The following is a 288,358-nucleotide window of genomic DNA, read 5'->3' as shown; positions in this document are numbered from 1 at the left end:
GTGTGTTGTGAGGCACAGGTCCAGTAGTTTGAGTATGCCGTCTTTGTTGATAGGTTCAACGTCCTGTTGTCTGTTCTGTATGTCCAGCAGATTGGCTATTGTTTCTCTGGCTAGGGTTTTGTTGATAGAGGTGAACAGTGCCGTTACATCGAATGAGACCATGGTTTCTTCCTTGTCTATGTGTATATTTCTGATGATGTCCAAGAATTCCTGTGTCAATTGTATAGAGTGTCTGGATCCGCTGATCAGGTGTTTCAGTTTCTGCTGTAATTCTTTAGCCAGTTTGTGTGATGGTGTCCCTGGTAGTGATACTATGGGTCTGAGTGGGATGTCTGGTTTGTGCACTTTAGGAGGTTGGCTAACATGGTGCCACTGTTAAAGAAGGGTGGTAAGGACAAGCCAGGGAACTATCGACTAGAAAGCCTGATGTCAGTGGTGGGCAAGTTGTTGGAGGGAATCCTGAGGAACAGGATGTACGTGTATTTGGAAAGGCAAGGACTGATTAGGGATAGTCAACATGGCTTTATCCAAATGGCTAGTTCTCCCTGCATTCCATGAGATCTAACCTTGCTAACCAGTTTCCCATGGGAAACCTTGTCGAACGCCTTACTGAAGTCCATACAGATCACATCTACTGCTCTTCTCTCATCAATCCTCTTTGTTACTTCTTCAAAAAACTCAATCAAGTTTGTGAGACATGATTTCCCATGCACAATGCCATGTTGACCATCCCTAATCAGTTCTTGTCTTTCTAAATACATGTACATCCTGTCCCACAAGATTTCCTCGAATTTGTCCACCACTGCTGTAAGGCTCACCAACCCATAGTTCCCTGACTTTTCTTTACCACCATTCTTAAATAGTGGCACCATGTTAGCCAACCTCTAGTCTTCCAGCACTTCACCTGCGGCTATTGATGACCCAAATATCTCAGCAATGGGTCCATCAATCACTTCCCTAGCTTCCCACAGAATTCTAGGGTACACTCGATCATGTCCTGGGGATTTACCCACTTTTACATGTTTTAAGACATCCAACACCACCTCTTCTGTAATATGGACATTTTTTGTGATATCGCTCTGTATTTCCTCACATTATCTATCTTCCATATCCTTCTCCACAGTAAACATTGATGCAAAATAGTATCCACCTCCTGCATTTCAACACATAACTGGCCTTGCTGATTTTTAAGAGGCCTATTGTCTCCTTCGTTACCCTTTTGACCTTAGTGTATTTGTAGAATCCCTTTAGATTCTCCTTAAACCTATGTTCCGAAGCTAACTCACAGCTCTTTTAAGCAATCTTGATTTCCCTCTTCAGTATACTCCTACTGCCTTTATAGTCTTCTAAGGATTCACTCAATCTCTGCTGTTTATACCTGACATATGCCTCCTTCTTATTCTTGACTAAAATCTCAACTTCTTTAGTCATTCAGCATTCCCTACACCCACCAGCCTTTCCTTTCACCCCAACAGGAACATATTGTCTCTGGACTGTCATTATCTTATTTTTGAAAGCTTCCCATTTTCCAGCCATCTCTTTACCGACAAACATCCGCCCCAATCAACTTTTGCAAATTCTTGCTTAGTACCGTCAAAATTGACCTTCCTCCAATTTAGAAACATAACTTTTAGATCTGGTATATCCTTTTCCATCACTATTTTAAAACTAATCGAATTATGGTCACTGGCCCCAAAATGCTCCCCCGCTTACACCTCAGTCACCTGCCCTGTCTTATAGGTTAAGTTTTGCACCTTCTCTAGTAGGTACATCCACATACTAAGCCAGAAAAGTTTCTTGTACACACTTAACAAATTACTCTCCATCTAAACACTTATCACTATGGTAGTCCCAGTATATGTTTGGAAAATTAAAATCCACTACCATAACCACCCTATTATTCTTACAGATAGCTGAGGTCTCCTTATACATGTGTTTCTCAATTTCCTGCTGACTATTGGGGGATCTATAATACAACCCCAATAAGGTAATTATCCCTTTCTCATTTCTCAGTTCCATCCAAATAACATCCCTGAATGCATTCCCAGGAATATTCTCCCTAAATACACTGTAATGCAATTCTTTATCAAAAATGCCACTCTCCCTCCTCTCGTGCTCCCTTTCTAATATTCCTGGGCATCTCTACCCTGGAACATTGAGCTGTCCATTCCTGCAACATGTCTCTGTAATTGCTATGATATCCCAATCCCATGTTCCCAACTATTCCCTCAGTTCATCTGCATTACCTGTTAGGCTTCTTGCATTGAAATAAATGTGGTTTAATTGTCAGTCCTACTTCCTATTTTATTTCGTTCCTGCCTGCTTGTCTGTTGGACTCACATCTTTCCCCAGCTGTACCAGTCTCAGATTGATGTCTTTCCTCATATATCCCTGGGTCCCATCAGATCCCCTTACTAGTTTACATCCTCCCAAGCAGTTCTAGCAAATCTCCCTGCCAGTATATTAGTCCCTTTCCAATTCAGGTGCAATCTGTCCTTCTGATATAGGTCACTTCTACCCCAGAAGAGATTCCAATGATCTAAAAATGTGAATCCTTCTCCCCAGCACCAGTTCCTCAGCCACACATTCATCTGGGAGACAATGAGGTCTGCAGTTGCTGGAGATCAGACTTGAGAGTGTATTGCTGGAAAAGCACAGCAGGTCAGGCAGCATCTGAGGAGCATTCAAGCTCTGGCCCAAAACGCCAATTTTCCTGTTCCTTGGATGCTGCCTGACCTGCTGTGCTTTTCCTGCAACACACACGTTCACCTGCTCTATCCTCCTATTCCTCCCTCACTAGCTCACGATACCAGGCATAATTCAGATATTACCAGGGGCAGCACGGTGGCTCAGTGGTTAGCACCAGGGTCTCAGGTTCGATCCCCGCCTCGGGCAACTGTCTGCATGGAATTTGTACATTCTCCCTGTGTCTGCGTGGGTTTTCTCTGGGTGGTCCGGTTTCCTCCCCCAGTCTAAAAATGTGCAGTTCAGGTGAATTGGCAATGCTAAATTACCCATAGTGTTAGCTGCATTAGTGAGAGGGAAATAATGGGTCTAGGTGGGTTACTCTTCAGACGGTTGGGCCGAAGGGCCTGTTTCCACACTGCAGGTAATGTAATCTTGAGGACCTCCTTTTTAAAATCCTGCCTAACTTTCTATATTCTCCCTTCAGAATCTCATCCTTTTCCCTTCTTATGCCGTTAGTTCTAATGTGTACAATGTCCTCCTGCTGGTCCCTCTCCCCTTTGAGAATATTCTTCACTCCCTCTGAGATATCTTTGATCCTGGCTCCAGGGAGGCAACACACCATTCTGATTTCTCGCTGTCAGCCATAGAAATGTCTGTCTCTGCCTTTGACTAGAGAATCAATTGCTTGAAACCTGACATAACCCTTATTACATTAGAACCAGTCTCAGTACCAGAAACTTGGCTGCTCGTGCTACATCCCCTGAGAGTCCATCACCCCCTACATTTTCCAAAACAGAATACTTGTTTGAGATGGGGGCAGCCATTTCTAGATTTCTTACGTATCAGTAATATCATACTCTTTTTGATTCAATTTTGATTCTTTTACAGTTAAAAAATAAACATTTCTTTAATCAAATGGAGTTGTTTTAACAAAATGTTTGGAAGAGCCTACACATATTTTACTTCTAGATTTCTTACATTTATTACTCTAGGATTCTATGAGTCCAATATAACAATGAGACTGTAGGATCCTTTGGTACTGGACCATATACAAATATTAGGATTCGGTAAAAACGTTTTGGTTTCTTTTTACTGACTTAAATTGCTCATGTTGTTCATAGCCAGGATGCCCTTGGGTTTGATGTACAGGGGTACAGTTTAGCTGACACTGTTTTAATTGTTTACTGAAACACTAAATGTTAGATTTGTGAGTTATCTTTACAGCTGCGTTACTTGAGACAGCTTTAAGATAAGATAATTGTGGTCAGCAAGATACTAACAAGTTGTGTTCTCTTGTTTCTGTAAGGACAGAATTATTTCTAGGAACTTTGATTCCAATTCTACAATCAATTATCGGTCACAGTGTTTTGTTTGAGGTTTACTGTACAACCTTGAGTTCTTACTCAAAATCTTTGCAGGAAAATCAGAACTGGAACAAAACACTTCCATTTAGATTCTCAGTACTATTTACAGACATTGGCCGAGATTTAATATAGCTGATGGTGATGGGAACCATGGCAACTGAGCCAAACACAGAAAGAGGCCAATCCCCCCATCATGTGATGTCACACTGGAGAATCCCCTGTTAAAATTAATCCTTTTAAAGGCTGACAAATTGCCATGCCCTGATAATCTGCGTTCTACAGTAAAGGAAGTGGCCTTGGGAATATTGAATGCATTGGAGGTCATTTTCCAAACGTCTGTAGATTCTGGAGCAGTTCCTACAGATTGGAGGGTGAAAGATGTAACCCCACTCTTTAAAATAAAGGAGGAGAGAAAATAAAATGAGAATGACAGCCCAGTTTCTTTAACATCAGTCATGGGGAAAATGCTGGACTCTATTTTAAAAGGCATGGCATTAGAAATCTTGGAAACTTAAATATTTACACATTAATGGGTTTAGACAAAATCAGCATGACTTTATGAAAAGCAAATAGGGCTTAACAAATCTAATGGTGTTTCTGAGAGTATAACTAACAGAACAGAGAAAACTAGTGAATGAGCCAGTGCATTTGGATTTCAAGAAGGCTTTTAATAAAGGTAAATGGTATGTTAGCCATCATTGCAAGGGGACTTGAGTTCTGAGTAGGAATGTCTTGCTGAACTTGTACAGGACCTTAGTGAGAGCACAGCTGGAGGATTGTGTGCAGCTTAGATCTCTACCTGTAAGAGATATCTCCCATAGCAGGATTACAGCAGAGGTTCCATATAGGAACCAAAATAAAGGTACATGGGATTGCAGGTAATATATTGGCATGGAGTGAGAATTGTTTGACAAATTGGAAACGAACAGTGCGAATAAATGGGTCTTTATCTGGGTTACAGGTGGTAACTAGGGATCAGTGCTTGGGCCCCAGCTGTTCAGGATATATTGAAACAGCCTGGATGATGGAAGCAAATACAGTGTTTTCAAGTTTGCTAATGACACTAAAAGGGGAGGGATTGTGAGTTGCGAGGGGGATGCAAGGAGGCTTCAAGCATGATCCAGACAAGTTAATTGTGTGGGCAAATATATGGCAGATGCAGCATCATGTGACTAAATATGAAGTGAAGCTCTTCAGTAAGATAAATAGAAAGACAGTGTATTATTTAGTGATGATACAGCACAAAATTTGAATGTACAAAGGGATATGGGGCCTTATACACCAGTCAATGAATATAAACCGGCAGCAAATAATTAGGAAGGCAAATGATACGTTAGCCATCTTTGCAAAGGGATTTGAGTTCTGAATAAGAACGTCTTGCTGCACTTATGCAGGACCCAGTGAGAGCACACCTGGAGGATTGTGTGCAGTTTAGATGTCTGTCTGTCAGAAATATCTCCCATAGCGGGATTACAGCAGAGGTTCACTCAGCTGATAGCAGGGCTGGCGGGGCTGTTGTATGAGGAGATATTATTTCAAGTGGGCCTGCATTCACTAGAAACAAAAACAGAAATCCCTCAAAAAACTCAGCATCTGTGGAGAGAAATCAGAGTTAATGTTTCAGGTCAAGTGACCCTTCTGCTGAACCGACTGAAATGTAAAAAACATCTAATCCAATGGACAGATTAAATGCAGGGAGGATGTTTCCCCTGGTTAGGAAATCTAAACCTAAGGGTAACAGTCTCAGGAAATGGGGTAAGCCATCTAAGACTGAGATGTGAAAACATTTCCTCACACAGAGGGTGATCAAGCTGTGGAATTCTCCACCGCAGAAAGGCTGGGTCACTGAATATATTCAAGAAAGATTTTGATAATTTTTAGTTTTAAAGTTGTCAAGTGCTATGGAGAAAAATTAGGAGAAAGTGATGACTGCAGATGCTGGAAATCGGAGTCGAGACTGTGGTACTGGAAAAGCAGAGCAGGTCAGGCAGCATCTGAGGAGCAGGAGAATCAACGTTTCGGGCATAAGCCCTTAATCAGGAACCTCTGCTGTAATCCTGCTATGGGAGATATCTCTTACAGGTACAGATCTAAGCTGCACACAATCCTCCAGGTGTGCTCTCACTAAGGTCCTGTACAAGTTCAGCAAGACATTCCTACTCAGAACTCAAATCCCCTTGCAATGATGGCTAACATACCACTTGCCTTCTTAATTACTTACTGCCTGATGAAGGGCTTTTGCCCGAAACATCAATTCCCCTGCTCCTCGGATGTTGCCTGACCTGCTGTGCTTTTCCAGCACCACTCTCTGGGTTATGGAGAGAAAGTAGGAATGTGATGTAAAGGATTAACCATGACCATATTGAACGGCAGAGCAGGCTGAAAGATTCAATAACCTACTCCTTCTTCTAGTTTCTTCATTAGCCTCCTGGTGATGGCACAACTGGAAGATATGCCCCCAAGCTTTAAGAGCAGAGTTGGGCCATTCAGCCCATCAGGTCTGCTCCATCTTCAGATCCCAACCTCCCTAATGAAGTTGAATAGTAAAAGGGACTGAAGTGGCATATCTAGCTGTAGCCATCAGGATTAGCCATTAACTGAGCCAATTAACATGCATTACTGCTGAGGCCACCACACAGTGGTGGATCAGGGAACAAATGGGCTTCCCCAGGACTCACAAACAGCACCCAGCAAACCCTGCTGAATTCATCAGTGGGGTTGGAGGATGGGGTGCGGCTGGGAGACCCTTGTTGCCTGTTCTCGCAGTGTCTGGTTGAGGCACCTCACAACGAAGGAGGTAGCACTGAAAGTCATTCCTCCAACTTCCTTAGCCATTCCCCCCCACGCACCACAACCCCGCAACCCGCAATATGAAGTCTCAAGCTCGATCTGTGATCCTGGGCCTCTGGGGACTCTGGGGGACTGCATTACCACACCAGTCCCTCTGATGTTGACGAACAATGGACAGCAGCTGGCATCTACCCTTCTGTTTTCACTGATGCCCTTTAGGGAATCTGCCATCTTTACCCACTCTAGCCTTCATCAAACTCCAGAGCCACAGCAATGTGGCTGACTCTTAACTGCCCACTGAAATTTCTCTGACTAGTCACTTAATTCAAGGACACTTAGGGATAGGCAATAAACACTCACCCAACTGGTGATGTCCAAATCCTATGAATGAATAACAAAAACCCCTCGTCAGTCCGGAATCCTGGCAAAAGTCAAACATATCCGAATGTGATTGGGCCTCGCCAATGGTGGGAGAGATCCCCATCAGTGTGACTAAAGTTAAAGTTGCCATTGTTCTAGAGGATGATAGAGCTGTTCTCTCATTAAAGAGAGAGATGACTGGTTGTGGTTTAACCTGAGGGTCACCACACCTCAGGCAAGGGGGGAGTTCGGGAAGGAGAGGCCTTAATTGTTGCTATCACTCTGCTTCGCAAACCAGCTATCAGTTTGCTTCAATCGAACCCATTGTGAGTATTTGACCTGGCCTCACACAACAAAAGAGAGAAAGCTATAAACCACAATCTGGTGTCAGAAACCAAACCTGTCATGAACTTCTGTCCTTTTGAAGAGCAAGAAAAAGGAATTGTCACTTTCTGAGATAACAGTTGGTAAATTGTGTATCGATTCTGTCAAAGAGAAAACTGACAACTGGCCATGAATGGTGTTCCGGTCACAGAGCTGTCATTACCTGAACAAGGATGTGCAATGGGTACAAAATGTTTGTCTAATTGCCATCCTCCCTTCCCATCCCTTGTATATTTGACATCACAATACCATCACTTTGTTTTACGGATTAGGCTGAAGAAAATCAGAATGACAGCAATTGTTACACATCTAATTTCATAATTCAGATGTTTTAGAAATACCAGTTTGAGTTAAGAATTGAAATTATTAAATATAAATCCATGGTAAAGCTGGGTGTGAGAAACCAATGAATATCCATCGGGTAATTACAATTCAATAATTGATTCATGTTTATTAGAGTTCACAAAGTGAAGCCAATAAACCACAGGTGATAAAACAAAATAAAGAACTGTGGGGAAAAAGTGAAGAACTGTGGACGCTGAAAACTCAAGATGTTCTGAACCCAGTTCTGAAGAAGGGTCATTGGACCTGAAACAGTAACTCTGCTTTCTCTCCAAAGAACTGAAGGTGGTGGAAATCCGAAAAAAAATACAAGAATTGCTGAGAAACCCAGCAGGTCTGGCTGCAGGTGTGGAGAGAAAGAAATGAACTGAGGGTCACTGGACCTGAAATATTGATTCAGCCTTCTCTCCACAGATGATACTAGACCTGTTGAGTTTCTCCAGCAACTCTTGGTTTTATTTCAAACCACAGATGGTCTCCTCTTAGCTGTGTTTCAAAGCCAGTGTGGTTGAACGTAAGACCATAAAAAATAGGAACAGGAATAGGCTGTTCAGACCCTCAAGCCTCCTCTTCCCTTCAGTCGCCTCATAGTTAATCTGCTATCCCTCATGTTCACTCTCCTTGTTTTACCCATGTCCCTAGGTGGACCACTGATCAAGAGTGCATCTGTCTCAGCCTTAAACATACATCAGAACCCTGCCCCAAAGGTCCTTGTGGCAAAGGTGTCTAGGAGACTGGGCGATAATTGTGAGGATCAAAGTGAAGACTCCACATCGTGCTACTGGAAGAGTATAATAGATACTTAATATGGCAGACAATCACTAGTGTTGTTATCCTCACAGTCAAATGACTTCGGCCTGGATTTTCTGATGATCAGACAATCATTTCTGAAGCAGATGGACACTGAACATGGGGAGTCTGAGGAATCCCCATATAGCAGACTCCTCAGGAATTGCCTGGGAAATCAAATTTTCTCTTGGGCTACTCCCCAGAAAGCATCCATTTTAAATCAAAGAACTTGGAGGGTTCCAATGAAGTTAAGTAAATTATTCATCACAGAAAGGTACTCTATTTAATACCTAACATAACTCCTGAGTAACTTTCAAAGTGACTCCAACTTACCTCACGCTTCCAGACCCCTTCACAGCCCACAGACAATGAACTGACAACACCCCTTCTTTTGACACACCCCAACTCCATTGCAAGACCCCTATTCTACCTCCGGGATCCAACATCCCATCGCCAAACTCCCGAGACACACCCACCCACCTGAACTGAAGCCCATCCTCCAACAATGGGAACCAACTCTCAATGCGAGACCTGAATCTCCATCCTCTCACTGGACAGGGCCAGGTGGGTAGTGGTTACATTCTCACCCCATGAAGGAATTAAAGTAAACATCACGTCATTCCTGATGAAGGGCTTATACCCGAAACATCGATTTTCCTGCTCCTCGGGTGCTGCCTAACCTGCTGTGCTTTTCCAATGCCTCCCTTTTCAAGTACAAGTTGTAATGCTAGCACAAAACAAACTTTTTCAAAACGACTTTGGACCCCTTTTTAAGATATTCATGTACATTGGAGGGAACATATCTCAAACTGCTGTCTATCACTACCCATCAGTAAACAGATCAATCCCATATTTCTAAGGTAGAATAAATCAAAATCCTGCATATAATTGCGATTGTATCATCTCCTAGTTACTATCAAATGTATATAGTTTAAAGAACATCGAACAGTAAAGCACAGGAACAGGCCCTTTGGCTCATCCTTTCTGTGCCAACCACAAACTAATTCCCTCTGCCTGCACTTGGTCCATATGCTTCTATTTCTTGCCTCTTCATGTGTCAGTCTAAATGCCTCTTAAACTTTGTGATCTACAAATAAAGAACCCCACATTATTGTTCTCCCAAGCATTGCCTCAGCATTGGTATGTTAGTGACAAACAGAGAGATGTAACATCGATGCACTGATACCTAAAGTCATTAAAACTCCATTTTATTTATAGTCTTTCAAAACCAAGGCTTTGGTGCTGTTATGCCTATTATTCCAGCTCAGCAATATTCATTCTCTGAGTCACAAGCCTTTGTGTATGAAACTTATTACAGAATCAGAACCACAGCTCGGGAACAGCACTCGCACTTTCAAGACAGAAAGCCAAAGGTTCAAACTTCACTCAAGAGATTTGGAGACATCATCTGGGCTGTCACTTGAGAGCAGTACTGAGGGAATACAAATGTAAGTTTTTTTTAATGAGACGTTAAAACCCTAACTGCTCATTCAAGAGGGCATAAAACATTGAATGGCATAAATTACACAATTGATGGTCAGATCAATGTTTATCTCCAAATCAGGGTCATCAGGACAATTAAGGAGAGATCCTGGTGTAGTGGTGATTCAGAAGATTATGTTAATTATTTTAAAAAGAAACATAGAATATAAGAGCAGGAATAGGCCATTCAGCCCTTCAAGACTGCTTCGCCATTCAATATGACCTTGCCTGATCCTCTATCACCCTCCTGTTTTCACCCCATACCCTTTAATTCCTTTAAAACCTAAACATTTATCTATCTGTTTCTTGAATATATTCAGTGCTTGGACTCCATGGCATTCTATGGTCATGGGTTCAAATGGCAGCTGGTGAAATTCAATTAATTGGAATTGAAAGCTTGTCTTAAAATAATGACGTTAAAACTACCAGCCACTCTGCTTTATCTTTAGAGAAACGAATCCATCATCCATGCCTGGTTTGGCTTCTACGTGACTCCAGACTCTTCGCTATATAGTTGAACTGCCTCCACTGACAGTATGTTCTTTTATAAATTTGGGACTAAAATTGTAAACTCTCTTCCAGGTGCTGCCTCAGCAACACCCTGTACAGTTGCAACAAGACTTCCCCATTTATAAACTCCAAATCCCTTAGCAATAAAGGCCAATTTCCATGCTGCACAAATATTGCAGCTTTTTATGTTTCATGCACAGGAACTCTCATAGCCCTCTGCACTGCATTTACTTTGAGTCTCACTTTAACAAAAGTCATAGAGTCCTTCTGCACAGAGACAGGCCCTTTGGCCCGAACTGGTCCATGCCGACCAAAATGCCTGTCCATGGGAACCCCATTTCCCTGCACTTGGCCCATATCTTTCTAAACCTTTCCTATCCATGTATCTGTCCAAATGCCTTTTACATGTTGTTAATGGACCTGCCTCAACCACTTCCGCTGGCAGCTCATTCCATATGTGTACCACCCTCTGTGTAAAAAAGTTGCCCCTCAGGTTTCTTTTTATTCTTTCCCCTATAACCTTAAACTGATGGCCCTGTAGTCCTTGATTCCACAACAATAGGAAAAAGACTGAGTGCTTTCACCCTATCCATGCCTTTCATGATCTTAAACACTTCTATAAGAGCCTTGCACCCCGCCCCACCTCAGTCTCTGACACTGTAAAGAAAAACATCCTAGCTTGTCCAACCTCGCCCTGTAACTCAGACCCTTGGGTCCTGGCAACATCCTTATAAATTTCTTCTGCACTCTTTTCAATTTAATAACATCATTGCTATAACAAGGTGATTAAAACTGAACACAATACTCCAAGTGCAGCCTCACCAACGTCCTGCACAAAAATCTGCCAACTGATTCTTCAAATCAAAGAGAATGACCTCGTACTCTCCAGCATCAAACATCATCTGCCAAGTTTTAACCCACTCATTCAAAACACCGACATATCCCCTCACAGATTCCTCATGTTTGCATCCTAACATGAGCTGTTCCCTTGGATCCAAACCCATTTCTCCCACTCCAATGCCTGAGGCAAATATTTACCTCTCTAATTTTATTTGCTCTTGGCAAATTCACATGTGGCTCAGGTAATCATCCTGATATTATTACATTGACTCTGAAATGGTCCAGAAAGGAACTCAGTTCAAAGGCAATTAGGAATGGGCAACAAAGACTAATTTTGCCTGTGACACCCACATCCCATGGTAGACAAAACAACGATGATTTTGGATTAGTGGTGCTGGAAGAGCACAGCAGTTCAAGCAGCATCTGAGGAGCAGCAAAATCCTGGAAGAGCAGAGCAGTTCAGGCAGCATCTGAGGAGCCTGAACTGCTCTGCTCTTCCAGGATTTTGCTGCTCCTCGGATGCTGCCTGAACTGCTGTGCTCTTCCAGGATTTTGCTGCTCCTTGGATGCTGCCTGAAGTGCTGTGCTTTTCCAGCACCACTAATCCAAAATCTGGTTTCCAGCATTTGCAGTCATTGTTTTTACCTAAAACAACGATGATGTTGAAAAATTGTCAATACGGTAGCTCAGTGGTTACACTGCTGCCTCATCGCACCAGGGACCTGGCTTCAATTCCCACTTGGGGTGACTGTCCATGTGGAGTTTGCACATTCTCCCCGTGTGTGTGTGGGTTTCCTCCCACAATTCAAAGATGTGCAGGTTAGGTGAATTGGCCATGCTAAGTTGCCTATAATGTTCAGGGATGTATAGGCCAGGTGCATTAGTCAGGAGTAGATCTAGGGTAGGGAAATTGGTCTGGGTGGGTTACTCTTTGAAGGGTCAGTGTGGACTTGTTCGGCCGAAGGGCCTGTTTCCACACTGAAGGGATTCTAATTCTATGTCAACAAGTCAGGTACTTCAGTGAGGGGTAGCAACTTGTCAAATGTGTAACCATCTTCATAGAACAATGAAGTAATTATGAGAGCAATATTCCTCCCATTGTTGTCACCATATTTCCAAAACAAAGCTATTAGCATCTTGCTTTAGATCTTTCAAAAAAGCCTCAAATATGGAGTGTCTAAAACATTTCCTGAAAACCCCAAAGAAATCACATGAAGCAGTTTGCTCAAATTTACCTGAAGCCTCAAATTTTGATTTTAACCTTGGCACTGGATCCAACAGAAATAGAAAACTTGGAGCAGGAGTAGGCCACTTGGCCGATCGAATCTGCTCCAGCATTCAATACAGTCATGGCTGATCATCCAACTCAGTCCCCTGTTCATACCTTCATTGTCAAAGACATCAATGAGTCCAGTCTGTAATGACAGCGAGAGGAGGAAATGGATATGCACCAAATAAACAGGGAGACACTGAGCAGGAACCCAGATCCAGATGCAGGAACATTAACCATTTTGTGAGTTCAATTTCCCTCAAATATTAAAAAAGTAATCTATATCTGCAGGCATTCCTTGAAGTTTATCCTGAACAAAAGGAAATCATTTTGATCCTCAATTCCAGTAAAATTGAATCCAAAACTTGGTTCCATTTTGGATTTAGAGTTGAAAAGTGTGGCATTGGAAAAGCACAACAGTTCAGGCAGGAGAGTCAACATTTCGGACATAAGCTCTTCCTCGGGAATGTGCCTGAAGGGCTTATGCCTGAAACATCGACACTCCTGCTCCTCGGATGCTGCCTGACCGGCTGTGCTTTTCCAGCACCATACTTTTTGACTCTGATCTCCAGCATCTGCAGCCCTCACTTTCTCTCAGTTTCCAATTTAGATTGAGCACGTGGGGTAAAAGCTATCATGTGTGGGATAACTCCGTACTGTCACCAGTGAGGAAGCCTTGTGGATCAAGTGGCAATCAAGCAATGAAGTGACAGCTCTACGGAACTGTTGGCACCACATTGCAGGACAGTGACTAACAGTGAGCAGCAGTGCCATGCAGCAGTGAGAAAGATCATTGACTCTTTGGAGGTGAGGGCTGGACAGAGGGCATCATTGCATGTGTCTTTCTGCGGACAACATCCCCTCACTCCAATCCCCCCCTCCCCCCAAACCATCAATCCCAACAATGCCCCCAGTCACCCTTAGATTGGGGTAGATCATGGCATTGCCAGATTTGCCAGGCCACTTTGTCTTACCGGTTGACATTGACTGCCTGCTCAGTTAATCATGGAGGGGTTACTGGACCCTTAAGCTTTTGCTAGTTGACGAATTAACAGATTTAATTGATGGGGGTGGGGGGGGGGGGGGTGGGAGGGGTCAGGAAGGTTGACCTTTTACTCGGAACTTAACTTCCGAGGTGACAGGAAAGTCGGTGTTGGTATCTCCCTGGTGCCAACCCAGCCAAATATCTATCCTTCCCGCCGCCCTCCCCATAACCTCTCAGGAAGCAAAGATTCCAGCTTGCATTTTTAAATCCCAATTCTCTCAGACCCCTCTTGCAAAAAGTAACAAATGTGTTTGCTTTTGTAACGACAATGTCATGTGTTGGTTGTGTACAGGTTCTTCTCTCTGCTCCCAAATGGTTTGTGAACCCTCCCATTATCTTGATTTGAAATTTGTTTTGCACAGAAAGGGTTGAGCATTAATGGTCATTTCATTAAGGATTTGTGGCAAGAGCAGGTGGAATGTTGTGCGTCTGTAAATGCAGGAGCTAAATCCAAATCTTGTTGTTTTTCTGTAGATTGACAAGATAGATAAATAAACCAGAATTGAATGTACATTTAATGTCTCAGTAAATCATGCTGAATGATTGAGAAATTATACCGAATGTTAAAGTTATCAATCTTTCAAGTCATTCGCATTAGGAGAAGCTGTGTTTGAACAAGATCCCTCCCCCAACTCAGCACTATTGAGACTTTGTCCTCATTAGTTTTTCATGACACCCTTTTTTTCAGACACAGAATGCAGTTGAAGCATTCTCTTGACCCTATGGATTTGCACGACTGATTATGGAGTGAATCTTACAGAATTTGTACTGACGCTGCAGCTGTCAGAGATGGCCTATTTCAGATGCATAGCTAAGTTGAGACCCAGCCTAACTCTCAAGTGATGGATGCCCAGTATTCGAAGAAAGACAGAAAAGATATACTCAATGCCCTGGTCAATGTTATTCTCTCAGCACAATTGCCAAACAACAGATTATCACATTGACTGAGCTTGCTTCATGCAAGTTAGCTGCTAAGTTACTGCTGTAACTGTAACTCTAAAGAGCTCCAAAGGTTTGCAACTATATGAATTAGGAGCAGAAGTGGACCATTTGACCTCTTGAGCCTTATTAAGGTCACTAAGGTCATGATTGATCTGTTTGTGATCCGCATTCCCATAAAATGACCCTGCCTTCACTGCCTTCTCAGGCAGAGTTCCAAAGATGCACAACTCTCAGCTTTTAAAAGGGTGACCACTAATTTTAAAATAATGTAACCTAGATCTGACCCCCATTTCACATCACCTTCTCAGGATCATTCACATTTCAATCAACAGCTCACTGTTCTAAACTCCACTGGAAATAAATACAGTTTGTCCAACATTTCCTCACAAGATGGCCCACTCATTCCAGATGTCAATCCAGTAAATTTCCTCTGAACCAATGTACTTATGTCCTTCCTTAACTAAAGAGAGCAAAGCTATATTCAGTATTTGAGTTGTGGTCTCACTAATGGTCTATATAATGGAAGCATAATATCTTTATTTCTATACTCAATTCCTCATGTAATAAAGGATAGCTTTCCTTTGGCCTTCTTAATTATTGCTGAATTTGCATATTGATATGTGTGATTCATACACAAGAATACTTAGATCCTTCTGCACCTCAGAATTCTACCATCATTGCCTATTTAGATAATATTCTGCTTTTTAAAACAAAATTCCTACCAAAGTGAACAACTTGCCTGTTTCTTTTTCACATGTTATTCTCTGAATACTATACTTTTTCTTGCCCACTCAATGTTTCTACATCAACCTGAAATCTCCTTATGTCCTCCTCACAACATACTTTCCAAGCAATCTCTGTATCATTTGCAAATTCAGCTTCCATGCTTCTGTTGCTCTCATCTAATTTATTGATACAATCTGCAAAAGCCTGAGGCCCGTGTATATGCCCAAGTAAGATCCCACTCATCACGTCCTGCCAACGGAATTAGGCCCCATTTATGCACACTCTCTGTTTTCTGCCAGCCAGCCAATCTTCTATCCATGCTCATACATTTAATACTGTAAAAATTGCAGAATTTATACTGACACCATGCTAGTACATCACAAAGTGAATCTTTCTGAATTTATACTGGCCCTATGCTAATATATTATGGAGTGAATCTTACAGAATTGACACTGACACTATATTAATATATTCTAGAGTGAATCTTGTAGAGTTTACACTGTCACCCTCCCACTCCACTCAGACACCACGTGCTTCTATTTTGTGCAAGAACACTTTATGTTGTCATCTTGTCCAGTCCTTTCTGGAAATCCAAGTACAGTGTATCGCAGTAAAGACTTTGCGATGTCCCAAGGCATGAAAAGAGCTGTAGTAAATTGTCTGTAGTGCAATGGAAAAGAAAAGAGGGAACCAATTTGTCAATTATTGGTCAAAAACAAATTTACCCAGTGTATTATTAATTTTACCCTTTCTCCATTTGATTTTGTTTTCATTTTGAATCATTTGTTCCATTTTGAGTTTGTCTCTCATTTCTATGCTGGCCTATACTCTTTTCCTCTGCCTTGACTTTTTTTTTGTCAAAGGTAGTTGATTGTATTTCCATTAACCTCCCAGCCTTATACACCCATAACTCAATAAATAATGAAGGAGATGGATATCGTTTTTAGCTAAATATCAGTAATGGAAACAGATGTCAGAGATTGTTGCATCCACAAATATAGAGTACACTCATGCTTGACTGGCCTGCTCTTTAATTAAAGATGAAGTCATCATCTCAGAGTGCGTAGTGTTCAATGACTGCAGTCATGAGGGAAGATTGAGAGTATCCCTCCATCAGGGATTACAACACAGGGTTTCTTATCTTCAAATGCCATCTGTGATTAAACCCTTCCATTGGGACAATTAATAGGCAGGGAGCATGTTGCAGAGCGTCAATGTCATTTACTTGTTTATATTTTAAGTTCCAAGAAGAATTTGTCTGCTGTAGATGTTGGTGCAGTGCTTTTAGTATGACAGGCCTTAGTACCTTAAATTCTCTAGTCCCTCCATGTTGCCAAGAAGAAAAACAATATTTATTTGAGTCCTTTTTCAACAAACTGAAAAATTAAGTGAGAAATGCACCTTCAACATATCTGCTATTCAGATGTTTTCTCAGAATCAATTTCTATCTCTCTAAATAATTTCCTTTTGAACTTACAAAATGTCTTTTTATGTAGAGATACTGTACAGGACTTTGGTTAGGCCACAGTTGGAGTACTGTGTGCAGTTCTGGTCGCCTCATTTTAGGAAAGATGTGGAAGCTTTGGAGAGGGTGCAGAGAAGATTTACCAGGATGTTGCCTGGAATGGAGAGTAGGCCGTACGAGGATAGGTTGAGAGTTCTCAGCCTTTTCTCGTTGGAACGGCGAAGGATGAGGGGTGACTTGATAGAGGTTTATAAGGTGATCAGAGGAATAGATAGAGTAGACAGTCAGAAACTTTTTCCCCGGGTACAACAGAGTGTTACAAGGGGACATAAATTTAAGGTGAAGGGTGGAAGGTATAGGGGAGATGTCAGGGGTGGGTTCTTTACCCAGAGAGTGGTGGGGGCATGGAATGCGCTGCCCGTGGGAGTGGTAGAGTCAGAATCATTGGCGACCTTTAAGCGGCATTTGGATAGGTACATGGATGGGTGCTTAATCTAGGTTAGAAGTTCGGCACAACATCGTGGGCCGAAGGGCCTGTTCTGTGCTGTATTGTTCTATGTTCTATGTTCTATGTTCTATACAAGGTCTTAGTTAGAAAGAAAGACGTACATAATTTCTGACTATGAGTTCTCCACAGAAGGACTTTTATTTCAGTTGTACTGTAGACGTCATTTTCCAATTCCCTCTACCAACTGACCATTATCCACCTGGGAAAGCTAACAGGATGCTACACCACAACAGAGAGATCACAACAAAGATTCTGTCAGTCCCATTTGTGCTCAGGACAGCCATTGGAATCCAGCACAGTAATCAAACAACTCACCACAGGCTGAAGCATTGAAAGTAGATTGTGCAAATGCCAAAAGTATGACAGAATACTCACCACTTGCCTGGATGGGTGCAACTCCAACAACACTCAAAACGTTTGACACCAGCCAGAACAAAGCAGTCCACTTGACTGGCACCACATTTACAAATACAGACACTCAGTAGCTGCAGTCTGTACCATCGACAAGACACACCTCATAAATTCACCAAAGCTCTTCAGACATCACCTTCCAAACCCATGGCCACTTCCATCTGGAAAGACCAGGGCAGTAGTTACATAAGTACACCACCTCCTACAATGTCCATGCCCCATGAATAAATAAAATAAAACAATCTATAAAGATCAGTTTCTCACTGCTACAACTCACTGAGACAATGACAGAAGATGATGACCAGAGCAAAGTTATGTGCTCACTGGAAATATCAAATAAATAAATAAATAGCTGCATCTGAATCAGGGAAACAAACTCGTAAAATCATAGAGTCACACAGAATAGAAACTGACCCTTCGGTCCAACCAGTCCATACCGACCATAATCTCAAACAAAATCAGTCTCACCTGCCTGCGCCAGCCCCATATCTCTCCAAACCTTTCCTATTCATGTATCTATCCAAATTTCTTTTAAATGTTGTAACTGACCGGCATCCATTGCTTCCTCTGGAAGATCATTTGAGAATGAACCACTATCTAGATTTAAAAATTGCCTCGCACATCCTTTTTAAATCTTTCTCCTCTCACCTTAAATGTAAGCCCCATAATCTTGAAATCCTCCACCTTAGGGAAAAGACAGCTGCCATTCATCTTATCTATACGCCTCCTGATTCTATAAACTTCTATGAGGTCATCCCTTAGATTTAGAGGATAACACCAGTACCAAAAACCTTCACAGTTGAAAAGGAACGTACTGAATGTAATGAACTTTCTTTGTGAGGTGTACAAGATAGGTCACATGTGTCGTTTGATAGTTTCCCTGGTTGCTCCCTCTGTAGAGTTATGAAATTGTATAGGAGGTTGAGAGCAGTGAGGTCAGAACTAAGGTTTCAAGATTGCAAGAAGGCACTGGAAAGCAAGAAGTTGGATTGAAGTGTGTCTACTTCAACACCAAGAGCATCCAGGATAAGGTTGGTGAACTCGCAGTATGGGTTGGTACCTGGGACTTCGATATTGTGGCCATTTCGGAGACATGGTTAGAGCAGGGACAGGAATGGTTATTGCGGGTTCCGGGATTTAGATGTTTCAGTAAGAACAGCGAAGATCGTAAAAGAGGAGGGGGTCTGGCATTGTTAGCCAAGGACAATATTACAGTGGCAGAAAGAATGTTTGAGGACTCATCTACTGAGGTAATGTGGGCTGAGGTTAGAAACAGGAAAGAAGAGGTTACTCTGTTGGGAGTTTGCTATCAGCCTCCAAATAGTTCCAGAGATGTAGAAGAAAGGATAGGAAAGGTGACCCTCGATAGGAGTGAGAGTGACAGGGTAGTTGTTATGGGGGACTTTAACTTTCCAAATATTGATTGGGAATGCTACAGTTCAAGTACTTTAGATGGGTCAGTTTTTGTCCAATGTGTGCAGGATGGTTTCCTGACACAGTATGTAGACAGGCCAACAAGGGGTGAGGCCATTTTAGATTTGATACAGGGTAATGAACCCGGCCAGATGCTAGGTTTGGAGGTAAATGAGCACTTTGGTGATAGTGACCACAATTCAGTTATGTTTACTTGAGCGATGGAAAGGGCATATACAGTATATATACACACATATATATATATATATATATATATATATTTACAGCAGGGCAAGAGTCATAGATGGGGGAAAGGCAATTACAAAGCAATTAGGCAAAAATTAGGATGCATAAGATGGGGAAGGAAGCTGCAGGGAATGGGCACAATTGAAATGTGGAGCTTATTTAAGGACCAGTTACTGCGGGTCCTTGATAAGTATGTATCTGTCAGGCAGGGAGGAGGTGGCCAATTGCGGGAGCCATGGTTTACTAAAGAAGTTGAATCTCTTGTCAAGAGGAAGAAGACGACTTATGTTTGGATGAGATGTGAAGGTTCAGTTAGGGAGCTTGAGAGTTACAAGTTAGCCAGGAAAGACCTAAACAGAGAGCTAAGAAGAGCCAGGAGGGGACATGAGAAGTCATTGGTGGATAGGAGCAAGGAAAACCCTAAAGCTTTCTATAGGTCTTTAACAATATTTGGGGACAGGAGGATATTGCAAAGGAGAATTATATGCTGCTTCTGTCAAATAAAGTGACGTATGATGCACTTTTGACAAGAATGATCTATTGCAGATTGCAAACAAACATGCAATAGATGGATAGGCCTTTCATAAAGATGGATAGGCCTTTACTGTATTTTTTTAATTCATCCGGTGAGGTGGGGTGTGGGTTGCTGGCCCAGGGTTTATTGGCCTTGTGTAGGAAGTGCCGAGCTGACTGGCTGCTGTCCTTTGGATTTTGGTCGACCCAGAATGCGTTTGAGGAGGGAATTACAGGATTTTAACCTGGCGGTGGTGCTGTCCCTCACGGACAGGCAACGTTTTCTCTTTCTTCTCCTGGTGATGACACAGTGGCAGTATCACTAGACTATTAATCCAGAGACACAAGTAATGTTCTGGGGACCTTGGTTCAAATCCCGCCATGACAGATGGTAGAATTTGAACTCAGTAAAAGTCTGGAATTAAGAGCTGATGATGACAACATGATAAACTGTTGTCAATTTCCATAAAAATCCATCTGATTCATTCATGTCCATCAGGGAAGGAAACTACCATCCTTACCTGCTCTGAACTACAGACCCCCAGAAAGATGGCTGACTCTGAACAGCCCTTTGGGTAATTAGTGATGGGTAATAAATGCAGGCATCACCGGGGATGCCTACATCCCACAAATATATTTTCAAAATCCTTTCAGAAGCATGCTGCTGAGGAATGATGGGGCTAAAGGAATGATTATAAATATGAACATCAGATGTATTCCTGTCAGAATCAAAATCATCGCCTTTATCCAGAAATGACAATTCAGGCTTCACTGAGCTAAGGAATGCAATGCTCGTTGCAAATTGTTTTAAAAACACTATCTGGTGAAACAATTAGATAGCCATGATATATCAGACACTCTGATTACTTTCCAGCAGCAAAATCATAGTAAACACATGGGATTACTGACCCGACAAATTATAGTTACAATGAGCTACACTATGGAAAGATGTGACTGCTCTTATCCTGAGCTTTAACTCGCTGCATGTACTCACTGCTCTGTGGAAAGTTGCCAGTCAATTGCCATCCTCTATAATCTGTAAAGCTTCTGTTTTGTGCTTATTTTTAGTTTCTACATCTGCTGTGCCCAGTGTGGTGTTTACTGCTCACCTGAAGATTTCTTGTTTCTTTTGAGGTAATTGAATCTTCCAGTGCAAAGGGCTAAATGTTCACATAAGAATGTGCTCAGGCGAATTAGAGATCAGCATATTTTACTCAGCAGGCACATGCAGTCTTTTGTTGGGTTTCTATTTTCATTTACGATAATAAAAGTTATTCACCAGTGTGCAGTTATTCACTGTCAGTCATACTGTCATTGGAATTTAGATTACAGAAGTTTGAAAGGATTTCTCAATTAGTAGGTGGACACCAAACACAGTTGGTTACCAATGTTTCTGAGTGCTGCTGCACAGTTATATTGTCTACATTTTACCTCATTGTAACAGATCAGGCTATATTGCATTTTTCCACAATTGAGAATGAAAGCTGGCCTGGTTTCTCAGGCACCTTCATCCTCATCCCCAAATGCAGACAAATTTCCACATCCTGGCTCCTCCAGGGCATTTTGCCAAAGCAGTCAGTTGCTGCTTAAGTCACGTCTTTTTGGGTGAAAGTCAAGAGTCCAATACCTCAGGACACAAGGTTCACATTGTCCATGTTTCTAAATGCATCAGTGTGATTATGAAACAAAGCACTTCATTTCAGCCACCAAAAAATTCCATTTTGGAGAACTGCACCAAGGAATATTGATTTGTAGGAGTGGTGATAGGTAAGCCCACTGGGCAGAAAGTGAGGACAATTCCCACCTTTAGCCAGTTAAAGGAATTCCAGACATCATTTTGCATTGGATAAGTAGTTGGTTTCAGGTTTTCTGTCCCTTTCATGGACCCAGTCAGGCTCCTGAGAGTTGCAGCCCAGTCGGGATGTCCATAACTCTTAAATTCCAGCAATGCCCCTGGGCGTAGTGGTCACCAGTGAGAATGCAACAGATCAGCACAAGCATAATGGTGTAGTCTCTTTCACAGCAATGCAGAAATAGCATTAGTTTTCTATGTGTGCGATAAATTTATTAACGAGAATGCACAATTCACCATGCTTCCAACTAAGCTTCTGCAGCTACAGTTTACTTATCTCAGAGTCAACATCCAGGCTGAACCAATCAAGTACAGTGAGCATAGATCAATTCCAGACTCACACAATCAACAAACAGAATAAATACATCAAAGAAGAGTGTTAGAGCACATAGGGAGTTGAACAGCCAAATTTAGGATAAGGAGACTACAGTTTCAGAACTGGTGTACATATATATATATATATATACATACATACACATATATATACACACACAGCCCAAAATGAAATAACTCCATAATGACCAGTATCCCATCATCCTTTATTTATCTCGAGAGAAAAAGCAGAGTTAATGTTTTGGGTCCGGTGACTCTTCTTCAGAATTCAAAACAGTCGCTCTGTAACCACAGGTGATGGTATCCACTCAGGAACCATCTTTAGGCATTTCCACTGACCCTTGCCCTTTGAGTGAAGGGGTCAGGCAGGCAAAAGAAACAGAGATGATTTATCTCGAATAAACAGGGATGCACATGCCCCACTTATCTGCAAGGTGTCCTCCCCTACAGCAGCGAATGGCACGATTTGCAATATCTCACCTCTAATCCTGCCTCTGCCCCTTAGCCTTTTCTTTTCTGGTTGTTACTCTTTCAGGAGATGAAGGCTTGGGTTGGCTTGGCCAGCACACATACCTATTTCTAAATGTCCTTGAAAAGATAGCTTCAGCCTGTAGTGACTGTAACACAGTCAGTGGCTGGACCTCATAGAATATGAGTTCCCTGGTTGGGGCTGTTAATCTGGTCCAATCAGGGAGCCCTGGCTGACAGAAAAGAACAGAAAGGTCAGAATGAGAGCCGGCTCTGAGGGAGCTGGATCAGTGTCAAGGACTCCCCACATGTAAATAAAAAGTGACCTGGTGATGGGATACTGGTCTCTATGGAGTTAGTTTACAGTCCATGGTGTGGTTAGTGGCTTGGGTGGTGGTGTGACAGTCACAAGGCTGTTAGGGAGAAAGATACAGGATTGTGATCCTGCAAATGTGAAGGAACAGTGATACACTTCCAAGTCAGGATGGTGAGTGGCTTGGAGGGGAGCCTGCAGTTGTTGGTGTTCCAATGTTAGTTGGAAGTGACTGTGAGTTTGGAAGATACTGTTTAAGGAGCCTTGGTGAGTTACTGCTGAGCGCCTTGTGGATGGTACATATCAGAGGAGACTGAATACAGACAAAAGGAGAACCCCTCATTGACATTCACTGTCTGCATTGGGGGAGGAACCAAACAAGAGCAGTCTCCCACATCTGGCTCATAGGGTAGACTGGTTGGATCGGTTAACAAATGCCATGGAAAAACTGACCAGGACAAGTGGTAACAAGTCAATTCTCCTGCTCCTTGGATGCTGCCTGACCTGCTGCGCTTTTCCAGCAACACATTTTTCAGCTCTGATCTCCAGCATCTGCAGTCCTCACTTTCTCCTAAGTGGTGACATGCCAATGGTCTTAATGTGAAAAGAAATTGTTAGTGACAATGGTTTTGGGGCATTGATCAGAGGGAACATTGGACTGGAGGTTAGACATGAGGAGGCATTGTGGGGCAATTATACGCAGAACCATGAGACACTGAAACACTATGTTCAGGGATAACACCAAAGGAATATTGGAAGCAGAGTAGCATGTAAAGAGGACAGTAAAGTGAAGGAACTTTGAGGGGATGGTGGTGATGTTTCTACAAAGGGAACAGTTTAGTTAGTGAGTTTAGAGAAGATTTGTAGCTCAGGTTGAGGTTTTTGATGTAGGTTTGCTTGCTGAGCTCAGCGAGCAAACCTACACCCAGAACAGTTGTTGGGCAAAGTCTGCAAACAGACACTTTAAAAGCACTGTCAATAAAACTCGCGTTCAGACCTGGTCTGAGTGACCTCTGCTTGCCTCTGAGCCACAAACTGTTGTGGTCAAAGTGACTCTGAGTGAAAGGAGGGAAGCTGGAGATTGTGAGTGACATATATAGGAGACCAAGAAAGACATGGCAGCATGTTAAATGGATAAAGGAATGAGGATGTAGATTGTGGTGGATTTAAAGGAGTTATGCACTATTTCTAAGCCCCAACAAAATCTAGAGAGAGAAGAAAATGTAGACATAGGAATGGATCCGTGGTAAACCTTGACAAAGGGCAGACAAAATATTTTATTGTTTAATATCTATACTTGCATATACAAGAAATGCAAGGAGGCATTAATGATATTAGTTGAAACTACAGAGATTTAGCAAGAGAAAGACAGAAAACAGAACTGAATTATGTTTAGCAATGACTTTGTGATGCACTTTCTATGTTGATAGAGTAATCTACTCTGCAGATTCAGTACAGTTGCAAGCCTGTTGTTTCCTGGAACTGTGTGCCAATTGTGTTTCCCCTTTCAAGGACAGGGATTTCAAATTTTACTGTCTGCATTCCCTAATTGATAACCCTTCTGAATGGGTCTGACTTCACAGTGAATACTGATGTGTTGATGTGGTGTGTATCAAATTGCCATAAAATTGTTTCGCTGATTGTTGAATAAGCTGTGATGACACTGAGTGTGTACTCCAATGACTGAGATAATAACAGCAGCCGACAGAGAATGAGGTGATGGATTAGTGCTTTGAGAATGCTGAAATGCAATGAAAAGAAAACATAGATAATTGATTGCAATAGCAAATGTTATAACCTGCCTGTTTAAAATGTGCTTCAAAGATAGTGATGGACTTGAATTGTCCTATTTGTAAAATGCAGCCCTTCCCAAATCCCACCTGTACTCAATTTGCTAAAATTAGCACGAAGAACTTTTAATACAAAGTCAAAATTTTTCATCCTGCTCTAATCGGGACTGAGATGCAAGAAACCAAACCAGGAAAGAGAACACCAATTAACGTAGCATAAGAGGAGAGTGCTGATTGGTTAGATCATGATTGCCATGTTGATTGTCGATCATAGTTGGCTGATTAAACTCATACCAGATGGATAGACACTGGTCAGGGCATTGCCATGGATAGTGCAGCAAGGGCTGACATTCTCCATAAGCCTTTCCTCAGTGACAAATTAGAAAGGAAGAATAAATCAGGGCCCTGAGCCTGATGTTTCCAACCATGAGAGCTGTGGAGTTCAATCAGAAACTTGGCAGCTCTGAAGGCTTGGCAGCTCCATCAAGAAGTAGGCAGGATGCAGAAGGCGGCATTTGATAGGCCTGTCTTTATAGGTCAGTGCACTAAGTATAGGCATTGCGAAGTCATGTTGCAGCTGAACAGGACATTGGTTAGGTCACTTTTTCAATACCTACTGTATTCAATTCTGATCTCCCTGCAATAGGAAGGATGTGGTGAAACTTGAAAGGGTTCAGAAAGGATTTACAAGGATGTTGCCAGGGTTGGAAGACTACAGCTATAGAGTCAGGCTGAGGCGATTTTCCCTGGAGCATCAGGACTGAGGGGTGACTTTATAGAGGTTTATAAAATCATGATTTGGAGACGCCAGTGTTGGACTGGGGTGTATAAAGTTAAAAATCACACAACACCAGGTTATAGTCCAACAGGTTTCTTTGGACCAAATAAGTCTATTGGACTATAACCTGGTGTTGTGTGATATTTAACTTTATAAAATCATGATTGGTAAATTCCCAAGGCCTTTTTCCGAGGAGTGGGGAGTCCAGAACTACAAGGTGTAGATTTAAGGTGAGAAGTGAAAGATATAAAAGGTACCCAAGGGGCAACTTTTTCACATAGAAGGTGGTATGTGTATGGAATGAGCTGCCAGAGGAAGTGGTGGAAGCTGATACAATTGTAACATTTAAAAGGCATCTGGATGGGTATATGAATAGGAAGGATTTACAGGGATATGGGCCAAATGCTGGTAAATAGGACTAGACTAATTTAGAATATTTGGTCGGCATGGATGAGTTGGACCGAAGGGTCAGTTTCCATGCTGTAAATCTCTGTGGCTCCATGAATCTAAGAGAGGTGGCAACTACTAGGGCACGATGGTAAACGTGTGAGTGCCCCAACATTGAGCTTCCCTTACTGCTTTGTACATCAATCATTAAAAACTGGCAATGAAACTATTCATTCAATTTTACTAACACTCCTAATCAGCACTGAGGGAGCATTGCAAAAATAGATCAAGCACTAAACTAAGACCCCCATCTTCCTGCTTGGATGGAGAATGTAAGGTCCTCTTTGGAAGGAGAGCAGAGAAGTTATTCCATACATCAGAACTAAACCTATCCTTCAAGTAACCCCATTATCTGGTCATTTTCACATTGTTGTTTGTGGGAGTTCGCTGTGAACAAAAGAACATAAGAACTAGGAGCAGGACTAGGCAGAAGTGGGTACTGCAGATGCTAGAGATTATACTCAAGATTAGAGTGGTGCTGGAAAAGCACAGCAGGTCAGGCAGCATCCAAGGAGCAGGAAAATCGACTTTTCGGGCAAAAGCCAAAATGCAGTAGGCAATTCAGCCCCTCAAGTCTGCTACACCATTTGATATGTTAATGGCTGATCTCATATTGGCCTCAAGTTCACTTTCCATAAATCTTCAATCCGTTACCAATTAAAACTCTGTCTATCTCATCCTTAAATACACTCAATGCCCCAGCATCCGAGGAGCAGGAGGATCAATGTTTCAGGCATAAGATCTTCATCAGGCTGCCTGAAACATCGACTCTCCTGCTCCTCAGATGCTGCCTGACCTGCTGTGCTTTTGCAGCACCACACCTCGACTCTGGTCTCCAGCATCTGCAGTCCTCATTTTCTCCCAGCATCTTCTGCACTCTGGGGTAGTGAATTCATGACCCTTTGAGAGAAGCAATTCCTCCACATCTCTGATTTAAATCTGCTACCCCTTATCTTAAAATGGTGACCTCTCATTCTAGATTGTCCCACATGAGGAGACATCCTGTATGCAAATTACTAGCTGTGTTTTCACCACTATAAAATAACAATTCAAAAAATTCCTCATTGGTTGTAAAGTAATTTGGGACATCCAATGGTCAGGAAAAGCATCATCTAATTGCAAGTCATTCTTTCTTTTGTCATATTCAAAAATAATCTTACCATACCATAGAGTCAGTATACAATCATATATTATAATTGACAGATATGAATTTGTTTGATAAAACCCCGTTGATTTTTGTTTTGCTGGTACAAAATGAGAATCATTAGACTGCGCTCCCAGTTCCTTCAAGATATATTAAATCAGATTTTCTTGTTACAAAATCCACAGTGCATTACTCACCGTATAATTCTTTCGCTTTGAGAGATCCTTTACAGAAATTGTCAAGAGGGCACAATCTTTGCCTTCTTGTAATATCTGAATATACAAGTACTTTATTTGCATTTCTGTCTTAATTAAACTCAAGGATTAGTCTCAAGGAAAAACCCTATTAATATTTGAACATTGAACATTCTTCCATTAAATCGATAGAAGAGTTGTGCTTATGAGGTACAACCTTTGGCTTCTAAAGCCAGTTGCAGTCAGAGCTCTTGGATGCTGTTTCTGTCACAACCTATTCTTCCTCTCCTTTATTGACCCATTACCTTACACAGGAACAGTGAACTAAAAGTCAGCCATTCAGCCCATCGAGCCTGTTCCACCATTCAATGTGATCATGGCTGATGTGTTGCCTAACTCCTTATACCTGCCATATACATATATATATATATATATCAAATCCCTTAATCCATTTGCTTAACAAAAATGTATTTAAAATTAAGATTTAAAATTAGTAACTAATGTCCCATATCCTGCCATGTGAGGAAAAGAGTTCCAAACACTTTTTGTGCGTTGAATTGCTTCATAAAATCTCTCCTGACCAATTCAGTCCTAAGTTTTAGTCTATTCGTGTTCCACCTTAAAAAAATAATAATTCCTCCCACATATTCTCTTGAATAAATGAGCAAGAATTGATTTTTAATTTAGAGTTTATTGCCACATATACTCAAGTACAGGAGTTAAGTGAAAAGTGTAATAATATCACCACACATGGCACCATCTTAGGTACCATGACACCTAAACTTAGGTACAAAGTAATAAGAGAACCCAGAGTTAAAAAGTTAAGCATTATTTCATAGAATAGTTAAAAAAAAGAAATCGGTAATAGCTTATTTTAAAGTCTTTCATAGTTTAAACTAGGAAAATAAAGGAATAAGTTAAACATTCAGCAGTCGTTGATGAGCCCACTGCTTATCCACAGAATCCTTACAGGGTGAAAACAGGCCATTTGGCCCAATGAGCCCACACTGATCTTCTGAAGGGTTTCCCACTCTATCCCTGTAACCCTGCATTTCCCATGGCTAACACACACATCCCTGAGCATCATGGGTAATTTAGCTTGGCCAATCCACCCAGCCTGCACATTCATGGTCTGTGGGATGAAACTGGAGTACCCAGCAGAAACAGGGAGAACATGCAAACTCCATACAGAGGGTCACCCAAAGGCTGGAATTGAACCCAGATCCCTGGCATCATAAAGCAGCAGTACTAACCACTGAGCCACTGTGTAGCTTACCTCGCTCTCTGGGGAGTTCTGAGCTGTCTGTACCCGACTCCACCACCTCAGATACCATCGCTGCTGCTGAAACTGTCGCCTGTCTGATCTCTCCCAGTGCCTCAGGATTATGCCCAGGCAGGATCCACTTGCTGAGCCAAGACACACCACAAGCCGCTGAGAAATTGGCCAACATATCGCCGGGAAACCAGACTGGGACCATCTACGAGCCGTTGAGAGACCAGGCTGAGATCCACCAGAGCCACAGAGAGACCAGGGGATGTCCCACTGGGAGCCAGAAGTTTGGCATTCTTCAGACATTCCAAAGTACCTTCCAGAAAACAAAACTGAGTGACTTTGTCATTGGGTAGATAAATATAACAACAAGATGTCATGAATAACAACAAAATGGTTGAACAGTGAATCTGACCCTGGTCATATTAGTTGTGCCTTCCTTATATTCAAAACATGTTTCACATTTAATGAGTTCCTTCATAAAGCACAGTCCCTGGTGTTTTCTGGGAAAATGTGACATTGGTTTATACACAGCAGGTCTTCTAAACAAAAATTGGATAAATAGGATGAATATCCAGTGAGATGATATGTCTTAATGGTTGATTATTAACCGTTACTCCAGGAGAATACCTCTGCTCTCTTTTGACCTCAAGTTATGGGTAGCAGAGTGGTTCAGCAGTTAGCACTGCTACCTCAGAGTGCCAGACCCCATCCTTGATGCAATCCTCAGGCAATTGTCTGTGTCTGTGTGGGTTTCCTCCTGGTGGAGTGGGACCATTCGGCGCAGCCATTTTGGCGTGAGCGATTCGGCACGGCCAGTTTGGTGCAGCCCGTTTTGGTGCAGATCCCTTTTGGCGCAGAACTGTTTTGTAGTGCTTCAGTAGTTTGTAGTTATTATTAAAATAAAATATAACCCTTTAAAATGCCATCAACAATTTTGTTGTCAAAACATGGAAAGGAAAAGTGGTCATACGATGGCTATATATACGTATGTTATTTGGAAATTTATTGACAGCTTACGAAATGTTCAGAGAGGAAGGGACATTTACTATGAGCAACTCATAGCAGGGCATGATATTCCATTGAAATTAAATAAATTCAGGGAAGCAGACGCTAGAATACAAACACTCATAAGAAGATTTAGTGAGAGAAATGACATTGAGTATTTACGAGGGATTGCCCATAATTTTGAATAAGCATCATATTTTAGATTTTTCGTATTTACCTTATTTCTTTTATTTTTATTTTCTTTTTCACGTTTTTACAAAAAAAATAAACATTATTTCTCTTTTTATTGCTTTCATTAATGCTTTTAACTAAGCCTGAAAAGAAATAAATATGCGCTGCGCCGAAACAGTTCTGCGCCTAAATGGGTCTGCGCCAAACCGACCGCGCTGAATCGCCCGTGCCAAAATGGCTGCGCCGAATGGTCCTACACCCTCCTCCTAGAGCTCTGGTTTCTCTCACTGCTCAAAGATGTGCAAATTAGATGGATTAACCATGGGAAATGCAGGGTTACTGGGATAGGGTTGGGCAGTTTGGACAGTCAATGTGGACTTGATGGGCTGAGTGGTCTGATTCAACTGTCGGGATTCTATAATAACTAACACCTGCCTGAATATCAGTTTATGAAGTGGGGAGCTGGTCAAATAGCCTCCTCCTGCTCCTAATCAACATGGTACCCTGGACCTTTTCAATTTGGAGCTGGCAAGTACGTCAAAATTGAATGGGGTCAGTCTGGCTTGAGCTATATCATAGATGCCTATTATTCCCATGACCCCAACACTGGCGAATTGTAGATAGATTACCCTCCTGGATGTACAACAGCAGTAATGAGATTTACAGCTAAGTTATTACACAAGTGCAGTGTGGAGAAGAAAAAAAGAAATAAAACTAATTGGTTTTTGTTCTCAGCATTGGAGGATTGCAGCAACTTATTAATTACTGGGCAAGTAATAAGATTTCTCCTGTGGGAGCTGGCAAGGGAGGATTTGTTTTATGAGACATTTTTAAGCTCTTTTGAAAGACTGCAAAAGCATAACGTTCCTTCACCGTTGAAGGAAATGTAAATGTGGATAATTAAAAACAGCCCCTGACAAAATATTACAAAAGACTCCTTCCCCTTGGAAGATGTGCCTGTGATAAAGGCTGTTTATGACAGAAAAACCAGGATAGCCTTACTTTGTTTACACCTTGTACTAGAAACTAGAAAAGGATTTGGCTCCTCCTTGTGTCTAAGCACTGTGCAGGAGTGAACTGCAGACTGCTGATTTATTTTGGGAAACACCATATTCTAGTTTAAGATTGATGCATTGTTAAAAATTTTGTGACAGTTATTGATGTATCAACATTAATGTACCACATCAATAATAAATATAATGCAATCATGGCAAGTGGTCCTCATGCTCATAATGTACTATCCCTATTGATATTCATTTATGTAGGCTTCAGGAATGTCTCGAATAAAGCCAATCTGAGCTCTTGTTATAAGGCTGACCAAACCCATGCAATATAGCCCCACAGCACCAATTTTGAACAAAAAGATGTCTACAAAATGCAGACTCCCATTCACCCCAAATACAGGCAATATCAGTATTATGTTTCCTTATTATCTCATCACTTATTCGCCTGCATTCAAAACACTCAGAGCTCATTCCAGTTGCTAAATAGTACACTGATTTGATTTGTCAAGAAATACAAACATATGCCATGGGGAAGTAAGAAGTGGCTTAAGTCTGCTCAAACAACCAATAAGGTTGTGGTGGATCCGTTTGTATTTTGAATTCCACATTCTTATCTACCTCTGATCCTCCCAACCCCAAATAATCTATTTGCCTCTATATTAAAAATATCCAGTGACCTCATTGCCTTCCAACGCAGAGTTACAAAGTCAAACAGTGCTCTGAAAGAAAAAGTGTTTCATCATCTCGGTCTTAAAAGGGCAAGTCCTCATTATGAAACAGTTCCCTATAGTTCTGGACTAACCCACAGAGGAAACATCCCACTTTGTCAAAACCATTCAGGTCTTCAATTGAATCATCTCTTGCTCTGCTGAACTCCTATACTCATAAACCAGCCTGCTCATTCCAGGTATCAATCTCAAGTTAAAAGTCACACGACACCAAGTGATGGTCCAACCAGTTTATGTGAAATCACAAGTTGTCAGAGTACTGCCTCTTCATCAGGTGAAGTGAAGAGTTAACTTAGGCACAGATTTAATGATCAAAAGATCATACAATACATACACCATTTGTATGATCTTCTGATCTCTCTGATTATAAAGTCTGTGCCTGGGTGCTTTCTTCACTTCACCTGATGAAGGGGCGGTGCTCTGAAATCTTGTGATTTCAAACAAACCTGTTGGACTATAACCTGGTGTCATGTTACTTTGGACTTTGTCCACCCCAGTCCAACACCAGCACCTCCACATCGTAGTTAAAGTTAAAGTCATCACAGTCTGACCCTCTCATTAAAGGGAGATGATTGGCAGTGGTTTGACCTGAGATTCATCATACCTCGGGCAAAGGGAAGTGTTTGAGAAGGATAGGGATCCAGGGTGACCTCAGCCTATGCAGGAATTGAACCCACACTGTTGGTATCACTCTGCAACAAAGCAGTGATCCAGCCAACTTAGTTCATCAACCCACAAGCAAGTATTGAAACCTTCTCTGAACAACCTCCCAATACAGAATATATGAGCATGCCCCCAAACACAACAAAAATTTTCATATATCACTCGACCCCTCTGTTATGATATTTCTTTGCAAGTGAGAGCGATTTAGTAATCTTACGAGGAGATTTAAAAAGCATCGCAAATTTAAAATAAAATATGTTCTCATTATTATTTCTCAATCTTATTTATTCAAAACACTGAAGTTTGTCGATGTGTGCTTTAATGAATTTGTGGTGCAGGAGTTAATGTTGCTTGTCACAGTATTCGAGTTGTTGACTAATGGAACATCAGCAGTTAATGAAGCAAAGTTAGAAATGTAGGTAGGTTGGAGCAGTGGTTCAAATTTGTCAAATTCTTTTGAGTCTGTCTTCTGGTTTACATGTTTTTAAAGATAAAATGTATATGCAACATTTATTTGAATCCCTACAGTGTGGAAGCAGGCCATTAGGTCTATCAAGTCCACAGCAACCTACCCCCAAAGAGTAGCTCACCCCCATCCTATTTTCTATGCCTAACCTGCACATGATGGGCAATTTAGCATAGCCAATCCACCTAGCCTGCACATCTTTGGGCTGTGGGAGTAAACCCACACACATGCAGAGAGAATGTGCAAACTCTACAGACAGGCACCCAAGGGTGGATTTGAACCCAGCTCACTAGCACTATGAAGTAGCAGTGCTAACCATTGAGCCACTGTGCTGCTCAAGTTGACTGCCTCATTATTTGAGCACAATATGTTCATCTTACTCACTAAACATGGAGTGATAACTGGATTGAAAGCTCTGCTGCAAGTCTGGGTTAAAGGGATCACATGGGCTAGTTATTGGCTCATTATACTTGATTACTTTTTTGACATTCCTAGGCACTTACTTTTAAATTAACCATTATTAATTTTGCCATCTTTTTTAGCCAACATACAACAAGCTGAAATAGCTGTAAAGAGGTCAGTATCCCATCACTAAGCCTTTATGTATATGTACACAGCACATGGGCTCTGGCGAGCCAGCTCAAAGCCACTACCTGGACTGAGAATACCCTCTGAGTGTCCTGTATTTTTTCTGGTACTGTTTTCTCTTGTCACCACTGACGTAATTGCACAGAGGCCTGAATCCCATGCCTAAGTCACCCTCTATTTACGTATGCACTGTACATGGGGTCTGACCACTCAGAGTCAGTCCCAGCTGAGGAGACTCTCTGAATCTCCTGTTTATGTCTGTCAGCCAGAGCTCCTTGATTGGCCCAGGTTAACAACTCCAGTCAGGGATCTTATGGTCAATAAGATCCACCTGGTTCCAAACACTACATTAGCTCAATGAGAGAGGGCACAACTCTAGATTTAATCTTTTAAAATTTAATTTAATCTTGGGAAATTGGGTGGCCATTTTGAAAATTGTGATCATAATACAGCTAGATTTAGCATGATTATGGGAAGGGACAAAGAATAGGAACAACAGTTCTAAATTTGGAGAATGGAAACCTTACAAAGCTGAAATACGACCTGGCAAAGTTGGGGTAGTTACTGCTACTCAAAGAAGAATTAGTGACATATCAATGGGAAATACTCAAAAATATGAATCTATGGGCACAGTGTAGACATGTCCCCACAAAGCAAAAGAATGATTCTGCCAAATCTCCAAGTGTCCTGGTTATGCAGAAACATAGAAGGTAAGATAAAGGCGAAAGGTAGAGTTTAGCCATTCAAACTTTGATCAAATGTTTCAGAGGTTTGACAATTTGTTCTGATCTGGTGATGAGATAACCATCTGGAAACGTACATATTATTCTCATATATAAAACAACAAAGAACTGCAAATGCTGGGAATCTGAAACTAAAACAGAAATTGCTGAAGTAACTCAGCAGGTCCTTGATTGTTTGTTTTATTGAAGTAGATTGAAAGGATGGTTTGTTCATTTCTTTTACTTGGTTTTCAAACCTATTCTCTATGGAGCAGAGAAGACTGAAGGGGGGAGAGGCTGGAATGCATAAGGTTATAAAGATTATGAGAGACGTGGACAGCGTAAATAGGAAACAATTGTTCCCATTAATGGAAAGATCAAGAATGAGGCAGCATAATTTTACGGTGAGGGACAGGAGGTTTAGAGGGAATTTGAGGAGAATGTTTTTCAACCAGAATGTGGTGGGAATCTGGAATGCACTGCCTGGGAGGGTAGTTGATGTGGGAACCCTCACAAACTTAAAGAAGTACTTGGATGAGCACTTAAAGTGTCATCAGATCCAAAGCTATGGGTCAAGTGCTGTTAAGTGCTTATCAGTGTAGGTAGGTTGGTGCAGACCCAATAGGCTGAAGGGCGTTTTCTGTGCTGTATGACTTTGTGATTCTATGACTTAAGACTGCATTGGAAAGACTTAGAAATGGCAGGGATGACTGAGATGGCTTAGGCCACTACATTCAGCAAGTCCTCTGAGGATCCCATTGATTCCTGGTATAACCTTCCCTTGTAGTTACTCAACCTTGCCTAGTGGTTGTTCAGATTCTTGTGAGGAAAAGAACTGTCTACCATCGACTGATATCTCCATTGTTCTCAATCACGTTTGATCATGTTCTGATGTGAATTCCTCTTAATATTTGTTCGTGCATGTTTGCTATTTCACTGGCTTCGAGCTACACAGCAGGAGGCTGGAAGAACACAGGAAGCCAGGCAGCATCATCAGATGAAGAAGTCCATGTGTTAGGTGTAACCCTTCTTCAGATTACACCCAAAATGTTAACTTCTCCACCTCCTGCTGCTGCCTGGCTTGCTGCGTTCTTCTAGCCTCCTACCTGTCTACCTTGGATTCCAGCATCTGCAGTTTTTTTTGTCTCGAGTTATATAGGCCCAATTCCTTAAAGTAACATAAACTTATAGCTTATATTTTCACAGTGATGTTATGACTTACCTTAGATGCTCATCTACCTATTGACTAAACCATATAGAGTCATAGAGTTGTACAACACAGAAACAGACCCTTCAGTCCAATGTGTCCAGATGACGCAGATATCCTAAACTGATCTAGTCTCATTTGCCAACATTTCACCCATATCCCTCTAAACCCTTCCAATTCAAATACCCATCTGGATGCCTTCTAAATGTTGTAATAGTTCCAGCCTCCATCCTCAGGCAGCTCATTCCATACACGTACCATCCTCTGTGTGAAAAAGTTATTCCTTAGGTCTTTCCTCTCTCACCTTAAACCTATGTCCTCTAGTTTTGGACTCCCCTGCCCTGGGGGAAAAGACCTTGGTTATTCACAATATCCAAACACTACATGATTTTATAAACCTCTATAAAGTCACCCCTCAGTTTCCAATGCTCCAGGGAATATGGCCCCAGCCTATTCAGTCTTTCCCTGTCGCTCAAATCCTCCAATTCCCACAACCTCCTTGTAAATCTTTTCTGAACCCTTTTAAGTTTAACAACATCTTGAAGACCATGAAAGAAAACAAAAATTCTTCCAATTGGCACTCTCTCCATTGTAGAACATCTCTCTGCTACTGTTGAATCTGAAGTTAAAACTGGAGATCAAAAATTACAGAGGTACTTAAAGTAGACCTTACGATTAATACCTTACGTGTTACCTCTGCCTGGGCAGTTTCTCTCTCTGCCAGTCTGCCCCAACCCAAAACTGATTGTGGGACAAAAAAAAACACACAAAGGCTTTATCATACACAGACAGAGAGAATCAAAAAAATGCAGACACTTACTTACCTCCATTGTTCTTTCAGTTACTGTAAGTTGTATATAGTGGAAGAGGACAACAAAAACAGAAGCGATTAAATACAATGACTGATGTTGCATTGTACAATTAATCAATAGATGTGAAATAATTAAATGTGACTTCTACACAGGGTCCTTGATTTACAAAGATCTGACCTATACTTATGAACACAATCCCATACGGAGGGGTAATTTTAAAGATCCACTATATGGACATTTCCTGCCCTTACTGTTAGCTATTTGATATTGTCCTGTATATGCGTACAAATCAACTTGCAAACGGACTCAGGAATGGAACCCATTCACAACTCCGGGACTATCTGTATCGGCCTTTTCGGATGTTGTTTTATATAAAGGCCTGTTTTAAACAAGATTATTTCAGCACACGACTATAGCTCCTGGTTGTAACAACAAACAAAGCTTTGCTAAAATGGCCTGAAGATGAGAATTTGTCTCATTGTCTTCAGAAAGTTCAGTTGCAAAGTAAAACATATCAAATTTTCTTATTAATGTGTTCCCTCCTATTGCCACGAGGTGGTGTGAGAGAGTTTAGATTGTGATCTGCCTCTGATTCCTTATTTCAATACACAGAAGGAAATGGTAACCATGTTTTCAATAAAGGATATCTGTCTGAGGGCATCCAGGAGATTTGGTTGAGTCATAGACGGAAGGAGGATCCCTGGCAGGACTTTAATGTGATCTTTAGTTTGTGAACCTCCATAAACATACTGAAGTTTAATGTAAAGTACATTCAATCAAACATTTGACCAATCCAAGTGACTAATACTTCTATTTAGTCACTTATATTTTCCTTACTCTTGTTTTGGACTCACAGAAAGATAAAGCAAAAGGCTGGCCATCTCACCCTTCATCTCTGTGTCAGCTCTTTGCAAAAGCAATTTATTAAGTTCCATCCCCTACTCTTTCCACAAAATCCTGTATGTATTTCCATAAAATCCTGTATATATTTCCATAAAATCCTGTATATATTTCCACAAAATCCTGTATATATTTCCATAAAATCCTGTATATATTTCCCATTTACATACTTATCCAGTTCTTCTATTTGGAAGTTACCATTACATCTGTTACCATTACATTACCATTACATCTGTTCCCTTGCAGGTAGCATGCTCCAGGTTATAATATCCCAGTGTGTAAAACAAAATTTCCTCACCTCCCCCCTCCCACTCTGCGCCCTTCCAAGGTGTTTTTTAGCACAGTCACATTCAATCTTCATCTTCAGGTTACTAAATCTTTTGCATGTGATTGAAACAGATTTTCCTGATCTGTTTCATTAAATACTTCATGATTTTGGAAACTAATATCAAATTTCCCTTGAACTCTAATCGTGTTGGGAACAAATCCAGTATCTCTGGTCTTTCTACATAAATTGAAACCTTTACCTCTGGTATGTTCCAAAGAAATCTCAGCCATACCCTCTATAAGGCCTATTCATTCTACACATGCTTCCCAGAATTGTATGACACTCGGTGGGCTGATGGTGGGGGCTAACCAGTGTTCTATAAACTTTTAACATAACTTCCTTATTTTTGCACTCCACATCTCTATATAGAAAGCCGAAGATTCCTTCTGTCTTACTAACAGCCTTCTCAAACTGCTGCGCCAAACAATTGTGGATGCCACATTGCTGTTTTCCTGTCCCATCCCCTTTAAGAATGTTTGCGTCTGTTATTATTGCGTTGCTTAATTTTTCTGTGTAAAACAAATTCTTCATACTTCTCAGTGCTAATCTCATCCATCACGTATTTGCAAATTTCACCACACTATCTATACGTTCTGCTGATGTTAATTTTTTGCTGTTTATATTGCCAAATTTTATAAGCAGACTTTGAAATTTTGCTTTGTAAAAATAAGTCATGTTATGATTATGTATAAAAATGAGCAATGTTATCATCACTCCCGAGGGACATGCACTTCCCCCAAGTCTGAAAAATGACTCCTCATCACCATTATCTGGTCCAAAGCCAATTCCTTATCTATGTAGCCATTGTCCTTTTAATCCCGGGAGGTTCAATTTTGCCACCAAATGTATCAAGCATCTTTTGAAAGTCAATATGCATGATATTAATCACACTGTCCCCTTATTAAATGATTGAATTCTGTTAAGCAGTTCTTTGAGAAAGCTCCTCAAAAGCTATCTACAAGGCACAAGTCAGGAGTGTAACGAAATACTCTCTGCAAACCTGGATGAATGCAGCTCCAACAACACTCAAGAACCTTGACACCATTCAGCATGTTTGAATGGCACCGAATCCACAAGCATCTACTCCCTCCACCATTGACGCTCAGTAGCAGCAGTGTGTACTATCTACAAAATGCACTGTAGGAATTTACTAAAGATCCTCAGGCAGCAAACTCATGACCACTTCTATCTAGAAAGACAAAGGCAGCAGATACAAGGGAGCATCATGGCCTTTAGTTTCCACTCCAAGTCATTCCCCACCCAGACTTGGAAATGTCTCACTGTTCCTTCACTATCGCTGGATCAAAATCCTGGAATTCCCTTCCTAATGGTATTGTGGGTCAACCCACAGGAGGGGACTGCAGTCGTTCAAGAAGGCAGCTCACCACCACCTTCTCAAGGGCAACTAGGGATGTGCAATAAATGCTGCCCAGATAGCAACACCCACATCCAACTAATGCATATATTTTTTTAAAGTACTTTGTTATAAAAAGATTCATGTTGCACTTACCAAGACAATTTGCAAGAAATAAGATCATAAAAATAATCAGAAGAATAATCCTAAAGTAAACCCAGGCAACCAGATAAAATGTCACTGTGTACTAGTCTGTGTCCCCTGTTTCTGGAAATATAACCTTCATGAAGACAGGATGAGAATAGTGAAAGGGTAATGTGGTCAACTCGTGATCAAGTCAAGGTTAAGAACATAAGAACCAGGAGCAGGAGTAGGCTGTCCGGCCCCTTGAACCTGCTCCACCATTCCATAAGATGATGGCTGATCTTTTCATGGCCTCTGTTCCACTTAACCACGCTCTCACCATATCCTTTCATTCTTTAATTGTTCAAAAAAAATCTACCTTAACCTGAAAAACAATTACTGAAATAGTGTCAACTACTTCACTGGGCAATGAATTCCATAGATTAACAACCCTCTGGGTGAAAAAGTTCCTTCTCAGTTCAGTCCTAAATCTGCTCCCTCTAATCTTAAGGCTATGCCCTCATGTCCTAGCTTCACTTTCAAGTGGAAACATCCTCTCTACTTGTATTTTATCTATTCCCTTAATAATTATATATGTTTCTGTAAGATCCCCCTCATTCTTCTGAATTCCAATGAATATAATCCTACTCTACTCAGTTCTTTCGCATAAGCCAACCCCCTCAACTCCAGAATAAACCTAATGAACCTCCTCTGCACCCCCTCAAGACCCAGTACAACCTTTTGCAAGTAAGGAGACCAAAACGGCACACAGTACTCCCGGTGTGGCCTCACCAGCACCTTGTACAACTCCAACATATCCTGTCAGCTTTTAAACTCAATCCCTTTAGCAGTGAAGGACAAAGTTCCATTTGCCTTCCTAATTACTTATACCTGCACCCCAACCTTCTGTGATCCATGCACAAGAATACCCAGATCCCTCTGCAACAGTTCAGGAAGTAATTAGGGACTCACCTTTGATTCATTACCAATTCTCATGGAGCCAGACAGACTTCAGGCTCTGTCCAATGCAGAAAATTGAACTTGGTCAAAAAGATAAGGGTTTTTAAGAACATCTTAAAGAAGGAATGTGAGGTACTAAGGCAGAGGAGTTTACGATGTGAATTCGAGAGCTTTGTGCCTTGCAATTGAATGCATGGCTGCCAATGTGAAGAGTTCAAAATTGGGTATGCAGAAGTTTGGAGCATAAAACTATCAGAGGGCTCTGGTTTTACATGAGATTACAGAAATAGGAAATGAAGGGACTACAGGTCATGCACTGGGGCAGAACGAACAAGGCAAGGGAAATCATTAGTAATGGTAAGAACCTAAGAAATAGCAAGGATCACAGAGACCTTGGTGGACATGTCTACTTGCCCCTTAAGGTAGCAGAATAGGTCAATAATGTGGTTCAGAAGAAGTGGTATAGTTGTCTTTGTTGGTTGAGGCATAGTGTTTAAGAGCTGTGAGGTTAAACTGGAACTGTATGAAAATTTGGTGAGGCCAGAGAGGAAGTATTGTATGAATTGAGAAAGTATTGTATGAATTCGGGAATACACTTTAGATGAACAATGTGACTGTGCTGGAGAGGATGCAGAGGAGATTTATCAGGATGTTGCCTGGGCAGGAGAATTTCAGTTACAAAGAGAGATTGGATAGACTGGGGTTGTTTTCCTTAGAGAAAGGAGACTGAGAGGGGACATGTTTGAGATGAATAAAATTATGAGGGGCATGGACTGGGTAGACTGTTACAATCGTTGGATGGTTATTTTTGACTGGTGTGGTCTCAATGGGCTGAAGGGCCTTTGTTGGTGGTGAAGATCTCCACGACTCTATAACTTATGACTCACAGAAGGATTTGTTAAAAATTATGAGATTCTTCATTACAAACAAAAATAGAAGTTGCTGGAAAAGCAACGTTTTGGCTCTGTTGACCCTTCCCCAGAACTGATGGTAGCTAGAAAAATGCCGGTTTATATGCAGAAGACAGGGTTGGGGGTTGGGGGGGGGGGTGCAGGGGCAGGGGTAAGGAGTAAATGATAGGTTGGGATAAAGCCCAATGAGAGAGAAGAGCTGTTGGACAGACAAACAACTGTTCATGATCTGGCTGGGAGGATGAATAGCTGTTAATGGGGACTGTTAGTGGCTAACAACAGGAATTGTGTTATGGCAGGGTTGATAAAGGGTAGCGCTGGAAAAGGCAGGTCAGATGTCTGAGGAGCAAGAGAGTCGACGTTTCAGGCATGACCCTTCATCAGGACAAAGTGTGTCATGGCAGACTATATGATAACACGGCCTGGGGTGTGGGGTTGGGGCTAGGACTTGGGGAAGTTCAAGCCCTAAAATCCTTGAACTCGATATTGAGTCCAGTGGGCTAAGATTCTTAATTTTTGTCTTGTGGTTGGGTGCTGTGTGCCCTGCTGCGTACATCACACTTCTGCACAGCAGAAATTGGATTTACAACCACAGTGGATCCTCGAAGAAAGTTAAGTCACTACACGTTGCTACCCACTCCTGAGTGTAGCAGTAAGCTGTGGGAATGCTGCCTAATCAATTTGCCAGGTCCTTCTTTGTAAACCCCTCCCCACCAGAGTTTTAGTGTAATGGACTGGCCACATCCAGCAGCCAGTCCTACAGGGCACATGAATCTTTCCTGACAAAGACCATGGGGCATGCAGGAGGCTGGAAGAACACAGCAAGCCAGGCAGCATCAGGAGGTGGAGAAGAACTTCAGAACTGAAGAAGGGTTACATCCGAAACGTCCACTTCTCCACCTCCTGGTGCTGCCTGGCTTGCTGTGTTCTTCCAGCCTCCAGTTTGTCGACCTTGAATTCCAGCATCTGCAGTTGTTTTGCCTCGTCAAGACCATGGAGGCTGCTACATTGAAACTGTACCTTATGCATGCAGAGAGAGAGAGAGACACAGTCTGCTGCGATTTGACATTTCATTCCCACCACTGCCCATACAAATTACAATAAGAAACTTTTGGCAATGGTATCATGGAGTAGCAGAGGGGAATGTCTCCCCACAGGTATCTCATATATTGCCTCTTTAAAGTCAGGAGCCATTAAACATCAAATAGATTCTCACCACCCTCTGGATGGAAATGTTTTTTCCTTTACGTCGCCTTGAAACCTTCTACCTCTTACCTTAAATCTATGCTCCTGCTCACTGATCCCTCCACCCAGCGTAAAGGTTTCTCCTTGTTTCGAGTTTCTAGATGCTGGGGATAGAAAAGGATTATGCAGTGGATGGCTCGCTTGTGGTGGTCTAAATTAAAGGAAGTGAATCGTGCCACACAAACCTTGAGTTATTGACTGTTTGTTTGTGAGCTCACGGGGAGAGACAAGTCGACCTAATGGTCACAAGTCACTCCAACGAGCTACAGAGAGTTGCGTGATTATATAGGTTACAATCATTTAACAATTAGCAAACTGTCGCATGTGGTATAATGAGTAAAGGGGTGCTTTACCCAGTCACTAGCCTCAGTTACGTAGTGTCTGGATAATGCTGGTTCGTAGCTGATAAGCAAGTGTCAGTACTACAATAAATTCTTGTAAAAGAAGTCATGATTTGGAGATGCCGGTGTTGGACTGGGGTGTACAAAGTTAAAAATCACACAGCACCAGGTTATAGTCCAACAGGTTTAATTAGAAGCACACTAGCTTTCGGAGCGACGCTCCTTCATCAGGTGGTAGTGGCTGATGAAGGAGCAACGCTCCGAAAGCTAGTGTGCTTCTAATTAAACCTGTTGGACTATAACCTGGTGTTGTGTGATTTTTAACTTTGTAAAAGAAGAACATTCCCATGCTGGGAAAGAGTTCATTATCAGGTGTGAGTACAGCTGCAAGGTCAGCCACCTCACTGAGCCTGGGAACATACAAACTTAACAAGCAAATGCTAATAGAGTCATAGAGATGTACAGCATGGAAACAGACCCTTCGGTCCAATCCATCCATGCCAACCTGTTGTCCCAAACCAATCTAATCCTACCTGCCAGCACCCGGCCCATATCCCTCCAAACCCTTCCTATTCATATACCCATCCAAATGCCTTTTAAATGTTGCAATTGTACCAACCTCCACCACTTCCTCTGGCAGCTCATTCCGTACACGTACCACCCTCTGTGTGAAAGAGTTGCCCCTTAGGTCTCTTTTATATCTTTCCCCTCTCACCCTAAACCTATACCCTCTAGTTCTGGACTCCCCGACCCCAGGGAAAAGACTTTGTCTATTTATCCTTCATAATTTTGTAAACCTCTACAAGGTCACCCCCTCAGCCTCCGACGCTCCAGAGAAAACAGCCCCAGCCTGTTCAGCCTCTCCCTGGAGCTCAAATCCTCCAACCCTAGCAACATCCTTGTAAATCTTTTCTGAACCCTTTCAAGTTTCACAACATCTTTCTGATAGGAAGGAGACCAGAATTGAACGCAATATTCCACCAGTGGCCTAGCCAATGACCTTATATGAGATTTAAGATGGATTCCAGGCTTTTTTAATATGTGACAAGATGGCTGCTTTGGTTATAACAGATCTCCCACACAAGAATATTTAAATGGATCAATATTGACCATTACTCTTTCGGTCATGTTGTGCCAAATTCACTATTCATTAAATTTAATATGTTTTCTTTCTCCTTTATATAGTTTGGGTGTTCAATCAATCTGGTGAAAATGAGGACTGCAGATGCTGGAGATCAGAGTCAAGATTAGAGTGGTGCTGGAAAAGCACAGCCGGCCAGGCAGCATCCGAGGAGCAGGAAAACCGACGTTTCAGGCAGGAGCCCTTCATCAGGAGTGGTGGTTTTCCAGCACCACTCTAATCTTGACTCTGTTTAATCAATATGCCCCTCCAAGACATGGGACACTTTTATTAGATTTCACCTCCAGGATCGATGACATTTAGACTGTCCAAGAACACTGAGCGGGTAATTTAGAGAAGGAACGCAGAAATGATGTTGCAGAAGTAGCTTTGTTTGATAATTATTGCTCAAGTTGATGGCGACAGGAAGTGGTTAGTCACTTTATAGATATCTCAGATGTTCAACTGCCTGAGATCTGCTGCTCGTGTTATCAGCTACTGCAGTTTGTGGCATAAGTAGGTCACTTGTGCAGAAAAGCCAAGCTGAGCAAAGTGAGATGGCAGGAGAAAAAGAGAGTGCGGTATATTTTATTGCGCTGTTTGATTCCACACATGAAGCAGAATCTTCCCAGCCCTTGAACAATACGGGCATTGTCAAGTTGGGAGAATTGGGTGACACAGTTAACGAGGAGCTTTGGGTCATAGAGTCATAAACACAGAAGAGATCCTTCGGCCCATCGGGTCTGCGTTCACCTATCTATTAATCTCTCTTTCCAACACTCACCCAAGTACATTTTGAAGGTGGTGAGGTTTCCTGCCTCTACTCCCCAACCAGGCAGAGCATTCTAGATCCTCTGGGTGAAACCATTTTTCCAAACCTCCCCTCTAGACATCCTGTCCTTCACCTTATAATTACGCCCCCCTCCTTATCATTTTGACGATACTACAGCTTTAAAAGGTGTATTTTGTCCCGGTATTTTCATGTAGAAAGGTTGAGACAGAGGTGAAACCAGTCCGATGAAAGCCGATAGAGTAAAGAGCTTATGAGACCTTGGATTTTGTTTTAAAGTTGAAAATTTAGAAGCAGTGAGAATGGGTGGGGTCAAGCTCCCATAGAACCAGGGTCTGTATTTCCAGCTTTCAGCAGTTGCTGGGGTCTTGAAGCTGAATGTGGAAGCTCTAATTCCTCTAACTGTTACAGCTAAAAGCTGGGGTTCTCTTCCTGCTGCCAAAATTTCATGTGAGACGGTCTATTTTACTGAATTTACCTTTACCAAGGATGTGTTTATGGGATGCTACTATATTGGAACAGTTAATCAGCAGATATATTATTTTGTTAAACATTTCAATAGAGTTACAGTTAAACCAATTCTTTGATTCTATGTTTATTTTAACTGTAGTATAAAAATAAACTATGCTTTGCTTAAAGCTGAACAGTTTGACCAATCAAATTGCATCTGGAATGCAACACCTTACACTTAACTTTAAGATAAGAAAGCATTAGGGTCTTCCCAATATATTTTGAGGGGATTTTGTCTGGTCCATAACATTATTGACCCTTCAACTAAGGGTCCCTTTCTATCCACCTTGCCTCAGCCCCTCATAATAAGAACATAAGCATGAGGAGCAGGAGAAGACCATCTGGCCCTTTAAGCCTCCTCCACCATTCAATAAGATCATGGCTGATCTTGTCATGACCTCAGCTCCACTTAACCACCTCAATCAAGTCCCCCTCTGCTCCAAAGAAAACAACCCGAGTCTATCCAGTCTCTCTTTGTAGGTAAACTTCTCCCACCCAACCTCCTGGCAATTCTCCTCTTCACCCTCTCAGCACAATCACGTCCTGCTCAGCATCAGATGCAAGATGTCCCATTTTCCAACCAAGTGTTGAATGGAAAGTCGAGATTCTCACTAGTGAGAGGAGAGAGGCCTACTCACATGCTTTACGATGAATTAACATTACTCACATTTATCATTAATCAAGTTTTATAGCATTCTCTTTCATAGAATCATAGAATCCCTAAAGTGTGGAAACAAGCCCTTCGGCCAAACAAGTGTAAACCAATCCTCTGAAAAGTATCCCACCCAGACCCATTCTCCCAGCCTGTTACCCTACATTTACCCCTGACTAATGCATCTCACCTACACATCCCTGAACACCATGGGCAATTTAGCATGGACAATCCACACTAACCTGCACATCTTTGGAATGTGGGAGGAAAGCAGAGCATCCAGAGAAAACCCACGCAGACTAAAGGAGAATGTGCAAACTCCCCACAGACAGTCACCTGAGGCTGGAATCAAAGCTGAGTCCTTGGCACTGTGAGGCTATAGTGCGACCCACTGAGCCACCATGTCACCCCTTATTATTGAGCTGTTTCCCATTCTCCCACTCACTGGATAAAAACTAAATGGTCATGATTCCCAACATGAAAGTCAGGGGAGTTAACTGCTGCCTCAGCTTACTCCGACCTGCACGGGGGACACCAAGCTCCAACATCTCAGGGTAGACTCCATGGGCAGCGACTGGATCCAGGGGCTATGGCATCTCTCATGTACCAACCTCACCCACCCCATCATGGCACATCTGTGATCCAATGCTGCCCATTGAGCACATTGGCACTTCCCATTGTAATGCTGCTGCAAGGACATTATCTGCACAGAGACACACACCCACCTCAAGGATTCAAGCAGGGTCCACCTTAGGGATCCTCGCTCAGCCTTCACTCGCTTTCCGTCTGCATGGAAGCTCCCAGCCTCCCTGTTTTCCCTTGCCTTGTGCTTTTTGTCCCTTGGTCAGAGCTTGCAGGTTCATATTCCTTCTGCGTTGCCTTGCTGATTAGAGTAGACACCATGCCAGGACCCTGTCGGCAGTGGTCAGTCAAAGGAATGAGAATATTGCTGGAAGTCATCATGCTATTGCCAATCCCATATCTTGACCACATTCCAAGCAACATTACACGGGAAACCCACTGCATGAGCTTCAAACAACTGGAAATGTCTCCCAGTCTAGGGGCTGTCATTCTCTGCCAAGTGAAAAGAGTGGGGGGTCTTCATACAAGGAGGTCAAGGGCAGCCTCTGGTATATGTCCAGGGCTTTGGGCATTGGCAGCCAACTGCCTGGAGCAGTCAGGCTGAGGGGTCTGTACTTCTGCAATCCAGGCTGAGGACTATGGTCAGCTCCAGGATCAGGGGGAGGGGTCATTGTGCAGCCAGTTAGGGAGTTGAGGGAAGTCTGTTAGGAGCTACACAGAGATCAGTCAGGGGTCTGGTTAATCATCTGTTATGGCTAACTGGTCAAGGAGGTGGGTTACTGGTGGTCCTGGGCACAGGTCCACTCAAGGAGAAAGGGGGCTATCAGGGGCCAGTGCTGCAGCAAGGAAGCATTTGCACATTTTATGAATAATGTGTATTTTTGGAGAAAGGTAGATCTGTCCATAGCACATGGAGACAGACTACTCCTTAAGGCCTTCCCTACTTGTTACCTCTTCAAAGAATTCAACAGGTTTGTCAGGCACGACCTCCCCTTACTAAATCCACACTGACTTGTTCTAATCTGACTCTGTACTTCCAAGAATTTAGAAATCTTATCCTTAACAATGGATTCTAGAATTTTACCTATAACCGAGGTTAAGCTAATCGGCCTATAATTTTCCATCCTTTGTCTTGATCCTTTCTTGAACAAGGGGGTTACAACATCGATTTTCTAATCATCTGGGACTTTCCATGACTCCAGTCGCTTTTGAAAGATCACAACCAAAGCCTCCACTATTTCCTCAGCTACCTCCCTCAGATGTATTGGAAGAAACTTTTACTATCATTTCTAATGTTACTGGCTAGCTTGCCTTCATATTTGATCCTCTTCTTCCTTATTTCTCTCTTTGTTATCCTCTGTTTATTTTTGGAGCCTTCCCAATCTTCTGATTTCCCAGTGCTCTTGGCCATTTTATAAGCTCTCCCTTTGTCTTTGATACATTTCCTGACTTCCTTTGTCAGCCACAGCTGTCTAATTCCCCCTCCCCCCCACCATGGATAATCTTTCTTTTCTTTGGGATGAACCTCTGTACCGTGCCCTCAATTACAGCCAGAACCTCCTACTATTGTTGCTCTACTGTCTTCTCCGCTAGGCTCTGCTTCCAGTCAATTTTCGTCAGTTCCTCTCTCATGCCCCTGTAATGACCTTAGTTTAACTGTAACACCATTACATCTGATTTTGCCTTCTCTCTTTCAAACTGCAAACTGAACCCTACCATATTATGATCACTGCATCATACGTGTTCCCTTAAGATCTTTTATAAAGTCTGGCTCATTACATAGCACGAAGTCCAGAATAGCCTACTTCCTTTTCCTACAGTCAATGCTGCCAACAGGCAGTTAGTCCATGTCATATTCTATAAATTCCCACTTTGGAAATAGAACCAGTCTGACTCAAGACTGGGACACAGACAGACCTTTACTGCATTGTCTAAGCTGATATGTCACTTTTTTTATAAAGCTCTAAGCAATCTCAAAAATGTGACTTAAGAAGTTCTGGAATTTACATATAAGTGAACCGAAACCTGCAACCCATTCTAAAAGATGAAAGACTTAACAGCAATCTATGTTTCTGGATTAGTGGTGCTGGAAGAGCACAGCAGTTCAGGCAGCATCCAAGTAGCTTCGAAATCGAAGCTACTTGGATGCTGCCTGAACTGCTGTGCTCTTCCAGCACCACTAATCCAGAATCTGGTTTCCAGCATCTGCAGTCATTGTTTTTACCTAGCAATCTATGTTTGTTCAATATATCATTTCAGTTGCATGACACTGTAATCTTTTACTATAAATTCCGTGTCCTATGGTCCTGTTCCACAATCACCTGATGAAGAAGCAGCACTCTGAAAGCTAGTGCTTCCAAATAAACCTGTTTGATCATAACGTGGTGTTGTGTGATTTTTAACATTGGCCAGCAGAGGGAGCATTGAACCAACCTTCCAATTAATTGTTTCGTTATGAAACAAAGACGATTGGGAACGGCTGACAATGAATCAGATGCTGATATTCAACTCCACACTGGATTTCTGTCGCAAAATCAGGCAGAGTGGTGGACATAGTTAAGGAAATATGTTGGGCTAAACACATTGAAGGGTTTGTTCAGCTTTGGTCGTATTGAATGGTGCACCATCCTGGATGGGCAGAATGGCTTTTCCTCTGTTCTATGAAGCTGGCAATTTCATGAGACCAATTTCAGGCCCAAAGTTTCTAAAACAAAGCAAAAATCAACAAAGGGAGAGAAAGAATATCATCTTCCTTAAAAGTGACACTATCTGAAAATATTGCTTACCATTTTCAGCATTTGCTAAGCATACTTCATAAAAATAACACTTACTTTGAGCTCTCATCCACAATGTTTTATTGAATTGTGGTAGAGTTAATGAAGCAGAATGAGGCTATTTGGCCCGATGTGTCTGTGCCAGCTCTCCAGTGAGAATCACGGTTTAGTGCCATTCTCCCGCCATTTCCTCATCCTGTTATTGAGTTGCCAACGGGCATTGGATAAGATATAAAACTGTGAGTGCCTTTCAACTCACTAAATCTCTTTTGTGTAAGAGGCCACATATTTTCTGTTTTCTGGACTCTGAAGTGAAATGCAGGTTGGACTGCTGGATGTGAAATTCCAGGAGTGTTTTGCAACTTAAAAAGAAAGTGCTGCCTATTGTTGAACAGTGCAATACACTGTTGCCTTTTGAAGGATCTTGAAGGAAGAATTTGAGACTGAACAACACCAGAAGCTTTTGTGTTAAGGAGATCAACCATTGAATTGAAGAATGACTATCAACCTACAGACAACACATGTCATCATTTTTAGAATCAAAAAGACTGTGAAAAAAAAAACTTTATAGCTTGTGGTCTTTGGAAATTTGTTTACCTTATTTATGTTCTTTTCCACCCATACAATATGTGTTAAACTGTCTGTCATTTGACTGTCTTAAATGTGATTAGAGTCATAGAGCCATAGAGATGTATAGCATGGAAACACATCCTTTGGTCCAACTTGTCCATGCTGACCAGATATCCCAAGCCAATCCAGTCCTATTTGACAGCATCCGACCCATATCCCTTAAAACCCTTCCTATTCATATACCCTTACAAATGCCTCTTAAATGTTGCAATTGTACCAGCCTCCACCACCTCCTCTGGCAGCTATTCCATACCCATACCACCCTCTGTGTGAAAATGTTGCCCCTTAGGTCTCTTTTATATCTTTCCCCTCTCACCCTAAACCTATGCCCTCTAGTTGTAGACTCCCCCACCCCAGAGAAAAGACTTTGCCTATTTATCCTACCCATGCCCCTCATGATTTTATAAACTTCTATAAAGCTCCAGAGAAAACAGCCTCAGCCTGTTCAGCCTCTCCCTGTAGCTCAAATCCTCCAACCCTGGCAACATCCTTGTAAATCTTTTTTGAACCCTTTCAACTTTCAGAACATCTTTCCAATAGGAAGGAGATCAGAATTGCACACAATCTTCTAAAATTGCCTAATCAACATCCTGTACAGCTGCAACATGTCCGCCCAACTTCTGTACTCAATACTCTAACCAATAAAGGAAAGCATACCAAACGCCTTCTTCACTATCCTATCTACCTGCGACTCCAATTTCAAGGAGCTATGAACTTGCACTCAAAGGTCACTTTGTTCAGCAACACTCCCTAGGACCTTACCATTAAGTGGAAAAGTCCTGCTAGGATTTGCTTTCCCAAAATGCAGCACCTCACATTTATCTAAATTAAACTCCATCTGCCACTTCTCAGCCCATTGGCCCATCTGATCAAGATCCCGTTGTAATCCGAGGTAACCCTCTTTGCTGTCCACTACACCTCCAATTTTGGTGTCATCTGCAAAATTACTAACTATACAACTTATACTCACATGAAATTATTTATATCAATGATGAACGATGATTGAGTATGATTGTATTTGCATGATTTGAAGGAGTAGGATTTACATTGGATTGGAGAGAAGATTTCAAGAAGAATTATGTCCTAATTCCATCTGGCTCTCCTCACCAAGTGCCACTGACAATGTAGAATATTCATAGGCATAATAGGCTGTAACCATTGTCCTGCACACTCTCCCAAACCTTGTGTCCCTTTCCAGATATTTTCTAATCAACCTATTTAGAAATTATATTACACTTTGCTGAAGGAGATGGGACTTGACTGCAGGCCTCATACTTCAAAGGCAGGGAAACTATCACTGCACCACAAAGGCTCCTTATGTCCCTTTCTATCATTATTAATCAATTAACATTTCTCTCACTTGCACTGACCTCCCAAAGTCTCCTGCTGATGCCGTTCTCAGCCGGTCTTGAGAAAGGATGGAGTCTTGCTGATTCTCTTTCTATGGCTTGGGAGGCAGGATTCTGAGCAGGTTGATGTAGAATCTGGTACGGAGATTGGTCCCTGGACTGCATCAATCACCTGAATGCAGCAGCAACGCAGAGCCATCCACAAAGAGGAAGTGATATTCGGCAACAGATTATCCCAAGGATCGTCGGAAAAGGAAGTGGGTGATTCAAGGAACTGGTCACAAATGGCCCTGTCTGTGATTGAGATGGTGGGAATAGAGAGAGAGCACATACTATTGCCTCCTGTTTTCAGCATTATATCAAAGCTTTTGGTTAGATTAGATTCCCTACAGTGTGGAAACAGGCCCTTCGGTCCAACAAGTCAACACCTACCCTCCAAAGAACAACCCACCCAGACCTATTCCCCTACATTTACCCTTGACTAATGCACCTCACACTATGGGCAATTTAGCATGACCGATTCACCTGACCTGTACATCTTTGAACTGTGGGAGGAAACCGGAGCACCCAGAGGAAGCCTACACAGACACATGGAAAATGTGCAAACTCCACACAGACAGTTGCCCAAGGCAGGAATTGAACTCGGATCCCTGGCGCTGTGAGGCAGCAGTGCTAACCACTGAGACACTGTGCATCTTTCATATAGAGAACACCCACTGTGAACTCTCATCCACAATGTTTCACAAAATTGTTGTCAAGTTAGATAGAGCACAAAGAAGTTATTCAGCCCATCATTCGTGCCACCTTTCCAGTGAGGACGGCTTGGTGCCATTCTCCAGCCATTTCCTTGTACCTTTATGGAGCTCCCAACGTTCAGCAAAGTCAAGAAGGTATATGAGACAAGGGTAAGAGAAAAGCACCAAAGGAGGACAGCAAGGCAGTAAATGTAAAGAGGGCATGAAATGAGTCAAAACCCCTGAGAATAAGGAGGTATTTGGTGGAAAGACTCCACAGAGAAAAAAAGGAAGATTCTTTTTATTGAAAAAGCTAGATGTGGGGCATGAGTGCCATATGAGAAAGGAAAGGCAAGTGAAGTCTAACATTATGAGGGAACAAAACTAGGAGAAAATTCAGAATGAGTGGTTTGAGACCAAGGTGAAGTTTGAAGATCAGAGACTTACCATCAGCCCGGAGGGTCGGGTAGGCCTACCGATGAAAGGTATCAGTGGTAAGAGTCTTCAATAACATCAGTCATCAATCCCGGTAACAATGTAATTACACTGGAGAAAAAGATAAATTTGTGGAAAGAACAAGGGGAGAGGGGAATGCATTGACATAAACTAACCTGCTCCAAATATTCTGCTTAACATAGCCAGCAATGAGCTTGTCTCCTAGTTCCTCATGGGCCTTGTCTTATCCATGAATATCGGCTTCTTATCCCTCTTTCTACTAAGATGTCAATATGCAATGCTGACCGACCTTGGAAATTGTTTGCCTTCGTCATCTCTCTCCTCAAAAAAATCCTCCCCATTCCCCTCTTCTCTCCTTGAAAATTATTACTGCTCTTACTCCAACCTCCTTTTCTCCCACCTCCCTTAACAAAACCATCAAAGTTGCTATTAACCTTCCAAATTTTTATCCATCATTTCTACTGTTCTTGTTTCTCTGATCAGATTTTTTGCTCTGAAACGACCCTAATCAAAGCCACACAGAACATTCTCCGTGACGATTACAATGCTCCTCATTCTCTCTGCCGCCATCATCAAGTAACAGGTTAACTTGCAAATTGCCAGATTTATTGAATTTAGTTTGAAAAGTACCATGTGGTATTTGAACTCTTGACCATCAGCTTGCAGGTTCTATACCATAATCACAATTCCACGATGTATGGAAGAAACCTTTGTTTATTTTTATTGAAGCTTGTATTTTAGTCACTTGACAGAATTAAGGTGGAATTGCTAGCTCAAGATATTTACTGGCTGGAGACAAGACAAAGATTTTCTTGTTTTTCAAATGCAAAGTAGAACAGGATATTGGCCTTTCAAATTACCATCAACTATGCAATATTTTTTCACGTTATTGTTTCAGATTGTTATGAATGGTCAGGAAAAGAGTTCGGCTATTTCGTTACATCTACAACTAGAATCAGGCAAAGTGAAAAAGTCTGTGTGATTCGATTCACTCTTGGGAACTGGAGGGTTGTTTTTTTATTCACTTGTGGAACATGGGTATCATTGGATGGCTGGTATTTATTGCCCATCCCTAGTTACCCTCAAGAGGTTGGTGGTGAGCTGCCTTTTCGAACTGCTGAAGTCCATGTGGTCGACCTATAATGCCCTTAGGGAAGGAATTCCAGGATTTTGTCCCAGTGACAGTGAAGGAATGGCAATATATTTCTAAGTCAGGATGGTGAGTGGCTCAGGGGGGAGCTTGCAGGTGGTAGTGTTCCCATGTATCTCCTGTCCTTGTCTTTCTAAGATGGAAGTATTAGAAGGTGCAACCTAAAGATCTTTGGTGAAATTCTACAGCACATCTTGTAGGTAGTACAAACTGCTGCTTTGTGTCAGTGGTGCAGGGGATGGATGTTCATGGATATGGCTTCTTTGTGCTGGATGGTGTCAAGCTTCTTGAGTGTTGTTGGAGCTGCATTCATCCAAAAGTGGGGAATCTTCCATTACCCTCCAGACCTGTGCCTTGTAGATGATAGACTGGCTTTGGGGAGTTAGGAAGTGAATTACTCTTGTCAGTATCCCTAGCCTCTGACCCGCTCTTGTAACCACTGTGTTTATATGGTGAGTCCAGCTGAGTTGACTGCAGATGCTGGAAACCAGAGTCTAGATTAGAGTGATGCTGGAAAAGCACAGCAGGTCAGGCAGCATCCGAGGAGCAGGAAAATCGGCATTTCAGGCAAAAGCTTGTTCCTGATGAAGGGCTTTTGCCCGAAATGCCGATTTTCCTGCTCCTCGGATGCTGCCTGACCTGCTGTGCTTTTCCAGCACCATTCTAATCTAGACAGTTGAGTTTCTGGTCAATGGTAATTCCTTGGATGTGGACAGGAGGTTACCATTGACCAGAAACTTAGAGAGACACAATGTAAATTAAGTGGATATTATGAGAAAGAGAAAATTAAATCACAAGATGGAAAATGACTGTTGAGGTTGTTTTGAGGATGCGGTCACTTATTGACCTTCAGTCATAGACTCATAGAGTCATAGAGATGTACAGCATGGAAACAGACAGTTTGGTCCAACTTTTTTATGTCGACCTGATATCCTAACCTAATCTAATCCCATTTTCCAGTACTTGACCCATATCCCTCTAAATTCTTCCTATTCATATACTCATCCAGGTGCCTTTTAAATGTTGCAACTGTACCAGCCTCCCCCACTCCCTCTGGTAGTTCATTCCATAAACGCACCACCCTCTGCGTGGAAAAATTGTCCCTTCGGTCCCTTTTAAATCTTTCCCCTCTCACCATAAACCTATCCCCTCTATTTCTGAACTCCCCTACCGCAGAGAAAAGACCTTGTCTATTTACCCTATTTATGCCTCTCATGATTTTATAAACCTCTAGAAGGTCACCCCTCAGCCTCAGTACTCCAGGGAAAACAGCCCCAACCTATTCAGCCTCTCCCTGCAGCTCATACCCTTCTTTGTTTTTAGATTAAAAATCCAGGAAATGTGAGAGAACAAATGACTGCATCATTGTGTAAATGCTCTCTCAAAATGCATATACTATTACAATTGCGAGAATTTAAAACATGGTTATGTCTAAGCTTTCTCTTTCAGTTCAAATAACATATAGAAATGGACTGCCCGCCTTGAAGTGACAAGGCCATAAGACCTGGTTGTCATGGTGACAGGGGCAGCAAGGCTAGTCCTGTTGAAACTCAAATGCCAGTTTTCCCAACTGGACACATGGGAATGAACAGCAGGCCCTGATTTTTAAAAATTCATTTTATTCATTTATGGGAAGTGGGCAATAGGTCAGTATTTATTGCCCATTACCAATTACCCAGATTAGTCAACCATATCACTATAGGTCTGGAGTCACATGTCAGCCAGACCAGGTAAGAATGGCAGTTTTCTTCCTTAAAGAGCATTAGTGAAACAAATGGTTGTTTCCAACAATCGACAGTGGTTTTAACTCTCATTCCAGATTATTACTGAGTTCAAATTCTACCTTCGAAAGTGATGGGTGTTATTAAGGTGGACTGTTAGGGTTCAGGTGTCAGGAGGGACAGATGGAGACAATTTGTAATGTGCTGGATATCCATTCACTTAAAAAGAGGTGAATAATGAGCAAAAGTGCTTATCATTTGGAAAGCACCCAAGGGTGTAGCAGGACCAGAGGAGCCTTGCAGCATCATGGTACGTGTAAGTATAACTCTAGAGAAAGCAATCAAACGTGAAATGGTTGAGGTGGGTCTGGGATGGGAAGGGGTTGGAGTGCAGCAGATACTTCTTCTTGAAGGTAATGTCACCCAGCCATTGTGGCTTCTTCACCAGGTTGGTGCACGTGCTGCATTTCTAAGCCTGACTTTAACCTGAACCCTAGCCTATTGCTGCATCCCTAACCCTAACTTTTAACCAAACCCTAACTCTTACCCTAACTTTAACCCTAACCCTAATACTGAGCCTACCTGTAACCCTAATGCTAAGACTAAACATAACCCTAACACTAACCCGAATCCTAACTTTAACTCTAACCCTACCTGCAACCCTAACACTAAACCTAACTCTAACTCTAACCCTCACTATAACCCTAACTCTAACACTAACCCTAACTTTAACCCAAACCCTAAACCTAACCCAAACTCTAACCCTAACTTTAGCCCTAACTATAACTCTAACGCTAACTTTAACCCTAACCCTAACTCTAACTCTAACCCTACCTGCAACCCTAACACTAAACCTAACATAACTCTAATCCTCACTATAGCCCTAACACTAACTTTAACACTAACCCTAAACCTAACTTTAACACTAACACTGCCTGTAATCCTAACCCTAACACTAACCCGAACACTGACCCTGACCTTGACTCTAAACCTAAATTTAACCCTAATGCTAAACCTAACTCTAACTTTAACTGTAATCCTAATACTAAACCTAACCCGAACCTTAACTCTAACCCGAACCCTAACTATAATCCTAACCCTAACACTAACCCTGACCTTACTCTAACCCTAAATTTAACCCTAATCCTAAACCTAACTCTAACTCTAACTTTAACTGTAATCCTAATACTAAACCTAACCCTAACCCTAACATTAACCTTAACCTAACTCTAAACCGAACCCAAACCCTAACCCTAACCCTATCACATGCTGGATTGTGGTGAAAGAGATGATGCGGCTGCTAAAGGTCCAGTTCAGAGCTTGGAGTCTGGGTTTGGGGCAGTGGGGCATTCCAGTCGAGTCCAGACAGAGTGTGCCGCAATATCCTAACTTGCTATGTACTGCACAGAGCAGGCAATGATGCAATATGTTATATGCTGAGGGGAATGGAAGAGTTCTCAGAGGAGAAAGCTGAGGACATTGAGCTGGAGGACAGCCTACGTGTGAATGAAGAGCTTAGCTGCACTGGGCTCTACAAGGCAGACAGGGCCTGATCGACACCAGTCCCACCAGATGCAAGTCAGACAGAGAAGATCATGATGAAACTGTCAAAGTGAAGATACTGGCATTTAGTTTGCAGTGTGTGTGCGTGTCTGTGTGTGTGTGAGAACAGGAACCTGTATGTAATTCCCTTGTGGGAAGAAAGCAGAGTTACCATTCCCAGTCCAGGGACTCTTCATCAATATAGCCCAGCCACAGGCAGTGGCTGCAGAATGCTGGTGAGAGTAGACTCACTGTTAGAAGAGAAGGCACTTTGGAAGAGTTTAGCAGGGTGAAATGTTGTGGCAGATGGTGAATTTTGAATGCAACTGTGAATCTAATAATGGCAGTGAAACCATTGTTAGTTGTTGGGGGAAAATCCCATCTGGTTCACTAATGTCATTTAGGGAAGGAAATCTAACACCCTTATGTGGTTTGGCCTACATATGACTCCAGACAGCCATGCTCTGGTCTTCCCACTAAAGGTGCTGTGAACCTTTTATGGGGGCAGAAAGGATTGGCAGGGATGTTGCTGGGACTGGAGAGTTTGAGTTGTAGGAAGAAGCTGAATAGACTGGGGCTTCTTTCCCTGGAGCTGAAGGGGTGACCTTACAGAAATACATAAAACCATGAGGGGCGTGGACAGGGGTGAATAACCCAGATCTTTACCCCACTGAGGTCATAGTTTTAAGGTGAGAGGGGAAAGATGTTGAAGGGACCTAAGGGGCAACTTTTAGGTGCAAGCATAGAAAGAGCTGCCAGATGAAGTGGTGGAGTCCGGGACAATTACAACATTTAAAAGACATCTGGATGGGTATATGAATAGGAAGGGTTCAGAGGGATATGGGCTGGGTGCTGGCAAGTGGGACTAGATTAATATAGAATATCGAGTAGGCATAGATGAGTTGGACTGAAGGGTCTGTTGCTGTGTTGTACATCTCCATGACGCTATGACACTTTACTGCCCTCTGGGCAATAAATGTTGGTGTAGCAGTGATTCCTTCATTCTGTGAATGATTCTTTTTTTTAAAAAAAGACACAAAAAGGTAGTGCTCATGTGGAGAGCAGGCGTAGGGATGATGGGCCGAAGGCACTCCACCCCCAAAATTGTGAAATGCTCTGCTGCGTTTAAATACATGCAAAGGCTTCGGGGAACCTAATAATATCATTCCTGGGACAAAGCCAGCCTTGACAGAACGACTGGCGATCACTTCAAACCTGCCGCCTTTGCAGGGAAATACATTCTGCCGATTGAAAAAAGGAACGGTACCACCCCTTTAAGGCACACGTCAAGAAAACTGAATGCAAAATATTTGCAGAGAGAGAGAGAGAGAGAGCAGGCGGCATTAGAGGCTTCTACATGGGAGAACATGGATCAATTCAATGGCAAAAATCCGGAGACTCTCATTGAAATGTCCCCCGCGGGGGATGAAACAGGAGGTAGGGGCAATGGTTTATTTTATCTGAAAAATACAGAGTTAAGTCACTCTACAGATTGGAGCTGAGGGGAGACTAAAGGGTTGTATAACCCAGCCCCGGATTGGTGCTGTTTATGGCTCCCCCCCGGGGAGAGAGGGACAAGGAGAGGGAGAAGACTCTGATTCTGATCAATGCAGCTTCAGGCTGGGGACCTGGGGACTGAGGGAGGGTGGTGGGGTGGGGTGGGGTGAGGGAGGGTTGTGGGGTGGGGTGGGGTGGGGAAGGGAAGGTGCCCCTGGCTTTGAGCTGAGAGCTGCCCCTGGTTAGCGCTGGCTGCCGGCTCCCACCCACTGACACAGTCACAGGGAGAGTCTGGCTCCGCTCCCCGGCACATCAGCTTCATCAGGGAGTGTCTCCCCAAACCAGCATCTCCCACCCCCATCCCAACTTCATCTCTCTACCCCATTCATCCCTACCGCTACCCCCCCCCCCCCGCTCAACCGCACCACTAGCCCCTTCCCCACCCCTACTCCTTGATCCTACCCCACCCCGACCCCCACACCCCCATCTCCCATCCATTCCCCTATCCCTACCTCAATCCCATCTTCCAACATCCCCCCCCCACCCTTCCACTGCATCCCTTACCCTGCCCCTCCAGCCCCCCAACATCTTGCCCCCTCAACCCTCCCACATTTCCCCTTGTCCCTTCCTTCCCACATCTCTCCCCTGCCCATCCTTCCCTCCAACATCCCCCCCATCCCCTCAACATTCCACACCCTCCAACACTCCCCCTTACCTCCAAGATCACCCCTCCCTCCAACATCTCCAACACCCCCCTCCTCACCACCCCCCACATCTCCATTATTTCCGATATCCCTATATCCTCCCAGCTTCCTCCCCTCTTTTATATTTCCAATCCATTCATTTCAGAAAGTTACACCGTCTTTCCAAAAGGAAGGGGAGGGAAAAGATATCCTAACGCCCAAAGAGGTTGTTGCCATTGACTCTTGTTAGGTTCGATCATGTATCATTGGCATTGTTAAAGTGATATTCCCATTGCACTGCATCACTAATATAGAGCCAGGATGATATGTTGCTAGAATTGATGATATCACTGAGTGGTTGGAGTATGTTTTTCTGGAGGAAGATGAAGACCTGAGATTGTGATCCATTTCCGACTTAGATAGGAAGGATGATGAGGTCATGAAAGGTTTCAGGGAGCGAAGGAGGAAACTGAATGGCAGGATGTCTACAACAGTAAGCCCGGGATTACTCCTGATTACACTTGTGAGTAAGTGTGGAAATGTGAAATTGAGTGGCTGAATGCATGGCTGGAAAACTAGTGTAGGAGGGAGGTCATCAAATTTTTCAGTCATTGGGACCACTCCTGTGGAAGGACAGACCTATTACAAGATCACCAGGTTGTATCACAGCAGGATTGACACTAACCTCCGTGAAGGGAGATTTCCCCGTTCTGTTGGGGAGTGTCTGAATGTGATGGGCCAGGGGATGGGAACCTTAGAGGTGCTCTGTTTTAAGGAAACCATAACCAGTAAAAAGGAATTAAAGTATCATAAACAAAAATAGAGGATGGGGGAGGCGATGTCAAGCATTAAACAGAATGTTGTAAAGGTTGAATTAAAGATAATCTGTTGGAATATGTGTAGTGGTCACAAAATGGTTGATTTGAGTCCACAAATGGAAATGATTAAATTGCCAGTACCAAGAAAATGTGACTGAGATTAGGAACTGAATGTCCAAGTTTATTCCACATTGACGAGCATTGGACAGAAAGGAAAAGATGGAAAATAGTAGTCCTACTAAGGAATGAAGTCAGCACATTAGAGTCATAGAGATGTACAGCACGGAAACAGACCCTTTAGCCCAGTTCGTTCATGCTGACCTGATATCCTTAATTAATCTAGTCCCATTTGCCAGCACTTGGCCCACATCCCTCTAAACCCTTCCTAGTCGTCCAGATGTCTTTTAAATGTTGCAATTGTACCAGCCTCCACCACTTCCTCTTGCAGCTCATTCCATGCATGCACTACCTTCTGCGTGAAAAGGTTGCTCCTTAGATCCCTTCTAAATCTTTCCACTCTCACCCTAAACCAGTGCCCTCAAGTTATGGACTCCCCCACCCAACGGTGTCTATTTATCCTATCCCTTCCCGTCATGATTTTATAAACCTCTATAAGGTCACCCCTCAGCCTCCAACAGTCTAGGGAAAACAGCTCCACCTTATTCAGCCTTTCCCTATACCTACAATCCTGGCAACATCCTTGTAAAACTTTACTGAACCCTTTCAAGTTTCAGAACCTCCTTCCTACAGGCGGGCAAACAGAATTGCACACAATATTCCAAAAGTGGCCCAACCAATGTCTTGTACAGCTGCAATATGATCTCCCAACTCCTGTACTCAATGCACTGACTAATAAAGGAAAGCATAACAAACACCACCTTCATTAACCTATCTACTTGAATTAGTTTGGGAGGATTTTAGATCAAAGGGTCAAGATATAGAATCAGTTGGGTGGAGCTAAGGAGCAACAGTGTATATAGGATACCAAACTGTCGTGCTAATGTTGTGCATGCTTAGTCAAGAAATTAGAGATGTATCTATTTTGGTTAATTTGGTATTTATAGGTGACTATAATTTGCCTGTTGATTGGGATAACTAAATCAGAACACATGTCAGAGAGGATGAGTCCTTGGTGTGTGTGCAAGCTGAGTGTCTGGACCATCATATTGAGGAGCCAATTGGGCATCTGGCTATTTTGGATTTATTTGTCTATGATGGGAAAGGCAAGTGAATGGAGTTGAGGAATGGATTAATGATGACCAAATTGAATGATAGCTCAACCTCGTGAAGCTGAATAATTTGCTGCGAATGTTTATTTGATTTTGATGGCACTTTTTCTAATAAGATGGTACTTGAGAGAGCAGCTGAAATCAGGCCCATTGAGTCTACGCTGACCCTCTGAAGAGCATCCCAACCAGACCCACCTCACCTACTCCATCCCTGTAAGCCTGCTTTTCCCATGACTAATCCACCAAATGTGTACATCTTTGGACTGTGGGAGGAAACCGGAGCACCTGGAGGAAACCCATGCAGACACGGGCAGAATGTGCAAACTCCACACAGACAGCAGCCCGAGGGTGGAATCAAACCTGGATCCCTGGCACTGTGAGACAGCAGTGCTAATCACTGAGCCAGCATGCCACCCCATAGAGTACATGAGAGCAACTGGTAGTAACATTGTGGTGGTATACTAGTAAAATCAATGGACTAGAAATTCAGGGAGCCAGGCTTATACTCTGGGGGCCTGGGTTCAAATTCCACCATGGCAGCTAGTGCAGTTTGAATGCAGTTAAAAAAGAAAATGAGAAGAGGATAAGTCTGAGGCAGTGAGTGGGAGGCACTGCAAATGGAAAGAGTCAACATATTTTATTTACAAATGTAGGACTTCAAGAGTGTACAGTATTTTACCACACAGGGTATGACAATTGAATGTTATTGAGAAGAATGGTCACACAAAACTGAGCAACAGCTTTTATATCGTATTGGATTTTCCCATTATTGTCAATGAACTACAACTTTAAGGTAAATGATGTTTTCAGGAATGTGACTGCAATATGAGCCAACAAAGTACTCATTTTCAGAACATCAAGCAAAGGTTAAACGGTGGAGCCCACCCTTGAGTTTAATGGCACTTTTTCTAATGATAAGATGGTACTTGAGAGAGCAGCTCAAATCATGCCCATTGAAAAGGTGGAGCCCACCCTTTCTCAAGTGACATTTGGATATGGCTGTGCACAGTGAGCGGTAAAATTTTGAAATGGCAACGATACGAAACCAACTGTTCATTTTGAGGCAATGGATCTGCTCTGAAAACAGCCCATACAACAACTATGGGAGCACCACACAACACAATGGAGGTAATTTTCAATGCGAAGATTTGACCGCCTCAAGGATAATGCAGCAATCACCCCTACTGACATTGCGTGGATAGTTTCATCTTTGGCACATCCGTGATAAGAACAAGATCAAGTAGACTATCTTCCTGTATTAGTTCCATGATAATCCACTCGATGTCCATTCTGGCCGTGATGTCATACAACTGAGCGAGCTCTCCATTGGTAGTGGTGCTACTGAGCCAAGTCTTCGTGTTGGGGCATTGAACTCCCCCAGTGCAGAGATTCCTTATGCATGCTCACTAGTCTTGATGGTTCTTCCAAGTGATTTCCAGCCCAGAAGAATGCTGGTTCATCAGCTGAGGGAGGGCATCAATGATATAGTAATGATAAGGGGACAACAGACATGCCAAATTCTGTAATTTTGTACTCTTGTAATCACACCACCACATGCCAACAGTTTAACCTTTGCTTGATGTTCTGAAAATGATGAAAACAAGCATAGGACTGGAAAAGACTGGAAGATTTCAGAATTTTTTCTGCCAGTGCTGACTTCTTCAACTCTCTGTCCTATACCATGAGGATACCTTCAAGCATCCCACCCCCACAATGCCACACTACTCACCCACGCTCCCTCAGACTGTGCACAAATGGGTTTTCTATTTAGTATTCTCTTGCCACGTTGGGTTCCTGGAGGAAGTGTAGAAGAAATAGGGGGAATACCAGGAATTAAGCTGTACTAGAGGCACAATTTCACCAAACCATCATGTTTGAGGAGACTGGAAAGGCCCTTCACCTCGGATTTGTCTGAGTTTGGTTGTAGCATGATGAGGGGCAACCATTCCCAAACTCTGTGATATTCTGCTATGGCGTTCATATGTGAGACCTCTAAACCATCCTGGAGGTAAAAACAATGACTGCAGATGCTGGAAAGCAAATACTGGATTAGCGGTGCTGGAACAGCACAGCAGTTCAGGCAGCATCCAACGAGCAGTGAAATCGACGTTTCTTTCACTGCTCGTTGGATGCTGCCTGAACTGCTGTGCTGTTCCAGCACCACTAATCCAGTATCTAAACCATCCTGCCTGGCTTGTACACAAAAAGGTTTATCTACATCATCCCCATCATGTTCATAGTGTTTTCATCTGACCTCATGAAAATGCTATCAGCACAAAGCTTGCAGTAGATCATGAGTTAGTCCCATTCGCACCTTCACTGGACATGGGGTAAGCTGTCAATGAGGCCTTGCAAACATCACTGAGAAGAAATTTTAATAAAAACAAGACTCGATCTTCTGTTACTATAGTGTGTAAAGCTCCCATTCATACTGCTGTATAAATGCATGTCTTTGTCTTATCGACAATTGAGATTGTTCAACAAATTGGGGTTTAAATTTTTTTTTAAATTATTCTTTCCATTTCTCTGATTTACATCTAAAACACAAATAGGCTTTCAACTTTAATTGTGGGTTGCTGAAGCTTAACTGTTGGTGCACAGCTCCGTGCCTGAACATGCTGGTCTAGAAAAATCAGCTCTACTTTTCTGCCATTAAACAACAGTAACTTGCATTGATTTAGCACCTTTTTTATTAAAGAGAGTATGGTGTTCCAAGGTAGTTCAAGGAAGCATTATCAGAAGTTAGACATAAACCTCTGAAAGATGTTCAGGTTAATGATCAAAAGGTTGATCAGAGAAGTAAGAAAATGTGTGTTTAAGGAAATACCTTAAAGGAGAATGTGGAGTTAGAGTGAGTTAGGAAGCTGGACAAACAGAAGGCACATCCACCCAAAGTGAAGAGGTGAATCTGGGAGGACACCTCTGCATTGTTTTTACCAAAAACACCAAAACTGTCCAATATGCCAAGATGGTCATGATACTCTTTGTGCTTAATGTTTCTCCTCATTCTTTCCCCCCCAACCACCACCTCCACCCATTTATCTCTCAGCCCCTTCAACATTCAAGCTTATGCTTGAAACATCGACTCTCCTTCCTAGATGCTGCCTGACCTGCTGTGCTTTTCCAGCTCTGCACTCTTTGACTCTGATCTCCAGCATCTGCAGTCCTCACTTTCTCCTATATTCTCATTTCAGTTCATAAAGTCATGAACACAGGAGGAGGACACCAGGCCCTTTCTGTAGTACGATCCAGTCCATTCCATCCTATCATTCTCTGCCTTATGGAAATCATTCTCTCTTGTAACCACCGCTCTCATAGGCAATGAATTCTGCGCATCACCATTCTGTAAAATAAAAGATTTCCCCACGTCAGCATATCCTCCACCTTCACTTATTGTTCAAAATCTGAAATCTGGAGGCCTGTGACCAGCAGTGTTCTGCAGGGACTGGTGCTGGATCTGCTTTTGTTTGTAATTTATATGAATGATTTGGATGAGAATGTTCAGGAACCCTCTTGTGGTCCAGTGGTAGTGACCTTACCCCAAGGTCAGGAAGCCTGGGTTCAAGTCCCATCTTTTCTAGGGCTGTGTAATAATAATGATCTTTGAACAGGTTGATTAGGAAAAATAGGTTAAATTTTTGAGCAGTACGCAGTGGTTAGCACTGTTGCCTCACAGCGCCAGGGCCCTGGTTTCGATTCCAGCCTCAGGCGACTGTCTGTGTGGAGTTTGCTCATTCTCCCTGTGTCTGCGTGGGTTTCCTCTGGGTGCTCTGGTTTCCTCCCACAGTCCAAAGATGTGCTGGCTAGGTGAATTGGCAATGCTAAATTGTCCCATAGTGTTAGGTGCATTAGGCAGGGATAATAATATAGGGTAGGGGAATGGGTCTGGGTGGGTTACACTCTGGGGGGAGGGGGGGGTCGGCGTGTGTTTGTGGACAAGGGCCTGTTTCCATACTGTCTGGTGTCTAACATAAGGCATTGCGCTCCACGTGGTGATTCAAGTGGTCAATTTTTCACACAAATACAAACAAGAAAAGAATAACTTTAACTATTGAAATATTTAATAACCTAATATATTATTTAACTAGTGCTCATTGACTGTTCTAAGATAGCAGCGGCCCATGAATTGGCAAAGGCAAATTCAGTAAAACAGATTTCCCTCACTTGCTATCTCCACCAGTCCAGAAAAAGGAACACTGACAGTATGAATCAAGTAAGAGAGAGAGAGAGAGAGAGCTTTATCTAGCAGCCTCAACTCCAAACACCCCAACTTCAACACCTGAAGGAAAGGCCCTCAGTCTATGTGAGCCTGAATCCACCCACACATGCTTCTCTTGTCTACTTTAAGAAGAACTCCAAAGCTGTTTACTCTGCATTTCCAGAGCACACCAGGATTACAACCTCCTCTTCAAAACAAATGAGCGAGTGAGGGCAGGAGTAGGAGGATAGAGCAGATGAATGCATGGCTGAGGAGCTGGTGTATGGGAGAAGGATTCACATTTTTGGATCTTTGGAATCTCTTTTGGGGTAGAAGTGACCTGTACAAGAAGGACGGATTGCACCTAAATTGGAAGGGGAATAATATACTGGCAGGGAAATTTGCTAGAACTGCTTGGGAGGACTTAAACTAGTAAGGTGGAGGGTGGGACCCAGGGAGGTAGTGAGGAAAGAGATCGGTCTGACACTGGTACAGCTGAGAACAGAAGTGAGTCAAACAGTCAGGGCAGACAGGGACATCGTAGGACTAATAAATTAAACTGTATTTATTTCAATGCAAGGGGCCTAACAGAGAAGGCAGATGAACTCAGGGCATGGTTAGGAACAAGGGACTGGGATATCAAAGCAATTACAGAAACATGGCTCAGGGATGGGCAGGACTGGCAGCTTAATGTTCCAGGATACAAATGCTACAAGAAGGATAGAAAGGGAGGCAAAAGAGGAGGGGGAGTGGCATTTTTGATAAGGGATAGCATTACAGCTGTGCTGAGGGAAGTTATTCCCGAAAATACATCCAGGGAAGTTATTTGGGTGGAACTGAGAAATAAGAAAGGGATGATCACCTTATTGGGATTGTATTATAGACCCCCCGCAATAGCCAGAGGGAAATTGAGAAACAAACTTGTAAGGAGATCTCAGCTATCTGTGAGAATAATAGGATAGTTATGGTAGGGGATTTTAACTTTCCAAACATAGACTGGGACTGCCATAGTGTTAAAGGTTTAGGTGGAGAGGAATTTCTTCAGTGTGTGCAAGACAATTTTCTGATTCAGTATGTGAATGTACCTACTACAGAAGTTGCAAAACTAGACCTACGCTTGGGAAATAAGACAGGGCAGGTGACTGAGGTGTCAGTGGGGGAGCACTTTGGGACCAGTGACCATAATTCTATTCGTTTTAAAATAGTGATGGAAAAGGATAGACCAGATCTAAAAGTTGAAGTTCTAAATTGGAGAAAGGCCAATTTTAACGCTATTAGGCAAGAACTTTCAAAAGCTGATTGGAGGCAGATGTTCGCAGGTAAAGGGACAGCTGGAAAATGGGAAGCTTTCAGAAATGAGAACAAGAATCCAGAGAAAGTATATTCCTGTCAGGGTGAAAGGGAAGGCTGGTAGGTATAGGGAATGCTGGATGACTAAAGAAATTGAGGGTTTGGTTAAGAAGCATATGTCAGGTATAGACAGGATAGATCGAGTGAATCCTTAGAGTATAAAGAAAGTTGGAGTATACTTAAGAGGGAAATCAGGAGGGCAAAACGGGGACATGAGATAGCTTTGGCATATAGAATTAAGGAGAATCCAAAGGGTTTTTACAAATATATTAAGGACAAAACGGTAACAAGGTACAGAATAAGGCCCCTCAAAAATCAGCAAGGTGGCCTTTGTGTGGAGCCACAGAAAATGGGGGAGATACTAAATGAATATTTTGCATCAGTATTTACTGTGGAAAAGGATATGGAAGATATAGACTGTAGGGAAGTAGATGGTGACATCTTGCAAAATGTCCAGATTACAGAGGAGGAAGTGCTGGATGTCTTGAAATGGTTAAAAGTGGATAAATCCCCAGGACCTGATCAGGTGTACTTGAGAACTCTGTGGGAAGCTAGAGAAGTGATTGCTGGGCCTCTTGCTGAGATATTTGTATCATTGATAGTCACAGGTGAAGTGCTGGAAGACTGGAGGTTGCAAACGTGGTGCCACTGTTTAAGAATGGCGGTAAAGACAAGCCAGGGAACTATAGACCGGTGAGCCTGACCTCGGTGGTGAGCAAGTTGTTGGAGGGAATCCTGAGGGACAGGATATACATATATTTGGAAAGGCAAGGACTGATTCGGGATAGTCATCATGGCTTTGTGTGTGGGAAATCATGTCTCACAAATTTGATTGAGTTTTTTGAAGAAGTAACAAAGAAGATTGATGAGGGCAGAGCAGTAGATGTGATCTATATGGACTTCAGTAAGGAGTTCGACAAGGTTCCCCATGGGAGACTGATTAGCAAGGTTCGATCCCATGGAATACAGGGAGAACTAGCCATTTGGATACAGAACTGGCTCAAAGGTAGAAGAAAGAGGGTGGTGGTGGATTGTATTTCAGACTGGAGGCCTGTGACCAGTAGAGTGCCACAAGGATCGGTGCTGGGCCCTCTACTTTTTGTCATTTGCATAAATGATTTGGATGCGAGCATAAGAGGTACAGTTAGTAAGTTTGCAGATGACACCAAAATTGGAGCGAAGAAGGTTACCTCAGATTACATCAGGATCTGGATAAGATGGGCCAATGGGCTGAGAAGTGGCAGATGGAGTTTAATTCAGATAAATACGAGGTGCTGCATTTTGGGAAAGCAAATCTTAGCAGGACTTATACACTTAATGGTAAGGTCCTAGGGAGTGTTGCTGAACAAAGAGACCTTGGAGTGCAGGTTCATAGCTCCTTGAAAGTGGAGTCACAGGTAGATAGGATAGTGAAGAAGGCGTTGTAAAAGCGCAGTAGGTCAGACAGCATCCGAGGAAAAGGTGAATCGACGTTTCGGGCATTAGCCCTTCTTCAGGAATGATGCTCATTCCTGAAGAAGTGCTTATGCCCTAAACATCGACTCTCCTGCTCCTTGGATGCTGCCTGGCCTGCTGTGCTTTTCCAGCACCACACTTTTCAACTCTGGTCTCCGGCATCTGCAGTCCTCACTTCCTCCTAGTGAAGAAGGCGTTTTGGTATGCTTTCCTTTATTGGTTAGAGTATTGAGTACAGGAGTTGGGAGGTCATGTTGTGGCTCTACAAGACATTGGTTAGGCCACTGTTGGAATACTGCTTGCTATTCTGGTCTCCTTCCTATCGGAAAGATGTTGTGAAACTTGAAAGGGTTCAGAAAAGATTTACAAGGATGTTGCCAGGGTTGGAGGATCTGAGCTACAGGGAGAGGCTGAATAGGCTGGGGCTGTTTTCCCTGGAGCGTTGGAGGCTGAGGGGTGACTTTATAGAGGTTTACAAAATTATGAGGAGCATGGATAGGGTAAATAGACAAAGTCTTTTCCCTGGGGTCAGGGAATCCCGAACTAGAGGGCATAGGTTTAGGGTGAGAGGAGAAAGATATAAAAGAGACCAAAGGGGCAACTTTTTCACGCAGAGGGTAGTGCATGTATGGAATGAGCTGCCAGAGGATGTGGTGGAGGTTGGTTCAATTGCAACATTTAAAAGGCATTTGGATGGGTAAATGAATAGGAAGTGTTTGGAGGGATATGGGCCTGGTGCTGGCAGGTGGGACTAGATTGGGTTGGGATATCTGGTCGGCATGGACGGGTTGGACCAAAGGGTCTGTTTCCATTCTGTACATCTCTATGACTTTATCTATGACTCTATGACAAACAGGACAGAGCAAATCCCTCTTAAAGGCACACATCATTACAAATGCTTTACCATGTTAAAGCTTCAAAATCATTATCAGCTGTAAAAGATCTTTTGAATAGTTTGAATCTAACAGTTGTTTCCGTTTCTATTTATTTTAACAAAAGGAAGATTGACATGTTCATGGCTAAGTCTATGTGAAGTTTGCCACAAAATTGTATGATGGGCACATGACATGCTATTCGGTAACAGATAACCATTGCTGTCAGTAAGGGAAGGTTTTGCTTCCTGCTGTTCATGCATTGTGCTAATCCCTTTGGATTAATGTTGAAAGTGCTGTTTATGATTTAAACCTTTAGGCTTTCACTGTTCAATTGAAACCTTTTAATCCTCTCTTGTTAAGGATAACTGTATTGCTGAGGTTAGGGCTTAAACTTTCAATCTGAAGATACTTGGAGCAGGATTTCCATTTTCTTCACCCTACAGTGACCACCTATCAATGCTCTGATTATGTTCTTTTCTTCATGGGTTTGGGACTATAAAATGTGCACGGTGAGTAATCGTGAAAATGAGGTCATTCTGGTGTGGACTCACTGCTTCAGCAGCTGAAGAAGCTTCAGTATGTTGAAGACCTGATAGAAACTCGGGATTGATCTCAAAAAAGCAAGAGTCATTCTGATTTTCTTGAACAGCATTTCAGTCACAATGCTGTACACTGTCCTTTCACTCTCGACTAACCACAATTCAATTTTTTTTGTGAAGAGCCTATTGGGTTTGGAGAAGTAAATTAGTGAAATGACAAAAGGGACAAAGAAGATATTGGTTCAAGGCTTATGCCTGAAACGTTGATTCTCCTGCTCCTTTGATGCTACCTGACCTGTTGCGCTTTTCCAGCAATACATTTTTCAGCTCTGATCTCCAGCATCTGCAGTCCTCACTTTCTCCCTTGGTTCATCATAGTTTAATTAGTAATATTATTCTTCCTTAGTATTTCTATACAATTTTTAACATATTAATATCGCCTACATTGTGACCTCTCAATCATTTCATCACAAGTTTGAGAAACAGAGTACCTCTCTTCTTCTCATTCCCAAGTCTAAGACAAGAAATTTGAGCAGACTTAGGCCTTATATTTCCTCCAGTCTGCTGTGGCATTTGTTAAGATCATAGCTGATCTGATTTTGGCCTCAAATCCACTTTCTTACCAGTTGCTCACCACCTCAACAGTTCAAAAGAAAAGTCCTCTCAGTCTTGAATAATGTTCAATGGCAAAGCATTTACTGCTTTCTAGGTTTGGAATTCCAAAAATTATAACCGCTCAAGAGAAGAAATTGTTCCTTTATCTCTGTCTTAGATGGAAGATCCTTTATTTTGAAGCTTGCTCCCAACAAGAGGAAACAGCCTCTCAGCAACATTCTTATTCAGTCATTGGTATCGCTGATTGGGCCATTATTTATTGGGATCGCTGACTGGGCCAATATTTATTGTCCAAACCTAATTGCCTAGAAGATAGTGGTGGGCTGCCTTCTTGAACTGCTGAGGGCTTTGGGGTGTGGGTAGATCCATGATGCCATTAGTGAGGCAATTTCAGGATCCTGATCCAGTGACACTGAAGGAACGGCAATATATTTCCAAGTCAGGATGGTGTGGAGTTTGGAGGGGAACTTGCAGGTTGTGGTGTTCCCATGTATCTGCTGCCTTTGTCTTTCTAATGGTAGTCATCATGGGTTTGAAGTTGCTGTCTAAGGAACTTTGCTAAATTTCTGCAGTGCATCTCATAGATGTTACTTATTGCTGTTACTGGACATCGGGTTGTGGAGAGAGTGCATGTTTGTGGATATGTTGTCAATTGTGTGGGCCACTCCATACTGGATGGTGTTGAGTTTCTTCAGTGTTCTTGGAGCTATGTCCATCCATGCAAGTGGGGTATATTCTACCAGACTCCTACCCTGTGCCTTGTAAATGATTGACAGTTTTGGAGAAGCAGGAGACGGGTTATTCATTATAGAATTTCTTGCCCCGACCTGCTCTTCCAGCCAATGTATTTCCATAGCTAGTTGAGTTTAGTTTCAAGTCAATGCAAAGTCTTAATATGTTGATAGAGGAGGCTTCAGCAACAGTATCGCTGTTGAATGTGAAGGCATGATGTGTAGATTGAGTTGTTGGAGATGGTAATTGGCTGATACCAGTGTGATGTTAATATTCCTTACGATGATCTGAGGAGATGGGAAGGGTGCTGGACATTGTGCAGTTATCGGCGAACACCCCCACTTCAGACCTTATGATGGAGAGAAGGTCATTGATAAAGCAGCTGAAGATGGTTGGGACTGGGACACTACCCTGAGGAACTCTTGCTGAAATGGCTGTCCTCCAACAATCACAACCATCTTTCTTTAGTCATGATTTGGAGATGCCGGTGTTGGACTGGGGTGTACAAAGTTAGAAATCACACAACACCAGGTTATAGTCCAACAGGTTTAATTGGAAGCACACTAGCTTTCAGAGCGTCGCTCCTTCATCAGGTGATAGGCTCTGAAAGCTAGTGTGCTTCCAATTAAACCTGTTGAACTATGACCTGGTGTTGTGTGATTTTTAACTTTATCTTCCTTTTAGGTTGGCTTTTCTCCAAATAGTGGAGTATTTCCCCTTGATAGCCATTGTTGCTACTTCTTCAAGTGCTCCTTGATGCTCCATTTACTGCTGTCCCATTTGTCGCTGTGATAATACTATGCAGAACAACCTCGATTATCTGCACAAGACAGGCAGGGAGTATTTTGTTTGGATAATTGATTGTTCGGATAACTGATCTGATCGTAAATAAGTGGTAACTTATGAGTGTGTCGGTTATCCGAACATGCCTTGGTTTTCCGACAATGCACATTTAACAGATATTGAATGCTGAGTTGCCTAATGCTATTTCTACGGGACCTTCAGATCTTGTTCGGATTTTCCAAAATTTGGATAATTGATGTTCAGATAATTCAGATAATTGACAACACAATGTAGAGCGTCATCAATATGTCTCCACAAGCACAGTGCGACTCACCTGCTTTCTGATACTGTCATGGACAGACCCATCTGCACTAGGCACATTGGTGAGGATAAGGTCAGGTGTACTTTGCTCACTCCTTTATTCCCTCACCACTTGCCGCAAACTGAATCACTTATTCTTTGACTAGCTCAGTCAGTTGTGCTGCTCCCAAGCCACTCTTGGTGGTGGAGATGGGAATTCTTCAGCTAGAGCATGTTTTGCATCCTTGATTACCTCGGTGCTTCCTCCAAATAGTGTTCAACATGGAAGAGCACTGATTCATCAGCCAAGAGGGGGCCGTTCTTGGTAATCAGGAGGAGGTTTCCTTGCCTGTATTTGACTTCATGGCCTGAGACTTGGAGTGTAGGGTCAATGCTCAAGACCCTTAAGGCAACTCTCTCTGAAGTTTATACACTGTGCCAATGCATCTGTCTTGCCGGTGGGTCAAGACATAACCAGGTTTAGTGGTGGTGGTGTTGGGTGCACTATCTCTCCGATATGATGCTATAAGTACAACTATGTCAGGCTATTGCCGGACTAGTCTGTGGGACAGCTCTCCCAATTCTCCAACAGAGAATCTTGCAGACTGAGTTTGACATTGGTCATTTCAGGTGTCAAGTGGGCTATCCAGGTTTGTTCTTCTTTCAAGGCGTTCAAATCATTAGGCACGTGAATATCTTGCTAGGTCCTTTCAGATGACAGTTAAGAGTCCACTGTATTACTATATGTCTGCAGATTTCCAATCGTGAATGGGTATTAAGAAATCAGATGGGTTTCATGGTCATCAATAGATTTTTGTTCCATTGAAATCCACCATCTTCTATGGTTAGATTTGAACACAGGGTATTAGCTGGGTCTCTAGATTCCTAGTTCAGTGACATTACCGCAATGCCACCACCTCTGTTTGGTTGCCCTTCCAATTCACCCAGAATATTGTTTCTGAACTCCAATGAGTACAGTCTCAAGCTTCTGCAGCTTCACTCTTTTGACCCAAAAATCAACCATGTGAACCTTCTCTGAAATGCTTCAAATATAACCATGTTCCTCCTTAAATAAGGAAACTTAAATTGTACACTGTACTCTAGGTGTGATCTCGTCAACATCCTTCCAGCTGTAGCAAGATCTCAATACTTTTCATGTCCGTTTCACTTCCACTCTGTACCAATGTTCCATTTGCCTTCCTAACTACATGGTCTACTTGCTTACCTTTGTGTTTTGTGTACTTGTGAGACAGCATTCTGAAGTCTAATTTTAAGAAGAGTATTTCCTATTCTTCATGACAAAGGGAATAACTTTATATTTTCCCACATTATACTCCCTTTAGCAGATTTTTGCCCACTCATAATTCGTATCTACATCTAGTCATTTGGTAGTACAGAACTTGGTTATTTCTGAAAGAAAATACCTTTTACCGAACTTTTTATCTTGCGTTCATCAGGACAACTCGCAAGAATTACCAAGTAAAGGAAAGCAGCATTTATGTTGTCTGGGAGGAGAGTGCTGATTGGCAGAGGTGTCACCTCAAAGAATGTACGATTTAATCATGACTGACGGTTAACTGCTGGAAGTTTGTTTCAAATTTAACTGAGGTTGGACGCTCATGTGGTTGTAACAGCTGAAGTAGGCCGCTCAGCCCATTGAGTCTCCACCGCCATTCAATGAGATCGTGGTTGATCTGATCATTCTCAATTCCACTTTCCTCCCTTTTCCGCAAACCCTTTATTCCCTTACTGATAAAAAAATCTGTCTATCTCTGCCTTAAATATACTTAATCACCCAGCCTTGACAGTGCACTGCAGTAAAACATTTTACAGACTTGCTACTCCCTGAGAGAAAAAGATCCTCTGCCTCTTTATCTTAAATGGGTGACCTCTTATTCTGAGATCATCCCCCTGTCATACTAGGCTCCCACATGGGGAGACAACCTCTGAGAATTGGCCTTGCTTAACTCTTCTACAACACCCCCACCCCCAACTCCCCCCAAAAAAGCAAGCCTTTCGTACATTTCAAAAAGGCCATCTGTCACCCTTTTAAATCGAGAATAGATCCAAACAACTCAACCTCTCCTTATAAGAAAATCCCTCTGTAGCCAGATTCAACCTAGTGAACCTTCTCCCGGACTGCCTCCACTGCCCTGTGTATCTTTCCTGAGATAAAGAGCACAGAACCTTTCTCCACATTCCAGCTGTAGCTGACAAGTGTCCTGCATTGTTTTAACAAGACCCCTATTTTAACAATCCATTCCCTTTGAAATAAAGGCCACGATTCCATCTGCCTTCCCTATTACCAACTGGATTTGGATGCTAGCTTTTTGTGATTCATGCACAAGGACCCCAAATCCCTCTGTGGTGCAGCTTTACCCAGTCTTTCCCCATTTACGTGATACTCAGCTTCTGTATTCTTCCTGCCGAAACGCATAACTTCACATTTTCCCATGTTCTATTCCTGCTAGGTTTATGCCCACTCGCTTAACCTCTCTATGTCCCTCTGCAGACTCTGTGTCATTTTCATTGTTTGCCTTCTCATCTATTTTTGTGTCATCTGCACATTTGACAATGGTAATTTAACTTTCCTCATCCAAGTCATTAATATATGTTGTAAATAACTGTGGCTCCTGTAGTGATCCCTGTGGCTGGCTCTGATTGGTCAAGTCATTGCCCTGAGAAATCAACTAAGGGGACCAGAGTTACTGTCTCATGACAACGTTGCACAGCCCCCTGACTGAGGAGCACAGATACAATGCTGCCCCAGACCAACACCACTTTTCGAACAGGATCAAGCAGGCTTGGTGCTACAGACAATGATGCTGTTCAAGATGTGATTCCGCTGCTTGGACTGGATCCTCCAGAATACTCCGTACAGAATGTGCTGCATCATCCTGCACAATTGGATCAACCAATGAGGTGCTCTCCTGGACTTGGAGGAACTGGGAGAATGGGAGCAGTCTCCTGGGGAGGAAACAGCTCTCCTTTTTCATGAGGTCTCAGTTGCAATTCCTGACACAAGCCAGAGAGGACCTGGTTGAAGCCTGAAAGCTGTTGTAACTGTCCATCATGGGACGTAAAATGTCATTGTTTATCGTAGCAGCATTTTGTTGCATTGTGGGGGTGAACTGAAGCATCTGCTTTGTTTAGTTTGTCTCTGCTGTCTGTAATTAAAATCTCCTGGTTCTATTTGTCAGTTTTCCCATCTGGCTGTGATGGTTCTCTCCTGGAGAGTGACATGCTGCAGGTCTACAGTAGCCACTGGGCACAGAGTAGCAGTGACTAGAATGAGAGATGGTCAGACAGGCTGTAGCTAAGGACAGGCAAATGGTGTATCTTGATTGTTAAACAGCAACTAAGGTGAAAGAATGGAGTTGTTTGGGCATTGTCAGATTGCCCACACTTGTCTGGGTACAACGGCATGGGCTCCAGGGATGCCTATCTTTAGGCAGATATCTGGTGAGTGGCAACTTTTTCGGGGAACAGCTGATGGTAGACTTGGGCTAGACTTGGGTGAGAGACGGGCAAAAGAGATAGTTAAGAAGGTGAATTTGTTGACAACGGTGTGGCACCTCACTAAGAGAGAGAACCCTTGAAGCTCAATGAAAGTGACACTTAGCTTAAAAAAAATCAAAGGATTCAGCTCAAAGTGAAAGTGGCCGGAGAATCTCCACGTTGACCCCATGCCATGTTCACACTTGCCATTATTTGCCATAATTTACAGCCACTTCATTAGAAACATGGGGAATTGCATTCTAGGACCCCGAAGCAACCTTACGAAGGTGTTATGGAGCTGTGCTTCACTGGGCATAAATAGTACAGTTTGAGTGGAGTTGAAGAAGGAAGAGAGCAAAACAAACAGAGTAGAACCCAAAAGTATACCCATGTGAATATTATAAACACATGCAGTGAAATGAATGCAGTAGGACCGACTAGCAATAGTTTATGGAATCGTCTTTTAACAGAGCCTGGTATACCTTACCATTGCATTATCTCCTGAATAGCATGTGTTGTAATTTTTAATCTGAATGTGTAGTATTTAATCCAAAGAAACTCAACCCTGAAGATAGTTCTTAATCTTGCCTTCTGTTTGACTAGGAGAAAATGAGCATTGCAGATGCTGAAGATCAGAGCCGTGAATGTGGTGCTGGTAAAGCAGAGCAGGTCAGGCAGTATCCAAGGAGCAGGAGAATCGACGTTTCAGCATAAGCCCTTCCTGATGAAGGGCTTATGCCTGAAATTTCGATACGCTTTGACTAGCCTGTCTTGAGCCCAAACTTATGGATTTGTGCGAAAGAAAATCACTCAACATAAGAGAAACTGCAATGTGAGAAAATGTCTCACTAATAATCCATTACAGTTACAAGAGTACACTGCAGCAGATCCATGACAGGAAATGGCTACCACAAACTGGTTTTGTAGTTTTCATTACAGTGGGAAAGTTCTAGTTTTCTTGTTTTACAAGCAGTCAGTTCCAGTATTGGCATTCAACTGTTTCCAAGCTGTTGTAGCAACTTGTGGGTAAATATTATAACAAGCAAAGGATTGCGCCTGAAACTGGAAGGATTCCTTCTACCCCTGACCTTCAGGAGGTGACCTTCCACCCCTGACCTACTCCTGTGTCTGTGTGACTCATTTCAGAGAACAGTCATCCACTGACAGTCTTTCAGGGCAGGTGTTTTATTGGTGCCATATTGTAGCTTATTTTTAAGCTCTCGTTGATGTTAATCACTTGGTATTATTACTGTTGATGGATGATGTTAAAATAGTAACTGTACATCTGTCATTTTTCCAAAATAGATTCTGAATGAGGATTTGTTTGTTTTTTTTTTGGAGGGTAAAGTATTTCTCATGTAAGTTTTGATACCCCTGTGCAACTAAATTCTTCCTGCCTTCTATTTCATCAAAGGTTAATGTGCAGGTGATCAATCTGGGATAACATGTTATACCTCCAATCTTTTATTGATCTGAATGTACACATCCTTAAAATTGCCAACCCAGGATCAGGCCATGCCAGTGTTTACAAACCTCCACATGAGCCTAATCCTGTCTCTTTTTCATCTCACCTTCTCAGCATAAACCATTTTGTTTTGTTCCTATTCATGTATTTAAGTAACTTTTCCTTAAATTAATCAACTGTCTTTATCTTAACCAGTCCAAATAGTGATGAATTCCATGTTGTAAGTGTTTGCGTGGGCCAGCTCAATGCTGCCGTACAGGGTGAAGTTTCTGTTGCCATTCTCTCTCAGTATAGGAAACTGCAGTACCTGCCTATGTGCTGTGGTAGAGAGGAACTACCTCCTGGTCTAACTGGCAGAACCACTTACTGTTAAAAAGATCTTGTTTATTGCATGTTATCGTAAACTTATAGAGATGTACAGCACGGAAACAGACCCATCCATGCCAATCAGATATCCTAACCTGATCTAGTCCCATTTGCCAGCACTTATCCCTTTAAACCCCTTCCTATTCATGTACCCATCCAGATGCCTTTTAAATGCTGTAATTGGACTAGTCTCCACCACATCCTCTGGCAGCTCATTCCATACATGCACCACCCTCTGCGTAAAAAAGTTGCTCCTTAGGTCTCTCTCAAGTCATTCCCCTCTCACCCTAAACCTATTCCCTCACCCCAGGGAAAAGACATTGTCTATTTACCCTACCCATGCCCCTCATCATTTTATAAACCTCTATAAGGTTTTATAACCTCAGTCTCCGATGCTCCAGGGAAAACAGCTCCACCTATTCAGCCTCTCCCTATAGCTGAAATTCTCAAACCCTTGCAAAAGCCTTGTAAATCTTTTCTGAACCCTTTCAAGTTTCACAACATCTTTCCGACTGGAAGGAGACCAGAATTGCACGCAATATTCCAAGCGTTGCCTAGCCAATGTCCTGTAGAGCCACAACATGACCTTCCAACTCCTATACTCAATGCTGTGATCAATAAAGGAAAGCATACCAAACACTGTCTTCCATATCCTATCTACCTGTGACTCTACTGTCAAGGAACTATGAACCTGCACTCCAGGACCTTACCATGTGGCGTGTAAGTCCTGCTCTGATTTGTCTTTGCAAAATGCAGGACCTCACATTTATCTAAATTGAACTCCAACTGCCACTCCTCGGCCCATTGGCCCATCTGATCACTTCGCTGTCCACTACACCTCCAATTTTGGTGTCATCTGCAAACTTACTAATTATTACTTCCTTTGTTCATATCTAAATCATTTACTTAATTGATGAAAAGCATGGACTCCACACCGATCCTTGTGGCACACCACTGGTCACAGGCCTCCAGTCTGAGAAGCAACCCTCCTCCACCACCACCATCCGTCTTCAACCTTCGAGTCAGTTCTGTATCCAAGTGGCTAGTTCTCCCTGTATTCCATGTGATCAAACCTTGCTAACCAGTCTCCCATGAGGAACCTTCTCGAATGCCTTACTGAAGTCCAAATAGATCACGTCACCAGTCTGCCCTCATCAGTCCTCTTCGTTGTTTCAAAAACTCAATCAAGTTCGTAAGATATTTCTCACGCACAAAGCAATGTTGACGATCCCTAATCAGTCCTTGCCTTTCCAAATACATGTAAATTCTGTCTCTCAGGATTCTCTCCAACAACTTGCCCACCACCAACATCAGGCTCACCGGTCTATAGTTCCCTGGCTTGTCCTTACCACCTTTCTTAAAGAGTGGCACCATGTTAGCCAACCTCCAGTCTTCCAGCACCTCACCTGTGACTATCGATAATACAAATATCTCAGCAAGAGGCCCAGCAATCACTTCCCTAGCTTCCCACAGAGTTCTAGGGTACACCTGATCAGATCCTGGGGATTTATCCACCTTTGTGTTTCAAGACATTCAGCATCTTCACCTCTGTGGTATGGACATTTTTCAAGATGTCACCATCTGTTTCCTCACATTTTATGTTTTCCATGTCCTCACAGTGAACACTGATGCAAAATACTCGTTTAATATCTCCATCTTCTGTGGCTCCACACACACACACTGACTTGCTGATCTTTTGAGGGGCCCTATTCTCCCCCAGTTACCTTTTTGTCCTTAATGTATTTAAAGAATCCCTTTGGATTCTCCTTAACTCTATTTGCCAAAGCTATCTCATGTTCCCTTTTTGTCCTCCTGATTTCCCTGCTACATATACTCCTTCTGCCTTTATACTCTTCTAAGGATTCACTCGATGTATCCTGACCTATGCTTCCTTCAATTTCTCTTGTCATCCAGCATTCCTCACACCTACCAGCCTTTTCTTTCACCCTAACAGGAATGTTAGTAGCTAGCTGTAAGTTACATCAATATGACATATTATTGCAGAGACTTGGGTGTCACTGCTTTGACGTCCAAAGGTGTTTTACCCATAAGTCCATGTGAGATGTCGCTCATCAGTCTTAGCCCTTTCAGACCAATACACAACACTAACTACTCTGAGTACAGAGATTCCTTCTGAAGTAGACTGACTCGTGAACATTTTACATTATATTTTCATTATGCCTCACAGTGCCAGGGACCTGAGTTCGATTTGAGCTTTGGGTGAAAGTCTGTGTGGAATTTGCATGTTCTCTCCCTGCCTGTGTGGGTTTCCTCCCACATTCCAAAGATGTGCAGGTTAGGTGAATTGGCCTTGCTAAATTGCCTGTAATGTTCAGGGATGTGTGGGGTACGTGTTTTAGTCAGTGGTAAGTGTAGAGCAATAGGGCAGGGGAATGGGTCTGGATGGGTTACTCTTCGGAGAGTCAGTGTGGGCTTGTTGGGCCGAAGGGCCTGTTTCCACACTGTAGGGATTCTATCTATATATTTAGATATATGTTTGGAATATCCACTCAGACCCTGATTATAACCTCTACCCCATCACCCGAAGACACCACCATTGTAGAGAAAAGAGGCTTGAGCTGTTTGATCTTTGCTAATATTTATAACTTCTGTTCTTGTGTTCTTCTGTTAGTTTGCTTTCCTTGACTGAGGTTTGAGATCCTTGGCAAACTCACTGCTCTTTCTCAGAGTTTTCACTTATCTTCATCGCAAATGCACTAATTGCTTAATGTGTGGTGGGAGATGTGGTTCCACAACTGGGCTCATCAGCCTGATAAGAATCCACAGAACCCAGTGACATGGAGGTTTCCAAGGTGAACAATCATAACGCATGAGTGAGCGATTGCTGATGCTGGCACTTCCCAGAAATTGCATTTTATTTACCTGCCCAGTGAAGTTACTGAGTGCTGTGCTGTGGTTTGTGCTAATGCTAACTCCGATTTCAGTGATTAAGCTCAGAAATGGACATTGGGTCAGCAGCTGTGAATGGAAAGGTTTGAAGAAGTTCAATTGGAAAGATTTGGATAGAAAGCTGGAGTTTGAGAAGAATACTCAAAAAGGAGAGAAGATAAGGAATGGATTTATAGAGAGTAATGACCGAGGAGCTTGAGGTAGCAGGATGACATTGGCCAGGGACTGCTTATACATAAAGACAAGAAGCTTGTGGACTGATGTCACCCGAGCCCCACTTGAACTGATTCAAATCACAGGAATGACAGAATGTGCAAAGCCTTATTTGGAGGAAGAATAATGAAGTAATCCTAACTGTGTCCTTGGAGGGAGCCCATAAGTGGAAAGACACTGGCTTGTCACATGAGCTAAGAACCACCAAGGACAAGACACCACAGTTTGGGAAGATGAGGAAAAAGGATAACAATGAAGGATTTCAGTGTGCCAGCCATGAAAAGTCTGGAGATCGATCTTCACAAAGTTGTGGACCCCTTGCTTGGAGTTGTGGAGATAACATTGAGTGGTCAGCGTGAGAACCTATTCTCGGCTAGTAGCACTTAAGGCTGTAGGATACTCAGAACTAGCAGGTTGGTTAGCACAGTTGGCTGGATGGCTTGTTTGTAGGCAGAGTGAGGCCAGCAATATGGGTTCAATTACCTCACCAGCTGAGGTTGCTCTTAAGCACTCTCCTCAACCTCAATGTCTCACCTGAGGTGTGGTGACCCTCAGCTTAAACCCATTATGTGTGCCTCTTTCTCTCTTTCTCTTGCCCGCTGCCTCTCTCTCTCGCCCATCACCTCTCCCTCTCTTGCTCATGAGAGAGATGGTTCAGTCATGTCAATGGTGCCTTTATTCAGTTAAATAGAAACAAAGACTGTGCTCACAATCAATGTCATCATTCTCCTTTTGTATGGTCTTTAGGTTTGAGACCTTTCGACCTTTACTCTCCTTGATCTACGATGGCTAGGTCTGACATCAATGCTTACCTCGAGGCTTGATTTGAAGAAAATCTCTTGTTTTGGGAGAATGTTTCACTGTTGTCTTATTTTGAATTCTTTCTGATTATTCAGTGCCTGTGAAGTCTGTCTCTTTGAAATACAGCTTGCATCTCTGCTCTTTGCAGCAAACACTTTCAAGGCCTTGTGCATAGCTGTTTACTACTTTGCCTTTGGCCAAGATTCAAATTCTTCTTTTGGTTGGATTAAATCCTTGGCAGAGGTAAAGGGAAAGTGAAACAGGCTGTAACCACCTGGGTTTTTGCTATGTTGGGAGATTCTAGGTGGAGGGATTCCTGTTTAGAGAACATTATTGAGATCAAGTCTAGTGATGACAAAAGCATGGAAGTAAGCAGTCCTGGGAATAGATGAGTTGTCAACATTTTGGATATTTCCATTCCAGTATCCAAGTCTTTAATAAACAGTAAAGAATGATGGTGCGCCAAGAGTTGAACCTTGGGCAATATCAGTTTCTGCCATCCTCCAACTTGAAAAGTCAAGAATTCCTCACTGATTGGATGCTACAACCCTTGTCATGTGCGTTGGCCGTGAGGGGTGGGAGGGGTATAACATAGGTCACGCATCTAGTGCACCGACATCGAACTTACCCCTGAGCTTGACCCCACAATACAGAGGTTGGAAGGGCACCAAAACTGGCAGCCTGCCATTATATGGCAATAATCAAACAAGGGGAAACTGTGCTTGATTATTTATTATGCCACCCACTCCATAAAACACTCAGCTTGGGCAGTCGGGCAAACAATGGGATTCAGCATCTTTTTTTAAAAATGGTGCTTAAATTGATGGGAAACATGCAGTATGCTATCATTGGCACATCAAAGGCAACATCTAGGAAGATAGAATCCCCAAACCCTCATCCTTCCCAGCTGAAATTCTTTTAACCCAATCGCCTTTTCCTGGTCCTTGAGTTACCAGTAAAAAAAACCCAGCCCCCAAACATCTCAAAGTCACTGAGGTGTTACAGCACAAAAGGGAGCTTATGACACATTGACTCTCCAAATGAGCTTTATGACCTTATTGCATTCTCCTACCTTCTCCACAAACCCTACCACATTGTTTCCATTTAAATAAACATTTACTGCCTTCTAGGTAATGCATTCCAGACCTGAACCACTCATGTGAAAAGGTTCTTTTTTATATTGTATCACATTTGCCACATTTGCAAATGATTTTAAATCTGTGTCATCCTGTTCTGGATCTTTTTATGAGTGGAGATTGTCACCGTGTTCGGTGGGTCTTCCTGTGTGGTCTCTATACAGTCTCAGCAGCACCCGCTGCAGAGCTCTAGCATTGCTGGCTAATCAGGATTGGGCACCAAGAGCTCCAGAGTGGGTGGGTCCACCTCTCAGTGAGGGGAAGTCCCACTCAGAGCAAGTTGAGCTATTGTTTCTCTCTTCTATCCCTCCCTCCACCAGACTCCCCATGGTGCTTTCTGGCTTTGAGGAGAGCTCCTAACCAACCAATCAGTTGGTTGCCTGACTTTCTTCAAGGAAAGTGGGGAGGGGGTGTTGTGCAAACTTTCTGATTTCCCCCCCACCATGGCTTGCGGTGACACATTCCAGGAGCTTCCATGACATATAGACGGTGTTAACTGTACTGAATGTTGTCAAAGCTGCACTCAGCCTGGCAAGTGAAGAGTGATTCACTATGTCCCCCTGATCCGTTCCCTCTCTGAGTGGCGCCCACAACCCAGAGGAGCTGCTGCTGTAGCCCAGTATTCATGTAACCACTTCAGTTACATGTCTGGTTAGTGATGACTCCCAGCATATTGGTAATGGGTATTTGAAGGTTAAATTCATTGAGTTCTAGGGGGAAATCGTGAGACTAAAATATAACATAATACGTGTTTCTTCTGATGAATTGAACTTAGCAACTGAATTCTGATATAGATATCTATTGGTCTGATCTGAAACCATTAAGCTTGTTGATATAGCAACTGGTAAAAACACTAATGGAGGATGGAATTGTTTTACCTCAGATCTAATTTAAAACCAATTATTTTCCAATGCCTTTTGTGATTGGCCTTAAGAACGTCTCATGTTTCTTGATAGGTTTATTTACACGAAGCTTTTCAGCAGCTTGAGTGTGTAATTTGTTTCAGTAACTTGAGAGTTGATTGTGGACTGGAATCTGTACACGTTAACAGTTACTTCTTTCAGTCTGACACGCATACTGGATGGAACTCAATTGTACACTGGAAGTGGGTTTGAAGTGGAAGGGCCTTTTTAATTGAGTGGGGGAGGGGTGGGAGTGTTGCTGGATTGCGTTTTCCCCCACCACCCCTACTATCACTGCCTTCCCATCCCCCCCACCTCCCATCCCTCCTCCAATGACATATATAGCGGAAAAAACTGATGAACAATTTTCCATGTGGAGAGTGGGCCAGTCTTCTGGGAAGGAACCTGAGAAAGCAAATCGCTGTTCTCCGGTGCTTTAAGGGAGCCATTTTTGAAAGGGGGAAGTGTACACGGCCCGCTGCTAACCATACCCTTGCTCTTTCCCTAGACCCCTCCTCCTCCCAACCTCCAACCCCCATTTTGCCCTTAGTCACCTGTTGCTTGGGTCTTGTGTATCTTTGGCCTTCAACAGTTGCAATACCAGCATCAGCCACTGTTCTTGGTGGTGCTGATGGGCAGCGGAGTGGTACTAACCAATCAGAGGTTGGATTGGGGAGTGAAACAGGCGGTCATGGGGACATGGGATTTCTGCGCCTGAGTGCTAAACCTTCCTCCTCAGACAGGCTGGATCGTACGTGGAACAAACTTCCAGAGGATGTGTAGGTGCAGGCACAGTTACACCATTGAAAAGACATTTGGAAAGGTACATGAATAGGAAAGGTTTAGAGAGATATTCACCAAACACAGGCAAATGGGGCTAGTCTAGTTTGGGAAACTTGGTAGGCATGGACAATTTGGACCAAAGGGTCTTTTTTTTGTGCTGTATGGCTATTATTCTAATTGCAGAATACGAACTTCAGGACTGTAAGAGATCAGAGGTCTATGTTTCCAGTCTGCCCAGTTCCTGCTGTTGTTTGCCTTGTTTTGCTTCAGGATGCTTGTTGGGTTTTGCCTTGAGTATATCTAAGCAACTTGGTTTTACATCCTTCCTCTGTGGGGACTATGAGTGGCTAAAATGTGTGAGCCGATTAAAGACCATCTGGATGAGCAAGCCTATTACACATTCATGATAGCTAAAAAGTAGTGAGTAATGACTTCCTCCCTCTATCCTTTCCTGGCAGCTCTGTCATCTCATGGGAAAACAGGAATTCAGAAAAAGCACCCAGGGTCAAGGCTAGTGAATTTCTCATGGTAACAGAGTTAATAAAGAGCTGTCAGCAAAACTCTCCCAAATTTATATTCCCATACCCAACAGTGACTCTCATCTGATTAACAATATTTCAATTGCATTGACAAATCACAACTGTATTGGTTTTATGTATCAGCTCTTTCACCTTGCATTAAATAGTGAGGGTTAATGCAACTTGCTTCATCCAAGGAGTCTCATTCAAGTTGACCAGACGTGTTATTTTTGTGAGTCAGTGTTGCAGCATAGGTGCCTGTGATTGTTCTATGTGCGTGTTAACAATTTTTTCTTGGGATGTGCATGTCACTGGGTAGGCCAGCACTTGTTGCCCAGCCTTAACTGGGTGGCCTGCTAAGTCATTTCTGCATTGTTCTCACTCTACAGTCACACACTGACAGCATCCTTCATCGAAGGGCATTACGGAATGAGATGGACCGAGCTGATAATTACACAGTCAGTTTAGCTAGCTGTTGACTCCAGATTTCCTAAAATTCAAATTCTGTTTTCTGTTTGGTAATGTTTAAATGCGTGTCCTCCAAAGATGATAGCTCAACGACATTACTGCAATACCACCACATCCCTCCCCTCCTTTGCCTAGAGGGAGCAGGTTGATTTTTTTTTGGCCACTATGTGTACTCACATTAGTAACCCGCCAGAGTGAGCACTTTTTAACATGTTCTAAATTTGCTCTGTTTACTATAATTGGTTATGGCCTGTTACTGTAATACCAACCAATCTTCTATTTTTGCATCTGAGAGACCAGGCTGAAACATGGCTTGGACTTGAGGGATGACATCCATAATCCTGTTTTTAAGTAAGGAACTGTAAGCCTTTACATCCACCTGAGAGGCAGTTAGTGGAGTCTCGATTTTATCTCATTCAACAGGGTGACACTCCCTTAAAGACTGCATTTGAGTATCCGCCTAGTTTCAACCAAGGAGCACACTCGATCAAGTTGTTCCTTTAGCTTCCCCACTTAAAAGAGGGAGGTAACAGCTCCTCTACCAAGTCAGGCAGCGGAGTAGATTTACCTCAGAACCACACTCTCACCTGGCCTTGATATACCCTCCATTTCAATAGCTTAACACAGTAAACTACTTTGTGTGATTTGTTTCCATGGAATAAATATTCCAGAGTCTGAAGAAGTTCTATTCAATGCAAGCAGCTGGAGCAGCCTTTACAAGTTCACAACGTAACCCTGACATGTCTGTTTTAATTAATATGAAGAACATTGCTGCTAACTTTCTCCCGACCAGCACAAGTGAAGCAATTTGTTTTCTGAAATTCCAGTCTGTATTAAATGTCCTTAATTCTGCCTGTAAGTTTAAGTTTTAAAGTGTTTTAATAAAAGTTTGGAATTTAGAAGAATCAAAGAAGACCACATTGAAACATTTAAGATTCTTAGGGGGCTTGACAGGGTAGATGTGGAGAGATTGTTTTCACTTCTGGAAAGAGTCTAGGACCAGAGGGAATAATGTCAGAGGAAGACAGATGAGGAGGAATTTCTTCTGAGGATTGTGAATCTGTAGAGTTCTTTGCCACTGAAGCCTATCGAGGCTGGATCATTATGTGTATTCAAGACTAAGGGAGACAGATTGTGAATCAGTGAGGGCGTCAGTGAGGAGTTATTGGGAAATGGCAGGACAGTAAAGCTAAAAATGATCAGATTAGCCACAATCCAGTTGAATGGTGGGGCAGACCTGATGGGCTGAATGGCCTACTTCTGTACCTTATGGTCTCATTATGGGTTATATGTATTGCACGATCTCTTGTGCTTACTCCAGACTCTTGACCAAGATGGAAATGTTAGCGGTGAATATGAGAATGATGTAAATCAGGTGAGGAACACAGTGTATAAAGTTACACACTATATATAGCCATAAATAACTGCCAGCATTTTGGTCTCTCTCGTCAATGTCTCAAATTTGAGTTTTTGGGTAATAAGATGGTACCTCATTCTGTAGTTAACCATTCAATGAACTGGTAGCATTCTTCAAAACAGCTGTCATTTCCCAAATTTCAAAAATTAATTTGTGGGAGTTGCTGGCTGGGCCCAGTATTGATAGCACATCCCTAGTTGCCCCCTCAAGAAGGTGGTGTTGAGCTGCCTTTTTGAACTGCTACAGTCCACCTGCAGTGGGTTGACCCACAATGCCCTTAGGGAGGTTTTTGATCCTGCGACAGTAAAGGAATGGTGATATATTTCAAGTCAGGATGGTGAGTAGTTTTGAGGGGAACTTGAAGGTAGTGTTGTCCCCCCATATCTGCTGTCCCTGCCTCCCTCATGTAAGTAGTTATGCGTTTGGATGGTGCTGACGGAGGATCTTTGGTGAATTTCTGCAGTACATCTTGTAGATAGCGGGAGTGGATGTAGTGCCAGTCAAGTGGGCTGCTTTGTCCTGGATGGTGTCAAGTTTCTTGAGTGTGGAGGCTGCCCCCATCCAGGCAAGTATTCCATCATATTCCTAACTCCTGGTTGGTGGGCAGCTTTGGAGAATCGGGAGGTCATTTACTCACTGCAGTGTTCCCAGCCTCTGACCTGTTCTTGTAGCCAACGTTACCTAATGGAAAATCCATCTGGGCTGGTATTTTGTTAAGGACTTGCTGCACTCCATTGTGATGCACTTCGTGGTCAGCTGCTCTGTTGGTATTGATTGCCTCGATGAATTGAAATAGCTTTATTGTCACATGTACTCAGATGAGCTCAGATGAGTATAGTAAAATGTTTAGAAGACGCTGCATTGCAATGCTATTTGAGGTGCAAAGGTATCTAGGTATGAATACTTAGGATCAAACTCTTGGGAAACGGAAAGAATTGGAAAAATAAAGGAATAGTCCAAAGTTTAAGCTCATAGGAATACTTCAGAAAAATAAAGAAGTAAAATGTTCAGAATTTCAGTGTTTCCGACCCCAGTCCATGTTGGTACCAAGCCTGAGGGGAGACCTCCATCGCCTCACCACCTGTGTCAGACCCACCAGCATAGGAGTTGCCCCACTTTAAGTGTCATCCCTTTGCCGCTAGGCCCACTTCACTGATGCTGCTGAGCCCACGCTCTCCCCACAATCAGGAGTCTCTGGCTCCACTGCTGCGCCACGGGTCCCACTCCGGCTGCAGGTCCGACCATCTTGGAGAGTCTGTTGCCGCCGGCACCTCTGTCCCCGATCGCTGGAGGAGGCTTTGCGCTTGCCGGCCTCTTCGCTGGGAGAAGCCACGTCCACCATTCTGCTGCCAGGTCGGTCCTGCCAACCAACCAGCCACAGGAAAGAAGAAAGAAAAGGCCAAAAGAAGAAGAAAATAAGGTGAATGAAAACAGTGGAAGCAAAAGAAAAACAAACAGGAAAAGCAGATGGGAGCAGATTTGCTCTGAGCAAGAGTCCACACACAGCCCTGTCACTCCACCACTGTCTAAACTTTTAATCCATAAAAAATGAGGGCCTAGATCCATATCTCAGTACGAAAGCCTTCTGGAGAGGGAAAGGAAAACATGCAGTGGATTACCTTGTTTCTTCTGAGTACATTGCATCTTTTGGTTGTGTTTGTGCTGATGACAATGAATTGCCGTTATCAGTCAGTTGTTTAGTGCTTGTTATGCTGTTGACATGACAGGAGCAGATAGGCAGCTGCTTGTCTTCTGGTCACTATGTCTTGGAGTATTGACCGCACACTGGAATTATTCTGATATGTCAAAGCACAAGTTCTAAACAAATGTTCTAATTCAAACCCCAACATTAAAAATGACACTTTGTCACTGGAGCTAATCTTTAGATTGCTTCTGACAGACAGACTGCATGAATATGGTAAAATATCTAATTTTATTTGGAAGATGTAATGGCTACATTTTTCTGATCGTGGAACTTGTTGGACTAAAGGGAACAACAATTTGTTAGTTTGATAGGACAACAATTCACAGGTTCTGCATTTTGTAATTTACCATTTCTGTTCTTCCCTAGGGAATTGATCCAGCTTTTTTTTTGTACAGTGTCCCATTATTGGGGCAGCACAGTGGCTCTGTGGTGAGCACTGCTGACTTACAGCACTAAGGACCTGGGTTCAATTCCAACCTTTGGTGATTGACTGTTTGGAGTTTACATATTCTCTCCCCATGTTTGTGGGGATTTTCTCTGGATGCTCTGGTTTCCTCCCACAGTCCAAAGATGTGCAAGTAAGGTGAATTGGCCATGCCAAATTGCCCCATAGTGTCTAGGGGCATGCAAGCAAGGTTAGACATGGTATAAATTCCATGCAAGGTTCCAGTGATAGGGTGGGGGGAGTTGGGTTTTGTTGGAATGCCCTTCAGAGGGTTGGTGCAGACCCGATAGGCCAAATGGCATCTCCCTGCACCGTAGAGATGCAATGTTTTTAATGCTCATAAATAAAATGTATGAAACGAGGGTGGTAATTTCTCTTCGGGGTAGATGAATGTGTTTAATCCTAGATTTAACAACATCAGATGCTGATCTTAATCCATTGTACTGAAATAGTTGGCTCTAATCGTTGCTATTATAATGTTTGTAAAATGAGATTTGTGTGTTAAGTATAGGCTTGTTTCTCAATATAATGAGCCTTTGTTGTTGTCTATAAGTTTTTTTATTTTCTGTGCATCAACAAACCAAATGGACCATGTTTAGTTTGGTCAGGCAGCATTTTCACACATTGAGCTCTCTGTCTGTCTGTCTCTCTCTCTTTCTCCACCCTTCAAATTAAAATGTATCAATTGAGGGATAAAAGTCACCAATTTGTGTTCCCACCATCAAGTTTGTTTCAACCTTTGAAGGAATGAAGACTCCGGCGAACACTTTGTAACCTCAGTCTCCAATTTTTAATTATGAAATTACTCAGCATTATTTACTTTCTAAAGAAGAAAGTTGCAAACTTTCACGAAGTGTTTGAGTGTGCATCTGTTTCCTGTCTTGACCCCTGGAAAGTGTGTCTTCAATTTTTAGTCCAGGTCTCCTTCAGTCCCAGACACTCCAGTCAACAACAATAGTTTGAGTAGCGAGCCAAGTAGTTTCAAACAGTATGTAAAGTCTTCAAGGTGGTAAAAACAATGACTGCAGATGCTGGAAACCAGATTCTGGATTAGTGGTGCTAGAAGAGCATAGCAGTTCAGGCAGCATCCAAGGAGCTTCAATCAAAGCCTTCAATCAAATCATCTCTTAATGATCTCCGTTTAAGGACACGCAACTATCCATTGTATAACTGTCCCTTGCAATTTAACTCTTCACGTTCCTGCCTCAAAATGATTTTTAACAAATTCTAGGTTAGTATTTACCACCCAGCGGGTGAATAAGAGTTAACCAAGTTGAATCATAGAATCCCTCCCGTGTGGAAACAGACCATTCAGCCCATTCTGACCCTCTGCAGAGCATCCCTCACAGACCCATACTCCCATCCCCTCTATCCCTGTAACCCTGCACACCACATGGCTAAACTGTCTACCCTGCACATCCCTGGACACTGTGGGCACTTTAGCGTGGCCAGTCCTCCCTAACCTGCACAGCTTTGGACTGTGCGGGGAAACCAGATTGTCTGTGTGGAGTTTGCACATTCTCCCCGTGTCTGCGTGAGTTTGCTATGGTTTCCTCCTGCAGTCCAAAGACGTGCAGGCCAGGTGAATTGGCCATGCTAAATTGCTCAGTGTTCAGAGATGTATAGGCTAGATGCATTAGTCGGGGGAAATGTGGAGTAATAGGGTAGGGGAATGGGTCTGGATGGGTTACTCTTCGAAGGGGCAATGTGGACATGTTGGGCCAAATGGCCTGTTTCCACACTATAGGGATTCTCTGATTCTCTGATATTGTTGCTTAGATTAATGGGGTCACAGTTTAAGGAAGTGCGAAATTTGTGGCGAGTCTTTGTTTTTCTATTTCCCTCCCTTCAGTTTCTGATGTCCTCAGTGCTGCTGAGTTTCAAGACCAGAGAGTCACAGAGCACAGAAGTAGACCCTTCAGTCCAGTCAGTCCATGTCGAATATAATCCCAACCTAAACTAGTCCCACCTGCCTGTGGTTGGTCCATATTCCTCAAAACCTTTCCTGTTCATGAACTTACCTTTTAAACATTGTAATTGTACCCACATCCACCACTTTCTCAGGAAATTAATTCCACATGCAAACCACCCTCTGTGTAAAATATTTGCCCTTCATCCCTTTTTAAATCTCTCTCCTCTGACTTTAAAAATGTGCCCCCAATCTTGAAATCCCCCGTCCTTGGGAAAAGATAACCCGATCTTTTATTATTTTATAAACTTCTATCAGATCATCCGTCAATCCCCTACTCTCCAAAGAGAAAAATTCCAAGCCTGTCCAGCCTTTCTTTATAATTCAAACCTTCCATACCTGGCAACATCCTGGTAAATCTCTTCTGAACCCTCTCCAACTTTGTTATATCCTGCCTATAACTGGGTGTGTTGATTTCTGCCTGAGCTCTCAACTTGTCTTATGTATCACATGATATCAGCACACAGGCTGCCCACAGTATCTTTGATTTGATTTATTATTGTCACATGTACCTCGGTCCAGTGAAAAGTTTTTTGTGTGCAGTACAGGCAGATCATTCCATACAAGTGCATTAGCATAATAGAATAGAGCGAGGAATACAACTGAAGAGAAGGTGCAACAAGAGTAAGATCAACATTAAATTAAAAAATTTGAGAGATCCATTCAGGAGTCCAATAAACATTGGGGAAGAAACTGTTTGTGAACGTGTTGGTGTTCATTCATGGGATGTGGGTATCCCTGGCCACTCCAGCATTTATTGCTGATCCCTAATTGCTCACAGACAATTATGAGTCAGCCACATTGCTGTGGGTCTGGACTCACCTGTAGGCCAGACCAGGTAAGGATGGCAGATTGCTTCCCTGAAGGGCTTTTGTGACCCAGATGGTTTCGCCAGCAACTTCTGCATTTGTTTAAGATCTCCAGCATCCACAGTTCCTTATTTTAAGAATCAGAATATTTTTAATTTGAGAAGGTGGGAAAACCAACGGAGGTCAGCATGGACAGAAGTGCAAGGCGGACTGCACTGGGAGAGAGCAGTGTTTTGTGTAACTTGAACGTTTAATATGTACCTGGGTATTCTGGTAGGAAGGTCTACAGCAACCCATTGTTGATTGTCAAACTGTCGTTGGTCAATCCATGGAGCTGGAAAACTAGGCCAGTGCTGCAGATACATCTCACATGTAGTTAGCTCCAGCTAACTATTCAAGAAAGTAATATCTCGGGTGGTATATTACTGGAATTGAGGCGGGAGGGGGGGGCTCCCTGCTTGTAATTGTAAGCTGGACGTTTCTGTACCATACAATCCTACATTGGAGAAGCAGGCCATTCAGCCCATCGAGTCCACACTGACCCTCCAAACAGCATCCCACCCAGACCCTCTGCCCTATCTTTTCCCTGGAACCCTGCACTTCCCATGGCCAGCCCACCTGACCTGCATGTCTTTGGACTGTGGGAGGAAACTGGAGCACCCAGAGGAAACTCTCAGGCACAGAGAGAATGTGCACACTCCACATAGACGGTCATAGAGTCATCGATTTAATATAGAATGTAAACAGGCCCTTTGGCACAAACTGGTCCATGCTATAGTGGACAGCGAAGAAGATTACCTCGGAGTATAACAAGATCTTGATCAGATGGGCCAATGGGCTGAGGAGTGGCAGATGGAATTTAATTTAGATAAATGAGAGATGCTGCATTTTGGGAAAGCAAATCTTAGCAGGACTTCTACACTTAATGGTAAGGTCCTAGGGAATGTTGCTGAACAAAGCGACCTTGGAGTGCAGGTTCATAGCTCCTTGAAAGTAGATTCGAGGGTAGATAGGATAATGAAGAAGGCATTTGGTATGCTTTCCTTCTTGGTCAGGGTATTAAGTACAGGAGATGGGAGGTCATGTTGCAGCTGTACAGGACATTGGTTAGGCCACTGTTGGAATATTGCTTGCAATTCTGGTCTCCTTCCTATCGGAAAGATGTTGTGAAACATGAAAGGTTTCAGAAAAGATTTACAAGCATGTTGCCAGGGTTGGAGGATTTCAGCGCTATGGAGAGGCTGAATAGGCTGGGGCTGTTTTCCCTGGAGCGTCGGAGGCTGAGGGGTGACCTTATAAAGGTTTATAAAGTCATGAGGGGCATGGATAGGGTAAATGGACAAAGTATTTTCCCTGGGGTGGGGAGTCCAGAACTAGGGGGCATAGGTTTAGGGTGAGAGGGGAAAGATATGAAAAGGACCTCAGGAGCAATTTTTTCATGCAGAGGATGGTCCGTGTATGAAATGAGCTGCCACAGGAACTGGTGGAGGCTGGTACAATTGCAACATGTAAAAGGCATCTGGATGGGTATATGAATAGGAAGGGCTTGGCGGGATATGGGCCAAGTGCTGGCAAATGGGATGAGATTTATTATGGATATCTGGTCGGCACAGATGAGTCAGACCAAAGGACCTGTTAGCTTGCTTTACTTCTCTATGACTGTATGAAAAAAAGTTCTATTCTGACCAACCTCTCCCTGTAACTCAGGCCTACTAGTCCAGGCAATATCCTCATAAATCTACTTTGCACTCTTTCCAGTTTAGCCATGTCTTTCCAATAGCAGGGTAACCAAAACTGTACACAATATTCCAAGTGTGGCCTCACCAGCTTATACAACTGTAACATAATGTCCCAACTTCTGTACTCAATGCCTACACAGTCACATGAGGCTGGAATCGAACTTGGTTCACTGGTGCTGTGAGGCGGCAGTGCTAACTACTGAGGCAATGTGCCGCCATTGTGTTTAAGCTTTAGAACTTGTGTGACCTTGAATGCTTGACAAGCTGAAAGCATGCTTCTTTCAACTTTGGGTTTTGGGTTTTCTGTGCTCGGAACAGAGTTGTGAGAACTCCTGGGAGAAATAATGTTCCCCAAGTGCACAAGGTGAAATTCTGGCCATATGAAACTCACATGTTTTCAGGAAAATTGAAATAAATAAGTTGTTTGCAAGTACTGGGCCCTACCTTTGTATGTGCAGACCTTGAGCCTTCTATGTGCCCCAGATATACTTCATACACATGTGGGAATGGTGAGCTTGAACTGAGAAGTGGGTGCTGAACTCCCCCTTGGACCACTGGAGGGTATGGAGGCCCAGCCAAGCCTATCGCATTGCCTCATAAATCAAATTGAATTGAATTAGCTTTATTGACACATGTACTCAAATGAGTCCAGTGAAACGTTTACAAGCCACTGCATTACAGTACCATCTTAGGTACACAGTAAGGGTACTTAGGATAAAAAAAAATTAGAAAAGTAAAGAAATAGATAGTCTAGCGTTTTAGGTCTTAGGAATAAATTAGAAAAACAAAGAAGTAAAATGGTCAGAATGTCAGTGTTCCCGACCCCAGTCCATATTGGCACCTAGCCTGAGGGGAGACCTCCATTACCTCACCACCTGTGCCAGTCCCACCAACCTAGGAGTTGCCCCACTTTAAGAGTCATCCCTTTGCTGCTAGGCCCACTTTATGGACGCAGCTGAACCCACACTCGGCCCATAACCAGGGGTCTCTGGTTCCGCTGTCAGGCCAGGAGTCCTGCTTCAGCTGTAGGTGTCGCTTTTCAGTGCCCCCACCTCGAAGAGTCCGTTTCCATCAGTCACTGGAAGAGGCTTTGCTGCTGCCACTAGCCCGAGCACTGGGAGAACGGTCCTCACGGTCCCCGGGCACTGGGAGAACGGCCTTACTATCCCTGGGAGAATGGCCTCACTATCGTCCGCTGTGATTGCAGATCCAGGAGCAGTTGTTTGGAGAGGGCGGTGGATCTCCGGGATATAGTGGTCCGATGTTGTGGTGCTGGATACATTTAGGATTTGGTGGCAGCACGTGGACTTTTGTTTTTGTGTGGGGTCTGGTCTTACTCCCAAACAAAATAATTTTGAGGAATTATCATCACCTTTTGTGGACAGTTAGTCTTTCCTGTTGTGGGTTTGTTGATAGGCAGCAGACTGAGAGAGCATATCTCCATCTCACAGCGCTGATGGAGTAATTGGACAGTGACATTGACGGTCCATCTGTAGGGTTCTGCAGTCCTCTTACTGTGAGCCTCCTGTGTGATCTGACTTGTCACTTGCTGTTATTATTGTTGCTTGAAAGTGGCATCAATGTTTTCCAGATTTTAATTCCTCAGTAATTCCTTTCTTGCCCATCATTACATGCAGCAAGGGGTTAGTGGGTGGCAGATGTTTAAAAATGAAACCTGTAATTGCACATTTCTACCTATTATTAACCAATAATAAACTCCTCCAGGCAATCATGAGGAGACGTGTTCATCTCTCAATGAATTTGCTAAGTGCAGGGTGTACCCTGCTGGTGAAACCACTAAATATAGAAAAGTTAATGTAATCATACTCTCAAAACAGCCATTTTGGTCAGAATTTAATCACTTGGTCTTGCAGTTTAATTTGCACCTGTAGCCTGGCGAATTTGACAAATATCTTGTTTGTTGACGGGAGTTCTGGCAGTGATGCTTGAATTAATGTTTGTCTGCAATGGTACCTCACTTATTTTAAAAGTGGAAAGGCCATAAGACAAAAGCAGAACTAAGCCATTTGGCCTATTAAGTCTGCTCTGCTATTCGTTCATGGCTGATGTGTTTCTCAACCCTATTCTCCTGTAACCTTTGATCACCTTTCTAATCAGGAACCTATCCATCTCTCTCTTAAATACACTCTGTGACTTGGCTTCCACAGCACTCTGCACCAATCCGTTCCACAGATTAACCACCCTCTGGCTGAAGAAATTCTTCCTCATCTCAGTTCTAAAGGGTCACTCCTTCACTCTGAGGCTGTGCCTTCAGGTCCTAGTCTCTCCTATTAGTAGAAACGTCAGCTCTATGTCTGCTCTGTCCAGGCCACTCAGTATTCTGTAAATTTTCATTGAATTTCCCCTCAGCTTTTTGTTCATTAACCCCTGATTAGCGGTGATTTGATTTGTTGTGTCCTCTAGAATCTCTGTTCAGGATTTTTGTATTATGATAGAGTTCTGAGAAACTGTCCTTTCTTTAGAGTTCATGATTTTCGAGCTGCTTTAAAAATCCAAAAACAGGAGAAGAAGAAATGGTTAAATTTAATCTGCAAGATGCAAATCTTCCAGGCCTCTGTGTAGCTGACAGTGAGAGTTGCAGTTGTGATGTGTGTTAATAACTCGGTGTAATGTAAAACCACAGGACAAAAATCAACCCAGTTGTCAGATCAAACTGAAACCGGAGAAGAAATATAGAGTGAGCCCCAGACCATTGATGTACTGGGATAGATAAACAGTTGGTGGATTTATTGGTCCCATTTCCAGTAGAAGGCAGACACAGTCCTCCTCTGCTCAATCTCTCCGTAGCCATGGTGCGGAGGTGGCAGTGTTGGACTGGGGTGGACAAGGTCACACAATACTGGGTTAGAGTCCAACAGCTTTATTTGAAATCACAAGCTTTCATAGCGCTGCTCCTTCATCAGATGAAATTATTTCAGAGCAGCATTCCGAAAGCTTGTGATCTCAAATAAACCTTTTCGATTCTAATTTGGTGTCCTGTGACTCCTGATCTCGCTCAAACTCTCAGTATTGTTATAACATCTTGTTATATTTTTTCTGTGGATCTGGTATTGTTTTTACCTGCAGATACACGTTCAGAGCAATCAAACTACACTGGGGCAGGACAACTTGCAAACCATGAGACTCCTCAGTGTTGTCTATGTTTAGCTTTGCCTATTTCTGGGTCCTGTTGTAGTGTATGTAAAACAAACCTTCTGGGTTACGATGACGAAATTCAAGATCAGAGCCAAGATCGGCTTTAATAATCTGTCTCATATACATGATAAAGCTCTAACAGGATTTTGTTTTTAAAAATGCATCAGTACCTGGAAAGATATTATTAAAGCCTTAACTATTCATTGAGCCGATCATTGATAAAATACTAACAGCTTTATTAATTCATTCATGGAACATGGGTATAATTGCCAACATTACTTGCCCGTCCCTGGTTGCCCTTCAGGATGTGATGGTGAGCTGCCTTCTTGAGCCGCTGCAGTCCATGTGCTGTGGGTTGACCCACAATGCCCTTTTGGAGAGATTTTCAGGATTTTGAACAGCAAGAGTGAAGGAACGGTGATAAATTTCTGAGTCGGGATGGTAGGTGGTTTGGAGGGGAACTTGCAGATGGTGATGTTGCCATGTATCTGCTGCCCTTGCCCTTCCGGATGGAAGTGGTTGTGGGTTTGGAAGGTGCTGTCTGAGGATCTTTGGTGAATTTCTGCAGTGCATCTTGTAGGTGGTGGTAGTAGTAGTAGCAGTGTGTACTGAGCATTGGTGGTAGATGGTTTGGATGTTTGCGGATGTGGTGCCAATCAGGTGGGCTATTTTGCCATTCTGTCAAGCTTTTTGAGTGTTGTTGAGGTTGCACCCACCCAGGCAAGTGGGGTGTATTCCATCGCACTCCTGACTTCTGCCTTGCAGATGATGGAGGACTTTGGGGAGTCAGCAGGTGAGATACTTGCTGCAGTATTTCTATCCTCTGACCTATAGACACTGTGTTTGTGGTGAGTCTAGTTGAGTCTCTAGTCAATGGTGACCCCTAAGATGTTGATCCTGGGGTCCAGTGATGGTAACAACATTCAACGTCAAGGGACAGTGGTTAGATTTGTATCTGACTGGAAATGTTCATTGGCACTTGTGTAGCTTGAATGTTATTGGCTACTTGTCAGCCCAAGCTTGGATCTTGTCCAGATCTTGTTGGATTGTAGCATCGACTCGTTCAGTAACTGAGGTGTTGTGAATGGTGCTGAACATTGCACAATCATCAGTGAACATCTGACCTTGTGATGGAGGGAAGGTCATTGATGAAACAGCTGAAGATGGTTCAGTCTAGGACACCACCCTGAGGAACTCCTGCAGAGGTGTCCTGGAGCTGAGATAACTGTCAACAACCCACAACCATCTTCTGATGTACCAGGTATGTTTCTAACCAATAGAGAGTTTTACCTGATACCCATTCCAATTTTGCTCGGGCTTCTTGATGTCACACTCTGTCAATTGCAGCCTTGATGTTAATGCCTGTTACTCTCACCTCTGGAGTTCAGCTCTTTTGTCCATGTTTGACCCAAGGCTGTGATGAGGTCAGGAGCTGAGTGACCCTGGCTGAACCCAAACTGGGCGTTGCTGAGCAGAGTGGACTTGGATAAAGGCAGGAAGGATGCTTCCAATGACCAAGGGTCACAGTCCAGTGATACAGGGAAAGCCATTTTGGATTGAGATGAGAAATGTTCTCACCTGAGAGTGAGAATTCTCAGCCACGGAATTCTCAGCTTGTGGAATTCTCGGCCACGGAAGATAGCTGAGTCCAAAACATTTGTGAAACCAGATCTAGTTCTGAGGGTTAAAGGAATCAAAGGGTTTTATTACTGGACTGATAACTCAGAGACACAGATAATGTTCTGAGGACCTGGGTTCAAATCCTATCACAGTAAATGGTGGAATTTGAATTCAATAAATATTTTGAATTTAGAGTCTAATGATGACCATTAATCTATTGTTGATTGTCTTAAAATCCATCTGGTTCACTAGTGTCCTTTAGAGATGGCAACTGCCATCCTTACATGGTCTGGCCTACATGTGACTCCAGGCTGTCCGTAATGTGGTTGACTCTTAACTATCCTCTGTGCAGTTAAGGATGGGCAATAAATGCTTGTTTATCCAGTGTAGCCCTCATCCTAGTATGGGGGAGAAAACCTGAACATAGTACTGAATTGAGTGATCATATTCATTGATGGAGCTGGGTTGAAGGGCCACATGCTCTACACCTGGTCTCATTCTCTATTTCTATCTGTCATTTACTGGAGTGATGCCCTTTTGTTTTTGTGTTGAAGGTATAACTCATTTTAGTTTGTTCTTGGAATTTATTCTTGTTGATGATTTAATTTCACTCCAATTATGCTGGTTCTGAAAGAGAAACTGACTTTGCTGGAGAAACTCTCAGTCTGGCAGTGGTTCAGTCTTAATGTAATGTGCCTGGTTAATATGTTTTAGGAAATATTAAACCTGCATTGAAAACACCAAGTAGTATTATCTGTTTCCAAGAGTATGTTTGAAGGTCAGCTTTGTAAGTGCCAATTGGTTTGACTTTGTGTGCACAGAGGGCCATTGTAAATGGATTACTGGGATTATCATCAATTATGATACAAATATAGTACTGAGAATGTGGCTAAAACAGCTGACTTTGTCTCAGTTAGGAAGCATTAGATGATTTATTTCAAAGAACCAGGCGATTTATGTGTCAAAATAAAGAAGATTGGCATGAGGATGCAGGACAGTCCCAATGGCCCTATGAATTGGCTGCACAAGGCCTGATACTTGGATAGGAGATGACATAATACTTCAAGTTGACAACAAGAAGTGTGCCCTCATTATGACATGATGTGCATCATTCACCAGGTTGACAATGGCTATAAAAGAATCACAGGCAATACTCAGGCCTGAGACAAATCTGTTTTTTTTTTCTTTCAGATTAAATCAAGGTTCAGAATGTCTGTTTGAGGTCTGCATGGTGAAATGGGTTTGGCCAAAAGTGGAATGTCCAATTTTTTTAAAATCCAGATGACTCTATTGTAGCACCTGAACCACCATGTTTGCTTTCCTTTTCAGTTCAACTCAGGTTCTTTGCCCACTCAAAATGTAAATCCGAATTCATAGAACCATTGAATCCCTACAGTGTGGAAACAGGCCATTTGGCCCAACAAGTCCACACCGACCCTTCAAAGAGTATCCCACCCAGACCCATTCCCCTCCCGTGTTACTGTACAATTCACATTGTGAATTTGCAGCTTTGTCAAATTAAGAACAATTTCAAAGGTTTTGGATATTGACAGCTCCCAATCCTCCTCCTGTTTGGTTCTGATATGCTGCTAAACCATAAGAAATAGGAACAGGCCCCTCTAGCCTGCTCTGCCATTCAGTAGGATCATGATTGATCCAGCACTCCTTATATCGGTTTGATTTGAAGATAGAACATTAGAAAAGTACAGCACAGAACAGGCCCTTTGGCCCACAATGTTGTGCTGAGGTTTAATCCTAATGTAAAATATAATAACTTAACCTACGGACCCCTCAACTCACTGCTATCCATGTGCATGTCTAGCAGTCGCTTATATGTCTCCAATGACTCTGCTTCCACCACCACAACTGGTAATGCATTCCACACATTCACAACTCTCTGCATAAAGAGTGAAAAATGTGTTGCTGGAATAGCACAGAAGGTCAGGCAGCATCCAATGAGCAGGAGAATCGACGTTTCGGGCATAAGCCCTTCTTCAGGAAGAACGGCTTATGCCTGAAACATTGATTCTCCTGCTCCTTGGATGCTGCCTGACCTGCTGCGCTTTTCCAGCAACATATTTTTCAGCTCTGATCTCCAGCATCTGCAGTCCTCACTTTCTCCTCTCTGCATAAAGAACCTACCTCTGACGTCTCCTTTATACCTTCTTCCTAATATCTTCAAACTATGACTCCTCGTACCAGTAAATCCTGCCTTGGGGAAAAGTCTCTGGCTATTGACTCTATCTATTCCACTCATTATTTTGTACACCTCGATCAGGTCTCCTCTCTTCCTCCTTCTCTCCAGAGAGAAAAGTCCAAGCTTAGTCAACCTTTCTTCATAAGGCAAGCCCTCCAGTCCAGGCAGCATCCTGGTAAACTTTCTTTGCATCCTCTCCAAAGTCTCTGTATCTTTCTTATAGTAGGGCATCCAGAACTGGACACAATATTCCAAGTGTGGTCTCACCAGCAAAACCTCACGGCTCTTAAGCTTGATCCCCCTGTTAATGAAAGCCAAAACACCATATGCTTTCTTAACAACCCTATCCACTTGGGTGGCAACTTTGAGGGATCTAAGTACTTGCACACCCAGAAGACACTGTTCCTCCACACTGCCAAGAACCCTGTCTTTAATCCTATATTCAGCATTCGAGTTCAACCTTCCAAAATGCATCACTTCGCATTTATCCAGGTAGAACTCCAGAAGATGCTGGTGTTGGACTGGGATGTACAAAGTTAAAATTCACACAACACCAGGTTATAGTTCAACAGGTTTATTTGGAAGTGCTCCGAAAGCTAGTGCTTCCAAATAAACTTGTTGGACTATAACCCGGTGTTATGGGATTTTTAACAACCTATCAGTTTGGTTAATGTTTATTCTTCGGTTCTGTTCCCAGATTCTGATCCAACTGAAATTATCATAGAATCCCTACAATGTGGATACAGGCCATTCGGCCAACAAGTCCACACCGACCCTCCAAAGAGTAACCCACTCAGACCCATTCCTCTATCCTATTACTGTAAGTACAGTACATTTCCTGTGACTCAAGCACCTAACCTACATATCCCTGACCACTATGGGGAATTTAGCATGGCCAATTCACTTAAGCTGCACATCTTTGGGTTGTGGGAGGAAACCGGAGCACCCAGAGGAAACCCATTCAGACACAGGGCGACTGTGCAAACCGCACACAGATAATCGCCCGAGGTTGGAATTGAACCCAGGTCCCGAGCACTGTGAGGCAGCAGTGCTAACTGTTATGCCACCCAGTTGGGTGTATTTTTCGTAGCAGTTCCCAGGTGGATTATAAGAGGTGGATATTGTTGCTAGTTATCAACATCAAATTGTGATCCAGAGTTTGTGCCTTAAAATCCCACAACAGCAAGTAGAACAGTGGGATATTAGGCTGGTCTTCAACTGCCAAACTGACCATTGAAATTCTAAGATGCTTTTCAAAAAAACATTTCCAGGTTAATTGAAATTTTTTAAGGAATCGATAATTAAGCAAATGGCTAATTCTTAAACTGAGTTTAAGAGGGAGGGAGGGAGGGCGGGCAGGAATTTAACACATTTGTTCATCAGCATCACTGTGAGACAAGTTTTGATGGACAATTGGGCAATGAAATGTAGCCTTAATAGTGCTTCCCACATCCTGAGAGCATAGGGTGAAGGGAGGTGGAGATGGATAGAGTGGCATTATGGTTACTGAGGTAATAATCCAGACCTCGGCCTATGATCTGGGGATGTAGGTTCAAACCTCAGCACACCAGCTGGTGAAATTTAAATAGAGCAAATAAAATATAAAATTGAAAGCTGGTCTCTTTTTGTCATTTACATAAATGATTTGGATGCGAGCATAAGAGGTACAGTTAGTAAGTTTGCAGATGACACCAAAATTGCAGGTGTAGTGGACAGCGAAGAGGGTTACCTCAGATTACAACAGGATCTGGACCAGATGGGCCAATGGGCTGAGAGTTGGCAAATGGAGTTTAATTCAGATAAATGCGAGGTGCTGCATTTTGGGAAAACAAATCTTAGCAGGACTTATACACTTAATGGTAAGGTCCTAGAGAGTATAGCTGAACAAAGTGACCTTGGAGTGCAGGTTCATAGCTCCTTGAAAGTGGAGTCGCAGGTAGATAGGATAGTGAAGAAGGCATTTGATATGCTTTCCTTTATTGGTCAGTGTATTGAGTACAGGAGTTGGGAGGTCATGTTGCAGCTATACAGGACATTGGTCAGGCCACTGTTGGAATATTGCGTGCAATTCTGGTCTCCTTCCTATTGAAAAGATGTTGTAAAACTTGAAAGGGTTCAGAAAAGATTGACAAGGATGTTGCCAGGGTTGGAGGATTTGAGCGATAGGGAGAGGCTGAATAGGCTAGGGCTGTTTTCCCTGGAGCGTCGGAGGCTGAGGGGTGACCTTACAGAGGTTTACAAAATTATGAAGGGCATGGATAGGATAAATAGACAAAGTCTTTTCCCTGGGAGTCCAGAACTATAGGGCATAGGTTTAGGGTGAGAGGGGAAAGATATAAAAGAGACCTAAGGGGCAACCTTTTCACGCAGAGGATGGTACGTGTATGGAATGAGCTGCCAGAGGATGTGGTGGAGGTTGGTACAATTGCAACATTTAAAAGGCATTTGGATGGGTATATGAATAGGAAAGGTTTGGAGTGATATGGGCCGGGTGCTGGCAGGTGGGACTAGATTGGGTTGGGATATCTGGTCGGTATGGATGGGTTGGACTGAAGGGTCTATTTCCATGCTGTACATCTCTATGACTCTATGACTCTCTGTAATGGTGACCACTGCATACCAAACCTTTCGGTTTCTTCATTTTATTTTACCCTTTCGTTCCTCACAAAGTCAATGTCCATCTAAACTATAGTTGGAGAGCCCTGATTACAGTGAACTTACCTTTGGGTTTGTTACACAGAAAATAGCAGCTGCCTGTTAGGGAGTAATCTCGCTCAAGGGTTCAACAAATGGCCATATGACACTTGCTTTAATGTATTGTTTTGTTATATTTAAGCAATCTACTTAGTGGATTTGCTCACAAAGCCGGTTTTAATATATCTGCTACATTTAAACGGTGCATCCTCATTAACGCAACTTGTGAAAGTGGACCAACCAATGTGGAGGAAGCATTTGTCCTTACTTTTTTGAGGAATAAAACGATGGGAGCAAGTTTCTTGTTTGCTCCCTCCATCCCGCAGCACAGCACTCTGCTCGAGTTTTATAAACCCTAGTTTTCACTGCCTGATGGAAACCATGTCGAGAGACAGTTAATGTCAGGTTGGTCACTTAACCTACTCTGATCCCTCACCTATCCCACTGTGTACAAACATGTGAATTAAGAGCTGAAATAGACCATTTGGCCCTTCAGGCTGGCTTGACCATCCTGTATGCTGATCGCTGATCTGCTTATGTTCTAAATTTCACATTCCCATCTATCTTCTGATAAACGTCAATCAAATTAGAATTAGAATCCCTACATTATGGAAACGGACCCTTTGGTCCAACAAGTCCACATCGATCCTCTGAAGAGTAACCCACCCAGACCCATTCCCCTACCCTGCATTTACCCCTGACTAATGCACCTAACCTACACTTCCCTGGACACATGGGCAATGTAGCATGGCCAGATCACCTAACCCGCACATCTTTGGATTGTGGGAGGAAACCAGAGCACCCAGTTGAAACCCACGCAGACACTGGGAGAAAGTGCAAACTCCACACAAGCACTTGCCCAAGGCTAGAATTGAGCCCAGGTTCCTAACGCTGTGAGGCAGCAGTGCTAACCACTGAGCCACCATGTCGCTTTCCCAAGTTGAGTGAAAATAAGCTCAGCCTGTCAAATTCTTTCCAAAAAGATAACTCAGAGTTATTCAAAGTGTCATTCTAGTAAGTCTCCCTGCACCACCTTTTAATCTCTGCTTTTTTGAAGCAAAGGTGTTGAACTCAACACACTATTCGCGATGTGGTCTCACCATTGCCCTTTATTACTGAAGCATAATATCCTTCATTTCATAAATTTCATAACAGGATATTGCTGGGAGTGGAGGGTGTCCAATATAAAAATAGACTGGAAAAACTGGCACTTTTTTCACTGGAGTGTAGAAGGCTGTGGGGTGACCTTATAGAGGTTTATAAAATCATGAGGGACATAGGAAAAGGACCCTTGGCATTCACCTTATCTATGGTGGGGGAATTCAAAACTTGGGGACATATTTTTAAGGTGGGAGGAGAAAGATTTAGAAGGGACATGAGGGACAGTGTTTTTACATGGAGGATGATTCTTGTGTGGAATGAACTGCCAGAGGAAGTGGTGGATATGGATATAGTTACAGTGTCTAAAAGACATTTGGATATGTTCATGAATAGGAAATATTTGGAAGGATATGGGCCATGCACGGGCAGGTAGGATTAGTTTAGTTTGGGAATATGGTCAGCATTGACTAGTTGGACCGAAGGGTCTGTTTCTGTGCTGTATGACTCGACTCTATAAACAAAACAAAATTTGCTGGAGAAACTCAGCAGGTCTTGCAGCATCTATAAAAATAGAGTGAACCTTTAGGGTCTAGTCACCCTTTGGACCCAATGAGTTAACTGTGCTTTCTCTTTCCATAGATGTTGCCAAACCAGATGGTTCCAGCAATATCTGTTCTTTCAGATTTTCACCATCCGCAGTTCTGTGAATTTTTGTTTCCATTTTAAAGTTTCTTGTTCAGTTGGCCTGGCTGTGGATCGTTCTTGCTAACTTCTAAGCCACTTACAATTAATTTTCTTCTTCCCTGATTGTTTTGGAGAGTGTTAAACAGCACTTCTGCTGTTTTATTTTATTCTCTGAAAGAAACCTGCACACTGCCTTTCTAAATTAACTTATTTCTATCTCTGTCTCCTGTGCCACTGCATGAAATGTTGCTGGTCAACAGCCTAGTCTTTTTTTTCTCTTGTCTCTTCATGTTCTTAATGCATGGAAATGTTCACCTCAAGGGTTGAAAACCCTCATTTAAATGCACGTAAACAAACCTCCAGAGAGTATGGTATCATTCACCATTTTAGTTTTTATCAGATTCAGACTCCACTGTCTTCCATGGTGGGATTTGAACCAGATCCTGAAATTTCCTGGATTTCTGGACTAAGCAACAGTCCATCAACCATGCCCTATGCCAAAGTCCAGAGAATGTTCTTGAATGGCTGGTCAGGTTTAAACATTCCAGATGCCCGTTACCCTTAAATAGTATCAGTATTTTTTAAAATTATCTAAATCCATTATACTAGAACTTTTAATTCTGATTCTCCTTGGGTTTACACGAAAGTATTGCAGCACATTCTTCAAGGTAATAATTTTCCAATTTGATTGTTTTCTGTTTTTTTTGAGTTAAAAATCACACAGCACCAGGTTATAGTCCAACAGGTTTATTTGGAAGCACTAGCTTTCAAAGCGCTGCTCCTTCATCAGGTGGTTGTGGAGTATAAGATTGTAAGACACAGAACTTATAGCAAAATTCTGTTTTTTGAGTTTCCATTGTGATCTATTTTAACTCCTTTTTGCTGCATTGAATCCTTTTGTGAAGTTTACTCAAGGTCTTAAGTGAAAGGTAGATAATATCTACATCAGTTTTCACTTCTAACTATAACCATTGGTCCATTTTACGATATGAATTGCTTAGAGGCACCTGGCCCTGTTTTGTTGAGCAATGTAAATAACCTGTTTTTATTGAATAGAATTGTGCCAGATGGTGCTTGTTTCGGGGAAAAAAAACCTACCTGAATTTACATCATGCTTCCCCTTTGTTTAAAACATTATATCTAGGAAGGACCATCTAATTGTAGCACCTTGTATCAATCAACAGTGCTGAAAAATTAATAACCGACATCTAAATTTATGGGTTATTGGTCAGAATTCTGTGCTCAGTTTATTACTTACTTTTGACAAAGTCAGAAGTCACACGATACCAGGTGATAGTCCAACAGCGCTCCAAAAGCTTGTGATTTCAAATAAAACTGTTGAACTATCACTTGATGTCATATGGCTTCTGACTTTGTCTGCCCCAGTACAGCACCAGCATTGCCACATTATGGTTACTTCTGTCAGTTCAAATCCTAAGAAGCATTGTGTCACTGTGGTATCCCACTGTGCTGTCAGATATAGGGAAAAAAAAATCACACTACACCAGGTCATAGTCCAACAGGTTTATTTGGAACCACTAGCTTTTGGAGTGCTGCTCCTTCGTCAGGTGGTTGTGGAGTATAAGAGCATAAGACACAGAATTTATAGCAACACTACTCTAACATCTCCAAGTCAGATAAAAGAGCATTACCCCTGGGGTATTATTCTGGATTAGTGGTGCTGGAAGAGCACAGCAGTGCAGGCAGCATCCAACGAGCAGCGAAATCGACGTTTCGGGCAAGAGCCCTTCATCATTTATTCCTGATGAAGGGCTCTTGCCCGAAACGTCAATTTCGCTGCTCGTTGGATGCTGCCTGAACTGCTGTGCTCTTCCAGCACCACTAATCCAGAATTTGGTTTCCAACATCTGCAGTTATTGTTTTTACCCTGGGGTATTATTCCTGGCATAGTGTGGTATCTGCCAACTCTGCCCATATTTGGGACCAGAGTAAGAGGTGTTTGAAGCAGTTTACTGCCACCGGGTCTCTGTAATCAGTGGTAGATGTTACACCACCATAAAGAGGGACTTTTGTTAGCTAATAAGGTTGTTTGTTGCAAGGTGACACAGGATCTAACTACATTGCTATTCGGACATATTTACAAGGACTCTGGAGAAATGTACACAATACATGAATATATGCAGCTCCAATAATACTCAAGAAGCTTGACATCATCCAGGATAAAGCAACTCAGTTAATTAGCTCCCCATCCACCACCTTCAAATTTCACTCCCTCCACCACCAATGCACAGTGGCAGGAGTATGTATCATCCACAAAATGTGACTCCCAAAGCTCCTTTGTTAGCACATTCTAAATGTACAAGTTTGACAGACAAAGGCAGCAGGTACCTGGGATCAACAAGATCACCATGTTTTCCTCCCAGCCATACACCTTCTTGGCTTTGAGCTGTATTGCCGTTCTTGTGCCATGGGGAAAATGTCCTGAGAGGATTGTGGTTGTTCCTACACCGCAAGGATTGCAGTGGTTCAACAAGGCAGCTTACCACCCTCTTCTCCAGGGCTATGTAACAAATGCTGGATCAGCCAATTATCTCAATTTCCATTGGACAGATAATGAGAAGAGATAACTGGGTGGTGTGAGAAGTGAAGATTAATTTGAATTAACATTGTAGCAAAGCACAACTTGCCTTTACTGCATTTATTCCTAATTTATCTGGATTGCAATGTCAAGGCTTTCACGTGAGTGGAGGTAGGGTAAAAGATCTATTTATATTATTCCCTTCCATCCAGTTTCATGATTCAATTTTCTAATTGCAGCAGCATCCTCACTGCTGTTTTCAATTTAATCTGTGTCCTAGTACAGACCAGCCTGCTGTGTGACCTGCGCTTTCAGTCTAACTGTAAATTAATTTGCCTGGAATTTCACTGATGTGATTTGAAGTCAATCATCTGCTGGTAATATTGGCCAACATGTGTGGCAGTCTTCCATCTCCTCAGATGACTATTGTGCTATGGTTGTAAATTCTGTGTTCAGTGTTGCCAAGTGCGTCTCAGGAACATTAGAATTCCTACAGTGTTTCCTTCAGCCTATTGAGTCCACACCGACCTTCCCACCCAGACCAATCCCCTATCCTATCCCTGTAACCCCACATTTGTCATGGCTAATTCACCTAATCTACTGTGGACACCTAATCTTTGGACTGTGGGAGGAAATTGGAGCACCTGGGGGAAACCCACGCAGACATGGGAAGAATGTGTCCACACAGACAGTTGCCCAAGGCTGGAATCGAACCCAGGTCCCTGGAGCTGTGAGGCAGCAGTGCTAACCACTGAGTCACCATGTCACTTGAAGGAAGGTGCTTGTTTTGGAGTCAACTGTTTTCTAGGGCCCCACTTTGCAGCCACTTGAGCTTTCTAATCCTGTGCCGTTATTTCTAATATTCTTCTGAACAGTTCACCTTCACGGGTCACTGGGTGTCCTGGATGTCAATGTCAATGCTGTAAGATGTAGGAACAGAAGTAGGCCATTCAGCCCATTGAGTCTGCTCTGCCATTCCGTGAATCCTAGCAGGTCTGATATCCAACACCTTCATCTCTCTGTTGGGGGTGTGCACGTCATGGGGATTGCATGTAAGAATCACTTGTCACAGTGCCAGAGTCTACTCTCTCATTTAAGGGGTAACCTGATGGTCACCATGCCTTGAATGAGGGTAATGCTGAGCAGCCAGAGCCTTCCTAGGTAGGACTTTGCACCCCAAGCCAGCCTTCCAGATTTCTTGCAAATGTCAGAAACCAGTGACTGGCAATTCAGTAAGAGAGGACTCTAGCTTATCGCATCATGATGAAACCATTCCTCAATGAAGCAGTGAGTTCCACATTTAGGAAAACATTTTTTTCCTGACAAAGTCCAAATCATGAATCATCGATTGTGATTCCAGGACATAAAAATTACAATAATTAAGGGAAATCCAAAGATGCATTGAGGCAGGATAGGACACTATAAGGGATTTCTGGATGCTCTGTGTGCCTTTGCATGAAGTAATCTCCCTGAAAAATCTCCCACCCTATCCTCTGCTCCTAGCTGTAGTCTTCAGTTCATTCTGTCATTCATCTCTTCTCTGACTGTAGTTTCTTGAATACCCTCTCGAATTTCACTAACAAGAAGCTGGAGCCTCCTTGCTGATGTTATTACTGTAGTGCTGCCAGAGAATGAGGAGTCATCGATTGCAGTGCAAATCCAAATTTGGTAATGATCTAAGTTCTAGCATTCAAGTGCTCACGCTGGTCAACATTAATCTTCTGTTCTTTGAAAAAGGCGCTGATGTTATGAAATAGCAATCACCAGGAATAATGTACAGTGGTATTTATGATAAATATCTCAGGATAAAAATATTACATTACATTACATTACAGTGTGGAAACAGGCCCTTCGGCCCAACAAGTCCACACCGACCCGATGAAGCGCAACCCACCCATACCCCTACATTTATCCCTCACCTAACACTACAGGCAATTTAGCATGGCCAATTCACCTGACCTGCACATCTTTGGACTGTGGGAGGAAACCGGCGCACCCGGAGGAAACCCACACAGACACGGGGAGAACGTGCAAACTCCACACAGTCAGTCGCCTGAGGCGGGAATTGAACCCGGGTCTCCGGCGCTGTGAGGCAGCAGTGCTAACCACTGTGCCACCGTGCCGCCCACAAAATATAAAGTATATGATGACATTTCTTCATTCATCACTCAATTGTATCAACAGTTGGTTGCTGGATGGCAGCTTAACTGGGTTGAAACTGTCTCTGTACCACTTTCGGCTGTCGATAAATTCTTCAGGGTCATGTTCCTGTGTTCTATTCAGCTTTAGAATGGCAAGGCTAATACGTTTTGACCCTCTTGGGCAGTTGGTAGTGAACTGTCCCTTTGAACCACTGCAGTCCACGTTTTCACATGGTCTGGGATTGGAGAATGCTTCTGAAGTACAGCCACTGCTATAATGTTGACCAGTGAAGCCGTTAATTTATATACAGAGCTGGGAGTGTCGTGCTGGAAAAGCACAGCCGGTCAGGCAGCATCCAAAGCGCAGGAGAATCGATGTTTCTGGCATAAGAATTTATATGCAGCAAAATTCCAGAAAAAAAGTGACCAAATATTCAATGCTGAGGATGTTCATTTGAGGATAAATATTGACCATCATACTGAGGAGAACTCCCCAAATGTTTTTGGGATCAAAGACATGCATATTGATTAGGCCACTTTTGGAATATTGTGTGCAATTCTGGTCTCCTTCCTATTGGAAGGATGTTGTGAAACTTGAGAATATTTAGAAAAGATTTACAAGGATGTTGGCCGGGTTGGAGGCTGAGGGGTAACCTTGTAGAGGTTTATAAAATCATGAGGAGCATGGATAGCGTAAATAGACAAGATCTTTTTCCCAGGGCAGGGGTTAAGGTAAAAGGCACCTAAGGGGCAGCTTTTTCAGGTATGGGATTTTAATTTTTTTTATATATGGGCCAAGTGCTGGCAAATGGGACGAGACTAGGTTAGGATATCCAGTTGGCATGGACGAGTTGAATTGAGTAGTCTGTTTCAATGACTCTTTGACTCTATGACATGGGATCTTTTCCATCCTGAGGGGTTGAGTTGTAGGGAGAAGCTGAATGGATTGGTGCTTTTCTCTCTGGAATGTCAGAGTCTGAATGGTGACCTTATAAGATCATGAGGTGCATTGAGTGAATAGCTAAGGTATTTTCCCCAGGGTAGGGGAGTTCACAACTAGAGGGCATAGGTTTAAGGTGAGATGGGAAAGTTTCAAAAGGGGCCTGAGGGGTAACGTTTTCAGACAGAGAGCAGTGTGTGTATGGAATGAGCTGCTGGGGAAGTGGTAGAGACTGGTACAATTACAGCATTTACAAGATATTTGGATGGGTACATGAATAGAAAGGGTTTAAAGGGATATGGGCCAAGTGCTGGCAAATGGGACGAGGTCAGATTGGGATGTCTGGTCAGCACGGATGAGTTGGACTGAAAGGTCTGTTTCCGTGCAGTATGACTCTGTCCTCAAAGGGTGTGTGGGATCTCTATTTAACATCGCTGTACAAACAACTGGAATGCTGAGAGCTTTACAAGTGAATGTTGCTGCTGATATGGAAAATAAATTTCATTGTCTGGTGCAAATTAACCAGGAAAATGCCAAAGTCTGGTTTAGAAATGGAACTTTCTCCAGTTGATATGATGGCGCAAATTGAATTGAATTTCATAATCCTCAAGGAAAAAGTGGCCTTTTTGCTGTAGTTCCCATCAGTCACCTCAAATACAGGACATGGCTCACAGCTAAAATCTAACTTGGCCAATGTTTCTACTTTCCATTTTAAGTTCTGAGACTTTTGTGCGAGAGGTTGTTTTGATCTGTAACAGTCTGAAATTGTCATAAAAGATTAATACTGCATGTGACCTAAACACCACGTACTATGATGATGGCACATGGACTTATGGGCAAAGAAGCTTAGGAATTGGAAGGCTTCAGATCTTTCTTCGAAGTCTTTGTACCAACAATTCAATGTAGCCAGTGCATAACATTCAGTCAAATATCTCTTATTTACTGGATACACTTTCAGGGTGGTAACTATAATTAATGGAATACCACAATGGTCAGTGTTAGGGCCACAATTATTTAAAATATATTTAATGACTTGAATGAGGGAAGTGAATGCACTACAGGGAAGTTTGCACATGACACAAAAACAGTGGGAATGGAAGTGGTGAGGATGACACCGAATCTACAGAATGACATAGACAGGATAATCAAATGGACAAAAACTTGGCATATCAGCATATGCCTCTGCTGCCATATAATCCCGAAAGTGTGGAAACAGGCCATTCAGCCCAACAAGTCATAGAGTCATAGAGATGTACAGCATGGAAACAGACCCTTTGGTCCAACCCGTCCATGCCGACCAGATATTCCAACCCAATCTAGTCCCACCTGCCATACCCGGCCCATATCCCTCCAAACCCTTCCTATTCATATACCCATCCAAATGCCTCTTAAATGTTGCAATTGTACCAGCCTCCACCACTTCCTCTGGCAGCTCATTCCATACACGTACCACCCTCTGCGTGGAAAAAGTTGCCTCTTAGGTCTCTTTTATATCTTTCACTTCTCACCCAAAACCTATGCCCTCTAGTTCTGGGCTCCCTGACCCCAGGGAAAGGACTTTATCTCTTTATCCTATCCATGCCCTTCCTAATTCTGAACCCTTTCAAGTTTCACAACATCTTTCCGATAGGAAGGAGAGGAACATTCCATCTCTACTCTTCCCCTAACCATCACACCTCCCCCCTCACCCCCCCCCCCCCCCCGCCCCGGCCCTATCCCTGCAACCCTGCATTTCCCATGGCTAATCTATACATCTCTGAACACTGTGGGCAATTTAGCATGGCCAGTTCACCCTAACCTGCATGTCTTTAGATTGTGGGAAGAAACCGGAGCACTCAGAGGAAACCCACGGAGACACAGGGATAATGTGCAAACTCCACAGTCACCTGAGGGTGGAATTGAACCCGGCTCCCTGTGTGAGGCAGCAGTGCTAACCACTGAGCCAAATACATTGTCAGAAAATGTGAGGTTATACGGTTTAGCAAGAAGGATAGAGGTGGCTGAATATTATTTAAATGGAGAAAGATTGCAGAAAGCTTTGTCACAGAGGTATTTGGGAGTGCTCACTAAAAGCTAATAACCGTGTTCATTCAGTAATAGGTGAGATAAATGGAACTTTATTTCAAAGGGACAGAACTATAAAACCAGGGAGATCTTACTAAAACGATACAAGGCACTCGTCAGACCAGAGCTGAAATACAGTATGAACAATTTTGGTCCCTTATTGAAGGAAAGATGAGCCGGTATTGGAGGCAGTCCAGAGAAAGTTCACTGGTATCAGATAGAGAGGGACCCTCTTAGGAGAGAGGTTGAGTAGGTTGAGCCTTTACTCATTGCAGGTTAGAAGAACGAGGGGTGATCTCATTGAAACTTTGGAGATTCTTGCGGGACTTGACAGGGTAGATGTGGAGAGGTTGTTTCCATTTCTGGGAGAGTTTAAAACCAGAGGTTATAACCTCTGAGCAAGGGGTTGCTCATTTAAGACAGTGATGAGGAGGAACTACCTCTCTGAGGGTAGTGCATCTGCGGAATCTTTCATCGTAGAGACTGGGTCATTATGAATATTCCAAGCTGAGATCGACCGATTTTTTTAATCGCTGGTTTTTAATCAAGGAAAAGGCAGGAAAATGTTGAGGGCAATCAGATCAGCCATTGAATGACAGGGCTGACTCGATGGACTCAATGGCCTACTTCTACTTCTATCATTTATGAACGTGAAAACTAATTTCAACAATGGTACAACTACGGTATCGTCAATTGCTGCCAAAACTCATTAATTCACAAATGCTTTTTAGGGAAGGAAATAAGAATATACATAAGAAATAGGAGCAGGAGTAGGCCGTCTGGCCCTTCAATCCTGCACCACCATTCAATAAGATCATGGCTGATCTTTCCATGGCGTCGGCTCCACTTATCCACCCTTTTACCGTAACCTTTAATTTCTTCATTGTTCAAAAAATATCTATCTTAGCTTTAAAAACATTTACTGAAGTAGCATCAATGGGCAGGGAATTCCATAGATTTACAACCCTCTGGGTGGCACAGTGGTTAGCACTGCTGCCTCACAGCGCCAGAGATCCGGGTTCAATTCCTGCCTCAGGCGACTGTGCAAACTCCACACAGTCATTCTCCCCGTGTCTGCGTGGGTTTCCTCCGGGTGCTCCGGTTTCCTCCCACAGTCACAAAGATGTGCAGGTTAAGTGGATTGGCCCATGCTAAATTGCCCATAGTGTTAGCTGAAGGGGGTAAATGTAGGGGAATGGGTCTGGGTGGGTTACACTTCGGCGGGTCGGTGTGGACTTGTTGGGCCGAAGGGCCTGTTTCCACACTAAGTAATCTAATCTAATCTAAATAAGAAGTTCCTTCTCAATTCAGTCCTAAATTTGCTCCCCCTGATTTTGAGACTATACCCTCTTGTCCTAGTTTCACCTGCCAGTGGAAACATCCTATGTAAATCTTGTGTATTCCCTTCATTATTTTATATGTTTCTATAAGATTCCCCCCTGTTTCTTCTAAACCTACTGTCCATAACTGGTCTGACCTACATGTGACTCCACACCCACAGCAATGTGGTTAATACTGAAATGCTAGCAAGCCGCTTGGCTAAAGGACAATTCCAACTGGCTTTACAAATGAGGTCTGCATCCATGGAGACAAAAAAATGCATTGTTTACTAATGAAAATGCAAGTACGCTATTCATCCTCTGTTAATATAACTTGCTGGTTTGATATATTGTTGCAACAACCTTTATTTTATCCCAATGGACTCTTGCTCCCCCTGCTAAACAATATTTTCTTCCTTAAAGATATTGCTGTTATCACTGGTATCGCAGGTGAATCGCCAGGTATAATCAATCTTTCTGCTAATACATTGTGCGTCTTGTGTTCTGCTGTGTTTCATTTCCAAATGTCAAACCAATGTAAAAGTGGTTCGAAGTTATGCCTGCTGGTCTTTTCAGTGCTCCTGTTGATGTTGTGTAAATGTCATTGCATTTTGTGGGACTCCTTGGTAATTAAGTTGAAATGTTACATGTATCAGTTTTCCTCGAGTTTTCTAGAAAGTGAATTCATTCATCTGAAAAGCCACATGCTATTCCTAATCTGAGCAAATATCACTAGCAGCAGAATTCTTCACTACTGAGACAGCTAACTCAAGTCTGAAAACGCCCACCACTGACCTGATTGAATCCCTTACCCTGAGGTAAAGAACTCCCTTTTGGATTTAATTTTTACTCTAAGATTTTGCTATGGGATAGGTGAACAGGTGAGAGGGCCCACTTGAGTTCCCTGGGATTTCTCCCTGTTTTAAATCTGTTGGATTCTCTAATCCTAACCCCTCCCATCACTATATGCCCCCTACTTACTTTCTATGCCCCCTCATGCCTCCTGTTAACGTGTGTACCCTCAACTATCATTTAAGTGTCAATGTATTCCAGCATTTGCTGAATAGTCATTTACTATGTACACACAATGGAAAGACATGAGCATCCATGTGAATATGAAAGTAACTAATCTGACAATCTAATAATGCTCTCACTCATTTCAGTGCACTGGATAGTGAAAAAAACTCACAAAAAAAAAACCCATTAAAGTATGTTAAATCTCTTAAGTGGTTAATCTTTTTGTAAAACAAACATCTTTTCAGACCTCACAACAAAGACAGCTAATCCTTTCATAGCCTGTTTAAACTTTCAGCCAAACTGTAAACTCGGGGCCCCCAATTGAGACAATTGTAGCTTTTGAAACTCAGCCAAACATTCTTACTGATGTAATGATGGGGAAATGTTAAAAAGACTGGTATTGAAAAGGTACAAACAATGGTATTTGCTTTCTAACCTACACCAGGTGGAGGTTAGAATGTGCCTGGTGGAAAGTCTTTTTCTTAAAAATCTCACTAGCAGCTTAATTTTGTTGTTTCCCATGATTAAATTGCAGGGTATTTAAAACCTTCAGACTATGACACTAAAACAGACCTTATCTTCCTGTCAATTAACATCTATTAATTTGTGATGCTTACAGTGCAGATTAAGGCCCTTTTTGAACTCTAATTGGGATCAGTTTCAAATCAGTACTAAGTTCAAATGACCCTCCTGTTTTTCATTAACTGTGAATATCCTGCTCCTTCCCTTATTTGTCAGAATTGGGAGCAGTATTTCCTCAATTGAGTGTTACCAATTATTTTTATAATTTTGCAAAAATTCTTCTGCCAGAGTTTACATTCACATTGGTTCTAAGCTGTGTGGACTTTCAGGTGGATTCCTTTGCCTGTTAATTTGAATGATGGGCTCATTTCTTGTTGACTCTTCACCTTGATATTTTCATTTTTTTTGTCAAAGAAATAGTTCTGTTTTCAAGTCTGTTCCTTTTGTGTTTTAATCTTGCTAAGTGTAGTTTTGCGGGATTTTGCAAACTGCATTCAGTGAACATGACAGAGCTCCAGCGTGTTTCAAAGCTGCCTCAACAGCTTTCACTGCAGCATGTATTTTAAAAAAAAGGGATCTTGTGTGGAGAAGCTCAGCTAATCTGCTTTCGAAATGTTTCCAGAGCTAAAGAAACTTTCTCCCCATCAGTGTTCAACCACAAGGAAACAAATTTTGCTGGAAAGGACCCATAGTATATTGAGATTTCCTTGTAAAACTGGAGAAGGGCTTGGTGGGGATCTCCTGCTAACAAAGTAGAAATTTCTGATTGAATCGGCTGGTAACAGTTTGGACATTGATTAAGCTTGATTCTGACTCTGTGGCAACATACAGGAAACCAAATACTTTGGCAGAGGTATCTATGGACAGACATAGACAGAAGTCCAGAGACTGCCCAACCCATCGTCGCCTCCTACAAGTGACCTTTAGTCCAAATAGGAGGTGCCTAGAATAGTTCATTCTCCAAATAGCTGTGCTCATGTCAATCTCCCAGTCTATCTGCCGTTGACTTGAATGCGCATGAGCCCATAAATAATCTTTTATAGAGCTCATTCAGTTTGGATGGTCACAGATAGCCAGTGTGCCACGCTTCCCAAACCCCTTCACCCTATAAGTTAGCAAGAGTGTAAACTCTTAATTAAACTTTGGTCAACTAGTTAAAGGAGGCTTTACTAAATCTATACAAGCCACTCGTCAGATTGCAACTGGAATACCATGTGAATAGTTTTGGGCCCCTTTATATAAGAAAAGACATATACCAGAATTGGAGGCAGTCCAGAGAAGGTTCACTTGGAAATTTTTGAGAAGATTTGTAACTCAGGTTGATGACAAATATGTAATTTAGCTTGCTGAGCTCGAAGGTTTTGTTTTCAGAAATTTCATCACCACACTAGGTAATATCATCAGTGCGAGTCTCTGGTGAAGCGCTGATGGTGTGTTTCTATACACACAGACAAAGAAGGACACTGCTTTGACTGGGATAACACACACACACTAGGACTGGTGAAACAAAGACACCCATGAGAATTCTTAAAGGCATGGCATTCTAACCAGAACTCCATCAATAAACATATTGATTTAGATCCCATCTACCTTCCCTTGGGGGAAAAAAAAGGACAGAAAATGACATTACCCACCTTAAGAAACCAAGACCTATAAATAGAGAGGCGGGACATACCTTCATCAGAGACTCTCACTGATGATGTTACCTAGTATGGTGACGAAACATCTGAAAGCAAACCATCAAGCTCAGCAAGCTAACTTACATATTTAAGATTGATCCCAGGTACAGAGGTGTTATTTTATGAGGAGAGGTTGAGTAGGTTGTGTCTGTACTCATTGGAGTTTAGAAGAATGAAAAATGATCTTATTGAAAGATACAAGATTATTTATGGACTTGACAGGGTAAATACAGAAAGGTTGTTTCCCCTTGTAGGACCAGGGCATAATCTCCGAATAAAAGCATTGCCCTTTTTGGACCCACATGAGGTGGAATTTCTTCCCTGAAGGTAATAAATCTGTTGAATTCTTTACTGCAAAGTGATGTCGAAGCTAGGTCATTCAGTATATTCAATTATCAAATCAACCATGGTGTCATAGAATGGTGGAGCAGACCCGATGGGCTGAATGGCCTACTTCAACCTCCGTCTTGTGGACAAGATTGTTCAACTCTTCAAGCTTATTATGCTATTTGCTAAATCCCATCAGTGTATCCCAGCCCATCTACTCACCTCTTGGGCTAATCTTAGTCTTCAGTTTCAGTTTGCTGCCTGCTTTCTAAAATCCCTTGAAAAAAGACCAGCAAAACATTTTGAAAGAAAAGATTTCCTTCATCGTGTTCTGAAACACCAACAACATTCAGTTTGTGTTGGTAAAAAAAACTCACGTTCTTCGTTCTGTTCCCTCTATATTTTAGGGGAAGATAATGGACCTTACTATGATCCTTCCAACAGTAGCCGAGAAGGAGAAATCCCTGGCAATTCAGAGGTAAACCTTGTTTTCCTGATCTGTGCTGTATCTCTCTATATTACAAGTTCTGTAGAATGGCAATGCTGGTAGAAAGGTCAACACTGGGGGGAAAAAAAAGCAAGAAATGATGAAAATGAAGGGTAGGACATAACAACCTGAATCCAGTGAACAATTAGTTGTGACTGTGTATGTGAATGTGTGTTCAAATTGATAGTCTTGACATTCTTTCTGTACTGATCTATTGGACCTATTGTGTATCGATAGCATTTACAGTGACTTCAGTTTGCTGTTTTTTAAATTTTTGTTCCTTTTACCCTTGTGTCCTAAATAAAATGAGGTTTGTTTTAAAATGTTTTGGGCAATAACATTAGTGTGAAATATGACTTGCAAATTAATGCACACAAAAGTATTGATAAGAATTAATGTATAAATTTTCTACCAGTATGAATGAAGAAAAAATGCATTTCCTGCAAAGGGTTTCTCCTTTGAAACTTTGACAGGCATTGAATAATATTTGTGTGTATAATAGTCTGGCTAACGTTCAACCAACAGAAACGAACCATTCTCCGTTTCTGTTCAGACTTATTCCTGGATAACTAGAAAACCCCTCCAATACACACCTTTCTCATGCCTCATTTGGAGGTAGCATGTTGGAAATCAATCCCTACTGTATTCACATCAGTGAAATGTTTTGTAAAAGTATGCAAAAAAAAACCAATTTGCCTGCCCTTTTTCTAGTTTGATAAAAAGCACAGACCTGGTTTCTGTACTTAACAAGAATGACTGACTAGTTATCACAAATAATTAGATTCAAACTATTAATAAACAATTATGAACTATCAATGTTTAACTCTACTGGTAGTGATTCTAATGCCCCTTATAAACTCCCACTACTCTAAACCCTTTATAAACACTCACTACTCTCACACTGGGACAGACTTGAAGAGGACAAAAGGGTGTTCTGGGCAGAGGGGAAGTCTGGGAAAGCAGAAATGGTCCTTTTTAACATGGTTTGCTGAGGTGGACCTTCTGGGTTGGCAGGAAATGCTGCACCTTGATTCTCTTTCTCTGGGAATTTGTTTCTGCTTGAAGGTGCAGGGTTGCTGGTTCACATGTGTGAAGTCTCTGACTTACTGGCTCAGTGCCACAGGCTTCTATCAACGGCTAAGGGTAAAATGAGGCTTAAGTTTATTTTTACTGGAGAGGAAAGAGAGAGAGCTTCTATCCCTGCAGAGATCCAATGACTTTGCCAAATATTTACAACCCCAAAGCTGTTCAGCTACCTGGAAACCAATCACATTGTTCTTGGTAGGCAGAATACCTATTTTATTGACAACTTGTCACTCGTCCTCAGACCAATCAGCTACTTGTTGCCACCTGCTGCTCCATTCCTACAGAGGCATTGGCTCCAGCCTTTCTCCAACCAGGCTTCCATGAATCTATAATGAGAAGCTGTGTAAATAGCACTGACAATGAGTGTCTGGTTGCTTGCTTTCAAGAAGAGTAGCATTCCATCAACACATTTTTTTTTAGAAGCAGTTGTTTTCCCATTTCAGAAATACAGAAAAATAAAAATGCATGATCTTGACAGGACCTTCCTTCTCGGTCTATGCCACCTCTGTTTACACATATCTGAGGGGAATGCCTGATCTGTAAAATCGACTGATAACATGAAACGATGAATTGGTACATCCTGGCTGAAGTAATTTGTGAAAAGTAATCATTAAAACAAAACTACTCTTGATAGTTTTGCCTCAGTGAGGTATTATGGCCCACTGGCTGCCATACTTTGGGAAGTCTATGAATGCATCGGAGAGAGCACAGAAGAGGTTTATAAGAGCAGATCCAGAGATGGGAAGCTGTAGGTTTGAGAATAGATTGGATAAGTTGGCACTGTCCTCCATCCAAAGGTGAAGAGTGAGAGCAAACATGATAGAGGTTTTTAAAGTCATGAGGGATCTGAACAGAGTAGACAGGGAGAAACTATTCCAACTCATAAAGATATCGAGGGCAAGAAGGCAACTTTTAAAATGCCTTTGCTAAAGAAACAAAGGCAAGATGAGAGAATTTGCTCATACAGAGAATGGTTTGGGTTACGACCACACTGCCTGGAAGTGGGCTGAAAGTATTCATAGAATCCCTACAGTGTGGAAGCAGGTTATTCAGCCCATCAAGTTCATATTGACCTTCCAAAGAGCATCCCTCCTATACTCACCCTATCACTGTATCCCTGCATTTCCCATACCTAATCCACCAAACCTGCACATCCCTTGACACCAAGGGTAATTTCCCATGGCCAATCCACCTAACTGTCACATCTTTGGACTAAGGGAGGATCCTGGAGCACCCAGAGGAAACCTACGCAGATGCGGGGAGAACGTGCAAACTCCACTGAGGCTGGAATTGAACCCAGGTTCTTGGTGCTGTGAGGTGGCAGTGATAACCACCGTGCTACCCATGCACTATGTTTGTTTCTACCTCAATAATCATACATTAAGCAATGTGCAGGGCAATGGGAAAAAGCACGAGATTGGCATTAAGTCAAAATGCTCATAAAGCTAATAAAGACATGAAGGTTTGTGAATGGTGTCCTCCCTGTGTCATGGAATTCTGTGATTCCCACTTGGGACTAAACATCCGATTGGAACGTATTCCTCAACATACAGACTCAGAAAAGTCATAGAGTCATAGAGATGTACAGCATGGAAACAGACCCTTGGGTCCAACCCGTCCATGCCGACCAGATATCCCAAGCTTATATAGTCCCACCTGCCAGCACCCATCCCATATCCCTCCAAACTCTTCCTATTCATATACCCATCCAAATGCCTTTTAAATGTTGTAATTGTACCAGCCTCCACCACTTCCTCTGACAGCTCATTTCCAGACAAGTACCACCCTCTGTGTGAAAAGGTTGCCCCTTATATCTTTCCCCTCTCACCCTAAACCTATGCCCACGAGTTCTGGACTCCCCGACCCCAGGGAAAAGACCTTGTCTACTTATCCTATCCATGCCCCTCATAATTTTATAAACTTCTATAAGGTCACCCCTCAGCCTCCGATGCTCCAGGGAAAACAGCCCCAGCCTGTTCAACCTCTCCCTGTAACTCAAATCCTCCAACCCTGGCAACATCCTTGTTAATCTTTTCTGAACCCTTTCAAGTTTCACATCTTTCCGATAGGAAGGAGACCAGAATTGCATGCAATATTCCAACAGTGGCCTAACCAATGTCCTGTACAGCCGCAACATGACCTCCCAACTTCTGTACTCAATACTCTAACCAATAAAGGAAAGCATACCAAACGCCTTCTTCACTATCCTTTCTACCTGCGACTCCATTTTCAAAGAGCTATGAACCTGCACTCCAAGGTCTCTTTGTTCAGCAACATTCCCTCGGACTTTAGCATTAAGTATTTAAGTCCTGCTCAGATTTGCTTTCCCAAAATGCAGCATCTCACATTTATCTGAATTAAACTCCATCTGCCACTCCTCAGCCCATTGGCCCATCTGGTCAAGATCCCGTTGTAACCTAAGGTTAACTTCTTCACTGTCCACTGCACCTCCAATTTTGGTGTCATCTGCAAACTTTCTAACTATATCTTGTATGCTCTCATCCAAATCATTTATGTAAATGACAAAAAGTAGAGGGCCCAGCACCGATCCTTGTGGCACTCCACTGGTAACAGGCCTCCAGTCTGAAAAACAATCCTCCATCACCACCCTCTTTCTTCTACCTTTGAGCCAGTTCTGTATCCAAATGGCTAGTTCTCCCTGTGTTCCATGAGATCTAACCTTGCTTACCAGTCTCCCATGGGGAACTTTGTCGAACGCCTTACTTAAGTCTGTATAGATAACATCTCCAGCTCTGCACTCATCAATCCTCTTTGTTACTTCTTCAAAAAACTCAATCAAGTTTGTGAGATATGGTTTTCCACGCACAAAGTCATGTTGACTATCCCTAATCAATTCTTGCCTTTCCAAATACATGTACATCCTGTTCCTCAGGATTCCCTCCAACAACTTGCTCACCACCGAAATCAGGCTCACTGGTCTGTAGTTGCCTGGTTTGTCCTTACCACCATGTTTACCAACCTCCAGTCTTCTGGCACCTCACCCGTGACTATTGATAATACAAATATCTCAGCAAGAGGCCCAGCAATCACTTCCCTAGCTTCCCATAGAGTTCTAGGGTACACCTGATCAGGTCCTGGGGATTTGTCTACTTTTATGCGTTTCAAGACATCCAGCACTTCCTCCTCTGTAATATGGACATTTTTCACAATGTCACCATCTATTTCTCTACATTCTGTATCTTCCATGTCCTTTTCCACTGTAAATACTGATACAAAATACTCATTTAATATCTCCCCCATTTTCTGCGGCTCCACACAAAGGCCACCTTGCTGATCTTTGAGGGGCCCTATTCTCTCCCTAGTTAATCTTTTGTCCTTAATGTATTTGTAAAAACCCCTTTTGGATTCTTCTTAAGTCTATTTGCTAAAGCAATCTAATGTCCCCTTTTTGCTGTCCTGATTTCTCTCTTAAGTATATTCCTACTGCCTTTATACTCTTCTAAGGATTCACGCAATCTATCCTGTCTACACCTGACATATGCTTCCTTCTTTTTCTTAACCAAACTCTCCATTTCTTTAGTCATCCAGCATTCCGTATACCTACCAGTCTTTCCTTTTGCCCTAACAGGAATTTACTGTCTCTGGACTCTTGTTATCTCATTTCTGAAGGCTTCCCATTTTCCAGCCGTCCCTTTACCTGCGAACATCTGCCCCCAATCACCTTTTGAAAGTTCTCGTCTAATACTGTCAAAATTGGCCTTTCTCCAATTTAGAACTTCAACTTTTAGATCTGGTCTATCCTTTTCCATCACTATTTTAAATCTAATAGAATTATGGTTGTTGGCCCCACTGACACCTCAGTCACCTGTCCTGCCTTATTTCCCAAGAGTAGTTCAAGTTTTGCACCTTCTCTAGTAGGTATATCCACAAACTGAATCAGAAAATTTTCTTGTATCCACTTAACAAATTCCTCTCCATCTAAACCCTTAACACTATGGCAGTCCCAGTCTATGTTTGAAAAGTTAAAATCCCCTACCATAACTACCCTATCATCCTTACAGATAGCTGAGATCTCCTTACAAGTTTGTTTCTCAATTTCGCTCTGACTATTAGGGGTCTGTAATAAAACCCCAATAAGGTGATCATCCCTTTCTTATTTCTCAGTTCCATCCAAATAACTTCCCTGGATGTATTTCTGGGAAAATCCTCCCTCAGCACAACTGTAATGCTATCCCTTATCAAAAATGCCACTCTCTTTCCTCACTTGCCTCCCTTTCTGTCCGTCCTGTAGCATTTGTATCCTGGGACATTAAGCTGCCAGTCCTGTCCATCCCTGAGCCATGTTTCTGTAATTGCTATGATATCCCAGTCCCATGTTCCTAACCATGCCCTGATTCATCTGCCTTCCCTGTTAGGCCTCTTGCATTGAAATAAATGCAGTTTAATTTAAAATGCAGTCCTACCTTGTTCTCTGCTTTGACCCTGCCTGCTCTGGCTATTTGACTCACTTCTGTTCTCAACTGTACCAGTCTCAGATTGATCTCTTTCCTCACTATCTCACTGGGTTCCCCCCGCAACCTCCGCCCCCCCACCCCACCCCCGACCTTGCTAGTTTAAATCCTTCCAAGCAGCTCTAGCAAATCTCTCTGCCAGTATAATTGTCCCCTTCCAATTTAGGTGCAATCCATCCTTCTTGTACAGGTCACTTCTACCCCAAAAGGGCTTCCAAAAATGTGAATTCTTCTCCCATACGCCAGCTCCTCAGCCATGCATTAATCTGCTCTGATTCCTGAAGAAGGGCTCATGCCTGAAATGTCGATTCTCCTGCTCCTAGGATGCTGCCTGACCTGCTGCGCTTTTCCAGCAACACATTTTCAGCTCTGATCTTCAGTATCTGCAGTCCTCACTTTCTCCTATTCATCTGCTCTATCCTCCTATTCATGCCCTCACTAGCTTGTAGCACCAGGAGTAATCCAGATATTACTACTCTCGAGGACCTCCCTTTTAAATTCCTGCTTAACTCTCTGTAATCTCCCTTCAGAATCTCAACCTTTTCCCTTCCAATGTCGTTGGTCCCAGTGGTGTTCAATGACCTCCTGCTGGCCCCACTCCACCTTGAGACATTCTGCACCCTCTCTGAGACTATTAAACAGGTTATACCTGACTGATCTAAGTCTCCCATCCCATTCTTCACAGTCTAGCTGCTTCTAGTATGATAGCACTATAATCATCTTTCTCATCAAGCTTCTTTAACCCAGTATTCAAATTGCCTCTGGTAACTTTTTTAAAGGTGCATGTGTTTTTTTTTGTTCTTATTCTAGCTTGCTTGTAGTAAAGCCACATGAGTTCCCAACTCCAATATTTTGAAAACAAATAAATGAACGTGTTCAAAGGAAGTCTAAAGAAGTACTTCTTTTTAACGTCTCTGTGGGTTTTCTCCCTAATTGCTCAGAGCTTCAAAAGATCTGAAAGTTTAGTCTGCTGGGGACTCCAAAAATTAGTCCTGGTGGATTATCAATGTTTCTTGCACTATCAACTGTCAAATGTTAGCCGCAGGAGGCATTTCTTACAATGCTGAGGGAATAAACTCTTTGATTCTTGTTCATTTTTCTGAAATAAGCAGTATTTACTCTTTCCGAACTTCAATGGAACTGTCAAAGATTCTAAATTCCAATCCACTGCTGTGTGCACAGATAAAGCTCTAGTCAGACTATTTAAGGATGAAAATTGCCAGAGCTGCTTTTGGTTTAACCAACAGCAAGTGACTTGTTAAATATAACAGTTAGTTTTCAGCTGCTTAGCAATGTCTAAAAGTTATTCAGCTTTGTTGAGAGAGGCAGGGGATAGAATTTAGTTTGATTGAGCCCAGCTTGTTATATTGGAAGAATGTTTGCGTGTGAGCCTGCCCCGCTGTCATTTGAAAGCAGTCTTCCACATTCTCGCACTCCGTATTTGGGAGTCTAGTTTAGTTTTGACTCCGTGCATGTATCTTGTCTGTTCACCCTGAGGCTATAAACATTTCCCCAGCTGTTCTACTTTGACAGTTGTTGCTTCATGATGGTCTGTGCTTTGTCTTTTGCTGCTGTCAGGCAGTCCTGCTTCTTGCACACTGGAGGGAGTATCTCTGGACTGTGATATGTACATGTGCCCTGTTCCTGAGAGTGCTTGATTCTTGATGTCATGTAACACTTGTTCACACAGAGGGTGGTGCATATATGGAATGAGCTGCCAGAGGAAGTAGTGGAGGCTGGTATAGTTACAACATTTAAAAGGCACCTGGATGGGGACATGAATAGGAAGGGTTTAATGAGATCTGGGCCAAGTGCTGAAAATTGGACTAGATTAATTTAGGATATCTGGTCGGCATAGACAAGTTGGACCAAAGGGCCTGTTACTGTGCTGTACATTGCTATGACTCTGTTTACATCAGTAGATTGTAGGCAATCACATTCAATTCTCTAGTAGTGTCTGTGGCGTCTCTCACAGACTTCGAAAAGAGTAGGCCATTCAGCTCGTTTGGGTCTGCTCTGCCATGCAGTATTATCAGAGCTGGTCATCTATCCTTATGACATATTCCTGCTTTCTCCACATAAATCTCTTTCTCGCTCTTGCTCTCTCACTGTCTCTCTCACTCTCGCGCTCTGTTTCTCATTCTTTTTCTCTCGCTCTCACTCTTTTTTTTCTCTCTCTCTATCTCTCATTCTCTCTCTGTCTCTCTCTCATGCTCACTCTCACTCCCCCTCTTTTTCTTTCTTTCTCTCTCTCACACGCGCACATGCTCTCTCTCTCGTGCGTGCTCTCTTTCTCACTCTTGCGTGCTGTCTCTTGTCCCCTCCTCTCTCCCTCTCCTTCGCTCATGTGCGCGCTCTCCCCCCTCTCATGCATGCGCGCGCGCTCCCTCTCGTGCTTACACTGTGTCTCTCTCTGTCCTCTCTCTCCTCTCTCTCTCATGCTCCCTCTCCCATGCTTGCTTGTGCTCTCACTCTCTCTCACTCTCTCTCTCTCTCTCTCTCATGCTCTCGCTGTCTCTCTCATGCTCCCTCTCCCATGCTTGCTTGTGCTCTCACTCTCTCTCACTCTCTCTCTCTCTCTCATGCTCTCGCTGTCTCTCTCATGCTCCCTCTCCCATGCTTGCTTGTGCTCTCACTCTCTCTCACTCTCATTCTCACTCTCTCTCTCTCTCTCTCTCTCTCTCTCTCTCTCTCTCTCTCTCTCTCTCTCACATGCTCACGCTGTCTCTCTCATGTGTGTGCTTTCTCTCTCATGCGCATGCTCTCTCTCTTTTTCTCTCTTATGCTCTCGTTCTCACGCTGTCTCTCTCTCTCTCTCATGCTCACTCGCTCTCTTATCGTCGCTCACTCGCACTCTACCTCTCACTTATGCACACGCTCTCTGCCGTTCATGCTCGCTCGCTCTCTCTCATACTCGATTGCTCTCTCTTTTTCTCTCTCACTCTCTCTCTCTCTCCTGCTTCCTCGCACTCTATCTCTCTGTCTCATGCTCGCTTTCTCTCACGCTGTTTCCCTCTCGCTCTCTCTTTTTCGCTGTCATGTTTGCTCTCTCTCATGTGCGTGCTCTCTCTCTTTCTCATGCTTTCTCCCTCTCCCTCATTCTCTCGCTGTCTCTCTCTCTCTCTCACACACACACTTACACTCTTGCTCGCTCTCTCATGCTCGCTCTCTCATTCTTTCTGTCTCTCTCTCTCTCTCTGTGCCTCTCTCTCTCTCTCTCTCTCTCTCTCTCTCTCTCTCTCTCTCTCACTGCCTCTCTCTCTCTGCCTCTCTCTCTCTCTCTGCCTCTCTCTCTGTGCCTCTGTCCCTCTCTCTCCCTCCCCAACCCCCTCCTTTATACAGTCAAACAGGGATGCTGTCCATTTGCTTACTTCAGCTGTCGGTAAAAACAGGCCTCTATTCCTGATGAAGGGCTTTTGTCCGAAACATCAATTTTCCTGCTCCTCGGATGCTGCCTGAACTGCTGTGCTTTTCCGGCACCAATCTAATCTGGAATCTTACTTCTACAGTATTCAGTTACCTCACCAGGATGAATCTTATCGTAGCATGTTTTCCAACTCGTTTGAATGAAGAGGAAGTTATGAGCAGATAGGGCTACAAGAGAATCTCTAACCCACACGGTTTAATCCCTGGACATTCGCAGGGATTATTACCTACAGTTCTGCTGGTGTATGGCTCCTGCAGGCATCTCAACTCCACTTGCCTTTCACTGCTACATGGGGATCTACTAAATGCAGAAGAATTTCCTTTCAAAGATATGCAAGTGTGTCACTGTTAGAGTTAAGATCTTTGGTTGGATACAGTCTTGGAAGTTTAGGCACATGACCTCTAGTTACCCAACAAACTGCCCTCTACCCCATTCTATTGGTCACCCACAACAGTCTCTATGCAATGCCTACATGGATTAATTGAAAGGTTGCTAAGGGCTGATTTGAATAATTCTTAATCCACAGTCAAGCTACCTCTTCTGCCTTGTCACCACCATCTTTTACAGAACAATTTAAAAAGAGGGACTTTTTTTCTTGAATGGTTCTGTAATTTGTCTTCTGGGTTGGTCCCAGTTGCAGAAGTTTAATCCCAAAATGAGGCCATTCTGGTGATAGTGTGTGTGTATGTCACCAATAGCCAAATACAGCTAAAACGTCCACATAATCAAGCTGATTGCATGACCCAGAAGCAAATTTAGAGAGATGATGTGGGCAGCAGAAAATAAGAAACCTATTACTCCGACAAGATCTAATCATCTAATTTGATGTATGTATTATACCTTTTGGCAGTTATGGTATTGCACATTAATTATCTCAATCTTAAAAAGCTCTGCCTAAATGCTTTCTGTGAAAGGCGAAAGATTTAGTGGTTGATAAAGGACAGTTTGTGAGATTTTAAACTCAAGTGGCCAATAATCTAGAGAGCTCCAATAGAACAAGGACCTCTTTGTGGAAGCAAGGCTATCACTGTATGTTCTTATGAGTCACTAATGGGTTTTGATGAATATTAGCTGAGGAGTTGAAGATGATCAATCATCCATGATCTCATTGATGACAGAAGAGACTAGATAGACCAAATGGCCTATTTTCACTCCTACATTTTATGGTCTCACGTCTATGCATGGAATAAAGGGGACAATTTTCACAAGACTTTGGGTAAGGCAGTTTAGCAGGGTATAGAAAAATGGGTCAGCCAGTCAAGACAAAGGCAAAGAGGAATTTCTTCTCTTGGAGTTTTGAATCTATGGAATTCTGTGCCTTGGGGACTCCAGATACTCAGCCTTAAGGTCAATTAATTGATAAACACTGAGAGAGTTAAAGGATATGTGTGATTGATGAGAAAGTGCAATCAGATTAGCCACAAACTTGTACAAACATATTCTCATCAGGAAGGGCTTTGGTCAGTTTTAAAAGTGTAGGTCTCTTAAAGGGAAAACCAGAAGATATTTTCTAATCAGCAATGTCAAATTTGGAGCAGGTGAGAATTGAACCCAGGCCTCCAGGTTCAGAGGTAGGGACACTAACACTGTTTCACAAGAGTCCCTGTAGGAGCAACAGCACTTTTAAATTTGAAACCCAATTCCCCACCATCTGCCATGGTGAGTTTTGAACCCAAGCACCCAGAGCATCACAAGAGGCCGTCATTCAGCCCCTCCAGCCGGCTCACCATTCAATAAGATCATGGGTGATCTAAGTCATAGAATCATAGTGATGTACAGCATGGAGACAGACCCTTCGGTCCAACTCATCCATGCTAACCAGATATTTTAAATTAATCTAGTTCCATTTAGCCCATATCCCTCTAAACCCCTTCCTATTTGTGTACCTGTCGCAATGTATTTTAAATGTTGTAACTGTACCAGCCTCCATCACTTCTTCTGGCAGATCATTCCACACAGGCACCACCCTCCGTGTGATAAAGCTGCCCCTTAGGTCCCTTTTAAATTTTCCCCCAATCACCTTAAACCCTATCCTGGGAAAAAGACCTTGTCTACTTATCCTATCCATGACCCTCATGATTTTATAAACTGCTATAAGGTCACCCCTCAGCCTCTGACGCTCCAGGGAAGATAGCCCCAGCCTATTCAGCCTCTCCCTTTAGCTCAAACACTCTAACCCTGGCAACATCCTTATAAATCTTTACTGCACCCTTGCAAGTTTAACAACATCTTCCCTATAGCAGGGAGACCAGAATTGAACGTAATATTCCAAAAGTGGCCTAACCAATATTCTGCACAACCCGAAAGTGACCTCCCAACCCAAGTATTCAGTGCATTGCTTATGTTGAGAGTTCCACTTTGCCATCTGCTTCTGGCAACCTTTGCTTCCCCTGGCTAACAAGAATCTGTCCGTGTATCCACCTTGAACATAGTCAGTGACCTGACCCAAACTCTACCTTCATCTAAGGCTAAGTGGTCCAAAGTTGCAAAACTTTCTGAGAAAAATATTCTGCTCATCTCTGTCCTGAAAGACCAATTGCATGGTTGCCCTTTGTTGGGAACTCCCATGATTGAAAGACAAAGGGACCCATGGTCTTGATGGTCAACTCCTGTTCCCATTATGTAATTTGTGTTACAGTGTTCTCCCAGCAGATGGGTCCTATCTACCAAGAGCAAAGATCAGATGCCATGGAACTCAAGTGGTGCAGTGGTAGAGACCCTATTCCTGGATCATGAGGCCCAGTTTCAAGCTCCACCTGCTCCATTAATATTATCTCTGAACAGGTTGATTTAGAAAATATCTGCGAGAAGCCATGGATGTTTAAATGGATGGATATGCAGAAGATGCCAGCCTCATAGGAATCAGTGGACACCAGTAGAGCTCTTGTAGTGCAGTGATAGTGTCCCTATAAAAACCACCTGTAGAACAGGTACGGAAGAACACTTCCAAAGAGGTCGATTAAAAATACCCGTTCCTCTAGAATGCGTTTCCAAGAAAAAGCCCTGTATTGAAATGATAACAAAGAATGTCGTGGAAAAACTTGTTGAAGCTGGGGCATTTTTTTTTAATAAATGGAATTTAACAAGGGGCTGTGCTGCTGCATTTTATTTCCATTGCCCTGTGCTCTTTTGAGGAGGCTCAAGCTGGGCACTGAGATGCCTTTTTGAGCAAGTTTGTCTGTCTGAAGAAACAGAATTGCTTCAGAGTGCCGTGTTTTTACTTGGGGGACCGTGGGATCAGATGACTGTGAAATGTGCAGACGTCTTGCCGAGTGGCTGCCAGTGTGCTGTATTTCCATGCACAGCAGTGACGTAGTGCAGCTCCTCTCTGTTAGAATGTAGTGTTAAAGGCAATGAGGGAGGAGAGGACAGGCACATTGCTCAGCTTTTAACCAGAGCTGACTAATAACACATTCCTGAGATGAGGAAAAGCTGATCAAATAACTTTCAGCAAATTCCAAAGGATAAAGCGCTTCTTTCATAAGAAAGTGATAACACTGAGGCCAAACTGTGTTTTGCTGGCAAACTACTTAGTTTAAAAAGGGTAAGGTAGGTGGATTGCCCTTCAGATTTCAATCACACTCCCAACACAAAAGCAATGTTCCTTTCATTCCTGGATTTGCAGTCAGCTTATTTCTAACGGTCTCTTTAACCCATCAGTGGCTCTCTCACTGTTGGAAAGAATGTTGCTTGGAAAGTCTTGCCCTCAAAGTAAAGATTGTTTGAAAATTAGCACAGTTTCATTGCCATCGTTCAATGCATCAGGAATAATCAAGCTCTTCTATTTCTGAGTGTGAAAATCTGATTAAGTTGCCCAATTTTACCCAACTGTCTAATTCACGTTAAAAGAATCTGCACACTGTCTTTTTTTCAATTAACAGTGAGAAACAAATATTTATTATAATCAAATTAGTTTTTAAACCAAGGCAAAAATTAGACAAATTGAAATGCTAATTTATAATTCTGCCTCAAACAGAACCCCTTCCTTAAAATTCCCATAAGTATGCAAGCAGGTACATGAAGAGACAAGAACCAAATACTGTGGCTGGGGAGGCAGCCAGTGAAGCACAGTTCTGGCACTCGTCTCGACCACAGACACCAATGGGTCATTTTCTTTTGATTCATGGCTTATTCTTCTGCTAATGATGCAAGAGTTGTCAATAACCTGATTCTCAGTCTTTCATTCACTGTTTAAGGATTTGCCCTTTCAATGCCTCTGATACTGTATTGTCTCTACATCCAGGTACTAATCAAGTGATTGTTACCATACTAAACCCTCCTGAGCACACAACAACTCTTCCCGGTTGATAAGCCAATCACAAAACTGTCTCAGTGCAAATGCACAAGCAATGTCATTCTGTCTTGAATGTTCCCTCACTGTTCTTCCTAGTTACAACTCCTGGAGAAATCCAGTAACTTTCTTTAAAGTTGCAACATCATCTTACACAGTCTCCTTGGTTTAAAGCAGTATCTTTTGCTCACATTCAGTCCACAGTCCAAAACAAATGTTGTCTTTACAGTACTGACTTGTAAGCTAATGGGTAAAGAGAAAAGAAGAACCCAATTTGAGGATAGCTTTTTTTTTGTAACCTAAACCAACCAGCACGTGATTGATGGTACAGTGATTAAACACAAATTGCTGGAAAAACTCAGCAGTTCTGGCAGCATGTGTGAAGAGAAATCCGAGTTAATGTTTCTGGGCCAGTGACCCTTCCTCAGAACCACCATCAATCATTAAGCATTTTACCCATTTTGACTTTGGCAGTTTCCAGCAGAGGGAATTCAATTAAAATCATATTTGAATGATTCTGATCTGGGTACACAGTGTGGTTGTACAAAATAATATCTGTTTGTAGTGAGCCAAAGATAAGAGTGTTTTACTGCTAGATTTGTAGAGAATAGAAATGTAATTGATTATAATTCATGGGAAAGACATACAATTGATTGTCTCAATTGTCAGTCAAACAGCTGCCTTGTTAACCATCCAGTTGGTGGAAACTCTGTGCTGTAATTAATCCTGGACTGTTCTACTCCATGTTAGGAGCTGGTCTACAGGGAAAAAAAACTGACAAGAAGTCCACCCCTCTAACCCAAGGAAACTGATTGAAGTTTGTTTCAATTACTGTTACAATAATGGTGTTATATCTTTGGAAAGTTTTTTTGTTTTAATTACTTTTCTCTCACTTTCCTGCAATTAATTGTTTAATGCATCAGTAAACAAAGAGTTCCGGTGTAACCACTCTGTGAAACAGCATTCCTCCCACACTCGCATGTATGCTACCACCATTGCTGTTCAGTTATGTGCTACTTTCACTGGCATGCTGGCACACCCGCGCTCCAGTTACATTTGATTTATTAACCCAGTTTACTGCTGTATAACCCGAAAGGATGCTTGCTTGATCTAACATGCAAATCTCTCCTTGGTGTACTCATCAGGTGCTAAGCACAACAACAGAGACTGCATCTCTCATCCATGGTCCAACAAAGGTGGTAAGCAGCATTTTTTAGGTACATCGGTCTGCATGTGGGTGTTTGCATGTGTCTGCACGCTCATTCTGTAAATGTAGTGCATGTTGTTAACCTAGACCATGGTTCTTGTCTGTGTTGGTGCCTCGGTTTATTAAAATGTCAAAAGAACGTCATTTTTGGCTTATTTTGAACTCGCAAACAAGTAAGTGTTCAAAAATCTGGGATTGTCTTTCTCCTGAGAGTTGCACAGTCATTGCTGTCAGTCAACTGCCAGTTTATTTCATTCCAGGTGATAGGAAGATATGGTTGATTGCCCTGGGTGTAGCATTGGCTATTGATCCATACTAACATCCAGGGTGACGTGCTCCAAAAACAATGGTGCTTTCAGCCAAACTGTCCTGGTGTAGTTACCATCATGGCAGATGCCCATTGTCCAAATATGTCCTCTCCATAAAAATGACACAGATAAATCCAATTCATCTAATTCTCATGCTACTGTCTATTCTCCATTATCAACAGAGGGATGATACTAATCAGCAACAGTGCTATCAAGCAGCAGTTCCTCATCAATTATCCGCTCACCGATTCTTGGGTCAGTTCTCCCAAGACCACTCGGCTCCAGTTTTTATTAGTGCATTCTTCTAAATGTAAATAAAGAGTTGAATGCCAGAGATGAGGTGAGAGTGACTGGCCCAGATGCAGCACCAACATACCAATAGTCAAACCAAACCCAGCAGGAATGGGGGAAATCTTGCAGTGGCTAGAATAAACCACGATGCTGTTGAGGAGCAAGTCACTGCAGATGCTGGAATCTGTACTGAAAACAACAAACACTGGGGATCACAATGGGTTAGACAGCAACCATGGAGAGAGAGCAAGCTAACGTTTCAAATCTAGACGACTCTTCATCAACTGACAAATGTTCACTTCACTTCAGCTCTGATGATGGAAATGTTAGCATGAGCCTGTTAAACCCTGCTCCACCACCCTATATGACCATGGCTGAATGTCTCTCAGTCAATCGATCCTCATAGCCATGAATACCACTGTTAATCCGAAATCTGTCAATCTTCACCGTAAATATATTCAAAGACTGAGCACCCATAAAGCCCTTCGTGGGAGAAAATTGCAAAGGTTCACAACTCTTTGACTAAAAAATAAATTCTCCTAATCTCAAACTTGAGTGGCATCTTCCTAGTTTTGAAGTTTTGCTTTGTGATTCGAGACTCCTTGACCAGGAGAAACACCTTACCGTGTCCCACTGTTTATTGCTTTAGGTATTTTGTGCATTTCAATAAGATCACCTCTCATTCTTTAAAACTCGAAAGAATACAAGTCCACTTTGCCTGATTTCTCTTTATAAGACAGTCCTGCCATCTCAGAAACTAGTTTGGTGAACTTTCATTTACTCCCTCTATGGCAATAAGATCTTCTTGAGGTAAGGAGACCAAAACTGCGTACAGTACTCCAGGTGCAGTCGAACCAAGCTCTTATGTAGTTGAAGCAAGGCTCCATTATTGCCGAATTCTATTCCTCTCGTGATAACGTTTGACATTCTATTAGCCTTCCTAATAATAAGTTGCATGTCAGCCTTCAGTGACTTATTGACGAGGACAGCCAAGTCCTTTTTGTACGTCTCAACTTTCCGACCTCTTAACGTTTTAGAAATATGCTGCACATCTGTTCCTCCTGCTAACTATTCTAAAAAATTATTGTGGTTATTGTTGGCTAAGCATGAACATTGCTATGGGAGTGAATGAACTCATTGACTTAAGATCGGTTAACCACTGCTCCTTGATGAATACCTATAGCTATGGTTCAGTTCAGAGGCTGGTGATCCTACATTGACCTCACCTTTTGACTTCCCACAGTATCTTGGCCATCAATAAGGCGCAAGTCAGGAATGTGATAGAATTTTGTCCACTTGACTGGATGGGAAGTAGCTTCTGCAACTCCATCCTGAAACGCAACAATATCCAGGATAAAGTCATCTCTTTTTATGGTAGAATCTAGAACTCTGGGTCACTCCTGAATATAGGAATACCATGTAGAACAGAGACGAGATTTTATTTTGCAGAGGGTTGTGAGCCTTTAGAGCGCTGTTCCTTAAAAAGTGGTGGAAACAGTTTTTGAACATTTTTATGGGCGAGATGGTTGATAAGCAATTCTTGATAAGCAAGGGAGTGGAAGGTTGTTGGAAGTCAGTGGGAATGTGGAGTAATCCGATCTGTCACGGTCTTTTTTCAGAAATAAAAGCAGAAATTTCTGGAAAATCTCAGCAGGTCTGGCAATATCTGTGCGGAGAAAGCAGAGTTAACGTTTCAGGTCCAGTAACAGAACACTGGACGCGAAATGCTAACTCTGCTTTCTCTCCACAGATGCTGCTGAGATTTTCCAGCACTTTCTGTTTTTTGTTTCTGATTTCCAGCATCTACAGTTCTTTCAGCTTTCATTATAATCTTACTCCGTGCAGACTCAAGGCATAAAGTAGCATTCTCTTATTCCTAATTTGTAAGCCTGTATGAATTCACCTGCATGGAAGCTTTAGATATTTATGTAATGGCTAGTTTACCTCCAATCAGAGCACTGTCATTGGCCACCTTAATAAACATGGACACCTCTCTTCCTCCAGCATTCCACAGTCAACTGTAAAAGAGTTGGAGGTGTGGATTTGTGGTTAAAGTCAGATCCATCAGCATCTTATTAAATGGTTCAGCAAGTTCAAGGGGTTTGGGGTTAAGTGGCTGACTCCTCCTGCTCGTATGTATATTTATGTCTAACCACATCATTGGCCACCAGCCACCAGCTGAAACATACACTCCATGCCCAGTGCAATGTGGCTGTACTGTGCACACTGTATACAGCACACGCTGCAACAACATAGACTGTTACAGGAGCTTTTCTACCACCTGTAACCTCTAATCAAAAACACATGAGAAGACCAACACATACAAATCCCCCTCTAAGGAGAAAGTGAGAACTGCAGATGCTGGAGATCAGAGTTAAAAAGTGTGGCGCTGGAATAGCACAGCCCGTCAGGTAGGATCTGAGGAGCAGGAGAGTTGGCGGTCCTGATGAAGAGCTTATGCTCGAAACGCCGACTCTCCTGCTCCTCGGATGCTGCCCAACCAGCTGTGCTTTTCCAGCACCACACTTGTTGACTCAAGTCACCCTCTAAGTCCTGCACCATCCTAACTTTTAAATTGATCACTTTTTGGCCACTGATTCAAAATATCTGCAGCACCCCACTTAAGAACACCGTGAAGAAGAACACCTTTACTGCTTAGACCAGTAAATCCCTAGAAAATGTCCTTGGGCTCATTAATACACATTGCCTAAAACAGCCATATCCTATGAATTAATGGAAATAAAAAATAAGCAACTCTCAGTCATATTCCTGTTGTCTCTATTTAGAAGTATTGTTTTCTTGGCTGGAAATACATTTGGGATGTCCTGTGATCGGGAAAGATGCGGTATGAGTGAGACTGTATAAAATGATGCTAAGTCACCATCACCTTGCCTTCAATGAAAATCAAAATTGGGGGGAATGTGAAATCAGCTGCCTACTTTGTGTTGTCTGTTTCCACTATCGCACACAGTCCACGTTAATATTCAATCTGTGCTGAAGTCTGGATGGTTTGTTATAATTTAGTTACAGTGTATCAATGAAGAAAGTTCTATTCTTTCACATCGTCCAACCATTATAGTGACTGTACATGGTAAGTATTGAAGCAGTTGGGATGTTTACAAATGAAAAGCACCATACACAGCATATTATTTTGATCATTTCCCTTATTTTAATATATTAAAAAAGAAAAAATGGAATATCTAGAAACTTGAAATTTTTAATAAAAGCAACCATCAAAATGGTAAATTTGTCACCACTAAAGAGAGAAATGAAAGCAAATGAAAGTACAGTTTCAAAGATATTGCTGAGAACAATGTATTTTGTGAAGCTTTTCATTTTCCATTCATCAGAACAGTCTACAGGATTATCAATAAAAGGAAAAATCAAAATTCATACAATATGAGAGTGTAGTACTGATTGGTCTCTTATGAGTAGAGCTGTTGTAATGAAGGAAGCAATAGTCAATCACTCAGCAAGAAAAAAAAGAGCTGCAGATGCTGGAAATCAATAACTTTTTTTAAAAAAATTTGCTGGAGAAACTCAGCACCTGTGGAGAGCAAATAGAATTAACATTTCGGGTCCAGTAAGACTTCTTTAGAACAAAGTTTTAGCTGTGAAGAAGGGTCACTGGACCTGAAATGTTCATTCTGCTTTCTCTCCACAGATACTCCTAGACCTGTTGAGCTTTGTCCAGCAACTTCTGCTGTTTTGTGAAATGGGTAATGATGGTTGACAAGATCAGAGTGGTGCTGGAAAAGCACAGCAGGTCAGGCAGCATCCGAGGAGCAGGAAAATCAACGTTTTGGGCAAAAACCCTTTATCAGGAATGATGATTGACCGTTAACTGCAAGAAACTTAGGTTTCAAGTAGGCAGCTTATTTCACATTCCCCCCCAATTTTGATCTAAATCTAACAAATGAAAGCTCAAAGTTTTGGAGGGGTGAGTTGGCTGAATAAATCAGACAACATGATTAAAAAGCATGATGGTAGGTAGGCAATGTCTCATAGTTGAGGAATGAATAAATATATTGCAACAGATTTCCTTTTTTTTTCTGATGCAAAAAAACAACAAGGAAAGTAGCCTAACCATAGTTAACAAAATAAATTAAGGATTGTATTAAAACTGAAGGGATTCACGTAAAGTTGCCAGCGAAAGCCAGCGAAAGCCTGAGGCTTTATATCAACAAGGTTGAGAATTCAGCAAAGGAGAACAAAAGGATTGTTGCAGAGGATGAAATGGAATATCAATTGCAACTTACAACATACATAGAAGTGAACTGCTAAAGCTTCGAGAAGTATGTAAAGAAACAGATGGGTGACGACATGTGTAGGTCCCTTAAAGTCTGAAATGGGAGAATTAATAATGGAGAACAAGGAAATAGCAAAGACATTAAGCAATCAATTTAGTTCTTACTTTGCAGAAGACATAACTTCTGAGAAATGATAGAGGAGCAAGCATTTATTAAGGCACAATTGAAATGAATTAGTATTCATAAAAAAATATTTTGCTGGAAAAATTAATGGGACCAAAAGTTGATAAATCCCCAACACTTTATAACCAACCCAGGGATTAAAGGAGATGGCAATGGATACATTGGAAGTGTTATTTGTCACCTTCCAAAAATCTGCAGTTTCTCTTATGGTCACAGCAGATTGGAGAATGGAAATGTAACCTCAATCTTAAAAAGGAATGGTAGGAGAATAATTGGGAATCATGGAACAGTTAGCCTAACATCAGAAGTAAAGACCATGCTGGAGACTATTATAAAGGATGTAATAAGAAGACACTTGGAAACTGTCAGCAAGTTTCAACAAAGTTAACGTGGGTTTATGTACAGGGAATCATGTTTGACAAGCCAACTGGAGATTTCTGAAGATATAATAAGTAGAATAGCAGAAAGAGAACCAGTGGATATGGTATATTTGGATTTTTAGAAAGCTTTAGATAAAGTCCCACATTAGAGGTTAGAGTACCAGATTAAATCACATGAGATAGAAACTCATGTCCTTGCATGGGTTGAGAATTGATTGGCAGACAGGAAAGAGAGTGAGAATAGGTTTGGATGAGGGAATCAAATTTGCTAATGACACAAACTCAGAGCAATTGCAAGAAGTGGTGAAGCAGTAAAGAGGCTTCAGGATAATTTAGATAAATTTAAGTAAATGAGCAAATACATGGCAAGTGCAGTATAATGTAGATATGTGAAGTTATCCATCTGGAAGAAGAAACAGAACAACAGAGTATGGCTTAAATGTTGGTAGGCTGGGAAATGTTGATGTAGGAATGTGTCCTCACACACCAGTCACTGACAGCATACAGATTCAGCAAAGAGTTAAGAAGGCAACTGGCATATTAGCCTTCATTACATGAGGATTTGAATATGGTAGCAAGGATGCTTTGCTGCATTTGTACAGGGAATTGGTGAGACCATCCCTGGGGTATTGTGTGCAGTTTTGTTGCCCTTTATCTAAGAACCAATATTCTTGCCATGGTAGGTTACAGATCAAACTGATTACTAGGAAGACGGGTTTGTCATGTGAGGAGAGATTGAGTCAATTGCGTCTATATTCATAAGACTTTAGACTCATAGGGCATGGAAACGGACTTTTGGCCCAATTTTTCAAAGTTTCCAAAATTGAACTAGTCTCATTTGTCTGCATTTGGCCTATATCCCTCTCCCTTTTCTAAAAAAATATAGAATCTCTACAGTGTGGAAAAAGGCCCTTCAGCCCAACAAGTCCACACCAATCCCTCTGAAGAGTAACGCACCAAGACCCATTCCCCTTGCGGATGATCCTACATTTACCCCTGACTAATGCTCGTAACCTATACATCCCTGAATACTATGGGCAATTTAGCATTGCCAGTTCATCTAACCTGCACATGTTTGGATTGAAACCTGAGCAATCAGAGGGAACCCAGGCAGGCACAGGGAGAATGTGCAAACTCCACACAGGCGCCTGAGGCTGGAATCAAACCCAGATCCCTGTCGCTGTATGGAAGCAATGCTAACCACTGAGCCACTGTGCCACCCCAAGTCTGATAGGGTTTGACAGACTGAACACAGATAATGCTCGCCCTGGTTAAAGAGGCCTAGTTTGTGATCTCAGGATGAAGGGTAGATCACTTCAGGCAAAGGTAGGGAGAGTCCTAAAGATATTACAGAATGGAAAGAGGCCTTTCAGACCGTTGTGTCTGAGACAGTCATCCAATATCCATCAATTCTAATCCCATTTTCCAGCGCTCGCCCCATGGTCTTGTATACCATGGCATTTCAAGCACTCATCTAAATTCTCTGTCAGTGTCTTGATGGTTCCTACCTTCTACCACCCTTTTAGACAATGAGATCCAGATGCCCACAACTCTCTGGATGAAAAAGGCTTTCCTCAACTAAAACTAAAACTCCTGTTCCTCATCTTAAAACTGTGGCCCCCGATTATTAACCCCTCTACTAAAGGGAAACCTTTCTCCATATTCAACTGTCTATGCCCCTCGGAACTTAGACTATAAGCCATAGGAGCAGAAATAGACTATTCAGCCCATTAACACTGCTCCGCCATTCCGTGAAATTGAGGCAGATCTGATGATCTTCAATACCACTTTTGATCGGGTTTCTATTTACCACAGCATCAATCTTCATAACTCTGCCAACTTACTGATTATTCCTCTGATGTTCATAACAATTTGATCCAAGTTCTGAAGGTATTACTTGTGAGGCTGTCTTCAAGGTGAACCTGTGGAATTCACCACCACATCAGTCTGTGAAAACCAAGTCACTGAATATATTTAAGACAGAAATAGATAGATTTCTGGAAATGAAAAAACATCAAGGGGTATGAGGAGAGAGGGGATGTATTGGCTGAGACAGATGGTCAGCCATGATCATATTGAATGGCAGAGAGCATCCAAAGGCCAAATGGTCCCTTTACTCACAAGTCCCTTTTCCATAGGGCTGGATAGTATGAAATGAAGGCCATCAAATGAAGCTTTAACCGGGTAAATTGGAGAGGGTGGCTTGTGGAATGATTCGGTGAGATACAGGGAAAGCAAGTCGGAAACAACAATGAATCTACGTCAGTTTTAGTGCAGCAAGATTTGTCTTGAAGTTAAGAGTTTTGGAGATTTTCCTACATATTTGTAGCTTTGACCTGGCCTCTGGTTTGTGAGAGCAGTATTGAGATTATTTACTAAACTGTTGTTATTAGATGAGATGCTAACATATTTCCTTGGGATTTGAAGCCACATCTGAACAGCTGCAATAATTTGTTTCATTGCTAATTGATGTAAAGCCCATGTGGAATTCAGTGCATACAACAGGAAAGTACTGACACAATTTTAAATGCCTCAAACATTCAATTTGTGGTTTCCCTCTTCTTCACAGTTCAGTAGTTGTATAGCATGGAGTACATTTGTAACAATGTATTTTGGTGTAGCATTTCTTAGTAGTTCTGTTTGTTCATGGACAGGGAGATCTCTGTGTTTATAACTCAATTTCTCAGTGACTAGCAGTGGTGGAATACCTTTTGAATGGGCCTTCTTATCAAAGCTCTGTTTTATCATTTTTTTTATCTGTCCATATAGTCAGCCAGTGGCCAGTCTGGTAGTGTATACTGGTAAAACTTGCTTTATGAAGGCAGGTGAGCTTAAAGTGGCAGTGCAGGAATCTTACGCTATGCTGCTTCTATCTGGATAAGCTGTGTACAGTGGATTAGTAATGGGACTGTTACTGACGTCCTGCATGGGTTTGATGTTTTTCATTGTCAGTGTTGTACTATTTTGACTCTCTGGATGGTTACTCCACAGATGCAGAGAAAACATTTGCTCTTCGTGAATAGACGTTTCAGGGTACTGTATGGTAAAGCATCATCGGTGTTAAATAATAACAGTGGCTTGGAGCCCGCAGTTACCCACAGTTAAAGCAGCAATTTTCCTTTAATATTCAAAAATTTACTCCTGTTTTTAACAAATAAAATGGTTCTCATTCCAAATTGATGCACTGAGTGAATCATTTCCTTAATTGATTTACCTTTGTGCCCTTATATTTTATTCAATTCAAATGATTGAGGCAGGAAACTGCAGAACAGCATTAATTCTGTCCCATTTCCTGGATTAATTCAGAGCTAATTTTTTTTTTGTTTCTACTGAAATGCCCTTGGACTTTATTGGTCATGCAATTTTATTGGTTTATAGTTGCTGTGCCTCACAACAAAGGGATTTTAAACCTTGAGAATACAATTAAGAATTACAAATGATAAATTTAAATAACATTGTTCAAGTACTTAGACAGTCTGGTGTTCCAATTTGCAGCACCCATGACTTAGTGAAATGTGGGTAAACACGTTTTTCTATTTCACCATTTAGAATTATTTTGAAATTCTTACAGCCTGATTTAGAGGTTACATTGCTGCATTAAATTGTGAAGCTTGTGCTGGGCTAGAGATCACTTACAATTACTATGCCATTTAACCCAAGCAGCTGAATGGTACGGCAGAGCCTTGTCAGCGTATGGATATATTCTGCATACCAAATAATACCTTGAAACTGTTGCAAGTTGCTTTCGTTTAGAATAATTGTACTTGCATGTTTGATAGAATTGCCACTTTACCAGATAGCTTAATGAGAAATATGACAAAACTGTCGAATTAATATCTTTTCAACGTAATGCACGCATGCCGTGCTGGGAAATGAAATGCTTTGTGAGAGTCTGTGCCTTCAACACAACTATTTTTTGGGAAACATCTTTTTTTCAGTAATGCACATATCTTCCATTAGGAAATGAGCCAGAGAAGCAGCATGTCTTACTGGTGTGTGATATATGTGCTTTCATGAGTGTGTGGCAAAGAAGGCTGCATCATCAAACTGAGCATGCTCAAGAATTTGTGCACAACTACATTTTCTCCTTCGGAAATTAAATGAGTAGGTTGATGGAATTAACTGGCAATATTGGGGAAACATCTTGTAGGGGAAGTATTATGGCTCAAAAGAACTCATTTCCTCTCATCAACCACTCGGCTGTAACATTAGCCAGCGAGCTGACGAGATTTCCCATTCATTCATGTTACTTTATGGAAAGTGAGTGAGCACAGTCTCATCAAAGTACTGTACATACTCGAGTAATAGTCGATCTCATGGAAAAGTCGACCCCCTATTTTTAGCCACAAAATCTGGAATATTCCACAAACCTTGTGTAAGAGTCGATCCGAGTTCCTCACATATAACGGACCAACATTTATGAGTCAATGTGCTGGTTGTCCAGCTCCACCCCGGGTCTTCAGAATGACTGCACTTCGTTGTGTTTTTATCTTTATTTGTTTAGAGATCCATTGGATGTCTGCTTATGATAACGGAATGAATTTTGACAGGCATGAATTTTTCAACCCCTCAAAAATAGTATCCAGTAATAGTAATAGTCGACCCCATAAATTTAACCTTAAAAATAGTAAAAAAAAATTGAACTATTACTGGATATATATGATACTTTATGCAAATACTGTTTCTGACTATGACTGCTCAGAGAAGAAGTGAGCCAAATGTGACATTCCATTCAATTCTTGTTGCCTTGAATTCAGAAGAGTCTGATATAGTTGCTTCTTGTCATTTAGATTAGATTAGATTCCCCACAGTATGGTAAAGGGCCATTTGGCCCAACAAGTCTGCACCACCCCTCCGAAGAATAACCCACCCAGACCAATTCCTCTATCCTATATTTACCCCTGACTAATGCACCTAATGCTACAGGCAATTTAGCTTGGCCATTTCACCTGGCCTGCACATCTTTGGATTGTGGGAGGAAAAGGAGCACCCAGAGGAAACCCACGCAGACACTGAGAGTGTGTGCACACTCCACACAGGCAATCACCCAACAGGAATTGAACCTGGGTCCCTGGCGCTGTGAGGCAGCAGTGCTAACCACTCAGAAACCATGCCACCCACTTGATGGAATCTCATGGTGTTATTATATTGTTATTTGGGAACTCCGGTTCCAAAGTGGAATTAAAACTCATTTTATTTTTAATTCCATGATGGTCTTATTTGCTTCAAAGGTCAGAGAGTAATTTTGACCAGTAAACTAAGAACAGCATTTCCAAGAAATCATGAGGTTTTAGTCAATGACCAGCAAGGCACCTGGGAAGATAACTGCGAAGGCATTTACTGACGTGAGTTTTACAATCCAGAGAAAGAAAGAGGGCCAGAACATTCAGAGAAAAGAGTCCAGAGCAGCAGAGGTGCTGTAAGTAATTTCCAAAAACAATCCGGGCAGAGTTGGGGAGAAATCCCAAGTTGCTTTAAAGAAAATCCAATACTCAGGAGGGTGTGGAGTTGTTAGAGAAGACATTTTACAATGTTGTTAGAGACACCAGAAGAACACCTTATGACAGAAAAGCTGTGGAAGAACTCAGTGTTACAGTTGCAGAGTGCATAAGTACTGTGGTCAGTAGCTGCTCTTCCAACTTTCAATGACAGAGGCCCTGGTTATTAGCTCTCTGTTAAATCATGTTCCCCAAATTCAAAGAGCTTCACCCTTGGTTTACAGTATGATTTGTTCTTCAGATTTCAAGGGTTAGAGGCAGGTGGTAGAATTCCCTACTGGGTCTCAAGCCAGAGAACAAAAGCTGTCTTGTCTTTTAACTTGTACACAAGATGTAAACATCTTCATCAAACAGATTTATTTGCCAGCAGGTCAGCACCACACCAGTAGTATGTGGTTATCGGAATCGTTCTCCCCGTGTCTGCGTGGGTTTCCTCCGGGTGCTCCGGTTTCCTCCCACAGTCCAAAAATGTGCAGGTCAGGTGAATTGGCCATGGTAAATTGCCCACGGTGTTAGGTGCATTAGTCAGAGGAAAATGGGTCTGGGTGTGTTACTCTTCGGAGGATTGGTGTGGACTGGTTGGACCGAAGGGCCTGTTTCCACACTGTAGGGAATCCAATCATGAGACTAGGCTAAGAGGCAGATCTCTGTACAGCTAGTACAGGATTCGAACCTGATGTCACTCCGCATCACCCAATAGCCATCTGGTCAACTGTGTCACCAATCTCCTTGCTGTTCAGAAGCTTGAATCCTCACTGTTTCTCATCCCTTTGTATTTCAGGGGTCTTGTTTGGATCTGTCTCCCTCCTGTAGGATTTGAGACTGACCTAACACTATTCTCAAACAGTTCTGAAATAAACAGACATACCTGTGGTTATCTATCTCAAAGAGACCTTTGACCTTAACTTGCAGTGTGCAGAGTTTAAATCAGAAATGTTTCTCTTTTGAAAAAAAAATGTGCAGCTTCAGAATGTCATGGTTACACTATCACAAATTATTTTTATAAATATTGCCATAATCGCACTGAAATCATTACAGACAGACAATTGGTGGTGGTTTAACCTGGGGGTCACCATAGTGAGGGGAGGGGCTGAGAAGTTTTGTGGTGATCTCAGCATGTGTGGGAATTGAACCCACACTGTTAGCATCACTCTACATTACAAACCAGCCATCTACCAACTGAGTTAACCAACTCTCAAATGCTATTGTTACACTGTTATACCAGTAGATATTGTGAGCTGAAAATATGTTGCTGGAAAAGCGCAGCAGGTCAGGCAGCATCCAAGGAGCAGGAGAATAGACATTTCGGGCATGAGCTGTTCTTCAGGAATCAAAAACCTGCCCTCGATCTCTTCATAGCCAACTGCCGCCGCAACATTAACTGCCTCAACCTCTCCACCCCTCTCACCCACTCCAACCTCTCACCCTCGGAACGTGCAGCCCTCCACTCCCTCCGTTCCAACCCCAACCAAAAAAGAAAAAAAAATTCTCCTAGTAGATATTGTGAGGCAACTTTACAATGGAAGAAATGTGGAATCCATCTGTGTAGCAACCAATGAGATGGAAACCAGCATGGTATCTGCTGAAAATCTGAAATTGTGATGCTTTGGCTCAATCTTAGACTCCATTGAAATACCATTAGCCCACACCATCTTCCTGTAAACAAAACATCTTGGGACAAGTATAGTCCATTCAGCTCCCTCTTTCCATTCAACAAGATCATGCACAATTTGATTGTGGTCTGAGCTGCATATTTGATTAGATTCTCTATAGTGTGGAAACAGGCCCTTTGGCCCAACAAGTCCACACCACCCCTCCAAAGAGAAACCCATTCCCCTACCCTGTATTTACCCCTAACTAACACACCTAACAATATGGGCAATTTAGCATAGCCAATTCAGCTGACCTGCACATCTTTGGATTGTGGAAGGAAACTGGAGGAAACCCACACAGACAGGCAGGAATCGAACCCAGGACCCTGGTGCTGTAAGGCAGCAGTGCTAACAGTGAGCCACCATGCCGCCCACAAAGCCCAAGCCCTGACAACTCTTGCTTCCTCTTGCTGGTCAAGAATCTATCAGCCTCTTCCTTCAAATTTTATAGAATGACTCTTCCCTCCATGTATATGATATCATCCAAAACTGACTGACAGCCAGTTCCCCTATCACTTGGGTGTCTTCTGATCCATTTGGTCCTGGTTAAAAATTTTAAAATTCTTATCTTTACTTTCAAATTGCTACATGACCTTGCCTTTCCCTATTCCTATAATCTTTCCCTCTATGTAGTATCTGTGCTACTCTAATTCAGGCCATCATAGAATCCCTACAGCATAGAAACAGTCCTTTGGTCCCAACAAGTCCACACTTACCCTCCGAAGAGTAACCCATCCAAATCCATTCCCCTACCAATCTACATTTACCACACATTAATGGCCCAAAACTACACATCCGTGAACAATACGGGCAATTTAGCATAGCCAATTCACCTAACCTGCACATCTTTGGAAACTGGAGCACCCTGAGGAAACCCACGCAGACACTGGGAGAATGTGCAAACTCCACACAGACAATTGCCCGATACTGGAATTGAACTGGGGTCCCTGGCGCTATGAGGCATCAGTGTTAACCATTGAGCCATCACTGGTTGACTTGTGCACCTGACAGATTTAATCCAGGTGCAGTGTTCTCGTCTGCTGGTTGGAGAACCAATGAAGATCCTGCATCCCCTTCCTCCAGGGGCCCAAGGTTATTCCTTCCAAATCAGGCACCTGTTTGTGCAGTGTTGGACTTTCCATCTGCTATGACCACTGTAGGACAACAATTCTTTGCTTGAGTCCTGTGAGCAATCACTGGTGTCCAGAAACCAGCAGTGATAGCCACTGCATGTTTATACTGAGAGAAACAAGGTGGTAATGGGTGGGATGGGTGCTATTGTGGTGGTGGCGGGGGTGAGGTTGTGGAATTCTGAGAATGAGTGCAGCTCCAACAACATTTAAGAAGCTACATGCCTTTAGAGACTCATTGAGTATCTACGATGTGGAAGCAGGCCATTTGACCTGTCAAGTCCACACCAACCCACACCCTCTCTGTAACCCTGCATTTCCCACGATGAATCCATCTCACCTACACATCCCTGGACACTATGGGCAATGTTTCATTGCCAGTCCACTAAACCTGCATGTCTTTGGACGATGCGAGGATACCGGATGAAACCCATGCAGGCAAGGGGGCAAAGTGCAAACTCTGCATAGGCTGTCACATGAGAGTCTAACTGAACCCAAGTCCCAGCACTGTGAGGCAGCAGTGCTAACCACTGAGCCACCATGCTGCCCAAGTAATTTCTTCAAGTATTTCAACTGTTGCAGTTTAATGATGAAGGTTATATTATTGACAGTGCAACTCAACTAGCATTTCATTCATATCTTGTCTACTCTCTTTCACAGTCTGAATTTCATGTTATTTTTTGCCTGTAGGACTGTGTCTATTAATTAGGTGTTATTTGAATTCAGTTGAGCAAATTGATGACAAAGAACCTTTACACTGTGTAATGCTTTCAGCTCTAACATGCAAATTAATTTGTAGTTCAATGAGTCACTCTACCCTTGCAGTATCCATACTAGGAGAAAGTGAGGACTGCAGATGCTGGAGATCAGAGCTGAAAATGTGTTGCTGAAAAAGCGCAGCAGGTCAGGCAGCATCCAAGGAACAGGCGAATTGACGTTTCAGGCATCAGCCCTTCTTTGAATTCTCCTGTTCCTTGGATGCTGCCTGACCTGCTGCGCTTTTCCAGCACACATTTTCAGCTCAGTATCCATACTAGGCTGTTCACTGACGGAGAAAATTAATTTAAAAATGTTTAACATAAAATCAAAAGTACCATGATAATTATATCCAGTGCCCATCGTTCTGATCTCTTATAAATCCAGTGCCCTGACTGTGGCTAAACTCTGAGATATTTGCTTTACTGTGCTAGTCTAGTGGGAAATGCAACATGGATGTTGTTGGTTAAGAATTACATTTTCCCTTTGCAAGTCACGGTGGCTCAGTGGTTAGCACTGCCGCCTCACAGCGCCAGGGACCCAGATTCGATTCCAGCCTCGGGCAACTGTCTGTGTGGAGTTTGCACATTCTCCCCGTGTCTGCGTGGGTTTCTTCCGGGTGCTCCGGTTTCCTCCCACAGTCCAAAGATGTGCAGGTCAGGTGAATTGGCCATGCTAAATTGCCCGTAGTGTTAGGTGCATTAGTCAGGGGTAAATGTAGGGGAATGGGTGTGGGTGGGTTGCTCCTCGGATGGTCAGTGTAGACTTGTTGGGCCGAATGGCCTGTTTCCACACTGTAGGTAATCTAATCTAATCTTAAAAAAAGTCCCTCAATTTTTTTTAATTGAACCCGAGAATTAAATCTTCACTTCAGCACAGTTTTTGTGATGAGGCAGATATAACTGTGATGCTGTCAGCAAAATAGGACTGTAGGACTTCCAACAATCTGACAACTGGGGTGGGGGGGGGGTTGAATCTTTTGGCTAAGTGTAATTTTTTGTTGAGTTAACTGAAGGATTTCTCTCCATGAGACCAGAGGATTCATTCATGCTTTTGTTCCAAACTCATTTCGTTAAAGATCTACCATTCCCTTCACATCCAAAGCTAGCTCAATTCACCCAATCACCATAGACTGAAGTGTTTGCTAGTGCCAGCACATACAGTCCTTATGGTGCACTGGTAGTGTTCTTTCCTCATGGTCAGGAGACCGTGGTTCAAGTCCTACCTGCACCACATCATATTTCCAAGCAGGTTGATTTCAGTGTATCTGTACTAGCAATCCTGGTGCTGGTGTTTATATTTAGAATCCCTGCAGTTTGGAAACAGGCCCTTCAGCCCAACAAGTCCATAAACGACCCTCCGAAGAGTAACCCACCCAGACCCATTCCCCACCCCCACATTTCCCCTGATTAATGCACCTATCCTACACATCCCTGAACACAGTGGCCAATTTAGCACGGCCAATTCACCTCACCTACGCATCTTTGGACTGTGGGAGGAAACCCACGCAGACACTGGGAGAATGTGCAGACTCCACACAGAGAGTTGCCTAAGGCTGGGATTGAACCTGGGTCCCTGGTGCTGTGGGGCAGCAGTGCTAACCACTGATCCACCGTGCTTCCCTAAATCCCAGCCGTGCACCAGGTGAAATGTTGACAGTTCAGCGTTTCCCTTCGCTGGCAGTATAGAGGAATAGAAGCTGGAAAGCGACTCCGTGCAGATGTGGCACGGCTGGCACATGTCTGTTCAGGAGTGATTGGAAAATATTTGTTCTTCCAGCTCAATATCCTCATCCTGCTCCACGCCTGCCCTGCCTTTTCCATGTCCCTTTCCAGTAAGCGCTCATGAACGGCCCATCTTTCTTGGACTGTATGTTCCCACCCACCTGTTTGGATTGAAACTCCTTGAACTCTGTCAACCATAGTCTGGTCATGACCACCAGCTGCCCTCGAGAACATCTCTGGGACACCCACACCAACCAACCCCACCACCCTGTGGCTGAATACTTCAACTCCCCCACCTTCATCTACCTTAGCTACCTTCCCCACCCCCCCCCCCCCCCCCCCCCCCACCCCAAACCCAACCCCCTCCAATTTATCTCTCAGCTCCCCCCCGGCCCACAAGTCTCATTCCTGATGAAGGGCTTATTCGCAAAACATCGATTCTCCTGCTCCTCGGATGCTGCTGACCTGCTGTGCTTTTCCAGCGCCACACTGTATGTAGAACCAGTCTGACTCAAGATTGGGATACTGACCGACTCTAACCTCACACCTGTAATTCATTCTCTGAGCTGAGATGTCAATTTAAGGTTTTATTTTTAAAAAACTTATCTTGAGAATCTGACCTAAAAGTTCTGGGATTTAAATATTAATGAACTGAAATCTACAACCCATTCTAAAAGATGAAAGACTTAACAACAATCTAGATTTGTTCAATATATCATTCCAGTTGTATGACACTGTAATCTTTTGCTATAAATTCTATGTCTTATGATCCAGTTCCACAACTACCTGATGAAAGAGCAGCGCTCCGAAAGCTAGTGCTTCCAACTAAACCTGTTGCATTATAAGCTGGTGTTGTATGATTTTGAACTTTGCCCACCCCAGTCCAACACCTGCTCCTCCACATCACATATGTCACAAATGCCCAGCTAGTGGGAGCAATGACCCTATTGTAATGCTTGCATCTATAAATGTGTACTTCTGCTACATTCAGTGATATACATGTATTGTGTGCATTGAATCAGCTATGAATGCAGATGAATGGTCAGCATTTTATTTCCAGGTGATAAAATGTCCCAAGGAACATGACTTGAACTAGAGTCACTGAAAACAACAAATGCTGGAGATTACAGCGAGTCAGGCAGCATCCATGAAGAGAGAGCAAACTCAAGTTTCGAGTCTAGATGATTCTCCGTCAGAGCTGAAGTGAACTGCTATAGCTGTGTGTGGAGGTGGATGTAGGAGTAGTGGGTGTAGGGTGCTGGTGCAGAAAAGATGTTGATAGTTCAGATTAAGTGATTAGAATGTGAGAATGGCAGAACAATGGTGTGTCTAACTGCCAAACTTGAAAGGAGGTGGAAGAGGAGAGAGAGGACATGATAGCAGAATGTAACAAGCTAAAGAAAGGGAAGAAATGGTAGTTGGTTCACAATTTGAAGGTGAGGAACTCAATGTTAAGTCCAGAAGGCTGTGAAGTGTGAGAATGCGATGTTGTTCCTCCAGTTTGCACTGTGATTCACTGGAACACTGCAGCCTGCTGAGGACAGACACGTGGGCGTGCGAGCAGGACGCAGTGTTAAACTGACTGGCTACAGGAAGGTCAGGGCCATGCTTGCACACAGACCGGATGTGTTCCACAAAGCAATCACCCAGTCTCTGTTTGATTTCTCCAATGCAGAGTAGGCCACATTGGGTAGGAGAATGTGAGCACTGCCGATGTTGGAAATCCAGAGTCGAGAGTGTGGTGCTGGAAAAGCACAGTGGGTCAGGCAGCATCCGAGAAGCAGGAGAATCGACATTCCGGGAATAAGCCCTGGTGAAGGGTTTGTGCCTGAAACGTCGATTCTCCTGCTCCTCGGATGCGGCCTGACCCGCTGTGCTTTTCCAGCACCACACTCTCGACTAGGCTACTTTGGGTGCAGCGAATACAATACACAAGGTTGGAGGAGGTACAGGTGAAATGCTGCTTCACCTGGTAAGATGGTTTAGGCCCCTGGATGGTGGGCACGGAGGTGGTGAAGGGGCAGGTGTTGCACCTTCTGCAGTTTGATTTAGATTAAATAAGATTCCCTTTGGCCCAACAAGTCCACACCGACCCTCCGACGAGCATCCCACCCAGACCCGTTCCCCTACGTTTACCCCTGACTAATGCACCTAACACTATGGGAAATTTAACATGGCCAATTCACCTAACCTGCACATCTTTAGACTGTGGGAGGAAACCGGAGCACCCAGAGGAAACCCATGCAGGTGAGGGGAGAATGTGCAAACTCCACACAGACAGTTGCCCAAGGCGGGAATTGAATCTGGGTCCCTTGCGCTGTGAGGCGGCAGTGCTAACCACTGAGCCACCATGCCGCCCTTACATGGGAAGGTGCCGTAGGGCGGGGGAGGTGGTTTTGGTGGTTGTGGAATGGGCTAGCATGTCCCGGAGGGAATGATCCACGTGAATGCAGATGGGCGGAGTGAGGGGAAGGTGTGTTTGGTGGCATTCTGCTGGAGTTGTCTGAAATACCGGAGATGATACTCTGAACGCGAAGGCTGCTGGGATGAAAAGTGAGTACAAGGGAGACCCCATCATTCTGTTGTGAGTGATGAGAGGGTCAAGGGCGGTAAGACAGGTGATAGGTCGGATGTGGTTGAGGGCCCCGTCAACCACAATGAGCGGGAAACCACGGTTCTGGATGAGCTGAAAAATGTGTTGCTGGAAAAGCGCAGCAGGTCAGGCAGCATCAATGGAGCAGCAAAGGATGCTGCCTGACCTGCTGCGCTTTTCCAGCAACACATTTTTCAGCTCTGATCTCCAGCATCTGCAGTCCTCACTTTCTGCACGGTTCTGGATGAGGCAAGCCATGTCAGCAGCGCTGGGTTGGAAGATGGCATCATCCAAACAGATAAATCATAACCAAAGGAACTGAGAGAATAGGATGCCAACTTTGCAGGGTGTGGGGTACGAATAGCTGTAGTGTAGGTAGCTATGGGAGTCAGTGGTATTGTAGTGCATGCCAGAGCGCAGTTTATTCCCCGAAATGGAGGCAGAGGGGTCAAGGAAAGGAAGGGGAGTGTCAGAAATGGTTGATGTGAAAGTTGTAGAGGGGTAGAAATTGGGGATAAAGTGAAGTTTTCAGGGTCCTGGTGGCAGCACGAAGTGGCACTAAAGCCATGGTCAATGTACAGAAAAAAAGGAGTTGTGGGAGGAGACTAGTGTCAGATTGGAACAAGGATCATTCCACATCCCTATAACAAGGCAGGCATAACTGGGACCCATGTGGTTGCCCATAGCCACTCCTTTGCCTTGGCAGCAGTGAGATAATTAAAGGAGTCCTTTCCCCTAAAGTCATGTTTCTCAGCTACAGCCACCACAATCTTACATGAGGGCTTCCTGTACTCCAGTCACAAACAAATATCTTCCAATTATGCGCGGATGAGGAATGACTCCTACTCAAGTTGGTTGATGAAATATATCAAAAGATATGGTGATAAGTAAACATTTGGAAAGATATAAAGGAACAATTCAATTAAAAATGGGTGCTATAGTAAAACAAAAGAAAGATTCATCTGTGACTTAATGAGGAATTTAAGGATAATATCAAATGACTAGAAGGGACTTAAAATGTTGAAAGTTATGTGGTAAGTATGAGCATTAGAAATTAGAATCACCAATGTCATGATCTCTGTCAATGTCAGCAATGTTTTTGTAAAATCTGAAATTTTGTTTGTTTATTAAGAGAATGAAGCCACAAAGTTCCATGGTTTAAAAGCACAAAAATGTTTAGTATACAAAAGTCAAGCAAAGCAAACATTGAATATTAAGTTGGACAACCTTCATACACTTAAATCAGCATATTCAGGACAAATGCTGCCAGGCAGGAGGTGTTGGCATCATGGTAATTTTACGGGCCCAGTGAACAAGGAAATGTGGTCAACAGCTCAGCTAAGGGTGGCTTTAAGTAGGAATCTTGGAAAAAGTAGATAGAGATGGAGAGGTAAAGAAGTCCAGGAGGAAATTCCAGTGTTTTTTGAACCATAATAGCTGAAGGCAGAGATTTTGGTGGAGCAGTGAAAATCTGACGGTGCCCACAAGAGACCAAGATCAGAGCATTGCAGGGATTGAGGAACCTTGTAGAACCATGAATGGTGAGATCAAAAAAGGGAAGGAGGGCTTTGAAAACCAGGGTGAGTGTTTGAAATTGCTGATGTTCTCAGATTGGTTGCCAATGGAGATGAGAAGTCACTTCTGAGTAAACAGAAGCTAATGTCGATTAGCACATGGGGCACAGAGTTTTGGTTGAATTCAATTTGGGGGGGCGTGCAAGATAAGAGGCCAACAGGGAGAGGATTGTTACAATAGCTCTGGTGGTAACACGTGGTTTTAATGTGTGGTGTAATAGTGCGATTCTGCCAAATGGAAAGATACGTTTAAAGAAATTATACTCAATATACAATTAAACCATATTACTGTGTGATTAAAGGTACACACGTATATCTAACTTTAGGAAGCTGGATTCTGATATACAGGCAGAGCGATTTTGATCAGTTCTGTGTAGGAGTCTTGTTTGAAAGGTCAAAGTCATTCTGAACAGTGACCTAAATGTACTATTGGCAAGAAAACACTCAACTGCAATCAAGTGCCTGACACAACTCCTGTAGAGTTAATGGAGAAGATGTATATACTTATGAGTTCGTGACCAGCAGAGTCATAAAATATGAGATTTGTATTGGGGGCTGTTCAGAAGAAACAAGATATTAGTTCAAAAGGGAAGCAGTCTTTTTTTCTTAGCCAGACCTCTTTTCAGTTCAGTATAGGGGAAACCAATCATCTTAACAGAAGTGCTTTCTCGTCTCTAGGAGATCTCAAGCTTGGAGAGTTTGTGTTACAGGCTGATTGCTGTTATGATTGAGAAAATTCAGGCCCTTAGATTTGTGAAAGGTTCATGTTGCTGGATTTGGAAATGAATCATAAAATTGTCTCCGCTAGCCACAGAAAAGAAGTTAGGAGGAGTCACTTAAACAGAAACTTCATTTCTCTGGACTTGATGAAGTTAAGCAATACTTTGTAACTTTGCTGTTTTAAGTTACAATTTTTCTTGGTTTGTTTTCACTACCTTCTGTTCTTAAAGAACATCTGCAGTCTCATTTAAATACGTTTCAGTGACTAACCATCACTTAAAAAGAAATGATACGATCTGTCAAGTAAGGTTTAATTCTCAAGTCTGACTTTTCAAGCTGGGATTATAACCCTGCCCATATTCCTGGGCTTTTCTTTTTAATGATGAAGATAAACAGAACTGGAGCTATTCACTCTGGGCAGTGTTAGGTTTAATGTGTTTAAGAAAAGTAGGCCAACTCAGTATAATTTGATGAGTTAAAAATTAAAACAGTTGGGAAACATCATCTTGGGAAAGTAGGGCTTTTCTTAAAAACTGCTCCTTTAAAACATGTTGATTACCAAATTCTTTTTCAATGAATGTGTATGGATTTGTGTGAATAAAGGTGGGTTTTAATGCTGACTGGTTGCAGCTTAGTCAGTGTGAGAGCATTTCCTACAAAGTTTTTATCTACTGTATGTAATTTTATTGAGTGGCTGACTCACGCTGTTTTCTCTGGAATGTCTGTGATGTTATGTGCACTGACACATCGTTTCCATGCTACCATCCTCCTATTTCATGGAGAATTCCGGACCATGTATGACAGCCTCATTGGCAGCAACTGAACGAGTACAAGCCGAAGACAAGAAAAACCAGCACAGATCAAGACCAGCTGTAGGAGTACAATATACACAATTGTTACATACACACACACACACATACACACACAGGCACGTGCACACACACACATACAGACACAGGCACACGCGCACACACACAGACGCACACACATACACACACAGTCAAGCGTGCACACACAGACATACACATCTATTTGTTGAGTTGAGAGCGAGAGAAATTGCCTATAATTTAGTTCAACGATTCATTTTGCTCTGTGTCAATCCACAATTATACTCTGACCCAAGAATCCACTCTAGAGTTCATTTTAGGTAATTTCAGGCAAGTCTAACCTCAGGTTCAAGTTCAGTTCCAGAATTTTGTTCACAATGTAGTCTGATACTTCTAAACAGAGGTTAAGCTGAAGCTTTGTCCTCCTTCTTGGGTGAATATAAAAGAGCACTGTCACTGGGTGGGGAAGAGCAGTTTGGTAAATGTTTATTCCCCCAACTTGCATCATCAGTGCCCATCACTGTTTGCTCCTGAAAAGATTGGGGATGAGCCTTTTTTTTTCTTGAACTGCTGCAATCCCTGTGTTGTAGTAACCGAGTAGGGAGTTCCAGCATATTGGGCCAGTCATTATCATGTCCAGACAATACATATTCAAGGCAGGGGATTTGAACAAGGAATCTGGATATGATGGCCCTCCTCAGGTTTTAGTTGGGGTAACAACAAGACTATTCTAACGAGCTCCTGTAATGCATCCTATAAATAGTAAAGCTGAAGTCGCCATAGTCCTACCAGGCTGTTGGCATTATATATGACTGTAGGTGGTTTAACACGACGGTCACTACATCTCAAGCAAGTAGAGAGGTTGAAACAGAGAGTCTTTCATGCTAACCTCAGCCCGTGCAGGAATTGAACCCAAACTGTTGGTGCTGCTCTGCATTGCAGACCAGCTGTCCAGCCAACGGAGCTAACCATTGTGTATGGAGTAACCATATTATAACACAATGTACACTGCAGTCAATATGCAGCATAGATGGAGTGAGTAAGTATTTGAAGGTGGATCGTATGTGGTTGATATTAGTTCCCTGAGACCTGGACATCTGCCTATCTTTTTCTGTCATGGGATGTGGGTATCACTGGCAAGAGCAGCATTTGCTACCCATCCCTATTTGCCCTTGAATTGAGTCTCTTCCTAGGCTATTAGAGGGCTGTAAAGAGTCAACCGAACTTGATCTGCACTCTCATTTTGGTCAGACCAGCGAAGGAAGGCAGATTTCCTTCCTGAAAGGACATTAGTGAATCAGATGCGCTTTTATGACCATCCCTGAGCTGTCATGGTTACCATTACTGAGACTAGCTTTCAATTCCAGACTCAATAGTTGAGTTTATGTTTCACCAGCTGCGTTGATGGGTTTTGAGCATATATCCCCAGAGCATGGATTCTTAGCCCAGTGACATTATCCATTCAGTGAATGCCTTATAGACTCTAATATTAATTCAGCATTACATCTGTAATCTATAAAATAAATCTTGTAGTTGGTGCAAATTAAACTAGATGCTAGTCTGATCTGAAAGCATGGGAGACTCCTGATAGCGCTGCTCCAGGTAATCTCATACTTTGCTCCTCTGTTCATATTTTTTTTAATGACAATGGGTGTTGTATTAGAATCAAGAGAATGTGTGCTGACACCTCAAACCACTCTCAGCAAAACATTCATGTGCTGTATCTGTGCAAGTGATGTCACTCCAATCCGTTTATTGTGCTTATTTGTGTGCTACATGTTTTATACTGGCAGTGTGTTTCACAACGTGTACACAGATAGAACTGTCTGCATGCCAAAAGTGGGTACTGCAGATGCCGGAGATCAGAGTCAAGATTAGAGTGGTGCTGGAAAAGCACAGCAGGTCAGGCAGCGAGTGACTGGAAATCAAAAGACATTGTTCCAATGAGCTCTGTTGTTGTTGGCTGCCTCAAAACAGCAGAATTAATTCACATGTAAATGAAAAGTGCCCGGCCATAGAATACAAAAGGCAGAGAAGCTCTGAATGGTTACATGGACTGTACTTAGAACCTTTGTCAGTGAGTCCACAGTTGGAGCATTGTGCTCTATTCTAGTGTCTATACCATAAAAAGGTGATTGAAGCACTGCAGGCAGTGCAGAGCCAACTTGCAAGGATGCTAATGGAATTAAGAGGATTCAACTGGAGCAAGGATTATGTAAACTGGGGCTGCTTTCTCCTGAAAAGGAATTGATGATGTGGGAACCTGATAGACTTCATTTAAAATAATCAAGTGCTTTGATAACGTTGGTGTGGAGCAACCGTTTCAACTCGTAGGTGAGGCCAGGACAAGGCAACAAAAATATAAAAGAATCACCAGCAGTTCAGTTAAAGAATTTAGGATAAATTTCTTACATAGGGAGTGTACAGTGTTCGACAGGAAAGAACTGACTGGTTGAAATAGATAGAGTTGTTGCAGTTAAGAGAATGATGCATACTGGAAGGAGAAAGGCATAGTTAAAAATAAAATTAGAACAGGAAGAGGTTTGCATGAATTATAAACACCATGGAAAAATAAACCAGTTAGAAAGGCCTGTTTTTGTGTGATGGATGTATTCAATTCCATGTGAAAGGGGCCTGCATAATTTCATCCACGTAAAGCTGTTTAATTCTGTGTCAGGGTAGAATACCAGACCATTGTCCTGCTCCAGCAATATTGAACATGACAATCTGCTTCTGAATTTGTTTCCAGTGTGGAGTCCTTGTTAGCAACAGATCAGTTACCAGATCACCTACACATCAACATTTACACAATTACTGTATCATGGGCAGTCCCTTAGGATCACGGATGCCTTGCTTCCACTCCAGTTCAGTGGGTTCTGAGATGACCACTCAGTCACCATTTCCCCGCTACATGCAGAGAAGGTTTTGCTGGAATGGTTGAATAAATGGGAGGGTTTGCAGGTTTGCGCATTCCCACTGATGGTTTGCCTTCCCCTCTGCATATTCGTCACCAAGTCTCTCGATTGGCTTCATACCTTTCTGACTAAACCAAAACAGTTTGTCCTGTTTAGGATGGGTTAAGGACATTGGAAAATTCTCCTTGTTGTCCTCCTGGGGAACTTCCTGCTGCAGCCAGGTTCTGTGCAGAGCGGCTGCTTGGTGTCAGGTATGTCTTACTGAGTGGATCTAGTTTGGTAATTGCTTCAGAGGCGACATGACTGTAGGACTGCAGTCTTGTACCAGGTTTTGAGGATCCTACTACGATACTAGTGGTGGGACTTCTTCAGTACTTTGTGGTTGTTGTACGTTTCCCAAGTCTCTGAAACGTGGTGGCATGGTGGCTCAGTGGTTGGCACTGCTGCCTCACAGCACCAGGGAACTGTCTGTGTGGAGTTTGCACATTCTCCCTGTGTCTGCATGGGTTTCCTCTGGGTGCTCCGGTTTCCTCTCACAGTCCAACGATGTGCAGGTTAGGTGAATTGGCCAGGCTAAATTGCCTGTAGTGTTAGGTGCATTAGTCAGGGGTAAATGTAGGGGATTGGGTCTGGTGGGTTGCTCTTCGGAGGGTCGGTGTGGACTTGTTGGGCCGAAGGGCCTGTTTCCACACTGTAGGGAATTTAATTTAATCTAAACATACAGGAACAGTAAGGATCACTGCTCCCTGTTGATCAATGACCTCAATCTCAGCTTTTAGACCCTGGTTCTCCAATAACCTCCTTCAGTCTTCCAAAATAAGCCACTAACTGCGTAGTCCTGAAGAAAGGTTATGCCTGAAACATTGACTCCTCTACCTCCTGATGCTGTATGGCATACTGTGTTCTTCCAGCCTTCTGTTTGTCTACTTTGGATTCCAGCATCTGTAGTTTTTTTGTCACTAACTGCATAGCATATATTGTCCTTTTCTCAATGTGCCTTCAGAATTGGAAGACACTGACACAGTTGGAGGGCTGTTATTATCGCACATCCTTAGTTGCACAAAGGCATTTAGAGTCATTCGATGAGGTTGTTTGTTGCCATAAAGGATGGTAGCAAATCTGATAGGTTTAGCATTTTACAGCAACACAGCAGTTTTTATTGTCATTTCCTACTTTTAGCCTTCCATCAATTTATGTGGTGACTCAGTCGGCTGCCTTCTGATTTAGACCAAAGTTAGATAACAAAGCAACTTGAAGATGAATGCTCTGAGGAGGGTCTTTCAACTCCCTTCTCTAAAATTCACCAGACAAAGAAGGATGCTGTATTATAATTGTTTTGTTGAGCAAGAATAGCTATATTATATTACAATTGGAGTTGTGTTCGATGGCTGTAAATAACAAATGAATAAGGGACATAGTCTTGTGATCAGAAGACACTTTGTCAGAACCAAGAGCATTCTTGTGCACCAGATTCCTGCATACCTCGTTGCTATCACTGAAGAAGTGTACATGGTCTCTGTGCTGCGGCTGTGTCCAGATTATTTACCTTCTGGTCAGTACCTGCCGTGTCAGAGTTTGAAAATAGGTCTGTTTTCCCTTTGCTCAGCCGCATGGTTTTCATATCACATCTTCTGCTTATTCCTTAGATTGACAAGCAGATCCACAGCAAAGACTCTGTTTTCTTCTGCGATGGAGTCAGAAGAATTGACTTCATCCTTTCCTATGTGGATGATCCTAAAGATGCCGAAAAGAAAATGGTAAGAGCAATGGCTTTTCATATTGGTGTTCATTCCACGTGTAATGGTCATGGAAGTCTGCAATCTAGGGAAGATGGAATAGTGTTGAGTTATTTCACTTTTGACTGTACTCTTTTCACATCTGTCTCCCATTTCTGTATACTTCATTCCTTATTTCTCTTGGGTCACAGCTAGAATATACAATCTTGGACGCAGTTGTTAGCTCAAGTTAACATAAGAACTAGGAGCAGGAGTACGCAATTCAGCCCCTCATGGCTGATATCATCTCTGCCTCAACTCCAATCTCCTGCCCACTCTCCATAACCCTTCAACCCATAACTAATTAAACATCTGTCTACCTCCTCTTTAAATTTACTCAGTATCCCAATGTTCATCACACTCTGGGGTAGAGAATCCCAGACTTTCACAATCCTTTGAGAGAAGTAATTTCTCATCTCTATTCTGAATCTGCTACCCTTCTTCTAAAGCTATGAACTCTCATTCTAGATTGCCCACATGAAGAAATGTCCTTTCTATATCTACTTTGTCAATCCCTTTAGCATCTTGTATACCTCAACTAGATCGCCTCTCTTTCTGCTAAATTCCACAGCTACGATAGGATTAGTGTCTCTCTCTCTTAATAAGACAAACCCCTTATCTCTGGAATCAACCTAGTGAACCTCCTCTGAGCTGTTTCTAATGCATCGACCTCTAGTAAGGGGACCAAATTCATTCATGTTGTGTGAATGTGTATCCGATTAGACATTTGGTCCAGAGAGCAACTTGAATATACTACGAATGAGATGAACGATCTTCTCTTTTATTTTCCCTTGCTTAAAGAGAATTCTGTCTCTTCCTTGGCTTCTTCCTGCATGGCCACAACTGCAGTTTCTGACTGCTTGTCCTAGAGTTGGAATGTGCTGAACTAGCATCAGTGATTGTGGAACTGAATACGTGTGCTTATGTTCGCTGAATGAAGCGGTAGTTTTGAGGGATACAGTGGGGTTGGGGGAATGGTTATGCATGTTCAGGACCCAGTGGCAAGGCCCCACACCTAGGTAGTTGAGAGAAACAGGCCAATGTACTGCGCTCTAATGAAGAGTCACCTGACTCCAAACATTAGCTTGCTCTCTCTCCATGACTGCAGTCTGACCCCTGTGATCTCCAGCATTTGTTGTTTTCACAACAACATACTGCAGTTTTGTTCTCGTTATCGTCACGTTTCTGAAAATAACAGAGCAAGTGCCAAGACTGATACTCTCCGCAATGTTTCCCCCCTTCATTTTCTACTCATGTTTCAGGGGCATTTTGGAGGTGGCATTTGAGCCAGTCAGTACTGAGCTTTCAGGCTATTGTACTGACTTATATGTTTATAAGCCAGGCTTACATTTCTGTGCAGTACCAGTGGTGCACTGCAATGTCTGAACTGGGGACCTTAAGATGAAATGTTGAGTAGAGACCCTAACACAATATTTGGAAGAATTGCACTGGAGCCATTTTGCTTTCTTGGACAAGGTTAATCCCTCAATCACCTTCACAGGGAAGTGGCACTAATGTAGATTGAGTTTATTTTTTGCTGGTACAGACTGTGAGCGAAAGGACCTCTTCTATGATCATCTGAACAGATTAACAGTGCATTTTGTAGAACCTTACTGTGCACAGATTAGCTGCTTCATTTCCCTGTTTTCCAATAGTGACCTCATTTCAAAATCACTGAGTTCTTTACGATGCTCTGAGGTTGTGAAAAACTTAGATTTGTTGGTGAAAGATGAACAATATTAATGATGGTAAGGTTAACATCCTTCAATGAGTGGTGTCTTGTTGATAACTATTTTCTTTAGGGCATTTTCAGTCTTTGAACACAGGCATCTAAACACAGCAGTAATAAATTGGTATTCCCCGCTAGTGTTGGAGTAAGTGTTGACACAGAACCAAACTCATTTGTTCATAATTTTTCATAAATTTGCTTATTTACTTGGAGGCTTCTTATTCTATTGACTTAAACTTGCAGATTCAAGTAAGAAGCTGTTTCGAGTGGCAGGTAATAATACTTATTCTGTTTAGGCTCCAATCCAGTTTTAAAAAAAACTTGGGTTTTTTTTCTATTTCAGGAGAGACATTTTTTTCTGCGAACATTGCCAACTTTACATCACTTCCTCGCCACAGGAGTCTAGGCCTGTGGCCTTACCATTAGTGAGTTAAATTTAGGATCTCTCAGATTGTCATGTTAGGCCGCTGTGCCTCATGGGTCTGCAGTTGTCTGCTTGCCTTTGGGTGCTGGCTGTCAGTCAATTTCATATTGATTCACCATGAAGGGAACATGCCAGTCAAAACTAAGCATCATTCGAAAGAAGTAAGGGAATGTAGCGTGCTTCAGGCTATTGTCACGCAGCCACTGTAAATTTACCACCTATCTGAAAGCATACTTGTAGCATATGGGCTTTCATGTTTACCCAGTTAGCTAATTCTGCTCATGTCAGTGCGGGTGTCAGGTGAGCGAATCTCTACAGGGGCGCATTTTTCTCTCTGTGCTACTAAAATAACTCCATTAAGGCCAGTATCCTGTCACCACATCCCTCTTCAGTTGCACATGACACTGATCCAGCTCCATCAGAGGCAGGCCTCTGAGTGAACAGTACCCAACTGAACAGAATCCCTGACATTCTTGCTTATATCTGTCAGCCAGGGCTCCCTAATTGTACCAGGTTAACAGTCCTAATCAGGGAACTTATATTCTCTGAGGTCCACCTGCCTGGCTTCATTACAATCCCTACAACGTTGACCGCAATATAGAGTTTTATATGAGAGAGAGTTTTATGAACTAATTCCTAAAAGCAATGATGTAATGTAGAAACAAAAGCTCAATATTGCATGACAGGGCTGTCTGTGGCCTGTGGGGAATATGTTTTCAAATCTTGGATCAGGAATTGAAACTCTTGACTGGGATACTGCAACATAGTCATCTATCTTGTAAGTGGTTAGTCATTCTGGGAAGACACATGTATACAATATCATATGAAATATTTGTAACTTTCTTTCTACTTAACACCAAATGCACTTCATAACCCACCCGCCCAATTTGTACAGAGTCATATGGATGGCTAGACTACAGTTACAGTCACTGTCTGATGCTGTTTATAGTGATATGAAGGGGCCTCAGCACATCCTGTTTACAAATGATTGGGATGTGAGCGTTTCCCAACTGCAGAGTTCATCCAGCCTAATCAGGCTGCTTTACTGCACAGCATTAATTGGAAACTGTATCATAGATTGTTCTGTGACCATGCTGTATAAAAATATATCCATCACCAACTCTTCATAGTCAGAACTCACACAGCACCAGGTTATAGTCCAACAGGTTTATTTGCAGTCACAAGCTTTCAGAGCACTGCCCCTACATCAGGCAAAGGAGCTCACTTCACCTGAAAAAGGAGCAGTTCTCCAGAAACTTGTGATTTCAGATAAATCTTTTGGGCTATAACCTGTGCTATACCCACCACTCAGACTGTTTAAATTCTCATATTCAGCAAAAGAACTGTGAGTCGACTCTTAGACAATAATATTCGTTTACTGAACACAATTAATATTAGAATAAAGTATACTATAAACTAATGAAAAAACATTACAAACTATCTTATGCTTTAACTTAACTTTGTATACCACCCCACTAGACCTTGACCAGGCTCCAGTAGGTCATGTCTTCTTCCAATGGTCTTGGAGATGTCTTCTCTTTCAGTAGTTATTCTCGAGTTACCACCCTGAGTGAAGTTTTGCAGCAATTCTTGTCCTTCAGAAAGCTTTTGATAAAGTCCCACACAAGAGGTTAGTGAGTAAAATTAGGGCGCACGGTATTGGAGGCAAAGTACTAGATTGGATAGAGAATTGGTTGGCTAATAGGAAACAAAGGGTAGTGATTAACGGCTCCATTTCGGAATGGCAGGCAGTGACCAGTGGGGTACCGCAGGGATCCGTGCTGGGACCGCAGCTTTTTACAATATATGTAAATGATATAGAAGATGGTATCAGCAATAACATTAGCAAATTTGCTGATGATACAAAGCTGGGTGGTAGGGTGAAATGTGATGAGGATGTTAGGAGATTACAGGGTGACCTGGACAAGTTAGGTGAGTGGGCAGATGCATGGCAGATGCAGTTTAATGTGGATAAATGTCCGGTTATCCACTTTGGTGGCAAGAACAGGAGGGCAGATTACTACCTCAATGGTATCAAATTAGGTAAAGGGGCTGTTCAGAGAGATCTGGGTGTTCTTGTACACCAGTCAATGAAGGCAAGCATGCAGGTACAGCAGGTCGTGAAGAAGGCTAATAGCATGCTGGCCTTCATAACAAGAGGAATTGAGTATAGAAGCAAAGAGGTGCTTCTGCAGCTGTACAGGGCCCTGGTGAGACCACACCTGGAGTACTGTGTACAGTTCTGGTCTCCAAATTTGAGGAAAGACATTCTGGCTATTGAGGGAGTGAAGCGTAGGTTCACGAGGTCAATTCCTGGAATGGCGGGATTGCCTTCCACGGAAAGACTGAAGCGACTGGCCTTTTATACCCTTGAGTTTAGAAGACTGAGAGGGGATCTGATTGAAACGTATAGGATTATGAAAGGACTGGACACTCTGGCTGGAGGGAACATATTTCCGTTGATGGGGGAGTGCCGAACCAGAGGACACAACTTAAAAATACGGGGTAGACCATTTAGGACAGAGATGAGGAGAAACTACTTCACCCAGAGAGTGGTGGCTGTGTGGAATGCTCTGCCCCAGAGGGCAGTGGAGGCCCAGTCTCTGGATTCATTTAAGAAAGAATTGGATAGAGCTCTTAAAGATAGTGGAGTCAAGGGTTATGGAGATAAGGCTGGAACAGGATACTGATTGGGAATGATCAGCCATGATCATATTGAATGGCGGTGCAGGCTCGAAGGGCTGAATGGCCTACTCCTGCATCTATTGTCTATTGTCTATTGTCTTCTGAGTCTTTGTGTCCTTGTGGGAGGGTCTGGAGGATCTGCCAAGGGATTGATCAGGTTCGGTTACCCTAATCAATCAGACCCAACCAGGGGTGGCACATTGATGTCAGGGTGGCTCTTAGGTGTCCATTGTGGTAGGTGCTGTGTGCACATAACCTCATCCAAATAAGGGTGCTAGGCACCTCAGTGTCTAGAGAATGATTGCTGCTCCTGATTGTTCTGAGGGTGACATTCTGTTGTCCCAATCAAAGTTAAAAATCACACAACACCAGGTTATAGTCCAATAGGTTTATTTGGAAGCACTAACTTTTGGAGCACTGCTCCTTCATCAGGTGGCTGTGAAGTATGAAGGAGCAGTGCTCCGAAAGCTAGTGCTTCCAAATAAACCTGTTGGACTATAACCTGGTGTTGTGTGATTTTTAACTTTGTCCACCCCAGTCCAACACCAGCATCTCCAAATCATGTCCCATTGCAGTCCAACGTCAGGTGCGTATTGGAGGGTCTACACGTCAGGTTTGTTAGCAAGCTGTCCGTGGGTAGCTGCAGTCTGTCTAGATTCTGCAGCAGTGGATTACCACAGGCACTTCAGTCAAGCCTGATTTCCCAGCATGCTTTAATCATTGTCCATCCTTTGTAATTCCATGCTAAGTTTATTATTGTCCATCATAAATTCATTATCCCAAGTAGGCTGTCCAACCACACCTAGTGTTGTGTGACCTCTGACTTTATCCACCCCAGTCCCAACGCCAGCACCTTCACATCACAGCTGTTCATAAACTCTTCTATCTGTTACGGTATACAAAGCATTCACATTGTCACGGACAGTTCATTATCCCAGAGGAATTAGTAATGGAGCCAATCCCTTTGGAGGTTTGGCTTGCTTGAAACAACTAAGGTCATGAGGGGTCCTGCCAAGGTAGATGTGGAGAGGATTGGGAGGGAGTAGAACTCGGGTTCACTGTTTAAAAAGTAGAGTCCCAATTTACGCATAATTTATTTCTTAGTAATCGCAGAAGGTTGGTTTGCAGGTACAACAAGTAATTAGGAAGGCAAATGGAATTTTGTCCTTCATTGCTAAAGAGATTGTGTTTAAAAGCGGAGAGATTACGTTGCAGCTGTACAAGGTGCTGGTGAGGCCACACCTGGAATACTGTGTGCAGTTTTGGTCTCCTTACTTGAGAAAGGATGTACTGGCACTAGAGGGGGTGCAGAGGAGGTTCACTGGGTTGATTTTGGAGTTGAGGGATTTGGCTTATGAGGAGGGGCTGAGTAGATTGGAATTATATTCATTGGAATTCCAAAGAATGAGGGGGGATCTTATAGAAACATATAAAATTACGAAGGGAGTGGATAAATAGAAGTAGAGAGGATATTTCCACTGGTGGGTGAAATTTGGACAAGAGGGCATGGCCTCAAGATGACCCGAAGCAGGTTTAGAACTGAACTGAGAAGGAACTTCTTCACCCAGAGGGTTGTTAATCTATGGAATTCCTTGCCCAGGGAAGTAGTTGACGCTACTTAAGTAATCGCTTTTAAAACTAAGGTAGATACCTTTTTGAAAAACAAAGGAATTAAGGGATATGGTGAAAACGCAGGTAAGTGGAGCTAAATCCACAAAAAGTTCAGCCGTGATCTTATTGAATGACTGAGCAGGCTCGAAGGGCCGGATGGCCTACTCCTGCTCCTAGTTCTTATGTTGTTATTGAGGTTTGAGAGTATTTGGAAGCTTCTTCCTGAAAAGGTGGTGGAAGCAGAGTCTTTGAACACCCTCAGGGTAGAGGGGGATAGGCTCTTGTGAGCAAAGGGTTATCAGAAGTAAGAGGGAATGTGGATTTGGGGTTTCAGTCAGATCAGCCATGATCGTGTTTAATGGTGGAGCAGACTCAAAGGGTCGAATGGCCTACCCTTGCTCAGTGATCATGTATTTGTATGATAATTATAAAAAGGTAAAGTTACCATAGTCTTAGCAGAACATAGAACATTTGGGAGAGATGGTGATTAAACCTGAGGGTCACCACATCTCCGATACAGAGAAGAGGTTGGGGCAGAAACCAATATGGTTGTGTACTGCTCCTTCAGAATGAATCTGGCAAATGTTCCACATGTCAAGTCAGATGTAAGCTAGTCAGAGAGAGAAACCAGCACAGCTCTGATGAAGAATCATCTAGACATGAACAGTTAGCTTGCTGTCTCTCCATGGGAGCTGTATGACCTGCTGTAATCTTCAGTATTTGTTGTATTCTGACACTACCTCCTTTCTTTGCAGATAGTTTATTAACTACCCAATCTTACTTATTTTTTAAATGAATTGTTCAAACATTCATTTGGTGCAGGTGTTTTTTTTAATTCACTTGAGTTGATTGATAGCTTCACTGGGTAGGCCTGCATTCATTGTCCATCCCTAATTGCCCAGAGGGCAGTTCAGAGTCAATCACATTGCAATGTGTCTGGAGTCACATGTAAGCCAGTCCCAGTGAGGATCCTTCCCTGAAGGGCATTAGCAACAATGGATTCATGGCTATCATTAGACTCTTAATTCCAGATTTTAAGTTTTTGAATTCAAATTCTACCATTTGCCCTGGTAGAACGTGAGCCTGGGTCCCCCGAACATTTCTGGGGTTTCTGTGTTAACAATCCAGTATAATGCCACTTAGCCATTGCCTCCCCATGCACTCAGACTCCTGGTTCAGAGGTAGGGACACTACCACAAGAGCCCACTCAGAGGTGGGAGACAATCAGTCTTACAGATATTTTTTAAACAGCCTGTTCGGACACATTATAACATATGTCTGGGGTAGGGAAGACTTGAAGTTGGATCTTCTGGTGTAGAGGTGGGGACATCACTACACCACAAAAGCTCTTACTACTCAGTCTTGGTATATTTTCTGATCGACCTGTTCAATAATGTTAGTACACACCTCAGGAATTGGTGGGACTTGAATCCCAATGTCCCACAAGAGCCCCTACAATTCAGTTAAAGTATTGCGAATTGACCTATTTGGGCATATTGCGATACAATTCCAACACGGGTTGAACTTGAACTCAAATGCTTTGGATAAAAGGTGGGACAGTACTATTGTGGCACAAGAGCCCCACGATACAGGTTTGCAGTTCCTACCACATCTCAGTCCCAGCTGTTCCCCCTTTAAACCTACCCAGATACATAACTAGACAATCACCTCCAATCACTTGCTGAACTACTTGCTGTGTTAAGACTTGATTTGATCATATTCACAGTAATTACGTTGTACAAAAGGTCAAAAAATAAATAAATGTCAGTAAAGAAAATATAAATTGATTACATTCCCCCAAATGGTTTCATTTTGATCTGTGAAAAGATTAGTTATGGTGAATCATTCTTCTGCAATTCGCTTGTGGCTCACTTTCCAGAATATGTGCATTTTCTGATTTGGATTCCGTTTAAGATTTATTTAATAAATTGACTTTGCAACTGATGGATTTTGTAGTTTCTGGTGGAATTAGATTTAGATTTTATCATCGCCTGTACTCAATTTCAGGGATACAGGAGCATTGTGAAAAGTGTACAGTGTCACTACAGATGGCACCATCAAAAGTGCAGAATACCTGGGTACAAAATCTTAGCTACAGAAGTGGAAAAACAAAGGAATAAGTTAAAAAGTTCAGTAATACAGTTTTCTTAGGATAGAAGTAGAAAAATAAAGAAGTAAAGTTCAAAAAGTCAAATGTTGCAGCCTTTTCTTAAGCCAGGGGCCTGCTTTCCCCAGTGTGATTTTTGTGAGAATGTGTTGTTAAAATGTGAGGAGAAAGAAAATGTTTCCCATTTCTGTCCATGGTTAGATGTTTCTGAACATTGACATTGCTCTGTTGACCTGGGGAATCCCTCATCTGTTTCTGATTGTGAACATGTGCTGCACAAATCTGAATTGCATTAAGCTGCATTAAGCCTTGTGTTCTCCTGTCTGTCCCTGTTTCCCATTACTGACCTACACTGAGTGAAGGAATTGGGAACAGTGTCAACCCATCAAAGACTGGTGATTCTGAAAGTCAGCTTTGTTAATTAAAGTGATTCTGCTGTCTGAAATGTCGGACATTGCATGATGCCAGGTTATGGTCTGACAGGTTTATTTTAAATCACAAGCTTTCAGAGTGTTGTTCCTGAAGTTTGTGATTTCAAATAAACCTGTTGGACTATAACCTGGTGTCATGTGGCTTCTGACTTTGTCCACCCCAGTCCAACACTGGCATCTCCACATCATATCCTAACTGTGCTGGAGAATGCACTAATGAAATAGTACTGACACATTGGAGGAGCCAAAATAAAATCTGTTGCTCTCAATATTGCTCGGAGAAGGCGAGGACTGCAGATGTTGGAGATCAGATGAGGAAGTTGGTGAAATCCACATTGATCCTGTGGTTGGAAGATCCCAAGACAGAAGAGGAGGTGTTCTTCCTCCAGGCATTGGGAGTGGACCCATCAACTGCACGGGCTCAATGTGGATTTCACCTGTTTCCTCTTTTCCCCCCACCCCAACCTTGTCCCAGATCCAGCCTTCCAACTTGGCACTGCCCTCTTGAATTGTCCTGCCTGTCCATCTTCCTTCCCATCTATCCACTCCACCCTCCTCTTCGACCTATCACCTTCACCCCAACTTCATCTACCTATCACATTCTCAGCTATCTTCACCCCAGCCCCATTAGAGGATGGGGAATGTGCCAATCAGGGCCCACAGAGAATGTGGTCTTAATTTTAACACCTCCCATTCAGTTTTTACAAGATTTTATAAGAAAGTTTACAGAAAGATTTATCTCAGTTAGAGAAGGAGAGTAGTTATTTCATCACCCAGTGAGCGGTGAACCCATGGAATTCTCTGCCACTAGAGCAGGTGAGGCCAAAACACTGAATGTTTTACTAAAGCAGGTAGAAAGAGTTCTTGGGGCTAAATGGATCAAAGGGCATAGGGTGAGAGTTAGAAGAAGGGACTGAGTTGGACAATCAGCCGTGATCATATTGAATGGCAGACCAGGTTTGAAGGGCTGAATAGACTATTCCTGCACCTAGTTTCTATGTATACTAGAAGTTGTACAAAGTTTTTTTATTAGCTGGCGCCCATGGGGTACCAGTTGATCAAATATAATGGTTGATCAAGAAGTTCACATAATTGATGTAAAATCACACACTAAGTAACAGAAACATGATGTGGGGGGGGGGGGGGTTTGCACATCACTGTTATACTCTATTTATATCATAAAACACTTAAATAATAATGCAACTTTGTCTTAAATAAAACTTACCGACAGAGCGTTTTCTCACTCACACCTTCAACTGACCACTCAGACATCGCAGAGATTGTAATAATAAAGTAAACCTCCAGTATTAGATGTATATCATTTTTGTTGGTTTGTTAGGTGTCATTTAAAACAAAGTTTGCTAAAGTTGAAGCTTCGAAAAGCTGGGAAATGACAGGGTGGTGATGTCAGTGGATGAGTAATCCAGAGTCCCAAGCTGTTCACACATGGTTTCAAAACCCACCCTGGTAGCTAGTGGAACTTAAATTCAATGAATGACATCTGGAATTGAGAACAGTTTTATTGATGATGACTTTGAAACTATAATTGATTGTTGTAAAAACTGATCTGACTCACTAATGTCCATTTTGGGAAGGAGACCTGCCTGGTCTGGCCTACAAGTGACTCCAGACCCATAGTAATGTGGTTGGCTCTTATCTACTCTCTGAAATCTTAGAATCATAGAATCTCGACAGTGTGGAAGCAGGCCATTTGGCCCATAGAGTCCACACTGACCCTCTGAAGAGTAGCCTACCCAGATCCACCCTCCTACTCTGTCTGTGGTAACCCTGCACTTCCCATGTCTAACCCACCTAGCCTGCACAACCCTGGACACTATGGTCAATTTAGCATGATCAATCCACTCTAACCTGCACATCTTTGGACTGTGGGAGAAAACTGAAGCACCCGGAGGAAGCCTCCACAGATGCAGGGAGAACATGCAAAACAAGGCACTCAGTTCAAGGCAATTGTGGATGGATAAGAAATGCTGGTCTAATTAGTGATTTTCACATCCCTTGAATAAAGGTGCAAGTTCTGTGCACCATGGAGACATCAGGGGTGGGAGGATGTAATTACAAAAAGAAAACTAACACTGACAATTTCTAATGTGTGTCAGAGATGTCTTAGTCTTACCTACCCCTGAAGCAGCCACAGGTCTGAAGCAGCCAGCTGTGCCAATAATTCAAGAGACGCCACTCCCTGGTGCCATCTTGCCTCCATCGACTCTGCCACCACCATGAGTCTATGTGACCCCACCCCTCTTCCTCTGTCAAATGGCAAAGTTTGTAATTGCTGCCATGATATGTTAAACCAGTCCCATCTAATCACCTCTGCTTCATTCCTGTGGCCTCCAGTGGACAGGACAATATTTATGTAGAAATGCAGTCTTTAGAGGGAACAGTCCTCGAGAGTGTGCAGCATAGTTTGTATCTTTTCATAAGTGCGTAATGGGTTGGGTATTTACCAAGGTCCCTGTGATGTTCAGAAGAAGGATCACTGGACCTGAAACGTAAACTTTGATTTCTCTCCACAGATGCTGCCCAGACCTGCTGTGCTTTGCCAGCAATTTCTGCTTTGCCCCAGTGATAGGGTTTGACTGCCTTGAGGCCCTGGCTTGTCCTTGTCATAGAGATGTACAGCACAGAAACAGATCCTTCGCTCCAACTTGTCCGGGCCAACCAGATATCCTAAATAGATCCCAATTGCCAGCAGTTGGCCTGTACCTCTGTCAACCCTTCCTATTCATATCATATATCAGGAATTCTTGATGAAGGGCTTATGCCCAAAATGTTGATGCTCCTCCTCCTCGGATGCTGCCTGACCTGCTGTGCTTTCCCACCAACACACTATTCAAATGCCCAACCACATGCCTTTTAAATGTTGTAACTGTACCAGCTTCCTCCACTTCCTCTGGCAATTCATTCCATACACGCAGCACCCTCTGTGTGACAGTGTTGCCCCTTAGGTCCCTTTTTAAATTTTTCCCCTCTCCCCCTAAACCTATGTCTTTCTAGTTTTGGGCTGTCCCCATTTCAGGGAGATGACTTTGTCTATTTACCCCATCTGTGCCCCTCATGATTTTATAAACCTCTATAAGATCACCCCTCAGCCTCAGCCATGTTTTTTATCTCAAGTTATACTTGACAGCTGTTGGAATATATAAATATAATTGCTACTTATGAACAAAAAGTAGCAGTCAGGTAGCATTTTTTTAAGCCTTTTGCTTCAAAACTCTTTCTTGTTTAATTGTCCAAAATTTATCTCTATGACAATGCTGTTTTGCTTAAAGAGTAAGTGTCAGAATTTCATAACCATGTTGCAGAATGTCTGAAGCAAATTAGGTGTTGTTTTACACCCCAATTGGTATAAACGCTGGTAGAGCCTGCTACCACTATTTTAACATTACTGTCCAATGGAAATTTCTTGACCAATGATTCTGCAATTCTCTGTGCTTGGTAAACGTTCTGAAGTTTAACAGAAATGAAGCAAAAGCTACAATTAACATGCAAAGCAGCCAAATGCCAAACATCTTAGCCGGGCCCGCAGGGGCTGACCGGACCTCCCAGTCACCGCCCATTTCAATTCCCCTTCCCACTCCCTTTCCAACATGACCATTCTCGGCCTCCTCCATTGCCACATGAACCAAACCGCAAATTTGAGGAACAACCCCTCATCTTCCACCTGGTCAGCCGACAGTCTCGAGAACTCAACATTGAGTCCTCCAATTTCAAATAATCTCCCTTCCCAGCCCTACCCCTCTCTTCCACTCCTCTCAGCCACCAAACTGATTCATTCCTCCCGTTGACCAACCAGGTCATACCCTCTGCCTGTCTTCACCTATCTCCACTTCACCACCTTGCCCCCACCACCCCCTTTATCTGCAGCTCCCCCAACACCCACGCCCAGTCCTGAAGAACACCCAAAATGGTGACTTCTCCACCTTCTGAAGCTGCCTGGCTTGTTGTGTTCTTCCAGCCTCTTGCTTGTCTACCTTCTCACATCCAAGCAGACATTCTTTTATACAAGTATGCTATACCCGAGCAATGTGTTCCTATAGCCTTTTGTCAAATAATTTTTGAAGACGTTTGGAGGAGAGTTAGAACAGTTAGCTAAATGGTCTAGGGTGCCTTAGATGATGGAGTTGTACATGCTTAGACAGTGTGACCCACACTGAGAGCTACACATGCTTTTGGAAGCAAGTGATACTGTTCCGCAGTAATTTTGATGAATATTAAAGGTTCCAAACTACTTAGTGAAATTAAGAAATCAACATTGTAACATGGATCTTTGAATGCTAAACATCGGGCAATAAACATTCACCTTACTGAGATAAATTGGCAGTGGAAAGCAAATTAATTTCCAAAGGCTTTTTGAGTGAATTATGCTGATAAATTGCTGAGTTTCCTTTGATAAGTCCCCGGGTGACAGAGATTGTTCATGTAGAAAAAAATCTTTAAAATTTAGCAAAACAGAACAGGAAGTCAAATATTTTAGACATTACTTGTATGTAAGATCTTTACTAAGACATACAATTCAATGAAAGTCATGAATATTTAAAATGTGGGAAATTTAGCATGTTGGAAATCAAAATCTAAGTTTCATCAGGCTCCAGACCTTTCTGCTTCATTATGATGTTATAAATGTTATGTAGTTGTTGCTCAGTTATTGAAACAAGTGAAAGCAAGGTCATATTTCTGAAAATCAAAAATGTATTGAGCAAAGCTGAATATACTGGTGGCTGATTCAGGTTCACTCGAAATGCAATCTCTGTGCGCGTAGGGTAATGGGTGAATATTTACGGTGTTGATGAGTAGACTAGATTGTCAGTGATGTGGAACCTGAGTGTGTAGATAGCAAAGATCTCTTTACATGTCTCCTGTAATTAGTGTAAATAGTTAATAAATGTGCTCTTAGTGTTTACTGAGTAGAGAGTAAATCATCTTCTCTCAGCACTCCAGGAATGATCTGACTACACAGTCTATGTTCCTGCTCACTGACCAGAAAAGGATATTGTCTGAAACAAACAGGATGCTGGGTTTAATCTTGACCTTTTATCTAGTATCTCCTGCAGAAGTCATAGGATGTTTTTGGTATTTAACAACTTTTGAAAATATCGGTTTGCTCTTAGGGATCTGTCTTTAGAATTAGATCATTATTACTGTGCCACAGCAAAAACAATGGCCAGTCAGCCCATGGAAACTACCACACCATTCAATGTGATCATGGCTGATAGAGCACTTCAAAGCATTTTACTCAGCCCGTGCCCAGAGCCCTGTACGCCACTGGCAATCAAGTATTGAGTTCTGAGGAAGGGTCACCAGACCTGAAATATTAACTCTGATTTTTCTTCATAGATGCTGCCAGACCTGCTGAACTTTTCCAGCAACTTCTGCTTTTGTTCAGTTTTAAATATGCCTCAAAGACTGGGCTTTGACACACTTTTTTTGTGCTGGAGAATTCCAAAGGTTCACAATCTTCTGAGTAAAATATTTCTCATCATCTCTGACCTAAGTGCCCATCCACCTTATTTTGAAATTGTGCTGGACTCCCCAACTAGGGGAAACAGCTTTCCTGCAGACAAACATCTATCCTTTTAAACATTTTGTAAGCTTCAGTGGGTCACATTGTCCTGCAGTGCACCAGTTTGCGTTTATAACGAAGCAATAGACAACAGTTAACTTTTGAAATTAAAACTCATCTATCATTCTCAACTCTTTCTGCTGTGAGACAAGGGCCTGATTAATCTCTGGAGTATTATTTTTGTTCATTCATAGAATGTGGACATCATTGGCTGGGCCAGCATTTTTGCCCATTCCCTCATTACCTTGGGAGTGAGCTACCCTCTTGAACTACTACAGTCCATGAGGTGTAGCTAATCCCATAGTGCTGTTAGGGAAGGAGTTTCGTGCTTTTGAGGCAATGACAGTAAATATAGTCCCACATCAGCTAGTTAATAATGGGATAAAAATTGTGCCTACGGGGATTTTTAATGCAGATTTTGGCACGTCACTTCAAAATAAAAGATCCTTTCAAAATGTTTCTCTGTTATGATCATGTCTCTTGAGCTTTTATATCTCAAGCCCTGCTGTGAAGTGATTCATCTGTATGTGTATAATTCCTGTGGGCTGCATCATGTTTCTTACAAGCAGAAATTACTGAGTCTGTCTTACATTCCTATCAGCTTACCCATCTTGTGCAAAAATTAACATTGTTCGCTAAACCTTCTGTCAGCTCTATCACCATTAGAGGGATTTATTGCATCATTCTGCTTCTCAAGCTCAGCTCTCGAATGGCTCCATTTATATCTTTTTTAACAGTTAATGTTTAAGCTGTTCAGGTAGCATTCTCATGTCTGTGAGTAGATGTTCCACTGTTTGTTTTGGCATCAGAAAAAGCAGACAAGTAGTAAATTGAGGAATGTCTTTCATCTTACACACAATAATTTAGTTTAGTTAGCTCAGTTGGCTGGATGGCTGCTTTGCAATAGAGAATGATTCCAACAGTGGGTTTAATTTCTGCACTAGCTGAGGTTACCATGAAGGACTCTCCTCCTCAACCTCTTTCCTCATCTGAGGTGTGGCTACTCACCGGTAAACCATCACCTCGAATGAGGGAGCAGCCCTGTGATCTGGTAGAACTATGCTGACTTTCCCTTTAATTTCAGAACTCATTTTCGTGTGAGTTTACCTCCAACTACCTGCAACAGTAAAGCTGATATTAACTCCTGTAACACAAGAAAATGAGCATGGATTGTGGTTTGAAGAATCCTACAGCCTTTCAGTATAGCTGATTATTATGTTCATTCCTCAGGTATGTGAGTGCCTGGGCAAATGTCAAGCTGTTAGGATTGGAACAAAAGGCATGTAGAGGGATATGCTTTGAGTGATCAGAGGTAGAAAGGGGTATGAGATCAGCTTCATGTGCTCAGATCACATCCTATGATAGACAGATACAAGAGGCGTGACTTTGAAAGGCTCTAAAGTTGACGTACTGACTGAGAGACATAAGACAACATACCTCCTCATACCCAGCATTATCAACACGGCTGTACGTCAGGCACTACTCCTGGATTTCTTCTTTCCCTATTTTGTTAAATTGCAGCTGGGATGAAGTCAGGACAAAGTGGGCCTTTTAGACAGCTCTCCATCATCAACTGAGGCCGAAAGTTATCTCTGTTCAGGGTACAGCTGATGCAACTTTACCTGAAAATCAACTCAACCCCCCCACCCACCCACCCCCATACCGACTTCATTCCTCTGGGAAGCTTGGAATTTCCCAACTCCTGGGCAGCTGTAGAGGACTTTGGTGAGGCCACTTTTGGAATACTGCATTCAATTCTGCTCTCCCTGCCATAATATCGATATTGTGAAACTTGAAAGGGCGCAGAAAAGATTGACAAAGATGTTGTCAGGGTTGGAGGGTTTGAGGCTGAATAGACTGGGTCTATTTTCCCTTGAGTGTTGGAGGCTGAGAGGTGACCTTATAGAGGTTTATAAAATCATGAGGGACATGGATAGGGTAAATAGACAGTCTTTTTCCCAAGGTAGGGGAGTCTAGACATATGGGTTTATGATGAAAGGGATAAGATTTAAAAGGGACCTAAGGGGCAACTTTTTCACACAGAGGGCGGTGCGTGTATGGAAGTGGAAGTGATGGAGGCTGGTACAATTACAACATTTAAAAGGCACCTAGATGGGTATATGAATAGAAAGGGTTTAGAGGGATAAGGGCCAGTTGCTGGCAAATTGGACTAGATTAATTTAGTATATCTGGTCAGCATGGATGAGATGGACAACTCTCTGAATCATCTCAACAATGAGAATCTGGCCCTCTGGCTCACTATCCTAGTTCTGCACCAATCAATAAATATCCAGTTGCGTTTTCGATGTCAAAGCAGTGTTGAAAGTTGACAGAAACCACATGGCCAGCTCAGCCTGTGATGGCTGCCTCATTGTCTCCACGGGTTGAATCTGGAGCTGTCAACCTTGGATCACAGTCGATCTGTCATCGAGAATACCAGCTTCTGTATCCCCAATATTTCCTCAGTACAGCTGTACCTCTCTTCTCCCACTTTTGAAACCCAAAGCTGTTTTGTAAAGCACTCAGCAGGTGACTAAAGCAATGTTCACAGGTCTGCTGTCTCCACAGTCTTCAGCTCATTGAGAATGAGCTCCTTGTATGACGTCAGATACGTCTGTCACTCCTTTCTGTAACCCTCTGTGAAAGTTTGTAATCCTCTGCCTGCCAGACACCGATTATGAATTTTTGAGATCTGTGCATTGAGCTAATTCAGGCCAACTGTGCCTCTCCTCATTTCACTTGTGCCCCTATTCCCTTCAATGTGCCCTTTGCCACACTGTGCCCCTCATCCTTCCCAATACACCATTCCCCTTTAAAGTTGCCTGTTCCCTTAGTTGTCCCCTCCTCTCTTTAATAAGCACCTCCCCACCACAGTGCTCTGACCCCTAACTTGGATCCATCCCCCTTCCCTTTGCTCCACCTCCACCCAGCATGTACCCCCTATACCTACCTCACTGAGCCCTTCCCCTTCCCAGTATGCTCCCCTCACCTCAATCCCCTTCTCCCTCCCACTTACCCCGTGCCTCCCACCTCTCATATCCATCCAACCCTGTGTCTCTCCCTGTCACTGTGTTCCCCCTCCCCTCACTCCAGCCCAGTCAGGACCCCCTCCCTATATTAACACAAACATACGTCAGTGGATGAATAATAAGTTGCCCAGATGGATCTTTACCTGTCAAGAAAGTTTATGGAAATATTGTTCATTAAAATCAGCAGTTAGTAAAATGAATAGGGAAATTGGATTATTCCTGGAAGTAAGAATTCAACAGCAGTTAAACAGTCAGTGTTATCTTGTGGTTTTTTGATATCCATGCTTAATGCAGTGGTTGGACAGAATGTGCAGAACAAAGAGACCACACGAGAGGACCCTGTGATGCTGCCACCTTGTGGTATTGTCGGCTAGCTGTGGAAATGGGTAGAATACTGTGCAGAAAGGAATAAGAACATGTTGAAATGAAGTTTGTGTGGTGAACTGTGCAGGTGAATGCTTCTGTTAAACTGTGTTAGGCAAAAGAATTACTTAAAGCCTCAAGACATTGCAATTCTAAAATGGTAATGAATGCATTTTTATGCAGCACGTTGCGATCTGCAGAGCTATTCACAGGCAGCAGAAATAGTTTGAATATTAATTTTGAAATGGAAGCTGGTTAGGTACCTAAGAGAGCATTGCAGGGCTATGGGGTAAGTGGGAGAATAATTCGATAGCTTGCTCATAGAGCATGTTGGTACAACTGCTGTCCTGTCAGGTTCAATAATGCTAACCTAAATATCAATCCAGCCTTTTTGATTCTAGGTAGTTCAAAGCAAACCTGTTCAGAGATGTTATGATAAACCTCTGAAGCAGGTGGGACTTGAACTTGGACCTCCTGGTCCAGAAGTACAGATGCTACCACCACACCACAAGAGACCCTATTTGATTCTCTGTAACTTAATAATGAGCTGGTTTGCAGTTATAACGTTGATTTACCACTGCCATTCACCACTTTGCTTTTATATGTTGTTGCCCTAGCGATGAACTGCAGTTCATTTTTATTTGACTGGCTGATGCAATAAATGAAATACAAAGCTTCCCTGATACAATGGTTTAAGCTGTGTGATCTATATGCAAATGTACTGCTTGATCTTCTGCCAACTGGGAAGTTCTCTGTTCATTTTCAGGGCTTAGAGCTACATGAGATGAGCCAAACAACCCACTAATATGTGACTGAACCACAGGCACCGAGAAAGGTGTGTGCAATGTACCTGGAAAGTTGCATGCAAGCAATTGGGAATGTTGGCTTCTAATGCAAGGGCATTGGATTACAGGAATAAAGATGTCTTAGATTTTTAGATTTTAGATTACTTACAGTGTGGAAACAGGCCCTTCGGCCCAACAAGTCCACACCGCCCCGCCGAAGCGCAACCCACCCATACCCCTACATTTACCCCTTACCTAACACTACGGACAATTTAGCAATGGCCAATTCACCTGACCTGCACATCTTTGGACTGTGGGAGGAAACCAGAGCACCCGGAGGAAACCCACGCAGACACGGGGAGAATGTGCAAACTCCACACAGTCAGTCGCCTGAGTCGGGAATTGAACCCAGGTCTCTGGCGCTGTGAGACAGCAGTGCTAACCACTGTGCCACCGTGTACAGAATTTAATGAGACAACATCTGGAATATTGTGGGGAGTTTTGGTCTCCACACTTAAGAAAGTATGTACTTTACATCAGTTGTGGTACAGTGAAGGTTCGACAAATTAGTGCCTGGCTTGAGGGGGATTATTCTATGATGACAGCTTTAGAAAATTGAACCTTTATTCTCTTAGTTTTGGAGAATGGAAGTTTACCTCATTAGGATGCTACAGGATTCTATATCAGGCTGTCATACTTGATGCGATAGTGTTCATATTATCTCCCATGATATGAGAAACTGGATATTTATTGTGATATTGAAGAATCGAGTAACTAATTATGATATGTAGATGTTGCATTCCTCAAGCATAGAAGTGTCTGAGCTAATATTTACACCATCGAGTTACAACAGAGAAACATGCTTACAGTAGGGTTGCGCGTTTCAAGTGATGTCTGGTAAAATGGAGTAGTGTGATCTTTTACCCTTAGGCCATAAGCTATGATGTGGAGATGCCGGTGTTGGACTGGGGTGTACAAAATTAAAATCTCACAACACCAGGTTATAGTCCAACAGGTTTAATCAGAAGCACTAGCTTTTGGAGCACTGCTCCTTCAACCACCTGATGGACTATAACCTGGAGTTGTGAGGTTTTTAGCCATAAGCTATGATACAGTGAAGATATCATGAACATGTTTCTTAAAGATAAATTGAAATTGACTGTGAGACATATAATACAAGAGCTCCCTTCTGAGTAGCCAGAAATCCTTTGTGTCTCAGTTAGAGCCATTCTGTGCCAGTGAGTTCTGTATGATTACAAAACAAACAAGTTTTTGTTGTGGCTGTTTAAGATTTATTGTGCAAAAAGACTTTGCAGCCAATAATATGTTTTCCACTTATGACATTTTCATGGATCTTTACTTTCCTTTTGTGTACAGATGTGAAGGTCAGAGAGTCAAGGAAACAGAACTTTAGGAAACAAAAATGGAGAGTAGCCAAGATGATGAGAAACGCCAAGATCAATGACATGGAATAGGATTGAGGTTATGGAAGGAAAACGTACATCTATATTTTCAGAGTTCAGGTTTATATCTCTTCGTCTGAGGGAAAAGCCATTGCTTCTCTATTTGTTGACACTATTAGGCTGTGAATTTATTCTGGTTAATGGATAGTTTGTAGAAGCTGAACTTGATGCTCAAACATATGTCGGTTTGGACCTCTATAACGGGGTTCTATTCCTGTTCTCCCCTAATATTGGTTCTCAGAATTTGTAGAGAACAAAGTTACAGAGAGAATGTGAGTTTCAAGTGCTCATCTAAATATTTCTCAAGTATCTTGAAGGTTCCTGTCTCTAGCACCCTTCAAAGCAGTGAGTTCTGGATGCCCAATACCCACTGGGTGGTTTATTTTTTTCTCAGATCTCCTTTTTGATAAAGTCTAGCTGGAAGGGATTCCGATACATAACCCTCCCCCTCGGCCTAGAAACCACTCACATCATGTTAGCTTTCTGTCACATCCTGTCTGCCGACGTCTCCCGATGCGTGGCCCATGGAGTTGGCAACTCTAGACTACTAACTGGTGGGCTGGCTGATGCCTTACCAGCTCTTGTGTGATAGAGGAACGGCTCAGGGCAGGGTGAGAAGGTGCAGGCTAGACTCCCATTCCATTTAAATATGCCCCTCGCCCTCTTCTGCTCATCCACCTGCTGGGGGCCACAAATACCATCCGCACCCCACACATGCCAGCCTGGCAGTAAACTGGTTGTGTCAATCGAATACACTTTTCTCTTAAAGTGTATTCAATTGTATACCCTTGTATACAAGGGCTTGTGTACCCTTTTCTCTTATAAAGGAGGATAGTAAAAGCTTTTTTAGGTATGTGAAAGGCAAAAAAATGGTTAAGACTAAAATTGGGCCCTTGAAGACAGAAACAGGGGAATATATTACAGGGAACAAAGAAATGGCAGAAGAATTGAATGGGTACTTCAGATCTGTGTTCACTGGGGAAGACACAAGCAATCTCCCTGAGGTAACAGTGGCTGAAGGACCTGAACTTAAGGGAATTTATATTTGCCAGGAATTTGTGTTGGAGAGACCGTTAGGTCTGAAGGTTGATAAGTCCCCAGGGCCTGATGGTCTACATCCCAGGGTACTGAAGGAGGTGGCTCGAGAAATCGTGGATGCGTTGGCGATTATTTTCCAGAGTTCGATAGATTCAGGATCAGTTCCTGCGGATTGGAGGGTGGCTAATGTTGTACCACTTTTTAAGAAAGGCAGAAAATTATAGACCAGTTAGTCTGACCTCAGTGGTGGGAAAGATGCTGGAGTCTATTATAAAGGATGAAATTACAACACCTAGTAGTCACAGGATAGGTCAGAGTCAGCATGGATTTATAAGGGGAAATCATGCTTGACTAATCTTCTGGAATTTTTGAGGATGTAACTCTGAAGATGGACGAGGGAGATCAGTAGATGTAGTGTACCTGGACTTTCAGGAAGCTTTTGATAAAGTCCCACATAGGAGGTTAGTGAGGTTAGTGAGGTTAGTGATAAAAATTAGGGCGCATGGTATTGGGGGCAAGGTACTAACTTGGATTGAAAGTTGGTTGGCTAATAGGAAACAAAGAGTAGTGATAAATGGCTCCATTTCGGAATGACAGGCAGTGACCAGTGAGGTACCGCAGGGATCAGTGCTGGGACCGCAGCTTTTTACAATATATGTTAATGATATAGAAGATGGTATTAGTAATAACATTAGCAAATTTGCTGATGATACTAAACTGGCTGGCAGGGTGAAATGTTAGAAGGATGTTAGGAGATTACAGGGTGACCTGGACAGGTTAGGTGAGTGGTCAGATGCATGGCAGATGCAGTTTAATGTGGATAAATGTGTGGTTATCCACTTTGGTGGCAAGAACAGGAAGGCAGATTACTACCTAAATGGAATCAATTTAGGTAAAGGGGCAGTACAAAGAGATCTGGGTGTTCTTGTACACCAGTCAATGAAGGTAAGCCTGCAGGTACAGCAGGTAGTGAAGAAGGCTAATAGCATGCTGGCCTTCATAACAAGAGGGATTGAGTATAGAAGCAAAGAGGTTCTTCTGCAGCTGTACAGGGCCCTGGTGAGACCACCCCTGGATTACTGTGTGCAGTTCTGGTCTCCAAATTTGAGGAAAGACATTCTGGCTATTGAGGGAGTGCAGCGTAGGTTCACGAGGTCAATTCCTGGAATGGCAAGGACTCCCTTATGCTGAAAGACTGGAGCGACTGAGCTTGTATACCCTTGAGTTTAGAAGACTGAGAGGGGATCTGATTGAGACATATAAGATTATTAAAGGATTGGACACTCTGGAGGCAGGAAACATGTATCCGCTGATGGGTGAGTGCTGAACCAGAGGACACAGCTTAAAAATACAGGGTAGACCATTTAGGACAGAGATTAGGAGAAACTTCTTCACCCAGACAGTGGTGGCTGGGGGAATGCTCTGCCCCAGAGGGCAGTGGAGGCTCAGTGTCTGGATTCATTTAAGAAAGAGTTGGATAGAGCTCTCAAGGATAGTGGAATCAAGGGTTATGGAGATAAGGCAGGAACAGGGTACTGATTGAGGATGATCAGCCATGATCATATTGAATGGTTGTGCAAGCTGGAAGGGCAGAATGGCCTATCCTGCAACTATTGTCTATTAATCAAAAATTAAATTGTCATGGACTCTTCCATTATCTGTATTAATTTGCTTTTGTGCTCACCATGTCAGCAGGCAGGATGCCTCGGCTGGAGTAGTTGGAAAGTGTGAGTGTTCTGACTGACTTTGTGGTTTTGGATTGACTTGTCACTCCCTGAGGAAAAACACGGTCTGTCTGCTAGACTGCAACTGGGAAGCAGCATGTGAAAGCACGCCCACTCACTTGGTGGCTGTGACACTGCACTGTTACTGTTCTCTCAAGCATATTGGCTTCAGTTTTAGAAAATACTTGTCTTTTTTAGAATACTTCCTCCTGTTAAAGGATTTGCCTCCGAGTTCTCACTGGTCCTGTGAATTGGGATGTTGTTGAACAGACCCTATTTGCTGTGCGAGTGGACTCTGTATGTTTACTTGTACGTTTCAAGTTTATTCTTGCCCCCACCGCCCTCACAAACTTTGGCTGACACAGTGTAAAACATGAGCACACTGGAGTTAATACTTGCTGCGTTTTTTTATCACAGAAATGAGTTTTATTTACACAGCGTTTCTGTAGTAAGTGATTCACCTGCTAGGAGTGGACTCACTACAGGGGCAAGTCGCACTGATATCGAACTGCTATGTCATACGGGCTTACAGGTGACTGAGAACTCAAATGGAGATGGACAAGGGGGCGAGGATCATCCTGACATCATGGGTAACTGTCCCACCTTTACCGATCCTGAAGCCATTCCACAGAATGGAACAGCAGGGCAGTGCGACCCTACAGTGCTGGAATGACGCCATGTATGAGCCTGATGTTTTGTAGTCTTCAGTGGTAACAATCCTTGTTCTTCCCTTGGGCTGATGCATGAAAACTCCTGACCTTCTCCCAAGAAGGAAATGGCTCATTCCCCTGGCCCATTAGCTTCTCTCTAACTCATTCACCAACTCTCACTAACCCTCTCTATTACTAACCCTTATTTTGGGAACTGGCAGTCTATGCTGAATCAAAAGCCCAACTGAAGCCTTTTAGCTAATGAGCATGGCTAATTACTCATGATGAACAACCATTGCCTCCTCCATTTGAAGGTCCTTCAAAGAACCAAAAACTCCTATTTTCCCAAACACTATGTTTGTCAAAAGCTACTTTCTACTGTAACACAATTAAGTGAGGTTACATGTTACACAGAAGATATTAATCTCAAAACATGACAAGAATTCAGTTCTAAAGGGGACTCCAGTTCCCAACAGTTGGGGTAAAGGGTCCTCCTGCAAGGCAGCCCTTTGATGTCTGTCCAGCCCTCTGTAGGACCTGGTGTCTCCAACTCACATGGTTCCCTCTATCACTGGCACAATGCCAGTTGGAATAGAATATCATTCCAATTGGGGGCCGTGAGCCGTCTCTTGGGATAACTCCCTCATGGGTTTGTGCCATGGGACTGTTCCAATGTAACTACCCTTCCCTCTGTTCTCACCAACCCCCACCCCATCCCCCCACCCACACACACACGCCATTTTTCCAGCCCACCCACCTCCAGCTCACCAGGTAGCTGGACAAATCCTGCCCAAAGTAAGTCCTTCTTCTGCTTGGTGCAATCCTTCTGCAGGGAAGTATTTTAAAAGCAAGAGCTTCCAGGATGCTCTTGCTAATAGACTCTGTGCTCGGCCTGTGTTTTGAACTTACTTACACTGCCTTAGTACATTGCCGGCTACACTGGTTGCAGTAAATTATTAGTCATGAGTTTCTCTCCTTTTGCCAGATTTATTTTTCTCCCTCTGCCTTTCTGAAGGATGGAACTCTTGCTGAGACACAACCTTGATCAAGCTTGCAGGACCGTCTCTAAACGTTCCTACCTCCAACCTGGGTGCCAATGATGTAGCAACAAGTCAACTACTGCAGCTCCCCACCACCTTCTCAGGGCATTTAAGGGAGGGCATAAAATACTGCCCAGCCAGCAATGCCCACTTTGCATGAGTGAATTTTTTAAAAAACTGTCACACCCAAAGGTTGTTCAGATTTATTAACACCACTGAGTAATAGTCCACTGACGAAACTGGTTATATGGCCCTGCAAACAAAGACGGCACCTTGGTGTTTAATCTGGTAATAATGTTCCTCACATAACTTCAGAATAATTGATCAGGTCATTCTAACCCACTGCTGCCTGGTGTCTCAGTGAATTTGTCCTTTATACCTTCTTCCTCTACAGTCCCTGCCATATAATACCTAGCCAATGACATCATGACAACAAGGCTGATGTGCTGCTCTATTGTGAAAGAAACAAAACATACAAGTAAGGCTGTTATGTAAAGGGCAAAGGTGAAATCTCATTTTAAACATGGTGTACACTTTTGGTCACATTATTTAAGTAAGTTTGTAAGTGGGGCAGTGCTTCAGAGGAGGTTCACAAGATTGATACCTGGAGTGAATGGATTGTCTTATGAGGAGAGGTTGAACAGACCTAGTTTGTTTCCGCTGGAGTTTAGAAAAGTGAAGGGTGAGCTGATTGAAATGTAAAAGTTCCTGAAGGGTCTGCAGGAATATGTCATTCAAACCATCAGGCCCCTGCCACACCATTCAGTATGATCATTGCTGATCAAGCAATTCAATGTGTTTTACCCACCCCATACTCATCACCCTGAACACCAATGTTAATGAGAAATCTGTCAATCCTCTTGATTAGTAAGATGATCAAGGGTTATGGTAAGAAGGCAGGAGAATGGGGTTGAGAAATTGATCAGCCATGATTGAAGTGTGGATCAGACTCAATGGGCTCAATGGCCTAATTCTGCTCCTATATTTTATTGTCTCTACAGGATGGCATGGTCACTCAGTGGTTAGCACTGTTGCCTCACAGTGCCAGGGACCCGGGTTTGATTCCCGCCTTGGATGACTGTTTGAATGGCGTTTGCACATTCTCCCCATGTCTGCATGGGTTTTCTCCGGGTGCTCCGGTTTCCTTCCACAATCCAAAAATGAGCAGGTTAGGTGAATTGGCCATGCTAAATTGCCCATAGTGTTCGGTGCATTAGTCTGGGGTAAATAGAAAGTGGGGGAATTGGTCTGGGTGGGTTGCTCGGTGAAGGGTCGGTGTGGACTTGATGGGCCAAAGGGCCTGTTTCCATACTGTAGAGAATCTAATCTAATCTAATCTACCTGAACCATACTCGAAGGCTGAGCTTCCTCAGCCTGCTGTAATAGGGAATTTCAAAGCTTCGGGACCCTGCTGAGTAAAATCATTTCTTCTCATCTCCAACCCCATGTAAACAATGCCCCTGGTTTTAGATTTCCCAACCAGGGGAATCCTGGAACTACCCTACCTACCTGTTTAAGCAATTTATCAGTTCCAGTTGGATCACCTGTCATTCTCAGAAAGTCTAGAGAATGCAGTCTTTACCGCATGAGAATTGGAGTACAGGAATAGTGAAGTCATGCTTCAATTGTGTAGGAGCTGGGTGAGACTGCATGTGTAGTACTGTTGCGGTTTCAGTCTCCGTATCCCGGGCAGGATATTTTTGTTATCGAGGGAGTGCAACAAAGGATCACAGGATAGCACAACTATCTTATGGATGTAGAGGTTCGATGGGCTGAAAAGCCTACATCTGCTCCTTTATTTTTAAAATTTGTGTGTATTGATGCATCTCCCTGGTCCCTTCATAATGAAGGCCAGTGCAATGTAATACCAATTGGTATGACAGTGAGACAGTTATGTATATCAGGATGTGATATCAGTTGTCAAGTCCAAGAGATTTGAAGAAAAAATGGAACAATTTGTATTAGTCAGAGATGTACTGATGGAGAACCAACACTATTATGTACTACAATGGAAATGAAAGAGCTTGCAGAAACCTCCCAGAGTCAGGAAACAGTTGGATATAGGTAAGGGGAGAACTGCTACAGGACACACCCAGTCAGCAGAGACCTGTTTCCTGAGTTTACAGAATAGAGCACTAAACCATAGCAACACGGAAGGCAGGAGAACAAGTCTGCCATTCAGTCCTTTTGAGGCTGCTCCACCACTCAATATGATGGTGGTTGACCCTGTATCTCAATGCCATATTTGCACTTTCTTTCCATTCTCCTTGTTGTCTTTGATATTTCTTGCTCTGGGCTCCCAGAACACTCAGCTAAGAGCATTGAGGGAGTGCCATGAGGCAGGGGCTGACAGAGGCAGTGGCCTTCCTCACTGTGGATTGACAGCTCAATCCCAACATCCAACTAAGATATTGGTCAGGCAACTCTAGAAATATTGCATTCAATTCTGCGCACTCTCCTGTCAGAACAATGCTGCAAGACGTGAACAGGTTCAGCAAAGAATTACAAGGATATTTCTGGGGTTGGAAGGTTTGAGCTAGAGGGAGAGGCTGAAACCCAAACAGAAAGCAGGAATTTTCAGCATTGCTTTGCATGACGCCCACTGAAGGTGTTACCCAGTAAGATAATGAAACGTCTGGAAATGAACCTTTCAGCTCAGCAAACAAAGCCAAATCCAAATCCTCAGCCTGAGCACCAATCTTCTCAAAACTCACTAAGACGCTGAATAGAGTTGTAAAGTTATAGAGATGTACAGCATGGAAACAGACCCTTTGGTCCAACCCATCCATGCCAACCAGATATCCCAACCCAATCTAGTCCCACCTGCCAGCACCCAGCCCATATCCCTCCAAACCCTTCCTATTCATATACCCATCCAAATGCCTCTTAAATGTTGCAATTGTACCAGCCTCCACCACATCCTCTGGCAGTTCAATCCATACACGTACCACCCTCTGCGTGAAAACATTGCCCTGTAGGTCCCTTTTATATTTTTCCCCTCTCACCCTAAACCAATGCTCTCTAGTTCTGGACTCCCCGATCCCAGGGAAAAGACTTTGTCTATTTACCCTATCCGTGCCCCTCATAATTTGTAAACCTCTATAAGGTCACCCCTCAACCTCCGATGCTGCAGGGAAAACAGCCCCAGCCTGTTCAGCCTCTCCCTGTAGCTCAGATCCTCCAACCCTGGCAACATCCTTGTAAATCTTTTCTGAACCCTTTCAAGTTTCACAAAATCTTTCCGATAGGAAGGAGACCAGAATTGCATGCAATACTCCAACAGTGGCCTAACCAATGTCCTGTTCAGCCGCAACATGACCTCCCAACTCCTGAACTCAGTATTCTGACCAATAAAGGAAAGCATACCAAACACCTTCTTCACCATCCTAGATACCTGCGACTCCATTTTCAAGGAGCTATGAACCTCCACTCCAAGGCCTCTTTGTTCAACAACACTCTCTAGGACCTTACCATTTATTGTATAAGTCCTGCTAAGGTTTGCTTTCCCAAAATGCAACACCTTGCATTTATCTGAATTAAACTCCATCTGCCACTTCTCAGCCCATTCGCCCATCTGATCAAGATCCTGTTGTACTCTGAGGTAACCCTCTTCGCTGTCCACTACACTTCCAATTTTGGTGTCATTTGCAAATTTACTAACTGTACCTCTTATGCTCTCATCCAAATCATTTATATAAATGACAAAAAGTAGAGGACCCAGAACCGATCCTTGTGGCACTCCACTGCTCACAGGCCTCCAGTCCAAAAAACAACCCTCCACCACCACCCTCTGTCTTCTACCTTTGAGCCAGTTCTGTATCCAAATGGTTAGTTCTCCCTGTATTCCGTGAGATCTAACCTTGCTAACCAATCTCCCATGGGGAACCTTGTCGAACACCTTACTGACGTCCATATAGATCACATCTACTGCTCTGCCCTCATCAATCCTCTTTGTTCCTTCTTCAAAAAACTCAATCAAGTTTGTGAGACATGATTTCTCACGCACAAAGCCATGTTGACTATCTCTAATCAGTTCCTGTCTTTCCAAATACATGTACATCCTGTCCCTCCGGATTCCCTCCAACAACTTGCCCACAACTGACGTCAGGCTCACTGGTCTATAGTTCCCTGGCTTGTCCTTACCACCCTTCTTAAAGAGTGGGACACGTTAGCCAACCTCCAGTCTTCTGACACCTCATCTGTGACTATCGATGATACAAATATCTCAACAAGAGACCCAGCAATCACTTCTCTAGTTTCCCACAGAGTTCTAGGGAACACCTGATCAGGTCCTCGGTATTTATCCACCTTTGTACGTTTCAAGATTTCCAACACTTCCTCCTCTTTAATATGGACATTTTGCAAGGTGTCACCATCTACTTCCCTACAGTCTATATCTTCCATATCCTTTTCCACAGTAAATATGATGCAAAATACTCTTTTAATATCTCCCCCATTTTCTGTGGCTCCACACAAAGGCTGCCTTGCTGATCGTTGAGGGGCCCTATTCTCTCCCTAGTTACCCTTTTGTCCTTAATGTATTTGTAAACACGCTTTGGATTCTCCTTAATTCTATTTGCCAAAGCTATTTCATGTACTCTTTTTGCCCTCCTGATTTCCTTCTTAAGTATACTCCTACTGCCTTTATACTCTTCGAAGGATTCACTCGATCTATCCTGTCTATACATATGCTTCCTCCTTTTTCTTAACCAAACCCTCAATTTCTTTAGTCATTCAGCACTCCCTATACCTACCAGCTTTTCCTTTCACCCTGACAGGAAGATACTTTTTCTGGATTCTCGTTATCTCACTGGGGCTGTTTTCCCTGGAGTGTTGGAGGCTGAGGAGTGACCTTACAGAGATTTCTGAAATCATAAGGGGCATGGATAGGGTAAATATGCGGGCAGTCCAGAACTAGAGGACACAGGTTTGGGGTGAGAGCGGAAAGATATAAAGGGGACCTAAGGGGCAACCTTTTCACACAGAGGGTGGTACGTGTATGGAATGTGCTGCCAGAGGAAGTGGTGGAGGCTGGTCCAATTGCAACATTTAAAAGGCATTTGGATGGGTATATGAATAGCAAGTGCTGGCAAATGGGACTAGATTAGGTTGGATATCTGGTTGGCATGGATGGGTTGGACCAAAGGATTTGTTTCCGTGCTGTACATCTCTGACTCTGGGAACACTTAGAAGCAGTTAGATTGTGCACCTTCCAATTAAGGCCTCAAAAGGATTGTTAGTTTCACTGTCTATCTGAATCTGGAGTAGGTAATTTATGCACCTGCTTCCTTCTTTGAATGTGGTCGCTGTTTTTTTTAAGGCTCCATCTGTACATGTCCCATGATGACACAAACCGTTGTTTAGATTTGATCTCTTCATTGATATGAAGTTTCAGAGCCTGGCATAGGCTGAAATTGGATTAGGCCTGAACGAGTATAGAGCAGAAAGTATCCTCGTCTTACATTTGAGCTCCTTTCTTATACAATTTAGATCACTTGCAGTCCACACAGATTCAGCAAATCTGGGTCTTGACCAAATTTCCCATCCTGCCTTGCTTCCACAATGCAGTCCTTCAGAAGTCTTCAGTCAAAGTGTGATTTCTCTTCAAACATTCCATGTGACTACTCTGACACATGGCCTTTCTCTCCCACAGGAAGCTGTTGGGGCCAGTTTGTTAGATACCTTCAACAGGGAGCTGGATGTGGCCCTTACAGCTAAAGGTGTGAAGGAGTGTGGGGAGAGGGCGGGAATAGAACCCTGAGGTTGTGTGTTCAGCCATGACCTTATTGAATAGTGGTCCAGGTTCGAAGGGCCGAATGGCCCACTCTTGCACCTATTTTCTATGTAAGCAACCTATATAACTTCACCCAGGAAAAATGAAGCAATCACACAGTTTAAAAAAAAAGAAATATGTTAAAAGGAAGTGCTAGCTTACAAGTCTCATCCTGGAACTTGATGGACAAGAAAGATGTCGTAATACATCAGGCTGAACATTAACCTACAAATCCTTCCAACACATGCCAATGACAATAAGACAAGCATAAAATGTAGGAGCAGCAGTAGGCCAGAAGCAGATTATAGGTGATCCGATAACCCTCAACTCCACTTTCCTGCCTTTTCCCCCATAACCCTTGATTCTCTTACAGATTAAAAATCTGGTGGGCAGCGGCAATGGGAGAGATTCCTGGTCAGCCATGCACTGAAAAGAATATTGAAATCTCTACTTCAACTGACCATAGCTCCAGACCTTGCTGTGTACATGTACATGTTGTCTCAGCAGCATGGACTTCCTGACTGAACTGTAACACACCACCACCACCTGGTACAGAGTAGGAGCCTGGATACCGAACACTTCATTTACTTACTGAATGAACTCTCTGGAGAGCCATGTCACTGTTTGGTGTTGAGTTAAGGTTAAATTAATTGCTGGTTAAGGGATTAACAAAACCAAGGCTCACTAGTCTCTCATGTTTGCCGACCAGTGGTCCAGTTTACCCATGAGGTTCATTGAATCCTCACCTCCAATCAGTCATTTTCCCAAAGTCCCCCCGGGCACGACTTGAGAATGAAAAGTTGCCATTTCTCCAGTTAAGTGAGAGGTTCCTTTAAAAATGAGTCCGAAGTACTTCTTTGGAACTTCCTTAGGCTCCAGTAAAGAGCAGCTTCAGGGACTCGGTGACCTCAAAGATAAAGACAAATCTCCTGTGTATAAATAGTCATTGGAGTTTAGAAGAATGAAAGGCAACTTTATCAAAACATATTCGATTCTTAGGGGACTTCATAGGGTCGATGTGGAGAGGCTGCTTCCAGTTGTGGGAGAGCCAAGGGTCAGAGGGCGTAATTTCAGAATAAGGAGTTGTAATGAGGTCAGCCAAATTGACCTCATAGAATACGAGTCCCCTGACTGGACCAGATTAATAGCCCCCATCAAGGAGCCCTGACTGACAAGTGTGAAAAGGAGTGTCAGACGTCCTGGTCACTCAGAGATGGCTTTGAGGGATTCTCCAGATGTAAATAATGGATGGCTTAGTGATGGGACACCGGGCTCTGTGGCGTTATTTCAGGATCACTCTCTTTTAAGACTGAGATAAGGAGGAATGTTTGTCCCTGAGAGTAGTGTATCAGTGGAATTCTCTACCACAGAGGATTATTGAGGCTGGGTCATTAAGAACATTCATGGCTGAGATACTCAGATCTCTAATCAGTTAGGGAATCCAGTGCTGTGGAAAATGGAGTAGAGGATTATTTAATCAGCCATGATCTCATTGAATGGCAGAGCGGATTCAGTCGGCTGAATGGTCTACTTCTGCTTTGATGTCTTATGATCTTATTTTGCCCAGTCATTGAATGAGATCCTGCTGTGAGGAAGGTTATTCTGATGGAAACCAGTGCCACCTGCTGGTAGAGAAGGAATAATGTTGTTGTTCAGAGAGAAGGATCAAAATGTTCTGTCTAACTCATTTTAAATTAATGAACACGGATATTTGAAAAGTTCTGAGAGGTGTTTAATGCAGGCTAGTTCAGTTTTAGTATCAACTGGTTGTGTGATTCAACCTAACTCCCACTCTAAATATAGATATTTCAACCACTTTCCTGTTCCTTACAATAACTAACCATTTCCTTGATTCCAATTTGAATGATAAAATACAGGACCAGAACATACAGTCCTCAGCATTGTTCTGAGACAGTACGTGGATCTCTGACCTCATTGTCACTACTTAGATTTTTTTTTCTCTGTAGAATCAATCTTTCTCAGCCTTTAAATGTACAAACAACTGAGCATCCACATCGTGATAGTGTAGAGAATTCTAAAAATTTACACCCCATCAACCCACTATTCTGAACTTATAGTTCGAGATTCTTAATGAGATTGAAACTGGGCCCAGTTTCAGTGCCGATGGTTACGCTAAAACTGTGTATAACTGGACCAGGATTCCCCTTTTTATACTATTTCCATCCCTTGCATTAAGAGCCAACATATCACTTAGCTTCTCAGTTGGATGTTGTCCCAGTATACCAGCCTTCTGTGTTCATATATAATGGATGTCAGCGAATGAACTTATTTTTAATTGTTTGATTTGTAAAAGGGAAGTTAAAATGAGTTTTAATGATCTCCTATCGGGGCAACAGTCTGTCACATCTCCAAAAAATGGTAATTATTCACTGAATCTTCGAGCACAGTAGAAGGCCTGTTGCCTGACTCGACATGTGTCAATTATCTGCTGGCTCCCATAAACAAAACGAGAGGTTTATCCCTCTCTTCAGCCTTTCTCGACTCTCCTGTCTTTCTGCTTTCCTGGGAAAATCTTTTATTTTCCAAGTGTTTCTCAACTTTTCTTTCAAAAGTTATCATCTACTTCAGTCTCCTTTTCAAGCGACACATTTCACTTTGCAATAACATGCTTTTTTCAAAAAAAACTTCAAGCATCTTTCATTCAGTTCTTAGGTGAATTATATTTAACTCTGTGGTTTCTGGTCATTACATGCCTACCAGTGAGACAGTTACTGTTTGTTTATTCATATCAATATCCTTTAGAATGTTGAATATCTCTATCTAATCTCCCCTTGACTAATTGACTTGCAGTTTCTCTTTCTCCATCTCTGAAATCCAATGTGGCAGGTTCCATTCTCGTTTCCAACCCATGCAACCCAAACTATTACTGTTCATAGCACTGGTGTTTGCTTCCTTGCCCTCTGTTTTATACTGTAGAATTACCATAGAACCAACTCTTCAAGTATGCTTGACCTCTTGCCAATGATAATTTCATCGATAGCATTCAACAGATCTTGCATTGTTTCAGGATGACAAAGATCAGGGTCTGAATATTGAAGGGTGTATGACCTTCAAGAAAAATAGGAAGCTGTTTAAACATGGAAGAGTGGCACTGTCAATCTAGAATGGTATTTGTGCACTAGTTAGAGATGACTTTAAGTCAGAAGATCAGAATGTAGAATTGTTCTGGATGGAGATGAGAGAAAGTGAGGGAAAGAAATCATGAATTGAGTTGATCTACAAGCCTCTTAACAGTTTAGTGCAATGTGGGACCAAGTATACAAGAAACAATATTGTGCACTTGTTATGATGGGATGGCAACAAATGTCTTTAATTGGCTTATAATTTGAAAAAATCCATTGGTAGTAATTAGATTCCCTACAGTGTGGAAACAGGCCATTTGGCCCAACAAATCCACACTAACCCCCCAAAGAGTAACTCACCCAGACCCATTTCCCTCTGACTAATGCACCACACACTATGGGTAATTTAGCCTGGCCAATTCACCTGACCTGCACACCTTTGGATTGCGGGAGGAAAGCGGAGCACCCAGAGGAAACCCATGCAGACACGGGGAGAATGTGCAAACTCCACACAGACAGGGAATCTAGGTCCCTGGCACTCTGTCACAGCAGTGCTAACCACTTAGCCACCGTACCACCCTATAATCCTTACAATGTCGAAGCAAGCCATTTGGCCCATCAAATCCACACCAACCCTTCAAAGAGCATCCCACCCAGACCCACCCCATGTAACCCTGCATTTTCCAAGGCAAATCACCCAGTCTGCACACCTTTTGGACTGTGAGAGGAAACCCACGCAGACACAGGGAGACTGTGCAAACTCCACATAGACAGTCACCCGAAGTTGGAATTGAACCTGAATCCCTGGTGCTGTGAGGCAGAAGTGCTAACCACTGAGCCACTGTGAACACTAGCACGAGCTAGATCAGGAGTCCACAGACACAAAAACGAAGCTGTCTGAAAAAGCTCAGCAGGTCTGGCAGCATCTGTGGAAAGAAAGCAGAATTAACGTTCCTGAATTCATCAGAACTGATTGTGGCTGATTGTGTTCATAGAATGCTTTTGAGATAATTTCCTAGACCAAAGCATTCTGTAACTCACCAGAGAGTGGATTATATTAGATTTGATAATGTGTAACGTGACAGCATTAATTAATGATCTCAGCATTAAAGCATCCATTAGTAGCAGCATCTCCAATATGATTGAAACTTACATTTAGTTTAAAAGGGAGTAGTGTGGGTCTAAGACTAGTTGTTTAAACATCAATAAGGGCAAGTATTTGGGCACGAAAGCTGAGCTTGCTGAAGTGAACTGGTATATGAGGCTAGAGATGAATCGGTAGAGACGCAGCAGTAGATATTTTATGTGATATTTCAGATATTTCAAACATACGTCTGTCCTTCTGGTTAGAGATCCTCTGTGTTGCTTGGGAAAGTTAAAAATGGCAGCAATCACTTCTTGAATCACTGACAGCCAAATCTATATTTAATTGCCACTACCAGTAAGATTTTTAATCTGGATGGGCAGAGTGACCCCTTTTCTGGAGGTGAGTGGTAGTGTAACCAACTGACAGATCACTTACAATGTAACATTCTGTGGTAATTGAACTGTGAGATTCCTATGTAGGATAGGCAACTTTTTCAATTGTGGTTACAAGTCTAGTTCTGTGTCTGGGGACAATAATCAGTTGATGTTCTTTATGTTAAACGTTCTTTATATTAAATTTCTCTTTTTCAGGAGAGGAGAAAAGAGTTTGAGATGAATCTTTTGAAGACAGGCCTTGAACTGGAAACTGAAAATAAGGATGTAAGTGAAAGTCACTTTTATTCCATCATCTGATTATTGGCAGTCATCTAGGGCTGATGTCATTCTTCAGAGAAATTAGGCATGTCCGATAAATGCTGCATTGTGTGAATGAATAAATTTGATAAACCTTAGGAATACCCTTTACTTCTGCCTTCTTTCTTTGAGACATAGTTTAAAATCCATTTCAATCTCCTTCAGCTTAACTAGAGCCATTTTATTTGTCAGATTCCACACTTGCAAAGTGTCATGGGGCATTTTTCTAAACTCGAGGTGCTACATAAATGTAACTTGTCATTGTTCTCAATTTATAGCAAACCCTAATGGAAGCTGGCTGACAACTCAGTTCCACTGGATTAGACTTGATTGGCAATACAGTGGATTCTTCACTTAAGCACAAGAGTGGAGCTTACACTGTACTTTAGACAGAACAGGTACTGGAATAGTGGTGCTGGAAGAGCACAGCAGTTCAAGCAGCATCCAACGAGCAGCGAAATTGACGTTTCGGGCAAAAGCCCTTAATCAGGAATAAAGGCAGTGAGCCTGGAGCGTGGAGAGATAAGCTAGAGGAGGGTGGGGGTGGGGAGAGAGTAGCATAGAGTACAATGGGTGAGTGGGGGAGGAGATAAAGGTGATAGGTCAAGGAGGAGAGGGTGGAGTGGATAGGTGGAAAAGGAGATAGGCAGGTCGGAAAAGTCCGGACAAGTCATAGGGACAATGCTGAGCTGGAGGTTTGAAACTAGGATGAGGTGGGGGAAGGGGAAATGAGGAAGCTGTTGAAGTCCACATTGATGCCCTGGGGTTGAAGTGTTCCGAGGCGGAAGATGAGGCATTCTTCCTCCAGGCGTCTGGTGATGAGGGAGCGGCGGTGAAGGAGGCCCAGGACCTCCATGTCCTCGGCAGAGTGGGAGGGGGAGTTGAAATGTTGGGCCACGGGGTGGTTTGGTTGATTGGTGCGGGTGTCCCGGAGATGTTCCCTAAAGTGCTCTGCTAGGAGGCGCCCAGTCTCCCCAATGTAGAGGAGACCACATCGGGAGCAACAGATACAATTAATGATATTAGTGGATGTGCAGGTAAAACTTTGGATGTGGAAGGCTCCTTTAGGGCCTTGGATAGAGGTGAGGGAGGTGGTGTGGGCGCAGGTTTTACAGTTCCTGCGGTGGCAGGGGAAAGTGCCAGAATGGGAGGGTGGGTCGTCGGGGGGCGTGGACCTGACCAGGTAGTCGCGGAGGGAACGGTCTTTGTGGAAGGCGGAATGGGGTGGGGAGGGAAATATATCCCTGGTAGTGGGGTCTGTTTGGAGGTGGCGGAAATGTCGGTGGATGATTTGGTTTATGCGAAGGTTTGTAGGGTGGAAGGTGAGCACCAGGGGCGTTCTGTCCTTGTTACGGTTGGAGGGGTGGGGTCTGAGGGCGGAGGTGTGGGATGTGGACGAGATGTGTTGGAGGGCATCTTTAACTACGTGGGAAGGGAAATTGCGGTCTCTAAAGAAGGAGGCCATCTGGTGTGTTCTCTGGTGGAACTGGTCCTCCTGGGAGCAGATACGGTGGAGGCAGAGAAATTGGGAATACGGGATGGCATTTTTGCAAGAGATAGGGTGGGAAGAGGTGTAATCCAGGTAGCTATGGGAGTCGGTGGGTTTGTAAAAAATGTCAGTGTCAAGTCGTTCGTCACTAATGGAGATGGAGAGGTCCAGGAAGGGGAGCGAGGTGTCAGAGATGGTCCAAGAATGGGAGCGAGGTGTCAGAGATGGTCCAGGAAGGGGAGCGACACAGAACAGGGGCAGCTCGTGGTTTGTGAATCATTGAACAGGTCCCCAGCTGCTCACTTGAAAACAAAGGAGGGAACATGGAATTAGGATAAGTTGCAATAGCTGCACGCATAGGGTATTCAGTAAAGATGGGAGTTTTAAATTGTATGTGTTTCTGATGTATCAATGAGTCCTGAAAATATGCAATCTGAATTTTTTTGAAACAAATCTTCAATAACATGAAATCCAGGTGGTGTTAGTAGAGACACTGTTGGAGTATTGGACATGTGATTCTGGAAGCTTGTGTTGGAATCCCAGGGAGTGGATGATCAGACCTAACATACCAGTGAGATAGGGGCTCCCTCTCTAGAAACAGTGTGGGTCCTCAGCACTTCCAGAAGACAACTCAGCACCATTTTCTCAAAGGCAGCTAGAGACCGGCAATAAATGCTGGTTGAGACAGTGACACCCACTTCCATGATTGAATTAAATAAGGAGCAAACTACTGCAGATGATGGCATCTGAACTGAAAACAAAAAATGCTGGAGATCGCAGTGGGTCAAGCAGCATCCATGGAGAGAGAGAGAGCAAGCTAATGTTTCGAGTGTAATAAAGAATCATCTAGATGCAAAACTTTATCTTGTTTTCTCTCCTTGGATGCTGCCTGACCAGCTGTAATCTTCAGTAATTTTTTGTTTTCAAAAACAAAAGAAAATTGGTCCTCCAGCCATATTTGAAAGAAACACCTCTGTCTGACACGCACCCGCCCCTCCACCCCCCCCCCCCCACCCCCCACCCCCCCCGGCCCGGGATGATGGAAAAGAACAAGCAGCTTGATGAAAGATAGTATTGCTGATAGCACTGCCATGAAATAGAAATATGGGAAATAGGAGCAGCAGGAGGCCATTCAGCCCCTCACGCCTGCTCTGCCATTCAATATAATCATGGCTGATTATCCATCTCAATATTTTTATTCCTCAAGCTTTTTATTCCTGATGAAGGGCTTTTGCCTGAAACGTTGATTTCGAAACTCCTTGGATGCTGCCTGAACTGCTGTGCTCTTTCAGCACCACTAATCCAGTATCCAACTCAATACCCTGTTCCCACTTTCTCCACAGATCTTTTGATCCCTTTAGCCCAAAGAATTGTGTCCATCTCATGTCTGCGTGGGGTTCCTCCGGGTGCTCCGATTTCCTCCCACAGCTCAAAGATGTGCAGGTTACGTGAGTTGGCCGTGCTAAATTGCCTGTAGGGCTCTGGGATATGTAGGTTAGGTGCAATAGTCAGGGCAAATGTAGAGTAGGGGAGTGGGTCTGGATGAGTTGCTCTTTGAAGTGCCGCTGTGGACTTGTTGGGTCAAATGGCCTGTTTCCACACTGTAGGGATTAGAGAGTTTTGAGAAGATTTGTAGCTCAGGTTGAGGTTTTGGATGTAGGTTTGCTTGCTGAGATGCAAGATTCATTTCCAGACATTTCGTTACCCTACTAGGCCCACTGAGGTCATTTCCTGACATTACCAACCCAAAGAAGCCCAAACATATAAATAGAAAGCAGGAATTTTCAGCATTGCTTTGCCTGAGGCCCACTGAAGATGTTACCTAATAGGGTAACGAAATGTCTGGAAATGAATCTTGCAGCTCAGCGAGCAAACCTACATCCAAAACTGTCAGGATTCTATGATTCTATCTCCTTCTTGAAAACACTACAATGTTTTGGGTCTCTGTGGCAGAGAATTCCACAGGCTCACCACTCTCTGGATGAAGAAACGTCTTACCTCAGTCCTAAAAGGCCTGCCTTATATCATTAGACTATCCCCAAGGTTTTGAACTCCCTGATCATTGGGAACATCCTCCCTGCAGGTACCCTGTGTAGATCCATTCATATTTTATACGTTTCCATGAAACCTTTGCTCCTTTTTATAAACTCCAGTGTAATATTGTCTTAACCGTTCCAACCTCTCTTCATAAAACAAATAAAATGAAAAGATAAAACAAAAGAACTGCAGGAACTAGAAGTCAGAAACAACAACAGAAATCACTGGAAAAATACAGCTGATCTGGCAGCATCTGTGGAGAGAAATCGGAGTTGATGTTTCAAGTCCAGTGACCCTTCTGAAGAAGTCTCTCTTCAGACGTCAGTCCTGCCATCCCAGGAATCAGTCTGGTAACCTTCACTGCCCTTCCTCCAGGACATCCTTCCTCAAATAATGGGATCAAAAGTGCTCACCATGACCATGAGGGTCAATGAAGAAGTGAGTAGGGGATGGCCACCAGGAAGTTGTATATTCACGTCAGGCAGCAGGGATAGAAAGCAGTTCCCATTAGGGCAGACCTGTTATATGTAGGGCCCCTCATTTTTGGGTGTAATTGGGTGTAATGCCCATAACAGGTTTGAGCAATTTCATGCTGTGTTTTTGGCAGTCACCAAAATACTCCTGGCTTTCCTGCACCACATGCAAACTGTGTGTTGTGCTGCAGAATTTATAGCTGTCTTTAATCAGGCTTCGATTAGTGGATTCAATGGAACATTTGTTCTAAACTACAGGTGTAAGGATTGGGAGAACTCACCCAGTATTTCATTATGCCTCAGTGATAGTATCTCTACCCTTGAACCAAAAGGCCAGGGTTCAAGATCCACCTGTCTCAGAGGTGTGTAATAACATCTCTCAACAGGTTGATGAGAAAATAGTTTGTTTTTAAATTATGCTTCCTGCGTTAGGGAAAAGATTGGCAGAACAACATAGGAAGGTCAATTGATTGTTCACACCCTCGAGCCTGTTCGACCAGAGTTCAATAAAGCTGGCTAAATTTGGGACACTCTCATCTTCCTGGTTGATGTCACTGTCAGACATGGGGAGTAGAGGGTGTGTATGACGTATTAATTCTGAAAGAGGTAATGCTGAGCTCCTCTAGTCTGATGTCTCCCAGCCTCTGAACGGAGGATCAAGCAGACTCTAGCATGGCCTCAGATGCCATGCTATGGGTGTCCACCTCTTCTTAGTAATAGTTAATATGCCTCAAAGATAGAGTGATAGAGTTGTACAGCACAGAAACAGTCCAACACATCTATGCTAACCAGATATCCTAAATTAATCTAGGAGGTAAAAACAATGACTGCAGATGCTGGAAACCAGATTCTGGATTAGTGGTGCTGGAAGAGCACAGCAGTTCAGGCAGCATCAGGATTCCTGATGAAGGGCCTTTGCCCGAAACGTCGATTTCGAAGCTACTTGGATGCTGCCTGAACTGCTGTGCTCTTCCAGCACCACTAATCCAGAATCTAAATTAATCTAGTCCCACTTGTCCATATCCCTCCAAACTCTTCCTATTCATATACCCATCCAAATGCCTTTTAAATGTTCTAATTGTACTAGCCTCTACCACTTCCTTTGGCAGCTCATTCCATACACACATCACCTTCTGTGTGAAAAAGCTGCCTGTTAGGTCCCAGTTATTGTAACCTGAGATGTAAGAAACCACATTGTTATGAAAAGGCAAGCTAAGGGCTGTTTGTGACCCACCCTCCATTACTGAACAGCCCCTTAGACTGGCTTTGGAAGGAGGATTGGTGGCAGCACTCAATCCTGACCACAAACCACCAAGACATCACGGAGTGTATAAAATGGAGCTGCACTTTAAACCAAGATGATTTATTCATTTCCAGGATTCAGAAGACGGGAAAACATACTTCACGAAGATTCATGCTCCTTGGGATGTCTTGGCCACCTATGCAGAGGTTATGCACATTAAAGTGCCTATTAAAGAAAACGATATTCCCCAAGCAAGAGAGAACCCATTTGACTGGTTGTTGAAACCATTTCGACTGAATCCAACAATAATAAACCCTGAACCAGATTACTTCACGGCACCTTTCAGTAAACAGCGGCAGGAGCTTTTCCTCATTAATGACCAAGAGACTTTCTTCTCGCCCTCGACTCGCAACCGGATTGTAAGTACATTCAATTTAAACCATTTGCTTTTGATACAGCATTTTGAGTGTTACTTAACTTAGATGACTTTGCTCTGACTTCAGTGTACCCCTCTTTGCTGCACTGATCTATTTGCACCAACGCAAACCACTGTAGAGACACAAAGGATGTCAAGTCAGCTGTATAATCTCATATTTATTGAAAACAGCTGCTTGATCTCATTAATATTTTCTCCTTGCTTTCTCAACAGCATTCTGCAATAATCTAATTTATAATTATCAATCAGTTTGTTTTCTTTTCACTGTGGAGCACTGGGTTTGAATAGGGCTTCAATTTTAACAGCATTTTTGAAGTGTAACTTTGTGGTTTTTTTTCCTAAAACTGCAAGCATTATTATGAATTTCCAAACCCTCTCCCATGCTGTAAAGGGGATCTGTGTTGTACACTTATTCATTATCTTTCGATTCATACTCCAGGTGTATTACATTCTCTCTCGATGCAAGTATGCGACAGAAGATGGGAAGAGGAAATTTGGGATTAAGAGATTACTCAACAATGGCACATACACTGCTGCTTTCCCACTTCATGACGTATGTATTCTGTTTAGTAAAGATAGCGTGCTTCTGCCTAAATCCCATTGTTGTGTTTAAACCTCTCAGTTGATTTTTCAGAGATTTAAAAATATGCATCATGTTACATTTGTAATAAAATGTATCACCTGTGCTTCCTTAATGGCTGAATCTTGAGGAGACTGGTGGACTGGACACGTGCAGGAACACTTTAATGTTCTGGCAGTCTTACCTTAGTCTCAAAATTACACATCTCTGGAGGATATTGCCAGCTAGTGTCAGTCAGTCAGTCACCTCCCACACTCTGCTCCGAAGCACAGTCTTGCTAAGACCGAACGTAGCAATAAGTGTGGTACATATAGGGAAGGAGAGAGTATTAGGGAACGAATAAGGAGTGGACCTGGGTATTGCAGGAGAAACAGTCCCTTGCGAAAGTTGAAAGGGAATTCATTCTGAACAATTCCTTTATGTTCTTTCACTTTAGTATTCTATTTCTCCCCTCCCCACTTCCAATGATACTATGGTTTGTGGGTCAGCATATACAAACGTACCTCTATCCTCATTGGTAAAAGAGCCTTGCACATCAGGTTAAAAGTCAAGGCTGAAGCATTTGCATCCACCTTCAGTGGATGATCTATCTCAGCCTCCTCCAGTGGTCCCCAGCATCACAGATGTCAGTCTTCAGCCAATTCGATTCACTCCACATGATGTGAAGAAACAACTGGAGGCACTGGATACTGCAAAGGCTATGGGCCCTGACAACTTTCCAGAGTTGTGCTCCACAATACACCCTAGCCAAGATCTTCTCGTACAGTAACAACATTGGCATCTACCCAACAATGTGCAAAATTGCACAGATTATGCCCTGCACACAAAAAGGATCAGGCCAAATCCAACCCAGGTTGTTACTGTCCCATCAGTCTATTCTCGATCATCAGTAAAGTGATGGAAGGTGTCATCAACAGTGCTGTCAAGCAGGGGGTGCTCAGCAATAACTTGCTCAATGATGCCCAGTTTGGGTTCCGCCTGGGCCACTCAGCTCCTGACCTCAGTGCTGCCTTCATCCAAATTCAGAAACAGAGCTGAACTCAAGAGGGAAGTGAGAGTCACTGCCCCTGACATCAGGGTAGCAATTGACCAAATGTGGAATCAAGGAGGCCTGGTAAATCTGAAGTCAATGTGGTTCAGGTGAAAACTCTCTTTTGGTTGGACTCATACCTGGCACATGAACAGTTGGTCATGGTTGTGGGAGGTCAGTCATCTCAGCTCCAGGACATCTCTGCAGGATTTCCTCAGGGTAGTGTCCCAGGCCCAACCATCTTCAGCTGATTCATCCTTCCTTCTATTGTAAGGTCAAAAGTGGAAGTGTTTATTGCACAAAGTTCAATGTCAGATACCAAACAGTCCCAGCCCTCTCGTGTTTAGCACAAGTTCTGGTCACTCTGTTACAGGAAGAATATCATTAAGCTGGAGAAGTTTCAGAGGAGACTTTCCAGGATGTTGCCGGGAATGGAAGGTTTGTGTTCTAAAGAAAGGCTGGGACTTTTTTCACTGGAGCACAGAAGATTGAGGGGTGACCTTATAGAGGTTTGTAAAATCATGAGGGGTATAGTTAAGGTGTCTTTTCCCTAGGATGGGGGATTTCAATACCAGGGGGCACATTTTTAAGGTGAGAGGAGGAAGATTTTAAAAAAACATGAGGGGCAATTTCTTAAACACAGTGGCTCACGTGTGGAACAAATGTCCAGAGGAAGTGGTGGATGTGGGTACTGTTACAATGTTTAAAAGATGTTTGAGTAAGTACATGAATTGGAGGGATATGGGCCAGGAACAGGCAGGTGGGACTAATTTAGTTTGGGATTGAGCTCAGCAAGGACTGGTTGGACGGAAGGGTCTGTTTCCCTTCTTTCCCCCACTTCAACATCTTGAGAGTTCCCATTGATCTGAATGAGCTGTATAAATATGTTAGTTACAACAACAGGTCAGACACTGGGGATTTGATGACAATTAGCTCACCTTCTGTCTCCTCAAAGCCTTGTCCACCATCTACAAGGCACAAGTCAGGAGTGTGATGGAATACTCCTGGATGAGTGCAGCTCCAATGACACTCAAGAAGCTTGACACTGTTCAAGGCGAAACATCGTAATTGATTGGCACCACATCTGCAAACACCTACTCCCTCCACCATCAAGGTTCAGTAGCAGCAATGTGCACTACTTATAAATGCAAAACCAAATCAACAAACCTCCTTGGACAATATCTTCTGAAACCATGACCCCACTCCCATCTAGAAGGGCGAAGACAGCAGATACATGGGAACACCACCCCCTCCAAGTTTTCTTGACATCTAACTTGGAAATGCCTCACCATTCCTTCACTGTCACTGGGTCAAATCCTGGAAATGCCTCTCTAAAAGCACTATGCTGTACCGACACCAAATGGAAAGTAATGGCTCGAGAACGCTGCTGACCATCACCTTCACAAGACCCAACTAGGGAGAGACAAACAACACCAACCCAGCCAGCAATGCCCACTCTCCGTGACTAAATTGAAGGGAAAAGCCGAGAGCAGAAATGTTTTGTTGTCAGTTATGTACACTAAAGGTTCAGTTTCTGAAAGGGTTCCTTGTGTCACTTCAGTCAAAGGCATCTCTATAACTTGACATTCAAACACACTACGTCAAATGTCACTGAAGTCTGGAAACATTGGTTTTGTTTAAACAGCAGGGATTTTATCCCTTGCTTTTCCTGAAGGCAGACAGGCAGGCAGATGTGTTCTGATCTTACCATCCTTTGAAGCAGCCCCATTCGTCACTGATCTGTGGCTTTGATCAGTTATCAGACTTTACCAAAACATAATGTTGTTCCTGCATCCCTGGAGCAGGTTCAGCACCACCCCAGCTACCCACAAGAGGGTTATAGTTTGCTGTATTTCACTTGGTTGTGCGCAGCCCTGTTCCCTGTGCCAGTGAAAATATTAACATTAATTTCTCGCCAGCCACCACCTTCAGACTAATATTTGGTGTTTGCGTTTGAAGTCAGCCGTGTTTGCCTCGAGCTTTGAGACCTTTCACGTCAACAACAAGACAGCTTTTCAACAGTGCATGAGGATCTGACTGCTCTACTTGAACACCACCCCTCTGGTTTATCTGTCCCTTCATCTCTGTCCTTCATCACATTATATGTGTTGTAACTAGAATCCATTGAAAGTTTACCTAGTTGTTGGACAGAAGTTAAGTTGAATCAGGCCAGCAGATTGAGAAAGTTGAATTGAAGAAGTCATCACTATTATGTATGAACATTTTTTGAACCATTGTAGTCCATTTTGCGTAGGTACCTCTAAAATGCCGTTCGGGAGAGAATTACAAGACTTTGACCCAGCGACACTGAAGGAACACTGATATATTTCCTATTCAGAATGGTGAGTGGCTTGGAAGAGAACATGTGGGTGGTGGTGTTCCCATTTCTCTGCTGCCCTTGTCTTTCTAGGTGGTAGTGTTTGTGGGTTTGGAAGGTGCTATCTCAGGATCTTTGGTGAATTTCTGCAGTGCATCTTGTAGACGGTACATGCTGCTGTAACTGAGTGTCAGTGGTGGAGGGAGTGGATGTTTATGGATGTGATGCCAATCAAATGGGTTGCTTTGTCCTGAATGGTATCAAGCTTCTTGAGTCTTGCTAGTGCTGCACAAATTCTGGAGTGGGGCATATTCCATCATACTCCTGACCTGTGCCTTGTAGATGGTGGATAGGCACTGGGGAGTGAAAAGGTGAGTTACTGACTGCAGAATACCTAGCCTCTGAGCTGCTCTTATAGCCATAGTATTTATATGGCTAGTCCAGTTCAGTTGCTGGTTCATGGTAATGCCCTCAGGATGTTGATCGTGGGGGAGTCAATGATATAAGACCAGAATCAAATCAGCCTTAATCAGGTTTGAAGAGCTAAATTGCCTACAGTTCCTAACTTGTATGTACATATGACAACAAAGTAACAGCAAATAGTTTTACATCAGGGCAGCGTGGGGCTTAGAGTGAACTTTCAAGTGATGTCGTCCCCAAGCATCTGCTGCTGTTGTCCCTCTAGGTGTTAAAGTCACTGTATGAGAGGTACAAGCCTTAACTTTCAAAATCCCACAGGTATATTCAGACAAGTATATTTTCATCTTTGCTTTGCAGTAAAAATCAAGGTTTGCGTAAAGATTTGTAGCTTGGGTGCTGTAGTTGTGGGTTTGTTGTGGATTTACAGATGTTACGTCCCCTGTCTCGGTGACATCTTCAGTGCTTTGGAGCCTCCTGTGGAGCGCTGCTGTACTGTGTCTTCTGGGATTTATTTGGTTCTGTTCCTGCTGCTTCCGGTTGCTGGTTCTGTTTGTTTGTTGTAGGGGCCGGGTATATTGGGTCCAAATCAATCTGCTTCTTGATGGAGTCTGTGGCTGAGTGCCACGGACAAACAGGCAGACAACTAGCAATCTGTATCCACGAACACCAACTAGCCACTAAACGCCACGACCAGCTGTGCCAAGTAGGCACACACACAGATGACAAGGACCACAAATTTGCCTGGGACAATACAACAATCATGGGACAAGCTAAACAAAGGACAGCCAGAGGATTTCTAGAAACATGGCACTGAACCACGACTTTACCAACAAGCACATAGATCTGGACCCAATATACCGGCCACGACAAGAAACAACCGAACCAGTAACCAGAAGCACCAAAAACGGAACCAAATAAATTCCAGGAGACACAGTACAGCAACACTTCACAGGAGGCTCCATAGCACTGAAGATGTCACTGAGAACACCTGCAAATCAGCTTCCCAACTCAGCGAACATACCCACATCCATGCTGTAAAAAATACTTACTGCTCATTAATTGAAATCTCAGAAATCTGATTTCTGTATCCAGTTGCTTTACTCAGAACAAGTGACCAACTCTCAGTAGAGAAGTACTTATTCATATTAATTTCTAAATTTGAAAAAACAATTAATTTTGAGTACCATGGAAGGTTTTCAGATCTACTTCAACACAAGCCGTATGCAGTAAATTTGTTACCAGGCTGATGATATTGTTGCAAAGTAAGCTCCCATTATTATACAATAAACGTGTGCGGTGCTGATGCACACCTTTCAGAAGAATGAACTCTTAGCAATATAATCCATTGGACATGAATGAAGTGGCAGCTTTTGATGCATTTTATTTATGTTAAGAGATTTAAATTAAAGCAAGGACTCAGAAATGACATTTTAAAATTGGCAGGTTGATTTAAATCTTTATATCATTTTGATCACAGGTTCTGCCTGTGCTTATGTACAGTTCACTGCGCGAGCTAAATATGGCAGCCAGCAGTGACTCTGAATTAACCAAACGATCTGTGTCAATATTGAATTCTTAATTCCTACTCTGGATTTATGCTCACTCAGAAAGTTGACTCCTAAATCATGTTACTGGCTCTTTCAGACTTGTACACTGAACTGAAAATTCACTGAATGAACTGGTGAGGCACTGATGTCAGATACTGCAATTAAGCAGCCACTGAAACTATTGTGTGATTGAATTACTGTTCCCCATGCTTTGCTTTTAATAAAAGGGTGTGTAATTTATGGATGTGCACAGAATGCTGCCCTCACCAGTGATGCCCACATCCCATGAACAAATCAGAACAAATACCTGCATACATTTGGTTTGCCTTCAGAAGTCAGGTTTCTACATGCATACGTATAGAATTTCCAGCTACTAGAAATGAACCACACTGTGAGCCCAAATGGTAATCTTATATTGGTTATTAGATATCATTCCTGGCACACTCTGGATTATTTAGCAAGTGCTGTCCAATAATAGAATCACATATGATCATAGACATCAAGTTTTCAGAGTTGGGGACAGTGCAATCAGTACGTTGCCTCTTTTGAACAGCTGAATAAATGTGCTGTTTGCAATGGTCTGCACTCGTCATTGGGACGCCAAAATAGGGAACATCCTCAGTATCCTGTGGGATCACCATAACCTTGATCAAATCATTTTGCTGGCAGTGTGCCACATAAACTCACACATTTGTGACAGTGTGCTCACACGTTTGCCTTTAGGAAATTACTTCCTGACCTGAAAAGAGCCCAATCCACCTTTAAATTATTCTGAAAGGGGAAGCTATCTCGAACATTTCTTCAACTGATGAAGTGAACCCATCTGTTTAATGGCAATACTACTCAGTGGTAATGCAAGTGGTGGTTGCCGCCAGAAGAATGGTGCTGTCAAACTGAAAGCATGTTCTGCTTGCTTCACAGATGAGTCATGTAAGATATCAAGGTTCTTCTGAGTAGTACTGGTTCTGATTTTATCTGTTATTTAGAAATTCGGTTCAACATCAGGAAATGAAGATGATTTTTCCTAATTGGTGCTGCGCTGCCTGAGATATTAATGAATTCTTCCTGGAAGTGTATACCTTTGAATGTATCAGAAAAGGAGGATATCTCTCTCTCTCTCTCTCTCTCTCTCTCTTTCTCTCTCTCTCTCTCTCTCTCATTGTGCATGCAGCTGGTCTAAAAGGCAATGTGGTGAGAAATGTTACCGTCATGTATTGACAGCTTGCCAATTCAGGAAGTTTGGCATGAGTAGCTAGACTGATATTATGAAATTGTCTTTAAAAATAGCACAGCACGCAATGCCGGGCATGTCGTACCATATTGTCACGTTTTTTAAGCGCTGGTTTAACCTATTTATGCAGCTGCACAATATTCACGATGATGTTTATAAAGGCATACAATGACATGCTACACATATGCTCAAAATCATAGTGAGGAGGGCTGGGGCTAGGGCAGGGTTGTATGGAGGTGATGCCAGCTTTTCTCGGTGACCTTGGGTTAGACAGTTGTGCCTGCTCTGCTGTTCTGCAGTATTTATCTTCCTGCAGCAGCTTGTGTTTCTGAGTTAGTGAGGGAGATATGATTTTATCCCCCTCCAGTCATCAGAGTATGTTTTTGTTCAGCTCATGGTGGGAGTGATACGTAGAGTCATAGAGATGTATGGCAAGGAAACAGACCTTTCAGTCCAACTCGTCTGTGCCGACCAGGTATCCGAAACTAATCTAATTCCATTTGCCAGTACTTGGTCCATATCCCTCCAAACCCTTCCTATTCATATACCCATCCAGATGCCTCTTAAATGTTGTAATTGTACCAGCCTCCACCACCTCTGGCAGCTCATTCCATACACACACCACCCTCGTGAAAAAGTTGCCCCTTAGGTCTCTCTTATATCTTTCCCCTCTCATCTTAAACTTATGCCCTCTAGTTTTGGACTCCCTTACACTGGGGACAAGAACTTGACTATTCACTCTATCCATGTGTCTCATGATTTTGTAAACCTCTCTAAGGTCAGCCCTCAGCTCCAATCCTCCAGGGAAAACAGCCCCAACCTGTTCAGCCTCTCCCAATAGCTCAAGACATCTAATCCCAGCAACATCCTTGTGAATCTTTTCTGAACCCTTTCAAGTTTAATAACATCTTTCCTACAGCAGGGAAACCAGAATTGCACGCAATATTCCAGCAGTGGCCTAACCAATGTCCTGTACAGCTGCAACATGACCTCCCAACGCCTACAGGCGGAAGTTGGTACTGCAGATGCTAGAGATTAGAGTCCAGATTAGAGTAGTGCTGGAAAAGCACAGCAGGTCAGGTAGAATCCGAGGAGCAGGAAAATGATGTTTCAGGCAAAATTCCTGATTAAGGGCTTTTGCCTGAAATGTCAATTTTACTGCTTCTCGGATGCTGTGCTGTGCTTTTCCAACACCACTCTAATCTTGACTCCCACTCCCATACTCAATGCACTGACTGGTAAATGTCTCAGACTTGGCGAATTGTGCATTGTTAATGATATGCAAGCATTTACCTGTCCTCAGACTGCAGCAGGCAATAAAGCACATAGCAATGACACAATCTCAAGATGCACTGACTCTGTCTACGGCACACTTACAGTTTTGGATGTTTGAGTATTCAGATTAGCAAAAGTGTAACATTAATAAAGTCACATAGTCCCAGAGGGTTGCTCAGGGTTCCTTCCTCATCAGAGAGAGATAATTTGTGGTCAGTTTAGCATGACAGTCGCCATACATCTGGCAGTTGAGGTTCAGAAGTTACCTTTATGGTTACCTCAGCTGGTGCAGGAATGGAACTTACACTGTTGGCATTACTCTGCGTTACAGTCCAACCAACTGAGCTAACCAGCTGTTAGGACCACCACTAGCAACCTTCGTTACTGTAGAGTTGCGAATAAGCCCACTTCTGTATTGCAACTGTTATGCACATCAAAGAAAAAATGGGAAGTGGCCACTAACTTCTCAGGACTTTACCCTGCTCTTACTCTCTGTGCAGATATCATTCTAGATCATTTCCACTTTTGTGTAAATGGATATCTGAAAATGTTTCATCGTCATCTCGCTGCAGCATTGCAATATTATCATATACTCACATGTTTGTCTTTACAGTGCAGATACTGGAAGAAATCTCATGATCCCAAGAGTGAGAATGAACGATACACGTTATATAAAGAGTGGGCACGCTTTGGTCGATTCTATAAGGAGCAGCCCCTGCACCTCATCAGGTTAGAGACTTTGGATGGGATTGACTGTATTTTGTTGGGCTTGAGACCAAAGTGACAGATTCCAGGTGAGCAGACTGGTAACTGTCAGCAGGAATGTACTTTCTGTTCCACAGAGGAGACCTTAGGCCTTCCCTGTCATATGCCTTCTCCCCTCTCCAGCCAAAATCATTGCCTTGACCACTTGCTCTTTGACTTTACTCATCCATCTGAATTAAGAAAGAAAGACTTGTATTTATGTTGCATTTCTTCACAATGTCTAAAGGCACTTTTTAACTAATGAAGTGTCCATTGTTTGAAATGTAGTGAATTCTGGAAACACTACAGCTAATATGTACATAGTATACTTACATATAATCTGTTTTAGGATTGAGGGATAAATATTGGTCAAACCAGAGATATCTCCCTTGCTTATCTTCAGGCTTGTACCATGGGATCTTTATATCCACCTCAACAAGCATTTGAGGCCTTGGACTCATCCAAAAGAGTCAAAAAGTGTGGTGCTAGAAAAGCACAGCCGGTCAGGCAGCATTGATGAAGAGCTTATGCTCGAAATGTCGAGTCTCCTGTTCCTTGGATGCTGTCTAACCGGCTGTGCTTTTCCAGCACCATACTTTTTGACTCTGATCTCCAGCATCTGCAGTCCTCACTTTCTCCTCATCCAAAAGAGTGCACCTTTCAACAATGCAGCACTCCCTTGGTCCTGCACAGGAGCTTTAACTTTAATATTTGCACACAAGCCCTGGAAGGGGATTTGAACCAGGAATGTTGTGACTCAGAGGCAAGAATACTAGCAGCTGAACCCCTGATTATACCCACGTTTGCGAAACACAATTCTAACTGTTTCCAGGCCATGGAAGCTACCAGCCAGTTTGCCGCTGACACCTGTTAGAGAATAGTGTAAGGTGGGAAGACCAGAGTTGGTAGACTGCTGAGTGATGTCCAATTGAAAGTCAGAAGAATAATTAAGAAACACTCCAGCTTTATACATCTCCCTCCTGTCTAAGCATGACATGGTACTGAGCAAACCATGATCTCAAGTTCACAGATGACTCTGAAGTTGATCATTTTCTATTAATAATTCACACCTTCTTGTTTGTTCAATAATTTTCCCCATGTTTCTCCTGCAAGGAGCATAAAAATGGACTGTAAGAGCTTCTCTAAGTTAGTAAAAAGAAAAAAAAGATGAAGACAAATGTAGGCCCTTTACAACTTAAAATGGAAGAATTGATACAAAGTAGAGGGAAATGGCAAAGCAATTAAAGTTATCTCTACTCTGCCATCACAGAACTTGACAGAAATAGCTTCCCAAAAGTCCTGGAAAAGCAAGAATCCTTTGGAAGGAGACATTGAAGATAATTAATATTAGTAAACAAAAAGTCTTAGATAAATGAACAGAGCTAACATCTGATGACACCCAGACCTTGATTATCTACAACCCAGAGTACTACAGGGGGTTGCAATGGAAATTTTTTTTTAATTCATTCGTGGGATGTGGGTGAATCTAGCTAGGTCAGCATTTCTTGCCAAAAGGGCAGTTAAGAGTCAACTACATTGCTGTGGGTCTGGAGTCATATCTAGACCAGAACAGCTAAGAATGGCAATATCCTTCCTTCTAGGACAATAGTGAACTAGATGAGTTTTTCTGACAACTGGCAATGGATTCACGGTTATCATTAGACTCTTAATTCCAGATGTTTATTGAATTTGAATTCAAATTCTACCAGCTGCCATGGTGGAATTTGAACCTGGGTCCCCAGGAAATTACCTAGGTCTCTGGATTAACAGTCCAGTGATAATACCACTAGACTATCTCTTCCCCACCAGTGGATGCATTGGTTGTCACCTTCCAAGTTTTTGTAGATTCTGAACAGTCATGATAGATTGGAGGGTTGCAAATGTAACCCCCACTGTTTATAAAATAAGGGAGGGAACAGTACTGGGAACTATAGACCGGTTAACCTAACACCCCTAGTCTGGAGAATGCTGCACTCTACTATAAAGGATGTAACAACACAACACTTAGAAAATGCCAGCAGGATTCCACGCAGGATTAATGAAGTCAAATCATGTTTGACAAGTCTACTGGACTTCTTTTTTGAGAACATAATGAGTAGAATAGATGAAAAAGAATCGGTAGATGTGGTCTATATGGATTTTCAGAAATCTTTTGACAAAATCCCAAGCAAGACATTATTGTGCAAAATCACATCATTTGAGATCGATGGTAAGATTAAAAATTGGAAAGCAGGCAGGAAATGGAGAGTAGGAATAAATGTGTCATTTTTTTGGAATTGAAAGTGACAACAGGAGAGTACTATAAGCATCAGGGCATATGTCCCAGCTATCTGCAATATATTACAAGGGTTTGGATGGTGGAATCAAGTGTAATATCCAAGTTTCCTCATAACGAGATGGGATGGAAATTGGTGAGAAGAATGTAAATTTGCTTCAGGATGATTTAGACAAGTTGAGTGAGTAAACAAAGACACGACAGAAACAGTATAACATGGATAAATTGAAGTTCTACACTTCAGAAGGGAAAAACGGAATGGCAGAGTATTATTTGAATGGTAGTAGATGCACAAGGAGAGCTGGGTGTCCTTGTACATTCAAAGCAAGTGTATACATGCAGCAAGCAGTCAGGAAGACAAATGGCCCATTGACCTTCATTACAAGAGGATTTCCTTCCTATTTTCTATGTTCCAAATGTGACAAAGTTAATGATGCTTTTAAATTACTGCCACTGAAGTTTGCATTTCAGGATACAAACCTGTAAGAATTGTAAAGTGTGTGGAGAACTTCAAAAGGATATTGACAAGTCAGTGACGTGAGCAGCTGGGTGGCAGATCAAGTTCAATATGGAGAAGTGTGAAGTGAAACATTTTGGTAGAAAGGATGTGGAGATCGAGTACAAAATAAAGGATATTATTCTAAAGTGTGTGCAGGAGCAGAGAGATCTGGAAACATATGTGCATTCGTTATTGAAGGCAACAGGACAAGAGAAGACATCAGTTAATAAAGCATGCAATATCCCAGGCTTTATTAATAAAGGCACAGAGTGCAAGAGCGAGGAGGTTATGCTGAACTTACACCAGTTAGACCTCAGCTAGAATGTTGTGTACAGTTTCAGACAATACACTTCAGAACAAATGTGAACACATTGGAAAGAGTTTGCAAAGAGATTTACAAGATTGGCTCCATAACATCCATTAGGAAGGTCGATTGGAGAAATTGGGAGTATTTGCCTTAGAGAGAAGAAGGTTAAAAAGAGACTTGATGGAGATTTTCAAAGTCAGGAGGAGTTTTGGACATAGTAAATAAAGAGATATTCGTTCTATTTGTAAAAGAACTGAGAACAAAAACGGACAGATTTAAAGTAATTTGCAAAAGAAGCAAGTGTGATGTGAACTAAGGATTTTCACACAGCAAGTGGTTCAGGTTTGGAATATAGTGCTGGAAGAGTGGTGGAGGTAGGTTCAACTGAGGCAAAGGTATTGGATGATGATTTGAATACAAATAACATGCAGGATTACAGGGAAAAAGGCAGAGGAACAGCACTCAGTTAGAATGTTCATTTAGAGAGCTGATGCATACAACAGGAGCCAGTGGTCTCATTCTACTGTCATTCTGAGAAGATTAGCACATATACCAGGCAGAAGCAGTACTGGTGTCACCCCTAGCCCTGCTTGTATTGTCTATGAGAGAGAATTCTAGAGCTAAAGAAAAGGGAGGATAATTTTCCAACAAAATAACAGAGCCAGATTGCAGGAATCCAAGCTTGAAAATAAAAGTTTGCCAATGTTAACATTTTTTCCATTAATACTTGCTTTAGTGCCATATTTTCCACTGAGTTATTTCTTTGGCTGGTTTTTTTTTATATAAACAGAAACTTTCACAATATGTGTACCTGCTGTGTTGAAAATAATGGGCATATGTAGGATATTTGAAGAAAGTGAGGACTGCAGATGCTGGAGATCAAAGTCGAGAGTGGAGTGCTGGAAAAGCACAGCAGGTCAGGCAGCATCTGAGGAGCAGGAGAATCGATGTTTCAGGCTTAAACCCTTCATCAGGAATGTGGGGGGTGGGAGAAGGGGGCTGAGAGATACATAGGAGGGGGTTGGGGCTTGGGGGTGGATAGCTGGGAAGGCGATAGGTAGATGCAGGTGGGGGGTGATGGTGATAGGTCAGAGCAGAGCAGATAGATGGGACAGAAGGTGGACAGGTGAAGAGGACGCAGGTTTTATACTTCTTGCGGTTGCAAGGGAAGGTGCTGGGATGGAGGGTGCATTGGTGGAGAGCATGGACCTAACAAGGGAGTCGCAGAGGGAATGATCTCTATGGAACGAAGATAGAGGTGGGGAGGGAAATACATCTCTGGTGGTGGGGTCTTACTGTAGGTGGCGAAAATGGCGGAGGATGATGTGTTGCATCTGGAGGTTGGTAGGGTGGATGTGAGGACTGGGAGTTCATCCTTGTTGTGATTGGAGGGATGGGGTTCAAGGGCAGAGGGGAGGGAAGTGGAGGAGATGCACTGAAGGGCGTTATTGACCACGTGAAGGGGAAATTGCGGTCTTGAAATAGGAGGCCATCTGAGATGTTCTGGCGTGGAATTGCTGCTCCTAGGATCAGATATGGCAGAGGCATTGTGAGTAAGGGATAGCATTTTCCCATGAGCCAGGGATGGGAGGAGGTTAGTCTACATAGCTGTGGGAGTTGGTGGGTTTGAAGTTGATGTCCGTGTTGAGTCGTTTGCCAGAAATGGAGACTGAGAGCTCCAGGAAGCGGAGAGAGTTGTCTGAGGTGGTCCAGGTGACCTTGAGGTCAGGGTGGAAGGTGTAAGTGAAGTTGATGAACTGTTCAAACACCCGTGGGAGCACAAGGTGGTGCCGATACAGTCGTTGATGTAGCAGAGGAAAGGTGGGGAATAGTGCCAGTGTTACTGCGAAAGATGGACTGTTCCACATACCTTACAAAGAGGTAGGTGTAGTTAGGGCCCATGTGGATTCCCATGGTTACACCCTTTCATCTGAAGGAAGTGGGAGCATTTGAAAGAGAAGTTGTTGAGAACCATTTATAGGATATTTGTTTTGTAAAATTGGGGCTACATCAGAGCATGTTAAGAAATCAAGCATATGGTTCTCTGGTTTATCCCCTTTATGTTTTGATTGAATTTAAGCTGGAATCCTATGTTAAAACCTCAGTTGCATAGCTTACATAAATTTATCAAGTAACCTCTAATAGCAGGGCAGTTCTCCAAATGCACATTATTAGCAGGAAACTTTGCTTGGTTATACCCAGAGTGCACTTCTGAGAAATCACCATTACCACCATCAACACTCATTAGCAGCAGTGCACACAGGCTACAAAATGTATTGCAGAATACTGTCCATTTGCTTGGGTGTGTGCGGTTTCATCGCATTTAAGACTCTTGACACCTTTCAGGTCAAAGCAGCTCGCTTGATTGATGCCACACCCACAAACATTCACTCCTTCCCCCCCCTACCACCGATACTCAGTAGCAGCAGTGTGGACTGCAGAAATTCACCAAAGATCCGCAAACAGATCCTTCCAAAACCCACAACCACTTGAACTGAGAAGGATAAGGACAGCGAATACATAGGGAACACCATCCCCCCGCAAGTTCCTCTCCAAGCCACTTACCACCCGATCTTGGGTGGTGAACATATCATCACTTTTGCTGGGTCAAAATCTTGGGATTCCCTCCGTAAAAGCATTGTGGATTTATCAACAGCACATAGACTGCAGCGGATCAAGATGGCAGCTCACTGCCATCTTGTCAAGGGGCAACAAGGGACGGGCGATAAGTAATGGTTGCACGGTGGCTCAGTGGTTAGCACTGCTACCTCACAGCACTAGGGACCCAGGATCGAATCCTGCCTCGGGCGACTGTCTGTGTGGAGTTTACACATTCTCCCCGTGTTTGTGTGGGTTTCCTCTGGGCGCTCTGGCTTCCTCCCACAGTCCAAAGATGTGCAGGTCAGATGAATTGGCCATGCTAAATTGCCTGTAGTGTTAGGTAAGGGGTAAATGTAGGGGAATGGGTGGGTTGCATTTCGGCGGGTCGGTGTGGGCATGTTGGGCCGAAGGGCCTGTTTCCACACTAAGTAACCTAATCTAGGATAGGGGAATGAGTCTGGGTGGGTTACTCTTTGGAAGGTCAGTGGGCTTGTTGGGCCGAAGGGCCTGTTTCCACACTGTAGGGATTCTAGGATTCTAACGTTCTAACCTGGCCCAGCCAGTGATACCCACATCCCACAAATGAATTTCAAAATAAAAAAAAACAGTCCATCAATTTCTCAGATTTTAGAACCTGTAACTTTTATTGGGTCTCATTTCTCTGTTTCTGCTTTCTAGGAAATACTATGGAGAGAAGATTGGAATATATTTTGCCTGGCTTGGTTTTTACACAGAAATGCTGGGGATTGCAGGTGCCGTTGGTTTCATTTGCTTTCTGTATGGCTGCATAACTAAGGATGGAAACATATGGAGGTAACCGTCTATTTTGATTTAATAACACTTGATCAATTAAGAGGAGAGATTTGATTTTGTAATCCCATAAGGGAATGTAATTCAACGTGTACAAGCCCCTCCCTAATACGTTTAAAAACAGAGTTCAAGCTATTTCCTAACTTGTTTGCTGTGTTAAGTATAAAAACCTGCATGAAAGCAGTATACTTCCTGGCATTTCCCCAAAATATGACAAAAGCAGTAATATCCATTCTAACATGGTTAAGAGATTCATTCAGACACTGAGTTATTTTTCCTTTATTAGTCGAGGGAGTGGGAATCATTAGCCAGTTATTTCCCAGCGCTTTTCCAGCACCACACTTACCACCTTCCATCCACCTATGGCATTCCCAGCCCCACCTCCATCCCATTTATCTCTCAGTCCCCTTGGGGCCCTCCACATTCCTGATGAAGAGCTTATGCTCGAAATGTTGAATCTCCTGCTCCTCAGATGCTGCCTGACCGGCTGTACTTTTCCAGCACCACACTTCTTGACTCATTTATTTCTCAACTTCTCTCTGGGCAATGAGGGATAAGTGTCAACCAGACAGCTGTAGGCCTGGAGTCACGTTTAGGCCAGAGCAGATAAGGACAGTAGATTTCATTCTCTCCGGGATAATAGTGGACAAAATGAATTTTTTTTAGAACAGTTAACAGTGACCAATTAGCCAGCTTTCTATTCTAGATTTTATTGAATTCAAATTTCACCATCTGCTAAAGTGAGATTTGAACCCAAGTCCACCACATCATTGGCCTAGGGCTCTGGATTGCTAGTCCAGTGACATTACCACCATGCCTCTACTTCTATTCTACATTGGTGTAATAGGGACATTAGCAGACTGTTAAATATCAGGCTATGACTTGCGGATATTTTAATTCTCAAGCCTCATTTGCCCACTCCATCTCCTACCCACGGCTAGTGGGATGATGTCACTGATGGAAGATGGCAACCAAAATTATTTGGAGGGGAACGAAAGGGGCATTTTACATTGACCTCAGCAACACATAGAAACAGCCCATCGGTAAGGAGAGATTGCCAGGTTTGGGGGATGTCAACAAGTAAGCAATCAAGCATCAGAACAATCCTTAATTTGAAAGAAGTGAAGGATTTAATTTATAAAGTAGCTCCTTCCACAAGCTTATCAATTGAGTAACATATAAGGATCAGTGATCAGACTGATGTATTCAATTACAGGTGCCTAACCATTTGAAAACCACAGGTATGATTTTTGCTGTCTCATTTGTTTGATACAATGTGGATCAAAGTTGAGCACTTGGTTAAAATTGCACAAAGTCAGGCAAGTTAAGTCTTGAGGGGCATGGAAACGAGCGTATGTAGCAGGAAGCTCTTCCACTAACTTCATGAGCTCCTCCCACACTATTTCTGAAAATTGCAAAGCTTAAAAATAAACCAAGGAACTCTTCTTAAGTTTTCCCAATTTCAGCAACAAATAGCTAAAATTGTACATGAGGATATAGAAAATAAAGGAAAGCTTATTAAACTCATCATCCCAGTTCCTGCCACAGTGTACAATTTGCTTCATTTTAGAGACTATACAAAAACACCTTAAATTTTACCTTCCAGCAAAATATATCTTCTATTAGACTTCTTAGCTTCCACTTCTTCTTAAGATTAGATTCCCTACAGTGTGGAAAAAGGCCCTTCAGCCCAACAAGTCCACACCGACCTTCCGAAGAGTAACCCACCCTCCTCTGACTAATGCACCTAACAACTGTGGACAACTTAGCGTGGCCAATTCAACTGACCTGCACATCTTTGGAATGTGGGAGGAAGCTAGAGTACCCAGAGGAAATCCACACGTACACAGGGAGAATGTGCAAACTCCACACAGACAGTGCTCAAGACTGGAATCAAATCTGGGACTCTGGCACTGTGAGGCAGCAGTGCTAACCACTGAGCCACCATGCCACCTGTATGACTGAGCTATGCTTCTGCAATTGTTGACATTTGAAACTATCAGTCCTCCATGTCCATGTAGTTAGCAGAAGGCCCAGGTCAGTCAATGGCACACAATGACTGACAGTTTGAAAAGTTAAAAGGAAGGTTTACGTTTACTTCTTTAATTGAGTATGCATTACAATTTAAATTCCCAATGGGTAGGGTTTGATCACTTTTTTTTCCACCCTTAGTGAAGAAATTTGTGATGCTGAACTTGGAGGGAAGATTATCATGTGTCCCTTGTGTTATGATTGTGACTTCTGGAGACTGAATACTACCTGTGAATCGACCAAGGTGCGTAGCTTTGAGCAGAAGGATCTCCAATTCTAAAGCATCTATCTGGGAAACTCTGCTCTTCACAACTCTTCCAATCCTAAGATGAAGTTAAAAATCACACAACACACAGGTTACAATCCAACAGGTTTATTTGGAACCACTTTTTAATTACAGTGTAATTTAAGTTCTGGGATTTATATATCAAAGAACAGAAACCAGCATATCCCATTCTAAAAGATGAAAGATTTAATCTAAAATTGTTTAATGTGTCATATCTCCATGACACTGGACTCCTTCGGCTATAAATTCTGTGATCGTGATCTTATTCTCCACAACCACCTGATGAAGGAACGGCGCTCTGAAAGCAAGTGCTTCCAAGTAAACCTGTTGGACTAATACCTGGTGCTGTGTGATTTTTAACTTGATCCACCTCAGTCCAACACTGGCACCTCCAAGTCAACCTGAAGATGGTAATTCAGGAATCTTCTTAATTTTTTATACAGGTTTGAACAGTTTTGAAAATAAATTGGAGAATTTGAATGTAGCTACAGCATTTTTCTTAGTTACCAAAAGCGCACCTTATCATTTTAAAAAATATTTCCTGCATCTGTAAGCCGTTTTATATGTTCAAATGGCCCTTGTGTTAGCTGTCCACAATGAATGTTGAAAATTGCCATGGTTTTTATTTTCTTTGATGTGTGAACTGTTGCTGCTGCTAACTATGTAGATGAGACTGTAAAAGCAATCTCCGATGGAGAAAAACATGTCAAAAGAAGACACTTGCCTAACCATTTCCTCAACAAATACCAGGCATTGTCATACTCAACAAATTAAACCTTTCCTCAACAGTGCATTCAAGGCCCATTGTAACAATTCGCCAAATCTCTTGTCAACAAACATGACCTGCGATGTCTACTGTCTGGAAGGAAAAGGACAGCAAGTACATGGGAACCACCTTAAACTTCCCGTTTAAACCCCCCATCACCCTGGCTTGGAATTGTATCACTGTTCCTTCACTGACATTGGGTCAAAATAACATCAGGTAGATGCTGAGATTCAAGAAGGTGGCTCACCACTGCCTTCTAGAGGCTAATGAGGGTCAGTGACACCCACCTCCCATGAAGAAAAGTTTTTCAAAAGTTGACAAGCCTAAGTGCACACGTGACACACCCTCAATCCGCAAACTTTAGCTCTGCTTAAGCATATTCATGTCTTACTTGCTCCCTTGAGGGGGATTAGTGGAGTTTAAACTTGTAAAAGCTATTCTGTATTTGAGTGGGCATACTTTTGCATTTTTGGTGGTCCTGAAAGTAACCTAGCCAGTTTGGTCAATATTGCACTAATTTTGAAATTTACTTATAAAAGTTCTCTCATATTCAACCCTTTATTTTGTTACAGAATTCTCACCTGTTTGACAACGCTGCCACCTTGTTTTTTGCAGTTTTTATGGGCATCTGGGGTGAGTGCCTTTCTGTTATTTGAGTCAGATAATAGAAAATCAAATTAATTTGTGGAATATAGCCACAGAGGGAGAATTCTGAAAGCCTTGAGTTTATCAAGATAGCTTCTTTGACTGTAGTGAGATGGCTCATGTAAATAAATGGGGATTAAAAAAGCTAGTAGAATTGTGATTTCAGAAGGGTGAGCGGCTGCTTATGTAACTGGCTTTGATTTGTTTCTTGAGCAGTTACTCTCTTTCTGGAGCTGTGGAAGCGGCGACAGGCAAAACTGGAATATGAGTGGGACCTTGTGGACTTTGAAGAGGAGCAGCAACAACTTCAGATACGCCCAGAGTATGAGGCAAAGTGCAAGCACTACAAGAAAAACCCAGTTACGCAGGTACAATTAGTGGCTTAAAACGTGACATGCTCAGTTTAAGCTCCTGGCTTGTGGGTGCTGCTTCTGTCGGGATGACCGGCAGCATCTGTGGAGAGAGAAGCAATGTTAATGTTTCCAGTACAGTATGACTTCCTCTTCAGAGCCCTTTGAAAAGTCCAAGAGTTTCTCAAGTCAAGAGAAGATTAGATTAGATTATTTACAGTGTGGAAACAGGCCGTTTGGCCCAACAAGTCCACACTGCCCCTCCAAAGAGCAACCCACCCAGACACATTCCCCTACATTAACCCCTCCACCTAACACTCCGGGCAAGTTAGTGTGGCCAATTCACCTAACCTGCACATTTTTGTACTGTGGGAGGAAACCAGAGCACCCGGAGAAAACCCACGCAGACACGGGGAGAATGTGCAAACTCCACACAGACAGTTGCCCAAGGCGGGAATTGAAACCAGGTCTCTGGCGCTGTGAGGCAGCAGTGCTAACCATTGTGCCACCATGCCACCCATGACAGAAGAACTGCTTGAGTTCAGAAGAAGACATACTGGACCTGAAACAGTAGCTCTGTTTCTATTTCCACAAATGCTGCCAACCTGCTGAGTTTCTCCAGCCAAAATTGTTTGTTTCAGATTTCTAACATCCATAGTAATTTGCCTTTATTCTTTCTTGTTGGAATGTGTCTGCTCAGTGTTTCTATGCTCACCTGTTCAGACGTAAGTGAAGTATAGGAGTGTAAAATGCATAGCCATTGTCTTAAAACAACACTTTAGCCGTTGACAAGAAACATAGAAAACAGGGGCTAGAGTGGGCCGTTCAGTCCTTGGAGTCTGCTGCAACACGCAATATGATCATGGTTGATCATCCAATTCAGTATTCCTCCCTCTTTCTCCCCAAACGTTTTGATCCCTATAAGAATTATAAGTCCCTCTTTTCTGTATATTCTGAAATATTTCCTTAATGTCTCCTGGTGCATCTCTATTAACCTATCCTTTGTCTAAATTGCCCAGCCACTTTTGGAGTCCAATGTACAATTCTGGTCTCCCTGTTATAGGAAGGATCTTATTACACTGGAAAGAATGCAGTAAAGATTCACTAGGATGTTACCAAGACTGGAAGATTTGAGTTATCGGGAGAGGCTGGATAGGCTAGGACTTTTTTTGACTTTTTTTCCCTGGAGCATTGGAGGCTGAGGGGTGATCTCATAAAATCATGAGGGTCATGGATAAAGTGAATAGCTAGGATATTTTCCCCAGAGTAGGGGAGTCTAAAACTGGAGGGCATGGTTTTATGCTGAGAGGGGAAAGATTTAGAAGGGACTTTAGTGCTAACTTTTTCCACAGAGGGTGGTGGATGTATGGGACGACCTGCTACAGAACGTGTAGAGGTGAGTACAATTACAACATTTAAAAGACATTTGGATAGGTGCATGAATAGGAAAGGCTTAAAGGGATATGGGCCAAACTCAGGGAAATGGGGCTAGTTTAGTTTCGGAAACCTGGTCGGCATGGATGAATTGGTCCAAGGGATCCGTTTCTGTGCTGTATGACTCTATGATTCCATGACTCCAGTTGCTTATTTGCCCTTTATAATTGTCCTCACTTAAATGTAAAGAATAGCCTTAGATCCATATTTCTCTCCCTCAGTATAACATTCGGGTATGGTTGCTGTTAGCATGGAATGCCTTCAGTGCGAGATTATTAATGAATCCTATCACATTGCAAAATAGAAACTTCATAGAAATGTTCATCTGGTAACTCATGACCTCTTATCCCAGTGCTCTGCACCACCATGCCCAAATCATCCTTCATCAATGTTAAGCCATTGTTTCTTCAAAATGTAAATTTGTATAAAAACAGATATTTTTTGCTGAAGCTTTTCATCTTGCACTCATCAGGACAATTCCCAAAAATAACAATAAAAGAGAAAACCAACATACCTCTTGTATGAGAGAAGAGGGCAGCAGCATTGTCCATGGCAAAACCACGACCAATTAGAGTCCAACTGGCAATCATTCACCCTGTTTCCCCACCCTGATGGGGGTATCAAGGGATTGCACATCCATATTGAAGAGGATATGACAGGGACCGGCAAACAAGAATTTGTGGATAATGCAGCAGAATAATTGTGGATGTAAGTGGGAAATGTAATAATGCTGCTCCTTTAACAAGGTTATGTTTAAATTAGATTACTTACAGTGCCCAACAAGTCCATACCGACCCTCCGAAGAGCAACCCCCCCAGATGCATTCCCCTACATTAACCCCTTCGCCGAACACCTTTGGAAACTTAGCATGGCCAATTCACCTGACCTGCACATCTTTGGACAGACAGTTACCCGAGGTGGGAATTGAACCCAGGTCCCTGGCGCTGTGAGGCAACAGTGCTAACCACTGTGCCACCGTGCCGCCCATTTGGTGTGGTCCTTGGGTTTTTTTTCCCCAGGAGGTCATAAAGACACAGGTTCTGAAAAGTCTAGGCTTTCAATCCGCTTTTGAAAGTTCTTGCTTAATACCGTCAAAATTGGCCTTCCTCCAATTTAGAACTTCACCTTTTAAATCTGGTCCATCCTTTCGCATCACTATTTTAAAACTAATAGAATTATGGTCGCTGGCCCCAAAGTGCTCCCCAACTGACACCTCAGTCACCTGCCCTGCCTTATTTCCCAAAAGTAGGTCAAGCTTTGCACCTTCTCTAATCGGTACATCCACATACTGAATCAGAACATTTTCTTGTACATATTTAACAAATTCCTCTCCATCTAAACCCTTGAGATCAAAGATCAGTCATGATCTTGTTGAATGTTAGAGGGGCCGAATAGCCTATTACGACTTCTATTTCCTCCATTCTCCTTGGCCATATTGATAAAAAAGGCTTTAATTGTAAAAATTGATTTCCGCTGACATTCCACAGTTTGTCAAAGCCTTATCAAGGGGTTTCTAAATGCATAGGTATTTGTATTTATTCATTTGTCCATGGTTATACAGAACAGATTTCAGTGTCCTTCATTGCATGTTCATACTTCAAAATGAGCTGTTTATTCATTGTTAATGTTCACATATTAATCTTTTATTTTCAGGAACCGGAGCCTTACATCCCGATATCAGACCAGGCGTTACGCTCTTGTGTGTCTGGAGCTACGGTTTTGTTTTGGGTGAGTACCTTCTTTAAAGTCCTTTAAACCAGGTTCTAGTTAATATCAGTGACATTCAAAATTCTAGTTTCTGTTCTGGGTTTCCCTGATTTTATTGAAAATACTCCCATCTCTACCACTCCTCGCAATCCAGTGGGTCCACTTATTTTAACTTGCTTGTCTCATGCTAAAGATGTTAGAATTCAGTTTTAGAGTATTGTGAGGGTAAAATGGGACGTCACCAGCAATATGGTAAAGTTAGGATTGCATTTTCCACTGTTGAGACTCCAGCCCAACATTCAGGCAGCGTAATTGTGATACTGCCATTGGATTAGAATTCCATAGTTAGGAGGATCCGTGGGATCGTGAGGGACTCATGGTTGGTGCGTTGCCTCTCAGTTGCCAGGGTTCATGATGTTTTGGATTATGTTTTCGGGATCCTTGAGGGGGAGGGGGAGCAGCCCTAAGTCGTGGTTCACATAGGAACCAACAACATAGGTAGGAAGAGAGTTGGGGATTTAAGGTAGAAGTTGAGGGAGATAAGGTGGAAGCTTAGAGCTAGAGCAAACACATTGTTATCTCTGGTTTGTTACCCATACCACGTGCTAGTGAGGCAAGGAATAGGGAGAGAGAGAGAGGATGACAGGGATGGTGCAAGAGGGAGGATTTCAGATACATGGATAATTTGGGGCTCATTCTAGGGTAAGTGGACCCTCTACAAACTGGTTGATCTATACCGGAACCAGAGGGGCACCAATATCCTGGGAGGGCGGGGAATTTGCTAATGCTCTTTGGGAGGGTTTACACTAGTTCAGCAGGGGGATGAGAACCTACATTGTAGTTCCAGTGTCCAGGAGGTTGTGAGTAGTGAGGTCAGAAATAAGGTTGCAAGAGTGTACCGGCAAGCAAGAAGGTGGTTTGAAGTGTGTCTATGTCAACACCAGGAATATCCAGAATAAGGTGGGTGAATGTGCAGCGTGGATTGGTTTCTGGGACTTTGATGTTGTGACCATTTCAGAGAAATGGATAAAGCAGGGACAGAAATGGTTGTTGCAGGTTCTGGGATTTAGATGTTTCAGTAAGAACAAAGAAGACGGTAGAAGAGGGGGATATGTTACATTGTTAGTCAAGGACAGTATTATGGTGGCAGAAAGGACGTTTGAGAACTCGTCTACTGAGGTAGTATGGGCTGAGTTTAGAGGCAGGAAAGGAGAGGTCACCCTGTTGGGTGTTTTCTATAGACCTCCGAATAGTTCCAGAGATGTCGAGGAAAGGATAGCAAAGATGATTCTGGCTAGGAGCGAGAGTAACAGGGTAGTTGTTATGGGGTCTTTAATTTTCCTAATATTGACTGGAAATATGACAGTGCAAGGACTTTAGATGAGTCCGTTTTTGTCCAATGTGTGCAGGAGGGTTTCCTGATACAGTGTGTAGATAGGCCAACAAGGGGCGAGGCCACTTTGGATTTGATACTGGTAATGAACCGGGCGAGGCCAGGTGTTAGATTTGGAGGTAGGTGAGCACTTTGGTAATAGTGACCACAATTCAATTATGTTTGCTTTAGCGATGGAAAGGGATAGGTATGTACTGCAGGTCAAGAATTATTGCTGAGGGAATGTCAATTATGATGCAATTAGGCATGACTTAGGATGCATAGGATGGGGAAGGAGACAGCAGGGGATGGGCACAATTGAAATGTGGAGCTTATTCAAGGAACAGCTACTGCGTGTCCTTTATAAGTATATACCTATCAGGCAGGGAGAAAGTGGTCGAGCGAGGGAGCCGTGGTTTACTAAAGAAGTTGAATGTCTTATCAAGAGGAAGAAGAAGGCTTTTGTTAGGATGAGATGTGAAGGCTCAGTTAGGATACTTAAAGTTACAAGTTAGCCAGGAAAGACCTAAAGAGGGAACTAAGAAGAGCCAGGAGGTGACATGAGAAGTTGTTGGCAGATAGGATCAAGGAAAACCCTAAAGCTTTCTATAGGTATGTCAAGAATAAAAGAATGACTAGAGTAAGATGAGGCCCAATCAAGGATAGCAGTTGGAAGGTGTGCATGGAGTCCAAGGAGATAGGAGAAGCGCCAAATGAATAATTTTCATCAGCATTCACACTGGGAAAAGACCATGTTGATGAGGAGAATGCTGAGATACAGGCCAGTAGACCAGATGGGATTGAGGTTCACGAGGAGGAAGTGTTAGCAATTCTGGAAAGTGTGAAAATAGATAAGTCCCCTGGCCTGGATGGGATTTATCCTAGGATTCTCTGGGAAGGGAGGAGATTGCAGAGCCTTTGGCTTTGATCTTTGTCGTCATTGTTATTACCAGGAATAGTACTAGAAGACTGGAGAATAGCAAACGTTTTCCCCTTGTTCAAGAAAGGGAGTAGAGACAATCCTGGTAATTTTAGACCAGTGAGTCTTGCTTCAGTTGTGGGTAAAGTGTTGGATAAGGTTGTAAGAGATAATCATCTGGAAAGGAATAATTTGATTACGAATAGTCAACACAGTTTTGTGAAGGGTAGGTCATGCCTCACAAATCTTATTGAGTTATTTGAGAAGGTGACCAAACAGGTGGATGAGGGTAAAGTGGTTGATCTGGTGTATATGGATTTCAGTATGGCGTATGATAAAGTTCCCCACGATAGGCTATTGCACAAAATACAGAGGAATGGGATTGAGGGTGATTTAGCAGTTTGGATCAGAAATTGGCAAGCTGAAAGGAGACCAAGAGTGGTGGTTGATGGGAAATGTTCAGTTACTAATGGTGTATCACAAGGATGTGTTTTGGGTCCACTGTTGTTTGTCATTTTTATAAATGACCTTGATGAAGGCGTAGAAGGATGGGTTAGTAAATTTGCGGATGACACTAAGTTGGTGGAGTTGTGGAAAGTGTGAAAGGATGTTTTATGTTACAGAGGGACATAGATAAGCTGCAGAACTGGCTGAGAGGTGGCAGATCAATTTTAATGTGGAAACGTGTGGCTCATTTTGGAAGGAGCAACAGGAATAGAGAGTACTGTGCTAATGGTACAATTCTTGGTAGTGCAGATGAGCAGAGAGATCTCTGTGTCCATATACATAGATCCATGAAAGTTGCCACCCACATTGATAGCGTTGTTAAGAGGCATACGGTGTGTTAGCTTTTATTGGTGGAGGGATTGAGTTTTGGAGCCACGAGGTCATGTTGCAGCTGTTCAAAACTCTGGTGCGGCCGCACTTGGAGTATTGCGTACATTTCTGGTCATTGCATTATGGGAAGGATGCAGAAACTTTGGAAAAGGTTCAGAGGAGATTTACCAGGATGTTACCTGTATGGAGGGACGGTCTTATGAAGAAAGGCTGATGGACTGAAGGCTGTTTTCATTAGAGAGAAGAAGGCTGAGAGGTGACTTAATTGAGACATTTAAGATAATTAGAGGGTTAGTTAAGGTGGACAGTGAGATCCTTTTTCCTCGGATGGTGATAGCACGAAGGGACATAGCTTTAAATTGAGGGGTGATAGGTACAGGGCAGATGTCAAAGGCAGTTTCTTTACTCAGAGTAATAGGGGTATGGAAAACACTGCTTGCAACAGTAGTAGACTCTCCAACTTTAAGGGCATTTAAATGGTCATTGGATAAACATAAGGATGAAAATTGAATAGTGTAGGTTAGATGGGCTTCAGATTGGTTCCACAGGTTGGTGCAACATTGAGGGCCGAAGGGCCTGTATTGCGCTGGAACGTTCTATGTTCTGTGTTCCAGGTGCAAAGTCCAATGCGTTTGTACGTAGGTTCATATCCCACCAGAGTAGCTGGTGGAATTTAAATGGAAGCTGTATTAGTTGTATTTAATAAAAAGCTAGTCCCAGTCATGCTAATCATGAAACAACTTCCAGTTGTCCACAAAAGCCCACCTGGTTTACTGATGTCCTTTAGGGAAGGAAGTCCTTACCTGGTCTGGCCTCCATTTGACTCCCATAGTGTAGCTGACTCTTAGCCCCTCTCTTAAATGGCCTAGAGAGCCAATTAGTTCAAGGGCAATAAGGGATGGGCAACAAATGTCAGTCTAACCAGCTATGCCCACATCGCATGAAAGAATTTACAAAAGTAATGTTCGAGTTCAGGGAGTTGAACTTTAGAAGGAGTAAGTAAGCAGGCAGTGGGTTTGCTGATACCTGTTTTGACCTTTCCACAGTTCTGCTAAATATCTTCATTTGTTTATTTTTGATAATTCTTATCATGGTGCCAGTGCAATTTAGGTAAAAATAAGTTGGACATTTTTGGTTGCTTGCAGCTGCTTGGTATTTTGGCCTGTTTACTGCAGCAGATTTTATTCCAATACACCACACAGTACACTACAAATTATTTTACCACATCCATTCTTGAGACAAGGACAGAGCACAAAAACTCTAAACAAAACCCTTTCAGCTATGCAGTACAGCTCCAATGGCCTGCAGTGAGGTGTGAACTGTGAACCACCTGACCAGGCCAAATTTAAATTTAGGATTGTGAAAAGTTTTCACGGAGGATGCTCATTACAATTGTCCTTTCTAATCAATGAATTAAGTTGTACTTTGTTAAAGCTTTTCACCTTGCACTCATCAGGACAGATGCAAGAATTCCAAAGTTCAAAGGAAGCAATAAATTAGCTTTCTTGCATTTGTCCTGATATGTATCAGACTGAAAGATTCCACAAAATCGGTGGCACAGTGGTTAGCACTGCTGCCTCACAGCGCCAGAGACCTGGGTTCAATTCCCGCCTCAGGCAACTGACTGTGGAGTTTGCACATTCTCCCCGTGTCTGTGTGGGTTTCCTCCGGGTGCTCCGGTTTCCTCCCACAGTCCAAAAGATGTGCAGGTCAGGTGAATTGGCCATGCTAAATTGCCCGTAGTGTTAGGTGAGGGGTAGATGTAGGGGTATGGGTGGGTTGTGCTTCGGCGGGGCGGTGTGGACTTGTTGGGCCGAAGGGCCTGTTTCCACACTGTAAGTAATCTAATCTAATCTAATAAAAAAAAGTACCCAGTTTTCAGCAAAGCTCCCATTACCAAGCTATTATTTGTTTGTCTTTCCACCTAGATCTTTTTAATCCTGATCTGTATCATTGCGGTTATCGTGTACCGCCTCTCGATGTATGCCACCTTTGCCAAGATCACTGTGAACATGGAGAAGGTCAGGTACATTGGCACTTTCTTCACACCTCAGATGGCAACCTCAGTCACCGCGTCCGTCCTGAACTTTATCATCATCATGATTCTAAACTACTTCTATGAGAGGGTGGCAATCTGGATCACAGATCTTGGTAAAGCTGATTCTTTCACCATCTTTCTCCACGAGAACGTTTTTCTTAATGTTTTGATTTGATTTGATTTATTGTTGTCACATGTTCCCAAGTACAGTGGAAAAAGTTCTGTTTTGTGAACAGTACAGGCAGATCATAGCAAACAAGGACATACAGATCATAGGGCACTTCGACAGAGTGAAGCATATAAGGTTATGGCTGCACAGGAGGTGCACAAAGCAAGATCAACGTTCGATTTGAAATCAGAGAGGTTCATTGGGCAGTCTCCTAACAGCAGGGAAGAAGCTGTTCTTGAACCTTCTGGTTTTATCAAGGTGTTTACTTTTATACATGATGCTAATCATTTCCAAAGTGAAAGCTTCCCATTTAATGCTACAATTTGCTACGCTGAGGGGAAATTATTTTATTCATTGATAAGCTTGGTGCCTCACCCCTCGTAAAACTGAGTATATTGCTGGGCACTTTGAAGGGCAGTCAATGAAGTTAGTGCTGGGCGGGACTGAGACTGAGTAAAGATAGCTGACACTGGAGAGAACCCAATTATATTTTTATGGCAATGTCATTTTACAGATTTCTTGTTGAAACAGATTTAGATTCTCAAATGGTTATTGTGGTATGAGTTGTTCTGTTATAACACCCGTCTTGTCAACGCGGATTCGTTGTCACGCGATTGATGAATGGGGGACAATGTTTCTACTGTGCGAACTTTGAAAACGTGTGTTGGCTGTGACGTGGTTACATCGCCAATACTTTAAACACTGTTCCTGAACCATGATTTCTGTATAACGCAGGGTTAAACAAGAAGGCAACCATCACGTTATAGAAGAACCGACTGAAATTTGTAACAGGTCTTGTGGTACAGGTTGTTATGTAATTCAGTTGCTTTGTGATGCAGAGTGACTCCAGCAGAGCAGGTTCAAGTCCTGCACCAGCTGAGGTTACTTCTCGATCTTCCACCCAACCCGACACCTCAAGTTAAACTCACCATCAGTCCCCTCTGTCTCTCTCATGAGAGAGCGGCCTGTGATGCTCTGGGATTGTGGTGCAATGGTAATGTATATCTCTGGGTCAGAAACATTAGGCTGAAGACCCATGCCACAATCTGTTGACCATAGAAGGAACGTTCATGATTTGGTTCAACAATCGCAGGAGTAGGCCATTCAGCCCCTTAAGCCTGTTCTACTATTCTAGGTCATGGCCAATTATCTACTTCGATGTCATTTTCCTGTGCTGTCCCCATATCCCTTAATGTTATTCATCTCCAAACTTACATCAGTTTCTATCACAAACAGAAATTGCTGGAGAAACTCAGCAGGTCTCGCAGCATCTGTGCAGAGAAAGCAAAGTCAACATTTCGGTCCCAATGATCCTTCTTTGGAATTGATTTTAACCAGGGAAAGGTGGTATATGTGCTGAAGAAAGAGTATCAGAGGGAATCTGGTTCCGGGGGATTTTTGTACATATGTCTGCCACGTCCAGCAGGTTGATGCCATCAGACACACGTGACCCTCCCTTCCATTGTCAGCATTATGTGTTGGACCATTCCGTCCCGAACACCCTGGTCCACTCCTCCATTTTCCTACACCACCCCACCTCTCCCACAATAGCCCCGACAGTACCTTCTGCAGAAAACCCAGAAGGTGTAACTCCTGCCCGTTTACTTCCTCCCTCCTCACTATCCAAGACCTCAAACATACCTTCCCAGGTTCAAGAACAGCACCTCATTTTCCACCTAACAAATGCAGACTGGATGACCCTTTTGCAGAACAACTGCGTCTGTCTGCAAAGTTGACCCTGAACTCCCAGTTTCCCACCTCTTCAATACCTCACCACGTTCCCTGGCCAACATCTCTGACTCAGGTTGGCTGCAGTGCTCCAGCGAAGCTCAGTGCAAGTCGGAAGAACAACATCTCATTTTCTGCGGATTAGAAAGTAAGATAGTCGCAGTCATGAGCTAACTGTACAAAGTCTGGGCAGGTCTACACCTGGAGTCATTGTCAGCTGTTTTAGACACCACATCTTAGAGAGAAGATATTCGAAGGGCAGCACAGTAACTTGTTGGTCACTGGACCTGAAACATTAACTCTGCTTTCTTTCTATAGATCACACAAGATCCACTGAGTTCTCCCAGTCATTTCTGTTGTTGTTTCTGATTCTAGTATCTGCAGTGCTTTGTCAACTCCATGTTGTTTATTCTCTTTCTGATTTACCAGAGATCCCCAGGACTCACTTGGAGTATGAGAACCGGTTGACCATGAAAATGTTCCTCTTCCAGTTCGTTAACTACTATTCCTCCTGCTTCTATGTTGCCTTCTTCAAAGGGAAGTTCATTGGTCACCCTGGGGACTATAACCGTCTGTTTGGGATATGGCGAAATGAAGAGGTAGGACATCCGAACAGATGATGACAACAACCTGGATTCTTATAAGGTCTTTAACTAGTAAAACATTGATAGACTGTAAGAAATCAGAAGAGTAGGCCCCTCAAGCTTATCCCACTATTCAATGGGATCATGGCTGATCCAACATTCCTCACGCCCATTCTCCTGTCCTTTGCCTGTAACCCTTCACTCCCCGACTGATCAAGGATCTACCTATCTATCTATCTCTGCCGTAAATATACATTCTGTCCCCACAGCTCTCTGTGGTATGAACTGCCCGCAGTGCTTCACAGCAGTATAGGCAGAGACAATTTGACACTGAGCCAGGAGCTTGGTCTTTGAGCTAGACTCCGTGGAAGGAGTTACAGGAGAAAGTGAGGTGTAGCGGTTGAAAGCTTTAGCGTTTGAATTCCAATGTTCAGGGCAAAGTAGATGAAGACAAAGTCATTATGGGGAAGGTTGAATGTGCTAGGGAATGGAATTGGAGGTGCATGGAGATCTTGGAGGATTCATGCGTGTCGGGACCCTGGGGAAATCCCAACATAAGCACAACCATGGCACCGCTGCAGAAAGTTTACACTCCTGATTGCCAGTTTTGCACTGACTAGGTTATTCCCTGGTTGGGAGGAACCAGGCTGACTTGGGCTGTTTTCCCTGTATTTACCGTGAATTTTACACAGATTTAGTTACGGGTGTTTTCACCGTGGGTGTGAAGAATGCTCAGGAGTGTGGCTCTAAGTAAATCATCTGGAGTATCTGTGCTCTCCAGTACCCACAGCAATGTTCACCACCACCTCCCCTCCCCCACCAACAACTTCCAGCAGTACTCACCCTCCACACCACACCACCCCGCCACGTCCTAAAACATCCAGATGCTACTCACACTCCCCGTCCCTCTCTCTCCCAACTCCCCTGTCCCTCTCTCTCCCAGCTCCCCTGTCCCTCTCTCTCCCAGCTCTCCTGTCCCCCTCTCCCAACTCCCCCTGTCCCCCCCTCTCCCAACTCCCCCTGTCCCTCCCTCTCCCAACTCCTTGTCCCTCTCTCTCCCAATTCCTCTGTCCCTCTCTCTCCCAACGACCCTGTCCCTCTCTCTCCCAACGCCCCTGTTCCTCTCTCTCCCAACGCCCCTATCCCTCTCTCTTTCAGCTCCCTTGTCCCTCTCTATCCCAACTCCCCTGTCCCTTTCTCTTTCAGCTCCCTTGTCCCTCTCTATCCCAACTCCCCTGTCCCTCTCTATCCCAACTCCCCCTGTCTCTCTCTCCCACAACTCCCCCTGTCCCTCTCTCCCCACTCCCCTGTCCCCCTCTCTCCCAGCTCACCTTCCAGGATCCCTAGAAACAGGCTGGCTGTTGGCAGAACATTCCAGATAGTTGGGGTTTTCGGGGAGGGGAGTTGAGCAGTTTCATGGGGCTGAGGAAGAGGAGGAGGGGTGAATTGGTGAGTGAGGATCCAGAGATAGGGAGGAGGTGAGGCCATGGGGAAGGAGGAAGGGACTTTTAAACAGTGAGGTCACAGAGTGAAGTAGGAGGCTGGTGATGGACACGTCAAAGGTAAATCTTTACTACACAGACTTTGCCAAAATGCAATATTAAATGAACCACAGATATCCTCCAAAAAAAAATTGTTGAAGGCTGTAAGTCGTAATTCCTGCTCACACAAATGGAAAGTTTGCTAATTTTAAAGTGTACTGAACCTGCTGTTCCAAATAATTGGTTCCTTGAGTGCATTAAGAATGGCTCCATTTATTGGTCTCCATTTTGATCTTAATACTTCCATTGGGATTTTGGTTTGTATTCAAGCTTTGGGTCCTTTACTATGCCAAGTGCTCCCTCCTGTGGTTTATTTTGGCTGTTGCAAAAACTGCAAGTCAATATCAGCAATCAAAATAGAGAAACTTAGCAGGTCTGGCAGCATCCGTGGGACATAGCAGAGTCAACATTTTGAGACCAATGACCCTTCTGCAGATTTTTCAGCTTTAATTTCAGTGGGAATAAAATTTGGAGAAAGAAAGAAAGACTTTCGTCATTTTAATAATATATAAAAGATTTAAGCCCATAGGCGGTCTCAAAGTGCTTTACAATCTCTTGCAGTGCTTTTGAAGTGTAGGCACTGTTGTAATGTAGGAAACACAGCAGTCAATTTGAAGCCAATAACTCCTCATAACTAGTGTTACGTCAATTACAAATGACATTTACGAGTAAATATTGACCAGGACATCAGGATTAACTCACCAGCTTGTCTTCAAAGTGTTGCATTGGGTTCTTTTATATCTGCCTGAGGAGGGATTTGAGCCTCAGTTTAATGTCTCATCTGAAAGGTGGTGCCTCTGACTGTGCAGAACCCCCTCAGTCTTAGACTGGAGCATCAGTCTTGGATGTTTGTCCTGATGAACCTTGTGATTCAGAACTATGTTCTGATGCCGGAGAGAAATAAAAGGGATTGTCCCATTCATGGTCACCCATCCACACTGTCATACTGAGTGAAAGCAACTACAGAGATTTTGGAATTTTAATTATAGAGTCCCAATGGAGCGGAAAGATGCCTTTTGGCCCATCAAGTCTGTGACAATGTTCCAAAGAGCATCCCATCCACGCCCAGCCTATGATTCTGTATTCCCCATGGCTAACCCACCTAACCAACACATACCTGAAAGCTATGGGGCAGCTTTGCACGGCAGCCCACCTAACCAGCACATCATTGGACTGTGGGAGGAAACTGGAGCACCTGGAGGAAAACCCACACAGACACAGGGACAACATCCAAACTCCACACAGACAGTCGCCAGAGGCTGGAATTGAACCTGGATCCCTGGTACTGTAAGGAACCAGTGCTAACCACTGAGCCACCCTAAATCGTGTTGCTGGCCGGGAATCAACTGTTTGGAAGGCACTTGTGCCCACCAATATACCCCAGTCACAGAGCTAATCATACCTGGTATTGAATGGCAACTTTGATGTATCTCGATAAAACATTATGGGAAATGAACCATTCCCAATGTGCCCCATTTAGGTTGACCACTACGCTTCACTGTTTTATAAAAATACATGAAGAGACATGTCACTTTGACTTTTCAGAGTCTTTCCATTTAAAGTATTTGTTTGCTGAATGTCTATCTTTATTACATTTGGCTTCTTTCTGCCTACTTTTCGCAGTGTGACCCAGGTGGCTGTCTCATTGAGCTGACAACACAGCTTACCATTATTATGGCCGGTAAGCAAATCTGGGGCAATATCCAGGAATCGTTTTTGCCGTAAGTATATATATTTTTATATCCCGCTGCTTTGCATTGTGTAGAAGATTTGTTGGCTGATATGATCACTTTTATATGGGAAACTGGTTGTACACCTGGGCAATATACTTCAATATTGCTGTAAAATTACTCTTTATATACTTGTTACAACCAAGTGAAGATGGGAAATCTTCTTTAAAGCTCTGTCAGTTGGTTTCAAGAATTATTTTTATTTCCTTTCTAACAAAAAACTATCACACTTGAATTAAAACATAATTAGATAAAAGTTACAATGGTTTCTTGAGTTTAAGAAAGGTCTGCATCATCTATAACCCTGAAAGGATAACAAAAACGCAACAAAAACACACACACAGAAGCATGGGAAATAAATAGAAAAGGGAAGGGGAGAGTATCTAGTGCAGGTAAAGGCAATTTCAGTTAAAGTTTTTTGAGTCCTTCAGTTGCGGTAATGACCTGACTCGTGACTATTTAGCTGCTGTCTTATTTCTCTAGCAGTACTAAAATTTGTGGATATCTTGGGTTTTCTAAATGTTTGTTGTTGCAAGTTGATTATTTGCCAGGCACTGACTTTGTGGGTTGAGAGTGCTCGGGAGAGGAAGACCTTCCAACTTTTTGCTGTTATCATTTCAAATTTCTTTATTGTTCTCTGCTTTGCTGCTGAAACACTGTTGCCTGAAATGTAGTTCCTTTGTGGATTCCAGTGTCTGGCATCATTGTGCGTCCAATCTAGATGGTCTGCAGGTCACTGTCATTCTGAATATTGTAGGTGTGAATCAACTGGGCTATACAGGTCTGTAATGTCCTATCTCTGTAGGCCATAACCTTTGCTTCTTCAGTCATGGTAACAGGCTTGATCAGGAACTTTATCCTGTATCAAGCCCAAAATTAAAAGGCTGTCAATTGACATAGATGAATTTTGCTTCATCTGGCCTATCTGGATCAGCTAGTTCCCCTAGGAATGCCTCAGGTATCTTCTCGAATGGAAGTATCATATCAAATGTATAGATCTTAATAATGGTCATGGATTTTCTACTGTATAGAATTCTTCACTTGTGCAACCACCAGTACTTCCACTGTTCAGAAACCATGTTTTACTTTTGCACATTGTCTGAAAATCACCTGCAGCTTTATAAATATAATATTCATCGAACATAGAAAACATGGAATGGTAGAGCACAGGAAAAGGTCCATGTCTGTGCTGACCATGATGTCATTCTAAGTGAATCCATCTGCCTGCACATGGTCTGTATCCCTGTATTCCCCACCTGTTCATGTATCTATCTAAACGTCTCTTAAACGTTGCTATTATAATGCTATTCCAGAGTGATGACTGGACATTATGTGTACCTATGCGACCTTGTTATAATGCTGTGCTGTCACTGGTTTCTATTATCAGCTGTTTGAGTTGTTCTTCTGTGGGTGTGTCACATACCTCTCTAGAATGGCTTTACATTATGAAGTGAATAGACTCCTTTGCCCCTCCTTGAGGTAGTGTTGGTCTTTTCCTCTCAGAATTTTCCTGTGACTCTTTCAGGTTTCTGCTTTCAGTGCAATTTGAAGAGAGTAAATCTACCTTCGACAGTAACAAAGCTGACAAAACAAAAATCATCATGAATTTTAACAATGATTCTGCCTGTTATAAATTATGATTTCAAATCTCCATAATCACAGATTTTCACCAATGTGTGCAGACCATTCATTAAATTATCTATGGATTCTGCTGGAATTTGAACTTTTTGGTTCAGTCATGCTCATTCAAGAGGTTTATTTGTCCTTAAGTTGAAACAGGTATCAAAATCTTGCAGTGCTCTTGCAATGTGCTGATTTCAATGTTTTTTAAATTTGATTCTTTGCATCGTTCCACTGGCTGGTGGGTTTTCTCCCCTTTTAAGGGTTTTCCCACAATTCCACGATCAAAATGATGGCAATCCACTTCACATGGGGTTTTCCTGTCATAGAGTCTTCTTGGATAAAATGCACATTTGATTAGAGGACCTACAGTATGGAAACAGGCCCTTCAGCCCAACCCGACCCTCCAAAGAGTAACCCACCCAGACACTAACTAATGCACCTAACACTATGGGCAATTTAGTGTGGCCAGTTCACCTGACCTGCACATCCTTGGACTGTGGAAGGAAATCAGAGTACCCAGAGAAAACCCACACACATACAGGGAGAACGTACAAACTCCCGAGGCCGGAATTGAACCCGCGGCCCTGGTGCTGTGAGGCAGCAGTGCTAACCACTGAGCCACCATGTCGCCCTTCTGCCGCTGACAGTCTAAAACATCACACACTTCCATCTACCCAGTATTTTCAAATAAAGTTATTTAGTTGTGGACTTTACAAATCTTCCTGCCAGAACAACAGCTTAATTACTGAGTTCTGGTGCTTGTTAAATCTTTAATATTTCTTGACATTTTTATCTTCTGCCAGACTCTGTAAACACAATCTAAATTTATTTCCTGGCCCATTCCTTATTATTTAGTTGTACCTCTTGTGCCCAAATGTCAATATTGTGATGCTCATTTTGAGAGGTAAGAAGTCTCATTTACAATCTCTTGCGTTCCTTTTCTGATCTTGTACCTTATTTTCCTTTAGAATCTCCACTGTTACCCTGCTGGAGGTGAGTTTGCAGATATCACAAAGATAGATGGAGGGACAAATAGTTTTGAGGAAGCAGAGATGTGACAGAAAGCCTTGGAAAGGCGAGGGGAGTGGGAAAAGAAATGACGGATAGAATATAATCTGGGAAAGTGTGAAGTTATGCACATTGGTAAAAAGAATAAGGGCATAGATGGTTTTCTAAATGGGGAAAAGCTTCAGACATCTGAAGCACAAAGGGACTTGGGAGTCCTAGTTTAGGATTCTCTGGTGGTTAACATGCAGATTCATTTGGCGGTTAGCGAGGCTAATGCAACATTAGCATTCATTTCAAGACGGGTAGAATACAAGAGCGGAGACTGTATAAAGCTCTGGTCAGACTGCGTTTGGAATAATACTGGATTAGTGGTGCTGGAAGAGCACAGCAGTTCAGGCAGCATCCAACGAGCAGCGAAATCGTTGGATGCTGCCTGAACTGCTGTGCTCTTCCAGCACCACTAATCCAGTATTTGATTTTCAGCATCTGCAGTCATTGTTTTTACCTGCATTTGGAATAATGTCAGCAGTTTCAGGCCGTATTTCTAAGACCGCGTATCTGTGCTGGCATTGGAGGGGGTCCAAAGGAGGTTTACAAGAATATTTCTTGGGCTGAAGGGCTTGTCATACGAGGAGTGATTGAGCACTCTGGGTCTGTACTCAATGGAGTTTAAAAGGATGAGGGGGATCCGATTGAAACTTACAGAATACTGAGAGGCCTCAATAGAGTGGACATGGAGAAAATGTTTCCACTAGTAGGAGAGACTCTGACCCGAGAGTACTGCCTCAGAGTGAAGGGATGAGCCTTTAGAACTGAGATGAGGAATTTCTTCAACCAGATGGTAGTGAACCTTTGGATCTCATTTCCGCAGGGGGATGTGGATGCCAAATCATTGAGTGTATTTAAGACAGAGATAGACAAGTTCTTGATTGATAAAGGGATCAAGGGTTATGGGGAGAAAACAGAAGAATGGAGTTGAGAAACCAATCAATGAATGTTGAAGCAGACTGATGGGCTGAATAGCCTAATTCTGTTCTTCTATCTGATGGTTTTATGGGGCCTTTAGTTGTGTCTACTCAGCCCCCTTGACTAAGGCCTCTGGATTTTCTAAGTGTGGCTGGATTTTCTCACTTTTATTAGCCCATACTGTTGCCCCAACTCTTCTAACCAGCATCCCACAGTTTCCTCTCTCTCTCTCTTTCTCTCTCTCTCTCTCTCTCTCTCTCTCTCTCTCTCTCTCTCTCAATAATCACATTTTAGCTGCTGAGTGACTGTCTGTATCAGCTTCAAGCGATAATGCTCTTAAAGTGCCAATAACTGCAGACGGTAAGAAATAGGAACAGGAGTAGGCCGTTTAGCATCGAGAGTATGGTGCTGGGAAAGCACAGCAGGACAGGCAGCATCCGAGGAGCAGGAGAATCAACATTTCAGGCAAAAGCCCTTCATCAGGAAACTTTGCTCTAAAGGTCGATTTTTGCCTGAAATGTCGACTCTCCTGCCCCTTGGATGCTGCCTGTCCTGCTGTGTTTTTCCAGCACCACACTTTCAACTCAGCTGCAGCATCTGCCGTCCTCACTTTCACCTCGTAGGCCATTTAGCCCCTTGATCCTGTTTTGCTATTTAATAGGATCATGGTTGATCTGAACTTGTTTGAACATCTTTTTTTTCTCTGGAATTCTTCTCCTTGTGGTGGGGTTCAGATCTACCCCGATATACCCATGCACTATTTTCCCAGATGACCACTTCTGGTTCTTTGACCAGTAGGTAGATGTGATCTATATGGACTTCAGTAAGGCGTTCGACAAGGTTCCCCATGGGAGACTGATTAGCAAGGTTAGATCTCACGGAATACAGGGAGAACTAGCCATTTGGATATAGAACTTGCTCAAAGGTAGAAGACAGAGAGTGGTGATGGAGGGTTGTTTTTCAAACTGGAGGCCTGTGACCAGTGGTGTACCACAAAGATCGGTGCTGGGTCTCTACTTTTTGTCATTTACATAAATGATTTGGATGCGAGCATTAGAGGTACAGTTAGTAAGTTTGCAGGTGACACCAAAGTTGGAGGTGTAGTGGACAGCAAAGAGGGTTACCTCAGATTACAACATGATCTGGGCCAGATGGGCCAATGGGCTGAGAAGTGGCAGATGGAGTTTAATTCAGATAAATGCGAGGTGCTTTTTGGGAAAGCAAATCTTAGCAGGACTTATACACTTAATGGTAAGGTCCTAGAGAGTGTTGCTGAACAAAGAGACCTTGGAATGCAGGTTCATAGCCCCTTGAAAGTGGAGTCACAGGTAGATAAGATAGTGAAGAAGGCGTTTGGTATGCTTTCCTTTATTGGTCAGAGTATTGAATACAGGAGTTGGGAGGTCATGTTGTGGCTGTACAGGACATTGGTTAGGCCACTGTGGGAAAATTGCGTGCAATTCTGGTCTCTTTCCTATCGGAAAGATGTGGCGAAACTTGAAAGGGTTCAGAAAAGATTTACAAGGATGTTGCCAGGGTTGGAGGATTTGAGCTATAGACTGAGGCTGAACAGGCTGGGGCTGTTTTTTCCTGGAGCGTCGGAGGCTGAGGGGTGACCTTATATAGGTTTACAAAATTATGAGGGGCATGGATAGGGTAAATAGACAAAGTCTTTTCCCTAGGGTGGGGGAGTCCAGAACTTGAGGGCATAGGTTTAGGGTGCGAGGTGAAAGATATAAAAGAGACCTACGGGGCAACTTTTTCACTCACAGGGTGGTACGGTATGAAATGAGCTGCCAGAGGAATTGGTGGAGGCTGGTACAATTGCAACATTTAAGAGGCATTTGGTTGGGTATATGAATAGGAAGGGTTTGGAGGGATATGGGCTGGGTTCTGGCAGATAGGACTAGATTGGGTTGGGATATCTGGTCAGCATGGATGGGTTGGACTGAAGGGTCTGTTTCCATGCTGTACATCTCTATGACTCTATATGTACGGGTTATGGTTGGTTTGAAGGAGCTTTCTATCACCAATCTGCCTTTGGCTTGGGCTGACCTAGTAGTTAGCAGTAGAAGATAGAGCAGAGTGAGTACAGTGCCCGCAACCAAGGCACTGTCCCTGGATAACAAAAAGATTTTTTTAATGATGGCAATAAATACAATTGTATTTGGTCTGGCATGATGGTACATGTACATCTGCTTTGTTTGAAGGTGAGACAATAATCTTTGGTCTCCATCAACAGAGTGTATGTGACATCAGTACAATGGATGAAATCAATGTAATGTGAACATTAACCCCTGCAGAATTATGTCTACTGTATGACTTCTCCCCCCAACGATACTCCTCGTCCATAACTTAGTATACAATATCCAAACTATTCCTATTTTTACATAATCTAAACCCAAATGCTCTGGAGACCTTTGGTGAAGGAGAAAAGACAATTAATAACTTCCCTTCTCATCCCAAATGTGGAGCTTATATCTGACCATCTGTCACATTCTGAATCCTGATCTGACTTTGATAAATAGCCAGAGTCATTGAGGTCTACAGCACAGAGAAAAGGCCCTTTGGCCCATTGAGTCCACACCGGTCAAAAGCAAACCTGAACTACTTGTTTTTGTCATTAAAATGTGAACTTGAAACTCTGAGCCTGAGCGACAATCTTCAGAGATGGGACCAGATGATGTGGCTCTTTGACATCACCCTGTGTATCGATTGTGGCTGTTGGACAACGTGACATGACTCGGCAAGATAAAGTAGACTGTGTGACATCACACAGGAGTACCAGGTGAACTCTCAGCACCTGTGACATTAACCTTTCATTTCTTCACTGCTTTCTTCTGCAGATGGGTGAAAAACTGGTGGGTGAGTCGGAATGCCAGGCACCATCCAGAGAGACTGTACTCTCGTTGGGAGCAGGACCACGATTTACAGGACATGGGACAACTTGGCCTTTTCTATGAATATCTGGAAATGGGTGAGTGAAATAACTGACCAATATCAAGTCAGGAATACAGGAGAGAAATGCTCCCAGCATTGAACTATCTTGTCTCTTTACTGGGACCATCAATTAATTTTAGCCCAAATCACCCAAAATCCTTCCTTTCACAAGGTTACAATATCCAGTTGCTTGTTTGGTCAGCTCCCAGATTACTACAAAATATTTTTGTTCTTTTGACATTCTTTAATCTATTATGGACCAGACCAAACCCCCCTCAAAATGTTCAGAAGAAAATATAGACCCCCAACATTTTCTTATTTTAAAGGTAAAGTTAAAGTGTTATGTTCCAGATGTAATTTGATTGGTCGAACTACTGGATTTCAGGTAGAATACACTTTATTCGTCCGCTATTGTTAAAATGCAACAAAAGAAATTAGGAATTGATGTAAATTGCCTCTATTAGAAAACTTAACGGAATAATAGGCACAATAACTATTAATAATTAACTGTTCTGATATAGTAACATTCTATAAACATACTCTTGGCAAAAGGCAAATTCAGTAAACAGACTGTCTCGCGTGCAGCTCCCACATTTAGAAGAGAAACCCCAGCTTTTAGCTGTAACCGAGAGGGGGACAAAATAGCTTCCACTTCTTCAAGACCCCGACAGCAACTGCTGAAAGCTAACAACGAAAAATCCTGGTTCTGGGGGGTCTTGACCACACCCATTCAAGTTGCTTCTATTGTTCCAAATTTTTAAAAAATCAAGGCCCCTCAAGCTGTTTACTCCAGTGAAACTGGTAGAGTGTGCATTTTCTCTGCCTTGAAATGAAAAGGACAAAATAGACCTCTTAAAGCCACAGTATCATCACAAATCTCTGCTCAACATGCTGGCCCAAGGGTGTAAACAGGGAACCTAATCCAATCTTTTTTTTTCCAACGTTGCTTCTTCATGAGCAGTTGGAAAGCTTCCCAGTGACTATCGGCTTGTTAAACTAGAAAGGTTACAGAAACAAATTTAAAGGGAATTTGCTGGGACTGATGGATTTGAAGGATTGACTGGATAGGCCTGGACATCTTTGCCTGGAGCATCACAGGCAAAGGAGTGACTTCACAAAGACTTATAAAATCATGAGGGGTGTGGATTGTGTGAATAGCCTAGGTCTTTTCCCCAGGGTAGGGGACTCCAAAGCTAAAGGGCATAGGTTTAAGGTAAGAGTGGAAAGATTTAAAAGGGGTCGGAGGGACAACTTTTACACACAGAGGACTATGCCTGTACACCATGAGCTGGCAGAGGAAGTGGTGGGTGGGGGTATAATTATAACATTAAAAAGATGTTTGGACAGGTACATGGATAGGAAAGGTTTAGAGGGGTATGGGCCAAACGCAGGCTAACGGAACTAATACAGTTTCAGATTCCTAGTTGACATGGATGAGTTGGACTGACAGTCCTGCCTCCATACTGTATGATTCTGTAACTCGTATTGAATTATCATCTCCTTTCTACCTCCACGTGCCGAATGAGTTCTAGCTGAATAGTTGATACAATAATTGATAATTAACAGTTGATAATTGCATAAAACAAAGTCTTAGCCTGTGCCTTTGGTTGTTGTACAGCACTGCTCCATAATTAGAACATAGACATAGAACATAGAACAATACAGCACAGAACAGGCCCTTCGGCCCACGATGTTGTGCCGAACTTCTAACCTAGATTAAGCACCCATCCATGTACCCATCCAAATGTCGCTTAAAGGTTGCCAATGATTCTGATAATTGTTGGACTCAACTTAATGGTGTTACAAAATTATGAGATATTATAAAATGACAATATTGAACTAAAGACTCATAAATACTAGGATTTTCTCTGTTAAATTTGTTTTGTTTCCTATTTCCTTTAAGCAGGAAACTTATTACAAACGTGCTTTCAAATTGAACCAAGACTATCTTTGCAAAACAAAGTCTTCAAAGCCTTGTCATTTTCAAGTATTTACCTCACTGCACTTTGTAATAACAGTTTGTATGCTTTCTTATTCAGAACACTGACAGAACTGGAAGGACTGGAGTAGATGGAAAGAAAGCATTGAATAGTTAATATTCTAACAAAAAGTCTGAGAACAAAATCAGGAGATTGTGTTGATCTGGAAAAGTATTATACTTATGAACAAGCCATCATATGAATTAGGAACAGGAGTAGGCCCCTCAACTCTTACACCTGTTCTGCCAGTGATTAGGTGGCTCAGTGGTTAACACTGCTACCTCACAGCAGACCTGGGTCCAAATCCAGCCTCGGGCGACTGTCTGTGTGGAGTTTGCACATTCTCCCCGTGTTTGCATGGGTTTCCTCCCACAGTCCAAAGATGTGTTGGTTAGGCGGCTTGGCCACACTAAATTGCCCATGGATATGCAGGCTAGGTAGGGAATTGCAGGATTATGGCAATAGGGCAGACGGGATACTCTTCAGAGGCTCAGCGTGGTCGTGATGGACCGAATGGGATTCTATGATTCTAAGATCTGCTTCCTCCAGTTCCCAGGGCAAAAGTGAGAACTGCAGATGCCGGAAACCAGAATTTAGATTGGAGTGGTGCTGGAAAAGGACAGCAGGTCAGGCAGCATCCAAGGAGCAGGAAAATCGACGTTTCGGGCAAAAGCCCTTCATTGGGAATCTTGCTCCAGTTCCCACCTGCCCTCAATAACCTTTCACCCCCATGCGTAATCTATCTGTCTACTTCTGCCTCAAAAAATATCCAAGGACTCTGCTTCTAGTGCTTTTTGACAAAAAATTCCAAAGACTTACAACCCTCTTGAGAAAATAATTTCTCCTTATCACTGCCTTAAATAGGTGATCCCTTATTTTCACATAGCAACTCCAAGGGCTGGGTTTTACCATTAGGGGAAATATATTTCCCCTCAGGATCGTACACATTTCAATCAAGTCACCTCCTACCCTTCTGAACTCCAGTGAGAAAAACCTTTTGTCTTTAGACAATTGACCCATTTCAGGTATATCCAAGTAATCTTTCTACAATAAGGTAGAAAGTAGTTGAAGGAAAAATTGGACAATAAGGAGGAAATAAAATGTAATATCTGAAAGTGAATATTTTTCATGAGTTTGACTCCACTTTAACACAAATTTAAATCTTAAATTCATGGCATTTTCATAGAATCAGGGAAGTGCACTGATTGAGTTTGCACTGACCCTCCGAATGACATCCCACCCAGACCCAGACATACCACCCTATCCCATTAACCCCATATTTACTATGGATAAGCTGCCTAACCTGCACATTCCTGGACACTATGGGCAACTTAGCATGGCCAATCCACCCTGACGTGCACATTTTTGCACTGTGGGAGGACTTTGGAGCACCCGGAGGAAACCTACACAGACACTGGGAGAATGTGCAAACTCCACACAGACAGTCGCCCCGAGGCTGGACTCGAACCCATGTCCACGGCGTTGTGAGACAGCAGTACTAACCACTGAGCAACCGTGCCTCCCATTTTTCCTTCCAAATTATACTCTTTTCATTATGATTTCTTCAGCAAATAGCATAAGTGAATCATGTTTCTGGAGTGCCTTTTTATGTAATTGTGGCCAAAATTGGAAGCCATCTTTCCATTAAGTAATAATGAAAGCAAGTCATAAATCAAAAATGACAAAGAGCATTGAGAACGGAATGGATTTAAGCTGTGTTATGCGCTGTTTCCATTACAGTTATCCAGTTTGGGTTTGTCACTCTCTTTGTGGCCTCATTTCCTCTGGCACCAGTTCTTGCTCTGCTCAACAACATTATCGAAATCCGTGTGGATGCCTGGAAGTTCATCACACAGTTCAAGAGACCCATGGCAGCAAAGGCTCACAGTATAGGAATATGGCACCAGATTCTGAACGGTGTGGCCATTTTCTCTGTGGTTACAAATGTAAGTATTCATGCTAGTTGGTGTAGCACCGTAAATTCTTTATGCAAAATATTTCATTCAGATTTTCAAGGTCTTTGCTGTTGCCAAGAAACGTGGCCCACCTTGAACTGAGGCCAAAAACAAGGAATTAAGTACTTCCCCATTGGTGTGGACTTGGGAGTTGCCTAGATTATATGTTATAGTCCTTTGGTAGCTAATTTTTAACATTTTCACAAAGATCTGTAGCTCGGGTTGTGGATGAGGTTGTTGGTTAGCTCGATGAGCTAATAGTGATCCAACTAATTGTTTTTACCGTGCTGGGTAACAACATCAGTGTGACTTCCATGAAGCACTGTTGTTCTTTTGGTTTTAATGTGGGGGGAGTGTCACTTCCAGGTCTTCTCTATCTCTATATATCTGCTGATGGCCTTTTTGGTTAAAATCCAGTCTTCCAAGAACTCTCTGTCGTGTCTCTGGGATAGTAAATTTTTCATAATTGAATTGATGGCCCTCTTGGTCCATGTATATGGAGATGAGGGAGAGCGGATCATGTCATTTAGTAGCCAGTTGATGTTTGTGAAGTAGGATGGCTAGCTTTCCTGTTTGTCCGATGTAATGCTTGTTGCAGTTGTTGCAAGGAATTGTGTATACCAAGTTGGTCCTGCATGCTATTGATAGTCCTTAGTCCTGCTTAGTCCTGGCATAGTGTGGCTGTTGGTTGGAGTGCCACCGTAATACCCAGTAGTTGTAACAGTCTGGTAGTTCATTTTGATGTGTTCTTCACGTAGGGTAGGGTGGCCAGAATGTTGGCAGATACAGTGTCTACTTGGCATTGTCTGTTGGGCAAGCATTGGTGGATGAAGCTGATGGGGTATCCATTGTTAGCAAAGACTTTGTGTATGTGTTCTTCCTCTGCCTTGCGCAATTCTGGTGTGTTGCAGTGTGTCACGGCTCTTTTGGATAGGGTCTTGACACAACTCCGATTGTGGATGTTGGGGTGGTTGCTATAGTAATTAAGGATCTGCTCCATGTGGGTGGGTTTCCTGTGTACTTTAGTTGTAAATCCTCTGTTGGTTATCCGTTCTACCATGACATCTAGGAATGGGAGATGGCTATTGTTCTCTTCCGCCATGTTAAACTTGATGCCGGTGAGTAGTGTTTTTCTTCCAGTCTAGTATGTTTGATGATGACAAATGTGTCGTCCACGTATTGTATTCATAGTTAGATTAGGGGAAGGGCTGTGTTTTCAAATCTCTGCCTGACTGCTTCTGCTATTAGTCCTGAGATGGCAGAGCCCAATGGTGTGCCATTGACTTATTCTGGCTGTTGAAGACAAAATGGGGGTGAGGCTTAGGTCTAATAGGCCTAATAGCTTGAGTTTGTTGTCAATGCTGATGGTGTTTCTGTGAGTCATTTTCACCAGCTCCTCTACTAGTGTGGCAATTGTCTCTTTGGCTAGTGATGTATCAAAGGAGAGGAATAGAACTGTGACATTGAATGAAACCTTGATTTCATCCTCCTCAATTTCAGTGTTCCTAAGGTTGTCAGTGAATTCCGAGTGAACGGTTGATCTGCTGACGAGGGTGTTTCAGTTTTCGTTGTAGTTCTTTGGCCAGTGTGTGCTTGGTGAGCTAACTAACGACCTCATCCTTTGGTAACTATCAGACTGTTGGTGCCATGTGTATAAAGTAGTATTACTACAGGTCTTAGTCAGACTACAATCTTGCCAGAAAGTAAGGAAAAGGAGCAGGGTTAGTTCATAAAGTACCTTGAGCCATGGCCACCATTCAGTATAATTTGGACAAACCAAAAGAAAAAGAATATATGGTCTACCCTGCCTGTTCCACAAAACTGTGATACCTTCTGTACTATATTTGAAGTGTGTGGCATGGTGGCTCAGTGGTTAGCACTGCTGCCTCACAACGCCAGGGACCTGGGTTCGATTCCAGCCTCTGGCAACTGTCTGTGTTCTCCCCGTGTCTGTGTGGGTTTACTCCATGTGCTTCGGTTTCCTCTCTCAAGCCAAAGATGAATTGGTCATGCTAAATTGCTCATAGTGTCCAGGGATGTGCAGACTAGGTTCATTAATCAGGGGTGAATATAGGGTAGGGGAATGGGTCTGGGTGGGTTACTTTTCAGAAGGTCGATGTGGACTTGTTGGGCCGAAGGACCTGTTTCCACACTGTAGGGATTTTAATAAATTATCCTTAGGACCAAGTTTAGTGGAATACATTGTCTCTCTGAAGTCTCGACAAGGTATTACCCATTTCCAATAAAACAAAGAACTCCAGATGTGGAAATCTGGCCTGGTTATAGGAAGGATATTATCAAGCTGGAGAGATTTCAGAAATGATTTACCAGGATATTGCCAGGGTTGGAAGGTTTAAGTTATAAGGAGAGGCTGGATAGCCTGGGACTTTTCTCACTGGAGTGCAGGAGTTTGAGGGGTGACCTGATAGAGGTTTTTAAAATCATGAGGGGAAAGGTAAGGTGAATGGCAGATGTCTTTTCCATATAGTGCACGATTTCAAGACTAGGGGGCATATTTCAAAGATGACAGGAGAAAGATTTAAAAAGGACATGAGGAGCAACGTTTTTACACAGAGGGTGGTTCCTGGTGAATGCAGGTGCAGTTACAATGTTTAAAAGACATTTGTATAAGTACATGAGTAGGAAGGGTTTGGAGGAATATGAGCCAAGTACAAACAGATGGCACTAATTTAGTTTGGAATAATGATCGGCATGGACTGGTTGTGCTGAAGGGTCTGTTTCCATGCTGTGACTCTATGAAATAAACACAGGAATCACTTTAGAAAGCAGAATTGATTTTTTTTTATGGCATTCTTCCAAATTGTACTCTTTTCTTCAAGGTGGTAAAAACAATGACTGCAGATGCTGGAAACCAGAGTTTAGATTAGAGTAGTGCTGGAAAAGCACAGCAGTTCAGGCAGCATCCGAGGAGCAGTAAAATTGATGTTTCAGGCAAAAGCCCTTCATCAGGAATAGAGGCAGAGTGCCTGAAAGGTGGAGAGATAAATGAGAGGAGGGTCGGGGTGGGGAGAAAGTAGCATAGAGTACAATAGGTGAGTGGGGGTGGGATGAAGGTGATAGGTCAGGGAGGAGAGTGGAGTGGATAGGCAGGTAAGACAAGTCATGGGGCCAGTGCTGAGCTGGAGGTTTGGAGCTGGGGTGAGGTGGGGGCAGGGGAAATGAGGAAACTGGTGAAATCCACATTGATCTTTTCTTCAGCAAATAGTGTATGTGAATCAACTTAACTTAGCTTTCTCTCCACAGGTGCTGCCAGACGTGCTGAGTGTCTCCAGCAATTTAGGTTTTACCGATACATTGCTATGGCCAAGTTTTATGTTCTGAACTATTGATTGCAGAATTGAAATCCACCAACAAAGTTTTTTTTTGATAAACAATTTCTTTTTATAAAACACGATTTAGGAAATATAGATGCAAAACTTTTCAGTACACAATAAAGCAAAATACTGCAGGTGCTGGAAATCTGAAGCAAACACAGAGAATGCTGGAGAAACTCAGCAAATCTGGCTGTATCTGTGGAGAGAGAAACAGTTAATATTTCGAGTCTGACATGACTCTTTAGAATGAAAAGAAATTGGAAAATAGGTTCTTTTTTGACAGAGGCAAAGAAGAAACAAGAGAGCAAATGTATAGTGGGAGAAAGTGGGGACTGCAGATGCTGGAGATCAGAGCTTAAAAATGTGTTGCTGGAAAAGTGCAGCAGGTCAGGCAGCATCAAAGGAACAGGAGAATCGACGTTTCGGGCATAAGCCCTTCTTCAGGAATCCTGTGGGCGGCACGGTGGCACAGTGGTTAGCACTGCTGTCTCACAGCGCCAGAGACCCGGGTTCAATTCCCGCCTCAGGCGACTGACTGTGTGGAGTTTGCACATTCTCCCCGTGTCTGCGTGGGTTTCCTCCGGGTGCTCCGGTTTCCTCCCACAGTCCAAAGATGTGCAGGTCAGGTGAATTGGCCATGCTAAATCACCCGTAGTGTTAGATAGGGGTAGATGTAGATATAGGGGTATGGGTGGGTTACGCTTCGGCGGGGCAGTGTGGACTTGTTGGGCCGAAGGGCCTGTTTCCACACTGTAAGTAATCTAATCTAATCTAATTTTTAAGCAAATGTGTAGTGGCCCAGTCAAAAAGAAAAATGGGTTGTTAATAGTGACGAGAGAAAAATAATAGATGAATAAAGGATGTGTATTGAGGTGTGTAAGGAGGGAATTAGTCCTTTCTTCTGAGTGCACAGTAAGCAAGCTACAAACTTAGGGAAGGGGGTTGAATGAGAATATAAGAAAAATGGACGGCATGTATAAAGTAATCAGTCTCTGAAGGTTTTGAATTCAATGTTGAGACCTTGAGGCTGTCGAGTATCTAATTGGGAAATTAGATGTTGTTTTTTGAGAATATGTTGTGTTTCATTAGGACATTGCAGTCACCCCAGATCAGAAATGTTGGCAAGTATACCTCATGGTTTATTGAAATGACAGGCATCTATGATTTTGGGATCATTCCTGTAGCAATTGTGTAGGAGGTGCTGGTGAAACCATGTTTGGAGTATTGTGAGAAGTTTCATCTCCTTATTTAAATAAAGGTATCTTTCAGTTGGTGGCAGTTCAGAGTAGGTTCACTAGAATGATCCCTGGTATGGAGGATTGTCTATGGGCAAAGGCTAAAGAGATTAGGACTGAGCACACTGCAGCTTAGAAGAATGAGAGATGATCTCATGGAGACATTTAGGATTCTTCAGGGGCTTAACAGGTTAAATGCTGAGGGGATGTTTCCCATCACATGAGAGTCTACGGTTGGAGGGCGTAGTCTCAGAACAAAGGGGCACCAATTTAAGACTGAGAGGAGGAATTTCTTCTCTGAGAGTCTTTGGAACTCCTCCTCACAGAGAACTGTGGGGGTAGATTCCTTGATTTTACTCAAGGCTAAGATAAGTTCTTGATCTGCGGGGGAGTCCAGGATTAAAGGGAAATGTCCCATTTTCCTGACATGAGGAAATTTGGATCACTCATGATCCCATTAAATAGTAAAACAAGCTGAAGGGCAAAGTGACCTCCTCCTGTTTCTATTTCTTATGATCTTATGGATGCTGGAAATATGAAACAGCATATTTCCCATGAAGTCCAGTGACCCTGAGGTTCTGAAAAAGTATCAATGGACTCGATTGGAAGAGCCTATGCTGCCTCAAACACCTGAGGTAGTACATCTCCTAGAGAAGAGAGAAAGCTGAAGAATGAAGGAAGAAAACTTGCCAATTTTTACTAAAAATGCTTTAAGGGACATTCCAGAAGACTGATTTTTTTTTTCACAATTAGATGCTGGAAAATGGGCGGAATTTAACTACTTTTTTCATTGTCGTATAATTGTGTGAGATATTATTTCCTTTTTCCAATAAATTACATGTTAGCAGTGTAGGACAAATTAATTTGGGAATAATATTATAATGAGTGTTCGAATTGGTAAGGTTTTCACCATCCCGTTAATATACCTGACTTCTCAAAAAGTGGTTTATTTATGTAGAAATATGCAATTACCCTGTACTACAGTCATGACTCCTCCTTTCAAATTATTTTAGGCTTTCATTGTGGCTTTTACCTCCGATATGATTCCCCGTTTAGTTTACATGTACGCTTATTCTGAAAATTCTCAACTACCCATGCAAGGCTACATCAACAACAGTCTGTCAATTGCCAGCGTTTCAAAGATACACCCCAACTTGCAAAGAAAATCTGAAATCCTCACTTGCAGGTAAGGATTTCACAAACACTTTTATGTCCTTCTTGCGGGTAAGTGGATTATCAATGGTGCTTCAGTTATAAATGTATTTTTAAACGAAAGAGAACAATCTAGTTCTTTTGACAAAGCTTGAAAATGGGCCTGATTTTCCTGCCAGTGGCAATCTCCCTCAGATTGACATTCCTGCCCTTGTTGATGAAGGAAGGGAGCTCCGCATTTCTGAGATGCGCTTCTGCTGAAATGTGGAACTATACTTCCATTGTGACAATACTTTCACAGCACAGAACTGTCAGAGGAAGGCCAACCGTGCCCCTTTGCTCACAGCAGCTGTTACGCCCTGAATTTCAAAGGCCAGGAATTGCACAGAACCACTGTGACAGCTGCTATCAAACAGTGTATGCAGAAGATGGGTGTGATATTAAGAGTGCCAGGAGGGTTGGGTGCCAGAGGGATAGAGGGTAAGGTGCCAAGAGGGTTGTGTGCCAGATATGTAAGGTGACAGTTAATAAGGGTGGGGTAGGAAGGCAGGTTATAAGAAGGGAGGGGGCAGGTAAGTTTTCAGGAAAGGGTCCACTGAGGATTGGGCAGAGCAGATAATGACTGTAGGCGGTTCGCTCCAGTATTAGGGGACCAGGTAGGGTCTGCAGGGGGAGTAGGGGTCAGGTTGCGTCCTGGTGGAGATTGCTCCAATTTTGGCAACAGGATGTGTTTGCTGGTTGGGTCACAGAATTGGGACTTAATCTGGCAGAGATGAGGGTGTGGGTGCTACTGACTGGGGAGATGTGTATCAGGAGCAGGAAAGGGCTTCTTGGATCGATATCTAGGTTTTTAAAGGGATCTGTGGGTTTTGAATGAGATAAACGTGGGGATAGACTCTGCATTTAATAGTCTAACCTTTCCTGGGTAACTAATTACTTAATTTCATCAGACCTGTCCAAATTCTCCAAATTAAGTGCAGACCTTTGGAGGGTTGCAGATGTGAGGAGGTTGTACAGGGGGAGAGTTCACTTTCCCAGGCCATTCCCCTGGAGTCTGCTGCAATGGGGATTCTACAGGGTTCCCATGCACACCTCCTGTCTGTTTGGCTAGAGGGGAATTCTGATTTGCAAGGTAGGAGATTATCATTTGTGTGGGGGTCAGGGCTGCTTTGACCTGAGTGTTTTGATTTTCAGACCACTGTCAAAAGTTGCTGTTATTGATAGCAAACTGAATGAGACTTTTTTCATTTCACAAAGATGTTTCCTTTTCAAATGTGCAGGTATAAGGATTATCGTTACCCTGCAGGACATCCATCAGAGTATAAGCACAACATGCAGTTCTGGCATATCTTGGCTGCAAAAATGGCATTCATTATCATCTTAGAGGTATCATTAAAATCTCTTCTTAGAGTTTAACCTCTGATTGTGAAATGCAAGTGATTGAAAAAATATTATTAAAGCTGCTGAGCACATAGGCTGATAGGATTGTGGTTTTTAATTTGGATGGAATTTGATTAACTAACAGCAATGTGACTGACTCTTAACTGCTCCCAGGCAAAAAGTGCAGGCCAGTGAAACCCATAACCTGTGAATATATTTTTTAATAGAATTGTGTATTTTCCAGCACTTCAATAGTATGCAAATTCTGCAGCTCCCTCTCATCTTACCAGGTCGAGCCTTATTAAATTGGAGCTATGAAATAATGATGCCCTGTTAGTGAAAATAGCTCCAGTTTTAAATTTGTAAACCGTTTTGGCAGGTTAGATTAGGTGAAGAAATCTTTTTAGAACGACATCTATTTCTTGACATAGTGCCAGGAAACCAAGTACAATCCAACCCTCAGGCAACTGTGTGCAGTTTGCAAATTCTCCCCATGTCTGTTTGGGTTTCCTCTAGGTGCTCCGGTTAACTCTCTCAGTACAAAGGTGTGCAGGTTAGGTGGGTTAGCCCTGGGTGAGGGTTGGAGGGGGGGTGAATCTGGGTGGAATGTCTTCAGAGAGTCAGTGTGGACTCGATAGGCTGAATGGCCTGCTTCCACACTGTACGGAATTAATGATTCTGTATGTTAATGAAAAGGGCTGTGGGGCTGTCATAGTTTCCTAACAAACATCTCTCTAAGTCATTAATTCAAAACCGCTTGTTTCTGGAACCTTACTGCCAACACATTGACTCCAGTAAAGCAGCCAAACGTCATTCTTTAAATGCAACTACTTCTTCACAAATGTACAAAGCAGAAGCTACAGAGAATACTCAGACACGTTCCCAATTGCTTTGCCATTCATGGCTGATCTGATTGTAACCTCACATTGATATTCCCACTTATCCTGATAATGTTTTTGTTTTGGTTAAAATGCATCTATCTACAATTGCCTTAAAAATATTCAAGGACTCTACTCCCACAACCTGTTCAGGAAGACAGTTCCAAAGATTAGCACCTTCTGAGAGAAAAGAGATTCAACCAACCTCTCTTTTTAATGAGTGACCCTTAATTCTGGATCTTCCCAATACAGGAAATATCCTTTCCACCTTTACCATTCAAACAAGTAAACATTGAATATTTATTTCTGAATACAAATAGTTCTTCTATAATGTGATGTTTACGTTCTTGTGTAACCCCGTGATATAGAAAAATCGCGCTTTAGAAACCGCGATTAAAATGTTGGCACTATAATAATGTTACAGCCAACACACGTTATAAAAGTTCACACTTTCGAAACAATGGCCCCAATTCGTCAATCGCGTTATAGCGAAGTAGGGCTAACAAAACTTGCGTTATAGCAGAATGGCCTGTAATGTTCCCTGGAGCACATTAACCAGTGCCTAGGATATTGTTAGGTGTTATAGAACTCAGAAACTTTCTATCCCTGAACCCCCAGACAAAACATCATGCTAATGGCTTTCATTGTTGAATTCTAACATTCTCTGTTTATCCGACTAAGTTCACGGTGCTGTAGATGTGGATTTATTTATGGTTTTTATTTTGTTATTGCTGTTCACTTCCAGCATGTTGTTTTCCTGGTCAAGTTTGCAATCGCTGCACTGATTCCGGATGTCCCGAGTGAGGTGAAAGCTCGGGTAAAACGGGAGAAGTATTTAACGCAGAAGATTTTGCACGAGTATGAGCTCAATAAACTGAGAGAGACACTTGCTGGTTCAGGGAATTGTGCTGGAAACAAGGAGGTCTCCGTGCAGGCAGAGAAGGTGGAACTGCTGAGCGAGCAGTTATAGTCCAGGTGGTGACAGCTTTAAAACGCAGCGAGAAAGGACTCGTGTCTGCCATGGTAAAGCAAATTGATTTTGTTTATTTGGCGAGGAACGGCCTGCTATGACGACAGCTCCAGCAATGGCGAAGTTTCTGCAACTAATTACGATACTGCTGTCGAGTTGTTGAGCTAATGCTTTTGGTGCAGCAACAGTTGAGAGTGGTTTTCTAACCTGGCAATTAACAGTTCCTGTTGTCTCCCTGGCTGTGCCATTCCTTTGACGTATGAACACTTTTATTGTTGTCAAGGAAACACTGACTGTTAAAACCGTCCAAAACATTACTGACCTGTTGAAAAGCTCACATATAGGATAATGAAGAATGTCAAAATATCAGTTATAAATCTATGTTAAACCTTATCTGATCTATAATGAGAACCAATGCAATCTTGTGATCAGGTGCAATGTCTTTTTGTTTTTTGGTTTGACTCCTTTGGTTGTTGACTCCATCATATTTGCTTTATCTTCTCTCAGCTGCTCCTTTTCTGTCTCTTTTCTCTTTTTATTCCTTCCCCGCCTTTTCTCTTTCATCTACCTTCTGCTCAGATTCATCAGACCGACAGTACTGTCTGTAACACAATGAAACAAAACTTACACAAAATAACTTACAAAGTAAAGTCATGTTCTATGAAATCTAAAGTGGAAACTACTGTGAGACACCAATGCACATAGTGTAACTACTGAAATCTCATTGACCCATTCACACAGGAAATGTCTGGGCAGATTGCTACAAGAAAAGACTTCTTTGTGTCAAAGATATGGTTGTTCAAAATTCTTAACTCTATGCACATGCTGAATAAAAAAGCCGTCAGTTTATTGTAATACCGCCGCAGCTAAATGCTACACACCTCCTTATTGCTACAATGTTGGACTGTGCTCTAGTTTCAATGACAAGTCACGAAATATGCAATTAGTTTAGAATCAAAATTTACACTCGGAGGTTGCATTAAAACCTTCTCTGAAAGATGTTTTAAAGAGGTGGCTGTTTGTAGTGCAGAATAGGTGTGGAGTGAGTGTGTTCTAATAACAGATGTCCCAACCTGTGCCAGCAGACAAATAGACGTTCAAAAGGCCGATCCTGCAGCAATAACATGCTTTGGATGACATAAAGGGACATCAAAGAAGGATATTCTTAAACAGCCTAGACATGTTGGCCACCTGCCAATGCCCAGTGTGTCTGGAAAGTGGAGCTAGATTGAAGCTGTGAAATACCAGTGTAGTGGGCAGTTAACTGGCTTCAATTGGCCAAAGAGCAGGCATCCTAGAGGGCAACGTATTCCCTCCATTGTATTATGGGATCGGGATGGGTGGGAAGGAGGTGGGATGGGCACTCGCCATATTTTGTATGCACGCCCCCCCCCCCCCCCCCCCCCAACAAAAAACATGCATAAAATCTACCCCATGGTGTCTTGAGGTAAAGTCCCTCCGGCGAGCTTCTGAGACTGGTCTGACATGGTGCCATTCCCCGTTCCCCAAGAACTTCTCCTTCCTGAAAGCCCAGAGATGTACCAAAAGGTCAGCGGGGTTGGGGGGAGACCCCCACCCTCCCATGTGGTATCACGGACGCAGCTCACAGAGATCGTAGGTTACCCAAACGCAGGCTCACCAAGGTGTGAATGAGAACGACCTTTTCTCTGAAAAACAAAATAAATTCACAAACATAAGCATGGGGAGCCTGATCCACCATTTAATAAAATCATGTCTGATCTAATTGTAAACCCTAATCCTCTTCCCTCACTCCCCCCAACACACTTGCTTATCAAAAAAACTATTCACGTCTGCCTTAAAAATATATTAATACTCTGTTTCCAGAGAGTACCAAAGACTCTTGACCCACTTTGAGAAAAACAAACCTTTTGTCTCATCTCTGTTTTAATTGGACTATGGCTTCTTGAAGACATTGATCTTTAGTTCTAAATTCTCCCATGAGATTCTAAATGCTGTCAACATTTATCCTGTCAAGACCCCTCAGGATCTTATAGGTTTCCATCAAATTTCTTATTCTAAACCCCAGCCAACACAGGCCTAGCTTGCCCAATCTTACCTCATGCGACAACCCATCCAATTCAGCTTTTAAAGCTGATAAACAAAAACAGAAATTGCTGGAAAGACTCAACAGGTCTGGCAACATCTGGGGAGAGAGAAAGCAATGTTTCAGGTTCACTGACCCTTATTCAAAAAGTTCTGAAGGGTCACTGGACCCAAAACATTAACACTGCTTTCTCTCCCTAGATGCTACCAGACCTGCTGAGTTTTCCCAGCAATTTCTGTTTTTGTTTCTGATTTCCAGCATCTGCAGTTTTTGTTTGATTAGGCTGATTAACCCTTCTCTGAGTTATTTCTGATGTATTCTGGTATGACTGTTATTTTGTAAATAGGAAGAGTGCATTGAGTAATAACTAGTCCAATAGACCAGGGGAAGGTTTTCTTTGTTGCTGCCTGTGAATGAGCCATATGTAAAATAGAGGATCAGATTGTGATTATTCCCAGGTCAGTACAGTCTTAATGAAAGGAAAATAGTTGTTGGCAAAGAGTATTTTTCACACACTAAATCCATGCTTTAAGTTATCTGGCACAATGTGTTCACTTTAACATTGTTTTATTTTTAAGGTCTGCATTTCTTCTGATTTACATTCACAATCCTGGTATCACATAGTTGTCCCCTAACCTCCAGCCTAACCTGATGCAGTTACATCCCCATGCTTTCTTCCCCCTGGCTTTACTTCCTTCGCCTTTGTGGTAGGTCTTGTCCCCTGTTTGCCCCCAAACCACCTTCCATCCCTTTCCTGGCATGCCATCTCTGTTCCCCATCGTCCCCTTCACCCCCTCATAATCTTGCCTTTGTCTGCCTCTTGGGCCACTCAGTTCACCATTCCCCCACACTGCCTGTAGGTTCCAAACTTGTCCTGATGGGCTCCATTTACTGGTGGAAGTTGGTGGGCTCTCTGCACTGACTATCCTCCACGATTGGATGGCACCTGGTCAATCTAAGGTACTGTATTTTATGAATATTTTGAACAATACTGTATTGGACTGTACAGATCTTGATTTTCTTTATATTCTGTGTTCTACTTTAGTTTGCAAGTTATTTCAGCTGTGAATGTACAGTGCTGTGCATGTATGGTACAATATTTCAACATGTTTTTTGTTTTGGGCTAAAAAAAAATTGCCCAAAGGAACCTAACTCTGACTTTAACATTCGCTCCCATAGGAATCAATGAATCACTTAAGGTTGTTTCACTTAAGGTTGTTTCACTTAAAGTTATGAATTTAAGGGACGTAATCAGAGTTTTAAGTGAGGATTTGCTGCACAAACTTCTAGGAGGTGTGCTTCCACATTAATCCAGTCAGAGTTCTAGTTTCCTCAGAGACTTGCACAAAGTCTAAGTAGAAATGTGTTCATCTAGTCCCCAGTTTCAATCACTTTTTTTTTCAAAGGCCATAATCTTAAAAAACTGACTTCAGGTCATAGGCAATTGCCAAGCACAGAATTCTTTTTAAATGTATAATGCAGTTTTAATTTTAAGCCTTTTTGATTGCAGTAAAACCAGTACCAGTGGAAAATGTCTGTTAGAGGACACCGTACAAGCCTCACTTAAGTAAAAAACAGTCATTGCTGAAAACTTGGGCCATGCAGTTTTGATGAGAGGGTTGGGGAGTGGGGAGATGGACTGACCAATGTCAGTGGCACAGATGTTGCTATCCACCACTATGTTGGTGTCATGTTTTACTGAGTCTCCTGCTGTAGATCATTAGGAGGATCTTTATCAAGACATTGCACCCTAGTAAAGGCAAGAATGTGAAGTGCACTGGCTGTAACCTGGGTGCCATTGCCTCCTCGAAGTTGCTGGTTAAATTTAACATTCATTCCCATTTTGGGGGTGCCGTGAGTGGTGACTCTCATTCATGGACTCAGGGCTAGCACTGAGCTTTTCACCCAACCAGCTGATCCGCCATGGGGGCTTTTAGCCCTGGGCATCTGTAAGAAAATTGGTAGGGACTGAGAGCTAAGGACATATTTTCCGTTGTTGGCAAAGTTAGCACAGTGGACACATCTAACCGTAACCCATCTTGTGGCAAACCAGGGAGCAGAGAAGTGAACCAGTGACTGGTATCCCCAAGTAAGCTTGTTTCCACTCTTCTCCATATTCACAGGAACTGGGAGTGAGGAGTGAAGTTGTCAATACAAGTTACATATATCATCACAAGCAAACAGTGGAAATCCTCACTTGCCCATCATTTTGAGTACATTTTTGGTTTGTTCTTGTGAACCTCCAATGTATGGATCTCCCCTCCACACATCAGTTGTTCAGAGTCTTTCTGCACCACATCTTATCCCTTCAGCAATCCCCCCCCCCCCCCCCCCCACATCCCGTCCACATTCTCTTTCTAAGATCAAGAGTTTCTTCTGCTGTCAATTGCAGAATCCCTCAAAATTCCCAAGTCCATAGGATTGATAAACCTATCTCCATTCGGCTCCTCAACTTGGATTCAGACATCTTTCCTGACCCTTCAGACATGGAGGCAAAAGTAGTTGAAGCTATCAGTAGCAGAGACATAAGACCTCACTCTGCTGTGTATCATGTATCAAGGATTACTCTTCCTTTTCCCATTAGCTGCTGCAGCAAGATGATTTCAACAGTACTTCAGTCTCACCGCCAAGAATTCAATGATTTCAGCGTTTACATCTGCTGTCATAGGTTTACTTTCATTACATTTAGAGCTATTTTGTAAACTTGCTTTAGAAATTTTATAAATTCTAAAAATCCTTTGCAAATCCATATGTGTTTTGTTTTGTAATGAAAACCATTGGGTCACATAATAGACATGGTACTGTGAAAAAGGACTGAAAATCGTTCTTGCCATTAAAACCAGGACTAATCTTGTTTGAAATTAAAAAAAAGAAACTGAATGGAAAAACTCAACACATCTGGAAATGTCTGTGGAGAGACAGCAGGGATTTCTGTGTCCAGTGACCCTTCTTCAGAACTGGACCTGAAACATTAACTCTGCTTTCTCTTCACCGATGCTGCCAGAGCTGCTGAATTTTTCCAGCAATCTCTGGTTTTGATTCTGATTTCCCGTTCTCTGGGTTTTTCTGATCTTATTCAAAATGGATTGCCAGTCAATCTGATCACTCCCGTCAACACCAGGGCTGAGTAGTGGTCACTGCAGGTACTGCAGGGAGAGGCCCCAAAGAGAATCTTTGTAGCCCCTGCACATCTCTCCGTCTCTCTACCACCCCCTTCCCCCTCACACTCCTAAGGCAGGTCCTGAGCTATGAGGGTGGGAGAGATCCTAGAATCAAAGGGCAACATAGTGGGGTTGGCAGATTCTGTCAGGTAGGGACATGGGGAACCTCCCTAAATGACTCACCGTGCTCTTGTAAGTACCACTTTTCATGTGGGCATTTATGAACAAAGCTGCCCACTCCAGCTGTAACTGGATCATGCCAGCATTTATCGTGGTCAATTGACCTTTGAATGAGCTTGGTTGACTCTTTAGTTATTTACTTAAAGTTGCTGGGTAAGGCTGCTAATTTGCCCACCTGCCCACCCTCTGTAATATGAGGCTAAGTTCAAGGTGGGCACGGAAATTAGCAGACGAGGCAGCTGTCCTATTTTACACACACCCCCACATCCCGATTAAAAACACACACTGCAGGGCCATCTCAGCTTCAGGTAACATAAATATTTGATCAAATTTGCTTCTTTTAATTGCCCATGTCACTGTGGGAACACTAGCTAACTTTTTACTATAATATTTTTTAAGAGTCATGGTTATTTTAAATTCTGTTTCAGATGCCATCATTAATATTCTGATTGTTAATAAAAAACATAGGTTTTAAAGCTACAGTTTTACTTCATCATTGTACACTGCTGGCCACTTATTTGAAAGAATGTGTCCTGACTGAACAACATAGGCATAAAAGAATTGAAAGTTTATTTCACTTAAAGTTGATCAAATCTATTGAAACCGCACAAACTCATGACTTGTGAATTAACACTCTGAAATTCTTAAAAGATTTTTGTAAACCTCTATCTGTAAAATACAGGGTGGCATGGTGGCTTAGTGGTTAGTACTGCTACCTCACAGCACTAGGAACCCAGATTCAATGTCAACTTTGGGCGAATCTCTATGTAGAGTTTGCACATTCTCCTCATGTCCGTGTGGGTTTCCTCCAGGTGCTCTGGTTTCCTCTCACAGTCCAAAGATATGCAGGTTAGGTGGATTGGCCATGCTAAATTGCCAATAGTGTCCAAAGGTGTGCAGGCAAAGTGGGTTAGCCGTGCGAAATGTAGGATTATGGGTATAGGGTAGGGGAGTTGAATCAGTGCAGACACAATGGGCTAAATGGCCTCTTTCAGCACTGTGGGGATTCTACCTAGAAAGCAGTTTGATTTACTGCAGTGATAACTCAGAACTATATATATTTTTTTTAAAAGTCAGTTATCATTAACATGGAAACACAAAACCAAAGATATAAGAATTCTCAATGTGCAAGACTCAAAATGCACAGTAACATCAGACTAGTGAAAATCCTCAAAGGCAAAATACTGCAGATGCTAGAAATCTGAAACTAACACAGAGAATGCTGGAGAAACTCAGCAGGTCTGGCGGCGTCTGTGAAGAAACAGAGTTATCGTTCTGGAGAGGAGTAGGATCGAACTCAAAACATTAACTCCATTTCTTTCTCCACAGATACTGCCAGACCTGCTGGATTTCTCCAGCATTCTCTGTTTGTTTCAGATTCTGTGCTTGCTGTAGCAAAACTGGCTTGCTGCTAAATTGAGAAGTCACCTTGTTGACTGATTCAATTTTCAGTGGCACACAAGCAGATGTGGTGGGATACCTGCCCCTGACCAGATGGTTGCTGTATTTCAGCATAAAAATCATTCTGTTGCGCTGTGTTAGACTCATCTGAAGAGCAATCTGCCACTTGGAGAAATCTGCTTGGTCTAGCGATGCAAGGATGAGCTGGTTCCTGTAGATTTATCTTCATTCTCCATGCAGCACCCTTTCCATACTTCTTGAACGTTACTCAATAGTTTTACACTGAACCTAGTTAGTCGGCTGAGAAATTTGTGATGTGACTAGTCATTTGTAGGCCGGCAGGGAGCCTGGGGGAAAAATAATAGTTGATGCATTATGTGGCAAATTCTAAATGAATTCTCATGTGCAAGTGCTTATCCTGTACTCTCATGGTGTCAGGAGAGAAATGAGTCAGGATTCTTTAATCTGCAAATATTATTCAATATCTTTAAGCTTTGCATTATAGAAATAATCAAATATTGATGCATGTCCACCCCCCACAGTTAGAAGTGAAAACTTAAAATGCATCAAAGTCACGAGGGTTTTGAGCTGAAGGGTTTTGAGCTGTAGGCTTTAGTATTGTGTAAAGTGAGATACAAGCATGTATTGAGTATAATATTTCCATAACTGTTGTAAATATTAAATGTGCCTGCATCTAATCTGTATGAAAAGAATAGTCAAAGCTGGGACACTGAACTATAAATCATGAACTCAGCATAATTAGTCATGAACTATTGATATAAAAGGCTTTTATATATTTAAAAAAAACTCCAGTGCCTTCAAAGGAAACATCAAGAAACATTAAAATATTCACATCCATGCAACATTCTCTTTCAAAATACTTCCCATCTTCCCATCTTTGATGCAGGTGCATCAAACCTATCCTCTTCCTGGAAACTGGTTTTCTCAACTTGTTTTAGTGCATTCAGGCAAAAATGAAAACTGCAAGTCCCTTACTAGACTGTTGCTGCTTTCTCAAACAGTTGAGTCAAATAACTCCCTTTAACATTGCACAGAGGGAAAATATGCCTTACACCAAGAACTCAATAAAGCCATATATGTTTACAGTTCCTATACAGAGCAGTATTGTCCTACCTTGTGAACCCCATTAGAGAGAGGGATTTTGCCTATTCCAGGCAGCCAGACTGAGCATTTTTGACTTTGGCGCTTGGGGGAAACAAATGTGTCCAAGTATTTCATGCACATTGGCTACAGGTTATATGTTTATTACTTTGTTTCAATGAAGGAAAAATGTTACATGCTTGTGAGTAGCTGCTTTTCACCATTAATTTGTACATTGTATTTTTATAAACCTGTTTTTTTGCACTCATTCTGGTTCTCCCTCTCCTTCTGCGGAATGACAACTTCATTGCAGATGATATTCCACATTGCTGATTTCCAGTATCAGGAGATTGTTTCTCATAAGACTATTTGCCTTTCAAATGACACAACTTTGATTATTCAGAATACTTGTATAACACATCTGCTTTCTACCTGACTACAAATGAAATAAAACATTTTACAATGTCACGGCAACTCATTCAGCTTTTGTGCTTTTTCTGTCATTCGAACATCTGATTTACCACTGGTGCGGTGGTGAGAGTTATTGCAGGGTTGTCAGTAAGGTTTTGGGATGAGGCATGAGGAAACAGGTACGAAGTGTTTACTGTGGAAAAGGATATGGAAGTTTTAGAAAGTAGCGAAATAGATGTCAATATTACAGAGGAGAAAGTGCCGGGTGTCTTGAAACGCATAAAGGTGGATAAATCCCCAAGACCTGATCAGGTGTTCCCTAGAACTCTGTGGGAAGCTAGAGAAGTGATTGCTGGGCCTCTTGCTGAGATATTTGTATCATTGATAGTCACAGGTGAGGTGCCGGAAGACTGGAGGTTGGCTAACGTGGTGCCACTGTTTAAGAAGGTGGTAAAGACAAGCCAGGGAACTATAGACCGGTGAGCCTGACCTCAGTGGTGGGCAAGTTGTTGGAGGGAATCCTGAGGGACAGGATGTACATGTATTTGGAAAGGCAAGGACTGATTAGGGATAGTCAACATGGCTTTAGAACATAGAAAAGTACAGCACAGAACAGTCCCTTAGGCCCACGACGTTGTGCCGAGACTTAATCCTAATGTAAAATATAGTAACTTAACCTATGCACCCCTTAACTCACTGCTATCCATGTGCATGTTCAGCAGTCACTTAAATGTCCCCAATGACTTCGCTTCCACCACCACAGCTGGCAACACATTCCATGCATTCACAACTCTCTGCAAAAAGAACCTACCTCTGACATCTCCTTTATACCTTCCTCCTAATATCTTCAAACTATGACTTCTCATACCAGTCAATCCTGCCCTGGGGAAAGGTCTCTGGCTATTGACTCTATCTATTCCTCTCATTATTTTGTACACCTTGATCAGGTCTCCTCTCTTCCTTCTCTCCAGAGAGAAAAGTCTGAGCTTATTCAACCTTCCTTCATAAGGCAAGCCCTCCAGTCCAGGCAGCATCCTGGTAAACCTTCTTTGCACCCTCTCCAAAGCCTCTGTATCTTTCCTATAGTAGGGCGACCAGAACTGGACACAATATTCCAAGTGTGGTCTCACCAGGGACTTGTACAGCTGCAGCAAAACCTCGCGGCTCTTAAACTCAATCCCCTCGTTAATGAAAGCCAAAACACCATATGCTTTCTTAACAACCCTATCCTCTTGAGTGACAACTTTGAGGGATCTATGTACTTGCACACCCAGATCCCTCTGTTCCTCCACACTGCCAAGAATACTGTCTTTAATCCTATATTCAGCATTCAAGTTTGACCTTCCAAAATGCATTACTTCGCATTTATCCAGGTTGAACTCCATCTGCCATTTCTCAGCCCAGCTCTGCATCCTGTCTATGTCGCGCTGCAGCCTGCAGTAGCCCTCTATCCTATCGACGACACCACCAACCTTTGTGTCATCTGCAAATTTACTAACCCACCCCTCAACCTCCTCATCCAAGTCATTTATAAAAACTACAAAGAGCAGAGGCCCAAGAACAGAGGCCATGCGAAACCCCACGCAACACTGATCTCCAGGCAGAATACTTTCCATCTGCAACAACTCTGCTTTCTGTCAGCCAGCCAATTCTGAATCCAGATAGCCAAATCTCCCTGTATCCCATACTTCCTGACTTTATGAATGAGCCCACCATGGGGAACCCTATCAAATGCCTTGCTGAAGTCCATATACACCACATCCACTGCTTGACTGTTGTTGACCTGTCTTGACACCTCCTCAAAGAGCTCTAAGATTTGTGAGGCATGACCTGCCCCTCACAAAGCCATGCTGACTGCCTTTAATCACACTATGCTTTGCCAAATAGTCATAAATCCTATCCCTCAGAATTCTTTCCACAACTTTGCTGACCACAGACAGAAGACTGACTGGTCTGTAATTGCCAGGGATTTCCCTATTACCCTTCTTGAAAAGAGGAACAATATTCGCCTCCCATTATGAGGGTCATGGATAGGGTAAATAGACAAAATCTTTTCCCTGGGTTGGGGGAGTCCAGAACTAGAGGGCATAGGTTTAAGGTGAGAGGGGAAAGATATAAATGAGAGCTAAGGGGCATCGTTTTCATGCAGAGGGTGGTACGTGTATGGAATGAGCTGCCAGAGGATGTGGTGGAGCCTGGTACAATTGCAACATTTAAGAGGCATTTGGATGGGTATATGAATAGGAAGGGTTTGGAGGGATATGGGCTGGGTGTTGGCAGGTGGGACTAGATTGGGTTGGGATATCTAGTCAGCATAGACGGGTTGGACCAAAGGGTCAGTTTCCATGCTGTACATCTCTATGATTCTTAAGTGAAGATTAATCAGAAAGGGAATGCACCAACCTCGATGGGATTTGGGTTCCGCTGCTATTAGACCCAATTCTTCATTTGTTCAACAAGGGAGGGCAGATCAGAATCAATCTCCAGTGTGGGTAAAGAGCAGATCACTGACCCAATGGCCTTTGGAATAGGGGTCAAACCCCACACTGTTGATGTCCATCTAATCCACAAGATCTCTCTACTCAAATGACATTCCCAGAAATCCAAACAGCTGTGGCCACAAGCAGTTTTATTTACAGGTTGTGTTCTAAAGCTGTGAATAGTGATGATAGAGGGTCCAATTTGCAGAGGAAAGGGGGCATGGACAGCATGGTGGCTCAGTGGTTAGCACTGCTGCCCCACAGCACGAGGAACGTGGGTTCGATTCCACCCTCAGGTGACAGTGTGGAGTTTGCAAATTCTCCTCATATCTGCGTGGGTTTCCTCTGGATTTCCTCCCACAGTGCAAAGATGTGCAGGTTAGGTGGATTGACCATGGGAAATTACCCATAGAGTCCAGAGATGTGCAGGGTAGGTGGGTTAGCCAGAGGAAATGGAGGGTTACAGCGATAGGGCAGGAGGATTTGGGTCTGAGTGGGATGCTCTTCGGAGAGTCAGTGTCGACCCAATGGGTTGAATGGCCTGCTTCCACACTGTAAAAGATTCTATTTTTTTCAACACCATTGTGCAAATAATTTTGTTCAATATTTCCATCATCAGGGAAAAACACTCCTCATGTGGCTGGGGAGCCAACACCAAGCAAAGCCCACTCAGGGCAAAGCTGTGCGGAAAAGAAAAAGTGAAGGGGGACGGTAAGGATTAAATCAAAATCGAGCTGGAAGGGGAAATAATGCAAACCAGCCCCTGCTTTCCCCACCTCTCCCTGAAGGCAACGAGAGTGTTGGTAAACACCACAAGCTCCCTCTCCATGGAGACCCAGGCTCAAAAATATCCTCAGAAGAGGCTGAAATGACCCCCTCCACAGCCCACTGCCTGGACCTGTTTATAATTGTAGGGATTTTATGAATTTTCCTTACTATCATACAGCTAACTAGGAATGTCTTCCACACATAACCTCTGAGATTGGTGTATGGTGGAAAGATATGCAGGTTTATCATCAACCTGTTTGACCACATTATGAATGTGCTCCCAGCCCAAGGCAGGAACTCTAACCTCCAAACATTACACCCACCGACAGCTAACCTCATGGGGATGCCCCATAATGAAAGACTTGCCTTTCTGTAAAAACAGAAATTGCTGGAGAAACTCAGCAAGTCTGACATGGAAAGAAACAGAATTAAAGTTTTGAGTCTGATATGGCTTATTTTGCAAACGAAACAGTTGGAGTCACTGGATACTGCAAAGGCTCTGGGCCCTGACAACACGCTGATGAGAGTACTGAAGATTTGTGCTCCAGAACTCACTGCTCCCCGAGCCAAGCTCTTTCAGTGTAGTTACAATGTTGGCATCTACCCAACAATGTGGAAAATTGCCCAGGTGTGTCCAGGACACACAAGCTACAGGACAAATCCAACCCAGTTGAAAGTTTTCAATAACTATTTCCAGCAAACAGACATTCTGGAATTTATCTCTCAGTATTAGCTGTGAGCTAATACCAGATAAAGAGACACAACATTAAATGCCCTGGTTTTACTCAGTTGGATGGAGGCATGGTTAGATTCCTGTCTGGATGTCAAATACAGCTGCATTCCATTAAACTAAACACTGTCGTCTTAAATTCTTTGGCAAATCACCACTCATACTGATCGGCACAGAGCACCTTTAGAATTGCAGCCTGTAATGTTTTCGTATACTTGCTGTTCCTTTTGATCTCTTATGAGCTGTCTGAGGAATTTTGAGTAGTCCAGATGTGAGTTTGTCCCTCCACATATCTCAACATGCTCTCTGTTTCAGCAAGATTTATTTGGTGTGGAACTGAACCTTCATTGACTTTACCTAACAAACCAAAAGCACTTTCTAAGTTAAAAGCTGCATACTACAACTGTTGAAAATCTCAAATAACTGAAATTCTCAACACATCCTGCAGATCTTGGCAATATCACGGAGAGGAACCCTGAAAAAAAATTCAGATCTTGACCTCCAAACTGGAAATGTTAGGTGCATAATAGGTTTTAGGAGCAAGTGCAGACCATTCAGCCCCTTAAGCCTGCTTTCCCATTCAGTAAAGGGACCTTGAGAGGCGGACTTTTCACACACACACGGTGGTTTGTATATGGAACGAGCTACCAAAGGAAGTGGTAGAAACAGGTACAATTACAACATTTAAAAGACATTTGGACAGGTACATGAGTCGGAAAGATTTAGAGGGATATGGGCCAAATGGGACTAGTTTAGTTGAGGAAACTTGGTAAGATTAGATGAGTTAGACCGAAGATTTTGTTTCCATGCTGTATGATGCTACGATTGTAATTATTGTACCTCAGTGCCACTTCCCCACATCATCCCTATATCCCTTTAACGTTATCTGAAATCTATCTTCTTGTCATGATGTTCCTCAAGATTTGCTTTCACAACCCTCTGGGGTAGAAAATTCCAAATGTTCATCACCTCTGAATGAAGGAATTCATCCTCATCTCAGTCCTAATGGGTGAACCCTTATTCTGAGATGACAATCCCTGATTCTAGCGGTCACCTACTTTAACTCTGGCCAAAATTAATATTAATTTCTAAGTCTCCAGTTATCAAATCTCTTCCCTAACATTTTCCCAATGCATAATGTAGAGCTAATAGGATTTATAAATTTCCATTCTTCATTTATCTCCCTCCTTAAATACCTTCCACTATGAAGGAACCATTCATAGAATTTTGAAGGATAACCATCGGTGCATCCATGTTTCAATAGGTACCTCCTTCAACACTCAGTGATGTGGCTCGTCTCTCTGTCTTGTACAATTCCCACCTAAAAACATGCAAATGTAGGAGCAAGGAGTAATGAGTCAACCATTCAAAAAGATGATGGTTGTAACCTCAAATCCACAATTCTGCTGACCCTGAGCTCATTTCACCCCCTTGGTTAACAACAATCTATTTACCTCTGCTTTAAAAATATTTAAGACCTCTGCTTCCACCACCTTTTCAGGGGATTCCAAACATTCAGCAACCTCAGAGAAAAAATATCACCTCATCTGTTTTAAATATGCCATCCCTGATTTTTAAAGAAGGAGACCATGGTTTTAGATTAGATTACTTACAGTGTGGAAACAGGCCCTTCGGCCCAACAAGTCCACACCGCCCCGCCGAAGCGTAACCCACCCATACCCCTACATCTACATCTACCCCTTACCTAACACTACGGGCAATTTAGCATGGCCAATTCACCTGACCTGCACATCTTTGGACTGTGGGAGGAAACCGGAGCACCCGGAGGAAACCCACGCAGACATGGGGAGAACGTGCAAACTCCACACAGTCAGTCGCCTGAGGCGGGAATTGAACCCGGGTCTCTAGTGCTGTGAGGCAGCAGTGCTAACCACTGTGCCACCGTGCCGCCATGGTGTCTCTGTCAGTTCTCCAAGTGAGCAATTGAATTGGTGCCATTTTCCTGTCTTCACTCCAGAACACCCCCTACATATCTCCATTTCAGACAATCATCTAATTCCCTGTTGAATTCCTCAATTGAACCTGCCTCTACAACATTCTTGGTCAGTGTGTTCCAGACCTTAATGATTTCTTATGTGAAACCGTTTTTCCTTATATCACACTTGCTTCTTTTATAAAACATTTTAACTCTATGCCCTCTTGTTCTCAATTCTTCATGAATGGGTCCCACCTCCCCACGAGTGAATGAGACCCGTTTCAGTCATGGCTGACCATGGGTTGCATCCTCGTTGTTCTAGCTTTCTGCTTCCCTGGAGCAACCAATACTGGAGTGACAGTCCCGGTCACAGAGGTCACATCTGTATGTGGTCGTTGATCTGCTCGAGCTGCTGCACTCCTTTCGTGCCCGCTTGTCTGCTGCAGCACTCATCAACTTCTTTTCCCCTGTGTTGAGGGGTTGACTCAGGGTCCTTCTCTATCTCATGCGGTCAGCTGCAGGCCGTTCCCAGGACTCCGTAACAATATCAAGTGCCTTCATGTCCCCTTATGCTGACATCCTTGTAGCGCAACTGGGAACACCCAGTGGGTCTCTTCCTGGATGCAATCTCTCCATAGAGGAGATGCATCTATCCTCCATGTGGTGGACGTGGCCCAGCCAGCACAGTCTCTGCTGCCTGAGCAGAGTATACATACAGGGAAGGCCAGCGAGAGATAGGAATACTGCATTGGACACTCTGTCAGGATATGCCCAGGATACAACGGATATCCCTCAAGTGGAAGATGTTTAGTCTTTTCTCTTGTCTGGCACATTTCACTGCCATACAGCAGTGTGCTTATGACACAGGCATTGTAAACTGACAGCTTTGTCTTCATTGTCAACTTGGGATTTGTCCATACTCAAGTCATGAGGCGAGCAAGAGTTGAGGCTGCTTTCCCAATCCTCTTTTGATATCTGTGACCAAGGAGAGGTTGTCAGTGATGGTAGAGCCAATGTATGTAAACTGATGGACAACATTGAGTTTGTAGTCATCGATGGTGATGACCGGCAGTGTCTCTGTGTCCTGTCCCAGGACACTCGTCTTCTTCATAAGACCATAAGACCATAAGACATAGGAGTGGAAGTAAGGCCATTCGGCCCATCGAGTCCACTCCGCCATTCAATCATGGCTGATGCGCATTTCAGCTCCACTTGCCAGCGTTCTCCCCGTAGCCCTTAATTCCTCTAGACAACAAGAACCTATCAATCTCGGCCTTGAAGACATTTAGCGTCCCGGCTTCCACTGCACTCCGTGGCAATGAATTCCACAGGCCCACCACTCTCTGGCTGAAGAAATGTCTCCGCATTTCCGTTCTGAAATGACCCCCTCTAATTCTAAGGCTGTGTCCACAGGTCCTAGTCTCCTCGCCTAACAGAAACAATTTTCTAGCATCCACCTTTTCAAAGCCATGTATTATTTTGTACGTCTCTATTAGATCTCCCCTTAATCTTCTAAACTCCAACGAATACAATCCCAGTATCCTCAGCCGTTCCTCATATGCTAGACCTGTCATTCCAGGGATCATCCGTGTGAATCTCCGCTGGACACGTTCCAGTGCCAGTATGTCCTTCCTGAGGTGTGGGGACCAAAACTGGACACAGTACTCCAAATGGGGCCTAACCAGAGCTTTATAAAGTCTTAGTAGTACATCTCTGCTTTTATATTCCAACCCTCTTGAGATAAGAGACAACATTGCATTCGCTTTCTTAATCACAGACTCAACCTGCATGTTTACCTTTAGAGAATCCTCGACTAGCACTCCCAGATCCCTTTGTGCTTTGGCTTTATTAAGTTTCTCACCATTTAGAAAGTAGTCCATTCCTATATTCTTTTTGCCAAAGTGCAAGACCTCGCACTTGCTCACGTTAAATTCCATCAGCCATTTCCTGGACCACTCTCCCAACCTGTCTAGATCCTTCTGTAGCCTCCCCACTTCCTCAGTACTACCTGCCTGTCTACCTAACTTTGTATCATCGGCAAACTTCGCTAGAATGCCCCCGGTTCCCTCATCCAAATCATTAATATATAATGCGAACAGCTGTGGCCCCAGCACCGAACCCTGCGGGACTTCACTCGTCACCGGCTGCCATTCTGAAAAAGAACCTTTTATCCCAACTCTCTGCCTTCTGTTAGATAGCCAATCCTCAATCCATCCCAGCAGCTCACCTCGAACACCATGGGCCCTCACCTTGCTCAGCAGATTCATAGTCAGCCCAAAATCCTCGCAAGCATGGGAGAGGCGACCAATCAGTGACTGGAGTTCTGTTGGGTGTATTGCAACTGCAGCACTGTCAGGCGATAATGCTGCACCTCCCTGAATGAAGACCAAATCAATCAACTTGATACAACCACATCTTATGTTCCCTCACCTGCCAATATGACTTCCTCTCCCCATTATTGGACCAGGCAAGGGAATAAGAATCACCTTCCCTGTGACACAAATAGAATGAATTGAATGGATTAAGGTGCATCACTTGAGACTTTGTTGTGCTGTTATCTAATCCTACTGTTTGACCTGGGATAGACATGTTTAATTTAAACAGTGACACCTGTTTTAAATCATACACCTGAAGGCACAGTCTCCCTGTGGGCTCTGGGGTGCTGGAAATCAAAATCTAATATAGAGCTCTGCACTGGATCAGGGATCTGTGTGAATGGGACAAATGATGATCTGTCTCTTGAGTCAATCAGATGGATAAAAAGAACTGATTGAAGCACACAGATGGAGAAAGTTCTGCAGCGAAAAGATCAATACTGGATGTAGGAAAGGTATTTAATTAGGCAGGATGTGGGTGTACCCAAAACACACCAACTTTTCCACCACTGGAATTACTTTCAGGCAGTAAATAAAGAAATACTTATAGGCCCCAAGCCACAGGAGTGAACCCAGCTGCATGTGTACCTTATGGTGTTACCTCAGGAGGTGAGATGGCTTTTCTTCGATCAAATGCAAACCCGGTCCAATTGACAGAACTGGACGTAGGGCAGAGGTTGCATCTGCTGAACACTAACTCCCCTGACCTTCCTTCTAATACTGCTGACATCCTGCAACCCAAGATCAGACCCCACTATGAAACAATGTCCTTGTTCCTTGGTACTGATGGTAACCCTGGCATCTCAGTTAGAGTGATAAAACCCTTGTACTCCTCTGAACTGAATGTAGAAACTATGTATGAGAAACTTCACCCTGTAGGATCCTGAGGAAGTCTCCGGGAGCAGTCATGGTCTCCTCCATGGTGCGGCTGACTGTAAGATCCCCCACCCCCAAAACTGCGGAAGTAAGGGTGACTGCCCTGAACATCAGTGCGGCATGTGACCGTGTATACCATCAAGGAATCCTAGAGAAACTGGAGTCACTGGGAAATGGGGGCAAACTCCTCTCTGGTCAGAGTCATACCCAGTACAAATGAGATCATAGAATCCCTACAGTGTTGAAGCAGGCCATTTAGCCCATCAACTCCACACAAACTCTCTGAAGAGCATCCCAACCAGACCCCCCAATCCCTGTAACTCTGCATTCCCCGTGGCCAATCCACCTAACACGCACATCTTTGGACTGTGGAAAGAAACCAGAGCACACCCACACAGTCATGGGGAGAATGTACTACTCCACACAGACAGTCGCAGGAGGGTGGAATCAAATGCGGGTCCCTGGTGCTGAGGCAGCAGTGCTAACCACTGAGTCGCCATGCCACCTGAGATGATTGTAATTGTTGAACATTACAGCGCAGGAAAGGCCCTTCGGCCCTCGATGTTGCGCCGCCCTGTCATACCGCAATTTCCCTTCCCACGTGGTTAAAGATGCCCTCCAACGCATTTCATCTACATCCCACACCTCCGCTCTCAGACCCCACTCCTCTGACTGTAACAAGGACAGAACGCCCCTGGTGCTCACCTTCCACCATATCAACCTTCGCATAAACCAAATCATCCGCCGACATTTCCGCCACCTCCAAACGGACCCCACCACCAGGGATATATTTCCCTCCCCACCCCTTTCCATCTTCTGCAAAGACCGTTCCCTCTGTGACTACCTGGTCAGGTCCACGCCCCCCTACAACCCACCCTCCCATCCTGACACCTTCCCCTGCCACCACAGGAATTGCTAATCCTGTGCCCACACCCCCTCCCTCACTTCCATCCAAAGCCCTAAAGGAGCCTTCCACATCCATCAAAGTTTTACCTGCACATCCACCAATATCATTTATTGTATCTGTTGCTCCCGATGTGGTCTCCTCTACATTGGGGAGACTGGACGTCTCCTTGCAGAAAGCTTTAGGGAACATCTCTGGGACACCTGCACCAATTAACCACACCGCTCTGTGGCCCAACATGTCAACTCCCCCTCCCACTCAGCTGAGGACATGGGGGTCCTGGGCCTCCTTCACCGCCGCTCCCTCACCACCCGACGCCCGGAGGAAGAATGCCTCATCTTCCACCTCGGAACACTTCAACCCCAGGGCATCAATGTGGACTTCAACAGTTTCCTAATTTCTCCTTCCCCCACCTCACCCCAATTCCAAACTTCCAGCTCAGCACTGTCCCCATGACCTATCCTATCGGCCTATCTTCTTTTCCACCTATCCACTCCAAAAGGGAATAGGGATAACCCCGGGAATTACAGGCCAGTTAGTCTTACTTCTGTGGTAGGCAAAGTAATGGAAAGGGTACTGAGGGATAGGATTTACGAGTATCTGGAACGGCACTGCTTGATTAGGGACAGCCAGCACGGATTTGTGAAGGGTAGGTCTTGCCTTACAAGTCTTATTGAATTCTTCGAGGAGGTGACCAAGCATGTGGATGAGGGTAGAGCAGTGGATGTAGTGTACATGGATTTTAGTAAGGCATTTGATAAGGTTCCCCATGGTAGGCTTATGCGGAAAGTCAGGAGGCATGGGATAGAGGGAAATTTGGCCAATTGGATAGAAAACTGGCTAACCGGTCGAAGTCAGAGAGTGGTGGTAGATGGTAAATATTCAGCATGGAGTCCAGTTACAAGTGGAGTTCCGCAGGGATCAGTTCTGGGCCCTCTGCTGTTTGTAAATTTTTATTAATGACTTAGATGAGGGAGTCGAAGGGTGGGTCAGTAAATTTGCAGATGATACAAAGATAGGTGGAGTTGTGGACAGTGAGGAGGGCTGTTGTCGGCTGCAGAGGGACTTAGATATGATGCAGAGCTGGGCTGAGGAGTGGCAGATGGAGTTCAACCCTGCCAAGTGTGAAGTTGTCCATTTTGGAAGAACAAATAAGAATGCGGAATACAGGGTTAATGGTAGGGTTCTTGGTCAGGTGGAGGAACAGAGGGATCTTGGGGTCTATGTACATAGATCTTTGAAGGTTGCCACTCAGGTGGATAGAGTTTGTAAGAAGGCCTATGGAGTATTATCGTTCATTAGCAGAGGGATTGAATTCAAGAGTCGTGAGGTGATGTTGCAGCTGTACAGGACTTTGGTTAGGCCACATTTGGAGTACTGTGTGCAGTTCTGGTCGCCTCACTTTAGGAAAGATGTGGAAGCTTTGGAGAGGGTGCAGAGAAGATTTACCAGGATGTTGCCTGGAATGGAGAGTAGGTCATACGAGGATAGGTTGAGAGTTCTCGGCCTTTTCTCGTTGGAACGGCGAAGGATGAGGGGTGACTTGATAGAGGTTTATAAGATGATCAGAGGAATAGATAGAGTAGACAGTCAGAAACTTTTTCCCCGGGTACAACAGAGTGTTACAAGGGGACATAAATTTAAGGTGAAGGGTGGAAGGTATAGGGGAGATGTCAGGGGTGGGTTCTTCACCCAGAGAGTGGTGGGGGCATGGAATGCGCTGCCCGTGGGAGTGGTAGAGTCAGATTCATTGGCGACCTTTAAGCGGCATTTGGATAGGTACATGGATGGGTGCTTAATCTAGGATAGAAGTTCGGCACAACATCGTGGGCCGAAGGGCCTGTTCTGTGCTGTATTGTTCTATGTTCTATGTTCTATCCTCCTCCCTGACCTATCACCTTCATCTCCTCCCCCACTCCCCTATTGTACTCTATGCTACTTTCTCCCTACCCCCATCCTCTCTCATTTATCTCTCCACCCTTCAGGCACTCCGCCTCTTTTCCTGATGAAGGGCTTTTGCCCGAAACATCAATTTAATTGCTCCTTAGTGCTGCCTGAACTGCTGTGCTCTTCCAGCACCACTAATCCAGAATTGGTTTCCGGCATCTGCAGTCATTGTTTTTACCATACTAATCTGAAGCCTATCCCACCTACACTATTCCATGTACATCCATATACCTGTCCAACTTTAAATGCACTTAAAGTTGACGAATCTACTACCATTGCAGGCAAAGCATTCCATACCCTTGCTACTCTCTGAGTAAAGAAACTACCTCTGATATCTGTCTTATATCTATCTTCCCTCACTGTAAAGTTGTGTCCCCTCATGTTTGCCGTCCCCATACTTGGAAAAAGGCTCTCCCTGTCCACCCTATCTAACCTTCTGATTATCTTGTATGTCTCTATTAAGTCACCTCTCAACCTTCTCTCTAACGAGAACAGCCTCATGGCCCTCAGCCTTTCCTCGTAAGACATTCCTTCCATACCAGGCAACATCCTAGTAAGTCTCCTCTGCACCCTTTCCAAAGCTTCCACATTCTCCTTATAATGCGGTGACCAGAACTGTACACAATACTCCAAGTGTGGCCGTACCAGAGCTTTGTACAGCTGCAGCATAAGGTCCTGGTTCCAGAACTCAATGCTTCTATTAATAAAGGCCAAAACACTGTTTGACTTCTTAACAACCCTGTCAATCTGGGTGGCAACTTTCAGGGATCTGTGTACATGGACACCAAGATCACTCTGCTCATCTGCACTCCCAAGAATCTTACCATTAGCCGAATACTTTGCATTCCGATTACTCCGTCCAAAGTGTACCACCTCACACTTGTCCACATTAAACTCCATTTGCCACCTCTCAGCCCAGCTCTGCATCCTATCTATGTCTCTCTGTAACATACTACATCCTTCCTCACTATCCACAGCTCCACCGAGTGTCGTCTGCAAATTTACTAACCCACCCTCATCCAGGGCATTTATAATCCAGGTCAGTCATCTTAATTTTGTGTCTCTCTGCAGAAGTTCCTCAGGGTATGGTCATGAACACCGCCAATCATAGCTACATCATTATTGACCTTCCCCCAGTAGAAGGTCAGAAGTGGGGGACATTCACTGATGACTGTGTAATGCCTATCACCCTTGACAACTCCTCAGATTCTAAAGCAACTCATCTCCAAATCCAGCAAGACCCTGGCCAATATCTGGGTTTGAGCTGACAAGTGGCAAGTAACATTCGCACCTCACAATGACTATCTCGAACAAAACAGAATCTAACCATCAGCCCTTGACATTCAGTGGCAACACCATCGTTGAATCCCTCACTCTCAACATCCTGTTGTTTACCATTTACCAGAAATTGAACTGAACCAGCCATTAAAAACAACATGGTTCATAAGCAGGTCAAAGGCTGAGAATTCTTCAGCAAGTGATTCACCTCCTGCCACCGCAAAGCCTATCTACAAAGTACAAGTCAGGAATGTGATGGAATGCTCCCCACTTGCACAGATCAGTGCAGCTTCAACAGCACTCAAGAAACTTGTCATCATCCAGGCCAAAGCAGCCCATTTGACTGACACCATATCCACAAGCATTCACTGTCTCCACCACTGAGACTCAGTAGCAGCAACATGTACCACCTAGAAGATGCACTGCAGACATTCACCAAGGCTCCTCACGCAAAACCTTCCAATTGACCACTTCCATCTCGAAGGACAATGGCCAAAGACACATGGGAACATCCCTACCTGCAATTTCCCTTCCAAATCATTCACTTGAAAGTGTATGCTGTTCCTTAAGTGCCTATGTTTCAAAATCCTGAAACTTCCTCCCTAGAACATTCTTGGGTCTACATCGTGTGGACCACAACAGTCCAAGAGGCAGTTCACCAGCTTTGTCCAGACAATTAAGGATAAGCAATAAGTTCAAATAGTGACCAAATAATATGAATGAATAAAATATAACCTTCTGATTGGCTTGTAACTCTTTATGGGCAGGACCTCTAGCCTCTGATTCCTTTGGGATTTAATTTCAGGTAGGTGGCTTCATTTAAATTAATTATTTCATCATGTGAAAACAATGACCACTCAGATTTTTCTATTTTCTACACACATTTTCACATAAATGTGTGGGTTTTTAAACTTGTTTATAAGTCTGTGTACACACAGAAACCTTAAGGATTTGACTTTTTCAAGATCTGTGTAGGAGATCTCCAGTTAGAGGGAGATGCTGGTGAATCATAATTACAACCAAACTAACGATCTAGCATTGACAGTATACCTTAGAATATTTGGTGTCTCAACCATTTTGACTTCTTAAGAATTAATAAAATGATTTCAGCCTCATCCCCTACTCTCAATCCCATCTTCATTTCCCTGGTTTTATTTCTAAATGGTTCTTTACTGTTATTTCCTAGCTTACACTTAGTGACAGAGTCTAGTTGAGGCAGTGCAAGGTCCCATCAGGAAGGCCAGTGAGAGGCTGATGCTGCCTCTTCCTGGAAACGGAGGTGCCAGTGTTGGACTGGGGCGGAAAAAGTTGGAACTCACATGACGCCAGGTTATAGTCGAACAGGTATATTTGAAATCACAAGCTTTTAGAGCATAGCTCCTTCTTCAGATAAAGTCTAAGTTCATTTCACCTGATGAAGGACAAGCGCTCCGAAAGCATGTGATTTCAAATTAGACTATAACCTGTTATCGTGTGACTTCTGTCCTTGAAAGGAGACCTTATTCACTCCTTTACCACTAATCTGCCTTTTGATCTGGACACTCTCATAATCTCCCCTACTTGCTCCTCCCCACTCCTCTATCTACACAATGAAGATACAGCCTTTTCCAGCTCTCTTCAGTTCTGAAGAAGAGTCATACTGACCTCGAAATGTTAGCTCTTGCCACAGATGCTGCCAGACCTGCTAAGTGTTCTCCAGCACTTTCGTTTAATAATAATAATACTAATACTTCATCTCCTGTTTGAAATGTTCTGGTTTCATCATATCTGTCTGTCCATTCTTTCATCTTTGCTTGTGATGTTTTGAAACACTCCTGTGCTATTTTGTATGACTGTCTCTGGAATAGAGAGTCATAATCATCGAGTCATAAAGCATGGAAACAGACCCTTCTGTCCAACCAGTCCATGCCAACCATAATCCCAAACTGTAAACAAGTCCCACTTGCCTGATCTTGGCCCATATCCCAGCAAACCTTTCTCATTCATGAACTTATCCAAATATCTTTTAAATATTGTAATTGTACCCACATCCAGCACTTCCTCTGGAAGCTCATTGCACACACAAACTACTCTCTGTGTAAAACGATTGCTGTCATGTCCTTATTAAATCTTTCTCCTCTCACCTCAAAAGTATGCTCCTTAGTCTTGAAATTCCCCACCCGAGGGAAACGACACCTGCCATTTACCTTATCTGTACCCCTCATGATTTTATAAACCTATATAAGGTCACCCCTCAACCTCCATTGAAAATATTCCCAGCCTATCGAGCCTGTTCCAATAAGGAGTGGCATGGTGGCTCACTGGTTAGCACTGTTGCCTCACAGTGCCAGGGATGTGGATTTGATTCCCACCTCAGGCAATTGTCTGTGTCTTTTTTCCCATAATCCAAAGATGTTCAGGTCAGGTGAATTGGCCATGCTAAATTGCCCATAGTGTTAGATGCATTAGTCAGAGGTAAATATAGGGTAGAGGACTGGGTCTGGGTAGGTTACTCTTCAGAGGGTCAATGTGGGCTGAAAATGTGTTGCTGGAAAAGCGCAGCAGGTCAGGCAGCATCCGAGGAGCAGGAGAATCGACATTTCGGGCATGAGCCCTTCTTCAGTCCATTCCTGAAGAAGGGCTCATGCCCAAAACGTCAATTCTCCTACTCCTTGGATGCTGCCTGACCTGCTGCTCTTTTCCAGCAACACATTTTCAGCTCTGATCTCCAGCATCTGCAGTCCTCACTTTCTCCTAGAGGGTCGATGTGGACTTGTTGGGCAGAAGGGCCTGTTTCAATACTGTAGGGAATCTAAACTCAAACCCTTCGTTCCTGGCAAGATCTGAGTAAGTCACTTCTAAACATTCCCAAGCTTTAATAATATCCTTCTTATAACAGGGGAACTAGAACTGGACACAGTAGTCCAGAAGTGGGCTCAGCAACATCCTGTAAAACTTCAACATAACATTCCAACTCCTAAACTCAATGATCTGAGCAATGAAGGTTAGTATGCTAATTATATGGACACATAATCCAGAATTGATGGCTTACCTTTCTATCTCAAATATTTTGCTTGACCTAGAAATATACAGATGAACCTCAATTATCCGGGGAGTATTTCGGTCAGTTAATTGAATTCTGGATAATCGAATGCTGGATAACGTAGTTTAGCCAAGTATCGGGACCTTGCAATCTTGCTGGATAATCCGATATTCGGATAATCAAAGGCCGGATAATCAAGATTCCTCTGTATTCATTTGGGGAATATTTCTAGCAAATAACAGGAATCCAAACCACATTTGCCAGCATTTGGTCCATATCCCTCTCAACCCTTTCTATTCATATACTGATCCAAATGCCTTTTAAACGTTGTAATTGTACCAGCCTCCACCATTTCCTCTGGGAGCTCATTCCATACACACACCCACCCTCTGCATGAAAACGTTGTCCCTTAAGTCCCTTTTAAACCTTTCCCCTCTAACCTTAAATCAATGCCCTCCAGTTTAGAAATCTCCTACCCTGCGGGAAAAAAACTTGGCTTTTTACCCTATCCATGCCCCTCATGATTTTATGAACCTTTATAAGGTCACCCCTCAGCCTCCGATACTCCAGGGAAATAGCCCCAGCCTGTTCAGCCTCTCCCTGTGGCTCTAACCGTCAAACCCTCGCAACATCTTTTTAAATATTTTTGAACCCTTTCAAGTTTAACAACATTTTTCCTTTGGCAGGGAGGTCAGAATCGAATGCAGCATTCCAAGCATGACCTCATCAATATCCTATACTGACCAAACATGACACCCCAACTCCTGGTTTAGTCCTATACGCTCTGGAATATAGAAGAATGAGGGGAGATCAAATTGAGGTATTCAAGATGATAAAAGGTGTGGATAAGATAGACAAGGAGTAGATGTGGGGCATTCTAGAATGAGAGGTCACAATCCTAGGATAAGGGCGAGCAAATTTAAGATAGAGTTGAGGGGAAACTACTTCTCCCAAAGGGTTGTGAAACCGTGGAATTCGCTCCCCCAAAGTGCGGGGGATGCTGGGACAGTGAATAAATTTAAGACAAAGTAGGACAAATTTTTAATTGGTAATGGCTTGAAGGGATATGGAGAAGAGGCAGGAAAATGGGAGTGAGGAGCATATCAGCCATGATCGAATGGCCTCGATGGGCCAAATGACCTATGTTCCTACATCTTATGTACTTGTGAACTTATTTTTTTTATTTCAAAAATATACTTTATTCATAAAATATTTTGATGATCTGTACAATTGGTCATGCCATACATACATAAACATTCCATTTCTTTGCATACAGAGACAGAGTAATCAGTCATATATACCAGTCTGTACGATTACTATCCACATATTTAGCTGGGGGGGGTGGGGGTGGGGGGTCAGCGGAGCCCCCTTACTGCGTCGGCCCCCTGTGCTTAGGCAGGCAGACATTACACAGTGGTCTTTCCCCACTGCGTCTTGGCGGCAGCTGCCCCAAGCTTCAGCACATCCCTCAACACGTAGTCCTGGACCTTGGAATGTGCCAGTCTGCAACACTCAGTCGGGGTCAACTCCTTCAGCTGGAAGATCACCAGGTTTCAGACCACCCAGAGAGCATCCTTCACCGAGTTGATGATCCTTCAGGCACAGTTGATTTTTGTCTCGGTGTGCGTCCCGGGGAACAGACCGTAGAGCACAGAGTCCCGCGTCACGGCGCTGCTCGGGACAAACCTCAACAAACACCACTGCATTCCTCTCCAGACTTCTTCTGCATTGGCACATTCCAGAAGGAGATGTGTGACAGTCTCATTCCCCCCCAGCCGCTTCGAGGGCAGCGTGTAGTGCTGCTGAGAGTCTGGGCGTGCATAAAGGATCTCACAGGCAGAGCCCTTCTCACCACTGGCCAAGCCATGTCTTGGTGCTTGTGGGAAAGTTCTGGCGATGAGGCATTCTGCCAAATGGCTTTGACAGTCTGCTCAGGGAACCACTCGATAGGATCCGCCCTCTCCTTTTCCCGAAGGGTCTCAAGGACACTACGTGCTGTACTTGTGAACTTATACTTAATGCACTGACCAATAATAGCAAATGTGCCAAATGCCGTCTTCACTACCCTGTTTACCTCTGACTCACTGAATATTTTACAGGTGGAGTTGGGTAGATTCTTGCAAGGAATATTTAGGATTGGTGGGAATGTGCAATTCAAAACACAAACAGATCAACCCTATTCTGTTTGATTAGCAGAGCAGGTTTGAGGGGCTGAGTGGTCTACATTTGCTTAGTTACAATCAGTTTGTTCTGAAGTTGAGAATGAATGAGTTCTGTAATGTTAGTACGCTAAAAATGGAAACCTGATGATAGTTGGACAGTTGCTCAGTGGATGATAATAACACCCAGATATCATGAAGCGATAATGTGGGTAACACATTAAATTATAAAATCAAGATATATAGAAATATGGAAAACCCAATCATTAATAAACAAGCATTTTCCAAATGGCCAGGTCTTCATGATATACAGTTCTGTAAAACAATGCCGTGTGTCAGGCTAGTGGCAAAATGTCAAGTTCAAATCAAACCTGAACCGGTTTATGAAGAATCGCTCAGGTGAGCGTCAGTAGAGTATATAGAACCATTACCAAAAAGAGCATCTGTATATGTGTGGGATCTAGTTACAGGTCAGACTTGAACACATATTATTGCACCACAAGAACTCTAGAGACACAGTTTATCCTTACACTTATGGATATATAATAACTTGATTAACAGAACATAGAAGATAGAACATACAGTGCAGTAGAGGCCCTTTGGCCCTTGAAGTTGTGCTGATCCATAAAACCAATTGGAAGCCCATCTAACCTACACTATTCCATAATCATCCATATGTTTATCCAATGACTATTTAAATGCCCTTAAAGTTAGCGAGTCTACTACTGTTGCAGGCAGGGCATTCCATGCCTCTACTACTCTGAATAAAAAACTACTTCTGACATCTGTCCTACGTCTATCATCCCTCAGTTTAAAGCTATGTTCCCTCATGCTAGTCATCACCATTCAAGGAAAAAGGCTCTCACTGTCCACCCAATCTAATCTTTTGATCATCCTGTATGTCTCTATTAAGTCACCTCTTAACCGCAACAGAGTTTTGTACGGCTGCAACATGACCTCATGGCTCTGAAGCACAATCACTCTGCCAATAAAAGCTAAAACACCTTACACCCTATCAATCTGGGTGGCAACTTTCAAGGATCTATGTACATGGACACCGAGATCACTGCTCATCCACACTACCAAGAATCTTACAATTAGCTCAGTACACTGTATTCCTATTACTCCTTCCAAAGTGAATCCCTCACACATTTCTGCATTAAATTCCATTTGCCACCTCTCAGCTCAGCTCTGCAGCTCATCTTTGTCCCTCTGTAACCTGCAACATCCTTCCGCACAATCCACAATTCCACTGCAAATTATTCTATTCATTCACAAATTTACTAACTGCAGATTTTCAGAAATTATACATTTGAAGACACTTGAAGCTAAAGCACTGTTCGAAAAACTAACTTTTTTTTTTAACTTGTTATGGATTACCAATAGCAGTACAGACAGAACAAGATTATCATTCGTTTCTCAAACTTGTCGAGATATTGGGGAATCCAAGATGGAGGATGGCTGAAAATTGTGATTATAAGAGCTGCTCTTCTTTGATTTTTTTTCAGTGTTGGAGCTGATTTCCTGGAGAGTAATTACTGTTTTCTAAGCTGTAGTATTATTTTGGAACTTTGGAATAAAGGATCAAAACTACTGCACTTTGTAACAAGAGGGAGAGCAGACACCACGTGGGCGGTGAGCAAAAGGAGCAGTGAACCTGCACAGCTGACTGCTTATACTGTGTAGTTTAAAGCATCTCTGGACTTTACAATGAGGACGGTGCGTGTATGGAATGAATTGCCAGAGGAAGTGGTGGAGGCTGGTAGAGTTACAATATTTAAAAGACATCTGGATGGACATGTGAACAGGAAGGGTTGAGAGGGATATAGACCAAATGCTGGAAAATGAAAGTAGATGAATTTAGGATGCCTGGTCAGCATGGATAAGTTGGACCAAAGAGTCTGTTTCCATGCTGTACAGTTCCAAAACTCTGCGACTTGTTATAGACTAGGCCAGTCCACTCAAAACATTCTCAAGCAAGCAGACCAGACCATAACTTTGCAAATTGTTTTAGTAAGTGGACAGTGAAAATTACCCGGAGTAAATTAGTGAGGTTGACTACCAGGTTTTAAATCAGACAAAAATGTATTCACAAAATTACACAATGAAAAACATAGAACAGAATAAAGAACTCCTACAGAACTCAGTCTATCCAAACTAGACTTTATTATGCTGTTCCGGATATACACAACAGTCCCAATAAGCAAACCCAGCTTAATAAACAGTAAACAAATGGAACAGATGCTTCCAGGTTGAAGTTAGAAGGGCAGAAAAAGAGAGATAGAGCTTGTTGCCACACAGCTCACTGTTGAACTCCCAACTGGTTCTGGACTGAACTGCTCAGCTAGAGAGCTGACCTCTTCCCTCGAAAACATGACCACTTTGCCCTGAAGTCTCATCTGTTTACATAAAAACAAAAGGCCTCTCAGAATTCTTTTCATGTCTGATTCAAACCAACCTAATTGGAACTGGGACAGTTTTATGACCTCTCTGAAAAAAATTAAGGACACAGTATCCTTGAGAAAAGGAACAGTTTTTAGGAAAAAGGGACCAGCTTTGTGACACCTTCCCCCTTAAAAAATGAACCATCAATACCAAAAGATGACTTTCTTTTTAAAACCCTTCAATAACACACTGGTTAGTAGTATAAAACACACATATACACTATACTAGCTATTCCCATGCAAACATGCACAACCACATGCAAATCCAGGTCACGGCACACCCACCACCGAACACCCCCCGTATCTCATTTGAGTCTCGACAACGCATCATTAATCACACTTTCACGACCTACCAGATGCACAATTGTCAAATTGAATGGCTGCAACAACAAGCTCCATCTAAACAGTCTGGAATTTTTCCACAAATGTCAATGGGTTGTGACCAGTGTATATGACTGTCTCAGATGCATTGCTGGTAATGTAAACACTGAAATGTTGTAATGCCAACACCAAGCTTAAAGCCTCTTTCTCCACGATTGAATATTTCTGTTGATGAACATTCAATTTCCTGGAAAAATACCCGATAGGTCTTTCTATTCCCTTGTCATCCTCCTGCAGGAGCACATCACCGACACCCACATCACTGGCATCGATAGCCACCTTGAAAGACTTCATGTAATCCGGTGTGGCTAATATCGGGGCAGTGGTTAACACCATTTTTAGGCTGTCAAATGCCTTTTGACAGTCCGCTGTCCACTGAAACTTCTTGCCCTTCTTTAACAATTCATGGCTAAAGTTCAGCACAAACTTTCGGTAAAATCCACTCAACCCCCAAGAACTGTAGTTTTGCTTTTTTCATCGACGGTGTGGGAAATTCCAAAATTACTTTCATTTCCGCATCCCGTGGGGCCATTTGTCTCTGTCCAATAACATGGCCCAGGAAGGTGACTTGGGCTTTGGCAGATTCATTTTTAGTCAGGTTTACCACCAAGCCTGCCCTCCCATGACGAATGAACAAGTCCGATAAATGCTGAAAATGTTCCTTCCATGAGTGACTAAACACCACTAGGACATCAATGTAAATAACACAACTGTGTAGCCTGGCAATGACCTTATTAGTAAGTCTCTGAAATGTGGCTGGAGCGTTTTTCATACCAAAAGACATATCTTTGAACTGATATAGTCCATTTGGCACTATAAAAGCAGGAATTGCCTTTGCGCTCTCTGACAGAAATACTTGCCAGTAGCCTTTAAGCAAGTCCAACTTAGAAATGTAAATTGCTTATCACACTTTATCGACACAGTCCTCCAACCATGGAATTGAATACGCATCAGTTTTTGTAAAGACCTTGACTTTGCGATAGTCCACACATAACCGTCTGGCTTTGGCACCATGACTATGGGTGAGCTCCAGTCACTGTAACTCACTTTGATTATGCCATCTTGGAGCACGTGGTCTATCTACTTCTGAACCTGAGGGTTATGCCTACAAGGATGTTGCTTAATCGGAACAGCATCTCCTATCTCTACATCATGCACAATTAGATTAGTACTTCCCATTTATTTTCACATATCTCTCCATGTGATAGTAATAACTCTTTTAGGTCATTTTGATTTCCTTGTGGAAGGTAACTTAATAGTTTATCCCAACTTTTGACAACTTCCTCATTGTCCAATTTGATTTGAGGAATACCCAATTCAGAATCCTCTGAACTTGGTTCTTCCTTCTGTGCTGTAATCATTAACCCCTTTCCTCTTGCTTTCCTTCCCTTTCAAAATACCTTTTGAGCATATTCACATAACACACTCTGTGAGATTTCTTCCTGTCTGCAGTCCTTATCAAGTAGTTCACCTCACTCAATTTCTTCTCAATGTGATACAGTCCACTAAACCCTGCTTTTAAAGGCTCACCTGTCACTGGAAGTAACATTATCCCCAATTTCAAAATTGTGAATTTGTGATTTCTTATCTGCTTCCTGTTTCATTGTAGCTGTGATACTTTTAAATGCTGTCTTGCCAACTCTCCAGATCTATTTAATTGTTCTCTAAAATTTGACACATAGTCTAAATGGGTAGTCTCTGAATTCTGACTTACTAATTTCTCCTTAATCAATTTTAACTGTCCTCTTACTTCATGCCCAAAAATTAATTCAAATGGACTGAATTTTGTCAATTCATTTGGTGCATCTCTAATCGCAAAAAGTACAAATGGAACTCCCTTATCCCAATCATCTGGATAATCCTGACCATAAGCCCTCAACATGGTCTTTAGTGTTTGATTACATCTCTTTAGCGCTCCCTGTGATTCCAGATGGTATGCAGTAGATTGGAATTGCTTTATTCCCAAGTTATCCATTACATCCTTGAATAGTTTGGATGTGAAGTTTGATCCTTAATCTGACTTTATGGAAGTCCATATCTAGTAAAATATTGAAGTAATTTTTCTACAACCCTTTTTGTTGTGATGTTGCGTAATGTGATTGCCTCTGGAATTCTAGTCGACATATCTATTATTGTTAATAAATACTTATTCTGACTTTTTGTTTGAGGCAGTGGACCAACACAATCAATTGACTCTTGTGAAGGGTTCCCCAAATGCAGGGATAGGAATTAATGGTGGAGGTTTTATTACTGCCTGTGGGTTTTCCGATTAGCTGACATGTATGACATGTTTGGCAAAATTCAACTCCATCCTTGTGTAGTCTAAGCTAGTAAAAATGTTTTTGTATTTTAGCCTGTGTTTTCCTCACCCCCTCAATGACCTCCAAGTGGTAGCTCATACGCCACTTGCAGCACCTCCTTCCTATACCATACTGGCAAAACAATTTGATGAACCTCTGCCCATTTCCCATCTGCTTGAATGTGTGATGGTCTCCATTTCCTCATTAAAACATCATTTGTTAAGTAATAACATACAGGGATGCATTCACTCACCTGCTGTATATGTCTTTTGATACAACTGCTGTAATTTAATCAGCTTAGCAGAGCTAAAGATACTTGCATGTTTATCTATTGGCTCCTGCACTGTCCCACTTATCTGATCAAAAGATGTCTCAGATAAAGCTATGTCAGCTTCCTTATCTGTGCCTTTTGCTCTCTCCTGCTTCAACTTCTGCCTCAGTGATCTTGTGATCACACAACCTAGGAAAATTCCTGGATAAACATTCTCCATATCTTCAGTTACCTGCATCCCCACTGGCTTTTCAACTAGAGTAGGCAGCATGCCTACTCTATTGTACTCCTGGAGCTGAGAGTTTGTCCAGTACCCCTAGCACAAATTCTTTACTCATCTCTGGACTCTCTCGCCTCATTTTACATAATTGAGCACTTTTTTGTGTCACCATGAATTCCTGTTACCAGTCCCTTTTCTGGCAATAGTCCCTCAGGAGTACATATCTCCTCATCCTTCAGCATTACAGACTGAGAGGATCCTGTGTCCCTTAATATTGGAACCACTTTACCTGCTACTCCTGGCTTATGTGAATAAACTTTACCCTTGCATGTATGTTTTTTAAGCAGATCTGGCACTTGCTCCTTAATCAGCCCCTGATCATCGTGTACACTCTGAGGCAGTTGTCTAAATTCCCTTGTGCTTTTTGTTACTAGTCCAACAAAACTCCCAGGCTTGTCTGGTCTTCCTACATCTGGCTTTCTCCCAGCCCACCCAACTCTGTGATTTTGTGTGGCCCACTTTATTACAATGAAAACACCGGAGCTTCTTAACTTCTTTGTCCCCTCAAGGGTTTCTTTTTTACCCTGTGGTAAGTTATCCTTGTAATCTTCACTGAGATCTACCTTTCCCTTTGATGTGAGGATGTCTCTGTCCCGATTTCTATCACTCATGGACTGAAATTTCATATGGTGAACAGCTGTGGATCCTGGGATTGTATTCATTAGAGTTCAGAATGTTGAGGGGAGATCTAATACAAACTTACAAGATAATGCATGGCTTAGAAAGGGTGGATGCTGGGAATTTGTTTCCATTAGGCTGGGAGACTAGGACCCATGGGAACAGCCTTAGAGGGGATCAATTTAGAATGGAAATGAGGAGATATATCATTAGCCAGAGAGTGATGGGCCTGTGGGATTCATTGCCATGGAGCACAGTGGAGACCAGGACGTTAAATGTCTTCAAGGCAGAGATTGAAAAATTCTTGATCTCGCAGGGAATTAAGGACTACGGGGAGAGTGCGGGTAAGTGGAGCTGAAATGTCCATCAGCTTTGCTTAAATGGCGGAGTGGACCCGATGGGCCAAATGGCCTTACTTCCATTCCTATGTCTTATGGTCTTATGGAAATCGATTCTAGAAGCCACACTGTGTTTTATGGACCAGCTCATCACCATCAGCCTCTTCAGCTGCTAACCTCGCTGTTTTAACTCCCTGCTCTTCCACATGAGTTCACACTACTTCAGGCAGTGAATTTTTAAATTCTTCCAAAATAATTACCTCTCTAAGGCTATCAGAGGTTTGCTCAGTTTTTAAATTTCTTATCCTCTGGCTCCTCTGCTGTTTGTAATTTTTATTAATGACTTAGATGAGGGAGTCGAAGGGTGGGTCAGTAAATTTGCAGATGATACGAAGATAGGTGGAGTTGTGGACAGTGAGGAGGGCTGTTGTCGGCTGCAGAGGGACTTAGATAGGATGCAGAGCTGGGCTGAGGAGTGGCAGATGGAGTTCAACCCTGCCAAGTGTGAGGTTGTCCATTTTGGAAGAACAAATAAGAATGCGGAATACAGGGTTAATGGTAGGGTTCTTGGTCAGGTGGAGGAACAGAGGGATCTTGGGGTCTATGTACATAGATCTTTGAAGGTTGCCACTCAGGTGGATAGAGTTTGTAAGAAGGCCTATGGAGTATTATCGTTCATTAGCAGAGGGATTGAATTCAAGAGTCGTGAAGTGATGTTGCAGCTGTACAGGACTTTGGTTAGGCCACAGTTGGAGTACTGTGTGCAGTTCTGGTCGCCTCACTTTAGGAAAGATGTGGAAGCTTTGGAGAGAGTGCAGAGAAGATTTACCAGGATGTTGCCTGGAATGGAGAGTAGGTCGTACGAGGATAGGTTGAGAGTTCTCGGCCTTTTCTCGTTGGAACGGCGAAGGATGAGGGGTGATTTGATAGAGGTTTATAAGATGATCAGAGGAATAGATAGAGTAGACAGTCAGAAACTTTTTCCCCGGGTACAACAGAGTGTTACAAGGGGACATAAATTTAAGGTGAAGGGTGGAAGGTATAGGGGAGATGTCAGGGGTGGGTTCTTTACCCAGAGAGTAGTGGGGGCATGGAATGCGCTGCCCGTGGGAGTGGTAGAGTCAGAATCATTGGCGACCTTTAAGCGGCATTTGGATAGGTACATGGATGGGTACTTAATCTAGGTTAGAAGTTCGGCACAACATCGTGGGCCGAAGGGCCTGTTCTGTGCTGTATTGTTCTATGTTCTATGTTCTATGTTTTATCCATTTATCGAAATTCCTCTGTTTGATCCTTTCAACCTCAATATAGGTTTGACCAGGGTCCCTCCTTAGATTCATGAAATGTTGTCTATAGGCTTCTAGTACAAGCTCATATGCACTTAAAATGGCTTTTTTTCACCTGCTCATACTCCCTAGATACCTCCTCTGATAGTGATGTGAATACCTCACTAGTCCTACCTTCAAGTTTCGTTTGGATCAACAAAACCCACATAGCCACTGCATCTGTTTAGCCACTTTTTCGAATGAGATGAAAAAAGCTTCCACATCCTTCTCATCAAATTTAGGCAATGCTTGAACATACTTAAACAATTTCTCATCAGGCTTTCGCCCACCATGGGTTTGCACATTCCTGCTCTCTTCCTCATGAGACTTGCCTTCAGCCTTTATCTCAAGCCTTTTAAGCTGACTTTCCTTTTTAAGTGTCAGTTTCTGAAGTTCAAAAGTTCTCTCTTTTTCTTTCTCTTCTGCTAGAGCCTTTCGTTCTTTTTCTTTCTCTTCTGGTTTTAATCGTAACTCAAACTGTTTCATTTCTGCTGCTCTTTCCTTATCTCTAACTCAAGCTGCTTCATTTGCAATTGAATTTTTGCCATCACTGCAGATTCTGATGGTTTCTCCAGCAAGTTTAAATGCTGATCTGCTGCTGTAATTATCTCTCCATTCCTCACAGAAGCAGGCAGTTCCAATACAGCTCCCCTGCTAATTTCCGCAGCTTGGTCTTATTCACTTTATGCAAAACTTCCAAAGTCACCCCATCCACATCCAGAAAACTTTTGGCAACTGAAAGAGTCATTCCTATCCCAAGCTTTGTCTACCCAACCAAACCAATACCCGAAATAGAGACACTAGCACCTACCACTCGCTGTTTAAGATCCCACAAAAAGCCCCCAAGCTGTTATGAACGAGGCCAGACCACTCAAAACATTCTCAAGCAGGCAGCCCAGACCATAACTTGGTGATTTGTTTCAGTAAGTGTACAGTGAAAATTACCCAGAGTAAGTTAGCGAGGTTGACTACCAGGTTTTGAAACAGACAAAAATTTATTCACAAAATTACACAATGAAACACAAAGAACAGAATAAAGAACCCCTACAGAACTCAGTATATCCAAATTAGACTTAATTATGCTGTTCTGAAAATATAGAACAGTCCCAATAAGCGAACCCTCTTTAAAGAAACAGTTAAAAATGGATCAGATGCTTACAGGTTGAAGTTAGAATGACAGAAAGAGAGAGACAGAGCCTGTTTCCACACAGCTTACTGTCGAACTCCCAACTAGACTGAACTACTCAGCTAGACAGCTGACCACTTTACTTCCATTATACAGGTCACTTCTAAAACATGACGGTTTTGGCCTGAAGTCTCATCTGTTTCCATATAAACAAAAGGTCTCTCAAAATCCTTTTCATCTCTGTATCAAACCAGTCTAATTGGAACGGGAGAGTTTTATGACCCTTCTGAAAAAAAAGGACACAATATCCTTGAGAAAAAGGAACAGCTTTT

General features: G+C 42.9%; 1 protein-coding gene across 7 annotated transcripts; it reads left to right on the top strand.

Moving 5' to 3' along the window:
- Positions 1–57,515: 57,515 nt before the first annotated feature.
- On the top strand, positions 57,516–253,546 carry ano5a (anoctamin 5a). 7 transcript variants are annotated; one of them, XM_072592749.1, is made up of 22 exons: positions 57,516–57,655; positions 113,315–113,353; positions 116,844–116,914; positions 131,345–131,395; positions 157,854–157,964; positions 193,176–193,244; positions 198,654–198,938; positions 199,395–199,508; positions 207,969–208,084; positions 214,460–214,594; positions 216,764–216,866; positions 218,247–218,307; positions 218,536–218,687; positions 221,757–221,831; positions 226,867–227,089; positions 229,303–229,472; positions 232,622–232,719; positions 239,172–239,302; positions 242,985–243,190; positions 248,783–248,955; positions 250,202–250,307; positions 251,925–253,546. In XM_072592749.1, exons 1-22 carry the CDS (start codon positions 57,586–57,588, stop codon positions 252,147–252,149), a joined length of 2,784 nt encoding a protein of 927 aa, XP_072448850.1. In that variant the 5' UTR covers positions 57,516–57,585; the 3' UTR covers positions 252,150–253,546. The 7 variants fall into 7 exon arrangements, with proteins under 7 accessions (XP_072448850.1, XP_072448852.1, XP_072448851.1 ...); XM_072592755.1 differs by having other exon boundaries at positions 57,538–57,655; positions 131,345–131,398; XM_072592751.1 differs by lacking the exon at positions 113,315–113,353.
- The last annotated feature ends 34,812 nt before the right edge of the window (positions 253,547–288,358 follow it).

This window comes from Chiloscyllium punctatum, chromosome 22 (genome assembly GCF_047496795.1).
Source record: "Chiloscyllium punctatum isolate Juve2018m chromosome 22, sChiPun1.3, whole genome shotgun sequence".
In the NCBI taxonomy this organism is placed as follows: domain Eukaryota; kingdom Metazoa; phylum Chordata; class Chondrichthyes; order Orectolobiformes; family Hemiscylliidae; genus Chiloscyllium; species Chiloscyllium punctatum.
Note: the sequence above shows the minus strand (reverse complement) of the source record. Positions and strands in the feature narration are given on the sequence as shown.

Coding starts and splice junctions, on each gene's coding strand:
- ano5a (XM_072592755.1), top strand. CDS start 57,586: ATGGATCAATTCAATGGCAAAAATCCGGAGACTCTCATTGAAATGTCC. Junction 221,832..226,866: donor GAGCTACGGTTTTGTTTTGG/GTGAGTACCTTC, acceptor CTTTCCACCTAG/ATCTTTTTAATCCTGATCTG. Junction 250,308..251,924: donor CATTCATTATCATCTTAGAG/GTATCATTAAAA, acceptor GTTCACTTCCAG/CATGTTGTTTTCCTGGTCAA.